This window comes from Lutra lutra, chromosome 15 (assembly GCF_902655055.1).
Source record: "Lutra lutra chromosome 15, mLutLut1.2, whole genome shotgun sequence".
Classification (NCBI taxonomy): domain Eukaryota; kingdom Metazoa; phylum Chordata; class Mammalia; order Carnivora; family Mustelidae; genus Lutra; species Lutra lutra.
Genome location: NC_062292.1, coordinates 64,673,979 through 64,879,310, shown reverse-complemented (window position 1 = coordinate 64,879,310; position 205,332 = coordinate 64,673,979). Strand labels below are relative to the sequence as shown.

Below are 205,332 nucleotides of genomic sequence, written 5' to 3'. Positions count from 1 at the left end.
TTAATTGCAATTAAATAGGCAATTCCCATATGTCTGCTAAGTGTTGCAAGAAAGAAAAATACTGGGAACTGGGAGGGCAGCAGGGGACCCTAACCCAGGCAAGGAGAACGTGGGGAAGCCTTTCTGAAGGAACTGACAGCCCAGCTGAGACAGACTTGAAGAGCAAGTTAGCATCATTAGGTGAAAGGTGGGGGGATAGGGAATAGGAAGAATGTGTTGACACAAGACGCACCCGATAAACGGCAGCGACTCACATTACGGAATTACAGTTATATGATTATATTACGCAGAATTCTACCATACATAATTGTATTATGTGATTATATTGATTATATAAATTGCATATTATGGGTATGCGTATGCTACATAACATAATGAATACAATTATATTATGATTAAACTACATGTAATACAGGAACGTTCTCTAGAAGAGGCCTGCACTCCCTGTTAGAAGAATGACAGGGGCCTTGTATGGGTGGGGGGGGGGGGGTGTCAGAGGTGTTGTGAATAAATATTTGGGCCCATAAGCCAAGCAGTTTAAATTTGGTGGTGTTATATTTTTAATCTGGCACCAAAATCAAAAGCAACAAAAACAAAAACAAATGGGACCACATTAAACTAAAAAGCTTCTGTGTAGCAAAGGAAACCATCAGCAAAATGTAAAAGCAACTGATTGAATGGAGAAAATATTTACAAATTATTCATCTGATAAGGTGGTAATATCCAAAATATATAAAGAACTCATACAACTCCATAGCAAAAAAAAAATCAATTAAAAAATGGGCAGAAGATCTGAATGGACCTTTTTCTAAAGAAGACATACAGATGGCCAACAGGTACATGAAAAGATGCTCAACATCATTAGCCATTAGGGAAATCAAATTAGAGCCACAATGAGGTACTTCTACACATCCTTTAAAATAGATAAAACTAAAAAGACTCACTGGGCTGGTTACTTTTATATGTCAACTTGACCAAGCCGAAGAATATCCAGATAGTTGGTAAAACATTATTTCTGAATGTGTTGTGAGGGTGTTTCTAGAAGAGGTTAGCATTTGAATTGGTGCACTGAGTAAATCAAAGGAAGGTTGAGTTGGGTCTCTGTGCCTGACTGCCCAGGCTGAGACATCAGTCTTTGCCCTTTGCCTGAGAATTACACCATCTATGCTCTGGGTTCTCAGACCTTTGAACTCTGACTGGAAGTCACACCACCAGCCCTCCAGGTCCTCCGGCTTTCAGACGGCAGACTGTAGGACTTTGAGCCTCCATCAACATCATGAGCCAATTCTTATAATAAACCTGATTCTAGTACCCAGGGAAATATCCAATTGGTTCTGTTTCTTGGGAAAAACCTGGGTCCCTGTAGCAAATGTTGGCAAGGTTGTGGAGGAACTGGAACTCTTACACACTGCTGGTATACATGTTCTTAAAATGATTTCTGTAGACTGAATGTTTGTGGCTCTCTAAAATTCGTATGTTGAAACCTAACCCTCAATGTGATGGTATCAAGGGGTGGGGGCTTTGGAAAGTGGTTTGATCATGAGAATGGAGCCTTCCTGAATGGGATTAATGCCCTTATAAAAAGGGTGCCGAGGGGCACCTGGGTGGCTCAGTGGGTTAAGCTTCTGCCTTCAGCTCAGGTCATGATCTCAGGGTCCTGGGATCGAGCCCAGCATCGGGCTCTCTGCTTAGTGGGGAGCCTGCTTCCCCCTCTCTCTCTGCCTGTCTCTCTGCCTACTTGTGATCTCTGTCAAATAAATAAAAATCTTTAAAAAATAAAAAAAATAAAGGGTGCAGAGACCCTCTTCCTCCTTCCACCATCTGAAGACACAGCATGAAGACAGCCATCTACAAACCAGGAACTGGGTCATCCTGGCACTGAATCTGCTGGCACCATGACCTTGCACTTTCTAACCTCCAGAATCATGACAGATAAATTTCTGTTGCTTATAAGCCACTTGGCTTACAGTCTTTTGTCATAGCAAGCCTGAATGGACTAAGATAATATTACAAACACTTTAGAAACCAGTGACAATTTCTTAACAAGTTTAACTTTACCTACCACATAATTCAGCTCTTCTACTTCTAGACATTTACTAAAAAGAAATGACAGGATGTGTCCATACAAAGACTTACACCCGGATATTCGTCGCAACTTTATCTGTTATAGCCAAAAACTAGAAAAAACCCAAAAGCAATCAACAGGTGAATGGATAAACGAATGGTGTTATACTGATACAAGAGAAGACCACTCAGTAGTGAAACAGAGTGGTCTATTAACACACATGCTGGCATGCGGGAATCGGGAATCGCAGTGTAACCATGCCAAGTAAAAGAAGCCAGATACAAAGTATACTCTGAGTTCCAGCTAGAAAAAAATTTTAGAAAATGCAAACTAGGGGCACCTGGGTGGCTCAGTGGGTTAAGTCGCTGCCTTCAACTCAGGTCATGATCTCAGGGTCCTGGGATCGAGTCCCGCATCGGGCTCTCTGCTCAGCAGGGACCCTGCTTCCTCCTCTCTCTCTGCCTGCCTCTCTGTCTACTTGTGATCTCTCTCTGTCAAATAAATAAATAAAATCTTAAAAAAAAAAAAAGAAAATGCAAACTAATCTATAGGGACAGAAAGCACATCAAATTTACCTGGTTGGGGGACAGGCGAGTAGGATCACAAAAGGCACAAAATAACTTTTAGCAGTGATGGATGTGCTCATTATTTTGGGTACAGTAGTTGTTTTGTAGTATATAGATACATAAATATATATATACATATTTTAAAATATGTATATAAATATGAATATATTTTAAAATATACATACACACATTTAAGCCATTTAAGCATATTTTGGAGTTCCCTACACATGTTTTCTTGAGCAGAGAGCGCTCTGGGAACCTGAAACTCAATTTACACTGTGTTCAATTTTGGTTGCAAGTTTGCGGATTGACTGAATATCCCCAAATGTCAGACTCTCAATATTACTGTTAGACATTTTATGTAATTGGTGTCACCTGTCCTTGGAAAGTGGTGGATCACTAGTGTGTCATCTAGTGAGTCCTAGTCCTTGAGCTTCTATCAACCAGTCGATACACCTGATGCCAGCAAGCCTCCAACATAATTCCTGAATTTCCTTTTCACGTGAGCTCTGTGCACTAAGCACATTGTAGGTGTGGTTTGAGTGAGAGCGCGCATAATGATAAAAGGGAGCTACAATCAGCTTAAAGGACGTAGTGTTCATAAAACTTTCAGGCACCTAACAGCATAGCATTTACATTCACGAAACAAAAATTGCTTGAAACACAATTAGAATTTGCCAGAAGGATGGCCATGTTTCTTTTTATTCAAATTGACCTGGCCCCTTGACATTTTCATGATGAGGCCCGTGGGCCGGCTCACTGTAGTGTGTCCTTCTGATTTCTTCTTGGTGGAGCATTACACCCACAAACAGGTCCACCAGAAGCCACTTTTCCTATGGCTTCGTTCCTTCTCTCGCCAATATGTCATAATGCCTTAATTGACTGGCCTACATCTGGAAACCAATCCATTCTATTAGTGATTACACATTACATTTTAAGAAACATATACAAGTCCGTATTTTTCTACCAGTAATAAGAATTAACTAGTACTGATATCCCTACCTCCTAACAAAGTGAATCAGCATTTACTTCTCTCAGTAGGCTGGAATGATCACATGGTGTACTCTATGGGTCAATTCCTTGTTCTCCTCTTTCTAGAATAATCACATAATTTATCATCCAAACCAAAGGATGTTTGAGATTTAAAAGGGTACTTACCTAATTAATACTATTTGGTTTTCTGAAATAATAATATATGGGATGACAAATTGATTTTTATTATAATGGTGAACTGGAAAAAGAGTTTCATAAAACATTTTCAAAAAATTTTGTCTACAAATAGACATAAAGTTATGTCTAAATATTGGACATAATTTTAGTGAAAAATAAAATAACTGCTACATCACATACTTGATTGGCCAAGAAAATCAGCTAATACCAAGTGCTATTGAGGAATGGGGAAAGGAGGAGCTCCAATGTACTGTCAGCAGGAGTATAAATTTTGCAGAACAATTGCATACATTTAGAGAGTTGAATATTTGCATAAATATTTGCATAGATATTTACATAAATTATGCCTCTCTTCCCCCCCCCCCCCTAGTCTCAGGTCGGAAGCGTGACTGCAGTAAACGTAAATCTGTTATCTTGGTTCAATTTTTTTTTTTTTTTTTTAAATTCTGAGCTGCAGGGTCTTATCTTTGGCTGGAAACGTTCTACTTCATTTCCATTGTTACTTCCGACTTCTTGCGTAAAGTAAACCTGCTCTCCTCCTTCCCGAAGCCAGAGTTCGAAGCGCGTCCTAGCTGCTTCCTGAGCATCTAGGAATGCTAGAATGTCAGCTCTCCTCAGCCGGTCGGTGCGGAGCTGAGGAGAGTCCAGCCGCGGCTTCCGTGAGCCTGGACTCAGCCCTGCGAGCGCCGACCGGGAAGCGGTGCTGGGGATGCTGGCGCGGGGTGGACCGTATTGCTCCATCTCCCTCTAGCGGCTGCCGCCCGGAACGCGTCACAAAACCCTCTCTGGCTCTTGGGCTGCTCTTAGGGGGCTGGTTCTGATGATGTCCACCCAGATTCCATTCCGGTTGGAGGTAGGGTTTGGGCATCAGTGTGTGTGTGTGTTTTTTTAAAGGTACCCTGGAAACTCTACTATTTATATCACCTTGGGAATATTGGCATATATACAGCTCTCTTCTCTCGGGGAGAGAGGCTCCCAACTTTGGTGACTTGGGGACACAGAGCTAACCCTTGCCCACACCCTAAGAAAGGGACAGCGTCACAGCTCATCAGACCCAATCAGCCACCCGCTGGGTTTCACAGCTGCAGAGACACCAGGCAGTGGGACGTGTCTTGCCATATTGCCATCTTAGGAAACTTCTAGGTAACACAAGACAAAAGGGCAAATTCCTTGACTGATTGTCCAAATTTTATTCATTTCCAGGAGGTAGAAACAAAAACTCAGGAAGAGACGTAGCTTACTGTCATCAGGGGTTCTCCAACGCGCCTAGGCCCCGTTGACCAATCATGTGGGTTCTAGGACCAGAGAAGTGTCCTCAGGAGGGACTACACCCCGCTGCATTTTGGAGCCTGGCCCCTTAATACTGGGAATGGTCTGTTCCTCTTGAGTTCTCTAAAATTCAGATATGCTCAATCAAAAGAAAACATTAGAAAAGAAACATGGGGAAGCTGGACTCTATAGTATCAGTTTCATTTTTTAGGCCTGAGGAAAAAGAACACTCCAGCCCCAACATCAGTGCCTTGGGGGGGAAGGGTGTGAGCCGAGGGGTGCGTGCTTTCCCACGTGACCCTGGAGCCTGGTGGTGCAGAACCTGACATCAAACGTCATTTGAAGGACAGTCTGAAAGTCCACAAGATGCAGCCATCCTCCTCAGTGAGGTCTTGAGCCTCTGCTGGGGAATTTTGAGGGGAGAGCTTCCTCTCTCCTCCTTTCTTTCCTTCCTTCCATTGGGCAGAATTCGGCCACAAGGAAAAGCCAAGCGTGAGAACTAACGGGGTAGAACAGTCCGAGCTGTGGTAAGGGTCTGAGTGCTCATCACCCCAAGGCTTACAGACCCTTGATAGTAGCTTCCTTCATTTCTGAGAACAGACAGTGAGCCTACGTTTACACGACATACAGTGATCTTTTTTTTTTTTTTACACTTTTCGCCTGCTCAGCATTCCGTCTCACTTGCTTGTGTTTGTGGAATTCCCTAACTTGTAAAAGGCAGATCTCACCAACCACTGTGAAAGGGGAACATGTGAGATACTCAATTCCCAGCCTCCCTTGGAGGCAGAACATGGTTGCGTGACCTCGCCCTGGCCACTCAGTCCCAGAATCCGAATTAGAAACTAGAAAGCAGGAGATGAAGGGACGCGGGAGAGGTCACTTTGGCGCAGACAGTCCGCCAGCAACCCTGAGTTTCCAGGTCCAGAGGAGGCAGGGTAGGGGTGGAGGAGCCGGGGTCTGGATCCAGGAAGACGACAGCCGAGCAGCGGGGGCCCGGCGTCCTTGCGCTGGAAAGTTGATGCCCTCACACGGCTGCGACAAGGCTGGTGAATTCTGAACCAGGGTTCACCAAGGACTTCCAAGAACCGACTTAACCAGTTTCACTAAGAGCTTACATTGAAGCAGGCCTGCCTGAGAGCAGAGAATGGGGGAAAAAAGAGGACTTTGCCAAGAGGCTCTTTCTGTCTGCAACCTGCAATTTAAGTTATCCAGCATGCAATTATCGGACGCTGTTGGGTCACAATATGTTAATTTTCTAGGGCAGGTTACATTTCGTGTGAGAAGGGGCGGGCAGGTGCCCGGTAAAGACCCGGATGACGGCGAGGCCATGGGTGTGAGCGGATTCTGAGCGTGGTGAGAGCATCTTAGCGGAGGTTCCGCAGGCGCTGTTCAACGGAGTAAACAGAGAAGTAGGGATTGAAAGATCACTTTGAGAAATAAAAGGTCAGCCGGGGACAAGTCTTGAAGATGCCAAGTTCCTCAGCAACAGCGCCCCCAAACGCTTGTCACGTCTCTTTAAACCTCAGGGCATCAGCTCGGAATACCTTTAAGTATTCTTAAATTCTTAAATATTACATATGTAAGTATATGTGTTATATAATATTAAACTTAAATATTCTAGAATTTCTTAAGAATCTTGGGTGATTTTGTTTCCATTATTCAGAGCTCAAAGACTTCACAGTCACATTGTCAGTTTATTGACCCTTCAGCTTCTGGGTTTCGCAAATAAAATACTGACTCTATTAGCTTCTTTCATAGAATAATCTCAGAGTGCTCTACCTATGATAAGGAGTTCACCCTTCACTGCCCATCCAGAGAGAGAAAGCAAGGCACAGAGCCTTGATCAGGTCTGTGTGGAGCGGGGTCAGCTCCCGGGACCAAGCACAGGCAGCCAAGACATAAAATGTTCCAGATGTTGTGGCTAGTGAGTCAGCTGTCAGAGGTACTGGAAGTCCCAGCTTCCTGCCTTTGGCTCTTATTGTCCAGTCCCAGCAAGGAGCAAGACACCTAGAGGTCTGGGCTCCCTGGACCCACGTTACTCATTCCGTCTGCTACACCACAGAGCTGGAAAGTTATCCTATAGTTCTCTCTTCCTGAAGAACAGGCTGAGTGCTCGGAAAGCCTCAGTCCCTTGTCCATCCCACAGGTGGCTGCGGACAAAGCATCACCGAGGAGTTGATCTGAGAAGAGTACAGGTGTGCAGAGTGTCACGGGGAACTTGGAACTTGGGACCTGGAGCCAAGTTCAGTGTTTATTGTGGTCCCTCCAGATTCCTTCAGAATGTCCCTTCACTGAGTCTGTGGTGTCAGCTCTCAGGAAGTGTCACACTGGCATAGACTGTGATGGAATTTGATTCCTGGGGGCAAAACAGAAGTCTGTGAGTAGGGGCACCACCTTCACAGGCTACAAATGGGAACTGTGCTGCTTAGTAAAGGGAAAGAGTCTCAGATTTCAGGGGGTGCAGTGACCTGCTGGGAGGAGCACTCCAGGGCTCCAGATCCCATCCAGGTGTGTGCACCCCATCACTCCCTGTCAGGGACACCCAGGAGATGTTTCTCTTTGCTTTCTTCCCTGACCTTGCCTTATAAGGAAAACCATTTGTTTTGCTACTGGGCATGGGGCACAGTTGGGAAGCCAAGAGAATCCTAATTCGCTGAGCTTTGGAAAGGGATAGTGAGACCCAAAAAGAGAAGGAAGATTTGGAGCAGAGAGGGAGGGAAGAGAGACAGGACTGCAGGCAAAGATGTCTTCTAGGTAGAGTAGATTCAAGAGTCAGATAAAGATGGGAATGGAGGAATTCAGGAGGTTTTGCTGTGAAATGTGAAATACAACAGGCTATTTTTTGATGAAGAAAACGTCACTAAAAATCTGCATTATTTCTTAAAGCTTTTTAAAGTTGGATTCATGTGTTTACTTCCCCATAGGAGAGGACAGTGTTCTGAGAATAGACCTCCAGATGCAGACAGGGCATCCTCCCAGGCATTCCCAGGCGTCTGTCCAGTAAGCACTTTGAGGCGGAGGGGTCCAGGTAGGCATTTCTGTGGACTTTTGATCCTCAATTATCTTCTAAAATGCTTTATTTAACAGAACCCCACTGGAGCCAAGATATCAGCCCCGAATTTATGTCTGTCCCTTTAGGAAAAGGAACAGTTGCTGTCGGAAACCTGACCCATGCAGATCTTGCAGAGGGGGTAGATGGCAAGGCTCCGCCTGGCTGCACACCACACTCTTTTCGGACTCATGCCAGGCACTGCTCCACTCCTACAGACTCTGATGCGGCTGGGCTGGATGGAGCCCCCGCATGAGCCCTTTTTACAAAGCTGTCCTGCGATGCTGTTATGCAGCTGAAGTCAGGAGCTCTTGGAATCAAGATGCACATCGCAAAGGTGAACATGCTCTGGGACCCATTGGGGAGGTTGCTTTTTAATGTGTAGATGCCTGGTTGCTCACCATGGACATTCTGACTGAACAGAATCCTAGGAGAAAGCTCCAGAAATCTTTATTTTTAGCAAATATGCCAGCTGATTCTGATGACAGCTTTTTGGACAGCTCTCAGAGAAACACTAGTGAATAGAGAGAGAGCTGTGTCCCCATGTGAGCAGACAGGAGGGGCTCCCGGAAGTCCCACAGCCAAGGCCACGGAGGATCCCTGTGACCCATTTGCTAGGGCCTGCCTTCTGCACATCAGGACTGTTTTATCTTGGCTCTACCCGGGTCCCACCACTCCCTTCCTCCACCTCTTCCCTCCCTGCGGAGAGGAGGCGCCGAGAGATGCCTCACCTGGACAGGGTCTGGGACAGGTTCTGCAGCAGCGACGTAAATGGTGGTGCAGGCGTCCTGAGCTGGCAGGGGATCGGGTTTCTTCTGAACAGACTATAAGAGAAGCAAAGAGGAGGAAATCAGCTGAGCAGAATCGTTTCCATCCGAGTCTTCCCACGGAGAAGCACAAGATCCAGAAACTTGGAGCTAGAAAGCCCCTCCGGTCAACTGGCCCAGCCTCCTTCTCAGGTGGAAATGCTCCTGCAGATTCTCCAGAATTCAATTCCCAGGGTTTTGCTTGGACTCCCCAATTGGCATCACGGAGCTCACAGCCTTGAGAGGCAGCACACTGCACCAAGAACACTCCCCAGATGTTTTAAGTCTTCCTCGCAGTGAACCGGAACTGGTGTGGCTGTCACCAGCGCAGTGGAAGGGAACAGGATCTTCCAACATTTGTCTGGCTCCTGTCACCTACAACACACCAAGTTCATCCCAGCACACGCTGCTGCTCCCACTATTCCGGACTCTGACACGGTTCCTTGTGACGTCTCTCTCCTTCCCCAGTGATGAACTTCATAGTAAGCATACATTTCTGGGTGTTTACAGTGTTTTCCACAGGTGCCACATTTGTCTTCTGCCAACTCTGCACATTAAATCGCATTGTCACAGGTGGACAAGTGAAGGCTCTGAAAGTACTTTCCTATGTGCATGTGTAAGAAGTATCAAAGCCAGGAGTCCCCATAGACCCGTCAGCTTGAAGTGCCTGGTCTTCTCATCAGGCTGTTCTTCTTTGCTTACCCCAACTTGTAATGACCTCTCCTCTACCTGAATTCCCCAGATATTTAAAGTCTAATGCATACATGATGGCACATAACTGTATGATATTTAAAACACTCTCACTTATTTACATGTTGTTTTTTCAAACAGACTAATTATTCCCATATTTCTTCCCATTCCCCACAAAAGTAGTGCCTCGCACATTTTTAAAGAATCAGTTGATGTTACTTTAAATGACTTACAATCCATAATACCAGGATGAAGTCAATGTAGGGGTAAATTGAGACCACATCCCCATAAGACAGAGGTAACAAGACTTATGCCATCCTTTCAACACGCTTCAGGACTCTGGTCTAGCATAGTGCTGCCCCCCACTTCTCCTGGATGTAGAGCAAGACCAGAACCTAAACATGGGTTTTAACATGAAGAAGCTCAGAATTATAGAATTGAAAAAGTTTATTGGAGGAAAGAAGATTCAAGGTGGGACATGATCTCTCTCTTTATATATTTGCTGGATTGTCTTGAAGAAAAGGAATTAGATTTGTTCTGTAGAGTCCTTCAGGTTTAAGCCAAGATTGAGATTTGGAAGAAACATTTTGTTTCAACATTGTGAAGATCTTTCTAATACTAAGAGATGCTCAGATATGGAGTGGATTGCCTTGGGAGGCAGATAATTCCCCATTACCAGAAGTGCCTGGGGTAGATCAGGGCTTCTCACACTTGAATGTGCATATGCATTACCTGGGTGTCTTATTAGAAGGCTGGTTCTCTTTCAGAAGACTTGGGGTAAGCCCTGAGCTTCTGCATTTCTAATAAGGTCCCAGGTGATGCTCATGCTGCTTGTTCACAGACTGTATTTTAGTAAAAAGAAGCTAGCCAACACTTTGGAAGTAATAATGAGAAGATAACTCTAGCAGTAATTGAGTCATCAAATAGATGACTTTCAAGATCCATACAACTCAAAGATGCCATATTTTGGAGAAAAAAAATGAATTTAAGGGAGAAGTACTTATAATAATGAGATAGATGAAGACAATGTGAAACAATTTAATTAAGAAACCTTTATCCACTCCTGCCTGTCTTCCTGTCTGCAAGGACTTTGGTATGACCTGACTTAAGGGCACAGGGGAGAAGTTAATAACTTACACTTTTAATATTTAGTTAAGAAGCTTTGGAAAGGAGGAAAAAAGCATAAAGGAAACCACTTATAGTCTTTCCACTTTAACATAACATGGTTAGCACGTTGTTAATGCTCCCTTCAGGATTTTAACCAGAACTTAGGGAATTCTCTTAAACACAGTTGTAATAACTTAGTACATTTTTTATGCTGGTGTCTTCAGTTAGGGCATGAGTCCAGGGAGCATGACTTACGAGAAGCCCCAGGGGTGTTATTCTCACATATTCTTCATAAGCAGTGTCCCCCAGAGTTGTACAAGGCAACAGTCCTGATAAGACCTATGAGAGTTCCCTAGTGGATGGCAAATGTGTGTTACATAATTTCCCAGTTACCCTAGTCTTTATAATACCACCATTATGAATAAGAACAAGGGAAATATTAACATTTTATCATTGTCCACATATAGCTTTGCAACTATGAACAAAGAGAACTGTAAAAACGTAGGCAAGTGTAAATGCATATTGATGTGTAAAACAATGACAACTATGTCTCCCACATTGAAAACATACATAAAATTAAAATAATGGTCAAAAAATGTACATAAATCAGAGGGTGAAGTTAAAGGGAAGATGACGTATTGTCCAGGAAGAGACTAAATATTAGACTTTGGTGACTCAAAGATGCATTTTATAATTTCCAGGTTAGCAACTAAAAAACAGGAAAAAAAGGTTGCTTAATTAACAAAAGGGAGGAGAATGGGATAATAAAAGTATAATTTAAAAGATTCCTCCCTCAGAGGAACCCCTGATTCAGATAGCTTCACCCATGAATCCTACCAAATATTTAAGGGAAAAATAACATCAATCCTGCCCAAAGGAAATATACCCTGTAGGAGGTTGAACTGTGACCCCCAAAAGATAAATCCATCCAGAATCTATAAGTGTGACCTTATTTGGAAGAGGGTCTTTGCAGATGTAATTAAGGCAAGGATTTCAAACTCAGGTCCCACTGGATTAAATCCAGTGATGAGGGTTCATGTAAGAGACAGGAAGGGAGAAGACCCAGAGAAACAGGGAGAAGAAATGTATGTGGAGGTGGAAGCAGAAGTTCTATAGCTACAGCCAACGGTTGTCAAAGGGTGCCTGGAACCATCAGAAGCTGCAAGAGGCAAAGCAACACTTTCAGAGGGAGCATGGTCCTGCCCACACCTCCATCTTGGACTTGTGGCCTCCATGACTGTTAGAGAATGACTTTATAGCTTTAAGTCTCCTTGTCTGCAGACGTTTGTTATAGTAGCACTAGGAAATGAAGCTGCACTTCTACTCATTTTGTCAGGTTAGCATAATATTGGTTCAAAACCTCACTGGAGTGTCACAAGAGAGGAAAATTGTAGGCCAGTTGCATTTGGAAACCAAACGGGTCAGCAACAGCATCCTCTCAACAAAGTATTAATAAAATAAGACCCAGCAATATTTAAAAAGGACCAGACTACATCATTTCTGTTCCAGGAATGCGAATGCAGTGTAGTCTTTGTAGATCACTGTGGTTCCGCGGATAAATAAAAAAGATCAATATAAAAAATCCAGAAGATTATATCAACAGATGCAGAGAGAGTGTTGATAAAATTCGACGTCTATTCCTTAGCAAACTAGGAATAGAAGAGAATGTTCTCAGTCAGGTGAAAAGGTAGCTATAAAAGCCTTCAGCAAAAACCATACATGATGGTCAGATGTTGAAAGTTTCCCTTTTGGGTTTGGAACCATCCAAGGATGCCTCTTTTAACACTTCCATTCAACACTGGGTAGGGTATCTCAGCCAGTAAAAACAGGAAGAGAAGTTATGTGACTTGAAAATGAAGAAATATACTATAATTTCTTTTTACAGATGATACAATTGTGTGCAGAGAAAATCTAAGTCATCTATAGATAAATAACTAGAATTTATAAGTGAGTTTAGCAATGTTGCAAATATAAGGTTAAAATACAAAAATTAATTGTATTTCTATGTATCAGTAACATATAGAAACTCAACATTTTTAAAAAGATAATGTTGATGATAGTATTCCAGAAATCTCAAATGCTCAAATTCCAAGTAATAAATTATGATGGACAAGTCCTCTTATGCAAAAAACTATAAAACGTCATTTAGAGAATTTAAGAAGACCTACATGAAGGAAAAGATGTCTTTTTCTGTGAATGGAAAGGCTCATTACTGTAAGTAATTATAGTCTTCTCAAAGTGATCAGTGCAGTTCTGATTAAAATTCCAGCAGGATTTTTAGGTGGAACTTGACAACTGAATCTAAAATATATATGAAATGCAAATGACTGAAAATGGCCAAGAACTCTTGATGAAGAACAAGAACAAATGAGAAGACATTTTGCCGGACATCAAACTTGTGATGAATCTGTAATCTACAATGAATTTGTAAAGACTGCGTGGCACCAGCACAAGCGTAAACACACAGGCAAAGGGTGCAGGATAGAGAACCAAACAATACAGAGATCCTCACGTATACAGACCCTTGGTTTGTGATGAAGGCAGCACTGACGGGGGCAAGGGGAATCTTTTCAATATGTGGTTGATAGGACAACCATTTGAAGAAAAATGTAACCTGACCCATCTCACACCCTACTCCAAAAGTCATTTCAGGTACATAATAGATATAAATGTGAAAGATAAACAACACAGCTTTTAGGAAATGATAGGATATCTTCATTACCCAGGAGTACAGAACGATTTCTTAAACAGGACACAAAAAGCATTATCTGTAAAGGAAGAGATTCCTGAATTGCTCTACACTGCAGTTAAGAACCTTTCTTTATCAGGTGTCACTAAGAAATTGCAAAGGCAAATCACAGAATGGGTGAAGGTATCTGCTAAAATGTAACTGCCAAAAAAAATTTTTTTTAATTAAAAAAGAAAACAAAGTGTAACTGCCAAAAAGCTAAAAATATTTAAAGAACTCATACTAATCACTTTTTAAAAAGCCTGAAATTCGGGGCGCCTGGGTGGCTCAGTGGGTTAAAGGCTCTGTCTTCGGCTCAGGTCGTGATCCCAGGGTCCTGGGATCGAGCCCCATGTCGGCTCTCTGCTCAGCAGGGAGCCTGCTTCCTCCTCTCTCTCTGCCTGTCTCTCTGCCTACTTGTGCTCTCTCTCTGTCAAACAAATAAATAAAATCTTTAAAAAAAAGCATGAAATCCAAAGGAAAATGGGCAAAAGATTGAACAGGCACTTGAAGACAGAGGATATTAAGATGACCAATAAATAAAAGAAGCATTGTCCAACTTCCTTAACAATTAGGGGATGCAAAATATAAAAAGACACATCCCAGGGCGCCTGGGTGGCTCAGTGGGTTAAAGCCTCTGCCTTTGGCTCAGATCATGATCTCAGGGTCCTAGGATCAAGCCCCACGTCGGGCTCTCTGCTCAGTGGGGAGCCTGCTTCCTTTCCTCTCTTTCTGCCTGCCTCTCTGCCTACTTGTGATCTCTGTCTATCAAATGAATAAATAAAATCTTAAAAAAAAAAAGCACATCCCACAGAATGACTAAAATTTAAAAGGCTGATAACACCTGGTTTTGATTAGAATGCGTAGCTGGCCTAAAAGTAAATTGGTGCGCTCACTTTGAAAAGCAGTTTGGCCTTATATAGCTAATTTGAGGATATGCATACTGTGATTCAGCAATTCTACTTCTAGGTACATACCCAACAAAATGGTGCACGTATCTACCAAGAGACACACATGTGAATGTTCATAGTTGGAATTTTTATAATAGTCTCAAACTGGAAATAACCCAAATGTCCATCAATAGTCAACTACATAAGTGAACTCTAGTATATTCATGCACCGATGTTCTATAAAGCAGTGAAAATGAATGCATTATATCCAAGCACAAAGAAATATGAATCTCATGAAAGTACTATTGAGGGGGAAAAAAACAGACCCAAGAGGAAAAATACTGTAGAATCCCATTTTTATAAAGTTAAAGAGAGAGCATGCACTAAAATATATTTTTAGAAGTCAAGATAGTGATATGTCTGGTGAGGACAGAGAGAATAGAGATTAAGGGGTAGGCACAGGAGGACTTGTGGGCGTCGTTGTCAACGTTCTGTTCCTTGATCTGGGTAGTACTTCTATGGTATTAGAATACTCAGTACCAAAAAAAGTAATTTCTCCTCAACTAGATCTGTAGATTCCATGCAATCTTAATAGGAATTTTTCCTTTTTCTGATACTTGAGAAGCTGATTCTGAAATATGTACAAAAGTATAAAGGGACAAGACGAAAAGTGTTGGAGAAAAACAGGTGGGAAGATCTGAGTTGACATTTATACCTGGTGCACTGCTGGGATATATGTCATAGTTTACAGTAAAAAGAACAGCATGGGATAGAGTAGACAGGGAAGGCACTATCCTAAAGTCAAAACTGATTACCTAAATGTGTAGTTGCAAAGGTGGAGTTCGCTCTTGGGACTCCTGTATTTAAAATGGAGCTTGGTTCTCAGCGGTGGAGATGGCCTAGGCATTAAACCCTCCAAGCCACTAGGGGGCAGCAGAAATAAGAGCTTTGTCCTAGAGTCTTCTGAATGGCCATATTCTGGCCTGTACCATTACCTAGAATTGCCTTCATGTCTGAAGAACTGGAATATCTTCCCATGTAACCATATTCCTTTAGCCTCCCTCGTCCTCTAACAGTTCTGCCCCTCAGCTTCACCATGGCTAGTTTTTCATCCCTCTCCCCTAGTCCAATCACTGTCAGTCAAGCTTTGCCTTCTTTCTTCTCCACCTGTATAGCACCTTCCATCTCCCCAGCCAAAGTCCTCTGTCTCCATGGTGCTTTACAAACTCCTACACTTCCAGACCAGCACATCAGACAGCAGCCTTTCTGGACCTTCCCTCTGCCCTCAAGCCTGTACCCCTGTCCCTAGAGAGGGGAGAGGTTGGTAACAGGGAACCACAGACACTTGGAACGCCGGGGTTGGAGGAGTCATGTGTCATGTGCTTCTTGCTTCCTCATTTTTCCCTTTTGAAGACACAGATGACCAGAAGATTACCCCGTGATTTCCACTATTTCAAGTAACAAATAGTCCCATCTAGCACTGAAGTTTAATGCATTTTGCAAGGTGGACTGGCCAGGAATCCCACGGGAAACAGGACAGGCCCACCCCACACAAAGAAAATATAGAACTCACCCCTGATTTCTGGACTTGGGCATAAATAGTAAGGCTTTTTGCTTCCATTGCTGGCTGGTATTGATTTGCTTTACCTGAGGAAAAGAAACCACAGTGGTTATCTCTGCCTGACCTGCCCACAAACTCTGCTTGGACCTGTGTGGTCTATAACCCCCACCACATACCCACCTTCCCCAAGCAATCCCAAAGGAACGAATGCCAATTCCCAACCCGGCCCCACCTCCATATGTGTCACATGACCTTAAGTTAGTTACTCCATCTCTCTACTTCAACTTCTCCATTTGTGAAATGGGACTGAAGAATCTGCCCCTCAGGGTTGTTGTGGTGATCACAGGAGATACTATTTGTAAAATGTTTAGAAGAGTGCCCGGCACATAGTAAATTCCCTGCATGTGTTACATGCAATTGGAATGCCATCCAATTATTTTAATCTCTACTGTTTAATGTGCACATCTGGTCTCCTAATAGGATTCTGAGTTCTCTGAGACAGGGCTCATTATCCTTTTGTACTCTCCCGCTTATCGTGCATTGCCTCACTCGGTTTCTCACCCCTCTGTTTCTGGGGCCCTTGATGACCTCTTACCACAACCGTAAAAGATGTAGACTGTGCACAGGACTGTGTCCTGAAGCTCGAAGTTATCCTTTGTTAGCAGGACGTCATGTACTTACATCTGCCCTAACGACTATTCCCAGCTGCTCCTAGTGCCGCCCCCTGCTGGCCATAGGGCTTAAACATTGACGTGTTCCTTCACTCCACTAAAGATTTTTCCATGGGTGTATGTGTCCATCCATCCATCCGTCCATCACACACCTGTTCATGACCCGTTGTCTAACCATGGACACCACTGTATTGGGTACTTTCTGTGTATGGACTCATGGGTCCCCACAACACCTTGTAGTCCATAATACCATCCCCGTTTAGCAGAGAAGAGCTCATTCACCGAGTCACACAGCTTGTCAGGGCAAAGTCTGCATTTGAATGTGTGTTTGTCTGATGCCAAACCCTGTGTTTTTAACGACTGTATTCTGGATATGAAACTGCCAGGGAGACCATCTGAAAACCTTCGGAGCCAGGCAGCACTTTGAAGGGGACGGCGTTAGAAGGTGCCAACGGAACCTCTTGAGCAAAGTCTTGCAGAGGGCACAGCAGTTAATACAGGTTTTCCCTCAGGTTTGAGGCAAGGCTTTCATGTTCCTGGTTTACAAGGAATATAGGGCTGCTGGAGACAAGGATGGCTATGTGTACAGAGGAGGGTGACGGGGACTTGTGTGGAGATGGGGGGCATCATTCCCTTCAGAGCACAACCATGCAAAGGGCAGAATGTGGTTGAGGAAAGAATGTGAGTTAGGATGCCCGCACCCACACTCGATAGGTTAGCATGGCTGCGTTAATCTCTGTTTTCTTGATCCTGGTATCTCACTGTTTCCTTATTATCCAAGCCAAATGTGAGTACCCTGCCCCCACTGCCTTAGGCTCTTATCACGGTTTCTGTCTGAATCACCCTTCCCCCACACCTCCCCATCTAACTCTTAGTTGGAGGAAATGAGATAAAAGTAGGTGGCTGTGCTGTGATCTAAACTTTCTTACACAAGCAAACCCAGCGAGAGTGCTGTGGTAAGGGCTTTTTTGAGAAGGTTACACGTGAGAACACTGATCTACTTGAGAATAAGATCAGCCATCAAGTTGGTGGTGTAAGGACCAAGTCCTGTCCTCACCCTGGGAGGGCGAGCCCGGGGACCTGTCCTAGCCTGGGGGCAGGACCTTCTGACTCTGGTGTGGGTGGGTGATGTAAGTGTGGCTGAGCATATTGCCCTGTGATGTGGAATCAGGGGACATCTTGGAGGGGAGGCCAGGAGACACATCCTCTAGGCACTTAAACTGCAAGGGGAGAACTGGGCCTTAATAGCAACCCCGGGTGATCTTTCATACTTTTTAGTTTGGCCTTAAGCAATCTCACAACTTGTACAGTTTCCCAAGATGAGTCAGAATTTGTGCAAAAATCTTGGTAAAGAGCGTCCCCTCTGCTGTGGGTCTTCCCAGGGACACGTGAGCCTTGCTGGTGGCACGTGGTCTGGTTCTTGGGAGACATAGTTACAGCTCTGGTTCTCCTATCTCAAGCTAGGTGATCTTGCACAAGTCATGTGGCTTCTCTGTGCCTCTGTTACCCCACTGCTAACTCCCATAGAAACAACTAACTTACTATTCTCAAAAGGATAGTAGAAGAATAAAAAGAGATTGTAGAAAGGTTTCAACCCTTGGATGAAAACATCTTATTGTGACGTCTTTTTTTAGGTCCATAATTATAACTTTTCTTGAATGAGATCCAAGGGTCCCCTGGATTCTATGTCTGGTGAACATTGTCAGGTTGTCTTGCTGGACCCCTTCAGCATCCTGTACCTTCCTCCCGTGCAGTACTAGTGAGAGTGAATGTGAATGACCTGTGACGTGTCTCCCACGTTCAACCCCTGGGGCTCAATCCTCTTTCCAACCCCAAGGCCTAATTAGGGCTCAGGACATACCGAATTAGACTGAACTGAGCAAGGTCCCAGGTATGTGCATTTAGTGTTATTGCAAAGGTGTTTCCGGCAGAGAGCCGGAATGGGGCAAGCAAATCTTTGCCTGTGCAGAGAGGTTCCCCGTTTACCTCAGAGTCTGATACGAATCTCTTTATTGTCAGACACGTACCTCTTCTTCTCAACAGCAATATTACCACCTTGAGAATCAAGACGACACCAACGATGCCCCCTATGAACAGCCCAGCATAAAGTCCCCATTGTGTTGATTCTGAAAAAAAAAGTCAAAGGGCAAACTCAACAGTACTGTAAGTTTAAAAACATCTTTCACGGAAGTGGGGAGACCAAGCTCCGTGTTCTCTGTCTGTATTGTCTCAGGGGACACATCCATTCTGATGGCTTCAGACAGCAGCTGCAGACCACTGATGATTTCCTGCCCCTTCTCTTATCCTAATTTCTCTCACCGTATTGACTTTCCTAATTGCCTATGGGACTGTCCTAGCTTCCATAGGGATTTTTCTACTCAAATGTTTGATTTGCACCTGGATGACCACATACCCAAAATGAGACTCATCGTTGTCTGTCTCGGGTCAACATCTCTTGCCCGTCTCCCTGGTTCTAGGTCTCTGGGCGGTCCTGCTTCCGTTTTGGTAGAGAGAACATGCCGCTTCCATCTGCTGTCCCCACACTCCCACACCACGCTCATGTGATGCTGGGAGGAAGAACAACTGACTTTTCTTCTTTAAAAATAAACATAATAGTGCTATTATTGTCCTCCCATGCAAATAACTGTATTGAATCCACTGAACCTGAACCGGAAGAAAAGCATGTATGTTTTCCTCTCGGATTCCGGTGCTTAATACAGGTCCTAGAGTAGCAGTCAGCCAGGCGCAAAGTCATGGAGCCACTTTTTTTTTTTTTCTTTCTCTCCTATACCCAGTTCTCCTAATCCTTCCAAGCCAAGAGCAGTACCTTGGAAAACAGTGAATGAGAACTAACGCCCCAGCAAACAAGACATTCAGCTCACTGAGTGAATAACAGACAACTACCGGAGCATCGTCAGTGGCCCACATTTTATTTTTAGTGCATTGTGTGTGTTAATGGTTTTAATCCTCCTGATAATCCTACAAGGTAGTTACTCTCATTACTCCGATTTTGTGCAAAGGAAGCAGGCACGGAGACCTTCACATACTAGAGCTTGGCCTGGGGGTAGAAATGTGTTTGAATGCTGAAGACAGGCTTCTTGGAGAGTCAACAAGGCTTATGGGCTTGGGGTGAGTTACCAAGGGTAATGAACAGTGGGGTCAGCCTGAAGCACCAGGATTCTAAGTAAAGTAATAGCATTAAGGATCTAACTACAGTTGACCCTTGAATGACATAGGGGTTAGGAGTACTGAGCCCCCTAACACCGTTAAAAACCCATATGTAACTTCTGGTTCCCCTAAAACTTAACTGTTAATTACCTACTATTAGCCAGAAGCCTTCCTGATGACATAAATAGTTCATCAACACATACTTTGTATGTTATATGATTATGCACATTATTCTTACAATAAAGTATGCTAGAGAAAAGTGTTAATGAGCCACAAGGAAGAGAAAGTACATTTCCATTACTGTACTTTCTTTGACCAAAAAAATCTGTGTATAAATGGACCTGCCTAGTTCAAACCTGTGTGAGCAAGGGTCAACTGTAGTATGATAGCAGGTGTTAACATTAATGTGTCAGGATGATTGTGGAATCAGCCTGCTTTTTGGGGAACACGGGGTGGGTTTCTGAGGGAGAAGCTGAAAGGAATAGGTGGGTTACAGAAGAACAGAGTCCTTGCAGACTCAAGATATTCACAGAGTGGACCAAAGCTACAGGCTTACCTACTCACATGGACTAAAAATGACTGTGCCCCAGCCCTCTGTCTTTTCCTGGGAGTCAGGAGGATGAAAGCCATCTGCTACCCTTGTCCTGTAACATAAATACCCAGCTTCTGCCCGTCAGCTGAACCTGAGAGGCAAGCTGGCCTTTGTCCTGAGACATAGTTCATAAACCCTAATGTTTCTCCTAGTCTTTGGACACAAAGTATTATGAATCTGTTCAAGATTTAAGTGATACCTCCACAGAGGCTTCTAATTGTTAAAGGAGCTATTGCGCTTTCTTACCCTACTCACTAATGTTATGTCGAGGAAACTGAGATTCAAAGGTGTCCCCAGAGTCACAGAGAAGCCGATGGCAGAACTGAGCAGAATGAGAACTGTAGACTCGACATTTGGGTTTTTGCCTATGGCGATGGACCCCCACAAGGAAAGCCCTGGGAGGTGCCCATGCCGTCGATGTCTTCCCTCCAACTCTTGCCTGTTCTTGTCCTCTGTGCTGTGCCCCCTCCCCTTCCTCAACCTTCAGCTGCCCACCAGGCCTGTCCAGTGCTGACCCCCAGGCCAATCCTATCCTCTCTGGTTCAGTTTCCCCTGACCATTCCAGCTCCCATTCTTCCCTCGCCCTGGGACTCTGCAGCACCTTGGTTTACATCATGTGCCTTAGAACCTGACTTGCGACCCTACCATTGCTGTGTAGACCATTTTCAGCAAGGTAATTTGGAACCAGCTAGGTGGATTCAGATTCTGAACCTACCACTTGATAGCTCTGTGAACTCAGACAGACTGCTCATAACCTCTGGGGCCTCAGTCTTGATAGCAAAATGAGCCCAACAATATTTAGTTCACAGAGTCTTTCTAAAGAGCAAAGGAAGTGGGTGCCTGGGTGGCTCAGTTGGTTAAGTGACTGTGTTTGGCTGAGGTCATGTTCCTGGAGTCCCGGGATCAAGTTCAGCAACCAGGCTCCCAGCTCTATGGGGAGGCTGCTTCTCCCTCTGACCCTCTCCCCTCTCAGGCTCTCTCTTACTCTCTCTCTTTCTCTCTCAAATAAATAAATAAAATCTAAAAAAGAAAAAAAAAAAAGGAGCCAAGGAAGGAATGATGGGACGTGCCCAGAGCAATGCCTGGAGGACAAATGTAGTGCAGAAATGCCGGCTCCTTCCACCAGCCTCAACTCCCCCACCTAGTCGCTAGCCTCTCAGAGGCCAGAGGCTACACCGCTATGTCTTCTGTGGCTGTCTTAGGACGTGGCGCACAGTACAGGAAAGACGGAAGATAGGTCTGATCTCACATCCAGAGAGGCCCCTCACTGGTGTTCAGAGACACTGCAGCCCCATCCTGTTTGCTTATGACTCCGTTTCCCGATCTAGCAGGTCCAAGTGGTCTGGCACTTGGTGCTCATCTGTTTGGTACTAGTATCTAGGGATACGAATGTTCATATGGAAACTGAATGTCAGAAACTCTATGCCCTTAAAAAATTGGATAAATATGGACAAAATGGTACTTTATGGCTTGCTGGGGTTAGGCTGTCCATGATCCCTGCAATTTCTGGTAACAGCTTCCTGTGGTCCTCCAAGTCTTTGCTTGCGTGGCTCTGCTTGCCGTAGTCTGGGCTATCCTGGCTGCAAGGCACAGTGCCTTCATCACTTTCCACACAAAAGAGCCAAACACCTACACTACAAATTTTGTGGGTATGAATCCGCTACTGGAAAGCTGGAAGGTCACAGGGAGCAGATTCCATGGTGAACTGGGCGGGTGTCCACAATTTGACAAGCTCAGACCCTCTTTTTCTCTTCCTACACGTGCACAAGCCACATCTGTCCTCTTTCTCATAGAGAATCATCTAACCCATGGCTGGATTCCTTGGGGAGGGTCTCACCTTCTGCCCTCTAACATTTAAAGTAAGGTACCCTGTTCCTTGCAAGAAGAATTCTAGTAGACATTTCTTAAGATGATGATATTTTTCTACCTAGTAAGGTATAGAAATCACACCCGGATTATAAATGCTTGAAGGTAGACCCTGTTCCTTATGGTTTATTTGCTCTGCACCCCCCCCCCCACCTGATATGATGTAGAGTTAGGGGGCACTTAATAAGCACATGATGAAGGAAGGTAAATTAAATTAGAAGCCGCAGAACAAAGCTGGGGGGAACACTATCCTCTATCCTCTATCCTTTGGTTAAGAATGATCACAGCGCTGAGTATCAGAAGGTCTCAGAAGGAATGCAGGGTCACTTCTGAAAGGCTCAAAGCAAGAATGGAAGGGAATGAGTGATGACCTACTTAGCCTATGCTTCAAAACAATGAAATGGAACCAGGAAGAGAGGGAGTGCCTGTGCCCTCAGCACCACCTGTGCTCCCATTTTCAAACCACCGTTTCCTGTGACAGAAAACTCCAGCTCTCCCTCTTCTTCCTCTGTGAGGACTCTCAGAATGGCGCTGCTCAGCAATCGGAGAAACGTCCTTCTGGGGCCCATGGCCCCATTGTTCACGCACAAAGAAACCCAATCTGAATATTCCTATGCATGAGATTGGGGCCTTTATCCCCCTGGAGCCTCCTAGAAGCACCAAGGAGGCTGACTGAAAACTCCAGTGCCATTTACGAGGAGTCCCCACCCTTTGGTCCTAAGACCTCTTGGCTGTGGTTTAAACCGTGACAACTTGACAAGTAGCCATGCCTCCAAGGAAAATACTGGAGGGCCTGTTTTCTCTCTAAGAGTCTGCTGCCACAGAAACACAAAAACTTCTCTTCCTCCTCAAGTCCACAAAACTTATTCTTTAAGGAGATAAAGAAGTAAACAGAAAAGACTGAGAAACAAATAAAGTTTGCTCCCAGGAGATCCGAGATGCGACCATAACGGTCTGAGAATGCCAATCTCTTTCCTGCCTTTCATGTGGTTTTGTCAGCAAGGCGGTCTGCAAGGCACTACCTGAAGAAGTCAGCCATCTTCAAAAAAGAACACCTTCTTGTTGATGATGGCTTCCACGCAGAGTTGGGGGTGGGGAAAAGATGCTCACACAAACCATGCACTAATTTAAGATCTGGGACCATCCAAGTACACACTTTCACAGAGTTCACAGTTCCCAGAAAACCCCTTCCACCTGCCTGTCCCACCCAATGCTGTAGGGCAGAGGCTACCAGCGGTGGCCACAGTTTGCCCCCATGCTTCCGCGGCAGTGCAAACCTTGTCCAGTCACATGGCTGTCCAGCTAAGGACTACTCATCTCAGTTTCTCTCACAGCAGCTGTGGCCCTGTGACAAGGCTCCTGAGAGGTACCAGGCTCCATCTTCCTACCACGATTGTGATGCTTCCTGGACTGGGAGTACCATGAAGAGGGCCCTGCTTCTGTGTGTGTGGAACATCTAGGTGACTCTGTATCAATGGGTGCTCCCATTATTAGAAAGGCCTTGTTAGAAAGGGGGAACCCCTGGGGCTCACTAGTAGGTGTCAGTTGTCTCTTCCTCTGAGCTAACCCAGACTTGCTGAGCCAACTTTCTGCTCATCTACTGAAAAGGGCCCTCTTTTCAAGATGAGCTTCCAGGGGCATTCCCTTTGAGCTGAATTACCTAAGGTTTCGTATTATTCATTCTGGCGTAGATACAACTATGTCAGAAGATGGTCGTGAAGGACGGCAGCAGGTCATATGCGACCGACCCACATGAGCATGCTTCTCATGACTCCCCGGGAGCGCTCCATAGAAACCAAGACTTGGACGTTGCAGCACAGATGCTTCATAGCAAGAGACATGAAGAAGCTTCTTGCGGTAGAATAATGGCGTGCCAGTTGGAAGCAGGATGAATCTATGACTGAGAGCCTGGGGAAATGTCATTAGAAAAATGGCATGGCGAAGAGACCTTTCATAAACCCTCAGATCCCACCACTTCATCCCAAGGCAGGAAAGTCTCTTGTATGAAGTCTTCACTAAACTAATGGTCACTGCTTTGGTCCAGGCCTTGTCGTCTCTTGATGGATCCCTGCAATGGTGGCTCTTCCCCACAACTGGTTTCTCTTTCTTCTGCCTCTGCCCTGCCCCCACCTATTGTCTGCACCACTGAATTTTCTCTCTGAAAGCAAAGCTGATCATGTTACTCCTCTACCTAAAAGGCTTTATTACTTCCTGCCTATAGGATAATACAGGACAAGGCCCAGCTACCTCTGCTTTGCCCTCTGCCTGGAATGTCTTTCTTTTACCTGCTTGGGTAATTTCTGTCTATTCTCCAAAATCCAGTTTATGTCACATCCTCTGTGCTGTTCTCTCTGATTCCTCCAGATAGTGTCCGTCATTGTTCCCTCTTTTTACTTCCATTTTGCCCATCACACCACACAATTTCAGATCATTTATTTACAGAAACTATCTTTTTCCTTCAGGGCAAGGATCATGTCTTTTTTGGTCTTGGTGGACTCAGCCCCTAGCACAATGTTGGAATGCAGGAGAAGCTCAGTAAGAGTTTTGTCAAACTAAGCACAGTATTTTAAGAGTTAGTAATATTCATTTTCAAACACAAATGAATAAACTAATAAAACTCTGCTTTCTGTCTTTAGGCAACCTGGTGTACTGGGAATGACATGCCACAGACCAGCTATGTGATTTCTGATGTGCTATGGTCTCTCGTCCTTGCAGGCAGGGAGGAGGGATCTCTATTTGTGTTATGGATTGAATTATGTTCCTCCCAAAATTCATACGTTGAAGTCCTCAGAACATGACCTTATTTGGAAGCAGGGTGTTTAAAGAGGTAATCAAGTTAAAATGATGTCAGCAGGGTGGTGCTATGAGCTGTACTGTATCCCTCCCAAATTTGTATGTTGAAGCCCTAACCCTTAGTACCTCAAATGTGAAGATAGGATCTTAAAATATGTGATTAAGTTAAAATGAAGCCATTAGAGTAGGTCCTAATTCAATCTTACCAGTGTCCCTATAAGAAGAGGAAATCTGGACACACAAGGAGGAACCAAGATGCATATGCATAGAGGACAGACCATGTAGAGACACAGCAAGAAGGCAGCCTTCTGCAAGCCAAGGAGAGAAGCCTCAGGGGAAAAAAACAAAAAACAAAAACCAACCAGCCCTGCCAACACTTGATCTTGGACTTCCAGCCTCCAGAATTGTGAGAAAATAAATTTCTGTTATTCAAGCATCTAGTCTGCCATACTCTGTTATGGCTGCTTTAGTTAGAGGGGGGCCCTAATCCAATATGTCCATGTTCTTATAAGAAGGGGGAATTTGAACAGAGATATGCTTCAAGGGAAGACAGTGTAAAGGCACAGAATAAGACAGCCACCTGCCAGCCCCAGAGAGGGGCCTCCACAGACCCCTCCCTCACAGCCTCAGAAGGAACCAGCCCTGCCAACAGCTTGATTTTGGACTTCTGGCCTCCAGACTGTGAGACCATAAGTTTTGGGTGGTTCAGCCTCCCCATTTATGATTCTTTGTCCCAGCAGCCCCAGCAGGCTAATACTCATTGTAACCTTTGGTTAGCGCTTCTTATAAATGTAGTGCAAACTGAATCATAGAATATGGACTCTGGACAGAACTTCCCTAGGTCACCCTCTTCATTTTACAGACGACGGAACAGGAGCCCAAGACAGTGAAAAGGCTGCCTTATGTTAGGTGCTTTCTTGTAATGACTGACAGGAGATCCTGATGGGGTTTATCACGGCACCATGTTTCTACTCTTCATGTTCCTTCACGCCTCTTAGGAGCCTGCTCCATAGTCAATAAATCTGGTCATGCTCTGTGTACTTGGTCCTTCATGTAGCCTCGGTAAGTAAGAGCATCTCCACATTTCTTTAGACTGTCCTGAGCCAAGTGCCCCTGGTGAAGCTTCATGACCTATCAAGACTTGGGAATGCACTAATTAAATTCTTCTTAAACCACACTGAGAAGCATGAAGAGAGTTCTTTTTTTGAGATAGGCCAGGGTAAAACACTGGATGACCTTTCTTTGCTCTAAGATGGTTGCTATAATCACAGAAGACTGTGCCCCCAAGAAAAAACCCTATGATTTTTGTGCATTATCTCTTCCACTAGCTCCTGTGAGGATTCCAGGGTCAGACAGCTCAGCTCTGTTACCTGCTTTATGTGTGCCTTTTTGATATCTTTCTCTCCTCAGCTATAAAGTGGGAATACTCATACTATTTGGTTGCTGTGAGGATTAAATGAGATGCTACCTAAGTGGCACTTAGTAAACCATTAAGATCTGTCAGTTGTTACTATTTTATTTTATTTTTTTTAAAGATTTTATTTATTTATTTGAGAGAGAGACAGTGAGAGAGAGCATGAGCGAGGAGAAGGTCAGAGGGAGAAGCAGACTCCCCATGGAGCTGGGCGCCCGATGCGGGACTCTATCCCGGAACTCCGGGATCATGACCTGAGCCGAAGGCAGTCGTCCAACCAACTGAGCCACCCAGGCGTCCCAGTTGTTACTATTTTAGATAAAGAATCTAAGTCTTAGACAGGTTAAGTGACCTTATCCTTGTAAGTAAACAGAGCAGCATTGCATCAGGGTTCCTGGAGGCCACCTTCTAAAACTCTACAAAGCCTCCTCCATGGACACCAGGTCTACACTGGGCTGAAGTCTCCTTGGAAGGATTCCTGTTCCCCGTAGTGGATGCAGGAAGGAGAATGCCAGGACATAAGTAATGCTTTGAAACCTAGAACCCAGGTCCTTCTGTCCCTGAACCCACCTGAGGAATGGACACAGGATCTGTTATTGAAAAGAGTCAGTGGTCTGTCTATCCTGCTCCCAACCTCAGATGGTTACTTAATCAGCCTTCTGTTCCTTCTGATAGCAGAATAATGATGCTCTTCCCAGAGAATGAGCAGTCAGAAGGTCTAAGTTCAGGTGCTGATTCTACTATTTATAATTTGAAGAAATTTGAGCAGGTACTTAAATGCTATGAACTCCAAGTTCCTCATCTGTACAGTGAAGATGATGATAACACGTATATGGTATGGCTATTGTGAGGATCAAAAGAGATCATAGCATAGAGAGTGCTCAGCCAATAACAGAGTACTATATGATTTGTTATTATCCCCAAACTTCACAGTCCAGGTCTCAGTCCAAGAGCTGACTCCCCTGGCCTTCTGACTTGCTATGAGAGTCACAGTCCATTCCATAAAATGTGGCCCTTCATTATATCCTGCTTTTCATTATTGAGCAAATGTTTCAAGTTTTATCTTTAGAACGTGTTGCTGGAGTACAGAGATCATGTATCACATCCCTGCCCCATTTCTGTGCATGGGTGGTCAACAGTACTTATTGATGTTGCAGACCTGTCCCACCACTAGTGGAGTATGGACAGGGGAGTCAGGACCTGCCACCTACACTCTCTCACCCAGCTATCCTTGGGGCTTGGAGTCAAGACAGGAGCAGAGAGGAAGAATCACAACTGGGAGGTCTGCACTCTGGGTCTGGCTCCATCATTTCTTATTGTTGTCCTCAAGTGTGAACCAAGCATAATGCCAGCCTGGTGGTTATGAGCAGAGGACATTCACTGAATGCACATGAGGAGGCTTTTATCAACTATAGAGAAAACAGAAAGTGTTTTACCGAGGTGGAGGCCATCGCTATGGGAGCAGATCATTTAGTCCAGGTGAGGACCGAGCCCATATCCTCAATGTGCCACGCCCACCCCCACCAGGGCACTCACCTAAAGATTCTGACCAGCACTGGGACTTCGGGGTGAAGGTCTGTGAGCGGCTGCTGATGGGGTTGCTCACAGTGCAGACGTAGACGTTGTTGACATTCTGAGGGCCAAGGTTGAGATGCAGGAGGTGAGTACTGTTGTTGTCTGGGGTCAGTGGGTCAGTAGCCACTTCCTCACTCCAGTTGTAAACCACATAGTCCCCCTTCTCCACGTCGCAGGCCAGTATCAAGCTGCAGTTCCCATCCCCCTGGGTCAAGTTCAACACCTTAATTTCCGGAGTGGAGACCTGCTCTGTCAAGAGGGGGAGGAAGGAAGCCGTCACCAAAGTGAACCCCCTGGGATTCTAACTTGACCTTCTTGTTAGAAGAAAATACAGCTTAATGCTATTTTTCCCTCCCTGTGGGTGTGCAGTGCGATTTATTTGCTGTGGCGATCTGCTGGTTCCCCCAAATCCCTCTCTCTCTACTATACTCTTTCCCAGTGTGACCTCAAGACAAAATAGGGAAAAATCATTTATCTTTTAGATCCCTCCCATCACTATTGTTAAGTAATCCACTTGTTCTTGGTGATGCTCCCAATCTTCTGTTTTTTACCTGTGGCATTTTCTGCAAACTAATCTGCATGGTTTAATTGTCATTGACTAAAGTATTACCTCTAGACCTGAAAGAATGACATAGTGGTGGGGTTTTACCTGGAGTGTGTGGGTAGGTGGGTATGTATCTGAGTGTGTGTCTATGTGTCCGTGTGTGTGTAGGTGTGTATGTGTGTCTGTGTGTGTCTGTGTGGTTATGCAGAGGGGACTAGGGGAGATCTCACTCTAATCTATGAAATAGCCAAGGCAAGTAAGCAAGTTGTACTTATTTAACAACTACTGTACGATGGGCATGAATCTGGAATTTTACATTTATCATAGTCTTTAATCTTCTAACAACTTTCTCAACAATTATAACCTTAGTTATAAGTACTCCCATTTTACAGGTGAGGAAACGGAGTCCCAGAGAGGTGGAGTGTCTCATATAATATCACTTAAGCTGAGATCAGAACCTAAGGCTGTCTGGCTCTCTTCTTTCTTGGACTTGAGAAGAATGTCATGGTTGCAGAGACTGTATCTTCCAAGGTAAGAGTTTATGTGACAAGATGTGACAAAGGCAGTGAACTGTTCTAGAAACTTCATGATGTGTCAACCCTAGGGCCACTACTGGAGTAGTCAGAGCTCTCTGTACCTGGCAGAGGGCTGAGGGGAGTCTGCATAAACTATGTGGAGGAAGGGGGATGCTGGAACTAGGGGAAGAGTGAGGGGGGGTATTGTTATCTTTCCTGTAGGCACCTGAGTATTTCAAAGAAATGCTGGGTAGGTGGGGCTCTCTGTCCCAGCTCAAAGATAAGGAAGTCTCTCTGTGAGAAAGCAGGACAACCCACATGGGCTGCTGTCAGGATTCCTGGAAATTCAGAGTCTCTGGGTCTAAGAGATACAAAATCGGTGCATTCCAGAAGGGCTGGCAGCTAAAGAGGCTCAAAAAAGCACTGGCCTTGGGTTCAGATGGACCTAGATTCTGGTTTAAGCTCTGCAGCTAAGCGACCTTATAACCAGAGCCTCTGTTTCAATGAGAAAAAGGTGCTTTTTCACAGGTAGATGCGGCCGCATGGGGTGTGCGGGCAGTGCATGGGCTGATTCAGCTCTCCTCTTCCTGGGCCCCCATGTGGGGAACCACCCGCGAGGACTTGTGAAAACACAAGCCAACCACTTCTCCCTGGATTTCAGTGTCCTTATCAACAGAAAAGAGATTGGGTTCGATCTGTGGTATTCAAACATTTTAAAAATCGGGGGGAAAAAACCTTTTTTTCAAACCAAGTCTTATTTGTAAATTGAGACTCTTGGGGCCAACAGGCCCTGTAGTCCATAGGCAGCTGGGTTCCTTGTCTTTGGGAAATGGGGTAGGGCTAACTAGTGCTAATCAACTACCATCAGTGAGTGATTTGGAGGAAAAAGACTTGTGAATTTCTGAAACCTTTTCCTAAAGCACAGTTTAAAGACCCTGGACTAGGTGATCTTTCAAGTTGTGCCCAACCTTGGATACCCTTGCTTCTGAGAGACGCCCAAATCTTAGGTAAGGAATGATCTCGGGTACCCCCCTCCCCGTGCAGACTGCGGAAGCCCCAATATTACCATAGAGCTTCAGCTGCAGACAAAAGTGTCGAACTGAAAAGTTCTCCTCCAGGGTCATGAAGTACCAGCCCTCATTTTCCTTCCTGCTTTCCAGGATCCCCAGACTCAGGTTTTCCAGATGAAAGGTATAGCCATTTTCCAGATAGCGTGGAGACCCCCCTTCGGGCAGATCCAGGGAAGCTATTTTCTTCTTGACACTGTTTCCTGGTGATTCTGCTCTGGTGACAAGGACGTGGACACTCTTGTTCATGCTCTTACTTATGCCTCCGGATGCCAAGGACAGCAGCACACTGCTTCCCAATTGCCCAGGTATCTCTGGGCAGTTCAGCAAGCTCTCACCTGTGAGATGAAGAAGAAGAAAGTCTGTGATTGCAGAACTCTTTGAGAATCTCATCCTCTCTGTGCATCAGGAATGACAGAATGAAGGTGCTCGCTCTTCCTCTCAGGCTCTCCCTGGAGTTGCCAGGTCCCTTGTAGTCTATAGGAATGGTCATAACAATCCTACTATATCCTTAATGTTTGAAAAATCCCCATGGAAATCTTAAAATTGCTTACAAAGGAGATGTACAGACTAACTAGGACACTGGGGTTCTTTGATCTGGGAGAGAATTCTATCAACTCAGATTTATAGTGAAGGCACGGAGAAGTTAAGACGTAGAGAAGTTAAATGACATCCCTGAAATCACATAACCAGTAACTGGACTAGAAGCCAGGTCTGCTCATTCCTTGACCAGACTTCTTACCACCGCTGGGTACCTAGTATGAAGGGCAGAGAGCAACTGGAACAGATTCTGAGCTCACGAGCCTAGGAGACCAAGGCTACAGAGCATAATTTCAGAAAAAGAAGAAAAAGTCTGAGGGATGTGGAGCTAGGAGTGTGGTGAGCCCAGTGTTCAAACTGTGGAACTCTTGCTCTCAAAAAGACCATAAGAGGGACACCTGGGTGGCTCAGTTGGTTAAGCCGCTGCCTTCGGCTCAGGTCATGATCCCAGGGTCCTGGGATCGAGTCCCACGTCTGGCTCCTTGCCCCGCAGGGAGCCTGCTTCTCTCTCTGCCTCTGCCTGCCACTCTGCCTGCTTATGTGTGCTCTGTCTCTCTCTGACAAATAAATAAAAAATCTTAAAAAAAAAAAAAAGACCATAAGGTAGTTCCTAATATTAAGGGTGAGAAATTATTTTATTTCTCTTTTTCAAAAGAACTGAGCCAACAACAACAACCACAACCACCACCACAACAACAACACAAAACCACACACACACACACAAAACCCCACCCTTTCAGATCACTGTAAGGGATCCTACTGCTGACTATTTAACACCTCTTCTCTCCTCAAACCCATGGCCTCCGCTGATGACTCTGCTTCTCACTGAACTGAAAATGCAGAAGAAATGAGAAGAGAACTTCCTACTGACCCAGCTGGATGGTCTATGCCCCCATTAAGGTTAGCCTCTTCCGTCATGGAACACTCACCCACCTCAGGCCTTTGCTCTTGCAATAGTCCCCACCCTTTGCACCATCAGCTTTATTACTGGTGTAGAATGTTGTGGGTTATTTCCATCAACACACAACATACCAACCTGTAACTTCCCTCCTCTTACAAACCCCTCCCCTGACCCCAGGTTCATCCCTAGCGGCTGCCTCATTTCTCTCTTTTCCCTTATAGCAAAGTCCTTTAATGTGTGTTTATATTTTCTGTTTCTGTTTCCTGACTCATTTTTCCTGTACCCACTTTAGCAGGTGCTCTTCCCTACTACTCACTAGAACCACCCTCATCAAGGTCACTGTGTGCGCCATAGTGCCGAGTCTATTCTCCATCCTCATCTTGCTTTCTCAGGAGCACCTGACATGGTTCGTCACTCCCTCTTATGAGCACTGCCTTCACTCAACCCCTGGAATACCACTCTCCTGGTTTCCTTCCTATTTCATTGGCTACTCCTTCTCAGTCTCCCTGACTGGAACCTGCTGCTCTTAAAGATCTCTAAATACTGGCACATCCTGGGACTCAGTACTCAGAACACTTCTCTCTCAGCTGTGCTCATCCAGTTGCGTGGGTTAACATACTTCTGGAATGCCTGCAGAGATGGATCTCGCACCCAAACTGCCCACATGGATCCATATTTGGAGGTCAAAAGGGCATTGCAAACTTAGCAAAGGAACTCTTGGCTCCATAGCCCGTCCCACCAACAACATTACAACTCCCCCAAATTCTGAGACCAAAACGTTTGGAATCATCCTTGACTCCTTTCCTTCTCTCATACGCCATATCGAGTCTATCAACAACTCCTGTTGGCTCTACCTTCAGGATATGTCTGCAATCCTAACACCTCCAACCGCCTTCATTTCTGCCACTGTCGTCACAGCCTGGCATGGCCGTTGGCTTCCAACTAATCTTCTGGCATTTGTACAGTAGACCGACTCATCTTTCAAACCTATGCCAGATTTTGTCTCTCTCCTGCTTTGAAACTTCCAGGGATTTCTAGCAACCATAGAAGAAATAGCCACAGGCCTTGTTATGGCTTCAAAGACTCTGAGTAACCCCGTCCCTGACCCTTCTACTGCCCTCTCTCTCCACTCACTGCGCTATGGTCATACTGGCTCAGACACCTCATCAAGAACATTCCCCCATCAGAGCTTCTGCTTCTGCTGTTCTCTGGATATCTTTTTCTTTATATATCTGGGTAGCTCACTCCCTCACTTTATTTTAGATTTCTGCTCAAGGAGTTATCGCCTCTGAGAAACTTGTTCTCACCATCCTATATAAAATAAGCACCCCTTCTGATTGCACACTTACCCCTGTCTGAAGATACATCGTGTATTATTCTATTTTATTTTTGTGTCCCTGGCTAGGATGCAAACTCTTCAAAAGGAAGAATTTCATTCTGTTTGTAGTTTTGTGTCTAGGACCTACAACAATAGTTGGTGTATGGTAGGCTTTTAATAAATATCTGTTCAAAATATGAGTGCAGAAAGCTACATTACCTGACTCAAATCTCTCTTATTTAGCTTTGCCCAATATGTAACTGAAGTTACCCATAAGCTAAATCTCAAAAATGGAGCCCATGACTCAGAGAACATAGATTGCTTTAGTTGATAAGGAAGCCAGAGAAGTAAAACAAAATCGCCTGCTTGAGTAGTGCAACTGCCTAGAAAGGACACCATTGACTTGTGGCTCACGTGGGTTGTTGGAGAACTGGACAAACTGGTCCAGATGTTCGTGATACCAAAATGCTCTGAAATCCCAACACAGGCCCATAAAGGGATCCAGAAATTGGGAGAAAACAATAGGCAGTCCACTTGGGCGAAATTAGGGTGAGATTGGTGGAGACTCGTAATGATGAAGGGAAGTGAGGGGAAGGGAGGATATAAGATGGCATCAGGAGGGGCCCCCATACCACCACCACCACCAGCAGCACCAAAGAAACCAATTAAATAAAAGAGGAAGGGAAAGAGAAAAAAGAAAAGAAGGAGCAGATGAGAGGGCAGGCTGAGTGGTATCTGCACACTCACACACGGGGAGTGGGATCGAAACTCGGTCAGCAAGAAACCCTCACACCCTGCAACCCACATGAAGAATGGTGATCTCACAACTGAGTGCGTGTGAGTGGCTGGGTCTGGAAGGGGTACTAGAAACCAGTACCAGCTAAGCACAAGTGGAAAACAAGTGGGGACTTTAAAGTGGTTCAGAGAACCCTTCAAGTGGAGTCCCCACTCCTGATACATCCTACGGCCTGATGCGACTTTTCCAGCGGGGCCGTGATTCAGTCAACCCTGTTTGCTCAAGAGTCTGGAGGAAACATTCGTAGCCATTAACACCAACTCGTTTTCTTCAAGGGTAATTCTACTTAGAAAGTAGAGTGATTCACATGGGCCCATGGATATTTTCCTGAAATGAGCCCCATGTGGCCAACCCTTCTCAAGATGGGATTCTACCTAATGATAACCACCCACTTAGTTTTGCCAGGTCATGACACGCTCACATGGGCTCACGCCATCTTGCCATAGCTTTCAGGAAGAGGACGCGGGCAGGTCTTTTTTTTTTTTTTTAATTTTTATTTATTTATTTGACAGAAAGGGATCACAAGTAGGCAGAGAGGCAGGCAGAGAGAGAGGGGAAAGCAGGCTCCCTGCTGAGCAGAGAGCCCGATGCGATGCGGGGCTCAATCCCAGGACCCTGAGATCATGACCTGGGCCGAAGGCAGAGGCTTAACCCACTGAGCCACCCAGGCGCCCCAGGTCTCACACTTCTTACAGCAGAGCGAGGCCCCAGAAGAGACGTTTGTTCTTTTACCTGCACTCCCAAGAGCCATTCTCTCCTCCTCCCCGCCTTCCTTGATGCTACTGAGTCTTTCTGAGTCAGAGGACTTACATCTGCATGCCCCAGGCTGACTACCGGTTACTGCCCTCTATTTCCCTGACTAACTCCTTCCGTCCTGTCTCTGCCTCTGAACCCTAGCCTCCTCTAGGCCTCCCTGCTTTATGCCTCCAGTGCCTTATTATATCCCCTTCATATCACTCCTTGCACTTTTAACTCTGATTCTTTGCCTGTCACCCTTACTCAAGAATAAGCTTCTGTGAGTAGTGACTGTGTCTGTTTGTCCACTTAGAGTCCTTACACCCACCGGGGACACAGTAGAAACTCAGTAAAACCATGCTGCTCAAGAGAATGAAAAACTGAATGAGTGAGCAAATGGCAACACAGAATCTCAGAACCCTTCTCTCCAAAATCAGAATGTACCCTGTTTCATCGTTCTAATGTCCCTAAGAAGTACAGTGTGGCTGGGAAATGATGGGGACCCTTCTCCCCACTTGCCAGGGGAGCAGATGGAAAACGCTTGACTATGGAGCCCAGGCTTCAAGCTCAGCAGACCACTGCCATCCCCCTGAACCCTCACAACACCTCACCTCTACATTGATGTCTTCATCAGGAATACTCTCATCAAGTCTTATAAAAAATCCAGTGTATATATTTGGGAAGACACACAAGGAACTGGTGATAGCTGCTGTCCTGTCTCCCTTGTATACCCTCCTGTACTGCTGAAGTTTTAAATAGACGTATGTGTGATACTCTTGCAATAAACAAACTAGTTAACAAAAAAAAAAAACTAAATGAAAACTTAGGTGATGAAAGAAGTTCTTATCTAGATCAAATACTTCTATGTGCCCTCTGCTTCCTTCTATAGTTTTATCAGCTTCTCTCACCTTTTGAATATTCCTACACTTCATTTCAATTCAATTAAAATCAACTTACATGCTCCAATTACAGATAGCATATTCTAATTTTCACCATGGGACCTGGAGACAAATTTTAACATCCCTCCCACCCACACCAAACACAAGTTTATCCAGGCTCATTTACTGAGGTCTCTGAAGTCAGGCTGTATAACTACAGACAAACTGCTAAACTTCTCTGTGGCTCTCATTCCTTCTTCTATAAAATTGTAATGGTAACAATGATAACATATTCTCTAGGGTTGGTGTGAGAATTAAGTGAATAATACACATAGCACTTAGAACAGTGCCTGGTATACAGCAAACAGGCTTTACATACTATTATTATTCATTCAACAATCATTTGTGGAAGGGCTCTGATATACCAGATACTGGGTCAGGTCCCGGGCAGAGGCTGTGGATGCTCATTGTGCTTCCCCAACCCTTCGCACAATGCCTGCCACATCAGGGGTCCTTAATAGATAGTTACTCAATGGGATGGGTAAAGTCTAAAGTCTATGCATGGGTAAAACCAATCAGCCCTGACGTTATGGTTTCCAGTCTGGTGCTGGAGATGTGAAGGTGATGGCTTTATAGCCCAGTATTAAATCTTTCGAGAAAAAGGTATCCCAGTATTAAATCTTTTGAGAAGCTTTGATCGACACCTCGGGATAGAATGGCCCAGTGAACAAAGATGGGCCAAGTCTGGAGCCCACACTCTATCCTTCATGTGTGTGAATGAGGTGGACCCACCTGGAGGAATACAACATCCCCTTGGGGCAATTTATCAGCTGTAAGAGATGCATCGCTCTGGTGGGGGATGCTCATAATAGGGAAGCTATGTATGTGGGGGAGTGGGGGAAGTCTTGGTACCTTCTGCTTATTTTTGCTGTGAACCCAAAATTTCTCCAAAAATAGTCTATTTTTTTTTTTAAATCCATTGAGGGAATGGAAAATTTGCTTTATTGGGGGAAGGGACATGTGGACTTTTGATTCTACAATTCTGACAGGGAATTGAGTAGAGATGGGAAGGAGAGTGGCTCCTGATTTTACAAGAATTGCACTTCTTGGTTGAGTAACTGTCATGGTTGACCTATCCCACTTGCAAAGCATTTCCATCTGTGTTTAATTGGGGTTTTACAAAAGGGTGTGTATTTAAAAATAAAAACACTAAAAATTTTGGGCGTGTTTCAGAGAAAACGGAATGCAAGGAAGACAGACACTGCAGGTTGGGTAGACACACCCCACGGAGCTGGGCTGCTTCTTGCTGACCAGGGACCGCCAAGCCTCCAGTGGAGCAGCTGCCAGCACCTGGTGCCATGGGAACACCGTGGGCCAGGCTGGCTAGCCAGCAAGTAAACACAGAGATTTAAAAAGTCCAACCCACTGTTCAACCCCATCACTCCTGATAGTCACTAAGAAATATTCCCAAGTGGTAGCCACAAACGAAGTGCATCTGGGAAGGTTTGGTTTTCTCTGTGGTGGCTTAAAGTGGTTCAGTCTGGCTTTCTGAACCCTGAGCTCAATCACCCCTTCCCTAGACCTCAGAAAGCAAGAACTCTAGGTCTGCCTGATTCTGAGGGAAATGGGGGTCGAGAAAGGTCCTCTTTATCTAGGAGTCTAGCAAAAGATACATCCCATGCACAGCCTCTCTGACATCCATAGAGTATCTCTGGACTTTTCCTGTAAAAGTCCTTAATGGATTTGCGGTCTTGAAAACCCCAAGTGCAAAACACCCAGAGCCTCAGGATTTCCCCCCTTCCCTAATACCGCTTCCACTCCGGGCTGCCTCCGCTAGTCTAACCAGACTCCAGGCTCTGAAACATTTCCAGTGAGCCCAAAGTCCACTTCTTGTATGGCTTTTCTTTCTCAAGTACCTTTTCCCATAGCCCTGATACTACTACAGAGCACCCCAGCTCACCTCCAGGAGGGACACACACCAGAAAGACAAGAGCAGAGCTCAGCCCCAAACCCTGTGTTGTGTGTCTGGCCCTACTGCCAGAGCTCCCCAGACCCTTGAGAGTTCCCAATTTGCATTTCCAGAAATCCTGGCCTCTCCCCATCTCACTGCCTTGGGAGGTTCTCTTCCAGGAAAGTCACCACCAGCATGACCACACTGGAGCCACTGTCTGACCTCAACTGATGCCTGAGGTTTTCACTTCACTTCTACACTACAGCCCTTCCCTGTTGTTGGACCGTGGTTCTGGCTGGGCTGCTCGCATGTGTGAGGATCCCCTTCAAGGGCAGGGATGTAGGAGTCATCGTCTCCCAAGCTCCATCGATCCATCTCAGCCCCTTCACCTCGGTATTTGCCGGATGCAAAAACAACCACTCAACCAAAACCTTGACCAGAACGTCCCACCCTGAGACCCTGGTCTGCAATGTTACCTGTGCCTTTGGCTAAGGGCTCCTGGTTTCCTTAGAAACTAGGATTGGTGGGGCTGAGTCTTGGCATCCAGGAACCCACAATATTCCTTCCTCTTTGGAAGAGTCAGAAGGAACTCAGAGCCAGTCCCTGAGAGAGAGAGGCAGCCAAACCACAGCCCCCAGCCCCTGCGACTTCTCTTCAACCATGGTCTGGCTGACTCCTGGCAGGTAATGGTGGGACTCACGTCCTCAAACAGATGAACACTCACCTGTTCCACAGCTGAGCTCAAAAGCCAGGGAGAGAAACAGCAGGAAGTTCAAGGAGAGAAGCCTCTTGGGATCCATCAGCTGGCGAAGAGAGGGAAGGGAGCCCCGTGAGGAGCCCAGCAGCTGCTTGCAGACGCCACAACGGAGTGAGGTCCGTGTCAGGCAGAGGTGCCTCTGCCGCCTAGTTATGCATCAGGAACCAGATGGCTTCCTGTATCACTGGGACTTTTTCTGCCTGAGTCTCGGGGATTGCTCATCTCCTTTTAGGCTTCAAATCACTTTGCTGTTCCCAAGAAGTCCGTGTCAAATGCTCAGACTGCCTAAGACGGGAAAGTAGTTCAGCAAACCCAGCCCTGAGCAGAAATTGACCCCCCTCCTCCTAGCCCCAGCCTTCCCTGGTAGTTCTGTCTGGTAACCCTTCTTAGAGTGGAAAGAAGAAATAGAGGCTTGTCAGATCTGGGTCAGTTAGTTCAAGGCTGAACTTGGATGACTAAACTTTGAAGAGTTCTTATGTCTCATGTCTGATTTGCTCCATAACTTCAGAGAACCCCTCCACACGCAGTCGGGTCCTGATGTCAAAGCCCCAGAGACATGGGGAGGGCAAGGGTGGATCAGCTGGCAGAAATCCAACTTCCCAGATGGTGCAGTGTGGTTGGATTTAGTGAGCTCTGGGTTGTGTTTGAGGGGGTACCTTTATTTCAGAGCTTGTGTCTAACTTTTTGTAGAGGGGAAGGGACTAAAACAGGAGAAGAAAGACATACTTTTCCACAAGTTAAGCTGTAAAAAGGAAAATACTGGAAAGATACTTTGACCTGTGTTCAGGAAGAGATTTTGAGAGGTCAGCTTCTTGTTTTTAAAGTCCATTTTAGGGATGCCTGGTTGGCTCAGATGGTTGAGCATCTGTCTTTGGCTCAGGTCATGATCTCCACATCTAGAATTGAGCCCCACATCTGGCTCCTGGCTCCTGGCTCAACAGGGAGTCTGCTTCTCCCTCTGCTGCTCCCCCTGTTTGTGCTCTCTCTGTCTCTCCCTCTCTCAAATGAATAAATGAAAAAAAAACTTAAAAAAAAAAAACAATTTTTTAACAGATCAGAGGCACTCTCCAATGGGCCTTCCTGAGAAAATTAAGGTTACAAGACCTGGCAATATATGGGAACTTACCCTTTATCTTCACTGCTTTTCTCCCTCCCTCATCTGACACCCAAGCATCCTCCCCAAATACTACCTGGTGGGGTGTGGGAGCCAGCATGTACCAACTACTGAGAGCTGATTTTTAAATTTTCAGGAATCTTACAAGGTGGGTGATTGATAAATATTACCATTATTAAGAATTCGATTGATATGAATTTACTATATTTATTTAATTGTAAATGAGGGAATAATAACTAAGGGGAAAACTCAAAATGAATTACTTCCTAATTAGTTCACAACATATTATTATTATCTATGGCCTTGAGGACATTTACATCTATTGTATCTCTATGGTGGAAATAAAATACCAGGTATCATATGGGCTCTGTATTACTTTCAACGACAGCATGTTCATAGCTTGAAATCAGTCAGGGTGGGAGCCTATTGGCAAATGATAGAATCAGAGCTCTGGTTTAATGTTTTGTTGGTTTTCTGGATGTAAGAAAGTGTTAAAGAAAAGGTGATGATTCAGATTAAACTTAAAAGTATGTCATGACTGTAGCCTCGATGTTGTGAATAGCACACAGAATTTGAGGAAGTAGTATTCCAGGATTTAACAACTACCATCTTATTCAGCAAAAAGTCACTAATGTCACTGACCAGTAAATGAGGTTGCAATATATGTCTTTGATGTTGCATATTTCTTTAACCTAAAAAAAAAAAGTGACTGGAAGCAAGAAGAGAATAGAGTGAGATATTTGAAGAGTTGAGAGAAAGAAAAAACCCCACCAACCTAGAATTCCGATTCCTGAGAAATTATCCTTCAAAAGTGAAGGAGAAACAAAGACTTTCTTGGACAAACAGAAGTTGAGGGAATGTTTTGCCAGTAGCTCTGCCTTGTTAGAGATAGTCAAAGAAGTTCTTTAGGGAGAAAGAAAATTATATATGTCAGAAACTCAGATCTACATAAGGAAAGAAAGAACATCAGACAAGGACTAAGTGAAGATAAAATAAAAGCTTATTTTTATTACTCTTTTTTTTTCCTGTGAGCATTTTAATTTTATTTTTTATAAACATATATTTTTATCCCCAGGGGTACAGGTCTGTGAATCGCCAGGTTTACACACTTCACAGCACTCACCATAGCACATACCCTCCCCAATATCCATAACCCCATCCCCCTCTCCCAACCCCCCTCCCCCCATCAACCCTCAGTTTGTTTTGTGAGATTAAGAGTCACTTATGGTTTGTCTCCCTCCCAATCCCATCTTGTTACATTTATTCTTCTCCTACCCCCTTAACCCCCCATGTTGCATCTCCTCTTATTTTTATTACTCTTAATCGATCTAAGAGATAACACATTGTTCAAAATAATAATAACAATAACAATATATTCAATTATGTGTGCTTATGTATATTTCTTATGTATATATGTGCTTCTGAATGCTTATATATAAGTGAAATGAATGACAATGATACAAGGGATAGGAAAGAAGAATTAAGATTATTTTCTTATATAAGGTATTCACACTACCCATGAAGCAGTATAGTGTTATTTGAAAATGTGCTTGGATTGGTTGTAAATGTATATTGCAAAATCTAGAGCAACCACTAAAAAAAAAAAAAAAGTAAAAAAAAAAAAGTATGATTATGTACTAAGGAGAGAAAATGAAATCCTCAATTAAACCACAAAGGGCAGAAAAAGAGTGGAAGGCAATAATAGAAACAAAGAACAAGAGCAACAAATAGAAAAGAGTAACAGATATGGTAAATATTATTCTAATAATATCAAGAAACATTTTGAATGTCAATGGTCTAAATGAACCAATTAAAACAGAGAGATTGTCAGAATGGATCAAAAAACAAGATCCTATTGGCTCTTGGTGGACAGCAGGGGCCATTGGAGAGGTAGATCAGGGCAAGAAGTAGCAGGATTGGCAGGTCCAGAGCCTCATCCCTTCTGCTGCTCAGGCCTGATCTTCCTGTAGCTGGGCTGCCCACAATGCTCCCCATAGATATGTCCTTACAAGTTGGCCAGAGGCACTCACTCTTGAGACATCATGGTGGTGTACTGCTAACAGACTGGACTCAGCTACATTTGAAACTCCCAGATCTGTGCAAAAGCAGTGAGAGAGGCACTGACTACAAAATTCGAAACAAATGACAAGAAGACTTCCGGCAGTGGCAAAAAAAAGTTGTGAAAGTGAAAAAGGAATAATAATGACTGAAGCTTGAAATGCTGCACTTTCCAGGTGAAGCTATGTGGGCACATGTTAGGGCAGATTGAAAACTATCTGCCCTAAATACATGTCTTATTCACAGACTAACCATGACAATAAATTGAAATATTATTCAAAAAAAACAAAGCAAAACAAAAATAAAACCCAACTATATCATCTATAAAAAACCTACTTTAAGTATAAAGACACATAAAGATTAAAAGTAAATGGATAAAGAGAAAACATGCTAACATTAATTAAAAGAAAGCAGAAGTTGCCATATTAATTTTAGACAGAGCAAACCTCAAAGAAAGGAATGTAGTTATCAGAAATAGAAGGGTATTATATAATGACAAAGGGGTCAATTCTCCAAGAAGACATAACAATCTTTAACATATATGTGCCTAACAACAGAGCTTCAAATACATAAGGCAAAGACTGATAGAACTATGATGAGAAATAGATAAATCTGCTATCATCATTGGAGACTTCAACATCCCCCTATCAGAAATGGACAGATCCAACAGGCAGAAAATCAGGACACCACTAAATTCACACCACCACGAATCAGCTGACACCTATAGACTACTTCACCCAGTAACAGCAGAATAAACATTCTTCTCAAGCTCATATGGAACATTCACCAAGATAATCCACCTTCTGGGCCATAAGACACATCTTAATAAATTTGGAAAAATAGAAATCATACATTGTCTGCTCTCAGACCACAGGGAGATTAAACTAGAAGTCCATAACAACAATGAAAAAAGCAACAACTGGAAAATCCCAAAACATGTGGAGATTAAATAATTCACTTCCAAATAACACATGGGCCAAAGAAGAAATCTCAAGAGAAATTTTTAAATATTTTGAACAAAATGAAAATGAAAACACAACTTATGAAGATTTGTAGGATTCAGAAAAAAAAAGTGGTGCCTAGAGGAAAATTGATAGCATTGAATGCATATAATAGAAAAGAAAAAAGACCTAAAATCAATATAAGCCTTCACTTTAGGAAACTAGAAAAAGAAGAGCAAGTTAGGGGCACGTGGGTGGCTCAGTGTGTTAAAACCTCTGCCTTTGGCTCAGGTCATGATCCCAGGGTCTTGGGATTGAGCCTTGCATTGGGCTCTCTGCTTGGCAGGAAGCCTGCTTCCTCCTCTCTCTCTGCCTGCCTCTATGCGTACTTGTGAGTTCTGTCTGTCAAATAAATAAATAGAATCTTAAAAAAAAAAGAAGAAGAAGAAGAGCAAATTAAGTCCAGAGTAAGCAGAAGAAAAGAAATAAAAAAAAAACTAGAGTAGAAAGCAATGAAATTGAAAATAAGATATTAATAGGGAAAAATCAATGAAAGCAAAAGCTGGTTTTTTGCAAAGACCAGAAAATTGGTAAACCTCTAGCCAGGCTAAATAAATTAAAAAAAAAAAAAAAAGAGGACACAGATTACTAATATCAGAAATGTAAGAGGGGGCATCACTACCAAACCCATGGACAAATAAAGGGCAATAAAGGAATACTATGAATAACTTCAAGCCCACAAATTTGATAACATCGGTAAAACGGATCAATCCTTGAAAGATGTAATTTGCCAGAACTCACAGATGAAATAGACAATCTAAATAAGTCTATTTCTTTTAACGAATTGAACCAACAATTAAATAACCTTCCAAATCAGAATGCATACTAATTCACTCATTCTATCCTGTCTTTCTAGCTTATTCTATTCAATATCTAACTCATTCTGATATCAAAACCGAACAAAAATATCACAAGAAAAAAACCAGAGGCCAATATCTCTCATGAGCATAGGTACACAAATCCTCAACAAAGTATTGCCCAATCGAATTCAATAATGTATAAAAAGTGGTATGTTTCAACCACGTGAAACGTATCCCAGGCATCCAAGGCTGGTTCAACATTCAAAAATCAGTCTGTCCTGTACTGTATCTGGTACACCAAGCTGTTTCCATCAGCTATAAAGAGCAGATTTGGACAAACCCACAACTAAAGATGTACAAGTGATAAAACCTCACATTCATAAGTCCATTTTCAAAATCCTTTATATTCACTACCTTATTTGATCTTTATAACAGCTCTATGAAGGAAGCAGATCTGGTGGTGATGGAAAGCAGGGACTGGACCAAACTTGGGAACCCTGTCTCCAGGTCAAAACCTCTTTCTCTTTCTCTGGAGTATACTCATTATCCCCATGAATACTCAAGAAAGTAAGGAGGAAGGAAATCCTCCTAACTGAACTCCCTGGATGCCTGTAGCTTCCACCTATGTTATTTCATTAATTTTTATAATAGGAAAAAGCAGGTATAATTATCACTATTTTACAAGTTGAGGTACAGACCTGTTAAATAATTTGTCTAATGGCTCAGAGTGCCCAAAATGGAAGAACTGGATTCCAATCCTGCATTACCTGACTCCAGAGTCTCTGCTCTCTCCATTCACCATACCACTTCCATTACACTTGGCAAGAACCTTAACTAATCCTTGGGCTCATGTTGGTCAATTGCCTGTTATTCATGGAACATCTGGCACAGATGAAGGTATGGGTGACAGGAGAATCCTGAGTGAGCAGTACTTCCTGCCCCTGACTTCCATCACTGGTGACAAAGCAGCACTTCCTTCCCTTTGGCTTTATGGAACCCCGTTCTGAGATTGAGGAAGACCATATGTCTATGGAAAAGAGCCTTCCCCCGATCTAAGGTAGGCTGCACAATGAGGTTATCTCCTAAACAGAAGGGTGTAACATCCCCCTAAGATTTGCTACTTTCCCTCCTGACCCTTTATGGCTAGGGTTGCAGAGTGACCTGCATGAAAGTGCCTGCGTCTGGGCTGCCCCTGAACATCCTGGCTTCCCAGCTTAAGACTGTGCTCATCAAGACCTCTGACCAAAGAGGTCCCTATAACATGAGCCAGCAACACAAGGAGGGATCTCACAGGGGCAGACCACACTACCTGGCTGCTTGGAGCCCATAATAAGCATCTCCATCGGAATAAGAAAAACTAAAAATAAATAAATAAATAAATAAATAAATAAATAAATAAATAAAACAATTAAAAAACAATAAAAACCCCACAAAACCAAAATGAAAATACAAAATTCCCCCAAATTCTGAAACATCTCCTAGGAGACCTGATTGCAAAGTCTAAAATCAGCCCGGGGAAATCACTGGAAAAAACACCGTAGCTCAGCTCTGTTGGGTGAGATGAGGAAGCCCATGGGACAGGTGTCTGTTATAGAGACTGAGCAGACCAGTGGAGCAGACAGACCTCCTGGGTAGGGCCTGTAGGGGTTGAAGGGCATTGGGGGTTGGGGGAGTGGGGAAACCAGGTTATGAGGTGGCTTTATCCCAGACCGAGACCCAGGTTTTGCCCAACATGTTCATGCCAGTAGCCACCCGCCTGAGCAAATGGATGTACTGAGTGACCCAGGCTCAGAAAGGGAAGCTGGGGATGTGGCCCAGTGTGGCTTGTGAAGATGCCACTGGAAGTGCCTTCTGGCCTTTACCTAGCGTGGAAGGCTGAAATTGCTCTCTCCGAGGTCTTCCACATGTTTCCTACATCAGCACCTTCTCCAGGGTTCAGATCCAGGTCAGAACACTAGAATCTAGAGGTTGAGGAGAGATATCTATGGGCATCTGTAATCTGAGGTTACCTCCCCAAACTCTTGTCACTTCCACTGATGCTCCTGCCCTCCTTCCAGACCCCAGAGTCAATATGTGGGGATCTCTTCCTTCTGGGCCTGCCCTGGACAGACTAAGTTTCTCTTGTCCCACAGTCCCCATAGCTCTTTGAGACGCATTCTTAGTAGGGTTGGGGGTCCTTCCTAGTATCCCCCAAATTATCCTACATGACAGCCATATAGTTTTCTGGCCTGCTTTCTACTGGCATAAGCTGCTACAGCGAGGGAAATGCCCACGCAATTCCACTCCTTCTAGGAAGGAACCGAGTTTAGGAACCAGCAACAGTGCTGTTGAGTCACCAACCTCAAACTTTTTCTGTGTGCCAAAAGCTGCCTCCCATAGCTCTGATCTCCCTTCTTAGATAGAGTTATAAATATAACAATAACTTGCAAAGTATGCTACAAATCCTGGATGACTGTGGTCAGCCTTCTTTCCTTCATACAAAGCTCAAACTAAGGGCTCCTCTTTGGCAGTTCTAGAAGGCTCTTTGTCAAGTCCACTGAGCACTCATCTTGCAAAGCTTGTCAGGGAAGAGGATTCATTCCTTTCTGAATAGTCCCAGTCCCTAACCAGTGATTACATTCCTGAGAGACAAAGACAGCTGGGGAGGAGGACTGAATGCCCCATGGGTCACTGAATGATCTTCTGAAATGCTCACAAGCTATGTATATAGTGGGATTCCTGCACTGACATGCCAATGATGTAGGCTGACCTGAAATAAGTCCAGGGAAGAAGGAAAAGCTAGGACACTTGAGCAGCTTGGAAAATGGAGCTGTAGACTAGGGGACTCGAGTGAAGAACTCTAGTTGGCATAACTGAAGAGAGGGACAATATGGGGATACCCTGGGATGACACACAGCAAGGAAGTCCAATATCTTCCTCTTCTCCATGCTAACCATGCTAACCCCATGCTAACCATCTGGAAAACATTCTATCAGTTTTAAATATAATGATTCTCAACATCCCTTAATGATGGAACCATAACAAGGACTTACACATTTAATTATCAACCACCTGAATGAATTTATCAAATAACATTTCTAGTTAAGAGTGGGATATGTAGGAAATGGGATTTTTAAAAATTAGGGTCCTGTCTCTTCTTTTTAAAATTGCGAATATAATACAGTATTGAACATTTTAAAAGAAGAAAGAGGGGCGCCTGGGTGACTCAGTCAGTTAAGCCTCTGACTCTCAATTTCATCTCAGGGTCCTGGGGTGGTGCCCTGGGTCAGGCTCCACACTCTTCGGAGGGTCTGCTGGAGATTCTCTCTCTCCCTCTCCCCCTGCTCCTCACCCTGCTCTCTATCTAAAATAAATAATTTTTTTAAAAGGAGAAAGTAAGTAAAATCTTCCATAATCTTCTACCTTTTTCACAACTGCTTTCAAGTTTGTAGATCTCCAACTCTTTGTTTAGGAGGCTGTGGAATAGGCTGGGTCAGAACTCCACTTGTGATCAGAGACACTTGGGTTCAAGTCCCCAGTTTGTTAATTATAAGTCGGGTGATCTTGGGCAAGTTGCACAATCTCTCTGAACCTTTCTTTCCTCATCAGTGACATAAAGATAAGGAAACACCTCACAGGGTTGTGGGAAACTAAATGACATCAGTGCAAGTAAGGCGCTCAGCTGGGAGCCTGATGTGTGGCGGCCATTTTGAATTTGGTATCTCTCGGTTTCATCATTTCCTGAAAGTGGGGATGAGTGATTCGATGATGAACCCCATGTAGCTGCAGCAGGTGATGCACAGGAAGTACTACCTTGTGGTCAAGATCAGGGACAATCCTCAGAGACTGGACCAGAATGCTATGGGCACTCTGGTAATGGATGTCGTTCCTGGGCTTCCCCATGAGAGACAACAGTAACTTTGCAGCATAAATTAGAGGTGAAACACGTTATAGGCCGTTAAAAACTTTTAGCAATTTAAGGCAGAGAGGTGAATTTTCTGCAACAAGTATTTAAAAACTCTGTTATAAAGGAACTGAACACCTCAGTACAGAAAATCACATTTCATAAAGAAAAGCATCAGCATGTAAAGCCTAACGGGAACTGTACCATTACACAAAAATCAGAAGAGAAAATGTGAAACAGAATGAAAATGTGAACTGAGCCATTAGCCACACCTGATTCAGTTTCGCAAAATCTACATGTGGAAGGATTTGAAGTAGAGATCAAAATCACACGCCATAGTAATTAGTTATTGTTTAATTTAACCGTGACTATAAAAATACCTGTAGAGTACTCTGTGAGATGGGTCTGGACACCTCAATTTATTCTGCTGCATTATGAAGTTTCAAGTAAAAGATGCCTCTTGGGGGTCATCCTAAGTAAACACCTGGCAGTTGGGCTCGTTGTAACAGTTATGGTCAAGATGCTGGAGCCCGGCGTGGAAGCCATGATCCCTCCTGGGCAACGGCTGGCGTGAGTTTCCCTCTTGCCTCAGTAGGCTACCCCTTCCACGAGCATGTTTGTAACTAAAATGACAGTTCTGCACACACTTTTGTGTTCTTTGTTATTTAACATAATACATAAAAATGTATGATTATATGCTGTTCCCTAGTTTACTGAACAGGGATTTCTTAAAGAATATTGTATGAATAATTATCTTGCCTTGAAAAGAGAGCAAAAGGGCTGGGGGGGGTGGGGTTATGGATATTGGGTAGGGTATGTGCTATGGTAAGTGCTGTGAAGTGTGTAAACCTGGCGATTCGCAGACCTGTACCCCTGGGGATAAAAATATATGTTTATAAAATAAAAAAATAAAAAAAATTAAAGAGAGCAAAAGAAGATCGTGAAATTGTTCAAAACATTAAACTGTAGAAGGCATTCCATGGGGTGACTGTATAGACCATACCTGGACACAGAGGCTTCTTTCCTTAGTTTAACTGTTTGCGTTGTTAAGCAACATAACAGAGTCAAAACGGCAAGCCCAGGGTTCCACCCTGAGATACTTTTCTAGGAATGAATAAGTCAGTTGAGAGCAGGCTTCTGTTTCTGTTGTACAGCCTTTAAGAAGGATGGCTCCCAGCTCCCTGTTCTGATGATAGAACCAGGGTTAAGGCCATTAAAATGCTAAATTCTGATCTTGTCTGGATGCAAGCAGCTGGAATATAAAACCCTGCAGGCTCAGGTGGTACCCTGAGACCTAGCTGTCCTTCTCAGCTTTCCTTCCAGCTAGTACTCCCATGGGGGCTTTAGCCAATGTGTACCTGCATCCCAGAGTGTCCACCATTCCACACTGAGATAGAAGCTGGAAGAAAGAGGGGCAATCACGGTGCTTCCTATGTTGCTTACTGAACTTTTCAAAATACAAGAATTTACTTTAAGAGCCTGGGTTCTAAAGTTGGCTTGTTCACATAGGTATGCTATGTCATGGGCATGGAAGAATATGAGAATTCCACAACAGAAACAGCTTCTCTTTCCCATGAGCTCACACTGGATCTAGACCTTACTACCCCCAATTCACAGATGAGGAAACACAGTCATAGACAGCTAATAACTTGTCTGAGGTCCCATAGAAAATAAGGAACAGGAATAGCACTTGGATATAAGCTCCACCACCTCCTGCCACACTGGCCTGGGAGATATGTTGCATAGCAAAGCCTTCATCATTCTTTCTGAGTTCTGCACACCATATCCCAATGTATTTATCATTAAGTATCTATGACCCTTGACTTCTTTGGTACTTCCTGTCTTCTTAGGAAGAAGGGAACACATTTGCCCTTAAGGCGCTCTCTTTCCCCCCTCCCCTTGGTCCCACTATCATCAGTCTTTTGAGCTCTCTAGCTTGCCGTTCACTTCTGGCCACCAGCTCCCACGTCTGTGATTGCTGCTTTGATGGCTCTTCCAGCTCCCAGTCCTCTACAAAGACCCATGCTGGGCCTTCCATAAGCATGGTCCTGCTCTGCTTGTCCTGGCTTTCGCCTGGAGGCCCCACAGATCTTGAAACTTACACTGTCTGTTCTCAGAAATCTCTAAGTCCTTAAATACTTGGCCCCACTATGGGTTGGCTCTAATTCTTCCTCTACTGATTAATGTGTGTGATAGTTTATGGTGCCACACAAAGTTCCTAAGGGTTCAGGTTTGACCTGATGCCAATGAAGGCTTTTCTAATTGCAGAAATATTTGTAGTTAAAGGAGCATGGGGTCAGAAAAATATGAAGTGTAACTACAGGGATTTCATTCACTACTTGCATGACCTGGGATAAGTCACATTCTTGGTGACCGTTTTCTCATCTATAAAATAGTGCACTACAAGTTTATTCATGTAATGGATATTAGGGTATGCTGCTCGGGACGGAGAACCAAAACAACCATCCCCCAGTTGCCAGAAGCATCAGGGCCTGATGGCTTGCAGTCAAGTCTCTCCTTGGGAGACACCCTCAGGCAGTTCCGTCCATGAGCACCACCTACATCTAACAACTGGTCATCTGGTCACTGAAAGGGTATAAAAGTCTAGTCCCCATGCCTCAATTTGGAGCAGCCATTAGGGGCCATCCTGGCTCTGGAACACCTCAGATAGTCAGCTGAGGCCTTTGTTCCAACTGCTTCGAGAGTTCAACTTCTCCCTCTGCTCAGTCCTTTGTCCTTCGCTTCCGACAGGTGATTTCACAAGTATTCCTCAGTGCACTTCCTGCTCACAAATCTCCATCTCAGAGCCTGCTTTGGAGGGAACCTGACCTTAAATGTCTCATATATTTTCCAAGGGGTAAAACAACATCGTGTATATAATGTACAGTATTTGATAGAGCACAGGTATCAATATTTGCTAGTTCCCTTCTCTTCCTCATTGTTTTGTCTTTCATTCATTCCTAAGGATACTCTACCAAGGGAACTGAGACCTTCCAGCAACAGATAATGTCCCTCCTTCCACCTAATCAAAACTCTTTTTCACACAAACAATTAAATACATTCTTGGAAAGTTGTTCATCCTCTTGATGGGAACCACCAAGAGTTTTAAGCAGGTGAGTAACCATATTTCTCCTTCAGTAAGATTACTTCAGGCACGGTATGGGAGAGATTTAGGTAAAACTACAGATAGGAAGATGATTAGAAGAGATAATAATCTCCATCAAAGAAGTGGCAGTGAGGTAGGGGAGAAGAAGGTCCATTGGAGACTCATTTCATAGGTGGATTTGGTAAAGTTTGGCAACTGATTGGACATGGGGTGCGACAGAGAAGATCCCGTATACAATGGCCTTTAGATTTGTGGTATAGTCTTCAAGAGTATAGCAATATCAGTCTCTAAGATGGGAAGTATAGGAGGTAAAGATAACTTTGGGTCAAAATTGGGAGCAAGAGTATAAGATTAGTTTGTCAGCTTGGGATATGTTCAGTTGAAGTGTTTATGGTTCATCCAGATAGAAAGTTCCAGAGAGTACTTGGATATACAGAGCTCAATTTCAAAGAAGTTATAAATCTGGGGAAACACACACACACAAAACCTTAGAAAAAAACCTTTTTCCATGTCCTTCATCTCACTATCAAAAAGCCGTGTTTAGAGGTTAACACTTACTACTGAGGGACTTGCCAGAAGCAACATGGCCAGTTTTTATAAAGCAATGACCAGAAACCAGGTCTCTTCAGTTTAGGTCAATCTACCCACCGCCCCCCCACCCCCGAGTTTCATTTTGCTCTATTTATATGCATGTTTCCCCAATCTAACAATACTCTACATACAGTAGGTGTTAAAAATATCTATGGAATAGACATGCTAATTACAACCATTGTTTGAGACAGGACTGGCCTCTCCTCTCCACGTCATCACTGGAATTATATCTCAGCAGCATCTTGGAAATCATCAGACCCAGGGAAGTCCTACTTAGCCACAAATTTGCATTTCCCCAGGTACCTCCCAACTCCCCTCTACTTCCTCTGAGAGCAAAACTTCTGTCATGTAAGTCACACCCATGTGCAGGCTTTGTGCCCTGTCCACAGACCTGAAGGAAAGATTGTCAAAAGTAAGAAAAATAGAAAATAGTATTTGGGGTACAGAAATCACATAATCAATTCCTTCTTATTATACACCTTCAAAAAGTTAGGCCAAGAGATCTTGTCTTCATTCAGTCAAATTAAAGTCCTATGCCTGGGAAAGAGGAGGGAGCAGTATGAGACAAAGGAAGGCAACTAATACTAAGTACTTACTGTATGCCAGAGCTTGTGCTGAAGGATCTACTAAGATCTATCTACTATTAACTCATTTAATCCGGATGAAAAGAGCATCCGATTTTTCACAGAGGAAACTTGAGTCTAGAAAGTTTACTTTTCCTGGGGTTCTAAAACTGGCAATTGGTGGGTGTTGGAATCAAACATAAGATGTCTGGCTCCAGAGTTTACACTCTTTCCCTCACATCATGCAGCCTTCCAGAGGTTTCCATTGTGGTTCTAGACGTTAGGTATAAGCCTAAAAGTGGAACTCATTTCAGGGCTTTCTTGAGGTAACAACAAGTGTTCCAATGTTGCCATCTTAGCAAGTCTTGCAAGATTCAGTGGTCTTGGATTTGAGAGAATCCCAGGATACCTATATGAACATAGGAGAGAAAATATGTCAAGTCCTACAGAGTGCCCTAGTGGGCATCAGCAAATCCCAAAGGAAGGAGAAAACATCTTTGACTTCCAGCTTCAACTCAGCAGGTAACTTGTTATATGGCCTTGGGCATTTCACTTCCCTCTCTTGGTCTTTCAAGACTGAAGAAAATACGGGGAAATACAAATTTTATGGGTTTCCCTACTGATGATTTCCAAGTCTTCTCCGTAATAATCATCTCCATCTCACAGGGGATATAAAGAAGTCATATATGGGGGAGGAGAGAGTGTCATCCCTAAGAAGTGGTTTTGGGGTTTTGGAGAAGCAACAATGGTTTGAATCTTGAAAATGAGTAGGAGTTTTTGGGCAAGGAAGGAGGGTGGGGGAGGGGAGATTCCAGGAAATACAAAAGCTTGAGCAAAAGCTGGGTGAATTTGAGGAACTATAAGTAGTTCAGGAAGCTTGCAGCATTGATGCAAAGGAGGGGCCAGGCTAGAAATTAGACAGAAGAAATTCACAGAAGCCAAGTCATGTAGGGATTAATAGCCGCCTTCAGGCACCTATCCTTGAAGATTTTAAGCATGGAAATGTCACAGCCAAACTTGAGGGTTTTTTTGTTTGTTTGTTTGTTTTTAAAGATTTTATTTATTTGACAGAGAGAGATCACAAGTAGAGAGAAAGAGAGAGAGAGTGGAGGAAGCAGGCTCCCTGCCTAGCAGAGAGCCTGATGTGGGACTCGATCCCAGGACCCTGAGATTATGACCCGAGCTGAAGGCAGAGGCTTAACCCACTGAGCCACCCAGGCAGCCCCAAACTTGAGTTTTAAAAAAGACCCTTCTACTCTGTATTCATACCCTCTCCCAGAGAATAGCCCAACAGAGAAAGAAGCTGCTCCTGTTGGCTGGGAACTGAAATGGAAAGACATTTGTGGGGCAGAGCCCCGCTGAACTACAGCCAACCTATAACCCCTACCTAGCTCTTATTCGTGGAAGCTTTCTTCTCTTTTTTTTGATTCCACAGAAAAATAAGAATAAGAGAACTATTATCCAATGCCTGAGAGAGCTGCAGAGTTAATCAGTTGCCTCTAATTGTGCTTGACAAACACCCCCAGGATAAAGGCTTTTACACTGCCATTTCCCAGTCATGTCCAATAAAGACAGCCCCACAAGTGGGTCTTTCAAAGAACCACCAGATAGATCAAACAACGACAATTCTCTGAGAGTGAAGTTTCAAAGGAGTTCCAACCCCTTTTGGCCCTGCCAGTGGCTGCCACACTGTTGGCTTTCACCATAATTGTAGGCTGTTGGTTTTAAAGGCAAGAGAGAGGCTAGACAGAGTAGGATGGATGTAGGGCAAGTTAAAATACCACAAACTCACTATTCTTACTGGGATTCAGCCATTCTTCTTGAATAAAGGCTCTCTGAATTTCTATAAGCCTTTGATTCATTTCTAGAATTCTGAAAAAGTTGGTTCTGATTATTTTATCCCTCTTTTCTCATTGATTTTATTGATGAGAGAGCTTTTGGAGGCCCTTCCTCTGCCATTTTTGCTAACACGTACCATGTGTGTGTACCATGAGTGGGTATGTGTGCATGTGTGAAATTATATCAGGTTAAGAGAATTCTCAGCTACAGGTTGATTTTTTTAAGTTGTCATAAATATTTCACCTTTTTTTTCATTTATTGAAGTGATTTCTGCTTTCCTCCCCTTTAATTAGCCAATGTGGTTAATTACATAAACAGATTTTTTAAAAGTTAAACTATCTTAGCTTTCCTGGGATAAGTCCTATAGCATATCTTACTATGTTGATGAATTCAATTTGGTAATATTTTATTTAGAATTTCTATTCAAAAGTAAGATTGGCCTGTAATAAAGAGAACTAAAGGGAAAATAACCATTGTTTAGTTGACAGAACTCAGAGAAGACTGTATGGATGGCATGATTTCTATGTGCAAGAGTTAGCTATAACTTCTAGTTGTTTCCTTTTGGGGAGTGGGTAAATCTACTTGAAAGTCCACATGAAAACCAGTTAGGATTGAGACTAGATGAGTTAAAGAGAAATGAAAAAGAGCGTCTTAAACAAGATGCACGTTTATTGTTCTCCCAACAACAAAAAAAGAGGTAGGCAGTTTCGTTCAGTATAACGATATTTTGTATATTTCCAGGATATCTGGGATATCTCTAGGATATGGTGATTCTATCATGGCCTTTATGCTCTGGTTCAAAATGGTTATTGAAACTCCATCCATGCACTTTTGTCCCAAAAAACAGGATGAAAAAAGAAATGGAAAATATCTTCCTATCTATTCCCAGAAATCCCACACAATTTCTGCTTGTATAGACATGGCTAAAATTTAGCAACATGTAAAGGAATTGAGAAATGCAACCTTTAGATGAATGGCAACATGGTCAACTAAATATCAGGTTTGTTGGTTTGAGAAAAAAAGAGATGACAATTTTTTTTAAAGATTTTATTTATTTGTTTGAGAGAGCGAGAGAGCACATATGGGAGAGCACAAGCAGGAGGAGCTGCAGAGGGAGAGAAAGAGGCAGGCTCCCCAGGAAGCAGGGGGCCAGATGAGGGCGGATCCCAGGACCCCCCGGGATCATGACCTGTGCTGAAGGCAAACACTTAACCCACTGAGCCACCCAGGCTCCCCCATTTACAAACATTAATCTGGCTATGCACCTTCCCTGCTGAAAGCCCATCATTTGCTTGTCAATGTTCTTGGGATAAAATTCCCAAGACCCTGTATGAAATGGGCCCTGCAGTCCCATCAGTCTCATCTCCTGACATGCTTTCTCCAGCCTTCCCAGACCCACTGATCTCAGCCTATATCTCAGGAGTGGGGAAGCTTCCCTCCTTTTCCTGAGTTAGGCTTTCCTGAATTCAGTTTTTTATCTGCTGGTGCAAAGCTGGAGAGGTGGGAAGTGGGAATTAGGGCTGTGTCTCTGTAGGTCCTGGCTTATGGATCTGTTACCAATAACTATCTTTGTTGATTACTTGGAGATTCACAAGGGGGGGCGGTGCTGATTCTCCTCCAAACTTATTTCTCCCAGTCCCCTCACAAGAGATTGGAAAGGGATTACTGGCCTTTTCCAGAGTAACTCCTATATTTCCTGTTTTTGTTAGAGAAATAATACCCACGCTACTATGGATGCAAATAAAGTTCTTTATTGAATTGCCTAGTAGGTCTTGAAAGCCCAAGGAACTTTAGAAGAAACAGTGGTTAGTTACAGTAATTTGCACACAAAGCAGTGTCACAAGTCTGGAAAATAATTACAACTGATTCATCTTGATGGGGAACCCTAAAAATTTGCCCACTAAATCTTGCTACCTAGACACCAGGGTTTACTTTCCCCTCAGTTCTCCTGGTTACTCCCAAACCCTTCAGTGAAATTATCTTTTGCTTGGGTATCTTTTTTTTTTTTTTAAGATTTTATTTATTTATTTGACAGAGAGAAATCACAAGTAGGCAGAGAGGCAGGCAGAGAGAGAGGAGAAAGCAGGCTTCCCGCCGAGCAGAAAGCCCGATGCGGGGCTCGAACCCAGGACCTGGGATCATGACCTGTGCCGAAGGCAGTGGCTTAACCCACTGAGCCACCCAGGCGCCCCTTGCTTGGGTATCTTGCACACACACACACACCCTGCCCTTGCCTTTTCCAAGTACAGAGGCTTTGGCTTTAGCCTGATGTGACTGAAGTTCTCCTTTGCTCAATCAAAGTTGGTTTTGGAGTAGGGAAAAGTAAACTGTAGTCTAAAGGATGAGACCACTAATCCAGTCTCCATGCCAGTGAAATTTTTCAGCTAATTTTCTCACTAGTTTTCCTAGGAAATAAACAGGCTCAGTCCTATCAGAAAAACGAAGTTTTTCTTTGATATGACCCTGACTCTTGTGAAATTAAAGCCCCAGGATTATTATGCTAAGAACATCCAATTTTTTGAGAACTTGTTTATTTTCCTAGAACCACCACCCAAGATGACTCTTTATTGGCATCTAGAAATATGATGGTGCATAAACAATGAATCTTGGAACACTGAGGGGAAAAAAAAGCATCTTGACCCCCCAAAAACAGAAAGAAAGAAAGAAAGAGAAATATGAAACAGAAATATAGCTTTCTTTGGATATTTTCTTATTCAAATCTCTCCAGCAACCAGGTTGTTTTTTTCTTCCAGAATACCCCTGTCTCATGCTCCTTTCTTCCATCTTGAGGGCTCCTCTTCCACACACACTCCCCTGACTAATCTAATGCCTGCTCATTTTCTCAGTCTCTGATTCCAAAGGGAATTTCTTCCTGACCCTCAAAACTAGATCCCATCTTCCTGATTCAGCTCAGTCCTCACTGGCTCTTCTGTCTGGAAGTTGTCATATCTAATTCCTGTAAAACTGTCTCAACTAAAATTAAATTACTAACTTTCCTTAGGGAAGTCTTCCAGACTAAAATATCATCTGCATGAAGGCAAGAACCATGTCTCTCTTTCTGAGCACCAAATCGAAGATTGTGTTTGATTCATAGCAACTGCTTTATGAATACGTAAATACACATCCAAAATATAACCACATTTTCAAAAATATTCTGAACTCGGTTGGGAGCTAACATCAAAGTATGATCTTTCGCTCCTTCGAGTATCAAGTCTATGTCAAATTGGCCTTCTGTCACTTAAGGATGTTTTGGGAAAAACCCTCAGTTTCATTTTTGTCACTTCTAGTAATTTAATAGTACAGTTCGATGTAAAACTCCCTTTTAACCTCTTCCTGTCACTCCAGCACAGGCTTATCTCATGGTCCAGAAACTCTGTATTAGGGAGGGAAGTATGACCTAAGCTCCCCACCCTCCCATTTTACCTCATCCAGTTCGAGCTTCTCAAGTGGCTCAGGGCAGGGAGGAGAGAGCCCCACTGTTGCCTGGTGGCTGTCGTCATTTCTGTTTCTCTGGCTGATACTGAACCACTGCAGATGTACCTGAATATGATTTTTTATGAAGCACCTGTAAGTGCTTTAGGGGCCTCAGCAAGGTTTGAGGGGGTGCGAGAGCTCTTCACTGAAGACAGTGTTGCTGTGGGAGAGGTTCTCTGACTTGGCCTCTCCTGGCCCTCTCTTCTCCACTCAGCTCCCACCGGTGATGCAGCTCCCTCTTGCCACTGGAATCCACCTACCTTGTGAAGCCTGGCTGCCATCTGCAGCGTCCTCTGGGGAAACAACATCCTTGCCATTCCAGTCAAGGGTGTGCTCCCATCCAATGCCATGCTTCAACCGTAGGGAAGATCAGCAGACCCACTGCCTGGCCAGGAAGGGAGACATTAGTATCCACTTCTTTGGCATACCTTGAATCTCTCAAAGTGGCGCTTGCAGAGGCCCGTTTCAATGGACATCATGAGAAGGGCACCTCATTTGTGAGGAAGAGAGGGAAAAGTCACAGGTCTCTCCCAAATGCAAAAGTTTTGATCCTGATGGTTCCCTTTCTCTATTCCCTCCCCAGTCCTCTGTTTAGACGGAGGTGTTATGCCCGAGTTTTTGCATTCAAGAGACCACCAAGGAGCCAACACCAATGCAATCACATGAGGGTTTATTTGACAAGCTTAAGCTTGGGCCCAAGTATACCCGACACAGCAGAGTAGGGACTTGGACCCTGAACCAGATTACAGAGTTTTTAAAGGCAGAGTAGGGGTGGACTTGGCGGTGGGTGAGGACAAAGCGGATTATGGATGATGTAAGTCTCCAAGGATTTTGGAAGCAAGGTCTTCAGGACCTTGAGGGGCTAGCTATTGTTGGGAGAAAGGTTATTTATTACCAGTAATAAAAATCTTCTCGTGAGACCCTTTAGATGTATATCAGTGGGCCATATGCTTGGGAATGATTCTCAACACTATCTTGGAGGTTTAGAGATAAAGTTTCCTAAAGGAATTGTTAAATAGACTTACAGGATCCTGATTGGACCTGTTGGGGTAGTGGGTTGGTCAGGCTAGGATTGTCCTTAGCAAAACCTCAAGGTGAGGGCAGTTGAGTCCCCAGGGGAGAGCCACTCTGCCTGTTTCAAGGGCTTCTCAGTAGGTAAGGAATTTTAATGATTTTCTTCTGCCTCTGTGTCCCACATCGGAGTGGAGAGGAGAAGTGCTGGATGGTTGCCTGGGTAGCAAAATCCTCAGTGCCCCCTGGAGGTGGTACCACCCCTGATTATTTGTAGCTTTCTTTAGAAGTGAGGTCTCTTTGTCCTAGCTCTGAATTTGAGGCATGAAGGTCGCATTGGAATAATATTAAAATATCTGTTGAGAGAATGAACCAGTGTGTTTGCGGTGCTGTCTGTTCCAAAGGGAGCTCTGCCAGGGCGGGGCCCCAGGCACAGAAGTCACAGCACTAGAAGGCATTTACTGAGGGGACCACACTTCCTATTTCACAAATAGGAAATAGGAAAGAAACCAGGTAAGGCATCACCTGGCAGGAGCTGTGCAGACCCTCATGAGCAGATGGGACATCAGAGGCAGGAACGGCCAGGTGAAGAGCAGAAGGAATGAGAGAAACAGTCCCCAGGATAATGTGGACCAGAAGGATGAAAACATGAGAGATGGAAAGATGATGGGAATAGAAAGTGAGGTGACAGAATTTTGGGAAGGGAGAAGATGGGGGAGGAGAGGAGAAGAGACTAGGAACTGAAGTCAGGGAGGAGACTGCCCAAGGAGATGGGCCACAGCGGGCTCAGCTGGAGCATGGGGTAGAGGGGTGGGGGGCGGAGAGAGGCAGGGCAGCTGCTGAATGAGAATAGGGGCCTGTGGTTACCACTCTGCAGCTGACGCAGGTGGCTCTGGGCTAAATCGGTCCCCTCCCTTCTCATGCAGTCTTCTGAGGGATGAGGGCGGCCAGAGCAGCAGGTAGGGGGAGGGGAAATCGGTCCCCTCCCTTCTCATGCAGTCTTCTGAGGGATGAGGGCGGCCAGAGCAGCAGGTAGGGGGAGGGGAAAGCACCTCTCTCTGGGTGGAGAGGCTTCCACTTTAACCAGTGCCCTTGAACTTAGCCCCAAAGCACTGCAGGAGGTTGATACTTACTCCTCGGTAAGAAGTAAGGATGGGGGATGGGATCTTTCTAAGATTGCTTTGGTCTCGGTAAGAATTCTGTAGAATTAACAGGGTCAAGGAAGTCATTTAAATCCAAATCCCTGGGGCACCTGGGTGGCTCATTTGTTAAGTGTAGGGCTCAGGTTGTGATCTCAAGGTCCTGGGATTGAGCCCCACTTTAGGGTCCCTGCTCAGCAGGGAGTCTGCTTCTCCCTCTGCCCCTCCCCACTGATTGTGTGTGCACGCCCGCCGCCTCTCTCCCTCTTTCTTTCTCTCTCAAATAAATAAACTCTTAACTCCAAATCTCTAGGTGCCTGGGTGGCTCAGTTGGTTGGGTGTTTGCCTTTGGCCCAGGTCATGATCCCAGGGTCCTGGGATCTAGGCACGCATGGGGCTCCATGCTTGGCAGGGGAGGGAGGGGCTGCTTCTCCCTCTCCACCTGCCTGGCTCCCCCTGCTTGTGCTCTGTCTAATAAATAAATAAAAACTTTTAAAAGGGGGGGGGGATTGGAAACATTTCTTCTTCCAATACCTATCCCCATTCCTTAAAAGAGCACATTCAGGTAAATCGCTCAGCACAGAGCCAGGCACATTGATGATGTCAGTCAATGTTAGCTCTCATTAAGCAGCTCCCAGTACCCAGTAGGGCCCAGCGCTGGGGAAATATGGGTGGGGAATGAATGCGCTCATAGGTCATAGGGTCCAGGTCTAATTTAGTGGCCCAGTTCCCACCACCAGGATATGAAGGCAGCATTCTCTCACTTCTCAGGAGCTCTTTGTCTTGCAAACCTTCTGTGTGTCACCTTGGGCGGCCTTCTGGGACAAGCTGGTGCCATAGTGGTGCACCTGGGGATTGTGGGAACCCGGCTGGAACCACTGAGCATTTTAAGTTGCGAAGGGAAGGAGTGTGGTGTCCAGGAGCAGAGCAGGGCAGGAAGTGGGAGAAAACAGGCCCAGAAACAGGGAGCTCAGGGATATCTTGCACCTTCCTGCTCAAAAAAATAGTCTGTGGACAAGGGCAACAGTATCTCTTAGAACCTTGTTTAAAATGCAGAGTCTCAGTCCTCACCTCGCACCTACTGACTGGGTCTGTATTTTAACCAGATGCCCAGGTTTGCTGCAGTTAAAGTGAAAGTTTTCATAGCCCTGACCTCATCTCCAGCTTTCTGTTTTACTGAAGCTGGCTGCCATGGTACCAGCAGAGGGCGGTGCTGTGGAGCTCAGCAGAGCATCCTGAAAAGGACGACCGCCAAGACGTCCTCCTGAGACTTCCTTCTCAGGAGGCCGTGCACAGTAAGAACTGGGGGCAAATGCTGGAGTATCTTCTTTGCACAAAGACAAATGGCTCATTCATGCACCTGGGTGGCTCAGTTGGTTGGGTGTCCAACTCCTGATATTGGCTCAGGTCATGATGTCGGGGTCGGTCATAGGACTGAGGCCCCCATTGGGCACTGTGCTCAGTGAGGAGTCTGCTGGAGAGTCTTTCTCTCCCTCTCCTTTGGCCCCTCCCCCTGCTCCTGCAGGCTCTAAATAAATAAATGAAATGTTTTTTTAAAATTCCACTGAGGGGTGTTATGCCCCAATAATGGGTCCGTGATTAAAGGAACAAGACTGATATAAAGCGAAGGTCAAGCAAAGCTTTATTTCGTGCCAAGCATCAAGAATCTAACTGAACGTTCAGGGACGCACCTCTTACAAGAAAGGGTGACCCTTCTCTGTTTCACAGACTAGCTTTTAAGGGCTGTGCGGTCAGGCCTGGCCACGCACAGGTGGCCAATGAGATTGTAACACACACAGGAAACTCCACAGTGATGCTAGGTGACCAATTGAGTTACAATTTACCCTAGTAGACATTTGAACCAGCCTATTACACCTTGATTGGGATTGACGCCCAAAGGCTCCCAAAGGGTGGGGCCCATACTCCTTGGTAACCAGGGAGACAGTATGCATGCCCCCACTGATTGAATTCTCCACCTAGCCTGACCCACCCTTGTATCTGGGCTTTGTTACCTGGAGCTGGTTTCCGGGACTTGTTTCCCAAGTAAATCCCCTGGGGGAAGGGGAGCAGGAACAGTTTCTAAATAGGTCCTTATAGGGGTGCCTGGGTGGCTTGGTGGGTTAAGCCTCTGCCTTTGGCTCAGGTCATGGTCTTGGGGTCCTTGGATTGAGCCCTGCATCAGTCTCTCTGATCAGCATGGAGCCTCTTCCCCGTCCCCACGCCCACCTCTGCCTGCCTCTCTGCCTACTTGTGATCTCTCTCTGTGTCAAATAAATAAATAAAATCTTTAAAAAACTGAGTACAGGGGCACCTGGGTGGCTCAGCGGGTTGAGCCGCTGCCTTCGGCTCGGGTCGTGATCTCAGGGTCCTGGGATCGAGCCCCGCATCGGGCTCTCTGCTCGGTGGGGAGCCTGCTTCTTCCTCTCTCTCTGCCTGCCTCTCTGCCTACTTGTGATCTCTCTCTGTCAAGTGAATGGATAAAATCTTAAAAAAAAAATAAATAAAATAAAATAAAAATAAAAAACTGAGTACATTTTAAAGCTCTTATTGGCCTTATTCAGGAGTCAGGCAGCATCCCATCTGCAGATACAAAGGAGCTGTGAAGAGCTATATGAAATGAGAGACTTTCATAAGAAGAAGGGAGCAGGAGAGGTTACTGGCAGAGTGGATGTCTCAGGCAAAATCACTTTCCTTTAGGGGACAGCAGAGTTCTGTCAGGCAGATTACCTCACTAATGAGGTAATCTGGTAATTCCAGATTGATTGGTTCAACCCAGAAGAGATTGAAACTGTAATTAAGTTAATTATTAAGTACCGGTTTGGCAATGTGGGCTTAGCACAAGTGACTCCATTTGGGAGCCTGTTGTCTTTTTTGTTTGTTTGTTTTAAATATATTATTTATTTGAGAGAGAGAGAGCAGAAGCCCTGGGGGAGCAGCAGAGGGAGAGGGAGAAGCAGGCTCCCCATTGAGCAGGAGCTTGACCCAGTGCTCGATCTCAGGACCCCGGGATCATGACCTGAGCTGAAAGCAGACACTTAACTGACTGAGCCACCTAGGGGGCCTGTCTTTTTCTTTTTTGTAATACTGAAAATCACTGGACTGAGTTTTGATGTATATAAACATACGAGGGGCTGGGGAATCCATGAGAATAAGGCTTGGTCCCTGTACTGGCACTCCCAGAGACAGTATTGTCTTGGTGTAAAGTACCAGGTCTCCTTGAGGCACACCCGGCTGCAGAGGCATGCAGCCCAGTCAGTCAAACAGAACCCTATGTCCAGAGGGCCCTTCACTTGGTTGGGTGCTCTGCTGTCACTGTCTTGAAATTCTTAATCATTTCATCTTTCAACTTGTGTTGTTTAAGTGAGGTCCTTTGGGACAATGGAGCCTGCACATGAGAGGAAACACATGCAGTCAGCACACCCGTCCTCTTCTGGCCGCCTCAACTGAATGCAGCACTCGTGTACCCACCCCCAATACAGAATCCAGTGGGTCAATGGTCTGTAAGGGTTCACAGAGACCAAAAATGACTTCAAAGGAATTGTGTCATGAAAGCCACTGGCTTCCATAGAGTGTTGGGAAAATGTGTGTCCATCAAGGGGTAAAACAAATAGTTAAATTAGTTTTTTGCATGATTCCTACTGTTCTAGCCAAAACAAAATGTAGGGGCGCCTGGGTGGCTCAGTGGGTTGAAGACTCTGCCTTCGGCTCGGGTCATGATCCCAAGGTGCTGGGATCGAGCACCGCATTGGGCTCTCTGCTCAGCGGGGAGTCTGCTTCCTCCTCTCTCTCTCTCTGCCTGCCTCTCTGCCTACCTGTGATCTCTATCTGTCAAATAAATAAATAAAATCTTTTAAAAAATGCATAGGCATGTACAGGCTACAAGATATGAATTGAGTAATTTCAATTATTTCACAAATTAAGTCTTCTTTATTTTCTTCAAAACTAACGTGGCACAATGTAAACAATACAATTCGTAATAATAACTTAAATTTTAAATTTCCTTTACTTAGAACATTAAATAGGTATTTTAAAAAATCATCCCAAGTACAGAAAGGCTGCAGAATAAAGGACAAAACTTTATATTTTAGAGCATTTGATGACACTTTTTCCCTTCTTTTTTGAAGTAGGGGCCCCATATTTTCATTCCACACTTAGTCCAACAAATTACGTATCTGGCACTGCCTTAAGGGAAAGAGGCAGGGAACAGTTGGTGCCAGTGACCTGGGCTGGCAAAGTCAGTATTTGCCTCTGGTCTTCAAGGAACTAGATCCGATGGAAACCTGTTGCCTGGGGAGGTACGCGTGTTCTTGGCTGTGAAGGACTGTGCTTATTCTGGATAGAAAGTGACATTTCTTTCCTCTTACTGCTTTTCCCCAGAAATGCTCTTTGATTCTATTTGTGCGCATATGTGTGCATGTCCCTTCAAGAAAACCTCTTCTGCCACAAAAAAAGTGAAGGAAAAGGGAAGGACATTGCATGTAGAAAAGAGACATGGACAGTCCCACCGGAAGGTGCAAGCCAACCAGAGGTGAGGCTGGGACGGAACCACAGGCTGGACTGAAGGAGATGGTGAGAGTTTTAGGGAGCCCAGGCTATCTCATGGTGACAAACAAAAACCAAACTTTCTTATGTATGTTCAGTGTAGACCAGGCAACCGGCTTCCATGCAATGGCTTGGACCCAGGCCCCTTGCATTATGTGGCTCCACTTCTCAGAGTCCCTCGCTTCTTGTCACATCAATTTCATCCATTTTCTGTCGGCTAAAACCAGTCACATGGCCCCAGCAAAATGGAAAGGGAGCTGAGAAAGGTAGCTTTCCTTTTGGCCCATGTATTGGGACTCTCCAGCTCCAGCTCCAATAAGAGCTACATACACACACACACACACACACACACAGATCTATTATAAGGAATTGGCTCATGCAATTATGGACGCTGACAAGGCCCAAGGTCTGAGTCATCAGACTGGAGAACCAGGACTGCAGATGACATCTGAAGGCAGAGAAAAAATCCAAATGTCCCAGGTCAAAAGCAGTCAGGCCGAGGGAATTTTTCTGTACTTATGGGACATAAGCCTATTCACACCTTCACCTAATTGGATGAGGCCCATATACATTAGGGAAGAAAACTTGCTCCACTCAGGCTACTGATTCAAATGTTAATCTTATCCAGAAAACCCTCACAGACACACACACAGAATAATGTTGAGTCAAACATCAAAACCAGTCAAACATCTGGTCATCTCTGTGGCCCAGTCAAGTTGACACATAAAATTAACCAGGACAGCCCAAGAGGAAAATGAGAGCACATGACATGTTCTGGCTGGAGGAGGGCTGGATGGCAGGGAAGGCTGGTTTGATGCAGAGGAAAAGTGATCTGTGGTGGGACTGTTCCCTGAAGGGGAACACATCCTTGAGAGGCCCTCTCAGCTCCAGGCCCATGAAAGCCTTGGAGGAGTTGAAGACACAGCAGAAATCCCAGGTGTTCTGTCAGTGCTGGGCCTGGGATGGGGGCTCCCACCTTCCTGTAATGGAAGACCCTAGTGAGAACATTTTGTTCATTTGTTGGTTTTATTAGATCCTGTGACACAGGTAGGACTTGAAGAGTTGCTCGCAAAGGGAGGGGGCAGTGCTCGGCTCCCCAGGAAAGGCTTGGAAGGGACCCTTTTTATGTGGCAAAGCTGCATGCTCACTCCTGCTCACTCTGGAGGGGTAAGCCTAACGCCATATTCCCAGGAAACCTAAAGAGCATGCCCCTCAGAAAGGAGGCCAGAACTTGGGGGAAGGAGCTGGAACCCCAGGAGATTTGGCATGGATATGGGAGCAAGAGTCAGAGACAGCACAAGTTAACACCTCGGACACACGAACACATAGGAGCCTATGGTCCCAGGCTCTTCTCCTTTGTATTGCATTTGTTCAGGCCAATGGAGTAGACATGGTCTGACCGTTTGACATTGATGGTCACGTCGTTTATTTAAACAAGAAAACATTGCATAATGTGATAACATGTTTTGGTGGGAAGAATATAGGAGTATCGATGCAATTATGTTGGAAAATAAGTAGAAGATATAAAATAAAATATTATTGTAGTTTTTAAAAAGTTAACTTGAAAATCCTTGTAGATGTTTCAATAGCACAATTTCTATCATCCCATGTAGTCAGAGCTCCTGTCTTGAATAACAGCTTGGCTGCTGATGAAAGCAAGACCCAGCTGTCTTGAGTTAGAAGAGCTTGTCTCAGGTCCAGAGGAGGCCAGGAACAATGGGTACCATGATAATTAGCCATGTCACAGTCCAAGCTACTGCAGAGGATCTGCCTGGAAGAGCAAGAAAACTCCAAATGCTTGAGTGTCTGGACTTTCGGGAAGGTAAGACTACATCCCCTCTCCATTTTGCCACCCCACATCCCATCTATACCAAGAGGGAAAAAGACAAGGAAGGGGAAGACTGATAGGAAGGGAAGGAGAGAGAAGGAGTAAGAGGAGAGGATAGGAAAGGAAGCAGAAAATAAAAAGAAAAAGGGAATGAGTGATACGGTAGGGGAGGGAAATGAGGGATGCTTTTCTAGGACAATTTGGGTGGCTAAAAAGTGAAAAGATTGGCCTTGCCCTTCCAAAAAAATGGCCTTAGTATTTTTTTCATCCTCATTGTAGATGAGCAGTCACCCTCATTTTATAAAGGACAGGGACTGTCTCTCTTTCTTTTTCTGGATCTCAGGATGTGGTGTTGATATGAAGGTGGTCTCATGGTCAGATACCAAACTGTCACATAGGGTCTGTGGTGGCAGGACAGACTAGAAGAGGCATGGCAAGTCAGGTGGGAAGAATGAAGAAGAATGTCCAGGTTCCATTGTCCCTGTGTGGGAACAGAGTGAAGAAATCAGCACAGGTGGGAGAGTAGTCTGGGTCTAGGAAGACTGTGAAAGAGCACTGTCCCTGGGGGCCATGGTCCTTGATGACTGGCATGACAGGGAACTCAGGCAAATGAGTTATTCTGGAAGGGTGTGGATCTGTATACTCAGGGATGTCGTCCCAGGGGTGTGGAAAGTACAAGACCCAGAATGCTGGGGGTAGTAATCTAAATTTATTGAGGGCTCCTGCCAGTCCCTAGTGTCTCCAGAATTAAAGAAACTGGTTTTAACTTCAGTACCACTCACTGGAGACCTGTCGGGCACTGTTCTAGAAAGGGTATCTGTACTGTCTCATTTAGTCCTCTTAACAGCGTAAGGATTATATTTTGTCTGGTATTTAAGAAGGATACAACTTAGGGGCGCCTGGGTGGCTCAGTGGGTTAAGCCGCTGCCTTCGGCTCAGGTCATGATCTCAGGGTCCTGGGATCGAGTCCCGCATCGGGCTCTCTGCTCAGCAGGGAGCCTGCTTCCCTCTCTCTCTCTCTCTGCCTGCCTCTCCGTCTACTTGTGATCTCTCTCTGTCAAATAAATAAATAAAATCTTTAAAAAAAAAAATTAAAAAAAAAAAAAAAGAAGGATACAACTTAGAGAAGGGCATAACTTGGAGAAGCTAAGTCACTTGCTTAGCTATTAAGTGACAATCCCAGGATTAACCCCAGGTACCTGACTCTAAAACCTCTGAGCTTTTGGCCCCATCCTGGCTGTCCCACTATCAGACCTGCATAAGCTTGATAGAGAGCCGGCAGTGATGCTCAAGTGAGTGCGTCCTCCCAAGAGACAGAGAAATCTGAAACATGAAACCCAGAGTCTGTGTTTCTAAAGAGCAGAGAGTCTCTGCCTTAGGATAAGGCCCTCACCCCTGTCCCATCCTTGTTCTTGCTTGTGCTCATCTACTTGGCCCTTCTTTCCTTTGCTGATTTAGGCTGTCTGCCAGGAACCCTTCATGCACCTGCTCAACTGTGTCTGGTCTGCTCTTCCACTTGGACTTTTCCCCTGACAGCTCAGATTGTCCTACAATCACCCAGGCCCCGGATTCTAAGACCATGCATTGTTAGAGCAGGGTAGGAGTGCCAGCCACCCTTTGCAGGCGAGGATGATGAACTCCACAAAAGCCAGGTAAGCTTGCTGACAGCTGGTGGAAGAGCCCGGGGTAGAACCCAAGCCTCCCAGGTCTCACAGATGCATTTGGGATCCTCCACCTGAGCAGGGGACTGAACATCACAGATGCATTTGGGATCCTCCACCTGAGCAGGGGACTGAACAGGCTCCCCACACCCTCCTTCATTTCATCCAAAAGGAAACTAGTTGCCCGAGCCCCCCAGCCCCACCCCACCCCCAGCTCCCTCGGGAACATTCTTACCCAGTTTACAAGGTGAGGTGAAATAGACAGTGTCACTCTTGCTGCTCACGGGATTGCTGACTTGGCAGGTGTAAAACGTGGAGTAGTTATTTGGCTCAACGACGATTTCAAGCACAGAATTCTGAAGCCCTGTTGAAAAGGGCCCTGAGTCCCTATACCAGGTATAGTTTACGAGCTGGTTCGGGATCCTGCATGAGAGCTGCAGGTGACATCTATTGTTCACTTCCTGTGTCTTCTGGATTTCTATCTCAGGTTTAGGTACAGGATCTGAAGATCAGGAGGACGTTGCAAGATGAGACATGAGTTCATGCATTTATGAGGCAATTATGCTTTGAGTGTTTAGCCAACAAAACACAAAGGGAGCTAGGGAGGAGCCCTGAGTGCAGCGGAAACTGGTGCCGTGAAGAGGCCCCTACAGGAGGAGCCAGTGCGCCGCTTGGCCCCCTGGAGGTTCAGACTGGAAGGGCTACTGCTTGGGGGTGAAGCCAAAATGGATCCAGGAGGGGGAGCTGTGCACCCAGAAACAAAATGGGGTTCTGAGTCTCTGTGGGCCAGAAAAAGCAGCAGAGATCTCCTGGGGTCAGACTTGGTATCTCAACTGTCTAAGTTATGTGAGCCTCCTTCTCCAGCACCAGCCCACAGTTGGCACCGTGGCCCACCTGCCCATCGGGAGCTCTTGGGCTCATATTCAGCGAGAGTCCTGGAGTAAGAGATACTACCCTGCCCACGGCAAAGCCCTCTCCTGGATTCATGAGAAGAAGCTCATATAACCCCCAGCACACGTCAGCCGTGATGAACTGTGTCTGCTAACTTTGGTATCTCAGGATTTAGCACAATGCTTACCTGATAGGAATCGGTAATCTGATGAATCTGATGAAAGGGTGGGTGGATGGATGGATGGATGGATGGAGCAGTTATGATATACAAAGGACAAAGCAGCAGCTTTGGAGTGAAATCAGCCTAGGTCTTGGACTTGGAGTGACATTATCGAGATAAGTAACCCCTTGAATTTCCTTCTCATGGGTAAACTGACTGTACCCCATAGAACCATGTTAGTGAGATAAAGTGACACTGTCCATGGGGCACGAGCGTTCTGTGCATGTTGGAGGTCATATAGTCATTACTGCTGTCGTCTTGTCACCAGACGGAATGAAAGATAATCCCAGCATCTGCTGTTTCCTTTGCCAGGGCCACTTGTTCTGAAATCCTCCGGGCCTTTTCATGTTGCCCATGGGTAAAACACCTGCAGAATCAGTGCTGCTTTGGTGTCAAAGGATTAGATGTGCCAAGAATTGACCAGAACAGAGCTCACGTCTGGCTGCAAGTGTGTGGGGGGCAATGGGAGTTCCATCTTTCTGGCCTCTGGAACTCTAGCCCCATCTTCTATGTGAACCCCCCTGAGACTGCTGGACTTTCCCTGCATGCTTGAACTGAGCAATTTTCATACTATTTTTTGCCATTTCCTGTCGTCTAACCTCTCGCCTCATACATCTTCTGCATTTCACATGGCGAGCAGCACGCACTGGGTGGTTTGTGGTGGGGTTCATTGAGCTAGCCGGGGTGGTCTGGCTCTAAGATATCTCCTTGGAGCTATCAGAAATTCAAGGACTGTACTGAAGAATGAGATTTCTGCTAATCTCATCCTGAGGGTCATATGCCCAGGCAGGTGTGCTTACGTCACACCAGCTTATGGAATTTAAAATATCCAGAATTGTTGTGAGCTGATTGTGAAACCACTGCTAACTTGGAGTTGGCTGTGGTGGGAGTAATTACAACAGAAATTGGTAAATGAGGGGCGCCTGGGTTGCTCAGTGGGTTAAAGCCTCTGCCTTCGGCTCAGGTCATGATCCAAGGGTCCTGGGATCGAGCCCCGAATCGGGCTCTCTGCTCAGCGGGGAGCCTGCTTCTTCCTCTCTCTCTGCCTGTCTCTCTGTCTACTTGTGATCTCTGTCAAATGAATAAATAAAAAAAATCTTAAAAAAAAAAGAAATTGGTAAATGATATAAATTTGGGCTTTTCTTAACACCACTGTAAGAGACTTTGAATCTTTTCCTGTTCCCAGAACCTCCCAAATTTTCAGGCCATGTGACTTAGGGGAAGTATGTGAGAAGAGGCTTCCAGCCTTTTAGAACAGGAACCATCTAGTGGGTGGGTTATAGAAGACACTCTTCATTTACACTGTTTTGGGGAAGAAAGATTACAGATATGTTCTGAGTATTCTGTAGAGATTTTGTGTTTATATTTTTGGTAATCATCTGGTAGAAGGAAACTGGATGGTAGAATGATTTGGTTTGGGAAAAATGCCTTATTTTCATTTTTTATGTTTCATTCCCATTATCTGCTTTGATTTTCATAACACCCTAAAAGGAAGATATCATTATCTTCATAAGATGAGGTTCTTGGGTAGATATCTGTTGTGGATGCCTGCCCACCCTTCTACTTTAATTTTGTCTACCTCAACACCACAGAGGTCTCCCCAGGAACCATGTTTCTGCCTTAAATTCTGACCCTTTGGGCCATAAGTAATTCAATCAGTACACATATTTGAAACAAGTTGGCTTAATCAGTTTCTCTCTTTTAATTTCTCTTTAAATTCTGAGAATTTAAACCCAGAGTTACAAAAGTCTAGTCTCTGAGAGGTAAGTCATGTACATGGCAGTGATCCAGAGGCATAGTCCACAGATTCCTGAGGCCGGGGACTCAGGGCTGGCCCTGGTTCTCTTTCTTCCCGCTGTTCAGCCCTTCCTAACTCTTCTCAGTTCCTTGAATTGCTCTAAATAGTTCTGGTTTCTTTAATAGACTCTTTTTTCTTTTTCTTCCTTTCTTTCTTTCTCTCTTTCTTTCTTTCTTCCTTTTGCTAAATTTATTTACATCAGATTGGCTTCTTTTACTTGCCATCAAAAGAAACTTACCTAATATGGGCACAGAGATGTTAAGATCTTTCTCCAAGATCACACAGCTAGGAAGTGAGCTAGCAACCAACGTTTTTTAACCCAGGTCTGTCTGATTCCAAGTATGATATCCTAGTCCTTATTCTCCACATATTGGTTAGGCTAGAGCTGTGAGTGGAAGTTTTTGTCCTATCCATTTTGAAAAATTTAAAAAAAAAAAAAACCTTCCTTTAACAGCTCCTGCCCCATCCTGTGTCTCTTGTAACTTTTTCCTTAAGTCTGATGAAGTTTGTGTTCAGGTATATTATTAAGATGAGCTCAGAAGTGATTTGGGTTGATCACAGGAGAGCATCAAGAAAATAGGAAATCATTTCTATAGTTTTCCCTCTCTTCACATCTCAGATCACTAACATCAGAAGAACTTTTAAATGTCCTCAGGTTATCAATTTGGGCTCTGCTGGCCCAGGGTCACTCCCCAGAGGAAGTGGCTCCAGGGAAAATTAATGAAGCCTGTCCTGAGGTTTCTCTATCTTCCTCCCAGAGAGAGCCCCCATGAACCCTAGGAAACCTCCCAGTGGTCCCTCCGGGGTCCTGGAGTGGGACTCCGCAAAACTCACCGTATACCTCCAGTGGGATATGCCACTCCTTCTCTGTCCCAGACTCCGTCAACACCCTGAGGATATAGGTGTTGCTGTCCTCTTTCTGGACATTATGGATGCACAGATCATGGCTTTGACCAAGACTGACCCTGCCCTTAAACTTAGAGTTGAAGAGAATAGTCTGGTTGGACTCCCATTCTAGAATCTTCTGACTGGTGGTGTAAAACCAGGTGAGTTGTTTGTACTTAGCAGGCAAATTGGAGATTTGCAGACTCACGTTGGTGCCAGAGATGGCAGTTACCCAATGTTCTGAATGACCTGTCAACGAGAGTGAGAGCCATCTTAGAAAGGCAGAGGGGCCCAGCAGGCAAAGCTTCTGCCTGAGCTGGCGGGATGGAGAAGAGAGAAGTTTCTGCTTGGAAACAGTAAGTATGGTCTTCACCAGGGGGTCTGGCCTCTGATCAGGAATGCAGTAAAAGTTGGAGCTTGAGGGTGGGTATGGGGTAGAGTGTGTTGCTGATAATCCTTCTAGTTCTCCCCCAGAAGATAAAGAAAAAGGACACTGATGCTGGACCCAACTCTCTCCCTTGCTCTCATACCAGTAGATTTTCAAATAAAATGATGACAAGTCACATCCCCTCCTCTGGGCTTGTGTTCCCTCTTGCTTTAATTTGCTTCTCTAGCAGTAGGCAGGAAGTAGAGAAGAAACAAAGTTTAAAGTGAATGGGAACCAGAGCTATTCAGTGGCAAATTATGATAGAAACATGAAGGCATTTCATTAATGAAAGTAGTACGCTATTTTTCTGGGATTTGAAATTTTTATAGTATTTCTTAGCTTTTTTTTTTTTTAAAGATTTTATTTATTTATTTGACAGAGAGAGATCACAAGTAGACGGAGAGGCAGGCAGAGAGAGAGAGAGAGAGGGAAGCAGGCTTCCTGCTGAGCAGAGAGCCCCATGTGGGACTCGATCCCAGGACCCTGAGATCATGACCTGAGCCGAAGGCAGCGGCTTAACCCACTGAGCCACCCAGGCGCCCTATTTCTTAGCTTTTAAAACGTGTAATACATTGGGTTTCTTTTCTCATTCTAACTAAATTCACTTTTGTTCCTATTTGTGTTTGCTGTTCTTTTTTAAATTTTTATTTATTTATTATTTATTTATTTATTTCATGAGGGTGCCCAAACCTTGTTTGGTTAAGGCAAAGAAAAGAAAAGATGACAGCAAGGAAGATGCAAGATGAAAGGAGGTGTGTTGAATCTTTGTAGAGGGAGAAGAACAAAGGAGGTGGATATAATTAGGCTGAGAAAGAACAGTGGAAAGAAGCTACCTGTAGAAGAAAAAGAAATACAACCTGTATTACTCTGGCCTCCTCTACTGTCCCTCAAAACCTCAGTCATATTGTTCAACATCATGTATACATATCCAGCTGTTCACTTTCCACTAATCTGTCCTTTCCAAAAGCATTCTCTTCAACTGTTGAAAGACTGAAAATGCCTGTGTCCCCAGGGCTTTCAAGTTTCTAGTTATTAATCCTTCCCACCACCAGTCTCTGCCTTCAACAGTCTATTGAGCACCTACCCTGTGCCTAGTGCATAGGCAGACATACTCAGGCATTCCTGGTCACAGCGCTTCTGGTTGGTCCATTCCACACACTGTCTTATCTGGGACATAACCAACTCAGTGCCCATAATGGTACTTGAACAAACACTATGTGCCTGGCACTGTGAGAGGCTCTGGCATCAGCGATGCAGGTGGAGGCTTTGCCTCTCGGAGCATGCAGCCCAGCAGGACATTCTCTTCAGGATTTTAAAATCACCAGACACAGATTCTAGACTTGTTCTTATTCTGCTACTTGCTTCCATGTGAATTAATAGAAGTGATGACAATAGATAGCCCAGATCAGTGTTTTCCAACCTTGGCACTATTGATATTTTAGGGTTCTCTGTTGTGGGAGTTGTCCTTGTGCACTGCAGGAGGTTCAGCAGCATTCCTGGCCTCTGCCCACTAGAGACCAGTAGCCCTTCCCAGCTGTGACAATCAGAATGTCTCCGGATATTGCCAAATATCCCACCCCCATTCTGGGTAAGATCTACTGGCCTAAGTCATCCTTGTCAAACTCTCAAATAAGTGTCAGACATATGCTCAGGAAGATAGCACAACTCACGACTAACCCCCTCTTTATTTCTCAGTAAGAAGTGATAGCCAACCACCAGAATGATCTTTTGGGAATCAGTACACATAGGTAGTGAAGACAAGAGGAGGGAAAGCTACAACATCCTGTGCATGTCCATATCTTAGCAATCATGTCATATTGAAATGATATTTGATGTCTCCTACCTGCCTCGATCACCAGAGTATAAGCTTCCTAAAGAAAGGAATGAGTCCTTTGAATCTAATTCATTTTCCATTAAAGTGTGAGAGTTGAGAATATGTGTTCTGAAATCACACTGCCTCAGTTCAAATCCTGGCTCTACCACTTGTTAGCTATGTAAACATGAGCATGTTACCTACCCTCTCTGTCTTTCTTTTAGTTATTATCTCATAGAGTTCATAATGGTTAAATTTATGTGTCACGTTGACTGGATGCCCAGATAGCTGGTAAAACATTGTTTCTGGATGTGTCTGTGAGGGTGTTACTAGAAGAGATTAGCATTTGAATAGGTAAACTGAGTAAAAATGATCTCCCTTACCAATGCGATGGGCACCATAATCCATTGAGGGCCCAAAAAGAACAAAAAAGCAGAGAAAGGGCTAATTTACTTTTTGCTTGATCTGGGACATCCATCTTCTCCTACCCTTGGACTTTAGTGTTCCTGGTTCTTGGGCCTTGGACTTGGACAAGGACTTACACCATTGGGTCTCCTGGTTCTTGGGCCTGCAGATTTGGACTGGAGCTCTACCAGTAGCTTCCCTGTGCCACCAGCCTGTAGATGACAGGTTGTGAGACTTCTCCACACAAAGAAGTACACAGTATGGGTTATGCTTCCATAATTACATGAAACAATCCCTCATAATAAACCTCTTTCTATGTATTTTTATATATATGTATACATACATATATATATAATAAACCTCTTTCTATATATTTATATATAGATATATATATTCTGTTTCTCTGAAAAAGTCTAATACAGAGTTTCATTAATAAAATGCTTAGAATATAACAATACAAATAATCAACTAATAAAAGTAAAGTACTTAGAATAATACTTGGAAGAATAATAGGCATTCAATAAATTTCATGTATTTTTTATTATTATTACCTGCATTGTTTTTTGTATCCATAACACCCAGTACTATGCCTAAGTTACCAAGATGTTTAACAATTACCTGTTGAACTTATTTTATTATACCAAAACAGTGGTAAAACAAGGACTAGACTAATGATATATATTTTTTTAGAAATGGATGTTCATATGTGAATCTGAAAGATTGAAGAATGTGAAAGAAGGGGCCTAAAATTAAAAAAAAAAAAAGTAGCAGCTCCTGAATCAGCTTTCACTTGTAGCCTAATGGTCTAAAAATAAAGGATGTTGGTATGCACAAGAGATAACACAAAACCAGGTCACTGATGTAGGACATGTGATGAAAAGAGGTCCCAGTACCTCCATCAGAACAGTCAACTTCCCTGAAGCTTCCTTGGGGAAGGGGAAAGAAGGATGCATCTAATGAGAAAGAATGAAGAATACACAGCACATAGACTCAAGTTATGATCCAGGTCCAGTTATATCTTCCATCCTTTCTCCTTGTGAGAATGGAATCTGCTTTATAAGGACAAAAAACTGCTTTATAAGGACAAAGAGATTATATTTGGCAAGGGTATTCCCAAGACGATCAAAAGAACTTCAAAATTTAGGGGCGCCTGGGTGGCTCAGTGGGTTAAGCCGCTGCCTTCGGCTCAGGTCATGATCTCAGGGTCCTGGGATCGAGCCCCGCATCCGGCTCTCTGCTCAGCAGGGAGCCTGCTTCCTCCTCTCTCTCTGCCTGCCTCTCTGCCTGCTTGTGCTCTCTCTCTGTCAAATAAATAAATAAAAAATCTTTAAAAAAAAAAAAAAAGAACTTCAAAATTTAGTGTAAGGGGCAGGGAGAAGCTATAGCAGACACACAGTCACTAATTTTGTAAGCTTCTCAAAGCCAAAGACGGTATCTTGCTCAATTTTGAATCCCCACCATACTCAGTTGACATTAAGAGTTTAGTAGACAATGGGTGAATGGATGACAGTGACAAAATGTATATATGTAAGTGCTCCCAGTCTTCTTTTCATAACCTCCTGCTAGTCAAAAACATTTTTCATATTTTTACTTTCCACTCAGCTTTTCCCTCTTGTTTACTTCTTAAGACCCATTTGGACTGATGAGGCAGGGAGGAAAGGAAAAGATAAGCAAATACCAAGGTCACTCAAGCTGGTTTAGGAAATAGGGGTGTTAGCACATTGGGGCTCAAAACTGTAAGACTGGGGTGCCTGGGTGGCTCAGTGGGTTAAGCCGCTGCCTTCGGCTCAGGTCATGATCTCAGGGTCCTGGGATCGAGTCCCGCATCGGGCTCTCTGCTCAGCAGGGAGCCTGCTTCCCTCTCTCTCTCTCTCTGCCTGCCTCTCCGTCTACTTGTGATCTCTCTCTGTCAGATAAATAAATTAAAAAAAAAAATCTTAAAAAAAAAACAAAAAAACTGTAAGACTGTCTGGGCAGCAGATGGATGGGACGGTTTGAGAAGACTAGAGAGGACAGGAAAGATGAGTGTAGGACGTGTTGCTGTAGTTTATTAATTGGATTTCCTTTAACATCTTTTGAGAGACTATAAATAGAAATCTGAGTTACTATTTAGTTACTTAGAACCAATAAACTGTGTTTCTTAGATATGAAAATGTGCCCAAACTGGGCCAATGGGGCCCTGTCTAATGGCTGGATCCTGATAATAATAAATGAATAAAATCAATAATGAATGAATAAAAGATGACTATTAAGACAAAGAAAGCCGAGGAGCAGTGGAAGAGGTGCCCAGGAATTCTCAAAAAAACCCCAATAACATAGAAATGTGTTGAATAGGGCATTCAAGTTTTCAGATATCAAAAGTCAATGCAAAGCAGCTAAAAGAAACCTTAAAATATTAATCCAACAGCCTCAGAAGGGCTGAGATCATGCATGAAAACAGAAAATGGAAGAGTGAATTTTTTTTTGAAATATCTAATGAAAGGGTAGCCTGGAAAAGTAATAAAAACATGAAGATAGAAGCAATAGAAAGAATGCTCGACTGACCATTTAAAAAGGGGTAACAGTTTCTGAAAGAATTCTACAATTCATTCACAAGTTAAAGAAATATGGATTAATTTTACAAGTATAGATTGCAAAATTAATGCGGAAATGAAGTACTATAATTTGGGGTATCAAGATGGTGGTTTAGTCTGCTAATTGTCTACTAAATTCAGATAAATTGATATCTATATTTATGGTTTTTTTTTTTCATTTTTAAAGTAAATTGACAAAATTTTGATTCGCCTTCCTAACAATTGCATATGTTCAAAGGTAGGAGAAGTAACTGTAAAGAAAGTTAATTCTAACAGGAAGAAGTATTTGGTTATGCATCTGGATGCTAAGGATACAGTAACTGTGTTTATGTGCAGTTTACAATAGAAAAATGAAGCAGCTCTTTCCTGTGCCTAGCCTTGCTTCCTGTCCGTAGAAAACCAAAACTAAAATGGCGAAGGAAGGAAACAGAACAAAGAAAGTGATCATTTCATACCAAAGGGTCTACCCAGCAAAGCGAAAGAGATCCTAAAGAAGTTCTCATCACTTTAAAATCAAGTCACATGGCTTCTAATAGAATTATTAAGGAAGAAAAGACATGAGTTTTAAAGATACTAATATGGAGTTACCAAGAGCTCTCTGATGGGATCAACCATTTATCTAACTTGTACAACCTTTTAAGGAAGTAATATTTAAAACTGAAGTATAATTGACATACAACATTATATTAGTTTTAGGTGTACACCACAATAATTCAACATTTGTGTATATTGTAAAATGGTCACCACAATAAGTCTAGTTTGATGACTCTCTGTAGTGTTATGCTTAGATTCCCTTCTCATTATCTTTTGTGGACCTATTATAGATTTTTGCTTTGTGTTTAACCTGGTTAACCATGAGGCTCACGTATGACAGGCTATATATATAACAGTCTACTTTAAGTGCAAGTTAAGTTTGATTGCTTTCTAAGACCCTGCATTTTTACTCCCCTCTACCACATTTTATGTTGTTAATGTCACATTTTACATCTTTTTATTTTGTGTATCCCTTAACTAATTATTGCAGTTATATTTTTTACTACTTTTCTCTTTTAACCTTCATACTAACTTTATAAGTGATTATTCTGCTAACTTTACTATATATTTACCTTTACCAGTGGGACTTTTACTTTCATACATTTTCTTCGCATTAAAGAAATCCCTTTCACATTTCTTTTAAGGATGGTTTAGTGGAGGTGCACTCTTTTAGCTTTTGCTTGTTGGAAAAGTATATCTCTCCTTCAATTCTGAATGGTTATCTTGCCAGGTAGTAAGATACCTTCCTGGTTGGAAGTTTCTTACTTTCAACACTTTGATTATATTATGCCACTCCCTCCTGGCAAAGTTTCCACTAAGAAATCTGCTGATAGCCTTGTGGGTGTTCCCTTGTATGTAACTAGTTTTTTTTCTTGCTGTATTTAGGATTCTCTTGTTACCTTTAACTTTTGACATTTTAATGTCTTGTTGTGAGTCTTTCTGTGTTTATCTTATCTGGAAATCTCCGAATTCCTGGGTCTGATGTCTGTTTCCTTCCCCAGGTTAGAAAGTTTTCAGTCATTATTTCTTCAAATAAGTGTTCTTCTCTTTTCTCTCTCTCTTCTACTGGGAGCCTTACAATGCAAATATTATTCCACTTGATGTTGTTCCATGAGTCCTTAAGCTATCTTCACTTTTTAAAGTTCTTTTTTTCTTTTTGCTGCTCTGCTTATGTGAGTTCCACTGCCCTGTTTTCCAGTTCACCAATTATTTGTTCTGTATCATCTAGTCTGCTACTGAACATCTCTAGTGCATTTTTTAGTTCAATTGTCACATTCTTCAGCTCTGTGACTTCTGTGTTGGGTACTTCCTCATATTTCTCTTTGTTGAAGTTCTCACTGTGTTCATCCGCTTTTTTTCCTGAGTTCAGTGAGCATCTTTATGACCATTTCTCGAACACTTTCTTTATCAGGTTACTTATCTCCATTTTAGTAAGGTTTTTGTTGTTGTTGTTGTTGTTGTTGTTGTTGTTGTTTTGCCCCTGGGATTTTGTCTTGTTCTTTCCTTTGGAATATATTCCCCTGTTTCCTCATTTTGCTTTATTCTCTGTGTTTTTTCTATGTGTCAGGCAAAACAACTACCTCTCCTGGTATTGAAATGGTGGCCTCTGTAGGTAATGAATCTCATTATTTAACTGTGGTTAAACTGATTGTCTCTTGCACTCTCTCTGATTACTTCAGACCCATGGAACCCAGAAACACAATCCCCCTGAATCACCAAAGAGGGTGTTCAAGGGGCATTCCTTGTGTGAGCTGTGTGTGTGCTTGCTGGTTTGGAGGGACTATGGGGTGAGAAGGGAACAAAACACCAGCCCACTGAGGAGGCAGCATGGTAGGGTAGAGCTGCATCAGCAGCACAACAGAGCAGGTGCTAGCAGTTTAGAGTGAGAGTGCAAAAATGGCAGCTAACAGCCCTAGCAAGCTAGAGATAGAACATAAAAATGACACCCACTGGCACCTCCATTCCTGGATAGAGCCCCAAGAGGATTTGTCTTTGTGGGGGACCCTTTAAGATCAGCAAATTAATCTCCTTCACATATGATATAGGCTCCTTTCAAATGGTGCTTTTGTGTGGATTTGTAGAATGAATGAATCTGCATGTGAGCCCTTCCAGAGTGGAATCTCCATTCCCTACAGTCCTATGGTTCTCCTGGGTATAAGCCCCACTGGTTTTCAAAGTTCAGTATTTGGGGTAAGTCTTGTCTCTCCAGTGCAGGTCCCAAGTTGGAGTTCCTGATATAGGGCAAAAAACCCTTGTTCCTTCAGAAAGAAGCTCTATATTTGTGGGAACCCTTTCCAATGGTGGGTTGCCATGCCTAGGGTGGGATTTTGGTGATACTTCCTCTCCTAACCATCTTGATGTGGCCCTTTTATCCTTTGTTCTAGAATAGCTGTTCAGCTAGTTCTCAGGTTCTTTTCAGAAAGAATTATACTGTGTGTAGTCATTGATTTGTGTCCATGGAAGGTGATGAGTTCAAGATCTTACTACGTTACCATCTTGAACTGCTTCCTACCTTAAGGAAGTAATTTGGCAATAGAGATCAGGACCCCGGGTTTTGTTATGGGTGACAAGAGTACTATTTCCTAAGATGGGAAAACTAATGAGTTTACTAGGCCAGACTGCAATGGGTCAAGAACTCAATTGAAGCTGAGAGAGCAGAGAGAACAAAAGTAAACTATTGTAAGACATTTCAGTGTGAATGGAAAGGAAACTAGCAGGGCATTGTGTAGAGGGACATGGAAGGTAAAAAGAGGTTTTTTGTTTTATTTTTTAGTTTTATTTAAGAAGGAAAAGATAAGCTTTGATAGGTCAAGAGATGGAGCCAGTGGAGAAGGAAACATGGAAGAGAAAGAAGGTGACCAGTGGCATTGGGCTAGAAGGGGTTTAGAGAAGAGTTAATGGCTCAGGTCTTGCCTGGAAGGGGAGATACTTTATCCTTTGAGGGAAAAGAGAAGGAGGAAAAGACAGTTGGGGATGTAGAGAGTCTGTAGTTTAGAAGTGGTAGGCAACAAGTTGAGAGGTTCTCTGCTTAATGATCTCCAGTCCCCATTTTTTTAGTGAAATAGGAGGCAAATTCTTTGCTGAGATCCCAGCCTAACAGAAACAACGATTCACAACTTCCTTCTTCCCTCCCTTTTCCCTTCCTTCTATCTATGCATCCATCCATACACATATACACATGTACATCAATTTATTCATTTATTCACTATTCTAATAAATGTAGAATAAGCACTTACTATGGACTAGGCCTCTGTGGTAGGCACCATGCATAGAATGAAAGATACATAGCTCCTTATCTTAAGGAGCTTCCATTCTTGTGGATACAGACAATTAACCACTATTGGTGATTAAGTATTAGGATAAGGAAAATATGGAATACAAAGGGAGCATATCACTTGAATTTAGGGGTCAGGAGTGGCTTCCATAGATAGTGTGAGTGGGAATTAGTATAAGTAGAAATTAGCCAGGTAAAGGTGAGGACTGAGAGTAATCAATGTTCCATCTAGAAGAGAAGAAAAGTATCAAGTGCTCAGAGACCACAAAAGCAAGGTCCACTTAAGGAAGCAGAAGTAGTGCATTTGATTAGAACACCAAATGGGGGAAGGTAGTGTAAGGCCTATTTAGCCAGAGTGGCCCCACCTCGGTTGAACAGCCATTTTGTTGTTTATGCAGTAAAACTTAAATTGACCCTGCCCTCCCCCCTCCAGGGGAACTTACTTAAAAGCAAGTCCGGGAAACCAGTCCCAGGTAACAAAGCCCAAATACAAGGGTGGGTCAGGTCAGGTGGAGATAACGGCCCAAATGCAGGGATGAGTCGAGTCAGGTGGAGACATCCAATCAGTATAGTACGCATACTGTCTCCCTAGCTACCAAGGAGTGTGGGCCCCACCTTTTGGGTGCCTTGTGGGTGCCAATTCTGACTAAGGTGATAGGCTAGTTCAAATAGCTACTATGGGGTGAATTGTAGTTCAATTGGCCACCCGTTTGTGACCTAGCATGACTGTTCAGCTTTCTCTGTGTATTGCTATGTCTTTGGCCACCTGTGTGTGGCCAGGCTCAACCGCATGGCCTTTGCTCTATAAAAGTTGGTCTGTGAGGCAGGGAGGGGTCGCCTCTCTGTAAGGGGCGGCCCGGACCAGTCTGTTTGACCGTCAGTTTGATTCTTGATGCTTGGCGCAAAATAAAGCTTTACTTGACCTTCGCTTTGTATCAGTCTTGCACCTTTGACCATAGACCCATTATTGGGGGACCCAACAGTAGGAAGTGACCACATTATCTAGTGCAGGCTTATGCCCAGTGTCTGCTGTAATTCTTGTTCATTATGATGACCACTGATGAGTTTTTAAAAGAAGAGTAAAATAAACAGATCACCATTTTAGAAAATTTATACCAATGGCAGTATGGTAAATACTAGACAGAGAGAATAACTGAGTTTTTTAAAAAAAAAAAAAAAGAGCTTTTAAGCAGGATAGGAAACTATTATAGTAATTGGATGAGAGAAAATAATGTCTTGATTTAGGACAGACGGTTTGATCTGCCAGCAGAAGTGGGTGGAATTGGATATATTTGAGAGACTTTTTGAAGGTATAATTAACAGGACTTACTCACTGGAAATGACAGGCAAGTAAACAGAAGGAGGTAAGGATGGCTTCCAGAATTCTGGCTTCAGTAATTGGACACAGAGATGTCATTTGTTGAGAAAGCAAACAGCAGAGGAATAGCAGATTATAAAAATGTTTTAAGTCAGCAAATTTTTGATACTCTTTCCATCAAGAGGTGGTATCTCCATCCTCTCTCCTTGGTGATGGCCTCAATGAGTGGGAGACAGCAGAAGTATGACTCACACAGTGAGGTTAGAAAAGACCATGTGGTGTCTGCCTACTTCTGTCAGGATACTCACCCTAGGAGGTTTGGCTACCATATAAGAAGATCAGACAAACGGTTATTGTAGTTTTACTCAGCCTAGGCACCAACCATGTGACTGAAGAAACCTCAGAGATGACCTCACGCCCCACCATGATCTGGCCACACACACAGGAGATACTGAGCATAGTCTGCCCCCTCATTCATGCTCAAAATAAGTGATTATTAATTTAAGCTGCAGAGATGTGATGGCTTATTTCACAGCAATAGATAGCCAGAACAAAGATGATGAATCAGATTTGGGGCATATGTTTGGAGAATCTGGAGATGTTTTAAAAGTAATTAAAAATTCAGATCTGAGGGTAATGAGAGAACTTTGGGCTCTGAAGTTTACTTATGTCCTTCCCAGGCTCTTATTTGTCTCAGATTATGTGTGTCACATTTTCAAAACACATTCTTTATTTGATTTGATCCTAATATAACCTCTTGAAGAAACAGGAATCATAAAGGGCTCCTGGGTGGCTCAGTCATTAAGTGTCTGCCTTTGACTCAGGTCATGATCTCAGGGTCCTGAGATCAAGCCCCAAGTCAGGCTTTTGGGGGAAGCCTGCTTCTCCCTCTCCCACTCCCCCTGCTTGCATTCTCTCTCTCGCTATATCTCTCTGTCAAATAAATAAATAAAATCTTAAAAAAAAAAAAAAAGGAAAGAAATGGCAAGTATATTATTATACCCATTATAGAGTTGAGAAAGCAGAGGCCCAGGAAGCATTTATGATTTATAGAAAATCCCATAGCCTGGAACCCAGACAAAACAAAGGTCTTCTGACGCAGTACATGCTTCTTCCACTGCACTCTGCTAAGTGCTATGAGCAGGAGAAGATGCCCAGTAGTGGAGGGAACCTAAAATCAGAGTGCTGAGAGACTAAAGCCTGAGGAGGGATGAAAGAGGAGATTTAAAAATGCTTCTCAGATTTTTCCACAAAAGCATCCTTTACCAGGGAGGAGAGTACCACTATGACCCCAGGAAGATCTAAACATAGAGACCGAAAGAAAGTTCTTTGAAGTCATTCATTCATATATTCAATAATTATTTATTGAGCCCAGCCTAAGTTCCAGGCATTCTGCTAAGTTTAGCACTGTACATGGTCTCTGTCCTCATGTCTTCTCAAGGAGACACTCGAACAAGCAATTCACCATCATAATCTGGAGGCTTACAGGAGGAAGTCTCATAAAAATGGAAGCCTACAGAAGGGGCAGAAGGAGAGGATGGTGCAGTGAATCCTGGGCAGAAGGAAAAACCTAGCCGTAACAGAGAAAGCACCTCCTTCAAGGCAAACAGCAATTAATAGGGGGGAAGTCATAAACTGGGGATAAGATGACCATCTGTGGGCATAATCTATGCATGAAGAGATTTAGACACATTGCCCTTGTGTCTAGAGAAAGTCCTGAAATACTCCAGTTCTCTTAGCAGCACTATTTTCCCCAACAATTGGATTAATATTTCACATCAGCCCCCACTCGCAAGGCCATATCCGTGTTCTGAGTTGAGTCAGTGCCACGGAGCCCACACAGCTAGGAATGTCCTGAAGACATCGTGTGTCTAGATGTACACAGTCATCAACCAGACCCAAAGTACTGTCACCCGGAGAGTTCCTACAGCAGTGGTCAACAGGACATGACTGAGCATGACTGTCTCCTCTTCCCAAAAGTTACACCGTAATTTTATGATGCTGTGTTGGTTCCCCGTGCTTGTTCATTTTTACTCTTTTTTTTTTCTCCCCATAGTGGTGAGCACTAAAGCCTTTGACATGAAAAAGACCTGAGTATCTCTTAAAGGGAGTAGTGAGAAAGGCAATAGCTTAACTCCCACTTCTCAGCTGACCTGAAAAAAAAAAGGTACTGGAAGGTGAACAGCTGTAACAAAACGGAGAGCTAACTCAGTCCCTGGGTACATGAGGGGGACCAGGACAGCCCATGGCAGAGGAATGACCCTCAACTCCTAACAACTAGATGCTGAGAGCTCCTTTGATACTGAGGTGCCTCAGGCTTCTGCTCAGATCCTCATTCAGAGACTCTAGAGAAAGCAATCCTCTCCAAGTTTTCTTTCCTACAATTTAGGTGTCTCTTTGGGATCACAACAACATCATTTACCTTTGTTCAGGACATAATCCCTTGCATCGACAGAGGTCTGAAGAATGCATCAGGGAGCACAGTGTACCGAGCAGAGCAGAAAATGTGGCAGCCATCAATGGGCAGCTTCCTCTTATTCAAAATGCAAAACAAAATGAAACATCTTCCCGAACCACAAAGCATGGAACAAAAGTTGAGGGGCCTCCTTCCCCATCTCCCTGAGGTCCTGTTTTTTGTCATGATCCCTTGGGGAAAGAGAGAGGCTGATTTTCCAAGGCTCAGAAAGTTTCCCCAACTGGCCACAGCCCTCCTACCAGCACAGAAATATCTGCTGTCTGGAGACCACACTCCCCTTTGAGGACTAAGCCCCACCCCATAGCCCCTTTCCCACCTCACCCGAGCCTTCAATGCACAATCACATGCACACAACTTGTGTGAAGTACCTTGAGTGCTGGTTGGCAAGACCAAATGAAACAGCAGTAGAAGTTCCAGAGCCAGACACGGCTTCAACCTTTGGGAGCACATGTTACTTCCCAGGAACGCTGGAGACAGGTGGGAATCAGGCTAAGAAGAGACCAAGGGCTCCAGAGCCATTGAAGTCACAGTCCAAGGTGAGAGGAAAACTTACTGATCTTTTTGATGCTCAGCAACTCATGGGTGGAGCCTGGCGACAGAAAACAGGAAGGCCCCATATCTCAGAGCAGTACGGAAGCAATGAAATTAACTATTTTGTTTGAATGTGCAGTCGGTTCTGTTTTCTGGAGAGAGGATCCGTAGCTTCTGTTGGATTCTTGGAAGGGTCAGTGCTCAGAAAAGATTGAAGTCCAAAAAAGAAAACAGGAGAAAAGATTACAGTCCCCCCGGTAGAGAATATCTAATTTTGGTTTCCCAGGCAGGAGTCACCCTGATTAATGCAGAAATTAAAATTGGAAGGTACCCACCAAGTCTGCAGGGGATTTCTGGCCTGAGCCAACCCCAAATCATCAGAGGAATAGGTCATATACAAGTGTCATTCAGGGCAGAAAATCTAGGAAATCAAATCTCCCATGCCCTAAGCCCCACCCTCGGGCTCCTCCTCCTTCATCATAAAGTCACTGCTTGGACCCTTACACTGGCCGAGCTACTGAACATTAATAGAAAAAGCAAGATTACTTGGCCCAGAAGAATGAATTTCCCAGCCTTGTGGTCTAAGAAATTTCAGGCCCATCCCTCTTGAATCTAAATGAATTATTTGCCCACCTAGGCCAGTTTGGGGACCCATAAGGCAAGACACAGTCCCTAATACAGCATATTCATAGCTGTTTTTGAATTGGAGACATTTCTGATTTGACATAGAGGAGCCCAGTAAAAACACTGCTCTCTTCAACCTCTGAACTCCTGTCATAGTAGATACCCTTCCCAAAAGGACCAGCATGGGGAAACTGAGTCAGCTCAGTGCCTTAAATTGCACTTGACACCCCATTCATTCGAACACATTGGAGCCCTGGGAGGTGAGAACGGCAGGCATCATTGCCTTCACTTTTTAACTGAATCTCAGAGTCAGACCAAGGTTCTGCTCCAATCCACCCCAGTCTTCAGCTCTCCCCGCAGCGTGGGCTACTGTAAATCTTTGGACTAGAAGAGAAGATAAGACAGGACTAGAATGAGCTAAGCTGAAATGCAGTTAGCTTGGGAAGATTTTATTTTTTATTTATTTTTTTAAAAGATTTTATTTATTTATTTGACAGACAGAGATCACAAGGAGACAGAGAGGCAGGCAGAGAGAGAGAGAGAGAGAGGAGGAAGCAGGCTCCCCGCAGAGCAGAGAGCCCGATGTGGGGCTCCATCCCAGGACCCTGGGATCATGACCTGAGCCAAAGGCAGAGGCTTTAACCCAATGAGCCACCCAGGCGCCAGCTTGGGAAGGTTTTAAAGAAAGCAAAAACCAGAAGCTGAGGAGAAGGAAGAAGCAGAATCACAAGGGCAGAGAAAGAGAAAAGGAAGTGAAGTAAACTGTGGGTGGGCTTTACTCAGATCTTGACTCCCCCGGGGAGTTTTCAAAATGGTTTCAGGAGGGTTGCCGCCCGGTGAAACCTTAGAGGCTAGCCCGCCCGGGGAAGGCTTTGAGGCAAGCGGCAGGGAGTGTAACAAAGCCTATTTCCCAACAAAGCAGGGAGGGACGATACTCTTGCTGGCTGGCCTCTCTCTCTGGCTCCCGTAGGGGGCAGCGTAACACTACAGGTGTCATACACACCCCAGGGAGCCTGAGAGAGTCCGACAGCGGGTTGATACCCTGGAGGCAGGCCTAACATTTAAGAGGTGAGCAGAAGAAAAGGACGCTAAGGATGAAAATGAGAAGCATCATCCATCAGACAGTCTAGGATGAAGTGAGGTTTCAAAAAACTGGATCCAGAGTAGCAGAAAGTGGACCCATTACATTTTTTTCCTTTTCTCCTTTTTAAAATTTTTATTTGCATTTCTTCTAAGCAGAATTTACTCCTGGGCCATGAACTTTTGTTTCTTCAGTTTCTTGTGGGATATCTTTTCCTTTGGTGCAACCCGCTCTTCTGGTGTAGGAGCAATCTGCTCTTTTCCAGTAAGGATCACCTCGATGTGGCAGGGAGAGCTCAGGTAGGGGTGAGTTCCACCACGAGCCCTCTAAGTTCTGGGCCACATCTTGGGGACTTTATCGTTTGGATGTGCTCAATGACCAGAGAATCTACATCTCAACCCTTAAATTCAGCACTATGCATTTTTTTTAAAGATTTTATTTATTTATTTGACAGAGAGATCACAGGCAGGCAGAGAGGCAGGCAGAAAGAGGCGGGGAAGCAGGCTCCCCACTGAGCAGAGAGCCCAATGCTGGGCTCCATCCCAGGATCCTGAGACCATGACCCAAGCCGAAGGCAGAGCCTTAATCCACTGAGCCACCCAGGCGCCCCAGCACTATGCATTTTTAAGCGTGTGCAGTAAAAATTCAGCACTCTTCTTGGGCCACCAACCCTGTGTCCAGCCCCACTGTCTGGCCTGGGCACACTTCCAACTCCACCACTGTAGTGACAGAATGACACACATTGCTTCTGCAAAGTGACATCCTTCAGATACGTGGTGGCTTTTCAGATCTGCATACCCCTGATGGCCCGGGGAGTTTCTTGGGTGTTCTTTTAGTGAATCAAGATGTGAACCTCTTGATTTTCATGATTTTGTAGGGTTTTCTGGGTCAAGTGACTAACAAACATTTTCAGAGTTCACCTCAGGCTGCTCGGGGGAAAAGCCGTCCGTTGCATTTAATAACTGTGTGGTCACTCGTGACCTTAATCTTCGTAAAAGCCCTTTTGTGGAAGCAGAGACCAGAGCCTCCCCTCCCCTTCTCCTTTCTCCTCCTTCCCTGTATCAACGAGTTATGTCTTGACCTCTACATCATTTCTGAAGACGTAGAAATGAAAGCTACACTCTTGCCTGCTCTTATGTGGCTCACAATCTTGTGTTAAAATGTGGTTGTGAAATGCGGAATTATGGGGCCGCGTGGAAGGACCACCCAACACAAATGGTGTGGTCGTGGGAGGCTGCTGGGAAACAGTGAATAGGTGTGACTCCTTTGAAGAGTAAGGGAAGTGTGTTACGTTAAGGAAGATGAACATGGTAATATCTGAGAAGCCAGAGAATGGGCTAGTTGAGGAAACTGATGATATTTTGCGTGGCTAAAATCAAAGGAAAGGAAAAGAAACCAGTTCCAGCCCTATGGCTTTGGTGTGTGCCGTTACGAGTTTGGATTTCCACTGACCCCTTTTAAGGGGAGGTAAATAAAGGACTTTTTTTTTTAGATTTTATTTATTTATTTGAGAGAAAGAGAACATGCAGGATTGGGGGGAGAGACAGAGGGAAAGAGAAAAGCAGCCTCCCCATGAGCAGGGAGCCACATGCAGACCGATCCCAGGACTCTGGCATCAGGACCCAAGCCAAAGGGAGAAACTTACTCAACTGAGCCACTCAGGCACCCCAAGTAAAGGATTTTGAGCAGATCAGTGATAGGCTTCATTCCACAGGCTAGAAAGAAAGTTGATGAAGAGAAGGATGAGACTAGAAGCAAGCAGATGCTACACGAATCCAGCTACACAATAACGAAGGATCAGCAGCAGCAAGGGTAGAGAGGCGACAGGATAAGTCAGGATCAGCAGGCCTCCATACTTGGCTTTGTGTGGGGGAGGTGGGAATGAGAAAAAGAGGAGCCTCCTTGCTGACTTGGGTGGCCAGATCAGTGGGTGGGGACATGAGGGATAATCTCAGTTTGGGATATGTTAAGTTTAAGATGTCTGAGGGCTCCTGGGTGGCTCAGTCGCTAAGAGTCTGCCTTCAGCTCAGGTCATGGTCTCAGGGTCTGGGGTTTGAGCCCCACATCAGGCTCCCTGCTCAGCAGGAAGCCTGCTTCTCCCTCTCCAGCTCCCCCTGCTTGTGTTCCCTCTTTCTCTGTGTCTCTCTCTGTCAGATAAATAAATAAATAAAATCTTAAAAAAAAAAAAAAAGAGGTATAGAAACTGGAATGTACAATAGACATGTGAGACATAATAATAATTCTTTCACCTCTGCCCACTTAGAAGTGACTCTCAGAAACTGGGGCAGTTACAGGAAAGCACAGACACAGAGGCAAAGCTCACTGATCTAACAGGGCACGACAATCAGCAGAGTCCAAGCTTGTGAGCAGTCAGCAGGGGAACCAGGGCCCACAGAGGAAAGGCATGTCCTCCCAGCTTCCCACACTGGGCTTGAGAACTTGGGTGTGTAGCTCTGCCAACAGGAGTGTAGACTCCACGGCTATACTACAGAGAAGCCACAAGCCAATGAGAAAGGAATATTCTCATTGGACTACAGCTGGTTTCTATGAAGTCTCAAAGTATTAATGTGCATTTCCAGGGAAGTTTTAACACTAATTTAAATATTTCAGAGTGAGTTGGAAAAGCATTCAACTGAAGATGTGCAAAAATTTGGTCAAATTATGATGAAAGTATATTAGTGAGAAAGATACCAAAAAGCTCCTGTATATTTTTTAGCTTAAAATTTATAGTTCTCTATTTCACATTTTAATGTCATGTTTAGTTATTTTACAAAGAAAAAAATGTAAATGATAATTGAATGCAAAATCACATCATAAGAAAAGTGACTGCTGTTCTTACTATATGGCCATTTTGCCTAATATATTCTAATTATAGGTGTTTTAAAAAGGAAATAACTATCGAAAGAGATATTTTTAAATTAGATGAGTTGTAACTGTTATGGTTCAGACCAACAAACGTTTCTCACTTTGAGATGACCTAGATTTCCCCCTGGAAATACAAGAGCATTATTTTCCTTGCAAATTTTCTTTCACCCCCTAGAGTTTTTGAATCTCCCCCCCCACCCCATATTCTGCTCTGCCACCATATCAGTCTCACAGGAAATGGGATCCTGAGTCCCTGAGAAATCCCATCCCTTTTCTGCTCCCAATTTTCCTCTCCAAATAGAAAAAAAAGGAATGATAAGTGTTATTCATAATCACTCACCTTTTATTACTCGAAACAATCACTCATTCATTCATTTAACAGATGTGTTGAGGATCTGCTATGTATCAGGCACTATTCTAGTCGCTGAGAATGGAGGAGCAAACAAAACAAAGTCTTTCCTCTTATGGTTCTTGGATTTCAGTATGGTACATACTATGGAATATAATAACAACAACAACAATAATAATAATAGCTAAGGGAATAGAAAGTAAAAGATCAGGGAGTGATATTTTAACAAGGGGACAAGAAGGCCCCCTCTAATAAGTAACCTGAGTAAATTTTTTTTTTTAAACAAGGATTTTTTTTTTTTTTTAATTTTATTTATTTGACAGAGAAAGACACAGCAAGAGAGGGAACACGAGCATGGGGAGTGAAAGAGAGAGAAGCAGGCTTCCTGCAGAGTAGGGAGGCCGATGTGGGGCTCAATCCCAGAACCCTGGGACCATGACCTGAGTCAAAGGCAGACACTTAACAACTGAGCCACCCAGGCACCCCACACTGAGTAAATCTTAACGAAGAGATAGCCATGTGGATATCTGAGGGAAGAGCTTTCCTGTAGTGTAAAGGCCTTGAGGGTGTGCTTGGGGTATTCAGAAACAGTGAGGGGATAGTTTAACAGGTATGGAACAGGATAGGGGGAAAGAGTTAGGAGATGACATCAGAAAGGTAGCTAAGAGCCATCATGTAGGGTTGGAGGCCCTGGAAAGTACTTTGCATTTTATCCTAAGTGTTATGGGAAAAAATTGGCAAGCTGAGGAATATCATGATTTGGTTTACATGTTAAAAGTATCTCTCTTAGGGCGCCTGGGTGGCTCAGTGGGTTAAGCCGCTGCCTTTGGCCCAGGTCATGATCCCAGAGTCCTGGGATCGAGCCCCGCATCAGGCTCTCTGCTCGGCGGGGAGCCTGCTTCCTCCTCTCTCTCTGCCTGCCTCTCTGCCTACTTGTGATCTGTCTGTCAAATAAATAAATAAAATCTTTAAAAAAAAAAAAGTATCTCTCTAGTGGGGCACCTGGGCGGCTCAGTTGTTAGATGTCTACCTTCAGCTCTGGTCATGATCCCATGGTCCTGAGATCAAGCCCTGCATTAGGCTCCTTGCTCAGTGGGGAGCCTGCTTCTCACTTTTCCTCTCTCTGCCCTTCCCCATGCTTGTGCTTGTTCTCTCTTTCTCTCTTGTCAACTTAATAAATAAAATCTTTAAAAAAAAAAAAGTATTTCTCTAGTGGCCAGTGAAGAACAGATTATAGGGGACTGAGGTAGAAGCAAAGATATTAAATAGCCACTGCAATAGGGCTGGTGAGAGATGGTAGTGCTGAAGTCTGATAAGGTGATAAGAAAGGTCAGATTCTGGGCATAGTCCAAGGTAGAAACAATAGAATTTGCTGATATATGAGACATGAGATTATATGAGATATAAGAAAGTAAATCAGGGATAATTATAATTTTCTGGCATGAAAACTTAATGACTAGAGCTACAATTTAGTGAAAGGAAGACAAGCAGAGGAGGAAGATAAAAGGTAGGGAAGCAAGAGTTTGATTTGGCACATGTGGAGTTTTGGATTCCTGTTATACATTCAAATGGAGATGCTGTGTAGGTGACCAGATATACAGACTTGGAATTCAGGAAAGAGTTCAGAATTTTAAACAAAATCAGGGTATTTCAAACCAAGAGACTGGATGAGACTGACTAAAGAATTGGGATAAATACAATGGTGAGTGCTGTGAAGTGTAAACCTGGCAATTCACAGACCTGTGCCCCTGGGGCTAATGATGCATTGTATGTTAATAAAAAAAATTTTTTTTAATTTTTAAAACAACAACAACAACAACAAAATTGGGATTAAATAAATAAATGAGTTAAGTGTAAGGACTAAACTCAGAGACTTTTCAATATTTATAGATGGGAGAAATTTGCATCATTGAGCAAAGGAAAATGAGAAGCCTTGGGTAGGAAAGAACCAAAAGACTGATAAATCACTGACCTCTACCTCTGAAACCTCTGAAAATATACAATGCTTTATATATAAATTGAGTTTAAATAATTTTTTTAAGAAGGAAAGAAAGGAAGGAAGGAAGGATCAAGAGAGTGTCGATCCTCATGGGCCAAAATGTCTTTAAAAAGAAGAAATGATTAACAAATGTTGCTGATATGTTTAATGTTACAAAAGCAATTACTTTGTTTTGGCATATGCTTTCTTTTTCGGTTTCTCTCTCCACATGTATCTTGATGGGGTGCCCCAGGATTTTTCAGTGATATCATTCTGGCCAATTTAGCCCCTTCCCATATCAAAATAGTTTATTTCCCCTATCTTCCCAGAAACCTTGGTTTGGTCATCTCTAGGACAAGGAAAGCCATGACAGGAATCACTAAAGTGAAATTAAATGAGAATAAAGCATCTGCATCAAAACCATGGCTGGGTAGGTTTCAACAAAACACCTCCTCTCCCACCTCATTCTGTTTGCCAGGAATGTCAGAATCAAAATCACAACATTTCAAAGCTACTGTTTTTACCATTGCCACATTTGTAGTAGCATGGTTTACAAATGGGTGATACCTCACAATGGGAAAATCACTGCCTGGAAGTCACAGTAGTTGTGTTCTCTCCAGACTCTGCTAATAAAACATTGGGGAAAATACCTCTCTATCTCTTAATCAGACTAGGTCAAGGTTAGTCAACCTGTAAGCCCAGTTAAAAAAATATGGTTGCAGTCCTTGTTTACTCTTACTAATTCTCATAATTTGTCTGCATATTCTTTTGGATTTCCTATGACAACAGTGATATGATCAAAAAATAATAATATTTTGTCTCTCCTTTTCTAATCCACATACATCTTATTTATTTTTCTTATCTCATTGCTTAGGCCAAGATACTAGTTAATTAATGAATAGTAACAGTAACTGGGGCAATTCTTATCTTATTCCTTACTTTGATAGTATTGCTTCTCAAGGCTCAGCTTTTATATATGATGTTTGCTATGGTTTTTCTTTTTACCAATTTTTTACATATTTTTAAAATTATGAGTAAATATTAAATTTTATCAAATCTTTTATTATATAATCTGAAATGATCATATGTTATGTTGTTTTCAGTCAATGTGATGGTTTACTGGTGAATGCTTATAATATTGGTCCATTCTCACATTCCTAGGATAAGTGATATTCAATCATGATGTATTTTTAACACACCACTGGTTTTGATTTGTTAATATTTCATTTGTAACTATGTTCATAAGTGATACTGGTCTATAATTCTTTTACTGTTTTGGTATGGTTTTTGGTATCAAGGTTCCTTTTAGATGCATATACACTCCCTTTTCATGTGTTGTGGGTCTCTTCACTGTTTCCCATTCACAGAGATTGTTATCTTAATTTTTAGCAAAGCTATAGACTTTAATACATTTGAAAATGTCTCATCTATTGCTACTGTGTTTTTCAAGTTAGATTTAAAAAGTTAACTATGTTGGATTCATTTCACCAATTAACAAAAAAATCCTTTTTAAGATTTCATCATTATTTCTATAGGGTCAGAAGAGAGAAAAGCCCCGCATTGGGCTCTCTGCTCTGTGGGGAGCATGCTTCCTCCTCTCTCTCTACCTGCCTCTCTGCCTACTTTGATCTCTGTCTGTCAAAAAAAAAAAAAAAAAAAAAAAAAAAGAAGAAGAAGAAGAAGGGAAAAAAATTACAGGCTAGGAGAGAATATTTGCAAACAAGTTATCTAACAAAGAACTGTATCCAGAAGATATTAAAAAACTCTCAAAACTCAACAGTAAAAAAAAACAAAGAATATGCTTATGTAACAGGCAGAAGACATGAATAGATGTTTCATGAGGATATGTGGATGCAAATAAGCACGTGAAAAAGTGTTCATTATCATTACCTTTTAGGAAATGCAAATTAAAACCACAATAAGATATTACAACACGTCTATTAAAACTACTAAAATAAAAAATAGTAACAAAACCAGATGCTGATGAGGATAGAGAAGAATAGAATCTGTTATAAAGTACTAGTGGGGATGTAAAATGTTACAACTCTAGAAAATATTTTGGCAATTTCTTAAGAAATTACACATTCATTTACCATATGACCCAGCAATCATTTTCCTGGGCATTTATCCTAAAGAAATTCTTTGCTTTTTGTATTTTGAATATCTGTGATTACTAGTGATACACATTTATGATTGTTATGCTTTCCTAATAAATGGATCCTATGTTATGAAATGCCCATCATTATCACTTTGTCCTAAAATCTACTTTATCTGATATCAATAGCCAGTCCAACCTTCTTATGCCTAGTGGCTGAATGATATCCATCCATTTACTTTGAGCCCAACCATGTCTTTATCTGTAAACTCACCTCTTGTAGACAGCATATAATTTGGTTTTGTTTTCTTATTCATTTAAAAAAACTTTGCTTTTTAATTGGAGTGTTTAGTCTGTTTATACTTAGTGTAATTACTGATAAAGTTGAATTTAGATATACCATTTTATTATGTTTTCTGCTTACTCTTTTTTTTTTTTTTTTGGTGTCACCATTTCTCCTTTCTTTTCTGGGTGGTTCAGTTGGATAAGTGTCTGCCTTTGGCTCAGGTCATGATCTCAGGATCCTAGGATCGAGTCCCACATCAGGCTCCTTGGTTAGCAGGGAGTCTGCTTCTCCCCCTGCCTAATGCTCCCCTTGCTTGTGCTCTCACTCTCTCTCCTCTCACTCTCCAACAAATAAAATTTTTTTAAAAAAATTATTTTTAGAATTTTTTTTTAGAATTCATTTTAGTGCCTCTATTGACCTTTTAGTTATTCCTATTGACATCATTTTCTTAGTGATTTATCTTTATTTGCCATTTGTATATCTTTTTTTACGAAGTACCTATTTCAGCCTCTTGTTCATTGTATTGTCCGCCTAATTCTTATTGATATGTAAGACTTCTTTGTGTATTATGGATATAAGACTTGTGGAATAAATGTATTATAAATATCATTTCCCACTAATTGGCTTGACTTTTCACCTCTCATTCCGTTTTTTTTTTTAATTAAAATAACTTTAATTTTGCTGTAATATACTAAGTCTTCATTTTCTCATCTGGAAAATATGAGTTATGGTGTATCTCACAGGGTTGTTAAGAGGAATAAATAAAAGAATGCATGTACTCCTGCCACTTAGCAAAACTCAGTAAATACTATTATTATTATCCCTAATGCCGCCCTTTTTCCCTCCTTCTAATCTTCTATTTCCTAACATTTCTTGTGTTCTGAGTATCTGAGAGGTCATATAATGTTGTAGAAAAGACTGACAATATGGCTTTGATCAATTCTTAGCTTCTCTGAGCCAGTGTTTCCTTATCTGTAAAATGGAGGGCTTCATCACTTTTGAGATTCCGTTCATTTTTTCCATCTTTTATTGACCACCTACAATTAACAAGTGAGATAAACATTGAAAAAAATTATAGACAGTTCACTTTCATGTGTGATTTCATGACCCCTCCTACTTTGCAAATGCTAGTTGTGAAAGAGATGTGAGCACTGTGAGGGGAAGTAGCACATTTTAGTGACTGGCATCCAGAGGACAACATGCCTGGTCCCCGAGCATGCTTCCTTCTCATCCTTCTCCTCTGCCAGCTCACAGGTGAGTCCAGATTCCCCTGTTCTCCTGACTGCCTTCCCCATCCTGAGGTATACCTCTAGGCTTCTGGGTCCACTCTGGGACTCTGACCCAACTCAAGAAGCTCTGCTACTTCATATCTTTTTGTAATCTGTGGTTTCTAAATCAGAGGACAGAAAGAAACTAGGAGAGAAGAAAGAATGAATCTGCAGACAGACTTCCCTTCTGATTGTCCTAGGGAAGGAAGGGCTGAAAGAAAGGGTGTTGGGTAGCAGAATGACTTGTGTTCTAATCTAGATTCTGTCATGAATTAAATAAAGAATGCTATCTTCCCTGAGCCTTAGCCCACCTTTCCTTTGAGGGCAACTTTAAAACCAAAATGAGCTCATACAGGTGTATATTTATTTATTTATAAATATACATTTTAAATATTTCTGCTTAAACATATTTGTAAATATTTATTTAGAAATATATTAGAAAAATATTTTAAATGATTATGCATAACAATGATATTAGTGGAAGGAAACAGTTGAACTTTCTCTCTTAGTCTGAACAATTCAGTCAGTCTCTACTTAGAAAACCACCTTATACTATAGGTACTTTATGTCTAATACCATGAAGGACTGAGGAATTTTCTGTTCCTGTCACAAAGATTCTAGTCTTTGAAGGTTTTACCATCCTCATGGCTCTCAGATAGGACCTGGAGCCCTGTAAATTGGGAATATCGCTCTGTTCATCAAACTCATGGGGTACCACCATGAGATCTCCCTCTGCCCCAGCCTGCCTGAAGTGACCTGCCCAAGACCACACAGTCAGTCAGTACTCCTAATCCTTTCCTCCCCACAACCTGGCCTCACTGAGTGTTCAGCAGACTGTTGCCCTCCCTGAGTTCATTAGAATTTTGCATATTTAGGAAGCACCTGGTTCTAAGCAGGTGGTCCTAGAATAGGTTTCTCACTTTAAAAACCACTCCCTGAATAGAAATAGTGATCAGAAGTGGAACTTCATAGTGAAGTGGAGGAGTACACAGGAGAGCTCTTGAAAATCCCAGCTGTCTCCTGAAATCTGAACTATGAGCAACAGGCACACATGTGTGTGCCCTACTCCATGGGTCTGTGGACAGCCTACACGGTTCACCTTCCATGGATGAAAGGAGTCCAAGATTGCCCTTTATCTTTTCTTTATTGTGTTTCTATAGTGCTTCTGAAGAGCTTAAAGAAAGTATAGGGGGCGAGAGATGGGGACGGGTGATAGGGCAGAAGCTAGGGGACTCCTTTTCCATCAGAGAGGCTTTGACGCTATACAGTAATTTACATGTTTGATTCTGCATAGAGTTCATTTAATCAAAACTTACTCTTGCTTAAGAAAGAAAAAACCAGTTTTGGAAACTACTGTGCCTTACCCAACTTCCCCTTAACTAATGTGCCACAGAAAGAGAATTTTAAATCAGTACCAAGACTGATACACAGGGAACAGAGGTTTGCAAACCTCCCAATATGCCACATGCCTTTGCCAACACTCGTGCCCTAACCTACCACATTCACATTCAAACTCCCTACTGTTCTGCCTCTCACTCATCTCCCCCTGCTCTCTCTTAAGCTCTTCAGAAATACACTGAGGCAGTGTTACAGATCTCAGGGGTGTTGGGGGCATAGCTTGGGAAGCCCTGCCTTAGGAGTCCTGGCTCCACTGACTTAGAGCATGTCACCATGACCCTTGGAGTACCAGTCTCTTCATCTGTGAAGTGGGATGGGACTAAGTAGTCCCTAAGACCTCTTCCAGCTCTGAGATGCTCTTGTTTCCATGAAAAGGATGCCATGATATGCTGGTACATTCTAATGGAGACACTGCATCCTGGGAGACTTGTTTGGGGACCAGGCCACCAACCACGAAGTGCGTTTTACACCCTTCCTTACCCTGAAGTCTTCCTCCTTGGTACCATCCCTTAATTCTTGCTGTACTGATGATGTCCCTTCCTCTTAATATGGATCCTTACCTCCAATCAACTCTTGAGTCTTGTTGTGTGGGTGGGGGGGGGGGGTAGCAGGTGAGGGGAAGAGGTGATAACCCAGAGGAAAAGGAGGTGGTAAAGGGAGGAGGTGTTTACCTTCCTGTTATGAAGGGTATCTTAGGATTGACTCTTTTAATACCAAAATATCTGAGTCTTGGGCGGGACAGAGCTGGAGGGTCTCCAGCTCCAGGTCCCTCCACCTCCAAAGGCAGGTTGGCAGGGAATGCTTGCTGCAGGAGATCTCACCATGCATGGTGACTGGAAAGTGTTTTGCCATGAATTAGCCAGTGAATGGTTTATAGGCATTAGGTTCCAGACCACCTTCTGAAAAGCTCATCCTGCTGAGAAGCCATCCAAAGAAATTTTGGGAAATCTGTTTCTCACTTCTAGCCATCCTTGGGGAAATGAGAATTAAAAATGAGAAGCCTTCACAAGGCATGTCTCATAACACTGTTCCTCACCCTTCCCTCCCACCTCCTACTGTGCGGCAGAAAGCTCTGTACTTCTCGAAAAGCATTTCTCGAAATGCTTTCAAATCCGTATTCACCCTTCATCCACCCCAAGTCCTCACAAATAAAGGTTATTTTTCTTTTTGAGAGTTGAGAACACTGTAACTCAGTGTGGTAAATAAGTAGTAGTAGAAAGAATGCAAGCCTCTGACACAAAAGACCCAACTAGCTCCATATCCCAAGTCTACCATTTCCCAGTTTGGGACCTTGGGGAAAATCACTCAGCATCTCAGAGCCCCAGTGTCCGCATTAATAAAATGGAGCTTAATTAACCTCTATCCTATGGAATTACTTTGAGGGTAAAAACATGATGGCCATTAAACGAGTTTATGAGCTAAGGAGTGATATCAAGGGTTTGTTGTTTATTACGGAGGAACCAGAATGAACCCAGGTCTCCTGATTCTCAGTTAAGCCAGAGCACTACCTCTTTACACTGTTCCATGCTGCCTGGAGGAGAGGCCAACCCCACCCTTCTCAGGGTGCAACCCCAGAGCCTACCACCAGGTAATCTGGAACCTAATGCCTTTAGATCAACTATTGGTCTACAAAGGGTATGTCCAATCACCACCCAGGACAATAACTCCTTCTGGGGAATTTAAAGTGGAAAAAGAAGGGACATTTGAGGTAGAATTTCAGGGAGTGGGTGTGAGGAAAAGGTGGAGACTTACTCAGGGAAGGGCTTTGAACTAGGTTTTATGGGTCTTGAATATGATTTGTATAGGCAGAGAGTAGGATAAAGCACAAACAAAAATGTGAGGCACAAAGGAAACTGGGGGTCAGGTGAAGGAGACCTGGCTGCTTGTCTGGTGAGAGCAAGTGGTTGCTGGTCCCCAGCTTCATATCTTTCCATAGCATCATGTCTTAGAGCAAAAGCCCAGGGTTTTTCAGATAAGTCAGCCCAGGTCATGTGATACTGCTGAGCTGATTACCATGCCAGAGGAAGTCTACCACTGGAACTGGGTTCCTGTCAGTCTTACCCAACCCAGTTGGCTGCTATTAAATGAGGAAAGGATGAAGTGGATGCAGGAAAAGACAAGTTAGGACATTCAATACACTGATCTAGGTGGGAGGGTTTCATGGGGTCCAATCCTCCCAGGCCTTGTAGTTGGGTGTTAGTAGCCACTCATTCTCTAGAGTCTTCCAATCTTACAAATCATGCTCAATTTTGGTATTGTAGGTTCTCCAAATGCCTACTACATCCCCTTTCATATCCCACACAGCCATTTATTTAATGGCTATCTCCTAACTCCGAGAGTACAAGGGTCAGGATGGTATCCCTCCCTAGTTATGTCCTCAGTGCCTAGACAGTGCCTGACACAAATATGGAACTAAATAAATTCTTGCTAGAGGAAAGAATGACTGAGTGAAGAAAACATGACCTACATAGGCAAGGTAAAACTCAACAGGATTGCTTCAGGTGGAAAAGCCATCACAGAATGGGGAACTTCAGGTCAGCCTTGGGCGGCTGAGAGAAGAAGTCTCTTGTTTCTGGATCCCTTTTCACAGCCAACTCTGGGAAACTCTTTCCACAGAAGAGGAAACAAAAATGGCTAGGACTGGCTAACCCTGCCTCTTATCATCTGAACTCACACTTGGGGAATAGCATGGAGCTACTTTCTTCTTTCATGACCCCTTTATTCATCCTAAAGATATAATTACGATAGAAACAATACACTCCCTCTAGGCTTGTGTTGACAATTTGCACTGTGTCGTCTTCCAATTTCATCCTAACAAGGAGCAGTGAATTTGGAGACTTTTTTTTGTATCCTCACACAAAATTCACCTGTCTTGGCATTCGCCCAGAGAATACAGCACACCACATGTGAAGAGGTGAAAACAATGATTGCCCGTGTCTAAATGTGTGCACACCAGCTATAGTACTAAAGTCATATTCTTGCCGTCTCCCTGATTTCAACATCTCCCCCAAACCTTGTGTGAAAATTCAAGGTTGCAGCTACTTGGAGCCAAGTGACAACTGCTTTCTTTGACTGCAAAATATTCACCTTATTGTGGATGTAAAAGGATACAAACATTATAGGATCTGTCGAAAATTCAAACTGACACTGACTTTGTAGCATGGACTAGGACTACTTTGATACACCATGGAGATGATCAAAGACAGAGCAACTGGAAATCATCCTGCTTTAGTATTTAGGGATGCAAGGGAGAGGGTTTTTGAAAAATCAGATTACTTAACAGATTGATTTAATAAAGACTTGAGAGATCCAAATTATATATGCACTGACTGATGGGAGCGAGGAGACAGAAATGTTTGAAAACAGGAATCAGCCCCCAAAAAAGACTTTTACCAGGGGATAAGCCAGTACTTTTGGACACAAATTTAGCGAAAAGATTTGGTTAAGATCCCAAAACTGTAGAGGCATCCAGGCGGCTCAGTCAGTTAAGTGGCTGCCTTTGGCTTAGGTCTTGATTGTGGTGTCCTAGGATGGAGCCCTGAATCTGGCTCCCTGCTCAACCAGGAGGCTGCTTCTCCCTCTGCCCCTCCCCCTTGTCATGCATGTGTGTGCACTCTCTCTCTCTTTCAAATAAATAGATAAAATCTTTAAATTAAAAAAAATCCCAAAATTGTAATCAAGGCACTTGGTTAACATTTGGTAGCATCAGGATTCCCTTTCTCTGGGGCACTTGTAAAGCAGCTTGTGCTTGAAGGTCACCAAAAGACACAAAGGGGTAATCAGATTCTGTGAGGTCCAAGGGCTTCAGAATTGACAGCTGAGCCCTCACTGCTGAAGAGGAGTGAGGGAGAGAGCTGGAGTTGGCAATAGTGCTCCAAGCCCCTCAAACTGAGCCAGACTGGAAAGACCTCAGGCTCCAGAGCCAGAGTGGCATTGAGTTAAATCCTCAAATCATCACCTACTAGCTTTGTGCCTTTGGAAAAGTTATTTAGGTTTTCTTTGAATCTCAGTTTTCTCATCGAATCAGGAGTTAATAAGCTTGTGCTATGAAGGGTCAAATAGTAAATATTTTAGTCTTTGCAGCACAATAACCTTTGTCACAACTACTCAGCTCAGCCTTTGTAGTGGAAAACCAACCATAAACAATATGTAAATGAAAGAACTGGCTGTCTCCTGGGGCACCTGTCTGGCTCAGTTGGTTGGGCTTCCTCTTCTTGGTTTCAGCTCAGGTCATGATCTCAGGGTTGTGGGATAGAGCCCCCAACGGCGGTTGCACTCTGCATGAAGTCTACTTGTCTCTTCCCTTCCCCTCTGTTCCTCCTCATCCCAGCTCTCTCTCTTTCTAAAATAAATAAAATCTTTAAAAAAAAAAAAAAAAGACCATGGAGGTGTCCAAATAAAATCTGATTTACCAAAATAGGCAGCAGGCCACATTTGGCCATGGACTATGTAGGTGGCTGATGTCTGTGTAAAAGGATCAAGAGTCCTGATTTTTAGGATTGCTTTAGGTATTAGGCATAATCTTTATAATAAGTGTTTGGCACAGAATCAACCTTAATACATAGTATCTATATTGGGGACTATTGCCGGAGTAGTTGAGTTTTAAGAGGAACTATAGAAATAAATCCCTAGTGAAGCAATTTTGGATAACTGGAGAGGCCAGGACAGGAATTTGGTCTGCTAGAAGGGGAATGAGTTGCATCAGTGCCAGGGTGGTAGAAAATATGATGGTAAGACTCAACACCAAAACCCCCCAATAATCCAATTAAAAATGGGCAGAGAGGGGCGCCTGGGTGACTCAGTGGGTTAAGCCTCTGCCTTCGGCTCAGGTCATGATCTCAGGGTCCTGGGATTGAGTCCTGCATCAGGCTCTCTGCTAGGCAGGGAGTCTGCTTTCTCCTCTCTCTCTCTCTCTTTCTCTGCCTGCCTCTCTGCCTACTTGTGATCTCTGTCTGTCAAATAAATAAAAAATCTTTTTTTAAAAAAATGGGCAGAGAACCAGAATAGACTCTTTTCCAAAGAACACATACAGATGACCAACTAACACATGAAAAGATGCTCAACATCACTAATTATCAGGGAAATGCAAATCAGCCACAATGAGATATCAGCTCATACCAGTCAGAATGATTAGTATCCAAAAGACTATAACAAGTGTTGGCAAGCGTACGGAAAAAAGGGAATCCTAGCACACTGTTGGTGGGAATGTAAATTGGTGTAGCCACTGTGGAAAACGCAGTTTTTTCAGAAAGTTAAAAATAGGGGCGCCTGAGTGGCTCAGTGGGTTAAAGCCTCTGCCTTCGGCTCAGGTCATGATCTCAGGGTCCTGGGACTGAGCCCCACATCGAGCTCTCTGCTCAGCAGGGAGCCTGCTTTCTCCTCTCTCTCTCTGCCTGCCTCTCTGCCTGCCTCTCTGCCTACTTGTGATCTCTGTCTGTCAAATAAGTAAATAAAATCTTTAAAAAAAAAAAGTTAAAAATAGAAATACCATACAATCCAGTAATTCTACCACTGGGTATTTACCCAAAGAATACAAAGACACTAATTCAAAAAGATATATGCACCCCTGTGTTTAATGCACCATTATTTATAATGGCCAAGATATGGAAGCAGCCCAAGTGTGTATCAGTAGATGAAGGGATAAAGAAGATGTCGTATATATACACAGTGGAATATTACAGCCATCACAAGGAATGAAGTCTTGCCATTTCCAGCATGAATAGACCCAAGTGAAATAAGTCAGGCAGCGAAAGACAACTACCGTATGATTTTACTCATATGTGGAATCCAAAAGAAACAAATAAACAAAACCAGAAACAGACTCACAAATACAGAAAAGAAACTGGTGGTTGCCAGAGGGAAGATGTGGTGAGGGAATGAATGAAATAGGTGAAGAGGATGAAGTGGTACAAACCTCCAGCTAGAAGATAAGTCAGTCTGGAGGAGATCCTGCTGAGTGAAATAAGTCAAGCAGAGAGAGTCAATTATATGGTTTCACTTACTTGTGGAGCATAAGGAATAGTACGGAGGACAGTAGGAGAAGGAAAGGAAAAGTGAATGAGGGGAAATTGGAGGGGGAGACAAACCATGAAAGACTGTGAACTCTGAGGAAGAAACTGAGGGTCTTAGAAGAGAGGGGGTGGGGGGATGGGTGAGCCTAGTAGTGGGTATTAAGGAGGGCACGTATTGCATGGAGCACTGGGAGTGGTGCATAAACAATGAATCTTGGAACACTGCATCAAAAACTAATGATGTATTATATGGTGGCTAACATAACACAATAAAAAAAAAGATAAATGAGTCACAGAGATGAAAAGTACAGCACAGGGAATATAGTCAATAATGTAATAAGGGCTCCTGGGTGACTCAGTGAACTGAGCCTCTGCCTTCGGCTCAGGTCATGATCTCAGGGTCCTGAGATCGAGCCCCACATCGAGCTCTCTGCTCAGTGGGGAGCCTGCTTCCCCGTCCCTCTGCCTGCCTCTCTGCCTACTTGTGATCTGTCTGTCTCTGTCAAATAAATAAATAAATTCTTTGAAAAAATAATGTTGTAATAACTTAGTATGGTGACTACACTTAGCATGGTGAACACAGCATAATGTATAGAATTGTTGAATTACTATGTGGTACACATAAAACTAATATAATTATTGTATGTCAACTATATTTCAATTAAAAAAATATGGTAACAGATCAAGCTTTGACATGAAGTAGAACCAGGATGCTTGGTCAATCACACAGGGCCAATTAGCCACAGTGTCCGGGGCCCACAGTTATTTGAATTTCTTTCAGAATCAGAAGAAAAATAAATATAATAAAAATAATTAATATGTAATAATGAATCCAGCTGGCATTACATTCATTTTTATACCAATGCAGTCATAAAATATAATTTTTAATATTTTTTATGGATGAAGGCAAAAGTGAATACAGCCTACAAATGTCATAGTGCAGCCCAACAACCACCTCATTATAATACAACTGTCGGGATCCTATAGCTTGGTTGCTTTATTGGATTTTAAAAATATGTTCCAGGGTCATCTGGCTGGCTCTGTTGGTGGAGCGTGACTCTTGATCTCAGGGTTGTGAGTTTGAGCCCTACCTTGGGCATGGAAAGGACTTAAAAAGGTCTTCTTTCTTTCTTTCTTTCTTTCTTTCTTTCTTTCTTTCTTTCTTTCTTTCTTTTTTGTGCTTTCCATGATGGAATTAATAAAATTTCTCTTAGACATTTCAGCATGACGCATTATGTTAAGAGGTAGAATGGAAAATAACTGGGTTTTGTACTTGTATGGAGATCACCTTTAAGAAGACTTGGGTTCTGGTTTTGGTTTTGCCACTATTTGTGATCCTTGAACACTTTCTCAGTTTCTGCTGTTTGGTTTTCTCATTTGTAAGCGATGATGGATGGAAACTCAATCCTGTGAGTACTGATGTGAGCTCTGCCTCTTACTGACTGTGTACCTCTAAATTTCCTTTCTGCTCTATGCTATCCCAAGTCTGTCCCTCAGATCTTAACAGGTAGAAGACTCATCCCCCACACTTGTTCATTGGAAATGCTCCATGGGCCACTTCTGAAAGCTTTTCCCACAGCCATACTTCACTGTTTTCCGCCTGGAACCACATAACCAGTGGTGGTTGTTCATAGGTCATACTTTTTGAAGTGAACTAAGATTGCGGTGAGACAAAAATTTCATGGGGAAGTGAACCCCTACTACAACTCTTAATAGTTGGGGGTGAATATCACAAGTCGGTCTAGGCATCCTATAGAGCGTCCAGTGCTCTTTTGCCTTTCCACTCAAGGAAGGACACTGAAATTCAAGTGAATGAGAACCTCACTAGGGGATGATTTCAAATGCACTCTCATCTATCATAAAACAGAAGATGAAACACCCACAAGCTTCCTAGCTATTGTTATCATTAAGAACTTAGAGCTCCCTTCCCAGTGTCCTGATCTCTGCTTGAGAACCACTGCTCCCCCCACCCCACACCCTCCCCCATCAGGCAAGCTGCTGCTTCTGCATCTGCAGCAAAATCAGCTCTCCCAGGAGCAATCTGGGATTCCAAAGGGGGGTTTGGACGATAACCTCACCACTTGTGCCCTAACAGGAACTTGTCCAAGATGGAGGTGGGCCTCATGACTTACCTCAGAGTGTGAGACTTTCCAACCTGAGGTCTCTGGGAAGAGGCGGGTTCACCTGCAGTCCCTCCTTTCAGGAAAAGTATTCTTTTTTTTTTTTTTTAAGATTTTATTTATTTATTTATTTGACAGGCAGAGATCACAAGCTGGCAGAGAGGCAGGCAGAGAGAGAGGAGGAAGCAGGCTCCCTGCTAAGCAGAGAGCCCGATGCAGGGCTCGATCCCAGGACCCTGGGATCATGACCTGAGCGGAAGGCAGAGGCTTTAACCACCCAGGCGCCCCTGGGCAAAGTATTCTGACCTTATTGCCTTTGTGTGAATTTCAAAGGGCTTCCCAGGGCCTGGTTGGGTTGGCCTGAGAGGGTTTCTTGGGACCTTCCCAGGACCCAAAGCAGGTGAGTAATTGGTGGCAAGGGCAGAGACTTAGGTTTACTTTATGGTTCTCTGTGTCTGCAGGGCCAGTAACCTCTGGAGATCTGAAGGAGCTGGTCGGTGACCTTGGTGGGTCTGTGACTTTCCCTCTGAAGGCCCCAGGAGTTCAGATTGACAGCCTTGTCTGGATCTTCAACGCAACCCCTCTCATTACCATACAGCCAAAAACACCAGAGGGACAAACCAATGCTATAGTGACCCAGAGTCATAACAAGGAAAGGGTGGACTATCTACATGGAAACTATTCCCTGAAGCTCGGCAAACTGGATAAGAGTGACTCGGGTGATTACCGCGTGGATATCTACAGCTCTTCCCTCAAAGACCCCTTCATCCAGCGGTATAGGCTGCGTGTCTATGGTGAGCAGAATCAGTTCTAAATGTGGACGACTGCCTTCATGAAGTGGTTAACTCTCTGATATTCGAGATGTTCAAGCAAAGGTTGGGTAAACATTTGGCAAGAATGTAGAAGAGGGAAGACTTGCATGGATGAAGTAAATGTAGCTGGTCCCTAAGGCCCCTTCCTATTCAGAGGTTCTGCCAAGAGGCAGTGCAGTGTAGAGGATGGGTGATAGGGGAAGCCGTGATCACACAAGTCAAATGTTGGCTTCTCTACCTACTAACTGCATAGTTTTAGCCAGATTACTTAAACTATGTGAAACTTCATTTCCATATCTATAGTGGGGAGGAAGGTGATGCCTATTTTAGAAAGATTATTGCATATAAACATCAACTACACCTTTTTCCCTATGGGTAGGGAAAACACAAGAATCAAAAGGAAGATAAAAATATCAGCTTTATTTTTTTTCTGGTGAAGCTAGGAGATAGGAGAAATATTTTCCCCCAATTCTAGACATTGGAGCCCATTCAGGGAAGACAATGTTACAAAATAATTACTCAACCAGTTATAGGAATAGCTGCCTTACTCACCTAGATGTAGGATCAGGGACAGCCAGAGATGGGCCTCCAGGTTTGCCTTCAAGAGGTAGGCCATGTACCTTGATCCAGGTGTGTCCTCCGTATATACATAGTTGAAAGGAACAGAGGGCATGCGTCAGCTGAAGGCGGGGGGAGGCAAACCACATTTAAACAGCAATCTTTTTTTTTTTAAACAGCAATCTTAACTTTCTCAGAGTAGAGAAGGTAATAATAAAGACAGGATGTTGGATGTCAGACTCTCATCATCTCATCAACAAACCAATTGCTCATCCTCTCAGGGAGAACAGTGAGCATGAGAAAGAGAGGGCCAGAAATATTATTCCCATACTATTCTCTCCTGGAGAGTAAACTGAAAGTCTCTTCAAAGAAACCTAAAGACCAAGGAATAGGGAGCCTCTTAAAAAAAAAAAAAAAAAAAAAAGATAAAATTAGCTCACATCTAAAATACATCTAGCCCAAGCCTGGCTATATAGCTTTGCTTTGAAAATGGCAGCTGCATTCTTGTTGTATTATTATTATTTCTATTGCTACTGTTGTTTATGTATAACTGTGGGAAAGCTAACCTAGACAGTTCTTTTTTCCAGATAAGAATGAGAATTCTGTTCTGAATTGTTTCTTTCTCTCCACTCTGTAGCACCCCCAGAGATTCAGGTCCAAGGTTTGCAAGAATAATTCAGAAAAGGCATAGTTTCCACCCTTGGTTGTCCAATTCTCTTCTGCAGAGCACCTGTCAAAGCCCAAAGTTACCATGGGTCTACAGAACAACGAGAATGGCACCTGTGTGACTAATTTGACATGCTTCATGGACCAAGGAGGAGAGGATGTGACCTACAGCTGGGAGTCTCTGGGGCAGGGAGCCAATGAGTCCTATATTGGCTCCATCCTCCCCATATCCTGGAGGCTGGGAGAAAGGGGCATGACCTTCATCTGTGTGGCCAGGAACCCCATCAGCAGCAATTCTTCAAACCCTGTCTTTGCCTGGAAGCTCTGTGAAGGTGACTGTTTCCCCTTTTTCTCCAGGAACTTCTGTCTTGGGACCTATACCTTCTTCAGCTCCTGGTCCGAATGGGAATAGCCCATGAAAACTGAGGGCCCCTGGGAAGTCACCAGACTGGGAGGAAGGTGGCAGTTGCTCCAAGACCTGGGTCACTTTTCCCTTGCTGACTCTTCTCCTTTCCCTGTGCCTCCACCTGTTCTCTTTTTAAAGGTGCTGCTGATGACCCGGAACCTTCCATGTTCCTGTACATTCTGGGGCTGGTCTTCCTGTTCAGCGCCTTTTCCCTGGTGCCAGTAATTCTAATTATGCGGAGAGAAAGAAGAAAAGGTAGAGCATGCACTAGTTTTGCCTTCAGCCTCATTCCTGCATTTGCCCCCTAATTTCTTCAACAAACATATGTTAAACTGTGTGTCAGGCTTGGTACTAGGCACTAAGGATACAGAAATGAAGAGGCCATATTCTGTGTCCTCAAGGAGAGCACAGTCATCGTGCACTCCTCAGTTCTGGAGTAAGAGAGTAAGAAAATCCATAATTTATCTCCTAAGTTCAAAGTCCTCCCAGTTTCCTCTCCAGGGCTAACCCTTCTCCTTCCCCCTGAGGGCCTTTCTGGTGTGGCCCTCCTACTGACACCCGCCCTACACTACTGACTCTACTCCCCAGACCTGGGGCATGGCCTCCAGCTCTGAGGTCCCATACACCAACACACTCCCATCGGCCCTCCAAATCCCCATCCCTTTCAGAGCCCCAACCCATACCCAGTCCTCCTCATCGGATCAACTCCAGAGACCTCTCTTTACTCCCATCTCAGTCTGGACACATTCCTCCTGGAGAAGGCTATCTCTGTCTCTCTCCATGCCAAACCCCATGCTCTGCATCCCTAAATATTGCTGCTGGTTTTTTCTTCTCAGCTTCCCTGATACTGTCCATGTGGAGTGTTAGGGAGGGACCTAAGCAGCAGTTGTGTATCAACTGTAGGTGTTAAGATCTTTCCCCCCTCTCAAGAGCACTCTGAAAGTGTTTCTGACTTTCTCTGCTTCCCCTTTGGCTGCCCTAGTCCACAAATTGGGAAGTGAAGTAACCAGGGTAAACAGCTCATTATGGGATCTCCCTGGGTGTAGCATGGAAAGTCCCATGTCCCAGAAACCAGCATGGTCACCCTAAGTGGGTCTTCTGAGGGGTAGGCTGGTGGGGTGGTGAATCAAAGGACGGTCTGCTCTGATTCCCTCCCTCCTTGGTTTCAGAGTCCATTGAAGAAAAGAAGGGAATGGATACTCATCAGGAAATTCTTAACTACTACCCCCCTCCTGGAGAGACCCCAGTGTATGACACAATCACCTGCATTAATGTGAGTCCTTTCCCATCTTTCCTGGGACCTAATCTTCCTCTCAAGGCCCTCCTTGCTTTAGTTGAGATTTCTCTGTGGACTTGGGCAACATGGAATATGAGGATGTATAGCCCTTGAAACCCAACACGCCTGTGTCTCCCTAAGTCCTTATGAATGCTTTCTCATGCAGGAGTCAGTGACCTCTGGTTCTGAGCCCCGGGTTCTGACCCAGCCAGTAATGCTTGCCCTGTGATTTGTGGAATTCTCTTTTCCCTCCACTGTTCACAAGGGCCACTCAACAGGCCAAATTCCTTTTGCAAAGAACAGCAGATAGGGAAGTGTGAGTTTGGCCTGATGTTTGAGTTATGGTGTCAGAACATGGGCTATAGAGATGCCTTTTCCATCTAGAGAAGGCTCAGGGGCCCATGGTTGCTCTGGGCCCACATTCAAGGCTTTCTAGGTGTGGGTCACCAAGCTGAGGTAAACAAGCACATTGTCAATTCAAATGAAACTCTTCAAAAAGAAGTTCATAAGAATAAAGTTTAAAGAAACTCAAATAATAAGATAATTTCGAGGCATGACCTAGACAGACAACTTTGACAGGCCCCAGGAATCACTGTAGCCCCAGGTGGGCCTACTCCTTAGAGGGCATAGAACACTTTCCACATTGGCCCATTCAGTGAAGAAATAAAAGCAGCCCTTTGGGGCCTCAGAATGCCAGCTTCAGTCCAGCCCTTGGTGTCTCAAGTTATATCTTATCTACCACATTTCTGAGAGGAGATATTATGCTTTCTTTTGAAGCCGTTAGTGTCCTGGGAGCTCCTTTCTGCCTCCCAGGGGTGACTGTTCTGGGCTCCACACAGCCTGGCTTATGTCAAAACCGATTGCTTTATCACACCCTCCTCCTTCCCTGCTCAAGACACACTCTCAGGAGACCACAGGACTGTCCTGGGTGTTCAGGAAGAAACTTCACTGGCCCAGGATACTTTTCTCCAGCCTGGAAGTTGCTTTTGCTATTGCTGTCATTGCAGTTTTGTTGTTTTGACCCATCAATCGTCCTCACATATTTGCTCCAAGGGTCCTTCGGGCTAATGGCAAAGTTTACTTGCAACATTAGCTATATTACTTCAAATTATCCTTCGATCACCTTAGGCTTCTCATAGCTCATGAGACTTCTATATCTTATACATGTTTTGATTTATTTAAACACAACACAATTTAGAAATCTGGCAATTGCTTCTTGGAAAAAAGTTATTACTAATTATAATAGCACTTACCAATAAGAGCTCCTCCCTTTCCCACTCCTGGTCCAGAAGCTCTCTTCTGTCTTGCACTTCCTCCCATCTCTGCTTTCCTTCCTGGATTCTGCCTGTCTCTTTGGGTTTGTCTAGGTGACCTATGATTGCTTTTTTCTTTTTTTAACAGGACACTATTCCAGAGGAGAATCTAGCAAATTCACTTTACTCCTCTGTGCAAATACCCCAAAAGGTAAGAAGCTTTAGAGCCAAGATTCACCTTACTTGTCTCATCCTTTTTGCTGGTTCGAGCTTAGCTGAAACAGTGTTGGGCCCCAGCGATCTTGTATTCTCTGGTATTAAAATTTCCCCGGCACATTCCCTTTCCCTTTGTTTAGGGTTACACAAGAATATATGGAATAAGTGAGAATTATGAGTCGAATGGAGTAATATGGAACAAATAGAGAGGGAGAGAGGTTCTAGGTAGAGATGATCAAGAAAATCAGTAGGGTCCTGAGGATTTGGATGGAGAAAAGCCCATGGCTCAGGCTGTGCCTCAGATGGGAGAGATTGCTGGGGAGACAACTCAAGCTTGCTTCTGAGCTACCAGTAAGCTGGAGGCAAGAGAGATTTTTAATACTTTTCTTTGATCTAGCTATGTTACATCTGGTTTGCATCCTCTCCCCAGACTACTAATGGGCTAAGTTTTTTTTTTTTTTAAGATTTTATTTATTTATTTGACAGACAGAGATCACAAGTAGGCAGAGAGGCAGGCAGAGAGAGAGAGAGGAGGAAGCAGGCTCCCTGCAGAGCAGAGAGCCTGATGCGGGGCTCGATCCCAGGACCCAGGGATCATGACCTGAGCCGAAGGCAGAGGCCCTAACCCACTGAGCCACCCAGGCGCTCCTAATGGGCTAAGTTTTAAAGCTTATTCCCTCACAGATCATACCCGGCAGAAATAGTGATACCTTCCTGTCTCCCCTTCCAACCAGGTCAGAAAAAACAAGAATGAGTAAAACAGTTTGCATGGTAATGGAGAAAGTAATAGGATTATTGGAAGTAAAGTTCAGTTTATAAAGCGTTCAAAAAAGTAAATTTAACCTTAAGTAACAGTTTCTCTACAGCGGGAGGTTTGGGTTGGATGACCTTAGCAAGGAAGGGTGTCTGGGATGGTGGGGTCTCCTGGTGGGATCCAGCGCCCTCCCACCTCCAGCAACCTGCATCTTTATATCTGCCTAACAGACGGAGAAACCGCACTCTCCACCCACATCACCAGACACACCAAGGTTATTTGCCTATGAGAATGTCATCTAAATAGCAGCACGTTCTTCTGCCTCGCCTCAAAGAAAAATAAATCACTGAATTGACTGGAAATACTGAGGAAGAATGAAGAACACTGACTTTCTTCCAGAATAACTATCCTCTATGTTCCTTCAGATTTGAGTTCCTAATTCCATTCACTCCTGAGAAATCTCCTCAACCCCCAGATGTGTAACAGTCTCTTCCTGGAAATGTTACTGTGAATTTATCAGCCAGTCCCAAGGAAGAGGCTTAGAAGTATCTCTATTGAAATGTACATTCACTGTCCGATCATATGAATGACAACTCCCATTCCAGGGCTTGGAGATAGGACTAGACCAAGAGTCTGGTGACCAAAAGAGTGAGAACATAGGAATGGCAGATATTTCCAGAAAAAGCAGATGTAACCCTCAGAAAAGGATTCCTTAACCAACTCATTACCTATGTGCCTGGCACTGTGCTGAGCTTACACTGATTTTGCTCAGGTGTGCTCTCTGCTCTCATGAAATTGATTCATCATGAGTGAATTGAGTGAGTTCTGTGGGCATTATTAGCAGCAGATCTGACCGCAAATTCCCAATAACCAGAGAGTCAGGTGTGAATCCGTAGGACTTGGGAGCCAAAGTGTATGAGGACAGAGAAGCCAGGCAGAAGACTGGTTTTGTCTGGATGGATACTCCAAAGTGTGCTTGACCTGAGGACAAGGACCACAGCCCCAGCTTCATTTACACTCTGTGCTGCAAGTGAGAAGCCAGGGCCATCTCAACGGAGAACTGAACATGAAGACACATTTAGAATCTATTTAAAAGACTTGGAATTAGGGGTGATCATATGTAAATATTTAAAGTCACGTAATTCACTCAATGAATATTTATTCAGGATCTCTGCCAGGTCAGTCTGGCAAATAAAACAGACATAATCCCTGCCTCCCTTTTTACAGTTTACCTTTTTTAATGAAATGAGAAATATGGGGAGGAGGACAGTTGCTTTTGATATGTTTCTGAACACATCTTGAATGAAAATATTGGGGAGGCATCTGATGCCCTAGGTCTGAGGGGTGTAAACTGTTAAATGAAAAAGCTGAAACAGCTTTGTTTGAAGTCCTTTATTCAAAAGAAAGTAACCCATGGATTGGGGAACACACTGACTCAGAAGTACTGGGTACTCTTCTCAAGGGATTTTTGGGCAAGACCAAGTTTTACAAAGCATTAGAAGAGACAACATGGAATCAGGGCACAATTGGCTAGAAAGGTGGGGATTTCCTGAGTAAGGTGAACCTCCCAGCAACAGGTGAGTTTTCTAAGACACCTTCTCCCATGCCCATCCACATCTCACAAACTCTTGCAAGGGGCTGGTTGCTTTTATGTAAAGTTTCGTTCTGTAGTTTTGTTCTCACATGACTCCCATGAGGCAAGCTGGGCTTATGTCCCTTCTACAAATGTTGAAATTGAGACAAGGAGAAACTTCAGTATGTGATCAAAGCTATTTAAAAAAAAAAAAAGTGCCCACTCTACCAGCCATCATTCACCAAAGGAGGGTGAGGAAGATGGGAGCTCAAAAGAGGGGTGGATCCCCCTCTTCCCAGGTGTAGCATGGAGAAAAGGACATGGTTTTTAGAGACAAGCAGGCCTGGGGTCAAAAGCCCTAACTAGCAGAATGACCTTTGCCAAAGACTTGGGTTCTGTGAGCTTCTGCTTTCTTATTTCTAAATCTTATAGGGTTTGCAATGTGGGATTATATGAAACAATTGTGAGTACATGGTATGTAGTAGAAGATTCATATATGGCTCATGATGCTTAAGGAAGGGAATAATACGGGGGGAAGTGGTTAACTTCCCACGTCAACTTAGCATAAGATACAGAAGCATTAAAATGAAGAATCAGCCCTTAAAAGAAGGAGTCTGGAGAAGGGAGGAGAAATTTTCCCTTCTTTCTTTCTAGGTTCTTTGGCTGGTATAATAATTAGATTAACAAAAGCCAGATTAGTAGGTCAAAAATTTTGATCTTATATGTATGAGAGTCCCATAAAAAATATGAGGCTCAAAACTTCTCAGGCAATTAAGGCTTTTATACCATCTTGAACTAAGGAAAGGGGTAGGGGTCTGAGGAAAGGGGAGGAAGATGATTCACAGGAGAATGAGAAGAGCAAATGTATTATATACGGTGTTTGCCCTGCCATGCAGGTAAGTCTCTCAGATGAAAACATTACCTCTGGTAGTGGCTCTCTTTCTGGTACAGGCTCCCTTTCTAAATTTAATAAGTAATAATGGAGAGGCAAAAAGCTTTTCCTGAGTCTGCTGGGTCTTGATTGACTTCACTTCAAAATAATCCACATGCCAAAGCGTGGGTGATATATTTTGGGCTGGTGTATTCTGCTCCCCTTCAATGGTGTTAAAAAATGATTAACAAAATGCAGATAATACAAACAAGCTTTATTAAACGCTTCATGAAGTGGGCAGTCTCCATTTGGAGATGTGCAAAATGGGGCAGAAGGCTGGAAGACTTTGTAAGATAAAAAATAAAGAATGAGAGGCGCCTGGGTGCCTTCAGCTCAGGTCATGATCCCAGGGTCCTGGGATCGAGAACCGCATCAGGCTGTCTGCTCCACAAGGAGCCTGCTTCCCCACCCCCTCTCTGCCTACCTCTCTGCCTACTTGTGATCACTCTCTCTGTGTCAAATAAATAAATAAATAAATCTTTTTTAAAAAGACATAGTTAAAAAAAATAAAGAATGAGGAAGAGAAAAATAGAAAATATCTGAATGACTAGAGCCACAAAATCAGACTCATTTGGAATGAAAAGGTCCCAGGTTGGCTTGGCATTTGGAGATTAGTGGGCTGGAAATACCACTGGATTTTTGATCAAACAGAGCATTTGCAGGAATATAAAAGTTATGCAACTTTTGGTTTGCTTACATGGCACCTTGGACAGAAGTGGTCCGTCTTGGACCTAGAAATTTGTGTCAGCACTGGCTTATAGCAAAGTGGGCAGGAGGAGAGAGAGAAATTAGGAACTTATTTTCCTCTGTGTTAAAAGAACTTAAAAACAATGCTTCCTGGGCAAGAATGGGATTGAAAATCATATTGTCTCAAAAAGACACCATGAGATTTACATACAAAAATATTTATTACTTTGCCATTTGTTATAGTGATGTTATAGTGATGCTCTATGAAACTACCTAAAACTCTAACCACAAGGAAAGGTGACGTGACACAGATGTTAGGAATTACGGGTTATAAAGCTAGAAAGTGTAATGACTCTGAAGGGTAGTTGAGTGTGCCACCCCAAAATATGCCTCTTGATCATAAGGGTTATGTTCAGTTGATTATTTTAAAGAAACAACAGATGCAGGAAAAGAACTTTTGTCTCTTTTGTAAGGGACAATTACATTTACAAAGGAAATCTCCAAATGTACAGGTGTCTCCCTCCTATATTAGAAAGAGAAGGATGACTCTGAATTATAAAAGAATCTTACTATGTGACAACGACACCCTTTACTGTCCTTTTCCTGATAACTTCCCAGAAAAAGCTTCCCCCTCAAAACACCTTCCTTTTGTCTTTAGCTGAAAATGATATTTAAGATGGTGGCTTGGGGCATTTCGGGGAGTTTTACTCAGTTTCCTGGGTATCTATACATGGTATACATGTTATTAAACTTCTGTTTTTTTTTTTCTCTTGTTAATCTTTTGTTACGGGAGGTGGAGGGTCTCAGCCCAGAATCTAGGAAGGTACAGAGAAGATTACTTTCTCTGTCCTACAATATCATGAGTGAAAGAAAGTACAAAGTGAAATTTAATGTGCTGTATGAGTACAACTATGTTTTTAAAACACCAATGCAAAGAAAAACAGGAGAAAAAACATCAAAATGTGTAAGCTGGGTTTTGTGGGGCAGGTGATATCTTTGGTGGCTTGGTTTTCTTCTGCTTGTCTTAATTTTCCAAAAGTTCCTTAATGAGAAAGGATGTATTACATAATGGAGTGGAAGAAATTTTAAATAAGTGTTCAGTCAGTATAAAGAGGTGTGACCCACTGTGAGGAGTCGAGGGGAAATTCTGAGACCCCCATCTTGGGGGTGGGAGGCGTGCAGTGGGAGAGGACGGAAAGTGACTCCTCCAGGTGAGAATGAGGTGGGGAGAAGAGTGAAGCCCCTAAAACATGATGATCAGAGGAAAAGATTACTCTGCCTCAGAGTGGGTGGTTTGAGGTTGGGGGAGCTTCAGAGCGGGCAAAGATCGGTAGGGGAGTCTAACGACTGCCTGCCTGCCGGGGTTTAGAATGCGTCTGTCCCCGCCCCCTCTCCTCTAAACCAGTCCGATTGGTGAAATAAATAGAATCAGCCCTCCCTCCCTCTTTTTAAACCAGTGACTAAAATCGGGCCCAGGGATACCCGGAGATCTGAAGCCTGGACTCTCAGTAGGAACCTTTCCAAACTCATGTGCAGAAAAAGCATTCACCTCGCGAGCTCAGTCAGGAGGTAAAGGAAACCACCCGCGTGTTGGGTCAGGAAGCCACCTTTCTCTTCAAGGTCCATCAAATGCAGCACCCAAAGCTGTGTGGTTTAGGGTGTAGGAGCTGCTAATACAGCTCATAAATACAGAAACTCTGGTGGGGGGAGGAGAGAAGGTGTCTGTACCATGTGAGGCAGGCATTCACTCAACCACAGACGCATTCCTTACTGGGTACCACCAAGTACCAGATACTGTGCTCAACACAGAAAATAGAGCAGTGACCAAACAGAGGTCTCTATCCTTCAGGTGGTTAATTCTGAAGGAGGCTGTGAAATTGAAAGATAATAGTATAGATTTGGTCTTCCTCCCAGGTTCCACCGAAAGAGCTCCTAAAATCCCTGGAATCTTCAAAGAGATAAGTGGGGTTTTTGTATGCTAATGAGATGACTGGTGGCTGGAGGCACCTGGATAGCCTCAGGGCTGGTTGCCTGGAGAATCAACGAAATGGTTAGAGGGTTGGAACTTCAGCCCTATTTTTCCCAAATTCCCTACCTCCTACCCCCAACATCCAGGGATGGGAGAGAGGCTGGAGATAAAATTCTGTCACCAATGTATGGTGATTAATCAATCATGCCTACATAATGATGCCTCCATAAAAAGATCCCAGACAGAGGGGTTCAGAGGGCTTCCAGATTGGTGAGCACATGGAGGTTCTGGGGAGTGGGACACCTAGAGTGAGCACAGGCACTCCACACACACCCCTACATACTTTGCCCTGTCCATTTCTTCCATTTGACTATTACTGAGATGTTTCCTTTTGTAATAAACCAGTAATGTAGTAAGTAAACTGTTTTTCCTTAGTTCTGTGAGCCATTCTAGCAAACTCTTGACCCCCAGGAGGGAGTTATGGAAGCCTTAGACTATACCTCATAAACCTTGGTCAGAAGTATGGCGGGCCCAGACTTGTAATTGGCCTCTGAAGTGGGAGCAGTCTTTTGGGACTGAGCCCTTCACTTGTGGGATCTGACATTAAGTAAATAGTGTCAAATCTTCATTGACTTGTAGGACACCTAGCTGGTGTTGGAGAATTGGTTGGTGTAAGGGGGAAAGCCACACATTTAGTGTCAAATGTGTTCATTTTGAGTAGAAAAGAACAGAGAAGTTTTCCTGTAGTTGGTGCATTAGAGAGAGAAAAGAGTTTCCTTTTTAGAAGCCAAGAATCAAATTATCTCCAAATACCACCACAGCAACAATGACTTGTATAAACAAAAAGATGCACGGTATAAGGATAACCTGTAATGGGGGCTGTTGCCAGGATCAGGGAAGGCTTCTCCCACACAATGATGATTGAGCTGAAGTCTACCAGTAAGTAGGACCTCCTTACAGGAAAGGAGAGCTTGATCTGAGGGCAGAGTCCATGCAAAGACTCTGGACACAGTGAGACCTGCAAGGAAGAAAGTCAGTGTGTCTGGGCCAGAGGACTTGTGCTTCTAAAATTTCAGTGACTGCAGTGGGAGAAACCCATTACAGAGGGTCAAGCAAACTACTTAGATGCAAGCAAACTCCTTAGTAGATGTTGGGAAGGAAGAATTTCCTCTGCTCTTCAAGATCCTTCTAGCTAGACAAAGAATCACATTGTCACAGACAGAGTGACAGGAGAAAATCAGATTTAGTTTTGTACAAATTAAATCCACATATACACGGAAATTCCAAAGACAGGCAAAATGGGGACTATATGTCGTCCTGATATAAAGAGAAGGGGATAGGGGTCTGGGACTTCAAAGGGAAGGAAGTCAATTCACAGGAAGAGGAAACAGAATAAATGGTAAAAACAAATGTCTACGGGGCTGCACAGAAACAATGGGACATGGAGAGGAATTTTAACAGAATTGGCTAAATTCCTCCCTGTCTGCCACCCTTAGTTCCTCTTATACTGTAGTTATCTATAGTGATGTTTATCTTCTTGAAGCTGGTCCTCTGTCTAAATTCTTGGGACTGGGGGTTGTCAAAGCTTCTTCCCTAAGTCTTTTGAGCCTTGACTGTTTTCAGCTCAGCATAATCTGAATGCCAAAGTGGTTGCCTGAGATGGCCTGACAACAGAAATTTCAGAATAAGGATTCCATTTCCTTCCTCCTCTATCAAAAGCAGAAAGAAAACACACACACTGGTACAGATCCCAAATGATTATGAAATCTGATAGTCCTGGGATCTTAAGAAAAAAGTTTCTTAACTCTCATCCATTAGTTATTCATTCATTCAAAAAATATTGAAATATCTGCCATAAGCTAAGCACTCTATTGCCATCAAATTTTTGTTGTGAACTAAACAGATACAGCTTTTGGAGCTAAACATCTTGTGTGGGAGACAGAAAGTGAGCAAAAAAAAAAAATCCAACAAATAAATACGTATGTACAAATTGTGATAATTTTGACAAAATTGAGCTGGGTACAATGATTATGAATAAGAGGAAAGATTTGGATAAATAAGGTGATCAAAAGGCTGCTCCAAGAAGATGAAATTTGAGTTCAATCTGGGCTCTCTTAGCCCATTTACTTCAAAGTTAACAGAAAATGAATACTTATATTCACAACACTTAATCATCTCACAAACCTTCTTTTTTTTTTAAGATTGTATTTATTTATTTGACAGACAGAGATCACAAGTAGGCAGAGAGGGAGGCAGAGAGAGAACAGGGGAAACAGGCTCCCTGCTGAGTGGAGAGCCCGATGTGGACCCTGGGATCATGACCTGAGCTGAAGGCAGAGGCTTAACCAACTGAGCCACCCAGGCGCCCCACAAACATGCAACTTTTCTTAAATGAATAAGTCCTCTTTTCTGTCTGAACACTCTAAAAGGTGATTAAATAAAACATAAACGGGTTATTTTAAACAGAAGATACGTAGCAGTTTCTTGGCAATTTTGAACTGTATGTAAATGAAATAGGTTTTATGTATTAACAGGGACTGATTTCTCTCTCGCCAGGAGATGGTGGCAGGTGGCGCTTCAGGGACAGAATTCTTTATCTCTGTGTCTCACAGGGTGCCACCTTCTCACAGTCTTCTTGGCTTCTCCACTTGTCAGAATCAATCTACTCAATCTGCAAAGCTCCCAGGATCAAAATGAGAAGAAATTCCTTCTTCCAGGAGCAGAGTAGGAAGGAGGCTGAATGAAACAATGACCACAGGTTAGCCACTGGGGTAAAAGGAAGGGAAGACAAGAGAGAGAAGACAGGCAGGCAGGGGAAGAGATTCCAAGAGGACTCAGGGGACTGGAGGCCCTTAAGGAAGCTGAGTCTGGGGGACAGAGATGAACTGCCCTCTGGGCCCCATGGAGAGGCAGGGAGAACATCACTGTCCACAGCCAACTACCACGTTTCCTCGTGCCCCATTACACCCAGCACTGGCTGCTCCCCGAATCACTGTTGGATTCACATTTTCCAGGCCTATTCCATGCTGTGTATTGGAGATATAGAGAGGATGAAAATGAGCTTTGGTCTCATTCAAAGGAGAAGACAGACACAGGTGAAGTCCCTAATACAACATGCTCAGTACCCAACCAAATCATTTAGTAGGGTTAGCTGCACCTTGTGACAATTGTGACAGTTCCCTGAGGAGTGCCCATTCATCCAGACCTCTTTTTCACTCTACCCTCAATTCCTAGAATAACACAAGGCACCTTAAAAATGCTCTGGGGGTGCCTGACTGGCTCAGTTGGTGGAACATGCAACTCTCGATCTCAAGGTTAGGGGTCCAAGCACCACACTGGGCATAGAGTTGACTTACAAATAAAATCTTTTTGAAAAATGCTCTGGGTGGCTCAGTCAGTTAAGTATCTGCCTTTGGATCAGGGCATGATCTCAGAGTCCTGGGATCGAGTCCCGCATTGGGCTCCCTGCTCAGTGAGGAGTCTGCTTCTCCCTCTCCTTCTCTCCCCTACCCCGTGTTCTCATTCTTTCTCTCTTTGACAAACAAAATCTTTTAAAAAACGCTCTGTAAGGGGGGCCTGGGTGGTTCAGTCAGTTAAGCATCTGACTTTTGTTTTTGGCTCAGGCCATGATCTCAGGGTCAGGGGATCAAACCCCACATTGGGGTCCACACTGATCGTGGAGCTTGCTTTAGATTTTCTCTCCCTCTCTCTCTGATCCTCCCACCCCCACTTGCACACAGACACATGCTCTCTCTCTCTCTCTCTCAAAAAAAAAAAAAAAATGCTCTGTAAGGTTATAAAATGCTCCTTCAAGGAATAAGTCATGAGAGTGAAAAGTACAGCATAGGAAATACAGTCAATGATACTGTAATAACTTTGCCTGGGACATATCTTGGTGAGCATTTCATGATGATATAAATGTTGACTCACGGTGTTACACACCTGGAACTAATATTATACATTAACTATATCTCAATTAAAATAACAATAATAATAATAATAATAATAAATGCTCTGTAAACCTGAGTTGCTTAAACGAATGTGGAGGGGATAATATTTTTATACCTTGATGATGGGCAGACACCACAAGGTTTAAAGCAGAAAAGTAACCCGAGCATCTCTGTTTCAGAACTCATCCCTGAGCAGCCTGACCAGCAGGGGGTCCAGAGGGGAGAGAGTGGAGTGACTGGGAGCATAAGCACAGGCAGGCAGCAGTGGGAAACGGGGGTTCTTAATGACACCCAGCTTTCTGCCCCAGGGCAACAGAAAGGCCTGGACAGGACCCTAAAGGACTGTGATACAAAGAGAAGACCCCCCAGGAGCCAGCGGCCCAGGGCCCCGAGGAGAGCGGGCTGAGGAGAACGCGACTGAGGAGTGACCCCTGGACTTAGCAATGAAGAGGCCCCTGGGGGCAGGCCAGCCACAAAGGGTGGAAGAGCAAGTGGTTGGTAAGGAACCAGAGACGGGAGCGGAGAGATGCTCAGGAGGCGGCCGAGAACAGGCAAGGGACACCATGAGTTTGTGTCACTGTGTCACTGCCCTTGACGCCGGAGGGGCACAGCCTGGGATTTCCATTTTACAGCAGCTCCAGGCTTCACTGAGAACATGGCCAGGGATGCCTGGGATACCTCCTCAGTGGGCTGGGCAGGACTGCGTGGGATGGGGGAAGCTCTTTCCTTCGGGGAGTCCCAAGAGTGAGGTGAGTGCCCAGGCATGGAGGCTGGGGCTGGACATCCTGGGAGGGTGGCCCCAGAGCCCGCATTTCCTGCCACCCCAGAGACACTCCCTGCTTTCCTTCCACCAGGAGGACTGGCAGGTGGAGGTGCTGAGCACCTGGCCCCACAGGGAGGAGGGCTCACCCCAGGGAGGGGTTACCTGAGCAGAGTGGCCCTGCGGGGATGAAGCTGGATCTCTGGCTGACCGGGTTGCTGGCAGTGCAGTGATAGTTGTCACTGGCCCCCGGTCTCCAGGAGACGTGGAGAGTGGTTCCTCCGTGGGACATAACTGCCCCCTGGCCGAGGGGTGCCCATCTGTACTGAACGTCCTCTCCAGAGTGTTGCAGGGAGCAGATCAGAGTGATGTAGCAGGCCCCATCCTTCATGATCTGGGAGCTGACAGTGATATTGGGCTCCTGTAGCTTCTCTGTGCAAGGAAGGAAAGTTCCAGCTCTGAGCAGATTCTGGTCTGGCCAAGCAGGGGAGAGAGGAAAGGTCAAAGTTCAAACGTGAGCCCTCCACGCCCCTCACCATAGACACGCAGGGTGAAATCCTTGGTGATGTTGATCGGGGGACTCTGCAGGGTGATCAAGGCTCTGTAGAGGCCGGAGTCCTGCAGCATCAGGGGCCTGATCTGAAGAGAGTAGCTGTCGCGGAGGGCATGCCACCGTCTGCTGCTCAGTCCCTGAGTCCCGGCAGCCAGAACGGGTTGGCCTCCTGGTCCTCGTTGCATAACGGCAGCAAGCCCTCCAGAGCTCCAGGTGACCCTCTCCACTTCCTGCCCAGCCAGGAGCTCCAGGGGCAAAATGGCCAAGTCCCCGAGGAGACCGGTCACTGTCTCTCCCACGGTCTCCCCTGCCCGGATTTCTGGCCCTGCAGACAGACGGAAAACCACAGCTTCAATGCCAGGTTCTCCCCTATGTGCTCAGGGCCACCCAGGCCTGGTGGGGGTCCTCCTGCCCAAACCCCTCCAGTGTCCACACGGGCTCCGGTGGGCCTTCCCCACCCTCCCCTGACCACACTGGCCCAACGCACCCAGCCCACTCCCTCAACAGTGTTCTCCCCGGGGCCTGAAGTGGACCCTGCGCCCCACCTCTGTCCACTTCAGAGCCCCAGGGCACAGAGTGTGCTCAGGTCCCAGGTACCTGGACATGAGGACGGCACTGAGACGGGGAGGGAGCTGCTGTTACTGACTGGGTTCTTGACCATACAGGTGAAGGTCAGAGACCTGTCCCCGGGCCCTGAGGAAACACTGAGGACAGACCCTCCATGGGACACAACCGTCCGGGGTCCCAGAGGTAGCCAGCTGTAGGTCACAGAGCCTCTTCTGCTGTCGGCCACACACGTCAGGATGAAGATACAGTGTCCATTCTCGCCGACCCTGGAGCTCAGGGTGACATGGGGCTGGGCCAGCTGCTCTGTGGGCACAAAATGAACCAACCAAGGACTGTGTGGCCTCCCTTCACAGGGCAGAAGACACGACGCATTGAGGCCAAGACTCTGCCTCCTCCTGAATATGCACAAGGAGAAACGGAGGCAGAATCTTCCCACAGCTACTGGAGAGTTTCGGGTTTCACAAAGCCTGGGCCGCAGAGCATCACTGATTCCCAGAACCACTGTGTGAAGTAGGGAGCCGAGGTTGGGCACCTACTCTGTGTAACGGGCTCAGAGAGCTTCAGGTGTAACTTGTCCAGAGTCCTGTCTATTAAATGAGGATTGTCCAGACACAAACCCATTAGATCTGCCCCCCAAGCCTGGGTTCCCACCCTGCACTAACTACATGAAGGTCGTGTGTACACACCTCACAGAACCGTGTTATGATTACATCTCTTCCCAGGAGGGGTCTCTTCAGGACACTTCCAGCCCCCCCGATGCCCAAGCTCCTAGAGGCCCAACGAGGCTCCCAGAAGATCTGGCCCTTGGCTTTTAAGGGCTCTCCCACCACTCCCGTGTACTCCCTTCAACCTGCACCCCACCCCTCTTCCCCCAGGACCAGGAGCTCAGATGCTTCCTTAAGGTTTCCACGTTCTGGCTGTGTCCCCAGGCCAGAGCCAGTGAGTTTGACAGTGACAGCAAGAGTCGCTGAGAGAGTGGATGGGACAGGCTCAGCAGAGCCACGGGTGTGGGAGAAGGCTGCTCGGTTTCCTGCCACCTGATGGCAGCCCCAGGGGCAGCTCAACTGGGCAAAAATAGGGCCCACCACCCAGAATGCCCCCTGGGGAGAAGGCAGGCTGGGTGACTTTGGGCTGCCTCCCCTCCGCGTGGTCCTCTGGAACCCAGATCCTTCCTCCATGACTCCCCCTGCAGGCCCCTTTCCCCTCAGCATCCTCTCTAGCTCAAGCCCATTAACACAGGACAAACCAGACACTCAGGATGTGGCATCAGGGGGCCTCTGTTCTCATTCTGGCTCTGCCACTTTCTACCTCTGGGTGACTTTTCTCTGAGACTGGTTTTGGCAGCCCAGAAGAAGAACCTGTCTCCTGCAGCTGCCTGCAGGGCTGTCGTGAGGTCGCAGTGACTTGGAGAGCTCCCTGAGAAGGACGAGCTGCTGGCTGTTACCTTCGCTGTTTCCGCTTCGCTGGGGCCGACGAGAGGGGCTCTCCCACCAGCCCTGGACCACCCTAGTCCCACCAAGGTCCCTGAAGCCCCGGTATGCCCTCGAGCTGTCTGAGAACCCAAGCCTGATTTGTGGCAGAAACGCTTTCTCCCCAGGAAGCAAGTCCATTTTCTCACACTAAAGAAGTTGCCTCATCAAATAGGAGTATTTCCTAGCACATGACTCAGGCTGAAAAGCTTCTCTGCCTCCCTCCATCGGTGAGCTTCCCCGTGTCTGTCCGCACTCGCACCTGCACTCGCACCTGCACCGCACTCGCACTGTGGGGGGGGGGCGGGCAGCTCGGCCACTGCCCCTCGAGACCTCGGCCATGTCCCTCGGGCAAAGACTGGAACCACAGCTGATCTGAGTCTTAGCAAAATGCACTGGGATCCTCCCAGAACAGGAGAAGACAGTGGCCCTGACATGCCGAAAACCCTTCCGCCAACCCCACAGTCTCCCCTGGGATGCACTCCTGAGGAAGGGGCGCCCTGCTCCGAACAGAACTGCAGACCACCCCCCAGAGCTGGTTCTCTGGCAATGGGGTGTTCCGGCCCCTGCATTGTGGCCAACCAGCACCTTTTGTCATTCTTTGTGGTATAAGGGACCCAGGTTACTCTTTCATGCTCTGTATGAGTAATAAGCGGTCTGAATCTAAAACTGGCTTCTTGTATCTTTACTGGCTGAATCAGCTCGCCCTCCTTGCTGCTGGGGCGCCTGCCCCCCCGGTGTCTCTGTTACAGTTTTCCCTCCTGAAACAACCCTTAAGTACCTTTAAGCAGTGTGACCCCAGCACTCCCGCACGTCTGCAGATCTAGCTCCCAGGAGTTTCCCCTCACCCGACGGACTGCTCCCACTTAAGCCTCGAGCAAGCTCAAGAAGGCTGTGGCGTGACTGAGTTCTCAGGGCTGAGGTCCCTTCTCTGCCCACTACAGACCCCAGGGGCTCTGTGGCCACAGACTGGGTCACATCCTGGGCCTTAACGTTGTTCAGGAGATGCTCCCGGGCAACTCTACTTCACATGGTTTCTCGTGTTTTTTACAGTGAGCGTGCATTGTTAGCTTTGCAATCAGGAAAACTGTAAATGTTACTGAAACAGATGTGGGAAAGGCTGTGAGAAAGCCTGAAAGACGGGTGCCGCCCCACACCTGTGGCCGCGGGCAGGACACTCACCGTGCACTTGCAGTCGGTACTCCCGGGTGCGGGTGATGCGGGAGCCCCTCAGGTTCACGTGGGCTCGGTAGGGCCCCACGTCGTTCCAGCTCAGGTTGCTGATCTGAAGCGAGTAGCCTGGCCCCACCACACTCACACGACCCCAGTACCGGGTGTCTGCCTGGTGGAAGGTGTCTGGCCCTCCTGCTTCTGCCAAGGTTACGGTGGCTATGGCCATGGAGGAGGAACGGGACATCCAAGAGATGCTCTCCACCGGCTGTCCAGCCTGTAGCTGCAGAGGCAGAGTGACAGACCCCCCTAGGGTCCCAGTTACCGTCACAAGGTCTGGGTCCTGTCCGGAAACCCCTGTCCCTGCAGAGACACAGATCAGAAGCTTCAAGGGCAGCCCAACTAAGCCAGAGGCGCACAACAGGCCTGAGAGAGTCAGGGAAGGGATGATTATTCCCATTTTATAGATGAGACCACAGAGACCCAAAGAAATGACGTGGCTTGCCCCAGACGACATAGCTGGCTACGTCTGGCTGACAACAGCTGGCTGCTGGTAGAACAGGAGCACAAGTCAGTCCCTTCCCTTCATGGCGAAGTGGCCTTCTTCAGCATTTACAGTAACTAATTCACATGTAATAAAATAATTCATAGAGGCTGGGCTAGGGTTGCAGATGCTGAGTGGAACGGAGAGAAAGGAAATTCCTGGGAGGTGCCCGGGGGGACGAGCTCTGCGGTTACCCTGAGCCACCCTCTTGCTGATCCAGGCAATCAGATCAAAACTCAGTTAGCCCAGCCCCACCGGAGCTGACACCACCCTGCAGCATCCCACATCATGGCATGTTCAGTCTGTGTTGATCAGAAGCGAGCTCTGAGGCTCCGCCTGTGTTCTGCGAACATCTTCCTAGAAGGAAGGCTAGTGCTGGGCTGGCCAAGCAAGTTGGAGGGGAGTCAGGGGACAGTCATTCAAGACCAAGCCACTCGGGAGAAGAGCAGAAGCACCACGGCACTAGTCAGACTGCTCGAGTTCAAACCCTTGCAAGGTACTAGCTGTATGATCTTGGGAGGTGACTTATGCCTCTCTGAGTCCTGGCTTTCTCACCTGTGAAGCAGGGAGTGCCATCTTCCAGGATTTTGTGGGCTTAAATGTTATTCAAGATTCTTGATGTCACTGGAACAAGTTGGTGACTGCACCTTGTTCGCGTTCTGACCGAAACTCACCAGCACCCTCATCGAGAAATGCAAAAAACCAGTGCTCAGTCGTGTGACCGTTGGAATATTCTAGCAACACTGCCACGCTGTCCCAGGAAACAGAAAATCTGAAACTGACCCAGGTGTGCAGCTCAGTGGTTTGGAGTGGCTCAGGAAGGATCTGGGTCCTGATTCAGAGTGGGACACAAGACCGCCCGCCGCATCGCTGTTCCCGGGCCAGGTGGTGAGTCACTTTGCCAAGTTGACCCAAGAAGTCCTGGGAGGGTAAGTGTGGGTCCAAGGGGTGGGAGGGGGCTGCTGTCCTGGGGGACTGGGCACCCCAAGCTGGGGGCAGGTCTGCATTCTGTGCCCCCAACCAGAGTCCACTCAACAGCCTGGCGTCCACGTCTTCTGTGGGGCTACCTTGGCTGCACCCAGAGAATCGTGCACACTGACGGGAAACATAGCAGGGCGGCAGGTGTGGGCATCAGCGGCACCCTCCTCGCCCCACGTGGGGCCCAGGGCCTGAAATCCGGCTGGGGGAACCCCAAGGCGACTGAGCAGTGTGGCTCCTCCTCCCACCCTCAGATGCAATAACGCATCAGGCCTCATTCAAGGGCTCCTCCCGGGTTGGGCTCCATACTTCCAGTCCAGCCCTGCCCACCCCGGTTTCCTTTAGCCTCTGCGCTTTTGTTGGCTTATTTGGGTTGAAGCATTTACTTCACCCGGATTCGTACAGATGCTGTGTGCATTGTCTTTCCGCATAGTTCACAAGCTCTCCAAGGAGAGAGATGGATGGGAATGAGTATCTGGGTGCGTTAGCCTCAGGGTTTGCTGCCGTGCGGGTGTGTGGAAACTCTTGGTCTGAATCCTGTTTCTGGATCCAAGTGAGGGGAGACACAGAGGGATCAGATCAGGACATGAATCCCAATGCCAGACACCGTGCCTGGTAGGGTAAACACGTTCTCTTATCTGACGTCCCAAGAAAATTGTAAGGTGGGGGCTCTTCTTCCCATTTGAAAGATTAACATCTTGACACACAAAGAGCTTAAGACACTTGCCCCCTGTCCCCAGCTCAGAAGCAGCAGAGTCTGCATGAAGATCCAAGTTCACCCGACCCCAAAGACGGTGCTCCGTCAACCACGCTGTGTGGCCAGCAATGGGCTCTCATCGTACCTAATCCCTCCCAGGGACCTGCTGACCCCCATTCCCACCCCACACCCAGCACAGGACCTGACACACAAGAGCCCCAATGGATGTTTCCAGAACTGAACTGAACTGTGAACATTTTTTAAGGCAGGACCTGTCTTACCCACTATTTGGCCATGTGCCCCGGGGATGCCCCTGTGGGCGGGGACCACAGAGCACCTGGCCTGGACGCCAAGCAGATGAGCTTGCTCTGTGTGAGGATAGGAAAGTGGGGATGAGGGGGACCTCGCAGGAATCTCCACGCCAATTCTGCCGCCGTGGCCAAGGACACTGCTCTCCGAGTTTCCACGGCACCACTGTATTCTCACACCCGGCCGTGCTGCCTTCTAGACTCTCCACCTAATCTCCCTGAGCCTCCGTCTGTCCTCATAAAATATGTGTAATCCTGTGTGCCTTGTCTATATCACAAATCTGTTGTGGGAATCAGAGTTGTTGTTGTTGTCGTTGTTGTTGTTGTTTAACTTAGGTAAATATTCTGGGCGCCTGGGTGGCTCAGTGGCTTAAGCCTCTGCCTTCAGCTCAGGTCATGATCTCAGGGTCCTGGGATCGAGTCCCACATCGGGCTCTCTGCTCAGCAGGGAGCCTGCTTCCTCCTCTCTCTCTGCCTGCCTCTCTACCTACTTGTGATCTCTGTCTGTCAAATAAATAAATAAATAATCTTTAAAAAAAAAAAAACTTAGGTAAATGTTCTTTATAAACTGTGATAGGTGACAAGGGCAGGCTACCCAAGATGGGCCACTGGGGCCTACTGATTATTTAAATAAGTGGCTTAAGAACCAGTCTGCACAAGGACACTCAGACCCTCCGCTGCCCCCTGAAAGCAAGAAACAGATCTCCCGTGTGAAAAGCAGCCTGCCTGGACCAGGAGGTAAGGAGAAGCCTGATCACCAGGGGTGGGAAAGTTAGAGCCAAGAACGCTTACAAACAACCCTGGTTACTTTTTTACTAATTCACTCCCCCAGCCCAAAGTCTGTTCAGAATTCCTTACAAATCGAAGTGCCCAGAGTTAAGTTTCTTTGTCCTGTCAATTCCTCACAGATTTATTGTCTCTTTATCTAAAAAGTACAAAAGCTGCCTCTTCAATCATTTCTTTTAGGTCTCAATTTCATTATTGGGCCCCCATGCACATGTCATAAAACCTTGGGTTTTTTTCTCCTGTTACTCTGTCTCACATAAATTTAGTTCTTAGTTCAGGTAGGAGATCTCAAGGGTAAAGAAAAATTTTTCCTTCCCTTCACTGCCGAGTTTTAAATGTATCAAGGGATTCACCAGCAGGCTTACAGGAGAACCCCCTAAAGAGTAGGGTGGGGACTACCCCAAGGCAGGTGACATTCGTAATGACACACACTGGTTTTCCCCTGATGGAGAACGAAAGCAAAAGCAAGACCAGAGCCTAGCCCCTCACGCAGACTTCTCAAACGCTTTGTTCCCCAACTCTGGTTCCCAAGCCTATTTCTTGCCACCGCTCAGGTCCTCAGGGACATGAGCAAGCAGTAAGAATCTAAAGGGACAGAAACAGCCGCTAAGTGCCAGGCTGAGATCCCCTCCTGAAGTCATTTATGGGACACAGTAAGCCCAATTCATGATGAAGGGTCTCTCCCGGGGGCTGGTGGGAGAGGGAGGAGAGGCAAAGAGACGTAAAAGGATCATGACTGAAATGGCAGATGAAGATAGTGCAGGTCCTCGATCTCATGCCCCCACCATCCATCCACCTGTGTGGGGATGTCCAGGGCTCCCTGTGACTCATTAGCAGAGGAAATGTGAGCATGACAAGGACACAGTGTGGGCCCGCACGGTCTGAAATGGTAGCACGTGAAACACACACACACACACACACATAGCCTGGCTCCCAGAGAGGCAGCACCTTCAGTGAAACTCACCCTTGGCAAGAGAAATGTGCAGCAGGTAGAGGTGCCTGGGAGGCAATGGCAGGGACAGACTTACCCGTGAAAAGACCAAGCAAGAGGAGGAATCCTGGTAGAGAAAGACCCATAGTAGTCACCAGCAGAATGGCCTGCCTCAGGACAGCTGACCAGCTGTGAATGTGTAAATGTCAGCCCACAAATATTTCCTCTTTCTAGAGTTTACCGCAGTAATTGCGTGTAGCTTTGAAGTCACAGGATGTAGACATGAGGCAATATATGAGAAAGGCCAGGGGAGCTATGTCTTAAAAGTCAAAGCTGACAATGTCTCAGCCGTGCTTTAAAGCCTTCAGGAGCTCCCCCATCCCCTACAAGGTAAAGTCAGACTCACAGCCCCGGGAGAAGAGGCTTTTCCTGTTCTCTTGCTTCTAGTCAAGCTTGACCTAATGCCATGTCACCACATCTCCCATCTTGGGCTCCAGTCACCACAGACTGTTTCTTGAGTCTCCCCCAAAACCCCTTAGGATTTCTCAGCCCTGTACATTGGCTCCCGCAAATCTGCTTCCTGGGTCACCCTAGTCTCTGCCCCCTGCCTCACCCACCGCACCCTAGGCTTCCTTTCCCATCCTTCAATTCCCAGTGGTTAGCTCAGTGTCGGCGCATAGCAGGGGCTTCTCACCTACATGGTTGCTGAGCACATGGGCAGATACTGAGTCACCAGGCAGAGAAGAGCAGGCCCGGAATGGCTCAGAGCTGGGTGCAGTGGAGTGGATATGACACTTTCTGATTTGAATCATGCCTCTGCTGCTTAGTTATGATGTTAGCAAACTACTTCCCAGGCAATAAGACTTCCCCATTATCATTTATTTCCTTGAAGATGGTTTTTGTGCGTAAAAAAAAATTATCCATAAGCTATTTTTTCTTTAAGACTTCATACTCAAGCTACCCTACAACCCAACAATCGCACTACTCAGTATTTACCCTAAAGATACAAATGTAGTGATCCGAAGGGGCACGTGCACCCGAATGTTCATAGCAGCAATGTCCACAATAGCCAAACTATGGAAAGAACCTAGATGTCCATCAACAGACGAATGGATAAAGAAGATGTGGTATATATACACAATGGAATACTATGCAGACATCAAAAGAAACGAAATCTTGCCATTTGCAATGATGTGGATGGAACTAGAGGGTATTATGCTTAGCGAAATAAGTCAATCAGAGAAAGACAGTTATCATATGATCTCCCTGATATGAGGAAATGGAGATGTAATGTGGGGGGTTCGGGGGGAGGAAAAGAATAAATGAAACAAAATGGGATTGGGAGAGAGACAAACCATAAGAGACTCTTAATCTCACAAAACAAACTGAGGGTTGCCGGGGGAAGGAGGGGGGTCGGGAGAGGGGGGTGGGGTTATGGACATTGGGGAGGGTATGTGCTATGGTGAGTGCTGTGAAGTGTGTAAATCTGGTGATTCACAGACCTGTACCCCTGGGGATAAAAATACATTATATGTTAATTTAAAAATTTTTTTAAAAGACTTCATACTCAATTTACCAAAAAAATACAAACAAACAAATTTACAACCTTGGCCAGCCTTAAATGCAGTTCAGCTTATGAATCACATTCCATTTACAAATCTGGCTGCATTTAACCTCCTTTGGGTAACTATTGATCGTATTTGACTCACTTTACAAGTTTATGAATTGATTTCCTTAAGGACTTTAATCTCACTATTGAATGTAATGTACTTAGTTTCCTTTTAAAGTACTTTCTTGGGGTGCCTGGGTGGCTCAGTGGGTTAAGCCGCTGCCTTCGGCTCAGGTCATGATCTCAGGGTCCTGGGATCGAGCCCCACATCGGGCTCTCTGCTCAGCAGGGAGCCTGCTTCCTCCTCTCTCTCTGCCTGCCTCTCTGCCTGCTTGTGATCTCTGTCTGTCAAATAAATAAATAAAATCTTTAAAAAAAAAAGTACTTTCTTTTTTTCAGAGTTGAAAACAGATTTTATGCTATAGTTCTTCTGCTTGTTCTTCTTCTTTTAATATATAAGATATAAATATATTTTTAATACTATTATTTTTACTCCCAGAGAGTTAACACACAGGAGAATTATGTCGGTTTCAGGTACACAATATAGGCATTCAGCACTTCCACACATCTCCTGGCTCATCCCCAACACCTCTTTCCCCCATCCCCCAACCACCTCGGATAAAGTATTTGAATCAATAAATAAGATTCCCCCAAATATTTAAAAAAGGCTTATAAATCTAGTACACCAAACTTATAAGTAGGGTAATTCTTTTTTTTTTTTTTTGGATTGTATTTATTTATTTGACAGAGAGAGAGCTAGCAAACACACAAGCAGGGGGAGCAGCAGAGGAGAGGGAGAAACAGGCTCTCCGCTGAGCAGGGAGCCCGACATAGGGCTCCATCCCAGGACCCCAGGATCATGAGGCAGATGCTTAACCAACTGAGCTACCCAGGTGCCCCATAAATAGGGTAATTCTTAAGTAGTCTTCAAATATTCAGTATTTGACATAGACCTAGGTTCACCTGCAATAGCGTTGCGTGGTTACAGATGGCCACTGCACGTGTAGTGAGCATAACGTACAGATGTGTCCAGTCATGATGGCGTACCCCCGAAACTCATGTAACATTGTCTGCTAACTGTACTTCAACAGAAATTTATTAATTAAAATAAAATAAAATCACAAATGCAAATCAATTACTCAAATACATAGTTCAAATTGGAACCACAAATGATTAATAAGCTGGATGTCTCAAATAATACATATATGTAAACAAAAAGTACTAACTGATACCTTGAACATGCCTAATCTGAATTCCTTATCTTTCCAGCACTGAAAGATTCATAAAGGACACAGTTATGTCATCTCCACTCCTGCTGTTTTCGCCTCATCAACAAAGGTTGCTTAAACACCAGAAACATTACTGAGATTTCAACTGTTGGTACCTAGCCAGGTCCCTTTGTTTATGTCCTCTAAAAGGCTGGTCTCAGGTGCCTGGGTGGCTCACTTGGTTAAGCATCTGACCCTTGGTTTCGGCTCAGGTCATCATCTCGAGGTTGTGGGATGGAGCCCTGTATCAGGCTGTGCACTCAGCAGGGAGTCTGCTTGAAGATTCTCTCCCTCTGCCCTCCCCCACTCCCAGAGAGAGAGAGAGAGAGAGCGTGCGTGTGTGTGTGTGTGTATGCACGCACACAAACACCCACGCTCGCTCTCTCTCTCCCTCTCTCAAATAAATAAATAAATAAATCTGAAAAAAAAAGGAAGAAGAAGAAGTCTCGTCTCATAGCCTGTGTCCCTCAATTCAACTTGCCACACTGTGATATAACCTAATTCTTTCTTCGCTTTACTCTAACTGTAGCCCTTGATTTGATGTTATATTTCTTTCAGCTCTTAAGATATTTAACTATCTTTCCATTGAGGTGTAAGAAGTTTTAAACTTGTTGAAATTCTGTATTCTTTTCGTATTGTTCCAATCTGCAGGAGTATAAACATGTAAAAACCCCCACATAATACTAAAAGTGAAGTAAAAACAATACAGTTGTGTAACAGGCAGGGTCATCTTAATTGCAAATTTGATGAAGGGCCTGTTAGGAACTAGTGGTGACCGTAAGCAGCAGAACTTGGGACAGTGGTTACAGAATCCAAATCACAGCCCAGGCTGAAATTTGATGATAACGGGGGGCAATGCCCAGTAGATGGGTGATTCTGGCACCTGTGCCTGTGCCTGGCTAGGTTCCTGGGACAGCAGAAGGAATTCCAGGAATTTCCAGTTATTTGCTCACATTTACTGACCTGGACCAAGGACACGGAGAAGCTGAAAATAACCAACTCCACTTGCCTCCTCCCTGAATCCCAGCACAAGATGTCTGTGTCCACAGCTCACTGAGAATATTAGCCCTCGCTGTGTGAAGTCGGGGACTGGGTGAGCCCAGGACACATTTGCCAACTGCATTATATCAAAATTCATATTCTTTTAGGTTTTTACTTACTTAAATGCTTATACTTCAATTCTACATATCACAGACTGCCCGTCCGGGTTCACCACTACCATGGTTATTCGAGGGACGTATACCTTCAGTTTCTTCGTCTCTAAAATGAGGATAGCAAGAGTACCAACCAAATAAGGTTGGCTTAAGGATTAGAAGAAAATTTACATAAAGCACAAAGCATCACTCATAGTCATTACTCAATAAATGTTAGCAATGATTTTTATTATTATCAGTGTCCTCGAACCACCTCCCACTCAGAGTGTGGCAGCTCTCATGCTCTTACCTGGGCTCCTTAACAACTCCCTACTTGTCCTCTTATCACAGTCCCATTCCTTCTATCCCCTCCCCACTGCTGCTGGAGCAAGCTTCCAAACGGGTCCTTGAATAACACTGCACCCCTGTTTAAAAACACCTGCTAGGGGCGCCTGAGTGGCTCAGTGGGTTAAAGCCCCTGCCTTCAGCTCAGGTCATGATCCCAGGGTCCTCGGATCAAGCCCCATGTCGGGGTCTTTGCTCAGTGGGGAGACTGCTTCTTCTTCTCTCTCTGCCTGCCTCTCTGCCTACTTGTGATCTCTCTATCTCTGTGTCAAATAAATAAATAAAATCTTAAAAAAAAAAACAACAAAACACCTGCTAGATGGGGGATGGGCACTAAGGCAGGCCCATGAGACAATGAGCACTCTGTGTTATATGCAACTGATAAAATACGGAACACTACATCGGAAACTAATGATAGCTAATTGAATATGTTGGCTAGTTGAATTTTAATTAAAAAGAAAAAACTGCTTACCAGATGCTCTTTGCCTCTAGTCTCTTGGTGAGTTTGTGCTACCCTAATAGCAGTGCCAGAGACGGGGCTTACAAACAGCAGAGCTTGACTTCTGACAGTTCTGACGGAGGCGGGGAGGTCGAGGGATGGAGGCACCAGTAATTCAGCTTCTGGAGAGGCCCCACCTCCGGCGTCAGAGACGGTGTCTTCTCACTCTCCCCTCACGTGGCAGGAGGGGCGAGGGAGCGCTCTGGGGTCGCTTGCATGCAGACACTAATTCTGTACATAAGGGCTCTACGCTCACGACCTAATCACCTCTCAAAAGCCCCGCTTCCTAATACCACCCCTTTGGAAATAAGACTTCAACATATGAATTTGGGTGAAGGGGGACGGGACACAAACTTTGAGTTCGTGGTTTTGGGTTATAAGAGCCTTTATCTGGGCTCCAGAGACCGCTCCTGGCCATGTGTCCTGCAATTCTCTCTAGACAGCCACACTCCAGCCCCAGGGCCAGGACTAGCGGGATACAAGAGAGGCAGCTGATACACCAAATTTAAGGAGGCCTTCGCTCTCAAGCTTGCATGTGCCCTCTGATGGCAGATGCCTGCCATCCTCATGGTCCCCTCTTTCCCTCCTTCCTTCCTCCCAGACTTCCTGGGCTCAAATTCTTACTTTTAAAAAAGTCAGAATAAGCCACTTATCCTCTCTGTACCGTGGCTTCCTCATCTATAAAACAGGGGTGATAAAAATACCGATCTCCTCAAGCTGTCATGTGGACTAAATGAGTCCGTGCATGTTCGCTGTCGGGGGGTCCAGCCCTGATACGCACTCACTGAATGTCAGCTGAAACCCCCCACTCCGCTTTCCTGCAGTTTTCCTTCCAAGTCCTCTCCTGCTACAACCTCAGCAAACATACAATCTGAATCTCAAGACACCAACTAGTTACCGTTTAACCAGACACTGTACATCCACCATTTAAAAAGTCAGTTTCCCGGGGCACCTGGGTGGCTCAGTCAGTTCGCGTGTGACACTTGATCTCAGCTCAGGTCTTGATCTCGGGGTTGTGAGTTTGAGCCCCACACTGAGCTCTACATTGGGTGTGGAGCCTACTTAAAAAAAAAAAAAAAGAAAAAGAAAAGTCCGTTTCCCACACCCGGATAAAGGGAATGATGCCATCCCCCGGCCTGCCGACCGCAGACCCCGGCCTGCCAACTGCACACCCCAGCCTGGTGACTGCATACCCCGGCCTGGCGACCGCACACCCTGGCCTGCCGACCGCACAGCCCAGCCTGCCGACTGCACAGCTGCCCCTGGAAGCTTCCATCCTCAAGGCAGCTTTGACGCCCTTCCTTCCTACTAGTGAAAAGCCTCTCGGTTGTATGTGACGAGAAGGCAAATGCAAACTAGCTTTGCAGAGCAAAACAGTGAATTCATTGGGCCATGCTGTATGTTATCCATTGCTGCGTAACAAATTACAGAACTTTGCAGCTTAAAATAAGATTTATTACCTCACGGTCTCTCTGGATCAGCAATCCAGGCACAGCCTAGCTGGTGCCTCTGGGTCCCGGTGTCTCACCAAGCACCAGTCAGGCATGGGCGGGGTTGCCGACCTCCCCGGGCAGGCACAGCCTCCTGGGGGCTCTCAAGTCCTCATGAACTGTTGGCAGACGTGCGCTCCTTGCTGGCTTTGGGCTGGCGCCCTCCCTGTCTCCTCGCCTTGATGCCTCCCACTCACAATACCTGGCTCCAGGCAAAGGGACCTGGGGGTGGGAGAGAGAGAGAGAGACACGGAGAGGGAAGACACAACCTTTTGTCACCTAATCTCAGAAGTGACAGCTTATCACCACGGCCACGTTCTCCTCTGTAGCAGCAAGCCAGGACACCAGCCCCACACGAGAAGAGGCCGTTACGGGGCACCTGGCTGGCTCAGTGGGTAGAGCGAGCTACTCTTGATCTTGGGACGGCTGCGCAGCCCGAGCGAGTGGGAGGAGTCTGTGGTGCCAGTTACGAACAGCGCTTGCCCAACCAGAGGCACGCGCACACACAGGAGTCTGTGGCAAGTGCTTCCTCTTTCAGCCGGAGATCCAAAAACAAATCATCATGGCAGGCCCAAAGCAACACCCGGATGACTCGGCTCTACAGTCCTTCCCCAGTAAACCACAGAAGACCAAGACACACATGTTCTTTCCCTTTCTCTGGACCCATCTCCTCTTCCTGCCAGTGGGTAAGTCCCCATCATGGCCACTGCCCCTCACTGGCGGTGTTCCTGTGGGGCTGGTCACATTGTTCACTGGAGTTCTTATTGGTAAAATCTGGAAACTCCTCTCCTTGTGATAGTTCGTCTGTGGGTTCCACATTATTCTTGTGTGTGTGTGTGAGCATGTGCGTGTGTGAACATGTACGCGTGTTAGCGTGTACGTGCGTGAGCATTGCGTGTGTGAACATGTACGTGTGTTAGTGTGTACATGTGTGAGCGTGTGGTGTGAGCACGAGTGTGTGTGAACGTGTGCATGTGTGAGCGTTACGTGTGTGAGCGTGTGGTGTGAGCATGTGAGTGTGTGAACGTGTGCGTGTGTGAGCGTGTACGTGTGTGAGCGTGTGGTGTGAGCATGTGCGTGTGTGAGTGTGTACGTGTGTGAGCGTGTGGTGTGAGCATGTGCATGTGTGAACATGTACGCATGTGAGTGTGTACGTGTATGAGCGTGTGGTGTGAACATGTGCATGTGTGAGCGTGTACATGTGTGGGCGTGTGTGTGTGTGTGTGTGTGTGTGAGCATGTGCATGTGTCAGCCTGTGCATAGTCACTCACCTGAGTAGGTGACGTTCTAGCCCCTGTCTCAAATAACTCTCAAATAACTATGTTCCTCTCACTCTGACATTTTCCCGCTGAGGAATGCTGAGTGATGAGTTTGTTTCCTGTACAATGTGGATAAAATCCATAGAGAGATACATGAAAATTCTGGCAACAAGCCACCCCCTTTTCTAGGGACATATTGAACTGCTGGAACTTCTTTCTACATCTGCCATGTTTGTCATATATCCCAAATTGGGGGCTTCCCTTGCGGTCTGGAGATGGTCTCGTGGCCCTGAGCTGGGTGGTTTCTCTCCAAATGTCCTTTTCTCCCCACATCCTACCTCCCCGTCAAGGCCCAAGTCCTGCTATTTTCTGGAAACATCTCTCAGCAGCATGGCCAACGGGCAGAACTGACTCAATACCCCAGGGAGGGTCTCAGCCCCCTGGGACAGTGACCTCTACTGTCCCTCTGGGAATACTATTTTCCTCAGGACCTTGGAGGATAGCACAGTTAGCCTAGGGATCTGAGCACAGAGGGGGTGGAGAGGTGGGCAGTGAGGGGAGCTCTAGAAAACCTCCCAGATGCATGCTTGGGGGCAGGGCCTAGACTCTGGGGTTGGGTTCCAATCTAATCTCTTTTCACTTTGCATCTCATCTTTGCTCGCCATAAAAACATTACAAGCATCATGGTTCCTTGTAGTCACACCCAACTCTTGGGGTGCTACCTGGCTCTGTTGGATAAACCGGAAGTTCACCATCTAATGTCACTCAAGCCTCAGATGACCAACAAGTAAATTTCAAGGTAAAGAGGCATCTCCCTCTGTCTAGCTCCACTGATTGGGGATGACCTCAAACTTCACTGTCTTGGTCTAGCAGGGAGTTTCTCTGATGCTTTTGTGTCTCCAGGGAATGGTTTCAGGAACTTAGGAGGCAGTAGGATGAAAAGTTCTTCCACTTCAGTATGTCAAGGAGCAAGAATGTCCTGTCCCCTTTTTTGGGGAGCAAGAATGTCCTGTCCCCTTTTTTGGGGAGCAAGAATGTCCTGTCCCCTTTTTTGGGGAGCAAGAATTCCTGTCCCCTTCAAGGTCCTTTTAGCTGGACTAAGAACCAAGTTGACATGAGACAGATTAACAGGAAAAAAAATCAAATTTAATGACATGTATATGAGGAGTCCACACAGACAAGGAAATTCCAAAGACCCTCAGGCAAAATGAGGCATCTGCGTCATCCCAGACTAAGGAGAAGGGGGCAGGGGTCTGGGACCTCAGAGGGAAGGAGGGTAGTTCACAGGGCAATGCAGAGAAGAGCAGATGTACGGTAATTAGAGGTTTGCCCTGCCGTGCAGAAGGGTCACTCAGATAAAATTCATCTCTGCTAGTAACCCTTATTCTGGGGAAGACCCCCCAGTTAAGATTCTTCTGTGTAGTTAAGGGAAAGGCAAAAGTTTCTCTGGAGCCCACGAGGTCTTGATTGCCTTCAGTTTGGAATAATCTTCATGCCAAAGGGGCCCACCTCAGGGTAGCCCATCCTCTGCCCCTACAAATATCAGAAACTTTTGAAATTAAATCTTTGCTCCATTGTTTCCTAGCTGTGTGAGCCTCTGTTTCTTAAACATAGAATGTGATTAGTAAGACATATCATGCAAGACTCTCTTGTAGATGAAAAATGTTATCTGTAAGCAAGCACTTGGCATGCAGTTGGGAGAAGTCGATTGTTATAATAATCACTAAATGCACTATTTGGAAACTATTGAAGGTGGGGAAGCCAAATTCAGTCATCACAATCATTGAACACCCTTTTATTATTTGCCAAATGGGTAGTTCAAAATAAGATGGCTGATGCCTGGGACTCCTGTCACTGCACTGGGAGTCACGGAGCATTGTAGCATTGTTTGCTGCAACAGTAGCAGGATTCGACACACGAACCACATCTCTCTTCTCCTGCTGACAGTCTGTACGCCTTGCTTTGATGTGAGGAGACACGGGTGCGTCATATGTGCCCAGCCAAGACTCGGGCCCTTCTGGGCTCCTGGGATGGAGGGTGGTCAGAGCTCTCGGCCTCCACCTTCCGGGACATCATGTACAAGGAATCTGGGCTCTGCAGCTGACAAACCTGTCATCTAAACAAGTGGCTAAAACTCCCAAAATTTTAGCTCCTTTTCTGTAAACATGAGCTAATTCAGGTAATTTTGAGGACTGAATGAGGTCACTTCTACACAGTGCTAGTTGTCGTAGAAATCATGAACAGTCTTTCAGAGGCGAAGAGCTCTCTTTCGGGTAACTTCAAACCAGCATCACACGAACCCAGTTTCTGCTTTCTGACTGCCCCTAGAATCTACCTGAACTGACCTAGACTAAGTTGTCCAAGGTCCCTAGCCCTGCATCCTCCTAGCTACCTCCCTACAAGGTCCAAGTGCTTGGCTGATACGGGTAGAGAATCATGTCCCGGTCCCCAGCCCTGCACCAGTCTGCACCAATCTAGGGTCTCATCTGAGTACCTGCGTAACTCTGTACACTCTGGGCCTTCAGAGCACACCTCAGCCCTCTTTCCATCCCTCCAGGCTGTGCTTCAGATTTTCCTTTCTCTCCAACATTTTCTACTTACTTTTAAAGCAGATTCCTGGAGTAATCTGGGTCCTGAACCCATCTGATTTGATCTGGAATTTTCAGAGGACTCTCCAGAGCCTCAGAAGCTCTTGAATCTGGGAATAGACACTGGGGCCCCCAGCAGACACTCACAGGGCCCCTGCAAGGAAATGAGCCGCCTGGGACCGTGCTGGGCCTATGGAAGCCATGGTAACAATGTATATCAGGGATCTGGGTCTTTCCCTAGATGAGGAAATCAGGAGCAGAATCCATGCTACTTAACTATTCCCAACCCCAAACCTTGTTCCTAAGGACAGACCAGATTTCCCTGGCCAAGACAAAGCCAGTCTGAGATCCCCTGGACAATGAGGGAAAGGAAGAGTGAGATAGAGATGAGAAATGGTCCTTTTGTGGCCGACGTTTTATTATGAAAATTCTTGGACACAGAGAAAACTTGAAAGAATTTTGCACTAACACTCACATGCTTCCCACCCTGGTTCTACCATTACTTTCACTTCACTTGCCATTTCCCACAACTTTCCATCTATCCACCCTACTAGCCATCCATAAACCCATCTCATTTTTTAAAATATGCTCCCTTTTTACTTGTTTTGTTCTTTACGATTTACAGCAACCTATTTTTATTCCATCTCTACCATATCCTTAAAGGAAGATAGTATAGGTGTGAACATTTCTGTCTTATAGATGAGTAAACTGATTCTCAGAGAAATTCAAAAACTCACCCAAAGTCACCAGCCTAATTTCCACATTGGGATAGAAAACTAGAAAGTCTGTTTTACTGATCTTGTAGATGTGTTTATAAGACAGAGTGTTTTTTAAGTGAGGGAATGAAGGAATGATTCTGCTGGGCAATGAGCCTAGAGAAAGAAGAGCAGGAATTTCATTTCATTTCTCAACATCTGTCATTTATTCCCAGTATGTTTTTATAGAATGAATGAAAGAAGGCTGACTCGAGGAGTCCAGCTGCTTCTTCTCCAAGTCCCTCTTCTGTCTCTGCAGGTCTAGGAGCCTCTGAAAAGGGCTCAACCCCAGCAGTGGTGCCCGGGATTCTAGGGGGTTTGGTGATTTTCCCCCTGAACATCTCAGTAGACACAGAGTTTGAGAATGTCGCCTGGAGTGGTCCCCAAGGCACTCTTGCTTTCGCAACTGCAGAAAAACAGATTTTCATCACAGCCAAAAGCTACCAGGACCGACTAAACATCAGCTGGGACAGTTACTCCTTGCGTCTCAGCAACCTGACTTTGGAAGATGCTGGACCCTACAAAGCCCAGATAAACCGGAAGACTTCTGCAGTCACCACTGACAAGGCATTTATACTACACGTCTATGGTGAGTTCCAGAGAGTTTCCATGGGTTTTAATATTTTTGTTTGTTTGTTTGTTTGTTTAAGATTTTATGTGTTTATTTTGAGAAGGAGACGGGCAGAGGGAGAGAGAGACTCTGAGCGGACTCCATGAAGGACTCACTTTTATGAACCCAAATCATGACCTGAGCTGGACTCAGCCAGATGTTCAACCGGCTAAGCCACCCAGGCACCCCGATCCTTTATTTTTTTTTAAAGATGTATTTGTTTGTTTGTTGAGAAAGAGAGAGAGAGAGAAAGAGAGAGGCAGAGAGAAAGCACACATGGGGGGAGGGGCAGAGGGAGAGGAACAAGCAGGGTCCCCGCTGATCACAGAGCTGGACATGGGCTCAGCCCCAGGACCCTGAGATCATGACCTGAGGCAAAGGCAGTAGCTTAACCCGCTGAGCCACCCAGGTGCCCCCTAATCTTTTATTTTTAAAAGCAGATTTTTTTCTTCCTAGGTGACTCTCTCTCTAGGACAAATAGGACCACCATGTTGGTCCTTTTCATGCAGTTCCATAAATACAATGTCAGAGTGAAAACACAGCCCAAATATGTTTAAGACCGTTTGTGTTCTCTTTTCTGCAACTCTGTTAGTACCCTTTACCCGTCTGTACTCGCTAGCTTGCTGGGTTTGCCATAACAATATACCACTGCCTGGGTGGCTTAAACCACGGAAGCTTATTTTCACAGTTTTGGAGAGTGGAAGCCCGAGATGAGGGTGTCAGCAGGCTGGGTTTCTTCTGAGACCTTGCTACTAGGCTTGCAGATAGCTACCTGTTTTGATATGTCCTTGTATGGCCATCCCTCTGTTTGTGTCCTCTATGTCCTAATCTCCTCTTCTTATAAGGACACCAGTCATTTTGGATTAGGGGCCATTCTCATGACCTCGTTTTAACTTAATGGCCTCTATCTCCAAATACAGTCCTATATCCAAATAAAATCATGTTCTGAGGTACCAGGAATTAGGGCTTCAAGATATGAACTCTGGAAGGACACAGTTCAGCCTATGGCACCATTTTTCTATCAGGTAGTTTGACCTTTTTTATTGATTTGTTGAGTGCTCTGCATATGTTAAAGAAATGGAATACTTTGCAGGGAATAGAAATAGAATGAGTGAGCTCCATATGTACCAAGCTGCAGCAATTTCTAAGTCACATTGTTAATGTTTTAATTCCAGCACCGTGAATGCACAGTGCTATGTTAATTTCACGTGTGCCATAGGGTGATTCCACACTTCCGTACGTCACCCGCTGCATGATAAGTGTGCTCTTAATCCCCTCCCTGAGTTCACCCATCCCCTACTCGCCCTCCGGCAACCATCAGTGTGTTCTCTGTTGTTAAGAATCTGTTTTTTGGTTTGTGTTTTTTTCCTTTGTTCATTTTATTTCTTAAATCCCACATATGAGTGAAATTATATGGTTTTTGTCTTTCTCTGACTGATTTCACTTAGCAAAATACTCTCTAGAACCCTCCATGGTGTTACAAATGACAAGACTCCATTCCTTTCGTGGGGCGCCTGGGTGGCTCAGTTGTTTAGCATCTACCTTCGGCTCAGGTCATGATCCCAGGGTCCTGGGATTGAGCCCCACATCGGGCTCCCTGCTCGGCCTGCTTCACCCTCTCCCACTCCCCCTGCTTGTGTTCCCTCTCTTGCTGTCTCTCTCTCTGTGTCAAATAAATAAACAAATCTTTTAAAAAAATGATTTCATTCCTTCTTATGGCTGACTAATACTCATATATATATGGTATATGTATGTATGTATGTGTGTGTGCATATATATATATATATATATATATATATATATATATATATATCTTCTTTATCCTTTCATCTATCTATAGACACTTGGGCTGCTTCCGTAATTTGGCTATTGAAAATAATGCTGTTATGAACACAAGGGTGCATGTATCTTTTCAAATTAGTGTTTTCGTATTCTTTGCGTAAATACCCAGTACTGGAATTTTCTGTTTCTTTATGATTCAGTTTGGGGAAGGTATATGTTTCTAGGAATTTATCCATTTCCTCTAGATCCTCCAATTTGTGGGCATATAATTTTTCATAATATTCTTTATAATCCTGTGTATTTCTGTTGTGTGAGTTATTGTTTCTCCTCTTTCATTTCTGATTTTGTTTATTTTAGTCTTTCTCTCTCTCTCTCTCCTCCTCCTTTCTCCCCCCATAGACTCGCTAAAGGTTTATCAATATTGTTGATATTTTCTTTCTTTAAAAAAAATATTTATTTGTTTATTTATTGGCGAGACAGAGAGACAGCACAAGCAGGGGGAACCACAGAAGGAGAGGGAGAAGCAGGCCCCCTGCTAAGCAACGAGCCTGATGTGGGCCTCAATCCCAAGACCCTGGGCCCAAGGCAGACCCTTAACTGGCTGAGCATTGGACCTGATGAATCTAACAGATATATTCAGAACATTTCATCCTAAAACAACAGAATACACATTCTTTTCAAATGCACATGGAACATTCTTCAGAGTAGGTCACATACTAGGACACTAAACAAGTCTCAACAAGTTCAAAAAGATCAAAGTCATACCATGCATCTTTTCTGACAACAACGGTATGCAACTAGAAATCAATCACAAGAAAACATTTGCAAAGAACACAGATACGTGGAGGTTACATAACATGCTACTAAACAATGAATGGGTCAACCAAGAAGTCAAAGAGGAAATCAAATGTACATGGAGACAAATGAAAACAGAACGGTCCAAAATCTTTGGGATGCGGCAAAAGCTGTTCTAAGAAGGAAGTTTATAGCAATATAGGCCTACCTCAAGAAGCAAGAAAACTCAAATAAAGGACCTAAAGGAGCTAGAAAAAGAAGAACGAACAAAACACAAAACCAGTAGAAGGAAGGAATAGTCGATATTAGAGCAGAAATAAATTAAAGAGAAGCTTAAAAACCAACAGAACAGATCAATGGAACCAGGATCTGGTTCTTTGAAAAGATCAATGAGGTGCCTGGGTGGCTCGGTCCGTTAAGGGCTATTTGTGCTTGTGTTGTTAGTGGGCCAGTCTAGGGCTGCCTGGGCTTGAGCTGAGTCAGAGCAGGCATTTGCCAGAGATGCAATAGCACTGAATTACAGGGTGATTTCCTTGTTTTGTTCCCTGAGATGCTTTCCTGGTGCGCAGGGCCTGCCCTCAGACCAGATGTTGGCCCCAAACCCATTGCTGTGGCCATGTTGGAGTGTGTGTGTGTGTGTGTGTGTGTGTGATCTTCCCTTCCCCCTGGGACAGGGGTCACTTTGGAGTGGTGCTGGCCCCTGCTGGCGCTGCTTGCACACTGTCAGGTTTGAGGCACTACTTTGGATGGGCTCTGGCTGGGAGCACACTGGACAGGTCAGGACCACAGGAGAACTCAGGGGCAAGCTGGGCAGTGTTATCAAGCTTGCTTCTCCCCCTCCAAGCGGGCTGCAGGAGCGGACCTGTAGCAAATGGGACCCAGGCAAGCTGGGTTGCAGGGGGCAAATCTGCAGAAGCAGGGACTGGGTGGAGGGCAAGGTGTCTGGTGTTAGCAAGGTATGTGCAAGTCTGCGGTGGGAGCGGGCCTGCAAAGGAGGCATGACAGGGAGGAGCATGTCTACAGGAGAATGCAGGGGTCGGGTGAGCTGTTAGCAAGTTAGGTGTTGCATGTTGGCACTGTACTGGTTCCCATAGGTGTCCATGTGTCTAGGCAAGGCGGGGTGGGGCGGGGGAAGGAAATTATGTCCTCTAGCTCCTTTGTTCCTGGAGAAGCCTGCCCGTGATCTCTGCCCCTCCAGAACATGCTCTGAGATTAGTAAACAAGTCTCCTTCCCACATATTCCAGGTGATTTTCAAACTGCTGCTACTGTCCTGGGGGGCAGGGGGCGTGCTGTTTGTTGTGCTGCCTCTTTACAGCCAGGGATGCAGTTTCCTTTCCCCCTCCCAGAGCCCAGCCAGCCCATTTTTAAAGTTCCAGGTGTTAAGCCCCCGCTGATTGTAAGAACTCACAAAATCAGGCCCCTCTGGTTTTCCAAACCAAATGTGATGAGGATTCCTCTTCCTTGTGTGAGAGTGTTTCTGTCCCTCCTCTGCACCCACACTATCCCTCCGTCCTGTGGACGGTCCTGTGATCCCGTAAGTTCCCAACTGTGCCTCTGCCTTTCTTACCCTCTTTGCGGTGACCTCTTCTATACATTTAGCTGTGTCAGCGATAGTTCCGCCTGTCTTCAGGGCATTTTCTGGGTTATTCACATGGATGTGGGTGTTATCCAGTTGTATCCATGGGACAACCGAGCTTAGGGTCCTTCTACTCTGCCGTCTTCCCCAGAAAGCCAACATATAATTAAATTTTTAAAGGCTTCAGGACAGTGTGTGTGTATATAACAGTAATATGTAGTATATATAATAGCAATATATAGTATACATATTCTATATATAGTATACTATCATGTATGTGTCTATATCTAGAACATTTCTAGAAAAATCAACAGGAAGTTCATAGCATAAGTCCTGGGGAGAGGAAACAAGTAGTGGGACCAAGAAAGCTCGCTTCTAAACTATGCACACTTTTTTGTATCCTTTCAATTTTATGTATTATCAATTCCCCCCAAAAATCACACTTAAACACACACACACACACAGTAGACAGAGGAAATGGAACAAAAGGGAAAGAAAGGACCAGGAAGAAGGTCTGAAAGCACAATGGTCATAAATTCCGACCAAAAGGCAAAAGCAACTCAAATTCCAGAGGCAGAGCTCCCTGCTGCACAGCGTTTGGGGCTGACTCATTTATGCATTTATTCACCGAACATTCCAGAGAGACTTTCACAGACGGGCCAGTCAGGTGTTAGTATTTGGGCACAGGCATTGGCCCTGTCCTGAAGGAGTTCATGTACTGATGGGGAGAGAGAGGAGTAATCAGACTGGTGTCACGTTGAGTCATGGAGGTAACACTCTTTGGGGATTTACGGGGGTGTAGAAGAGGGGCACTCAGTCCAGGCTGCGGGGGAAACTGAGAAAACTTCCCCTGGAACAGGTACTCTGGCTTCTTCCTTCTGTCCCTGGGTCTTCTATCATCACCACTCTCTTCTCTCAGCTGTGTCCTGCTGCTGAAGGGGTCTGAGTAATCTCCTTGTTGCTGTTGTCCCTACAGAGCAGGTGCCGGAGCCTCAAGTCATCGTGAAGTCTGTGAACATGTCCGACAGTGGCTCCTGCAACATTACCTTGATTTGCTCTGTGGAGAGGGCGTGGACAAGTGTTCTGTACAGCTGGACCCTGCAGGACACCCAGGCTTCTGAATCGCAGGAGGGCTCCACTGTCACCATCCGCCGGACACTGTGTGACCCAGACCTGCCATACACCTGCACAGCCAGGAACCCGGTCAGCCAGAGCACCTCCAGCCCCATCCATGCCCGGCAGTTCTGTATAGGTACAGGCTCTACTTGGGCCCTCCAGGGGATTTCAGAGATGGTCTGAGCAGCCACGGAGTCTAAACCGCCAGGGTTCTGGCAGGACACAGGTGGAGTGGGGATGAAGACAGGCTTGAAGAACTCTTGTTCTCCACCCTCCGGGGTCTGAGAGAGACTGGCAGGGCACTTGGGAACTCCCAGGGAACTCTGAAACTCTAAAGATAGAGCAAGGGAAGAGAAGGGGAGGGAATATGGATGAAGAGATCTAATTTGTTCTTTATTTAGTTGGAGGTATCCCCTGCGGTCTCCTCAGAAGGACAGGGAGGGTAAGGGAGGCCTGAGTATGCAAAAGGCAGAGCCAGGTGTATATCTGTCCCTGACAAGTGTCCGGCAGGGATGCCTTGTCAGAGGAAGGGAAAGGGGGTGTGGGCAGGAGAGCTTCTGGGGCTTCAGTCTCCTTCAGGCAGGCTGAGGGTTTAGGGAAGAGAGCCAATGACTGAAGCCCAATGTCTCATCTCTGACTGCAGCTCCAGAAGCCTCCGGAGGAGACTCAATGGGGGAGACAGTGGTGGGGATCCTGGGGGAGTCAGTCACCCTGCCCCTAACACTCTCAGCCCGTCACTCTGGAGAGAAGGTCATCTGGATGTTTAACACGTCTATTATCAGCAAAGAGCGGAAAGCAGCAGCAACAGCTGATCCATTCGTGAAGTTCAAGGATGCCAGTAAGAACTCTAGCCAAGACTACTCCTTGATGATTGGCCGGCTGAAGATGGAGAACGCTGGCCACTACCATGCCTACGTGTGCTCCCAGGCCTCCGGAGTCATCAGCACAAAACACATCACACTGCGCGTCTATGGTGAGTTTCTGAGCAGAATACTCATCCTTACGTTCCTCCCCTGGGATGTTTCTCCTTCCTCTTTGCTCCTTTCCCTGCCTCCCCAAATACCTCAGGTCACTAGCACAGCTTTTGAGCCCAGACCAGTCAACTCACAGGAGGCAAAACTTCCAGCCAGCAGCCAGGCAAGAACTACCTGCCAAGTCCCCCTTCTGCTAAGCTTGCAGTTGGCCTCGGCCACCCAACCTGCAGTGCTTGTCCCTGTCCTCCTGCATTGCTTGTCAGGTGAATCTCAGAGCTCTTCGACCCTCATTTTTATAGAAGACTATCCTTTTGGATAAGGGCACAGCAGGCTGGAGTGGACTCAGAGAAGACTGAGGAGAAAGGCTTTAGTATCCAAAGACCCTCTGACCCCCAAGAGGGATGGCTGCTTGGCTCTCCCGAGTGTGAGGGACAGAACTTGCAGTCTTTCTCCTCAGGCTTGGGCCTTGCAGGAGCTTGGCTTGACAGCTGAGTTTACATTTGCCACCTGCTTCAGCTGTATCACCCAGACGTGGTCATCACATCCCCTGCCTGGGTTTGTTGGTGTCTAAGTATCTGTGGAGACTCACGGGGCATGGTCCTGTTAGAATATGCTGGAAGTCAGCTAGTCCGCATCTGTAGCATGCCATGACTCAACTATTAAAAAAAAGAGAAAGAAGATTAAGTGAAAATAATAATAAATTAGGAATAACTAGTGCCAGTGTTATATTTCTTTTAAAATCGCTAACATTTATTGAGCACTAACTCTATGTCAGAGCGGCACTCAGCTCTTCACACTTTATCTCCTGAGTAAAGAACGTTGATGATGGAACCTCAACAGGTAAGCCTTCAAGTCCTCAGAGCGCATGAGACGTTGTACCTACCTGTGTTGACGGGTTTGCTGGTTCTTCACAGGGTACCCTATGGAGTGATGTGATGTCTTTCTTTTTCTAGTTTTCGTTTTGACTCCTTTGTTTAACATCTGAGCATCAAAGGCCCATAGTGGTGAAGGGTTGTGTCTGAGATTCCATGGCTGCCACGAGAAAGGCCAGGTGCATTCCAAAATGCCTGTGACTCCTGGAGGCACTTTCTCAGCCCTAACGTGGTGCCAACACCCAACTTCAGGAGCATGTTCTGAATGAGTGAAGACGTGGTGACTGCCCAGCAGGCAGGCCTGACTCCACATTAGGTCTGTCTTTCTCCTCACACAGGGAGATTGAAGAAGCCAAAAATTACCTGGCATCCTGGGCTTGCTAAGGATGGTATCTGCAGGGTCAGCCTGACATGCTCAGTGGAGGACAGTGGACACAACGTGACATACAGATGGGCCCCCCTACAAAAAGGAAACTTCGAGTCCCAAGAGGGACCTCACCTCAATGTCTCTTGGACACGTGGTGAAAATCACCCCAACATCACATGCATCGCCAGCAACCCTGTCAGCAGCAGCTCCCAGCAGTTTCTTCCTGGCGACATCTGTCCAGGTTACCGTTTATCTCTGCTCAGCCAGACTTTAGGGACTGGGACGTTGGTATCCAAGTGTTCGTAGTCTGAGTGGTTCTTTATGAAATGCAGTGAGAGTGTGTGGACGAGAGTGCTTCAGAGTAGGACATTCCAGCAGAAATATAATGGGATCCCTCATGTCATTCACACTTTCTAATAGCCACATTAGATAAAGTCAAAAGAAGCAAGTAAAACTAACCTTAATAATATGTTTTATTTAACCCACTAAATCCAAAATATCACCATTTTGGATTATATTCAATACAATTACCATTGAGATAACTTACATTTCTTGTTGTACTAAGCTTCTGAAATCTAGTATGGATTTTGCACTAAAGGCACATCTCAGTTCAGATGACAAATTTCCATGGGAAGTACTCCATCTGTATTCAGATTTCATAAAAGTGACAGTTGAAAAAAATAGCTTTACATATCCAAGTTGTTCCAAACCTACTTACTGTTTTTCAATAAGAAATTAAATCGCCGATTTCGATTTCAATTTCAATTTTTTAAAAATTAAATAAAATAAACAATTTAGTTCTTCAGTCATACTGGCCACATTCCAAGGGCTTATAGCATGGGTTGTGGCTACCATACATGGACAGCACAGTGTCAGAAGTTAGTGGAGATGAGTTTATTGAAATGGATGGCTGAAGGAAGGCAGACCATGAAGGAACACGGACTGTGAGTGGAAGCTAGAAAGGAAGCCCTAGGGTCTCTCCCTAGATGCCAGGCACTATTCTAGGACCATGCGCATTTTAACACAATTAACTTCACAATAATCCTACACAGCAAATACTCTTACTATCCTCCATTACATGAAGACAGTGAGACTCAGAAAGGATTAGGGACTTGCTCAATGTCACACAACAAAAGCATGAGTGGAACCCTGAGTTCTGTGCTCTGTTCTGTTCTAGAAGGAAGTAGAATAAGAAAGGTTTACCTGGGATGTGATAATGCTAGGTCAGGCTGGCAGATGGATTTAGAGCCCTATGAAGTGGAAATCATGACTCTGTCTCGAGCCTAGAACTGCCCTTACACCATTTACAGAGAGGAGCAGTATAGTGTGATAGATAAGGGCATCTTAGGTAGAACCAGGCAGCCTACATTCAAATCCTGTCTAAGTATTTAAAACTCTGTGACACTGGGCAAGGCATATATCTCTCTACCTAGGGACAGTGTCTACCTTAAGCACTGCTATAATTTCTAGCCCAGAACAATGCCTACTCATTAAATAGTTGTAGAATGAATGAATGAAAAGGAATATTTTCTGTGATAGCATGAGATTTTAAGAGGCCATTATGCTTTTTTTTTTTTATTTTAAGATGGCCATTATGCTTTGTCCATTGCTTGTCCCAATCTCCTTGTCATTATTTGTATTAATGTCATTCATTTCCTCTTCAAAGGGCCTGAAAGGAACACAGAGCTTTACACTGGACTCTTGATAGCCAGCATCCTGCTCTTTGGGATCTTCATCTGGTACATTTGGAAGCGAAAAATACCATGTGGGTTTCTGAGATCATTGGCACGTGCCAGCACCAGACCATATCCCTGGGACCTTCGGAGGCTTGTCTGCCCTCTCCTGGTCCTCTCCTACCCCCATTTTCCCAAAACTTCATTTCTTCTCCTCCTGATGTGGGAGAGGGCTGTTAGTTGGGACTCTAAATTTAGTTACAAATCGCTGAAGCCGAACTCAAACTATCTTTAAAGGGGGGGAGGGTGCAGGAGGTGTGATTTATTATTTTGGGACTCACATAATCAATCTTTGGGGAAGAAAGGGAAGGAACTGACCTTAGGGACAAATGTTACCAGAGACTTAAAAATCAGGGCCCTCCATCTCTCACCCTTACTTTTCTCTTTGAGCTGAGGGGCAGGGATGGGGATGGGCTGTGCCACAACACGGTAGTTGGTAGCTCCAGACTCGTATCTACTAAGAGATATGCCACCAGGAAGAGAAAAAAGATGTCTCCCTCCAACTCCAACTTGAAAGATCTCTGATTGGTGCAGCCTTGGCTCATGTGACCATTGATTGGACCAACCACTGTGGCCAGCGGGATTAGCTATTATGATTGGCAGCTCCCTTGGAATTTCATATTGCAGGGGAAATGGAAGAGTTCCCCGAAAGAGCACATTGGGTAGAACACGTAAGATCCCTGTAGCAATTCCTGCAAGACAGCAAACCAACCTGAGAAGTGGCCACCACAGAGGGGACAGAGGGATGGCAGGAGGCTCCAGGACCCTCTCTTCATTTGAAAATGACCCTGGGACTCTGGTCACCCTGTCCTGTGGGTTCCTACTCATGTCAGGGTTCACCCCCTCCCTAGAGCGTTTTTCTTGTCTTTGTCTCTGGAAATCTCTCCCCGTCTCCTTTGTCACTTAGAATCACACGTCTCTCTCCAAACAGACCTATTGCTAAGTCTTCTCTACCTTGGTTTGTCAGGTTCAGACCCAGCCTCCAGCTCCAGCTCCACTGAAACCCCAGCAGACGCACCAGGTAATATCACCAATGACACGGGCTGTGGGGTCCCTGGGCCAGATGGAAGCTCCAAAGCCTGACAATTTATTCAGTGTGATCTGTCAATCTGCAACACGGGGCATCACCCAGGAGCTTATTAGAAATTCCAGTTTGGGGCACCACCCCAGATACCGAACTCTAGTCTGCATCTCAAGGTGAATCATACGCTTATTAAAGTTCAAGAAGTTATGTGGCTTGGAGAAGGAAAGTTTGGGGAACAGAAATCAGAGCCAGGACAGACTCCAGAAAGATGATAACCAGAGATAGGGGAGGCAGCCTGGCCTCTGGGATCTGTAAGGTTCCTCCGGCATTATCGTCATTTAAATGTGGGCTCCGATGAGGATAGAGTTATTTTCCTCACTCCAAGAGTGGAGGAACAAAGGCCAGATAGAATGGTAAAATTTGCGGTAGGAGCAAAACTAAAACCTATTTAAAATTAAAACCCATGAAATTGCATAGAACACCTATTGCTCAAGAACATCCCTGAGACAGTGGTTTTCCAATTTTTAAAAAAGCTAAGGAATGCTTTCTTCGAACAAAATACTGTGCAACACCCCAATAGCACAAAGTATGCAAAAGTGGAATTGTCCTGATGGGTGTTGGAGTGGTGAGATGAGATGCCTGTGTCTTACCACCCCCGCTTCCCATGTCTCAGTATCCTCCATTACCACCCTGAACTCTAAGCTCTGGAATTCTGAGGAATTCCTGAACTCCTCCCACTGGGACAAACCCTGCTATTAAAAAACAAACAAACAGGGGCCCCTGGGTGGCTCAGTGGGTTAAGCCGCTGCCTTCGGCTCAGGTCATGATCTCAGGGTCCTGGGATGGAGTCCTGCATCAGGCTCTCTGCTCAGCGGGGAGCCTGCTTCCCTCTCTCTCTCTCTCTCCCTCTGCCTGCCTCTCTGCCTACTTGTGATCTCTCTGTGTCAAATAAATAAATAAAATCTTAAAAAAATTAAAAATAAACAAACAAACAAAACCATGTAACCTCTCATGGAAGAGATCCCCCGAAGAGATGGAACACAAAGAGGGGTTGGGTGGGATGCTGGCAGCTCAAGGTCCAACAGTGTGGGCCTTTAGGATGGGAAAACGTTACCAAGAGAAAGGGACCAAGAAGTAGGAATGACGGTAAGGGTGGAGGTTCTCACCAGCTCTTTCCTCACAACCTGGGGGAAGACCCTGGTCTCCCCCAGCCTGTGCCATTGTACCTTGGTGCTCTGGGCACAGGAGAAGAAATAAGGAAGTGTTGGGAACACCACTGCCATCCCTGATCTTCCTCCCTCCCCAGCACCTTTCCTCAGCTCCCAAGGTCTGCTTCTCTAACCTTCCTAGCATCTCTTCAAAGTCTCCTCTTCTTGGGGCGCCCGGGTGGCTCAGTTGTTAGGTGTCTGCCTTCAGCCCGGGCCCTGATTCTGGGTCCGGGATGAAGTCCCATGTTGGGCTCCTGCTCTGTGAGGAGCCTGCTTCTCTCTCCCACTCCCCCCGCTTATGTTCCCTCTCTGGCTGTCTCGCTGCCTGTCAAATAAATAAAATCTATTTTTAAAAAGGGAGGGAGGAAGGAAGGAAGGAATCAAAGTCTCCTCTTCTCTAGATCTTTTGTCATTACCAAGGTTCATTGTGTCACAGTTTTTCTGTTTACTGAATAGGGCTTTTTAACTGAAAAATCGTATTTTCTCATGGTATATGATTAAATCTCCTTCCCAATCCCAATCTCCTGGTCTCTCTCCCCAGAGACTTTCATCGCTAAGATGCATTTCTAAATCTTTTTGGGGTCTTTAATGCATTTATGGGCATTAAATAGATTTGTGCGTATGTGTTTGTGTATATGTGTGTGTGTAGGTGCCTTTCTTTTAATTACACATATGGGAGCAATCTATAGCATTTTCCTGAACCTGGCTTTTTTTAACTTAACAGAATGCCCTAGTAATACTGACATATGTAAGACTGATTCCTCTTTATTCCATCCTACAGATGTACCTTAATTTACTTAACCAATCCTCATTAACGGACATTCCCATTCCTTATTATTTCTTCCCTAAAAGTATAACAGTTTCCTAACTGGCCATTCCTTCCCCAGGGTTTCTCTTTTCTATCCCTTCGGCTCACTACGTTGCAAAGCTCAACTCTGACTGCTCTAAAGCCATCAATGGCTCCTCATGGCCTTTGTTTGTTATTCAAAAGTCAATAAAACCTAGGGGCCAAGTGTGTGTGTTCTGAAGTCAGGCAGTCCTGTGTTTGAATCTTGATTCTGCTCATAAGTGATGTTGGGCAATTCAATCTCTATGCATCGGTTTCCTTACCTTGCAAAATAAGTGCGCCCAGTTCTTAGAGTTGCTGTGAGTACTGAGTGGGTCAGTGCCAACACTGTGCACTCAAGAGGTGGTAATTACTCTTATATTCTCATTCACTCTTTAGCCAGACCACCCTTTACCTACTTTTTTCCTATGCAAATTTTGAGTATTAGTTTTGAGTATTAGTTAAGAACATCAGGGACAAGGTTTCCAGCATTCAGATCCTGACCCTACCACTTATTCAGGAAAATATTTAACCTTTATGTGCTACAGTTTCCTCATCTGCAAAAAATAAATGTAGTTTTTGTTTCATGGGATTTCATGCAGACTGAATACATTTAGGATGGAGAAGTATTTAGGATGGTGTCTGATACATATGAGGCACTTGGTACGTGTGAACCATTATTATTCTACACTCAGACCAAATAGTCCACTTGATGTGTCCCCAAAGGCAGCTAAACATGCACCTGGTGTACCAACGAATTGCTCAATTACAGGCGCCCACTCTGATTGTCTTACACCCAGTCCATTGCACCTGTTAAATATTTTGAATACCTTAATCATACTGCTTCTTCAACCAACGACAGCCTGTCACTCATCAAAATCCCAGCCCTCCATCAAGGCCCACCTCAATCCCACCAACTTCCTGAGTTCTTCTCTGCTTCCTAACCCAAGACCAAGTCCTCACCTTTTCCTGACACTTGTCACATCACCCTTGCCAGAGCTGGGCTTGCATTCATTGATCTCTGTATGGTTCTGACCCCCTGCTGGACAGTGTCCTCCTTCAAGAGCAGGTCTAATGGGCTCTTTGTGTTTTCCCAGACCACACATTGTGGCACTCAGGGTGGCTTAGCCAGCAGAGCCAGTTCTGCTCACAGAGCATTGCTAAGTCCATCCCGTGTCACCCTCCATGAATATTTACCCAAGAGAAATGAGGGAATACCTGAAAGGAGGAAGGAAGGGAGAGTAGAACAGAGTCCCCTGGGGGGGACACACGACAACCTCTCTTCCAGCTCCTTAGGCCTCACCTGGAGTAGAGATCAGAGCAGGTCGGATCCTTGCACAAAACAAGAAAGAGGTAGGGGCTGGCACACTTTCTAACCAAGCCACACAATGTGTTCAAAACTCACTACTGGCCACACACTGTGCGATATGCTCTCCCAAGGGTGTCAGAAGCTGGACACTTTCTCTGAGACTGTCAAGCAACGGCATAGGCCCGCCTCCGACAGCAGCTCTGAGAGCAGTGAAACAAAGGAGAAGGACCGGGAGAGGACTGGCATACCCAAGGCTGGAAGGCACCATGAGTATGACTTGCTCACTCAGGAGGACACTGGATCCGACTCATCATCTGAGGGGCAAGAAGAGTATGATCTTGTCACTCCGAAAAGCATGGTGCCTGCACCTGAGGACAACACAGTGTATATGCAAGTAGTCCTGAACTTGCAGGTGAGCCCTTTGGATCAGTACACCTTCCCTCCTCCTCCACTTCTAGAACCATCCAATAACTGGGATGACTAGCCCCTCCAACTGGGGGCCAGAATTAGCAGCACATGGGAAGATAGTTGTGTCTCTATCCATGTTTACCAAACCTTGGGGTCCCTTGGAGTGAAGGTGCTCATCCTCAGCTCCCAATCTTGGGCCATTGATAAGGGAGGTGTGAGCAACCAGAGCACTTCCCCCACTGCACGGAGGCAACCACCACCCTCTGTATGAAACCTAAACCTGGTGGGGTATCCCCTCTCCTTAAGGGCTGAACGTGAAACTCTGGAAAGTTCTTATCTGGTGATTATGGATACTCTGATGTTGGTCTATTACAGGGAAATACCCCAGTTCCTGAGCGGAAAGAGAGTTCAGCCACAGTCTACAGCTGTGTACAGATACTGCAGAAGGTGAGAACAATTTTCTCTGTATCCCAGGGTTCCTAAAGCAAGGAACCATTGTGCAGAGCATTTTAACTGAAAGTCCTAGATCCCCATGGCAAAGGAGCTTAAGTTCTCTCCACCACGTATCCCCCTGACACACTCCATGGTCAACAGAAATGCTTAAACAAATATTTCTGATTCACATCTGTTTGGCCAAAGGCTGAATGTTTCTAATTGATTTAATAATGTTTTGTATTGATTATTCTTAACACTGACCAGAATGAGAAGCTGTAAAAATGCTGCATGATCTATGTATATTTCCAAATTTACTTCCAACGCCATCTTAATCCACCAGTATGGCAATTTCCCAAAACAACTGGAAATTAGCCAATAGTCCAATGTCAAGATTTTTTGGAAAATGTGCTATTAACTATAACACATTGGTTTTATTGTGATGTTGAAAGGTCCTTTAATGGTAGAATTTACCATTAAATAATAATAAGAACTAACTTTCACATCAACTTTATAAAACATGGACAAACCAAGTTTATAAAACATGGACAAACATATTCTCATGTGATCCCTAGGACACCTCTACAAATGTGTTATCGTCTACATTTTCTAGCAAAAGAAGCTGAGATTCGCAGAAGCTAAGTTTGCCTAAGGTCACACAGACAGTAGTTGGACTTTCAGTATTAAAAACCAGAAAGAAGGGTGCCTGGGTACCTCAGTCAATTAAGTGTCTGCCTCCAGCTCAGGTCATGATCCCAGGGTTCTGGGATTGAACCCCACATCGGGATCCCTTCTCAGTGGGGAATCTGCTCCTACCTCTCCCTCTACTGCTCCCTCTGCTGTGCTCTCTCTCTCTGTGTCAAATAAATAAATAAAATCTTTTAAAAATATAAAAATACAGGGTGCCTGGGTGGCTCAGTCAGTTAAGCATCTGCCTTTGGCTCAGGTCATGATCTCAGGGTCCTGGGACTGAGCCACACACTGGGGTCCCTGCTCAGCTGGGGAGTCTGCTTCTCCCTCCCTCTCTCCTTCTTCCCCCTGACCCAGCTCATGCTTTCTCTCTCTCTCAAATAAAATATTTTTAAAACAATACATATATATAAGTAAAAAGTAAAAACCACAAAGAGCTTTAAAATAATCCTGAATAACCTTAACCAATTAACCTTGACCTGAATCCAGCTGCCTGCTCCGCTTTCACTTCCCTGAAAAGATTGGGTTCATATATACTTTTTGTTTTCAAATATCCCCCAAAATTCCTTCCCTGTTTTCCTCCTTGTTTTAACATGCTCAAAAAAAATTTTTTTTAAAGATTTATTTGCTTATTTTGCGGGAGGAGGGTGCAGAGGGAGAGAGAGAATCTTAAGCAGACTCCCCGCTGAGCGCAGAACCAGACACAGAGCCCTTTCTCACGACCCTGAGATCATGACCCGAGCCAAAATCAAGTCAGACGCTCAACGGACTGAGCCACCCAGGCACCCCCAAACAAGATTTTAATAAAAAAGAAAAACTCAAAGGTTTTCAGTCATGCTACTTCTCTGTGATTGATGCATCAACCAATAGATATTTATTGAACATCTTGTGTTTGTCTAGAACTAGGCTAGATGCTATGGGATTTAGATAAGGTGAAGGCACTATCCTTAACCTTGAAGACATGTTATCTTATCTGGCTGTCAGTGGAAGAGGTACGGAGAAGATTCAATCACCTAGAAGGGAAATGAAAACACTCTACATACTACTTGTGAGGTGTGCCATTCCCAAGGGTTTTCCAGACTTTGGAAGTGGGAGATACCACCACACTGAGGTAGACAGGAAAGCCTTCATGAAAAAAAAATAACTTGTGTTGGACCTTCAAATGTGGATAGGACTTGCTCAGTAAGCATCTGTGCAGATATGCTGCTCCATTCAGCCATCGTCTACCTCCTGTCCTGCCTTGTGGAAGATCGCCTATGCTTAGCCAACAAAGTACTTCACCTATGGCTTTGAGACCTCATCTGTACGTTACACTATACTCCCAAAGCTGCTTTCTACTCCAACCTGGCCCTTTGTGTTTGGGCCACTACTGGTCTATCTTAAAGTCATGGACATCATCCCTACTCTGAGTTTCAGAATGGCCTTGAGTCACCACTGGTCTGGTGGGTCCTGCATGGTTCCCACACCACCCCAGGGACTCCCTCACTCACAACCTAAGTGGACAGGAGCACGTTTCCTCAGCTGGGGTCTTGACAGAATTTACCCTTTGCCTTCAGAATTTTCAGGACCACCAGTCTTGACTCTGGGTCTCCTGAGGCTGTCATTGCCCACTTGGTCAGGAACTTCTCAAACCTGCCTGAGCCATTACTTTCTGACACATGTCTCTGCATGGTATCTCAAAGGTTTATGCCGTTCCCAAGCTGTTCCTGACACCTGGCCACCCCTCCTCTGTATCAGCTCACGCCTCACCTGCTCCTTGGGGCCTTCCCTGAACCGAGAGTCAGAACCCTGGGAACATGAAGTCTGAGAGTCTGAACCATTACTTTACGGCATAACCTCTACCACCTGGAATGTCTTTCTCTAGATGTTTGTCTTGCTTCTCCAGCCAGGGCAGAGACTGAGCTCATTAGACAGTAGCTTCTTGAGAGCAAGACCTTTTATTGCCATTTTTATATCCCCTCAACGTGCTGCACTAAACTGCCCTCTATCTGCCTTACAGAAAGCCTTGCCAACTTCCCAGTGGGAGGTTCCCCAGAAATGCCTGCAGTCAGCTTGATGGACTGTTCTATCCCAAGGCCAGTCCATATGACCTGACTCTTACAGCATGGACCAGTCTTAGCCTGGCCTGACCTTCCTCTCTCAGCAGCACAGGGCCGAGGAAACCCGGGCTTCCCGGGCTTTGTTAACCATATGCTTTGTGTCTTTTGGCTCACAGGTGGTGCCATCACCACAACAGAATGATCCTGAGTCTTCTGAAATCCCTACCTATGAAAATTTCACCTGAAAAGAAAAGCAGCTGCTGCTTCTCTCCTTGTAGTTGGAAAATCTCCTGGAAAGTGTAAGGCCTGGAGCTCTTATAGACAGAAGCACTTCAGAACTGCCTTCAGTGTTTCCAAGATACCTGAATTTGACGCGCCCCCTTCCCTCCATCCCTGTGACTTCCCAAATCTATGAATAGATCAGACACAGGCTCTGTCTTGGAGTCCCCGGCCTTCAAGAAGTCTCTGCTCTGTCCGTCCCCTTGTGTGCTTCTACAGTTTGGAGGCACTGACTCAGGACTCTGCCACGACTGGTCCAGTGTTGTTGAAAGGACCCTGGACCTTCACACCATCTTCTAAACAGCTGCTAAAATGAATCCAATGGATATTCTCACTCATGGACACAAAGACCCATGTAAAATCATGTCCACTGTCTTTTTAAATAAAAGGACAAACAACTTAAATGTCCATTTAGTAAGAATGTGGTTAAATGTGTGATAGTGAACCCATGCGACAGCAAGCCCTGCCACTTTTGTAAAGAAAGGGAAGACCAGGGAGGCCTGGGGGGCCCAGTGGTTAAGTGTCTGCCTTCAAGCTAGGGTGTTGACCTGGGAGCCTGCTTCTCCCTCTTCCTCTGCCGTTCCCGCTGCTTGTGTTCTCTCTCACTCTCTCTGTCAAATAAACGAATTAAATCTTAGAAAGAAAGAGAGAGAGAGAGATTGGAAGGAAGGAAGGAAGGAAGGAGAAGGGAAGGGAAGGGAAGGGAAGGGAAGGGAAGGGAAGCGAAGGGAAGGAAGGAAGAAAGGAAAGGAAGAAGGAAGGAAGGAGGAAGGAAAGAAGGAAGGGAGGGAGGGAGGGAGAGAGGAAGGACCAGTATGTGCTCATATGGAATACAGTCTAAGGACAAAGAAGTAGCCCAGGACAGTATGTATCACATGCTACCGGTTAGATAAAGAAGAAGTGTGTATCTACATGCTTGAATAGTTGTACAAAAGTTCCGAAAGGAAATACGAAATACTTATCAGTGGCTGCCTCCAGGGAGTGAACTGGGTTGTTGTTTTTACTGCATACTTCTTTGTACTGTGGATTTCTGTTTTTAATCACATATGTGTATCACTCTTTTGATATATTTTTAAGTGCTTAAAATGCCTCTTCCATATAAGCTTCCCATATTTACCTCAAAGAACTTCTCCTTTCATTGTCAGGTCTGGATGCAGAACAGCCATAGCATTTCTCCTTTCCCCCCAGTTATGGCTCAGCCCTATCCCCCTGCCTGTAAGTTGCACTACCTTGACTTACATTCATGACACTGTAGGGTACGTTTGTGTCACGTGCACCTAGAAGCCCACATATGTCCTTAATTTGTGCTTCTGCTGTTGTGCTCTCCTGCATGTGTCCTGTGGAGTCTGTATGCTTTCTGTGTCCTGCAGTGGGTCCTCCCAGGGACCAAGCAGTGCTTCATACACAGCAGGAGCTTAATTACTGCTTCTTCACTGGCTGGTCATTGCATGGATAATTATCCTCGTAAGGCATTATTACAGAAGCTCAGTAAAGACATACAATATGATAACATTGTGCATTATTACACTCTAGAACACAGCATCCCCAAAAGCCCTGGGAGAGACCACAGGGTCTCTTCTGCTCCTTTAATAAGCTGCAACTCAGGTTGCATGAAAGGCCGGGTCAGTGGTCAGTGTCTCTGGTGTTCATCTGAACTGTTCCAACCTCCATCGTTTCCAGCTCCCTCTGCTCACCAAACTCCTGACTCTAGCGCTGAGTTGCCAGTATGTGCCTTGGAGCCCCTAGGCTTCTTTTGCATATGTTTTCCTGGTTTTTCCCCTTGACACCTGCTCCAAAATGTGGTCCGCCCACACTTGTCTCCAGGAGGAAGCTAGCTGGCCAGCCAAAGAGCCCCCAGGGGAGAGGGATCAGGAGGGCATGAGATGAACAAGGATAAGCTATGGCTATGCTCCCATGAGACTGAATGCCCTGGGGTCTGGGGACTCTGGGATCATCTGCGCCAGTGTGAATGAGGCTGGAAGACACCAATAACTTGCAAGGAATCCAGACCCCTCTCCAGGAGGAACTAAACAGACTTGTGTTTATTGATGGACACAAGTGCCCTTTGGGTGCTATAGAGAGGAAAAGTACAGAATATGGAAGGGACACAAAAATTTAACTCAGAAAAGAAATTTAGAATGCCTCTGAATGACAGCATGGTTTTATATTAAATTCCCATGTTAAATACAGAGTGGACAACTGAGGAACCAGGCTCCATGTGATAGCCACAGTTGGGGTCTCTGAGTAGGACCTCTTCCAGCTCACATGTATCCCCTTACCGGGCTCAGCCAGAGTCTCGTCTCTTGTCCCCACAGCCTTGTGGAAGAGACTGGCCTGAGGCTCAGGGGAGCCCAGCAGGGGGTCTAGTTCCCAGCTGCTCAGCTGGCTGAACCCTTGCTCCACGATACGCCGTGGGGAGCACTCATCAGGACTCAGAACTTAAAGAGAGTGTGGTTTCTACTTGTGAAGAATTGTGAAGACGCTAAAACAGATTTCTAATAATGTGTTTTTGTAAATCATACATCATACCGTAGGCAAAGCTGGTCTCACTGTCCAGTTATCAGGACAGCATGGGCTCAGGGTGATCTTTCCACTCAGAGGTCAGCTTGCTCTGCACTGTCTACTCTCACTCCTGCCCTCTCTCCCTCATGATCAAGTGGCCAGAAGTAAGGGTTTAATGTGGGGGGGGGGGGGTTTCCTCTGTATCGGAGTAAAGCCTAGGCCCGGGCCTCCTGGAGAAGCTGCCAGCGGCTCACAGCTGGTTAGTCCATCCTCACGGCGGGGGGCTGTTTCTCTTTCTCTGAGTCACCCTATCTTTCCTCCCTCTTTGGAAGATGGGCCTGGGCAAGGGGAGAGTCTGGAAACGTGGTCTTTCCCGATTAGAGAGGAGGAAAGATGAGTCACACGTTAGAAAACCAGAGGAAGGGACCGTAATGCTAGTAATAACAGCAGCCTGCATCGGCATAGCACTTGATAAACTTGCTGTGTGGCTGTCGACTTGCTTTGCAGTCTACGATGAACTACCCAACGGTCTACTCATTCTCATCCAGTCTGTAAGTTAGAGATATTATTTAACAGATTCGCTCTTACTAGAAATCATTTTTGAAACAAGACATAGACTATAAAAAACTCCCATGTCCTCTCTAGACTGTGCACCATTCTGTAAACTCATGTGGTATCATCCATTGCGCTGATTCCCAAAGCAACGCTGGGATGTTAAGGGAGGGGAGAACAGCTACAGCAACTAGGAATACACGCAGAAGTTCTCCAGCTCCCTGCGGCTCAGTCGGGCAGGGTTCTGGGCTTTGAGTTGTGTCTTCCCAACCTGCAGAAGAAAAGAGGAACTTTAGACCCTCTCCCGCAAGGAGATCCTCATAGCATCCTTGAGAGGCATCAATTATTACCCCCATTTTACAGATTAAGAAAATGAAGCTTGGAGTTGTAGAACAAATAACATAAAGGAGGAGCTTGAAACCAGTTCTTCTGGCTCCAATTCTAGTGTTTTCTTAACAATGACCCAGCCCTAGGTTGCATTGGCCCACACGGTGTCCTCTACAGCCCTGGGCTGTCCAGCTGGCTTTGATGTGGGGCTACAGCTGAAATGCCAGGAATTCGAGCAGGCACCCACCTACCTTTTCCCTTGTGACCACCGGCAGCATCTTTATTGGGCCGCAGGTGGAAGCTCCGATGTACCATGAAGCTAGTGGGTGGGAACGCCCTCCATGCCTCAAATTCTTCCGGGTATAATGGGAAGTATAATTATATCTACCTCATAGCATTCTATGAGTATTAAATGAGATAATTCACACGACGCCACTAGCAGGCTACCAAACACATCATACACCCTCAATAACCATTGAGAAGCAAAGGGAGGAGCAGGGAGCCTGACCCTGAGATCATGAGTTGAGCCACAGACACTTACCAACTGAGTCACCCAGGTGCCCCCCAGGGATGTTCCTACCCACATTTTCATTTTAGAGATGAAGAAACTGAGGTCCAAGGAAAGTAAGGGTTTAATTCAGTGTCAGAGAATGTATTAGGGTTGGACTCTTATCTCTTATTAGGGAGCTTGAATTTTAAATTAGGGCTGTCCTCCAGCTAGTTCCCCAGCTGGGGGCTGTACATTGGACATGTCTCCTTTCCACGGGTGTGTGGGACAAGGGTGCAGAGAAGGGAGGATAAATAAATCTAAATGATTTTCGAAAGTTAGCAAGTAATTGGGAACCATTCTGGGGCATAGATAATCTTACACTGATTCTGGAATGGACACTGTAAAGTGACCATTGAGCCTGGTGGCTCCATTGAGGCCATTAAGGGAATGGAAAATAGGGACACACACGCCCCTGCCCCAATTGTATGCTATCTCTCTCAAATAAATAAAATCCTTAAAAAAATAAAAGAAGATCCCTAAAATCTCTACAACTCTGAGACTCTATGCATGGCTTTTTCACGAGTGTTCAACTTCAAGGCTTTTCTATGGGCCCTGAACCCATTCAGAAGGAGCTGTAGAATCTCACCTCTTCATAGATGGTATAACTGAAGGAAGAGCTCTGGTTCTTCTTCTTGGATTCAGACTGGAAATTCAGAAGGTAAAGAGTGCTTAACTTCAAGTCAGGAAACGTCCCACTCCTCACTAATGTGAGAGGTCCCCAAAGAGACTCAGGGCTCCCTCAAAAAAAAATCCCTGAACCCACAGCCAGGGGTGAATAAAATCTTCTACCCTGAGAGTAAGTAATGGGGTTTATGGTTTCCAGAGAAGGCACAATACACACTTACATATGACCTGACATTTCTGAACCCGAGTCAGAAGTTGGTATCCCGCACCCACATACCTCTCAGATCCACTCACACACATACCCAGCGCATGCACACATACGCATATGTCCTCAGACCATGTATCTCATCAACACATCACACACACACACACACACACACACACACCCCTAGTGTAAGCACTTCTGGCACACACATCCCTGACCGTGGTGAAACCCTAGAAACACTGGAATTCAGAGGCACTCGCAGTACTAGGTAGAGTCTCCTTAACAGCAGCAAGCATGTGACAGTGGTGCCTGTGACCGACCCTAGCGCCATGCCCTGCAGCATAGAACTGAAGTGTAACTGTCTCTCATGGTGGGATCTTGAGCGACTGAATGACATATTAGAAGGCAGGTGAATAAAAAGTCTGAAAATCTGTTTTAAACCTCTCCCCCATTTGACCCTGACCTGATGTACTCAACACTCCCCCAGTTCAGCATATTCCCAACTTCCCGTACTACCGTGTTAAGTTTATGTCGTCCTGCTGTGACTCCAGCCTTGGAAATACCATTCTTCCAACTCCCCTCCCACTCAAGGTGAAAAGATCACCATGGGCACCAGGTTCACAAAAGAGCTGTGAGTTCAGCTTGGAGCAGGATTTGAGGGGGCTGTGATGGGTTGCCTCAGCTCACCAAACAGCAAATGACTGGCTAGAACCTTATCCGGTTTCCTGAAAGTCAACATTGTGTCTCTCTAGGTCTGGGCTACTCCTCTGGCTCTGGGCTATATTCTCCCACCTCGGAAACCCCTTTAGTATCTCTCCATAGCCTCAGCTGGCCTACTAAGGATGGCGTGGTCTCTCTGGACAAAGCACCACCTTTCTGTCTGATTGTCTTTGTCCCATAGAAACTCCTAGAAACTCCTTTAATCTGCTGTTCTCTTAGTCTCAGAGCTGTTCTTTTTCTCCATACAGAATCGGAAAAGCATTTCTCGTTGGCCCATTAACATTTAAATCCAGCCATTTAACCCAATCTGCTCAGATACACACAAGGGAAGACAAATCACGGGGCAGTGCACCCATACTCGGCAAGCTCACGTGCATGCGCAGATCCACACCTGCCTCCCAAGCACTGGAGGAGGAGACTCACCTTCCGGGAAGGCTGTACCAGCGCATACAATGTATTTGTTTCTTGTGATGTGGGAGCTGAGGACTAAGAAGAAGAGAAATAAAACCCTTTCAGAAGCATAGATCCAACAGAATCCTAGGGAGGGAGGTCATCTCTTCCACCCCTCCCCCCAACCCTGCCCAGACAGAATCTCTAAGCACTAGTGAAAGGAACCCTGGACCCAGGAGGTCAGACAACCTGATGGCACTTACTCTGTATAAGTGTTCTCCCCTAACCCTTACGATACACCTACATGAGAGGAATGATCATCATCGGCCCCATTCTACAGATGAGGCTCCAAAAAGGTAAATGGCCCAAGTCAGGCAGTATATTCACAGTAGAAGCAGGATTTAAAACCCAGACTCACCGGAGGTCTTTCCTCAACACCTCAATGCCTCCCATTGGCAACATGCCTTCCTTCTCTGCACCTGAACCAGGTGTCCTCAGAGAAAGGTAGCCATCCTCCTTCTCAGGAACCTCAGAGGAAGAGGCTCCTTCTCACTCAACATCTCAGTCTGAGATGAGCTCTCCCTTGCATTTACTGAGATTCCTCTTGTGGGAATCCAATGTGACTAAAGCCAGAAAACTAGCAGGTATTGGTCACTCTTACATCTCTCTTTAATGCTCTTACCCACTGTCAGTGAATCACATGATCTCATGGGGAGCAGGAGGGGGCACCCCCCCCCAACTTCCCTTCCCTCTTCCCACTTTCTCCTCTTCCTCCTTTTCTTGCTCTTTCTCTGAAGCCTATCACTATCCCCCAGGGATTTTCTCTGCCTAGCAGCTTAGCCACCAAACCAAAGAGGTTACTGCTTCAGGACTTAATTATTTAAAAAATACAAAATAAATGTCATATTTATTAGAAATTTTTCATCACTAGCCACCAAGAGGCAGTGTTTCCCTTGAGAGAGATGCCCCAGCCTGGGTTATTGAAAATGTCATTTTAGCTGTCAAAATTAGAGAATTCTTCTCCAGTTCATGGTAAATTTCTATAACCCCAGAATGTTGGAGACAGGGAGAGAGCAGGGGGAATGGGAGGCTCAGAAGCCCTTTAGCTCAGCTCTGTGGCCTGGAACACACTAGTTTATCTGTGTCTGTCTCCTCATCTGCAAAATGGAGGTTGTATTAGACCCAGTTCATGAGGCTGTTTTGTGAGATTCATGAAGAAAATAGACATAGTAAGTACATAATAAATGTTATTGTTGGGCGCCTGGGTGGCTTAGTCAGTTAAACATCTGCCTTCGGTGCAGGTCATGATCCCAGGGTCCTGGGATAGAGCCCCATGGCAGGCTCTCTCCTGCTTCTCTCAGGGAGAAGGGAGCCTGCTTCTCTCTCTCCCTCTGCCTCTCTCCCCTGCTTGTGCTTCCCCTCTCTGTATCCTTATCAAATAAATAAATTTTTTAAAAATTGTTATTGTTAAGGCATAATAAGATAAAAGAGGACAACCCAGACACATTCTTCCCTGAAAACAAGTATTATAAGGAACAGAAATTAAAACAAAACAAGACAAAACAAAACAAACACACTACAAGGTCCCCAAGTATTGGAAGTAGCAGGGAAGAGAAAGCAGAAGCCAAGTCCCCTGACAAGCTTCCTCCCCCTACCGGCTGTCTGGGCCATGCCTGCCGCCAGGCATGGAAGGGAAATGAAGAGCTACATCAGACTCTCAAGCTCTGTTCAGCTCTGCCAAGACACTCCAGAGCCACAGAGATCTTTCCCAACATCTTAATGCAGCTGAGGCCACGCCGTCCTTTAGACCCTAGGAGCACCAAGCTCTTTTCTGCCATTCAGGAGTGTGAGCTTCTGGAAGGCCTTAGGAAGCGCCATAGACAGGCCTGGAATGGATTCGAGAAGCCATAGTGGTACCTGCGACTGGATCATGGAGTAGATGGTGCTTCCTTCTCCGGCGGGATTCTGCCTCTGCGTCTGCACAAGAAAGAGTAAAGGGGCACACGGTCGGATGGCTGTGTCTGTCCAGATTGGGGTTGGGTGGGGAGAGACAGAGCAAACAAGAGGGGCGCCTGGAAGCTAGTGAAGGAGGTGGTCATCAGTCACCCCAGGATAGGGAGCGACAGTAGAGAGAGCGACTCACACTGGAGTAGTTACTGTCCCATGCAAGGAACCCCCCAGGTGTGAAGGGATTGCACTGGGTGACCCTGTCCACAGGGGCTCCGATCACCGGCTTTACTTCGGTAACTTAGAAACTTGCCTTTGCTGACTTCTCAGCCAGATTTCCCACGTAACCACCGGGCCCTGAGCAGGGCTGTGATCTGAGCCTCACCTCAGGGCCTGCACCTCCCTCAGAGGCTTTCACTGTTTTAAAGCCCCTTCTCTAGATCCAACCTTGGTGCAGAGTTTGCCTTAGGCCTGATGTCAGCCCCCGGGCAGCCGCAGAGCTGAGTGAAGCCTTGGACCGAGGCCAAAGGCAGGGAGACCGTGCCTTTCCTGTTCCCCTCCTGCCCACAGGAATCAGAGGTGGAGGTGTTTTACCCCTGAGCGCCTATTGCCAGGTTGGGTTCGAACGGGGAGCAAGAGGGGGCCAGCAAGAGGAAGGAGCGCAGAGGATCAGGAAAAAGCCTGCTGTCCTGGGAGCTCGAGAGTCATGGGTATCTGGCAAGAAACGAGAGTGGAGCGTCTCTAGAAAGGTCAGAACAGGGCCCCAGAGTAAGAGCACATGAACTTGAGATTTAGGCCTTCAGACCAAACCCCGAAAGCCATAGGGAGAAGCCAGCAAGGGATGAGGCCATGGAGGGAGGAGCTCCCGAGTCAGAGGCAGAGGCCTAAATCCCCAAGAGATTTCTTTTTCTTTTTCTTTTTTCTTCTTTTTTTTATATATATTTTTTTATTTTTTTATAAACATATAATGTATTATTAGCCCCAGGGGTACAGGTCTGTGAATCGCCAGGTTTACACACTTCACAGCACTCATCAGAGCCCAAGAGATTTCTTGTCCTCTGACTAGCTCTTTTCCACTCTTCCCCTGAATTTACCTAAATGCTGATGACCTAGAAGATGACCTAAAGTCATCCTCATTTTGTGGAAGGAAAGGCAATTTGTCGCAAGCATCTGGGCTTCTAGCTGTAGGTAGACACATTTGCTCTCAGGCATTCGTCCCAGTGGCTGGTAGTGATGGGAGAGACAAAGTCTCCTTTGTGTCTCACACCCCAATATTCCATGAATGGGGAAAGGAAACGGGCCGGGGAAGCTGCCCCGATTCCTGATTCCCATGGGGCCCAGACCTGAGGGAAGAGGCTTGCCTGTTCCACAAGGCCTCACACATGTGATAAAGCGGGAGATCCCACCACTCTGACTTTCGGTCTCACTGCCTCAGGTGGAGCACAAGGAATGGGGGTGGGAAGAGGGCCCTTCACATCCCTCCCACCCTCCCGGCTGGGCAGTTAGGCCCTGCCTTTCCCTTAGGCCTGTCACCACTTCCTGCCCTACTTAAGGGCAGGCAGTGGAGCTGCGCCCTACAGGGCCCTCCCCAGCTCCACCCTGCAGGCCGTCAGAACTGGCCACTCCCTGCAGAGGCTGGTTTGGAGAGGTTCTTCATAGATTCTCGGAGGAAGAAGCCACTTTGGCTCCCCAGTTTTGTGCTAAACTGGTTTCTCGCTCGCACATCTCAGCCAGACTCAGGCCTCTTCCCAAAATGTTGTGGACGCAGACCACTGAGCTAGCTACAACATTGTTATGCATTGGCTGGTCAGACTGGCTTCCATCACACCCAGGGCAACAATAGAGGGACCCACAAAAGTAAACTTGGACAGGCATGGGCATGAGAATTTGTGGCCAGACACAAAATGCAAGGAAGCTGGATTCTTCTTGGGCCTTAGCGCAGCCGGGGAGACTAGGCAGAAACAAAGACACCAGGCAGCCATCACCCTGGGAGGCAAGAGCAGCATTCTGCCCTCCTCTGTGGATTTGTTGGGTTCCATCCTTCTCAGCAGGTTCTCCCTTGTTTTCTGCTTGTCCTCCACAGCCAGAGCCAGGAGGGTGATGGGAAGACAGAAGGGAGGGCTGAGGACCACTTTGAGAAGACACTTATGTGGCACCCTTTGTCTCCCTTCTCCTAATGACCATCCTCCCAGAAGCACCTTCCAGGCTAATGGAGAGAGACCCCCAGCCCCTCCTGTACCGTACTTGATTACACCTGTTTTGCAAGTTGTTGACGTCTTCATAAACTGTCAGAGGTTCCCCTGGGACGATATCTGTGGGAGAAAAGCAGCAAAGACAGAGCTGCAGAGACCTCCAGAGGGCATCCTGTCCAGGCTTCGGCTTCTCACAGTCCCACCTCCATCCCAGATGGCCAAGACCTTGAGAAAGATTCTAGAAAGGAGGCAGATTAGTGTTCTCCCCAGGATGCCCACAGGGGCAGCAACCAGGCAACAGAGCAGTCCATCGGGCTGGGCAGCCCCCCAACAAACCAGGCCCCTGCAGATTAAATCTGCACATTGGCCTGCAAACATCCCCGAGGTCCCTCAGTAGGTATGACCTGGGAAAAAGGGCCCAGCAGCTTTCCCTCCCCCAAACCTGCACACACATGTCCCAACGCTCCAGAGGAAAAGCAGGTGCTGTGCTCCCAGGCGCGTGCCACTGGGGACGCCAGGTCAGGCAACAGCACCTCCTGGGGACCCGCACTTACGGCACTGCTTCCTCTTCCTCCTCCACACACAGAAGCAGGTGAGGGTGACCAGGAGCAGGATGATTAGAGAAATCACGATGAACACCAAGTAGTCCACAAAGGTGTGTTCTAGGACATGGAAAGCACGAGGCCTGAGCTTTCAGCCTCTCTCTCCCCCTTCCCACCTGTTGGCCAGAGGACTTGTTTCAGACCTGCACTCCCCCCTTGCACCCCATTGATTGCACCATCAACCCTGTCTCCCCACAGTTGGGTGACTTCCCCTGACTGATGCTAAGGGCATGGATACCAATGTCTGACAGGCCTGACTCTGTGCCCTTGGGCAACTTCCTCAACCTCTCTGAGCCTCCATCTTCTCCCTTATAAAAGGAGATGATGTTATCTGCATAAGGGGGTAGATCGTATGATCTAATATATGTAAAGCATCGGGCACAGCAAATGGGATGTATACCCATTCTTTTGCTAACTCAACAAAACACATTGCACCCCACTCTGGGCCCGGCAGCCCTCCCTTCCCCTTCCTGCCACTCCCCTTCCTCGTTTGAACTTCCACATTGCATATCTGTGTGGTAGGCGTAGCATGACGCGGGAGCCCATCGACAAGGGAAGGTGCTCGCTGGTGAGGCTCGTCACAAGCATAACCTCACCTACTCTTACCCGCAATCCTGGGAAATACGTCTTATCGTCCCCACTTTACCCAAGAGAAAAACTGAAGCTCAGAGAGGGTAAGGAATCTTCCTGAGACGACGGAGCTAGTGAGTAATGAAACCCTAGTGACATGACCCAAAAGCCAGGGTCCTTATCACTCCAAATCGCTTCAGCTTGTTGGTTGCTTTTTTTGCCTAGGAATGCCTAGTTTTGTTGCCCCTATTGGGCTGTAAACTCCTTAAGGACAGGGACAGCAAGTAGGTTTTTCCCTGTAATGCCTTTGCTGATGACACATTAAGTCTTTATTTCTCTGATAAAAATTGTTGCAAACTTAACCCAAGATAAGTCTTAGGATGACCATAGGCAATAAACCAAGAACTCTCCCAGGAACCCTGTGATCAAACTGACTTTCCCATGACCCAGGGCACTGTTGTACCCCATAGTCACCTCCTGGGGAACTACATGGCTCGGGGAAGTTACCCTTCCCTGGGAGGAGGAAACAGGTCTCCACCAGTCTGTCAGAGGAAGGAAGTGATGACTAGCAGCCGGGGCAGGACCGTGACCCACCAAACAACTAAGCTTTCCTTACATAAAGGAAAACTCACATCTCCTAGGATTCTTGTTGGGGATAACAATCTTCTCAGACTAAGCTACACCTGGCTTATGGGAACTCTGTGCCCAGAGACCAGGACCACCCCAGGGAGGGGCTGCAAGGCACTTGAGGAGGCAACCAAGGGGTCTTATACCAAAGCATCTCTGGCATGAGTCTGATTATGGGGTCCAACATTTTCAGCCCCTATTAGTGCAAAGTGCTCCACTCACGCTTGTTGTCACAGCTCTGGGAGAAGGTGTGGTTTACCCAGCTGACTGGGTTGCTGACGTTGCAGGTGTAGTTTTCCAAGCTGTGGACATCAATCTGTTCCTCCAGTTTGCTGAGATTGTTTGGGGTCTCCATTAGCTCCTTCCCTCTATACCAAACATAGCTCACATTGCCACCTCCAGAGACTGAGCAGGACAGCGACACTTGGCATTTCCCTCCACCGAGGACCTTCATCTCCCCCACTGCTTCAAGGGTCCCTACAGGATCTGGAAGCAGAGATTCTGGTCAGAAAGGCACTGGAAATAAAAACCTTGCAGGGGGTCAGAGGGGCAGGCTGAGCAGTCCTAGGGACTCACCAAATACAGAAACCTGGAACTGGTGATGCTTAACTTCCCCACTGTCACCAGTCACCTCCAGGAGGTACAGGCCACTGTCCCTCGGCTGAGCTGCTTTGATGAGAAGAGTTAAATTCTTTTCCCTAAAATCGAAGATCTCTTTTAAGTCATTAGTCCACACTTCAGTCTTATTCTTCCAAGTCAGTATCACGGAAGTTTTTGAAGTTGAGTTCCTCTGTATCTTCCATTTAACAGAGTTTATGTGCTTTGTCTGTGTTGTGGGGGGTTGTAGGGAGAGTTGCATTCCCGAGAGTCCGACCACAGGTTCAGCAGAATCTAGGGATTCCAGAAAAGAGAACCCAGGCTGGAGGCCGCAGGAAGGGCGCCACCCTGAGCATAGCAGGCAGTTGGATATGACTTCCCTTGAGCCAAGAGGAAGGGGGCATGTGTGAGGAGACCAGAGGCTGAGAGAACCTGGAAGTGTACTTCCCTTTCCTGCCTCCCTGCTCCCCAGGCTCCGTGCCCCTCCTCTGAAGGAGCCCAACCAACCCTAAAAATAGTTAAAACCCCCTGACTTCTTTCTGTGGGGCAGCAGGCTTTAAACACTTCATGTAAAATTTATAAAATACTTTATATAAAGTTTATAAAACACTTTTATGTAAAGTTATATAAAAACATTTTAAGCGGGGTGCCTGGGTGGCTCAGTGGGTTAAGCCTCTGCCTTCGGCTCAGGTCATGGTCTCAGGGTCCTGGGATGGAGCCCCACATCAGGCTCTCTGCTTGGCGGGGAACCTGCTTCTCCCTCTCTCTCTGCCTGCCTCTCTGCCTGCTTGTGATCTCTGTCTGTCAAATAAATAAATAAAATCTTAAAAAAAAACATTAACCATGTTTAACTATGTGGTTTTCTTGGTTTTGTTCTTGTTTTTAAATTTTATTTATTTACTTCACAGAGAAAGACACAGTGAGAGAGGGAACACAAGCAGGAGGAGTGGGAGAGGGAGAAGCAGGCTTCCTGGTGAGCAGGGAGGCTGATGCGGGGCTCAATCCCAGGACGCTGGGATTGCGACCTGAGCCGAAAGGCAGATGCTTAACGACTGAGCCCCCCAGGCACCCCTTAACTATGTGTTTTAACAATGACCTTGTAAGAGTTTTATCCCTATTTTACAGGTGGGAAAAAAACTGAGTAGAAATTACTGAAAAGTAATTAGCCCAAGTTACAAAGCAAGAAAGATGAGCTTGAAATCCAGTCAGTTTAGAGGCTGTAGAGGAGGCGTTTTTAACCATAATGTTATAAACACTGTATCTGACGTGACTCCCTCCCCACAGAGCTGAGGCAACCACCGGTGACTGCTGGAAATTCTGAACGGGCCAAACCCAGTAAGATGAACCCTCCAAACTGAACTCATAGTTCCCTCCCCTGTCCTCCTATAGAGCTATATTCATAATCCTCTCTTGTAACACTTAACACACCAAACTGGGGTCATTTCTCATTAAGGTTTGCCAGTTTTGTAGTCACTAGGAAGTCTCCACAGCAATTACTCCCTTAAGAATAATTAGAGAAAAATAAAACTACACGGCCTTGATATATGCCCACGGTTGTCCTCTCTAGAGATCAAGATGTGTGCTAATTAAAATGAGGCTGTGACATAGAGCTGCTAGTTTTTGCCTCCCCGAGGAAAGACCAGTGCAGTCAGGAAAGAAAAATGGAAGTTCCAGTGGCCATTTTTGGCAGGGAAGCTGTGTGGTCACATAGAAAATGCTGGAAATGAAAAGGTCCACCGGGGAGGGTCAGAAAGTATTTGGAGGAGAGAATAGGATACGGGGATTGTTATATGAACAGATCTGTTAAGATGGATGACATTGGGAAGAGAGCAATGGAGAGGGGGATTTTTAGATATCCATTTGCGTTATAAACATGTTCACTCCCAACCACATCTTCACCCTGGCATTTCCTCAGGAGTCAGAGTAAATAATTAAAGAAACTTGAAAAAATAAAGAAAGAAAGAAGTTATTCGGTTGATAGATTGTATTTCTTTGCTCTTGACACTCCTAAGAATAAAATACATAGGGTTCCGGGCACTGGGCTGGCTCAGTCAAGAGATCACCAGACTCTCGATCTTGGGGTTGTAAGTTTGAGCCCCACGTTGGGTGTAGAGACTACGTAGGAAAAAAAATCTTTAAAAACAAAACAAAACAAAACAAAACAAAAAGGGGCGCCTGGGTGGTTCAGTGGGTTAAGCCTCTGCCTTCCGCTCGGTCATGATGTCAGGATAGAGCTCCACATCCGGCTCTCTGCTCGGCAGGGAGTCTGCTTCCCCCTCTCTTTCTGCCTGCCTCTCTGCCTACTTGTGATGTCTGTCTGTCAAATAAATAAATAAAATCTTTAAACACACACACACACACACATAGGGTTCCCATTCATATTTCCATGATTGAACTGGCTCTCTCCATTGCCAAACCAGAAACCGACTGTGCATTTGTCTCCCATGGTCCTACAGATGCAAGAGGCACAATGACGCATTGCACAGAAAGCCTGAGATCAATCCCCACTGGTTACAATCCAGAGTGTGACCAGGGCCCTGAAGAGTTGGGGCCCCTTTGTGTATCAGACATGTTTCCTGACTCCAAAGAATTTGTGATCTGAAAGCAGAACATACTTTTATTCCACAGCATAGCTGTTTTATTCTTAACAGTTGAGATAAATAATCATCTAAAGAAATCTAATTCTGATCATGAAGACCACATTAAGATATGCTAACCAACCCTCCCACTGAGAATAACTAGGGAAAAAATGGGCAAAGTATAAAAGCATATTGCTAAAGGCATCAGGGAGCTAATAAAGCAGTGAAATATAACGGGGCGAAGATCTGGAAGGAGGAAACTCGGAGAGGTGAGGCTAGCATTTTTGACTTCCATTCCCAGAAGGCTTGCAATAAACTCAAGGAACTAAAAGAACACAGAGTTCAAGGATCTCATGTTAAGAAGAAGTGGGTATACTGAGTCACCTGGGTGGCTTAGTTGGTTAAGCTTCCAACTGTTGATTTTGGCTCAGGTCATGACCTGAGGGTTCTGAGATAGAGCCCTGCATCAGGCTCTGGGCTCAGCATGAAGTCTACTTGAGGATTCTCTCTCTCCCTCGTCCTCTGCCCATTCCCCTCCAACCCTCTCTCTCTCTCCCTCTCTCTAATAAGTAAATAAAATCTTCAGGGGCACCTGGGTGGCTCAACTGATTAAGCATCTGCCTTGTGCTCAGGTCATGATCCCAGGGTCCCCAAGTCGGGTTATCTGTTCTGTGGAGAGTCTACTTCTCCCTCTCCCTCTGTCCTTCCTCCTGCTTGTGCTCTCTCTCTGTCAAATAAATGAATAAAATCTTAAAAAAATAAAAATATAAATTATTCCTGGAGGAAAATAACATCAACATGAGCATTAAATTATTTCTAAAATTTGAAAATTTGCATGCAAATGTCCAAAATGAAATAAAAAACAAACAAGAATAAGGAGAGGAAACATGTCCAAAACCTAAAAGAAAAAATAACCAATAGAATTAGGCTCAAGGAGCATCTAGATAACTCTGTAATTATGTTTAATGTTTCAAGGAATTAAAATTTAAAGTTTGAGAATTCCAGCAGAAAATCAGTGTGATAGAATGCAAAAATGGCCATGCCCCTTGCAAAGTGACTTTGTAGCTCCACCCATCATCAAAGATATAAGGCTCACTTTTCTATCTCCAGTAACTGGGCTGGCCTTTTGAATACAATGCAGCAAAAATGACATTGTGCCAGGGTCACCTGGGTGGCTCAGTCAGTTAAACATCTGACTTCAGCTCAGGACATGATCTCAGGGTCCTGGAATTGAGCCCGGCATTGGGCTTCATGCTCAGCCCAGAGTCTGCTGCTCCCTCTCCCTCTCCCACTACCCCCACCCCCGCCCGTGTGCGCTCTCTCTCTCTCTCTCTCTGTCTTCCTCTCTCTCAAATAAATAAATAAAATTTTTTTTAAAAAGAGTCAGAGAGAGAGACAGACAGACAGAAAGGACACAGAGAAAAGGGAGATGGAAAATAATTATACAGGATGCCTGGGTGGCTCATTTGGTTATGCGTCTTCCTTCAGCTCAGGTCATGATCCTAGGGTCCTAGGATTAAGCCCCAAGTCAGGCTCCCTGCTCAGTGGGGAGCCTGCTTCTTCCTCTCCCTAGGCCTGCTGTTATCCCTGCTTGTGCTCTCTCACTCTCTCTCTCTCTCTCTCTGTATTAAATAAATAAATAAATAAAATCTTTAAAAAAGAAGAAAGAGGGCGCCTGGGTGGCTCAGTGGGTTAGGCTGCTGCCTTCGGCTCAGGTCGTGATCTCAGAGTCCTGGGATCGAGTCCCGCATCGGGCTCTCTGCTCAGCAGGGAGCCTGCTTCCCTCTCTCTCTCTCTCTGCCTGCCTTTCCATCTACTTGTGATCTCTCTCTGTCAAATAAATAAATAAAATCTTTAAAAAAAATAAAATAATAAAATAAAAAAGAAGAAAGGAAGGAAGGAAGGAAGGAAGAAAGAATTATACAACAGAGGATCAACAAGCCATTTCTTTTATTTCATAAAAAATCAAAGTATGGGGGGGCGCCTGGGTGGCTCAGTGGATTAAAGCCTCTGCCTTCAGCTCAAGTTGTGATCCCAGGGTCCTGGGATCGAGCCCCACATAGGGCTCTCTGCTCAGCAGGGAGCCTGCTTCCTCCTCTCTCCTCTCTCTCTGCCTGCCTCTCTGCCTACTTGTGATCTCTGTCTGTCAAATAAATAAATAAAATCTTTAAAAAAAAATCAAAGTATGGTAAATGCATAGCTAGATTGATCAAAAGAAATGTGAAAAGATACAAATAAGCAATATCAGGATTTTTTAAAGATATCACCACAGATCCTACAGATATAAAGATCTTAAGAGTTATAAACTGCTTTCCATCAGTAAATTTTAAAATTGAGATTAAATAGAAAATTTCTATGAAGTAAATTGAATCTATACTGAAAAACCTTCTCACAAAGTAAACTCCAGACCTAGATAGCATCACTGGTTAACTCTACAAAATATTTAAAAAGATTTAACTCCAATCTTACCCAGATGCTTTCAGAGATAGAAGTAGATAATACTTCCAAACTTGTTTTATGAGGTTAACATATTTATTAGTTTGACACCAAAATCTGCAAGGATATCACAAGAGAAGAAAATCAAAGGCTCTTTCACTCAGAAACATGGGTGCAAAAATCCTAAGCAAAAGACTAGCAAACAAAATAGCAAAACACATAAACAAGAAAGTGTGGCCTATTTAAAAGGGAGAAAAAGAAAGTAACCATGAAGAGTCATAGACATTGGACTTAATAGAGAAAAGCAATTTTTTTTTTTAAAGTAGGCTCCATACCCAGCATGGAGCCAACATGAGGCTTGAATTCATGATCCTGAGATCAAGACCTGAACTGATAACAAGGTCTGAGCCACCGTGGCACCCCTAGTCAAAAATTTATATCAACTGTCTGAAATATGCTCAAAGAGCCAAAAGAAACTATAGACAAAGAATTAAAGGAATCCAGATGACTGATGTTTCAACAAAGAAAATATCAATAAATAGAAATTATAAGAGGGAATCAAATAGAAATTCTGGAGCTTAAAAGTATAATAACTGAAATGAAAGGTTCACTGGAGAGCTTCAACAGCACAACTAGGTCAACTGAAATTATTCAAGTTGAGGAATGGAAAGAGAAAAGAATGAAGAAAAAATAAATCGAGCCTAAGAGATGAGAGGGAAGCCAGCAAATAGACCCACATGTGCATATGGGAGTCCCAAAAGATAGTAAAGAGACCAAAGGGGCAGAAAGAAATAATGGCCCAGAACTTCCCAAATTCAATAAAAGACATGAATATACACATCCAAGAATGTGTATATGAACTCAATGAACTCCAACTAAGTTAAACACAAGAGATTCATACCAAGATACATTCTAAAATGTCAAAAGCCAAAGACAGAGAATCTTGAAAACAACAAGAGAGAAGCTATTTGTCATGCAGAAGGTATCCCCAGTAAGATTAATAACCAGTTTCTCTTCAGAAACCATGAGGGTAGAAAGCAGTGAGATGACACATGTAAAGTTCTGAAAGCTTGTTAAGACTATCAACTAAGAATTCTATCTCCAGGGGTACCAGGGTGGCTCAATGGGTTAAAGCCTCTGCCTTTAGCTCAGGTCATGATCTCAGGGTCCTGGGATCGAGCTCCGCATCGGGCTCTCTGCTCGGCAGGGAGCCTGCTTCCTCCTCTCTCTGCCTGCCTCTCTGCCTGCTTGTGATCTGTCTCTGCCAAAGAAATAAATAAAATATTTTTTTTTTAAAAAGTGGTTTAAAAAAAAAAAGAGAATTCTATCTCCAACAAAATTATCTTGCAAAAAAAATGAAGGACCAATGACAGCATTCCCAGACAAAGAAACACTGGGACTTGTTCCTAACAGATCTTTAGGCATGCCTAAAGAGATAAGACACCAGGCAGTTACTCAAAGCCATGTGAAGACATGGAGAACAGTGCTAAAGGGAATTACATAGGTAACTATCACAGCCAGTATTATTGCATTTTTGGTTTGTGACTGTTTTTTACAAAGTGAAAAAAAAACAAGTGCTTAAAACAACAATTATAAATCTATGTTAATAGGCACACAATGCATAAAGATGTCATTTGTGACAACATAATGTGGGGAAGAGTTGGTAGTCATCAAACTAGCCCCACTCCCTATTCTCCAGAGAGGAAACAAGGGCTGGGGACAAAGGTAACAATCAATCATGCCTATATGAGGAAGCCTCCATAAAATCCCAATAGCACAGATTTTGGGAATTTCTAAGTAGGTAAACACATCCCACTGGGAGGATGACACACCCCAACTCCATGGGGACAGAAGCTCCAGCACTTGGGACCCCTCCCCCAGACCTTGTCCTATGTATCTCTTCATCTGTACCCTTTATCGTATCCCTTAAAAAGTTGGTAAACATAGGTGTTTCCCTGAGTTCTGTGAGCTGCTCCAGCATATTAATCAAACCATTCTATCTTGGTTGTAGGTCTTTTGATCTATAACCTGTTGGTCAGAAGCACAACCAGGGCTTGACAACCAGACTGGCATCTGAAGCAGGAAGGCATAGTTTTGTGGGACTGAGCCCTGAACTTGCGGGATCTGATGCTATCTCTGGGCAAAGAGTGTCAGAATTGAGTTGAATTATAGGTCACCTAGCTAGTGTTACAGAGAACTGCTTGTGAAAACCCCCACACAGTTGGTGGTGGAAGTGTTAGAAGTGAAGTAATGAAGTGTGAGTAGTGAAGGAGTTACAGAGGAAAGGAAGACAGAGGACAAAAGACAAGAAGACAAAACTGGGTGGCATTGCAATATAGTTTTTAAAATGCAAAGGAAGGGACACCTGGGTGGCTGAGTCATTAAGCATCTGCCTTAGCTTCAGGTCATGATCCCAGGGTCCTCAGATAGAGCCCCACATCGGGCTCCCTGCTCAGCAGGAAGCCTGCTTCTCCCTCTCCCACTCCCACTGTTTGTGTTCCTCTCTCTTGCTGTGTGTGTCTCTCTCTCAAACAAATAAATAAAATCTTTTAAAAATAAAATAAAATGCAAAGGAAATGAACTAGGAGTGGAAAGCCAGCAGAAAAAGAGAGGTTTAAAGAAAGGTCAGAGATGTCATCAGGGAGAAGCAGGTCCTGGCTGGCCTCATGGATGAAGTGGTGATGTCCAGAGCACACAGGGAAGGACAAGCCAAGCAAGAGGTGGATGGGTTTCCTTATGGGAGTAAACAAGGTGGTTGACATTGGGGAACCCCTCACTAGTGTCTCTGACATTGAGGAATGGTTGGCAGATGGCTGGAACCCCTCACTGGCATGTGCTTGCTTGCAGAAGGACAGTGTGGGTTGACAGAGCCAGTGACCATAGAACTGGCCCTCAACAAGACGGCGAAGGTCTAGAATCCTCTCTCTGGGGAATGTGAGATGCTGAGGGTCAAAACAAGGATTCCCAGAACACCCGGGGCCTGGCTGAGATTGGAGGCTCTGAATCAGGAGTTGATCTGTGGTGTGGAACTTCTTCTGCAGCCCTCACCAGCCTGATGTGAGGAGGAGGTGGATGGTCAGAGTGGGGCAGGACTGGAAGGGGATAGGGGCAGGATGTTGTGGGGAAGAAATGATGGAAAAGCAAACGGACAAGGTACTATATGCTGGGGGCTGCAACTCATTCACTGTTCTGGAGGGCTTAGATGCCAAAAGGGGAGACAAGAAACACCAGTATGAAAACATAACTTCTGATACTCTATGTGGAAAGCCAAAGAGACTCCAGTAAAAAAACTGCTAGAACTCATACAGAAATTCAGTAAAGTGGTAGAATATAAAAATCAATGCACAGAAATCAGTTGCATTTCTATACACCAACAATGAGACAGAAGAGAAAGAAATTAAGGAGTTGATCCCATTTATAATTGCACCCAAAACCATAAGATACCTAGGAATAAACCTAACCAAAGAAGCAAAGGATCCATACTTGGAAAATTATAGACCACTCATGAAAGAAATTGAGGAACACGCAAAGAAATGGAAAAATGTTCCATGCTTATGGATTGGAAAAACAAATGTTGTTAAAATGTCTACACTACCTACAGCAATCTACACATTTGATGTAATCCCTATCAAAATGCCATCAACTTTCTTCACAGAGCTGGAACAAATAATCCTAAAATTTGTATGGAACCAGGAAAGACCCTGAATAGCCAAAGGAATATTGAAAAAGAAAACCAAAGCTGGTGGTATCCCAATTCTGGGCTTCAAGCTCTATTACAAAGCTGTAATCATCTGGACAGTATGGTACTGGCACAAAGACAGACACAGAGATCAATGGAACAGAATGGAGAACCCAGAAATGGACCCTCAGCTCTATGGTCAACTAATCTTTGACAAAGCAGGAAATAATATCCATTAGAAAAAAGACAGTCTCTTCAAAAAATGGTGTTGGGAAAATTGGACGGCCACATGCTGGACCATTTCCTTATACCACACACAAAAACAGACTCAAAATGGATGAAAGACCTCAATGTGAGACAGAAATCCTTCAAAATCCTTGAGGAGAACACAGGTAGCAACCTCTGTGACCTCAGCCAGAACAAATTCTTCTTAGAAAAATCTCCAAAGGCAAGGGAAACAAAGACAAAAATGAACTATTGGGACTTCTTCAAGATAAAGAGCTTTTGTACACCAAGAGAAACAGTCAACAAAACCAAAAGACAACTGACAGAATGGGAGAAGATATTTGCAAATGACTTCAGATAAAGAGCTAGTATCCTGGGGCACCTGGGTGGCTCAGTGGGTTAAGCCTCTGCCTTCAGCTCAGGTCATGATCTCAGGGTCCTGGCATCGAGCCCTGCATCGGGCTCTCTGCTCCGTGGGGAGCCTGCTTCTCTCTCCACCTCTGCCTGCCGCGCTGCCTACTTGTGATCTCTGTCTGTCAAATAAATAAACTCTTAAAAGAAAAAAAAGAGCTAGTATCCAAAATCTATAAAGAACTTCTCAAAATAGAACAAATAATCCAACCAAGAGATGGGCAGAAAACATGAACAGACATTTCTGCAAAGAAGACATCCAGATGGCCAAGAGACACATGAAAAAGTGCTCAACATCATTTGGCATCAGGGAAATACAAATCAAAACCATAATGAGATTCCACCCCACATGAGTCAGACTGGCTAAAATTAACAAGTCAGAAACAACAGATGTTGGTAGGATATAGAGGAAGGGACCTTCCTACACTGTTGGTGGGAAGGCAAGCTGGGGCAACCACTCAAACAGTATGGAGGTTCCTCAAAAAGTTGAAAATAGAGCTAGCCAGGCGCCTGGGTGGCTCAGTGGTTGGGCAACTGCCTTTGGCTCAGGTCATGATCCCAGAGTCCCAGGATCGAGTCCCGTATCAGGTTCCCAGATCCACAGGGAGTCTGCTTCTCCCCTCTCATGCTCTCTCTCAAATAAATAAATAAATAAATAAATAAATAAATAAATAAATATCTTCTTAAAAAAAGAAAGAAAGAAAAGAAAATAGAGCTGCCCTATGGCCCAGCAATCACACTACTGGGTATTTACCCCAAAGATACAAATATAGTTATCTGAAGGGGCACATGCACCCAAATGTTTATAGCAGCAATGTCTACAATAGTCAAACTATGGAAAGAGCCCAGATGTCCATCGACAGATGAATGGATAAAGAAGATGTGAGATTAGATATAGATATAGATATAGATATAGATATAGATATAGATATAGATAATGGAATGTTATGCAGCCACCAAAAAGAATGAAATCTTGCCATTTGCAATGATATGGATGGAACAAGAGTGTATTACGCTAAGGGAAAGAAGTCAGTCAAAGACAATTATCACATGATCTCAGTGATATGTGGAATTTAAGAAACAAGGCAGAGGATCATAGGGGAGAGAGGAAAAAATGAAACAAGATGGAACCAGAGAGGGAGACAAACCATAAGAGACTCTTAATCATAGGAAACAAACTGAGGGTTGGTGGAGGGTAGGGGGGTGGGAGGATGGGGTAACTGGGGGATGGACATTGTGGGGGGAGGAGTATGGGTTGTAATGAGCATTGGGTATTATACAAGACTGATGGATCACAGACCTATACCCCTGAAACAAATAATTTAAAAAAAAGAAAACATAAGTTCCTCACAAGTTAGCCCATGCTGAGTGAGAGATGGAGGAGACTCTGACAAAGAGGACTGGCTTGTTCAGAGGGGAGAGGCCACAGCAGATTCCGGTGGTCAGGGAGGCCCTGGGGCTGCCACCACTGCTGCTGTTACTGTTCAGCAGCTTTGGGGCCCCTCTTCCGGTGGTTGAGAATAAATGGAGTAAGACAGTAGCTCTGCAGAGGGAGAGCAGAGGTGAGGTGATTGGCTCCATTGCCTCCTCAGGAAGCAACGGGCAGCTAGCCGGGAGGGTGGCCAAGGAGACAATCTGGCCAGCAGCCTCCAAGGCCATGCATTGTCCACAGTCAGCTCAGCCAACTCTGACCTGGACTGCTGGTGGAGGAGGGGTGAGGGCCGGTGCCGGGAGGGGGTGGGGGAAAGTCTCAGAGCAGCATACTTCACCAGCCAACAAAAGGATGTTGAGGTTTTTCTCAGCTCGGGGTTGTACCACCAGGCTTGGAGTGAAGGCAAAAGAGGGGCCACCTGCTGAGGACTGAGTGAATAGAGCCCAGTGAGATCCCAGAAGTGCGGGGCAGGGACAGCTCCAGTCGAGGCAAAACCATAAAGTAGATGAAGCACTATCGTAGGGCCCACCATCCCACTTTAATCTCCCCTCTTTCTTCACTTAACCCCACACTTGGGGGCTTCATTGGTCATACTGACTCCTCTCCTCAGACAATGCAACCCCCTGATCTCTATCGACCTTACTCAATCCGTGCCCCTCAACTCCTTGTATCAGTTAACTGAATCAGCTCATTTATGCAATCTTTCTCCAAACTAACAGGTGCATTTGCTTTTCATTTCCTGTCCAAACCCTGTGTTTTCCCTACTTCCATTCAGCTGTTCCCTCTACTCATATTATCTTTCCTCCTTATCCCTACCTCCTGAGCAATTCTGCATGCATCAAGGCCACGGGCCACACCACTCCCCGCCAGAAGGAATCTCCATTTTCTCAGGGCCCTTTGTGCTCTAACTGGGTCTCATCTGTTGGTGACTCTTCCCTTATGATCATTGCTGCACATGCTTGTTTTCCTCTGTCTGAAAGATTCTTTTTTTTTTTTTTTTGGAGAGACAGAGCACAAGCAGGGAGAGCAGCAGTGGGAGGAGGAGAAGCAGGTGTTCCACTGAGCAGGGAACCCATATGCGGCTCAATCCCAGGATTCTGGGACCATGACCTGAGCCATGGGCAGACGCCTCACTGACTGAGCCACCCAGCTGCCCCTGTCTGAAAGATTCTTAAGGATACAATCAACATGTTTCATCTTTGTTTCGTGAACAGAATCTTGTATAGTTCTTGGAACATAGTAAAGGCTTAATGAAGTTAATTAATTAATTAATTAATTAATTAATTAAATTCAATAATGCATCTCAGCTAAGGCCCAGAAACAAGTGCACTGTAGGACTTTCGTGCAGCATACCGGGAAGGTTCCCTGGTGGTCTAGTGGTTAGGATTCGGCGCTCTCTCAGAATACCGGGAAGGCTGCAGAGAGGTGGTTCCCTTGGTTTCAGCCTTTGCCTTCCAGGCTCCACACACCTGCACCCTCACTTCCCATTTGCAGGGCCTCAAAAAAGAATCCAGCAGCCCTGAAACATCATGGGATTCTCATATACTGCTTGGTTCAACCACCTTGGCAAACAGTTGGCCAACATCTGCTGCAAGTCTGTACACATACCCTATGATTCTACACCTGGAGACATGCTCAACAGACATGCATATATAAAAGTGTGCACAATAGGCTGCTAGCACCATTATTATAATGGGGAGGAGGAAACAGCCGAAAGATTCATCAATAGCAGAAGGGATGAATAAACTTCTGCGTGGTCATACACTGAAAAGCCATGAAATGACCAGGTGCAAGTAATAACACAGGTAAATTTCATCAGATGCTGAACAGAAGAAGACAAACATAGGGCACACACCATATAATACCCTTTATACACAGGCCAAACTAACCTATGATGTCAAAAGTCAGAATAGTGGTCGTATTTGTGAAAGGGAGAAGAGCTAATGAGTGGAGAGAAGGTGTGGTAGATACACAAGCATGTTCATTTAACAGTAACATGGAGATGTCCGTTTCTCTTTTTTATATATTTTGTTTATTTATTCATGAGAGACAGAGACAGGGAGGCAGAGGCAGAGGAAGAAGCAGTCTCCCCACGGAGCAGGGACCCCAACACGGGACTCGATCCCTGGACCCCGGGACCATGACCCAAGCCAAAGGCAGATGCTCAACCAACTGAGCCACCAAGGCACCCCCGAGATGTATGTTTTTAATTTTGTATGCTTTTCTGTACATGGGTCACACTTTAATAAAAATGTCTGTTGGGGCCCCTGGGTGGCTCAGCGGGTGGTGTCCAACTCTTGATTTTGACTCAGGTCATGATCTCAGGGGGGTAAGGTCAACCCCCGTGTTGGGCTCTGTGCTGAGTATGTACCGTGCTTAAGATTCTCCCTCTCGTTCTCACTCTGCCCCACCCAGCTCATGCTCTCTCTCAAAATAATAAAAAGTAAATAAAATTAAAAATTTAAATGTCCGTTTATGAAGACAATGGCCTAGCAATCCTTGGAGCGATTTCTACAGAACTGGTTCCCCCCAGGACGATGCTGCAGCCTTGAGTCCTCTGAGTCCCCGTCTGTCCCCCGTACCCAACAGCTTCACCATTCACTTGGTTTCAGGGGAGGTGCAGTGAGGAAGAGATAAACAGCTACAGTCTTCTTGGAACATGCCCAGATCCCAGCCAGAGCAGTCAGAATCAGAGGCTCCTTCCCGAGAAGTGAACATTTCAACACAGTCTGTAAGAACAGCCGGCAAGCGTGCCTTACAGCTAATCCATGAGATGCTGCCCTCCCCTTCCGTTTTGTCTGCAGGCCATGTGCATTCAGTCCCCAGTGTGGGTTCCCCCTGAATCCACAGCCAAACCTGAATTTAGGGCCCAGGCCCACTCCTATGGGCAACATTTTGAAGGTCCTTGATCCTCAACATATCTGACCCCAAAATCATCCAAATCAGCTTCTAAGATACCTAAAAACTATTAATTTATTCACTTGGTTAACATTTTGAGTATCTATTGTGTGGGCACTTTGTAGTGCACTCATGACAGCTGTAATTGTATGTTGAGTCCTGTGCTAGATGTTAGCTCTGTGGACGAGGGGACCAGGTACCGATTCACCATCAAATTCTCAACACCTAGCCCCGAGCCTGGCCCAAACGTGTTCAAGCACATCAGGGAAGGACTAGGAATTGAGAAGGAGATATCCCTGTGAAAACCTTAGAATATTTCACATTGTACAATGTAATAATAGGACTAAGTGTCTTGAATACCTGCTCTTTTAAGTTAAAAAATTTTGCATTCTCCCAAAGATCCCAGTTATGACAATGAGAAAACCCTCAGAAAAGAGTCACCCATTAAAACATCGTCTCAGGTGCCCAGGTGGCTCAGTCAGTTAAGTGTCTGCTTTCAGCTCAGGTCATAATCCCAGGGTCCTGGGATGGGGCTCCCTGCTCAGTGGGGAGCCTACTTCTCTCTCTCCCTGTCCCCTGCTTGTGCTCTCTCTCTCTCGAATAAAAAAATAAAATTTTTAAATCTTTAAAAATAAATAAAACATCATCTCATCCAAGATGTTCTTTTTTTTTTTTTAAAGATTTTATTTATTTATTTGACAGAGAGATCACAAGCAGGCAGAGAGGCAGGCAGAGAGAGAGGAGGAAGCAGGCTCCCTGCTGAGCAGAGAGCCCGATGCGGGGCTCGATCCCAGGACTCTGAGATCATGACCTGAGCCGAAGGCAGCGGCTTAACCCACTGAGCCACCCAGGCGCCCCAAGATGTTCTTTTTTTTAAATATATTTATTTATTTACTTATTTGAGAGAGGGTGAGCAAGACAGAGTACACAAGCTGAGTGCAGCGAGAGAGGCAGAGGGAGAAGCAGACTCCCTGATGAGCAGAGAGCCTGAAGCAGGGCTCGATCCAGAGAGCTGGAGATCATGACCTGGACTGAAGGCAGACACTTAACCAACTGAGCCACCCGGGCGCCCCTCATCCAGGATTTTCTTTCTTTCTTTTTTTTTTTTTTTAAGATTTTATTCATTCATGAGAGAGAAAAAGCATGAGAACGAAGGGGCGGGAAGAGGAAGAAGCAGGCTCCCCACGGAGTAGGAAACCCAACTCGGGTTTCAATCCCAGGACCCCGGGATCATGACCAGAGCCAAAGGCAGATGCCTAACCTACTGAGCCACCTGGGGCACCCCTCAGGATTATCTAACTCACTCTGACTCAAATAATTAGCCAAGAAATTAGTCTCTCTTCTTGACTCTGATAACTAAACAAAGTGAAATATAGACTCTACCTCCAAAGAACTGAGTAACATGAGGGACATTTGGGAGGACTTGGTATGAGAACTTTCTAAGAGTATTTTAAGACCATAGCTCACCTAATGCCCACACATCCCTGTGGAGCACGCACCACGCTTGACTTCACCTTATGAATGGAAAACTGAGAAACAAGAGGTTAATTAGCTTCTTCAAGACCACAGAGGAAGTATGTTTAAAATCTAGAACAGCTTTTCCCAATGAAACTCGCCAATAGACAGATAAACTCTCACTTTATTCTGTGGATTAAAGGATCCATCCATCCATTCATTCAGCAAGTATTTACTGAGACCTAATTGTGCAAGATACTGTTCTAGAGGCTGAAGATTCAACCGTGAACAAGACAGAACAATGTCCTGGCCTCAAGAATCTTGCATTCCAGTGAGGTAAAGAGGAGCCTGGGAGACAGAAAAGAAAACAAAGGAGTTAACAGTAGAGCGTATCCAGTGGAGATGAAGACCACAGGGAGGAAGATAAGGCATTACAGGATGGTGCAAAGCCATGGAGGTGCAGTGTGCTCCAGGAGCAGTGGGTCAGGGATGCTGAATGCAGGGCAGGCAAGAAAGGAGAGAGGAACACAGGGCATGCAAGAAATGGGGGGTGGGTGTCAGGGAAGATAGATCAGGCCATTGTGAAACGTGTGGCTTTTCCTCTGCATTCAGAAGTCTTCTGAAAATGTTCTGCAGACCTCGAGAGTGATAGGAGCTTCTTACTTATATATTATGCTCATTAAATTCTTCAGCAAGCCAAGTTTAAAAAAAAAAAGTTTCCACGGCCATCATGTGTCCCGATGGGAGGCTCTGAAACAGACACAGCATCGCTTGTGTTGTAACCCCGCCCAGAAACACAGCCCAGCTCACAGGAGCAAACCTCACACAAACCCACATTCAGGAGCCTTCCACAAAACAACTGACTTGTACTTCACAAAAATGTCAAAGTCATGAAAGACGAAGAAAGGCTGGGAAATTGTTATAGATTAAAAGATAGTTAAAACCTCTACCTTCAGCTCCGGTCATGATCCCCCAGGGTCCTGGGATTGAGCCCCGCATCGGGCTCTCTGCTCAGCAGGGAGCCTGCATCCCCACCCCATCTCTCTGCCTGCCTCTCTGTCTCCTTGTGATCTCTGTCAAATAAATAATAAAATCTTTAAAAAAAAAAAGAACAAAAAAAAAAACCAGGGTGCCTGGCTGGTTCAGTCAACAGAGCATACAACTCTTGATCTCGGAGTTGTGAGTTCAAGCCCCACGCTGGGTGCGGAAGCTTACTTTAAAAAAAAAAATTTTAATAAAAAAATAAAAGACATAAGAGAAAAAGACCTAACAAGTGAATGTAATACATGATCCTGATTGGATTCTGCACTGGGGAGGGGAGAATGCCATAAAGCATGTGATTGGAACAATTGGTAATATTTAAATATGATCTGTGTATTTGATTGTATCAATGTTAGATTTACTAAATTTGATAATTGTGCTGATATGATATAATATGACATGGGAATGCCCATGTTCTTAGAAGAATCATGCTACAAAATTCACTCTCAAATGGGTCAGCAAAAATTATTATTATTATATTTTTTTAATTTTTTTTAATTTAAATTTTGTTAGTTAACATACTTACTATCCATTTATATGCACATACCTATAAGGGGACAGAGAGATATAAAGCAAAATGTGATAAATGTTAACAACTGTTGAGTCTGGGTGAAGGAAATATAAGAATTCTTTGTACTACACTTGCAACTTCTCTGGAACTCTGAAGTTATTATTTTAAACTTTTTATCTTAAAAGTTTTTAAAAAATATGGGACACCTGGGTGGCTCAGTCGGTGAAGTGTCTGCCTTTGGCTCCAGTCATGATCTCAGGGTCCTGGGATCCAGCCCCCTGCTCAGCAGGGAGCCTGCTCCTCCCTCTCCCTCTGCCCCTCCCCCGCTCCTTCTCTCTCCCCTCTCAATCTCTCTCAAATAAATAAATAAAATCTTCCTTAAAATCAATCAATCAATAAATAAAAATAATAAAGGTTTAAAAATGTTTAAAATAAAAGTTTAAAAATTAAAACAAACGGAGCAGCAGTTTCGTTGGCTTACGGCAGGCCAGCCCCACAAACACAGGGAGTAACAAGAAGAGAGAGAAGTTCCCCAAGGCCAAAGGCCAGTTCCGTCCTCCGCCCCACCCCAACGTTCCCTGCAGTGGGTGTGCTCCGCCGCGCCCCAAAGCATGGACCTGGGGCAGTCCCGGTCTCCTGTCCCACCGGCTTATCATCTCAGACCCCTCAAGCAGACCTTGACTGCTCCCTGTCCCAGCACTCTCTGCCCTTCTCTGCCTGTATTTGTTCAGATTTGTAAATACAAATGCATGTGTCATAACCATCTGTCTCCCCCAGTCCTCTGGAGCCTAGATTGTGCCTTGGGGAACACAAGAGTATCCGCGGTGTGTCTACATCCAGCTTCTAACAGGCCTTGGACCAACACTACCCTGTGCCCCACTTCCTTCCCTGTTCACCCAGAATGTGTCCTCGCTCGCTCCCTCCCCCTGATGCCCCTGGAAAAGCCACTGACCTAGAATGCAGACTCCCATCTCAGAGCACCCTTGACTCCAGGGCTGGAGGAGGGGGGAGCAGCCTTCAGCCGAGATCTCCCCAAGCTGAGTTTTCCATGTGCTCTGCCCGATACTGTCTCCTTCCTCCCCTTCTCCACCTCCTGCTCCAAGCCAACATTTCCCTACTAATTCCCACATTCTTGGAGTCTCTGGGCTGCTAGAGGACTGCTGGGGGGTAGGGGGCCAGGCCCATTAAGGTAGCGTGGCTGTGGTCCTTCAAAGTCCCTCCTCCTTGCTCAGCTTCCCTGCCTCAGGGAGCAATCTGTCAGTCTCTGCTTTCCAGAACCACCCAAATTCCTTACAGAAACTCAAGCCCAGGGACCACTTCTCTCTGCTGGTAATCATGCCACTTAGAGAATATTTCCTTTGTCCATCTTACAATCAGCAGAGAGGACACTTTCTCCCCCCTACACAGAAGATAAACTGATGCCCGAGGAAAGGAGTCTCCTTGCCCCAGGCCACCTGGATTGCTGAAGGCATGGCCAGACCCCCTTCTCGAGGACCCTCCCAACCCGCTGCCAGCCTGTTGGTATGCCCTAGCCTGAGCTGTCAGGAGCGGCTCAACATCGCCCTTCCAGATGACCTTGGAAATGGCATAATCCAGGGGCTGTGGATTCTGATCTCCCTGGGGGCTATGGCCCCAAGTCCATGCTATCCCCCACCGCATGCCAGGCTGGGCCTCCTTACCTTGGGCCTGATGCCCGTTGAGGAGCAGGAGGAATGTGAGGACGAGAGCTTGTCCCAACATCCCCAGAGGACGGAGTGGTTTGTCTGGCTCCTCGCCCACCAGACGCTCGGCTCGCGCCCAGGCTCAGGCAGCAACCCACCAGCTGGAGGCTGACGCGGAGCAGAACTGCCTCGCTGTTTGTCCGGCCACAATTTCCTCAACTCAAGGCTGTTCTCAGCAGCTGAGAGCAAACAAGGCCACGGAGAAAGCCCCAGTACCTGGACGTGGTCCTACACTTCACAAGCTGAACTTTCAAATTTGGCCTCAAGTGGGCGGGTGCTAAGTTCTCAGTGACTCATAAAACCAGCTTCAAAATCCTGTCCATCGCTCTGCCCCGGTCAGGCTGCCTCCTTCAGGAACAGAGGTGAAGAAATGTTCCGGTTGTCTCCATCCTGCTGGCAATATGGAGAAACCACCAGTAGGCAAGGGGACCAAAGAGTCATTATCTCAGACCAGTCCCATTCCAACAGGCACAGTGAACGTGGGAGGAGGGGCTGGGGGCATGTGGCTGAGAAGTGGAGCCCTGGGTAAGTGGGTGCATGTTGAAGGAAAGGAACAGGCGCCCCAGGAAGATCTAAGACCCCGGGGAGGCTGTGTGAGTGGATCGCCAGGTTTACGCACATGCAACCTGAAATGTCTTTACGTAGATTTGCTTTAGCTCATCTCCTGTCTGTGCTTCTCCTTTCCCTCCTTTCCTCTTCCTCTACTTTCCCACAGTACTTCTCTCTTCCTTCTCTTGCCTTCTCTCACCCAGACAGCAACCAAACTCATCTTTGCTGTCCTCCCCTGTGCACACTTCAATTCCGCACTCCACGAAGGCCAGGAAGCTTGATCCTTCTTAGGCCCTCACAGAGGGGGAGCGGTAGGGGCTCCCCACCTTCCCAGAAAGCATTTGCTTTAAGGCCATACCCCAGGTCTCCTTGAATTTTTTCTTTCTTCTGCTTTCCCCTCAGCTGCAAATACTTTCAGTTCCCTTCTTCTTTTTTTCCACCCTTTGATCCATTTCCAATGACCCCATCCGAGGCTGGGCTTAGGGGAGGCCGACTGCAGCCTCCGCTACCAGTGAAGAAAGCAGGGCAGAGCACAGATTTGGAGACTAGAGGGACAGTTCAGCGACTTAACAACCTGCGTGACCCTGGCCAAGCTGCTTTCTGAGCCTGTGGGGTCAGTCCTTGGCTTGTGTTCCTCACAAGGTCGTTTTTAGGGTCAAATCAATAACTGTAGCTGAGAGTGCACACAAAAAAGAATTCTGGACACAAGTAAGTGCCATTTTCTTTTTCTTTTTCTTTTTTTAAGATTGATTGATTGATTGAGAGAGAGAGAGCAAGTGGGGATAGGGGCAGAGGGAGGAGAGAGAAAATCTCCAACAGACTCCCTGCTGAGCAGGGACCCTAGCTCTCATGACCCTGAAAACATGACCTGAGCCAAATCAAGACTTTGATGTTTGACCAACAGAGCGACCCAGGCGCCCCTCTTTTCCTTCTTTTCATTTTATTTTTCTTAACATAGTCCCGCATAACTTATTCCCACTGGTTCCATGGTTATCCGCTCTGCCAAGGGGCAGTCCCTCACCCCTGCGGAGCTTCCTCAGAGCCTATCTGGCCATGCCCTTGACTTTGAGAAGTACTGCTCATGACATAATGCACCATGTAAGGGTATATTTCCTGCTACGAAAGATAGAGGACGAATCCAACAGTTCAAAGCAGCCAATAAACATTTGTTAATCTGCTTCACTGATCCTGACCCCAACACCGCTCTATCCTTTCTCCACACGTCGCATGGATACCTACCATTCCCTGGACACTGAACTGGGAGCAGACATATCATTATGTCTTGTGGTCTTGTTAGCTAGAATGCAACGGGAACTTACTCAAATAAGAGAGCTGAAAGCTATCAGCAAAAGGGAGGAGGGGAAGGGACAAAAGCAAGGAAGGAATGTGTTTCGTTTTGCAGAACCAACAGTCCTAGCCAAAGAGATGCCCAATTAGATGTTTCATCTGATAGCCCCTTGCTAGATGTGTCCCCCTGATACCCCCTTATGTGAGTCATTGACTTGGATTGGAGTTGAGGACCTTTGCAGAAGCCCCCCTGAGTTGTCCTGAAGTTAACAGTAGCTCATTAGAACACTAACATCTCCTCCTACAGGCAGTTTTCTGCCACTTTTTGAACGTATGATGTATGCACCAGAATGCTGACATGCTAGGCTTGTGTAATTGAACAGGCTGCTTTTGTAAGATCCCCATTCCTGTCTCCTAACACATTGAATGAGCTCCTGTCTCCTAATGCACTGAATGAAAGCTTCCTGTACTAACCCCATGGGAGGCAGCACGTTGAGAGCTATTTCCCTGTCTCCTTACTTATAATAAGTAATGAAAAGTTCTTCGCTTTCAACATTTCCTTGGTTTGTATTCCATCTCATGCACCCCAAGCAGTGAACCTCTTGAGCTCAGTTACGGTCTACACATTGCCCTGCCCGCCCCTGACTTCTTCATCATGAAGTCTGTGCTCTCATTAGTGTTTCCAGAACCTGGCCGGGTGTCTGGTACTTAGTAGTTGGTTACAGAGTGTTGAGTGCTGAAAGAATGAATGACTTCCCTAAAGAAAGCATATCATGAGATACTCTGGTGAGCTAAGGCGTGATGATCCTGCCTCCGTGGGATTCATATCCTGCCCTGCAGGGTCCTTGTACAGAGGGTCCCTCTGTGCAATTCAGCAACTTTAGCATGAACACCCAAGACCCTACAAAGGCCACATAAATGCAGAGACTCTCATAGCCCCACATTCCATGCATATCCTCCAGGTCTCTGTAAGTCGGGGACATTGAAAAGTCAGTGGCCATCCTGGAATTGAATGTTCACCAACCTCCAACTTCTCATCCTTCCTTTTCTCAAATCATACTTCCATCATCTTTCACTGAGTCAAAGTTATTCTAGTATAGCCCAACTGCAAAGTTCACGAGTCCCCCAGACCACTGACAAGTGGTCAACTTGTCAACCAGTTATAAGTTTGGAGTCCCTAGGACCACATTTAGTTCTGATCATTCATTAGAAGGCACTTAAACAACAATTTTTTAAACGATTCTTTTTTTATTATTATTTAATTTATTTGTTTGAGAAAGAGAGAGGGAGGGAGGGAGACAGCATGAGGAGGGGAATGGGATAGGCAAAGGGAGAAGCAGGCTCCTGCGGAACTCAATCCTAGGACCCTGGGATCATGACCCAAGCTGAAGGCAGGCGCTTAACCAACTGAGCCACCCAGCCACCCCAACAATCATTAACACATGAATACCCATGCCCTTTGACCTAGCAAGTCCCCCTCTTTGAATTTATCCAACAGAAATACTCTAATGCACCAAAAACACTTTCACAAATGCCCAAAGATAGGTAAGATTCTTCCTTACAGCAATGTTCAGTAAAAAACTAGAAATAGCCAAAATGGTAATTCGTAGCAAAGAGTTGGGGGAAAATGGTGTATTGATTCTATACTACAGTATATTAAGAAACCTTTAAAAAGAGCAAGATGGAGTGCCTGGGTGGCTCAGTTATTTAAGCATCCAACTCTTGATTTTGGCTCAAGTCGTGATCTCAGGGTCATGAGATCCAGCCCCACATCAGCCTCCCATGTTCAGCAGGGAGTCTGCTTGAGATTCTCTCCCTCACCCCCACCCCACTTGTGCTCGCTCTCTCTTGCTCTCTCTCAAATAAATAAAGATTTCTCTTTTTAAAAAATAAAGTAAAAAGAATAAGACAAATGTATATATACACACATTAAGCTCTAAGACAAGAGCACCTGGGTGGCTGTCAGTTAAGCCGCTGCCTTCAGCCCAGGTCATGATCTCAGGGTCCTAGGATCAAGCCCACATTGGGCTCTCTGCTCAGCAGGAAGCCTACTTCTCCCTTTCTCTCTGCCCCTGCTTGTGTTCCCTCTCTCCCTGTGTCTCTCTCTGTCAAATAAATTAATTCTTTTTTTAAAAAAAAAAAAGGTCTAAGACATTCACAAGGCAATGTGCATAATATAATTCTGTTTAGGTGGACAGAACTAAGTGTGTGAATTTATGTTCTCTGAATAATTGTAAATGCAGAGAAATATACCCAAGGGAAAACAATCATGACAGTAAACTTTTGATAAAGAAACAGAATTTTAAGAAGGGTTGAGTGAGAGTGTGACTGACTTTTTATTCTTACATATTTTACAATGACTATATTATGCATATGATGACTAAAAATATATCAGTTCTCCAAGTTTCCAGATTTTCAACTACATAACATAAGACCAGTGCTTTAGAGTCTTCCAGAGACACAGAGTAACTAGGAGACATGTGGACACAAATGCAGAGATAGAGATAAAGATGGAAGTAGAGATTTATTTTAAAGAATTGGTTCATGCAATTATGGAGGCTGCCAAGTCCGAAATCTGTAGAGCCAATGTCCCAGTTCAAAGGCCATCAAGCAGGAGAATTCTCTCTTACTTGTAGGAGGGGAAGACTTGTTCTATTCAGACCTTCAACTGATCAGATAGGGCCCACCTACCCTATCAGATAGGGCAATCTGCTTTACTCAGATGACCAATTTAAATGTTAAATTCTCACAGTGTCCAAGTAGCTCAGTTGGTTAAGCATTTGACTTTTTTTTTTTAATTTTATTTATTTACTTAACAGAGAGAGAATGAGAGCACAAGCCGGTGGAGTGGCAGGCAGGGGGAGAGGGCTGCTAAGCAGAAAGCCCGATGCAGGGCTTAATCCCAGGACTCCGGGATCATGGCCTGAGCCAAAAGCAGACCACCCAGGGACCCCAAGCATCTGATTCTTGATTTCAGCTCAGGTCATGATATCAAGGATATGGAATCAAGCCCTACATCAGGCTATATGCTCAGTGAGGAATTTGCTTCTCTCCCTCTCCCTATGCCCCTCCCCTCTCTAAAATAAATAAATAAATCTTTAAATGTTAATCTCATCTAAAATTCTTTCATAGAAACATCCAGAATAATGTTTAACTAAATATCTGTGTACCCTATGGTCTAGTCAGACTGACATAAAAAATTAACCATCAATCAATGACCAAACATTCATTGTGATTAATCTGTCTATTGGCTGGTTTTAAGAAAGCAAAACTTCATGATCTAAATATATTATCCAATTGAATTACTGTAACTGTTTTTAGAAATAGTAATCCATTTTATTTTTTAATAATAAGTTTTCATTTTAGAATTCCATTAAATTTTAAAATATCCCTCCCTACCCATTGACACAGTATTAACCAGTGTTCCTAGTCCAGGGCTCATCTCACTACACAGTCTGCTTTTTCTTGTTCTTTAGAAAAGTGAAATATGCTAATCCAGCTCTGGACATTGATCTTTGCTTTCAACTATCAGAGTTTTGGAGTCCCACATTCCCCTTACTCCTGAGAAGGCTGTCCTCACAGCTGTTATCCTTAGAAGTCTGAAGGATGTACATAATGGTATGGCCTCAGTCACAAAAAGTATTACAGTCACTACTTGTGGGGTGCAGTGGTAGGTGATGATGAGGCCAAGGAAGAGTATAAAAGCTTAAGGGCTGCAGTGTAAGAGAAAAAAATTTGAGCCTGGGGCACTTGGCTGGCTCAGTCAGTAGACCATGCTTGACTCTTGGTCTCAGTGTAATGAGTTCAAGCCCCACCTTAGGCATGGAGTCTACTTTAAAAAATAATTAGATAAGGGCACCTGGGTGGCTCAGTCAGTTAATACATCTCCCTTCGGCTCAGGTCATGATCTCAGGGTCCTGGGATTGAGCCCTGCATCAGGATCCCTGCTCAGCAAGGAGTCAGCTTCTCCCTCTTCCTCTGCCCCTCTGCCTGCCTGTGCTCTCCTGTGCTCTCTCTCTGTCAAATAAATAAATAAAATCTTTATTTAAAAAAAAAAGGAAAAGAAAACCAAGTTACAGGTAGAACTGGGATTTGAGCCCCAGGCTGAGCTGAAAGCCTGAGCACAACTGACCACATCAAGGAAACTGCTTGAAAATAAGAGCAACTTTTATTACTTTTGCTGGGAGAATCAGGGGAAAGGAAGGAGAAAATGGGAGCAGGAGGCCTGAAGCGAGTCAGTCATTATCTTACAGGTTTCTGGCAAGTCTTCCTAAATACAATGGGCCTGTGGTCTCCAAGATCAGGAGTAATGACTCCCCCTGCTAGAAGTCACATCTTCCAGGCTTGCCGAGATTCTCCACCAGAACTAGAGAAAACTCCCTGGAACCTGTTGGGGGAACGGAAGAGTAAATCCCAGAGCCAGTGATGGCAGCTGAGCTGGATGGACTCTAGGCTTACTTTGTGAGGACCCAGATCCATGAATTAGAAGGGACACCAAGCTGAGATACAAAATACAAAATGTTGTCCTAGGGACAACAAGGAGACAGCAGGTGGGCACCTGGGTGGCTCAGTTGACTCTTGGTTTTGGCTTATGGTTGTGAAATCAAGCCCATGTTGAGTGTGAAGTCTGCTTGAAATTCTCTCTCTCCCTGTCCTGCTGCCTCACCCCAACCCTCTAAAAAAAAAAAAAAAAAAAAAAAAAGGAGAGAGAGAGAGAGACAGAGCAGTAAACACTCCCAGTCGACACTTAGGGGCTCCAGGTCTAGTGGGTGACCAACAGACCACGAATCAACGCCTCAGGCTCCCTAACCTATGAGTAATGAAGAAACTTCTCTGTCTTTGATCAGCAGGTGTCTGGGCCATCTGGGGACTTCCCTTCCAGGCTGCACTTCCAGCCATCAGAAGTGTGTCGGGGAGACTGGCTATAAAGGAGGGATTGGAAAGGGTGTTCAAAGACCACCAGTGAGCAACTAGTGAAAGGGGAAGTTCTACTCTAGGACCCCAGGAAAACAGGAAACATTCTTATCTGAAACTGCAGAAGAAGAAAGAAAGCGGTAGTCACTAAATGAGAACACATGATCCTTATTTCCCAACCACCTGAGCACTGTCTGTGCTTCTGAAGCCATGGCTGAGTTTTGGACAAGTACAGCCATTATTCTGGGCCTTTCTCTCTCCGTCTTTCTCACAAAGGCTAGAGCACTGCTTCTCCTTCTGTGTACGTTTATCTTCTTTAGGCCTCCACTTTGCCAGAAGAAAACCAGCCAGTTACTGTTTATTTGTTGGGTGTGATGATGTTCAGGTTCAGGCTAAATTGGAGGAAGGCGATACTCCCACCAAGAAGATCAAGACTTTTAAAAGCAATACACAGGGCAGCAAATGACCTGCTGGAGCCCCATCTGAAACAATCCACATCAGGGCTCATCTCGGGAACAAGGGACCTGCTCTCTGGCTTCAGCGTGGAGAAATAGCTCTGTCAGAGAACTGGAGGCCAGCTCCCTGACACTAGCAATATGGTGTAGGAAATGGGGCTCCATCTCTACTGCTCTGCGCTAGAACGAGGTGTTTCTACAGGGGCCCCTGGCTGCCTCAGTCCATGGAGCATGTGACTGTTGACCTTGGGGTCGTGATTTCGTGTCCTGCACTGGGTGTAGAGATCACTTAAAAATAAAATCTTTTTTTTTTTTAAGGTGTTTCTGGGACACCTGGGTGGTTCAGTCCGTTAAGTGTCTGCCCTCAGCTCAGGTCACAATCCTGGAGACCCCAGGATCAAGCCCCATGTCAGGCTCCCTCCTCGGTGGAGAGTCTGCTTCGTCCTCTGCCCCTCATCCCACTCGTGCTCTCTCAAATAAATAAAAATCTCTTTTAAAAAATTTTAAAATTGGGATGCCTGGGTAGCTCAGTGGGTTAAGCCTCTGCCTTCGGCTCAGGTCCTGGTCTCAGGGTCCTGGGATTGAGCCCCGCATCAGGCTCGCTGCTCAGCGGGGAGCCTGCTTCTCCCTCTCTCTCTGCCTGCCCCTCTGCCTACCTGTGATCTCTCTCTCTCTCTCTGTCAAATGAATTAATATCTTTAAAAAAATTTTTTTAATTTCAAAAAGGTGTTTCTACGTAAAAAAAATGAATGAAATTTTCACAAATCGCAGGAGAAATGCATCACTGAATTGCTTTATACGATGGAAAGATAATTAAATATAAACTTGTCTTATTTGTTAGTATCTTTTCATATGTAGTGTAAATCAGAATCAGATGATACCAAATTATATGCTGAGGGTTTTTTTTGATGCATTACTATATCAGAGTGCTTTACAAAAAAGAAAATGAAAATAGAGTGACTCTGAGGTGCCCTGCCGCCTAGTCTGCGAACTATACCAATTTTGTGAATTATAATATAGAAGATCAAAATCAAGCCTTTTTTAAAAGATTTTATTTATTTGACAGAGAGAGAGACACAGCAAGAGAGGGAACACAAGAGCGGGGAGCAGGAGAGGGCAAAGCAGGCTTCCCGACGGAGCAGGGAGCCCGATGCAGGGCTCGAATCCAGGACCCCAGGATCATGACCTGAGCTAAAGGCAGACGCTTAACGACTGAGCCACCCAGGCACCCCCAAAATCAAGGCTTTAACAATAAGGTAATTTATTCAAGCCCAAGTTCCCTCTCACTCTTCAAGTCGTGTCACATTGGTGACTCTAAAAACAAGTGCGTTTGATCGCAGGTCAGTATCCTAACCTGAAACTTACAACTGACAACGCGGCAAACCTTCATCCTGGAGCATTGTCTTCTGTTTCAGGTCGTCATCTGTCTTGCATAATCCATATCAGTGTCGGCAACGTCCCTGCTTCTGTGCAGTTACTCCTCCCATGCGGGCTGCACAGGCCCACAGACCTACTCAATACACCACGGGAGATGAAGAGCCCAGACTGGATTTCCGGTTCCCCTCGGAGTTTCCCTTTCCCTTCCCCAACCCCGCGCCGCTCCCACTTCCCTACATAACTATTCTTGCAAAGTTCTCAGAGTCTTTCTGGTAGACCTGCCCTTCTAGGAGTCTCGGATGCTGCTCCTTAGCGCGCGTGTGTGCTTTCTTCTCGCTAGGAGGGAGCCTTGGGAATCACACGCTTTGACCTGCCCTCATCCCACTCTCTCCCCTGATGATTTTCTCCTGTCTTCCATCCCAACTGTACAACCCAGCACAGGTCCAGGCAGTTAGAAACACCACTAGTTGTTGAAAATAAATCAACTTCTAAAGCATCATTTCAGGTTTATAAGTCCCTAGCAGACACTTTTGTTGCCTTGTGTTTTAAATTCAGTAATTCTTTTCAAATGACATCAAAGGCCAACTTTTGGGTCTTGGACCCTAGAAATGTGACTCCCAATCTCTTTTTCAAGTCACAAAAATAACAGTTTATCTCTCCCTTCCAGATCCTTTTCTTTTCTAAATGCTGTGGTTCCTCCTGCCCTGTTCGTCTTTTTGCTCTTAATTTGTTGAATCTTTAAAGTTTTGCTTGTTCTCCTGGCTGCAGCTCAGCTGCCAATTCTGCGCGCACATTGTTTAGCACAGTCATGCTTCTCGTGTATCTTAAGCACTTTTTGTACAAACATTGTGTGTGTGTGTGTGTGTGTGTGTGTCTGCATACACAATAGTAACACTTGTTTTAGTTACTTACTTTTACTTAATTACTTAATTACTTAAAACTGGGGCACCTGGTGGCTCAGTCGGTTAAGAGGCTGACACTGGATTTCGGCGGCTCAGGTCATGGGATTGACCCCCGTACTGCTTGTCCCTCTTCTTCTGTTCCCCCTCCTGCGCTCTCTCTCTCTCAAACAAATAAATAAAATCTTTAAAAAATAACAATAACTACCGTATCCACCCCACTTGGAATCCCACTAGCCTAAACTTCTAGATACTATTGATGAAATAACAGGATCAATATGCAGTGCTTCGTGAAAGACCAATGGAATTCTTGTTTTTCTATCATTTCAACCATCACTGACTTCCCAGGTCTTAGTCGTATCTACAGTGAAAGCCACTGAATTCTCCTCAGAAGTGATAGTGCAGAGAAACTGTGCAACAGATGGAAGTGTAGTCTGCGTAGCAGAGTTGTTTTCCCCATTCTTTAGGGAATTTGCTGTGGGAATCCTACAGTTATTCACTTCTTTGAAATTTCAAGATAACGGAACAAGAGAAATAGTAAACCTTTCACTCTCCTTCTCCACTTCTCTATGTTCCCAAGATTTCGAACTTTCTTTAAATGCGTTTGGCGGGGCACGTGGGTGGCTCCGTCATTAAGTGTCTGCCTTTGGCTCAGGTCATGATCCCAGGGTCCTAGGATCAAACCCTGCATCGGGTTCCCAGCTTAGCGGGAAGCCGGCTTCTCTCTCTCCCACTCCCCCTGCTTGTATTCCCTCTCTCACTGTGTCTCTTTCTGTTAAATAAACACAAATCTTTTTTTAAAAAATATCTTTGGCATATCCAAAAAGAATGATAAAAATAGCAATAGTAACAATAATGAATAAATAAATGTATTTGACAGCCATTACAACAGTTTTACCCAACCTCATTTCTTCGAATAATCAAGATCCCGAGTGAAGTGCTCTGACAATAATAATTTTTCACAGTAAAGCTTAGCTATTTTCAGCAAAAGTTCCTGAATATAGGAAACTAATACAGACCACATACTTTTCTTATTTCCTAATCCTATGCTACTCAGAAAAGACCAGAAAAATCTTTATCATTGAGAATTCTTGTTCCTCAACAAATACCATCAATAAGTAAAAGTGGGGACGCCTGAATGGCTCAGTGGGTTAAGCCACTGCCTTTGGCTCAGGTCATGATCCTAGGTCCTGGAATGGAGTTCCTCATCAGGCTCCTTGCTTGGCGGGGAGCCTGCTTCTCTCTCTGCCTCTGCCTGCCACTCTATCTGCTTGTGCGCTCTCACTCTCTCTCTCTCTCTCTCTCTCTCTGACAAATAAATAATTAAAATCTTTTTTAAAAAATTTTTAAAAAATAAGGAAAAGTATAAGATAATACATGGAGAGAATATATTTGCAACACATATAACTAACAAAGGATTAGTGTCAATTAATACTAATATATAAAATATTTTTATTAATCAATAAGAAGAAAAGATAATCCAGTAGAAAATTCTGCAGAATATACGAACGAGCACTCCATAAAGAAAGAGACACATATGACCAATAAACATATGAAAAGATATTCAACCTCCCTAGGAATGGAGAAATGCAAATTCAGAGTTTAATTGACAAAAATAAAGAAGGCTGATGACACCAAGTATTCAAGAGCATGTGGATCAACTGAACAGTTGTATATTGCTGATGAAAGTGTAAATTGGTATAATTTTTTTTGGAAAAAAAATTGAGGGCACCTGGGTGGCTCAGTGGGTTAAGCCTCTGCCTTTGGCTCAGGTCATGATCTAAGGGTCCTGGGATCGAGCCCCGCATCGGGCTCTCTGCTCAGCGGGGAGCCTGCTCTCCCCCCTCTCTCTCTGCCTGCCTCTCTACCTACTTGTGATCTCCTTCTCTCTGTCAAATAAATAAATAAAATCTTTTAAAAAATTGATATTATCTTGTAAAGTTGAATATTCATAAATTCTAATGATCCAGGAATTTGACTTCTAGTCACATACTCAAAAGAAATGTGAGCACATATGTACCTGGAGACACACACAACAATGCTCCTAGCAGCATTGTTCTTCATTGGGGAAAAAAAATCTGGAAACAAAACAAATGCTCAAAAACAGGGTAGCAGAAAAAATGTTCTGTATTCATACAATGATATATATACATAGTATTGAAAATGAATGTATGAGGGGTGCCTGGGTGGCTGAGTTGGTTCGGCGTCTGACTCTTGATTTTAGCTCAGGTCACGAACCCCTGAACCCTGGCTCAGGTCATGATCCCGGAGTCCTGGGATCGAGTCCCACATCGGGCTCTCTGCTCGGTGGGGAGCTTGCTTCCCCGTCTCTCTCTGCCTGCCTCTCTGCCTACTTGTGATCTCTGTCTGCCAAATAAATAAATAAAATCTTCACAAAAAAAAAAAAAGAAAAGAAAGGAAATGAACATAGGAATGTGTAACAGTATAGGGTAATCATAGTTATATATCAAAGGAAAAAAGGATGTTCCAAAAACAATATATAGTATTTTCATATAGTAGTTTGAAAATTAAAGAAATTAAACAATATATCACTTAAGCATATGTGTGATGTGGATGCCTGTGTGTGATTGTTAAAAAGTAATTTAAACAATAGAATAATCAACACAAAATCAGACAACATCTACTATTGAGGGAGAAGCAAGGAGGGGGTAGAGTGATCCAGAGAAACAAATGGGTAGGTGTAGGTTAATAATAACATTCCAGTTCTTGGGTTGTGTAGTGGTTCACAGAAGACAGAGAGACAGGGAGGGAAGGACACAAGGAAGGAGAAATGCCCCAGTTTCCATTAAAAAAAAAAGAGGGGTGCCTGGGTGGCTCAGTGGGTTAGAGCCTCTGCCTTCAGCTCAGGTCAGGATCCCAGGGTTCTGGGATCGAGCCCCGCATCGGGCTCTCTGCTCAGCGGGGAGCTTGCTTCCTCCTCTCTCTCTCTCTCTGCCTGCCTCTCTGCCTACTTGTGATCTCTCTCTGTGTGTGAAATAAATAAAAAATGTTTAAAAAAAAAAAAGAATTGAAAACAGATTCAGGTAGTATATGCCAGTATTCACTGCAGCATTTTTTAGTGGCCAAAATGTGGAAACACCCCAAGTGTCCCACAGAGATGACCATATCCAATGACCGGATAAAAATATTTTATAGCATACAAGGGATAAGCAAGGACGAAGTTCTTTTTTTCCTTTAAGATTTTATTCACTTATTTGACAAAGAGAGTGAGAGAGCACAAGCAGGGGGAACAGCAGAGAGAGAAGCAGGCTAACTGCCAAGCAGAGAGCCCAACACGGGGCTCCATCCCAGGACCCTGGGATCATGACCTGAGCTGAAGGCAGATGCTTAATGACGGAGCCACCCCAGTGCCCAGGAATGAAATTCTGACAGACATCACAACGTGAATAAGTCTTGAAAACATCATGCCAAGTGAAATAAGTCAGATGCAAAAGGGTAAATATTGTATGATTCCATTTACGTGAAGGACGTAGCGTAGGCAAATTCCTAGAGATAAAGAGTAGAACAAAGAACACCACGGGCTGGCGGATGGAAGGAACGTGGAATTATTGCTTAACAGGCACAGAGTTTCTGTTTGGGGTGATGAAAGGTTTGAGAAATAAACAGTGGTCATCGTTGCACAATATTGTGAAGGCGATTAATACCACTGAACTAAACACATAAAGATGATTAAAATGGCAAATTTTGTAGTATATATAGTTTACCACAATTTTAGACAACAGCCTCCCAGAGGACAAAAACCTGATGGCCCTGACTTTTTTTTTTTTTTTTTTTTTCAAGCAGGCTCCATACCCAGCGTGGAGCCCCATGCAGGGCTTGAACTCACAACCCTGAGATCAAGACCTGAGCTGAGATCAAGAGCCGGATGCTTCGTCAGCTGAGCCATCAGGGACCCCTGTCCTGCCTATTTAAATTCTTCATCACTCACCGTGTGCACCACGGCTCCCCTGTTTGATTTCCTTGCAGCCTCTGGGCAGAGATGGAGACAGAGAAGAACAGGCCCATGTTTCCGGTGGAGTAGTGACCACAGCCAGAGAAGACGTAAAGTTTCAGTCTTACTGCATATTTGACACAACCAGCCTCTCCTTGCTCCGAGCCCCAAACCATCCCACCTCTGCAGCAGAACCGGTGAGGTGAGGCCCTGAGACTCCCAGCGTCGTTGCCACTCAGCTTCTCTGATGCCATGTCCAGCGCTGACTCACCTGCCCCGGCCATACACCATGATGCTCCGCGAGGCCCTGCCCTGGGTATGGGGCATTCAAGGAAATAAGGAACTCACATCCAGACGAGTTGCTGAGAAGTTAACAGAAAATTACATTGAGAAGAATAAGTGATAAAAGATGAGCCCAGGAGAACAGAAGAGAGACGCTGAGGTGGGACAGGAGAACAGAGAGGCCGCACGGGGGGCAAGTGGCTAACGACATCTGAGCCTCAGTTTCCTCACACCTAAAATGGAGCTAATACACACGATGTTGTGAAGATCAAGGGAGATGACATTTAGAAAGATGCTTTAGTTCTCTAAAAAAACAGTGAAGAGAAATACAAATTGAAAATGCCATTATTAGGGGCGCCAGGGTGGCTCAGTCGTTAAGCGTCTGTCTGCCTTCAGCTCAGGTCATGATCCCAGAGTCCTGGGATTAAGCCCCACGTCACTGGGAAGCCTGCTTCTCCCTCTCCCACTCTCCCAGCTGTGTTCTCTCTCTTGCTGTGTCTCTGTCAAATAAATAAATAAATAAATAAATAAATAAATTTTTGTTTAATGCCATTGTTATTCTCATTGTGGAGAGAACATTCCTGGGCACAAAACAGACCACACAGCTCCCTCTGGAAATCCCAAGGCTAAAGTCACTGAAGTGGGGAGTGGCTGGGAGGGGACATAGTTCTTTCCAGAGCCCCCTCCGGGCCACACAGAGGCAGAGTCTAGACCCATGACAGGTTCAGCCAACCCCCTAACTGCTGCAGGCCAGATCACACCAGAGGCCATGAATCAGCACTAAGCCTGCAGCTCAAGCCTACAGCCTACAGCCTACAGCAGGAGGAGGCCTCGGTGCGCCTCAGAGACGTCCTCTCTGGCTGGAAGAGACCAGGACCATGGGGAGCCTCGAGTAGGGGATTCCTGGACCTGAGGATTTCCCTCAAAGAAAACAGATGAGAAGACCAGTAAGAGTTGATATTGTTTGGGGGGGATTTTTGTGTGTGTCTTTTTTTTTTCCTTAAAGATTTTATTTTGAAGTAATTGCTACACCCAATGTGGGGCTCAAGCCTCGAGATCAAGAGCTCCACACTCCACTGAATGAGCCAGCCAGGTGCCCCTTTTGTGTCTTACAAAATAAAAACATTCTGAGGTATCTGGGTGGGCCAGTCAGTTAGGCATCCGACTCTTGATTTCAGCTCAGGTCGTGATCTCAGGGTCTGAGATCCAGCCCCACATTAGACTGCATGCTCAGAGCAAAGTTGACCTGGGATTCTCTCTCTCTCTCTCCCCCTCTACCCCTCCCCATGCTTGTGCACTCTCTCTCTCATTCTCTTTGTCTCTCTCTCTCAAATAAATAAATAAATAAATATCTTTTTAAAAAAACAACAAAGTAAAAACATCTTGTTAAATTAAATAGCAATCATCATTATCATTTTATTTAAAAAAGGAAATTTGGGGGTACCTGGGTGGGTTAGTTGGTTAAGCAACTGCCTTCAGCTCAGGTCATGATCCTGGGGTCCTGGGATCAAGCCTTGTGTCAGGCTCCTTGCTCAGCGGGGAGCCTGCTTCTCCCTCTCACTCTGACCCTCCCCCCTGCTCATGCTCTCTCTCTCTCTCTCAAATGAATAAACAAAAAAATATTTTTTTAAAAAAGGAAATTTTAACAACAAAATAAGAATGTAATCATGTCACAATAAATATAAACCTTTAGCTGAATTAAATTTAACTTCATAAAAAGACTGTACTTTGTCCTTAATGTCCTCATTTTGTGACAAGCTGGTGAGATGAGTGCCAGGGAAGAAACTGCATTTGAGAATAATTCAGCACAAACTGCCCCCAATGCCTCCAGCCTCCTCCCCACCACTGCTCTTCAGCTTCAAGAGAACCAAGCAGTCCCTCCCCAGTCACACCACATACGTAACACATAATGTTATTAAAGCACTGATAATACTGCAATTCTTAAAAAAAGTTTGCCTCTATTTTGCTAAGGTGCTGTGCACTTTGTAGGCTCAAAGTACTTCTTCCCTTCTTCCCTCATACCCACCTCCCAGATTCACACACAATACTCAGATACATTGAAAAAAGAATAGGGTGCCTGGGTGGCTCAGTGGGTTAAGCCGCTGCCTTCGGCTCAGGTCATGATCTCAGGGTCCTGGGATCGAGTCCCGCATCGGGCTCTCTTCTCGGCAGGGAGCCTGCTTACTTCTCTCTCTCTCTCTCTCTCTCTGCCTGCCTCTCCGTCTACTTGTGATCTCTCTCTGTCAAATAAATAAATAAAATCTTTAAAAAAAAAAAAAAAGAAGAAAAAAGAATATAGGACAGCCCCAAGAAGAAAATCTTCAAAGAAAATTTATACTTCTTTGGTCCTTTCTTTTATTGATTCTAAGACACATTTTTTCATGTTTTGACATCTTTAAGAGCATTGTGCATTCCCTCCTTTGTGGTATAGTCACGGAACAATCGACATGGACAGCTGATGGCACCTAAGAGTCTGGGGAAATGGTAGCTCTAATCTTAGGGACATCACCCATTCTGATCACTATCATCCAGACACAACCGTGAATGTGTCCCATTGATCTTAGCTCCTATTTCCTCTTAAATCTGTTCCCCACACCACCTTCCCCACATCCCAGCACTCTGACACAAATTTGGCTCAGGTCTGGATCAGTTAGGATGCTGTCAGCTGTGACTAATAGAAATCCCACCTCAAAGTGGCTTAAACACAAAGCAAACAAATCGCCTCACGAATTGGGAAATCCAGAGCATGGCAGCTCGGGCTTCATCTACTCAACAGCATTATGATGTCTTCAAGGGCCCTACTGTTGTCTCCACCCCGGCTGCACCATCCGGCTGAGTGAGACGTCTGCTAGAGTCCCCATCATCACCCACCTACCACTTTGCCAGGGCTGCCCTAATGAAATACCCAGGGTCGGGGGCTGAAACAACAGAAATGCGTTTTCTCATGGTTCTGCGGACTGGAAGTCCATGATCTAGGTGTCAGCAGCTCTGGTTTCTCCTGAGGCCTCTCTCCTTGGCTTGCAGATGGCGCCCTCCTCACCATGGCCTCGTGTGGCCCGTGCACATCCCTAATGACCCTGTGTGTCCACATTTCCTCTTCTCTCAAGCACCCCAGTCAGATTGGATTAGCACCCACTCAAATGGCCTCATGTTAACTCAGTCACCTTTCTGCAGACCCTGTCCCCAGATAGTCACATTCAGACGTACGAGGGTTAGGACTCTGACATATGAATTTGGGAGAACACAGTTCAACCCATAACAATCTATACGTCAAATAAATGTCCAGAGGGCAGAGGGACCCTCTCCTCCTGTGGCTCCATTATAGAGGTAAGGAAGCTTCTTCCAGAGGCCCAGCACACTTTTCCTCATGCCTCATTGACCAGAAATGGGTCAGATGCCCACTCGTGGGGCACCTGGCTGGCTCGGTCCCTGGAGCATGTGACTCTTGATCTCAGGGTCGTGAGTTACAAGCCCCACACTGGGCATAAAGCTTACTGTAAAAAAAAAAAAAAATGCCCACTCTTGAACCAACCTCTGGCCAGGATGGTGGAACCATCCTGATTGCTTCAAATTAATCATCTGGACATGGGACTGGTGTTGGCAAGCCCTATAACAAGGCCCTCTGGTGGCCTCCACTTCTGAAATTGTCCCCTGACCATTTCTAAACCTCTTCTGTGTCCAGTACCAGCCCCCCTCCACCCCTTCTCCATACAGCTGTCAACAAAGATCCTTACAAGACAGGAACCTCCGCAATCCCATTAAAACATCTACATGGTCTGCGAGAGCACCAAGCCGGAACTCCGCACCATAGAGGGCAGAGCAGTCACCTATTGCCACATAACAAACCACTCCAAGACTTAGTGGCTTAAAATAGCAATCATTTCCTTCATTTTTTTTTTTAAGATTTTTACAATTTGAGAGAGAGCGACATGTACGCATGTGGGAGGGGCGGAGGGAGAGGGACCAGCAGACCCTGCCGAGCGCGGAGCTCCATGACGCAGGACTTGATCCCAGATCCCCGAGATCACAACTGAGCCACGCAGGCACCCCAAAAGAGCAGTCATTTCTTTTTGCTCATGATTCTGCAATGTGAACAGAGCTCAGTGGGTTGGCTTGTTTCTTGGACACATGAATACCTTCCCTTCTCTTCAGTCACTTCTCCATCTTTCTCTCCTTCCTCCATGTTCCTTCCCCTCAGCACAACTTTGCCC

The 205,332-nt window shown here is 45.1% G+C and overlaps 6 protein-coding genes and 2 pseudogenes across 26 annotated transcripts; 3 read left to right on the top strand and 5 right to left on the bottom strand.

Annotated features, from left to right (window-relative positions):
- Nucleotides 1-4,967: 4,967 nt before the first annotated feature.
- SLAMF1 (signaling lymphocytic activation molecule family member 1) lies at nt 4,968-38,255 on the bottom strand. Of its 2 annotated transcripts, XM_047705254.1 has the most exons (7): nt 37,950-38,253; nt 30,106-30,444; nt 27,942-28,229; nt 18,600-18,698; nt 15,914-15,987; nt 8,851-8,943; nt 4,968-7,426 (listed from the first exon to the last, which is right to left on the bottom strand). In XM_047705254.1, the coding sequence occupies exons 1-7, from the start codon at nt 38,023-38,025 to the stop codon at nt 7,376-7,378; spliced, it is 1,020 nt and encodes a 339-aa protein (XP_047561210.1). In that variant the 5' UTR covers nt 38,026-38,253; the 3' UTR covers nt 4,968-7,375. The 2 variants fall into 2 exon arrangements, with proteins under 2 accessions (XP_047561210.1, XP_047561211.1); XM_047705255.1 differs by lacking the exon at nt 18,600-18,698 and having other exon boundaries at nt 37,950-38,255.
- Nucleotides 38,256-41,138: 2,883 nt separating this feature from the next.
- LOC125085514 (ATP synthase subunit epsilon, mitochondrial-like) lies at nt 41,139-41,296 on the top strand (annotated as a pseudogene).
- Nucleotides 41,297-63,298: 22,002 nt separating this feature from the next.
- Nucleotides 63,299-84,090, bottom strand: CD48 (CD48 molecule). Of its 4 annotated transcripts, XM_047703996.1 has the most exons (5): nt 83,575-84,078; nt 70,336-70,635; nt 66,828-67,094; nt 64,771-64,874; nt 63,299-64,738 (listed from the first exon to the last, which is right to left on the bottom strand). In XM_047703996.1, exons 1-4 carry the CDS (start codon nt 83,654-83,656, stop codon nt 64,795-64,797), a joined length of 729 nt encoding a protein of 242 aa, XP_047559952.1. In that variant the 5' UTR covers nt 83,657-84,078; the 3' UTR covers nt 63,299-64,738; nt 64,771-64,794. The 4 variants fall into 4 exon arrangements, with proteins under 4 accessions (XP_047559952.1, XP_047559953.1, XP_047559951.1 ...); XM_047703997.1 differs by having other exon boundaries at nt 63,299-64,874; nt 83,760-84,083; XM_047703995.1 differs by having other exon boundaries at nt 63,299-64,874; nt 83,575-84,077.
- Nucleotides 84,091-85,603: 1,513 nt separating this feature from the next.
- LOC125085536 (60S ribosomal protein L17-like) lies at nt 85,604-86,299 on the bottom strand (annotated as a pseudogene).
- Nucleotides 86,300-94,201: 7,902 nt separating this feature from the next.
- Nucleotides 94,202-110,966, top strand: SLAMF7 (SLAM family member 7). Of its 2 annotated transcripts, XM_047703992.1 has the most exons (7): nt 94,202-94,269; nt 104,274-104,606; nt 105,908-106,180; nt 106,393-106,509; nt 107,424-107,527; nt 108,932-108,994; nt 109,984-110,966. In XM_047703992.1, the coding sequence occupies exons 1-7, from the start codon at nt 94,215-94,217 to the stop codon at nt 110,053-110,055; spliced, it is 1,017 nt and encodes a 338-aa protein (XP_047559948.1). In that variant the 5' UTR covers nt 94,202-94,214; the 3' UTR covers nt 110,056-110,966. The 2 variants fall into 2 exon arrangements, with proteins under 2 accessions (XP_047559948.1, XP_047559950.1); XM_047703994.1 differs by lacking the exon at nt 107,424-107,527.
- Nucleotides 104,029-134,319, bottom strand: LOC125085530 (SLAM family member 9-like). 12 transcript variants are annotated; one of them, XM_047703988.1, is made up of 8 exons: nt 132,454-134,058; nt 131,664-131,763; nt 124,482-124,607; nt 123,395-123,745; nt 120,774-121,046; nt 120,160-120,501; nt 119,789-120,055; nt 117,231-117,649 (listed from the first exon to the last, which is right to left on the bottom strand). In XM_047703988.1, exons 4-8 carry the CDS (start codon nt 123,627-123,629, stop codon nt 117,576-117,578), a joined length of 1,191 nt encoding a protein of 396 aa, XP_047559944.1. In that variant the 5' UTR covers nt 123,630-123,745; nt 124,482-124,607; nt 131,664-131,763; nt 132,454-134,058; the 3' UTR covers nt 117,231-117,575. The 12 variants fall into 12 exon arrangements, 11 of the variants coding, with proteins under 11 accessions (XP_047559944.1, XP_047559947.1, XP_047559941.1 ...); XM_047703991.1 differs by having other exon boundaries at nt 123,395-123,691; XM_047703985.1 differs by having other exon boundaries at nt 123,395-123,665.
- Nucleotides 134,320-134,330: 11 nt separating this feature from the next.
- LY9 (lymphocyte antigen 9) lies at nt 134,331-157,021 on the top strand. Of its 3 annotated transcripts, XM_047703977.1 has the most exons (10): nt 134,331-134,656; nt 138,832-139,161; nt 144,313-144,588; nt 145,096-145,425; nt 146,637-146,906; nt 148,332-148,430; nt 149,366-149,419; nt 152,897-153,177; nt 153,549-153,620; nt 156,511-157,021. In XM_047703977.1, the coding sequence occupies exons 1-10, from the start codon at nt 134,533-134,535 to the stop codon at nt 156,577-156,579; spliced, it is 1,905 nt and encodes a 634-aa protein (XP_047559933.1). In that variant the 5' UTR covers nt 134,331-134,532; the 3' UTR covers nt 156,580-157,021. The 3 variants fall into 3 exon arrangements, with proteins under 3 accessions (XP_047559933.1, XP_047559935.1, XP_047559936.1); XM_047703979.1 differs by lacking the exon at nt 146,637-146,906; XM_047703980.1 differs by lacking the exons at nt 146,637-146,906; nt 148,332-148,430; nt 149,366-149,419.
- Nucleotides 157,022-158,640: 1,619 nt separating this feature from the next.
- CD244 (CD244 molecule) lies at nt 158,641-205,108 on the bottom strand. Of its 3 annotated transcripts, XM_047705479.1 has the most exons (10): nt 205,060-205,108; nt 200,837-200,941; nt 168,998-169,312; nt 168,644-168,907; nt 167,177-167,284; nt 166,675-166,742; nt 164,401-164,460; nt 162,517-162,579; nt 161,131-161,187; nt 158,641-159,938 (listed from the first exon to the last, which is right to left on the bottom strand). In XM_047705479.1, coding segments are annotated over exons 1-10 (1,122 nt in total). In that variant the 5' UTR covers nt 205,061-205,108; the 3' UTR covers nt 158,641-159,857. The 3 variants fall into 3 exon arrangements, with proteins under 3 accessions (XP_047561435.1, XP_047561436.1, XP_047561434.1); XM_047705480.1 differs by lacking the exons at nt 200,837-200,941; nt 205,060-205,108 and adding an exon at nt 187,365-188,206; XM_047705478.1 differs by lacking the exons at nt 200,837-200,941; nt 205,060-205,108 and adding an exon at nt 186,638-186,814.
- Nucleotides 205,109-205,332: the final 224 nt, after the last annotated feature.

Excerpts from the sequence above, each read along its gene's own strand:
- CD244 (XM_047705479.1), bottom strand. Across the intron at positions 166,743-167,176 it reads GAGGAAGAGGAAGCAGTGCC|ATATCGTCCCAGGGGAACCT; the intron begins GTAAGTGCGGGT and ends TTTCTCCCACAG. Across the intron at positions 159,939-161,130 it reads GTTATACCATCTATGAAGAG|GTTGGGAAGACACAACTCAA; the intron begins GTGAGATTCTAC and ends TTTCTTCTGCAG.
- SLAMF1 (XM_047705254.1), bottom strand. The coding sequence starts at position 38,025 with ATGGATCCCAAGAGGCTTCTCTCCTTGAACTTCCTGCTGTTTCTCTCC. Across the intron at positions 28,230-30,105 it reads TCTGCAGCTGAAGCTCTATG|AGCAGGTCTCCACTCCGGAA; the intron begins GTAATATTGGGG and ends CCCTCTTGACAG. Across the intron at positions 18,699-27,941 it reads GTGCTGGTCAGAATCTTTAG|AATCAACACAATGGGGACTT; the intron begins GTGAGTGCCCTG and ends TTTTTTTTTCAG.
- LY9 (XM_047703977.1), top strand. The coding sequence starts at position 134,533 with ATGGCAGGCCCAAAGCAACACCCGGATGACTCGGCTCTACAGTCCTTC. Across the intron at positions 145,426-146,636 it reads CATCACACTGCGCGTCTATG|GGAGATTGAAGAAGCCAAAA; the intron begins GTGAGTTTCTGA and ends CTCCTCACACAG. Across the intron at positions 149,420-152,896 it reads AACCCCAGCAGACGCACCAG|GGTGTCAGAAGCTGGACACT; the intron begins GTAATATCACCA and ends TGCTCTCCCAAG.
- LOC125085530 (XM_047703981.1), bottom strand. The coding sequence starts at position 123,899 with ATGTCGTCTGGGGCAAGCCACGTCATTTCTTTGGGTCTCTGTGGTCTC. Across the intron at positions 121,047-123,394 it reads GTACCGACTGCAAGTGCACG|AGCAGCTGGCCCAGCCCCAT; the intron begins GTGAGTGTCCTG and ends TTGTGCCCACAG. Across the intron at positions 120,056-120,159 it reads TTTCACCCTGCGTGTCTATG|AGAAGCTACAGGAGCCCAAT; the intron begins GTGAGGGGCGTG and ends TTCCTTGCACAG.
- SLAMF7 (XM_047703992.1), top strand. The coding sequence starts at position 94,215 with ATGCCTGGTCCCCGAGCATGCTTCCTTCTCATCCTTCTCCTCTGCCAG. Across the intron at positions 94,270-104,273 it reads TCTCCTCTGCCAGCTCACAG|GGCCAGTAACCTCTGGAGAT; the intron begins GTGAGTCCAGAT and ends CTGTGTCTGCAG. Across the intron at positions 104,607-105,907 it reads GTATAGGCTGCGTGTCTATG|AGCACCTGTCAAAGCCCAAA; the intron begins GTGAGCAGAATC and ends TCTCTTCTGCAG.
- CD48 (XM_047703996.1), bottom strand. The coding sequence starts at position 83,656 with ATGTGCTCCCAAAGGTTGAAGCCGTGTCTGGCTCTGGAACTTCTACTG. Across the intron at positions 70,636-83,574 it reads CTTGCCAACCAGCACTCAAG|GTCATTCAGAACATTGGGTA; the intron begins GTACTTCACACA and ends TCTCGTTGACAG. Across the intron at positions 64,875-66,827 it reads CACCTCACCTTGTAAACTGG|GCAGATCCTCTGCAGTAGCT; the intron begins GTAAGAATGTTC and ends TTGCTCTTCCAG.